This window comes from Dreissena polymorpha, chromosome 8 (genome assembly GCF_020536995.1).
Source record: "Dreissena polymorpha isolate Duluth1 chromosome 8, UMN_Dpol_1.0, whole genome shotgun sequence".
Taxonomy (NCBI): Eukaryota; Metazoa; Mollusca; class Bivalvia; order Myida; family Dreissenidae; genus Dreissena; species Dreissena polymorpha.
In genome coordinates, this window is record NC_068362.1 from 30,797,380 (window position 1) to 31,048,777 (window position 251,398).

At 37.8% G+C, this 251,398-nt stretch overlaps 6 protein-coding genes and 1 long non-coding RNA gene across 8 annotated transcripts in view; 2 read left to right on the forward strand and 5 right to left on the reverse strand.

Annotated features, from left to right (window-relative positions):
- The window catches only part of LOC127842665 (sulfotransferase 1A1-like), a 17,500-nt gene extending 15,637 nt beyond the window's left edge, over positions 1–1,863 (forward strand). Inside the window, exon 6 of the mRNA XM_052372291.1 lies at positions 370–1,863. Within this exon, the coding sequence (XP_052228251.1) occupies positions 370–482 (113 nt within the window). The 3' untranslated portion in view covers positions 483–1,863. The remainder of the gene's footprint in view (positions 1–369) is intronic.
- Positions 1,864–28,626: 26,763 nt separating this feature from the next.
- On the forward strand, positions 28,627–41,319 carry LOC127843139 (uncharacterized). Of its 2 annotated transcripts, none has more exons than XM_052372981.1 (8): positions 28,627–28,736; positions 34,320–34,453; positions 35,661–35,766; positions 36,705–36,866; positions 37,287–37,411; positions 38,085–38,149; positions 38,895–39,020; positions 40,305–41,319. In XM_052372981.1, the coding sequence occupies exons 1-8, from the start codon at positions 28,688–28,690 to the stop codon at positions 40,624–40,626; spliced, it is 1,089 nt and encodes a 362-aa protein (XP_052228941.1). In that variant the 5' UTR covers positions 28,627–28,687; the 3' UTR covers positions 40,627–41,319. The 2 variants fall into 2 exon arrangements, with proteins under 2 accessions (XP_052228941.1, XP_052228942.1); XM_052372982.1 differs by having other exon boundaries at positions 41,166–41,319.
- A 2,217-nt stretch (positions 41,320–43,536) lies between these two features.
- On the reverse strand, positions 43,537–105,001 carry LOC127840423 (uncharacterized). Its single transcript, XM_052368838.1, has 40 exons — positions 104,746–105,001; positions 103,976–104,093; positions 100,504–103,182; positions 98,232–98,518; positions 97,384–97,801; positions 95,885–96,027; positions 94,367–94,501; positions 91,838–91,973; positions 88,108–88,197; positions 87,318–87,544; positions 85,829–85,967; positions 84,621–84,826; positions 83,066–83,182; positions 80,425–80,578; positions 79,380–79,480; positions 78,685–78,757; positions 77,268–77,414; positions 76,556–76,606; positions 74,958–75,125; positions 74,103–74,181; positions 71,355–71,506; positions 69,256–69,364; positions 67,456–67,502; positions 65,951–66,115; positions 64,928–65,092; positions 64,195–64,311; positions 62,245–62,377; positions 59,410–59,453; positions 58,540–58,615; positions 57,680–57,879; positions 56,966–57,133; positions 55,255–55,413; positions 53,674–53,826; positions 53,287–53,347; positions 51,350–51,485; positions 50,855–50,959; positions 50,604–50,664; positions 50,109–50,274; positions 47,079–47,212; positions 43,537–43,752 (listed from the first exon to the last, which is right to left on the reverse strand). Exons 1-40 carry the CDS (start codon positions 104,998–105,000, stop codon positions 43,706–43,708), a joined length of 8,121 nt encoding a protein of 2,706 aa, XP_052224798.1. The 5' UTR covers position 105,001; the 3' UTR covers positions 43,537–43,705.
- A 1,629-nt stretch (positions 105,002–106,630) lies between these two features.
- LOC127840424 (SCO-spondin-like) lies at positions 106,631–194,782 on the reverse strand. Its single transcript, XM_052368839.1, has 48 exons — positions 194,716–194,782; positions 193,340–193,457; positions 192,613–192,674; positions 188,965–189,075; positions 187,801–187,974; positions 182,722–182,921; positions 181,800–181,917; positions 178,642–178,812; positions 177,861–177,931; positions 174,875–174,994; positions 174,232–174,391; positions 171,934–172,168; positions 171,596–171,599; positions 171,337–171,485; positions 168,762–168,903; positions 164,196–164,340; positions 163,456–163,640; positions 162,588–162,755; positions 161,883–162,126; positions 159,540–159,685; positions 157,614–157,735; positions 151,955–152,150; positions 151,279–151,370; positions 150,450–150,499; positions 149,377–149,529; positions 144,828–145,025; positions 142,138–142,325; positions 140,034–140,173; positions 138,496–138,605; positions 137,892–138,044; positions 134,219–134,312; positions 131,944–132,104; positions 131,560–131,676; positions 130,506–130,628; positions 128,625–128,744; positions 126,946–127,062; positions 124,797–124,925; positions 124,200–124,366; positions 122,023–122,148; positions 119,551–119,680; positions 117,709–117,759; positions 115,589–115,851; positions 114,844–115,003; positions 112,639–114,399; positions 111,662–111,806; positions 111,204–111,321; positions 109,559–109,700; positions 106,631–106,719 (listed from the first exon to the last, which is right to left on the reverse strand). Exons 1-48 carry the CDS (start codon positions 194,780–194,782, stop codon positions 106,631–106,633), a joined length of 8,205 nt encoding a protein of 2,734 aa, XP_052224799.1.
- Positions 194,783–229,229: 34,447 nt separating this feature from the next.
- Positions 229,230–238,630, reverse strand: LOC127842086 (uncharacterized). The gene is made up of 3 exons (XM_052371404.1): positions 238,429–238,630; positions 237,004–237,244; positions 229,230–231,337 (listed from the first exon to the last, which is right to left on the reverse strand). The coding sequence occupies exon 3, from the start codon at positions 230,987–230,989 to the stop codon at positions 230,252–230,254; it is 738 nt and encodes a 245-aa protein (XP_052227364.1). The 5' UTR covers positions 230,990–231,337; positions 237,004–237,244; positions 238,429–238,630; the 3' UTR covers positions 229,230–230,251.
- Positions 231,293–235,850, reverse strand: LOC127840425 (uncharacterized). The gene is made up of 2 exons (XM_052368840.1): positions 233,625–235,850; positions 231,293–231,337 (listed from the first exon to the last, which is right to left on the reverse strand). The coding sequence occupies exons 1-2, from the start codon at positions 235,848–235,850 to the stop codon at positions 231,293–231,295; spliced, it is 2,271 nt and encodes a 756-aa protein (XP_052224800.1).
- Positions 238,631–246,117: 7,487 nt separating the features above from the next.
- LOC127842402 (uncharacterized) lies at positions 246,118–247,148 on the reverse strand. The gene is made up of 2 exons (XR_008031610.1): positions 246,849–247,148; positions 246,118–246,287 (listed from the first exon to the last, which is right to left on the reverse strand). It is a non-coding gene; the product is annotated as an uncharacterized LOC127842402 (long non-coding RNA).
- Between the last annotated feature and the right edge of the window lie 4,250 nt (positions 247,149–251,398).

A 251,398-nucleotide genomic window follows, 5' to 3' on the forward strand; every position in this document is an offset into this window, starting at 1 on the left:
TGAAAGAGTGGTGAATTTTGTTAGATTATTTTAACCACATTCTAACGGATTTCTTGAGAAGTTAGCAACTAGAAAAGTAGGGATTACGTTCTTAAAGTACTTCCTACTTGGGCTCTAAACGAACACACTCAAACCTGCTCAATCCAATACGAAAAATACAAAAAATAGGGAAATACTTACAATCTGCTTTCCACCGACATGTATACAGTATCGCAGGTGTCACAGTTGTCGCTGGAGGCGATTAAACGGTGTGGTAATCCTGCTCGTCTAATACAATGTCTCACAATAATCTCATGCGATTCACTTATCAAAACACCTTCGTCAGGCTATGCTCCCTGTTTCTTATTCTCATATGATCGTTTTTTACAGGCGAAGTTGGCGATTGGAAGAACTGGTTCACAGTGAGTGAAAGCGAGCAGATGGACCGATGGCTCAGTGACAATTTAACCGACACCGACTTGAAGTTCAGATATGAATTATAACGACGAAATCGATTTGCAATGGATTAAAGCCACACACCTTGAAATGAAATACATGGCATAGTAAATTAAAGTATAAATAAGAAACATATTTTATCTATGCCAATTAGCATATATCTGGTGGTAACAAGGTAGAAATCCGTCTTTTTTGCGCTTTACAACTTAAAAATAATCGCGTTTGTCGAAATGGACGTATACGTCTAGATATCCTACTTTCGGTTTTAAAAGCGGTACCGTTTGAAAAATAATATATTATATGCTAACTAGGCAACATATTAAATTTTATCTATGCCAATTAGAATATAACTGGTGGTAACAAGGTACAAATCCGTCTTTTTGCGCTTTAAAACTTAAAATTAATCGCGTTTGTTGAAATGGACGAATACGTATAGAAATGATACTTTCGGTTTTAAATTAAATAAATAAATAAATTACTTGCTAACTAAGCTATAGATTTAATCACAATTTTGCACACTTTCAAATTGCATCTATATGTATAGATTAACATGTATTTCATTTCAAGGTGTATGGCTTTAAGCCTCGTGAAATATTATTGTTTTGGCACAGCATTGAAAGTCAATTGACACTAGAGTTCATGTATCTCTTCACTCTTGCTTGGATAAACATTGATTAATTATTGAAGATACGTTGAAAATATTTATTCACAAACCTTTTCATTTCAACGATTGACGAATTTAAATTTGTAAATAGTTATTTTGTCCGGTATTTCAAAAATCATATATTGGATTACCTTAGACATGGAAAAGATAAATATCAATCGTTATCTACGCATAGGTGCTGCACCAGTTTTGAAGTGTAGATAAATCCAGATTTTCGATAAAATTGATTACATTATTCTGTGAAATTAAATGCAGTTAATCTGCATCGATGACTTCGTGTAGGCACATGAGTAGGGATTTACGCATATCTGTATGAACTATTGTGGGTATTTTTGTATTTCGGGTTTTTGCGAAGGTTAAGAAGCAATCTTTCGGCGGATCAAAGACAATAAACGCAATTAAATGATGACGGTGTTCTTGTCAACACCTTATTGAAATAATCCCTGCGCCTTAATTACCGAAAAAAACTACATATGGATGTGTAATTGTTTGGTTATTGTAAACTACATTTACTAGCAAATAGCTTAAGTGTGTATAAGTGGTTGGAATCGGTTCCCCAAAACCGAGGTGATTAATCGGAGACCATACTCCGTGATTAATCGATTATTCAGCATTTTATACAAAAAATGAACTTTTTAATATTTTTACCGCTTTTTTTGTTGATATAAACATTATATTGCTATATTTTATTAAATAAGAACTTTATCATGAATATTCCTTATGTGTTTTGTGATTTAATAATTAATAAATGCTACAAAATCTTGCTTCATGTTCGAATTAGTGAAAAATCTTGTGGCTGCAATGTTGTGCACAATTTAGTGAATTTACCCATATCATTCACTTTAAAAAAGTTCTCTTGAGAGAATGTAACAATAGAACCAGACTATTGCCAATCAATATACGTCCCCACCAGCTCCACCATTGTCAGAAATATTTTTGTTATATGTTGCCATAGCAACCAGAATTCTTGACGTATGAACAACATAAAATGACGTGCATAATGTCCTTATTGCCCATCTATCCATGTTTCAAGTTTCATGAAAAAAAATTAAAAAAAACTTTTAAAGTTATCGCAGGATCCAGAAAAGTGTGACTGACAGACGCACAGAGCGCAAACCATAAGTCCCCTCCGGTGAAGCCGGTAGGTTACACTAACCAAAACATAATGAGTGCAGATTTGTATAGGTAAGAAATGAATTAGGACATATTTGATTCAGGATTTCTTCCAAATGAACTTGGACAGTTTACAAAATAAACAATGTAACATCGTATGTTTGCATGGTTTTATTTTAGAGTAAACATACTGTTCGTGTACTGATTACTGCAGTAATTATAGAACACATATGTCATATCAAGGTTTCCGTCCTTTGCTGGTTTAGTAGGATTGGTTCCAAACAACAGATTTTTTCTTAGATTTTTTTAGAAAGGGAACAAATTCTTCTCTGATAGACATCTTGAATGAATTGCCTATACACGTCCGTATTACGATCGCTGATTGGTATAAAGGGATTGTTTTACCCAATAAAAAATTCGTTTCAGTTGAGCGGTAAACAGAAATGGTCTAGTTAAAAAGTTATCGAATGATCGGTACGGTAAAAAATTTATCAACTTTTCGGCGACTCGAATTTTTCATCGTCACGACGCGTCGACGATCTGATTAATCAACTCACCACTAGTGTGTATACATTTAATGTTGTTAAATTCATCGACATATTAGAGTATATACACATGATTTTCTGTCCAGATTTTTAAACTAGAGATTTTAAAACATATTTAGTGTATACGATGTTAATTGCTTTAACAGGCATTGAACTGGTTGCAATGAAACCTGCTTTCAGGCACCGCACATGTACCCATTGGCAGACTGTAGTTAAAATGAGGTATTATTTACGAAGCAATGCGCTTGAAGCTGAATGAAACACAAAGCAAAAATATTTGCTCGCAGTAATATTTACCCATTATGTTGGAAAATTCTCTAAATGCCCTGATAAATGTAAGATACTAGGCTAAGATTGTAACTGAATAAAGCTAATTGGAAATTGTCTTCATCGCTATAACACTCGTTTACAGCCATTCAGTTGAGTAAATATGCATGCAGAAACAACAACAGCATTTATAAGCTTTTAGCAAAAGTAAATTTTTTTTGTCAAATGCAACATACACATGTGAAATGACATGCACTATGAGATTTATGGTACTTACTTAACATTAGAAGTTTATTTATTTGTCATATAATATGTATGACTCAAAATTTAAAATGACTGTTGTTCATTAAATACGTTAACAATGTTTTGATATAATACTGATATGTTTATTATTTTGAGTTCTCATTAAGATATCAAACTTATTTAACGTTGGAGATACTAAAAAAATGACTTTAAATAGGGTTTTCTAATATTTATAGGTTATTAGACGTTTCACTGTACAATACGGAGATATATTTGGACGAGCACACAGTTTGACGTCATATTGGACGAGCCTTTAGGCGAGTCTAATATGACCTTCAATGAGTGCGAGTCCAAATATATCACGTATTGTACAGTTTAAACGTCTAATAAGCTTTTTATTCTATAACCCTTTCTTCAGCTCTTTGTTTCACTTTAATTTTGATTTGAAAATGCTTTAATTGCATCTATGCTATTTTCAAGACAAGCACCCGTGTGAGTCGATTATAGTACATTCGGATACTTTTTCTCGGTAATGGCTTTTATCGTTATAAAACAATTGCTTAGTGCGCTAGTACTCAACTGACCAATATGGAAAAAAATACAGACTTTTTGGATCCAATACCGGAATATATTGGACGGTCACGTGGTACATATGAAGAATGCCGATTGGATGAATTTTTTGGACATATAATAACTTCGTGTATTGAAAGAGTCCCGAGCAGTATTGTGGTATTGACCTTGTTCTAATTTTAATCTAGGTGATTGGAATGGGCAGAATTGAGTAAGTGCTGTTTTGAATTGTTTCGTTGTAATGATATCCAAATAATTTGTGATACTAAAATATCTTTGATGCGGTTATATGTATTAGGTCGAGATGAATTATTGATCTAAGTGTTTTATGCAATACAAATGGCAAGTTACTGGTCACCTCATAACCCTGGGCTAGTTTATAGGCATGTGATTATTAGTGTCTTGTTCTGAGAAAACTGGACATAATGCGTGCGCTTAAAGTGTCGTCCCTGATCAGCCTGTGCAGTCCGCATAGGCTAATCAGGGACGACACTCTCCGCTCTAATGGTATTGTTCGTTTAAAGAAAGTCACTTTTTTGAAAATCTAGTTTAAGCGGAAAGGGTCGTCCCTGATTAGCCTGTGCGGACTGCACAGGCTGATCAGGGACGACACTTTACGCGCATGCATTATGCCCAGTTTATCAGAACAAGGCTCATTATATAAGGCTCTTCAAGTGACTCCCAAGGGGGACCCTCTCTCTTGAACGCAGACAGGTGGTACAAACATCTCGGAAAATGACCGATGCAAGTTAAAGAAAGTCATTATTTTGAAAAAAGAACATCATTTTATGATGACAAAAATAAACGGTTCACAGTACCCTCGTATTCAGATTAGCGTGTGTGGATGGATATTAAAACGATCGCTTTTTGAACGCTACTGTTGTAATTGTGTTGTACTTACATGTTAAGTTAGTGTTTTGTTTATTTAAGACATGTTCTGACTTGTATAGCCTTATAACTCTTGCCAGTACACACAAGCATGCAATCAAGCATACTCCTTACGAATGTTTGTCACAACCTCCGTAAGGTCCAATCATAATGATGTATTTACATTTGATTCATGTTGACAGAGTTATGCATATTGCATAAAATAATGCTTTAAATTATTAAGCTACATGTACATGTAATGGGCCAATACTGAACTTATATTGGCAAAATGGTTTATGCTTTTAAAGCTTTTATTACAACTTTTGGTATATCGCAGTAAAGAAAATATGTATTTCAGTTAAATTTATTTATTGCAGTTTTTACCTAGACCAGTCCAATTATAGTAAAATGTGTCGAGATTTATAAGAATAAATGATTGTTGTGGCGTTTGTTTTTATAAAATAAAATGAAAATATAACACTTTTCTACACCAAATGGTCAATTATAAAACCGACTACGTCCCTGCAAGTTCTCATTCATATTTCAAAGTTTGAGCCGACCTGACGTACATTTGTACTCAAGAAAGAATTCTACCAAATTGGCAGTGCGGCTAAAGGCTGCGCAATTAAAAAAACAACACAAATCAATATTTCAACTTAAAAACGTCAATAACCAGCTCCAAGATTGTCTATGTTTCAACTTCATATCACAAATGAAAAAAATTGAAACAACGACCTCTATTTATATGCAAATTGTCTGAACGTATTGCATTTATGGTTTGAACGTTGTAACTGCATTGAACGAGAAAAACGTACTTGGAACCGACTGCGACCTCCTTAAAACGAGTACAACGTACTAAGAACTTACTGAGAACTTATAGAACGTGTTGCAAACGTTGTAAGAACTTATCTTTTAGTTTCTATTTATATACACGAAACAAGATCGTACTTAAAACGTAGTGCGGACGGGTCGGTTTTTTTGAGAACGGATTGGACGGACTAGAAACGAACTCGATCGGCGATGCATCGTACATGTAATTTTGGTCCAATCGCACAACGTTCTGGCACGTTCCAAACCCGACCTTAGTACGACCTATCCGTTCTTAGTACGTCCATTCCGTTTCCATTACGTTGTTACTACGTTTAATTGTAGAACGGGATGATCGAAAGATAAATTTGAGAAGGCTCAAAGTACTGAAACACCTCTGCCGTTCAACCCCGTTCCAGACCGTCCACAAAGTTGGAAAACAGTTTGTAACACGTTGCTACTACGATCACTCCGTTCTCAAACAGTTCGAGACCGTTTAGTCAAAAATTTTAGAACGTATTTCGAACGGAGTCGGTGTATCAGGGGTATACACCAATCTCTGGTTTAATGGTCGCCATCTTTTGAACTTTTTTTATCTGGCCGGGCCGTGTGCATCGAAATGCTACTTTTTAAATGTCAGGGAAAAAATATAAAGCATGATGACGCCAGAAAAGTTGGGAATTTTAGCACATGTTGCACGGTTCTGTATATGTATAGTGTTATTATCAACTGTATTCGAGGATATTGAACTGGTAGCTGAATTGTTGGTGGAAATGGAATTTCGAAATATGTTATAATAATATATCGTGTAGAATTATTATCAGCATCATTTATGTGAAACATTGCAATATTAAAAATACTAGTGTTTCATAGTTACTGTGCTCTTAACATAGTTCACTGACCATCAACATTGAAACGATTCCTGTACACAGGTAAATTAAATATTTGAATTTGTACAGAATTTTTATTTTCACAAATAATTATTTATTTTGACCAATGTATCTTAGAAAGATTACACTGAAAGAATAAAGCTTACTAAGACACTCAAGCCTTTTCCTGGGTAGGAACAATACTTGTTCACAATATAGCAGGATCATGCGGCCCCGGGTTTTTTCTGGCCTCGGCTTTTAGCCTGGGTCGATTTTTCTCCAGGTTTATAAGCCCATAAATCAACTCGGCCCTATCTTTACTTATTCATATTATTTAAAGATTAAAGATTAAAGAACCCTCACTCATTGTTAGTGGGGATCAAGCAGGGACCTTCTCATAGCTAAATGGAAACGATATCCAGTATGACTGCAACACTTGTTTTATATAAATAAATATCATCATTGATGATCCTGTCATTCTAACTACATTGCCAATTAACTGAAACAATGTTAAGCTCATTTTTGCTACTGTCCTCTGCACAAAACATGATACATCTGCATGTACATCCAACCAAACCAGTAAAACTAACTGTCACTTAATTAAATTAATTACAGTAACTTTTGTGCATGTGAGCTTTTCAACATTAACAGCTCTTGAAAAATATACTTCACATCATATTTCATATTGTTGTATTTAATAATAGGCTTTTTGTTGTATTATTCCAACACACATGCATGCGGCTATACAACAATACAACGATGTGTCACATTATTTATGAAAAATGCCAAAACATCGCCATATCATCTGTGATTTAAGGCACGTAATCTAGTGATGTTATCTGATAAATAATGAAAATATAATAAATGCAAAGTGAAACAAATCAGTTGAATAATGCGACCAACTAAGATTTTCCAAAAGAGCAATACATATCGTGAATTAATTTAAATAAAAGCAAGTGGAAACTTTGTCTCTGGGATGATGGGATCACAGTTAAGACTTATTTGTAAAATCTGCAAATTTGCCTTTGGCCATATAGAATTTGGGAATAATAACCATAAATTCACATAAAAAGGAACAGGGTGTAGCACGCTGCTGTTTAACTCTTGATCTTGTTGATGAATTGTACGGGTAATTTTCATACAACAAAAAAGAATTGGCAGATACATTTTTTCTAAGCAGAACACATGATTCATACAAATGATATCATATTGTGTAATGAGCTAGCATATGAGCAAACATTATATCTCATATTAGTGGTGCACATGTCATGTATGTTGCACATTAAAAAATCATATGTCAAGATAATTTCTGTATCACTAAAGCATTTCATAACAAGAAGACCTGCATTTAATGCCAATTACATGTAACAGTATTCTGTATTTCATGCGCATTTAATACACTTGAAAATACAGATAAGATACACATTTAACAGAAACAAATGTATTTATTCTGCATATTTCCAGAATTAATACTCTTCAATGTCTTAAAGTGTATTTTTTATCTTCACAAATGATTCATACATATGATATCATATGGTTTATGGAAAATCATTTGAGCACACTTTGTATCTCATATTAGTGGTGTAAATGTAATACTAATGTAAGTGTCACATTTCGAGGGAAACATTTATATAAAAGGGTTTTATTAATCTTTAAAGACGTTATGACAAGATACTGTCTGTATCACTAAAGCATTTAATTACAAATAGTGCATTTTATGCCCATTACATAAAACAGTCTTGGCGTTTCTCGTTTTTATGCATTTAATGTGCGTGTACTACACTTGAAAATGCAGCCAAGAAAGGCATTAAACAGAATAAAATTATCTGTTCTGCATTTTTCCAGCATAAATACTTTAAAACGTATTAAAATATATTTGTTATCTTCACAAATACACTCTTCCAGGAGATCATTATGTTGAAGTACCTTTTAGTGAGTTTTAATGATATTTTCAAATGCATTTGTACACTCTTTTGCAAAGAAAAAACGTCGTACAAGTCAGAAATAATATGCAAGTATAGTTATAATAAAAGTTATTTATGTTCATAAAAAACAGTGGCATATGCATATCAGTGCCTATGTAGTAGCTGTAGGCCTTATTAAGTCTACTTGTGTTGGACATCATGCATTTTGTATACTAATACATATGTTGCTTTAAAAATATAGCTTCCCATACAGCTCAATACAATGTTCAATAGACCAGACTATGTAGAGTTGGAAAAAACATCACTTTTGGAATAATCTTTGCAATAATGTATAATATGCTGATTTGATTTATAAGTGAAATAGACACTTGCTTATAAAACCTGATTTTACGTCAGCATTAAATGTTAAGTTTGAGATTTTTATTACTCAAAAAATAAAACCGTGTCCATGAACACAGTTTATGAATGAAGTCAGAATCATAAAATATGCCATAACTTTTCACAAGAAAGTCATGGAAAACTGCTTCTTGTATTAAAAGAATAGAATGAATATTACAACAAGACATTCTGAACGTGAAATAAACTGTTTTGTCTCGGAAAATAACCAAAATGATGTCCATTCAAAGTTTTATATCTTAGTTCAAATTCAGATATATCATTGTTAAAACACTACTTCAATTCCTTTCACACAATACTGTAATACTTTCACAGTTTATGGTTGTTATTGACTCTTTGTTAACTTAATCAGTTATCATTATAATATTGATGCATCATCAATTTAATTATAAACATGTTACATCACTGTTTTAACACTAATACTTTAAAGAATAAGGCTGGCTTAGTAGCATAATAATTCCTGAATTCTGAAGTACTTTCACACAATAAAGGAATACTGCTGTGATAGTAATTTAGCTCATGTGATATTAATTTGGCTCCAATAGAGATAACCCAAATCAAAGTATAGATCTATTAGTAAAACTAACATTGATTGACATTGATAAAACGATATTGAAAAACATGTATTTGTAAAACTATTGATACAAATATGAATTGTTTTATTACATCATTTAGGATTATTTTGTTAAGCCCCGAAGACTATCACATTGTAACAGTCAATATACGGAAAATCAACATTAGCATTTTTTTCCTCGTTCATCAATGTCATAATTAATAAAAATGTATATTAAACTGGTATTTTTTATATTAAATGGTAAGATCTGCTTTGTCAGCTAGATTGTCACAATCCAGTGGGGTTTTATACTGAAGTTTTCTCAATGAATGTGGATTTGTCCTGAGAATCAATCACACATGGTATCATTGGGGAGATGCACTGTTAAGTTGATGATCATATCAGCCACACATGGTATCATTGGGGAGATGCACTGTTAAGTTGATGATCATATCAGCCACACATGGTATCACTGGGGAGATGCACTGTTAAGTTGATGATCATATCAGCCACACATGGTATCATTGGGGAGATGCACTGTTAAGTTGATGATCATATCAGCCACACATGGTATCATTGGGGAGATGCACTGTTAAGTTGATGATCATATCAGCCACACATGGTATCATTGGGGAGATGCACTGTTAAGTTGATGATCATATCAGCCACACATGGTATCATTGGGGAGATGCACTGTTAAGTTGATGATCATATCAGCCACACATGGTATCATTGGGGAGATGCACTGTTAAGTTGATGATCATATCAGCCACACATGGTTTCATTGGGGAGATGCACTGTTAAGTTGATGATCATATCAGCCACACATGGTATCATTGGGGAGATGCACTGTTAAGTTGATGATCATATCAGCCACACATGGTATCATTGGGGAGATGCACTGTTAAGTTGATGATCATATCAGCCACACATGGTATCATTGGGGAGATGCACTGTTAAGTTGATGATCATATCAGCCACACATGGTATCATTGGGGAGATGCACTGTTAAGTTGATGATCATATCAGCCACACATGGTATCATTGGGGAGATGCACTGTTAAGTTGATGATCATATCAGCCACACATGGTTTCATTGGGGAGATGCACTGTTAAGTTGATGATCATATCAGCCACACATGGTATCATTGGGGAGATGCACTGTTAAGTTGATGATCATATCAGCCACACATGGTTTCATTGGGGAGATGCACTGTTAAGTTGATGATCATATCAGCCACACATGGTATCATTGGGGAGATGCACTGTTAAGTTGATGATCATATCAGCCACACATGGTATCATTGGGGAGATGCACTGTTAAGTTGATGATCATATCAGCCACACATGGTATCATTGGGGAGATGCACTGTTAAGTTGATGATCATATCAGCCACACATGGTATCATTGGGGAGATGCACTGTTAAGTTGATGATCATATCAGCCACACATGGTATCACTGGGGAGATGCACTGTTAAGTTGATGATCATATCAGCCACCCATGGTATCATTGGGGAGATGAATTGTTAAGTTGATGATCATTAGTCCTTTATAATCCAGTATACATGTAAAAAAGCGAACTTACAACTAATAATCAAGGACAGGATGTTATCACTTATGCATGTAGAGGGATACACAGTTTGTCTAAGTCTGTTTACAGCCTTGTAAGAATAGATTGTCTAAGTCTGTTTATAGCCTTGTAAGAATAGATTGTCTAAGTCTGTTTACAGCCTTGTAAGAATAGATTGTCTAAGTCTGTTTATAGCCTTGTAAGAATAGATTGTCTAAGTCTGTTTACAGCCTTGTAAGAATAGATTGTCTAAGTCTGTTTATAGCCTTGTAAGAATAGATTGTCTAAGTCTGTTTACAGCCTTGTAAGAATAGATTGTCTTAGTCTGTTTATAGCCTTGTAAGAATAGATTGTCTAAGTCTGTTTACAGCCTTGTAAGAATAGATTGTCTAAGTCTGTTTATAGCCTTGTAAGAATAGATTGTCTAAGTCTGTTTACAGCCTTGTAAGAATAGATTGTCTTAGTCTGTTTATAGCCTTGTAAGAATAGATTGTCTAAGTCTGTTTACAGCCTTGTAAGAATAGATTGTCTTAGTCTGTTTATAGCCTTGTAAGAATAGATTGTCTAAGTCTGTTTACAGCCTTGTAAGAATAGATTGTCTAAGTCTGTTTATAGCCTTGTAAGAATAGATTGTCTAAGTCTGTTTATAGCCTTGTAAGAATAGATTGTCTAAGTCTGTTTATAGCCTTGTAAGAATAGATTGTCTAAGTCTGTTTATAGCCTTGTAAGAATAGATTGTCTTAGTCTGTTTATAGCCTTGTAAGAATAGATTGTCTAAGTCTGTTTATAGCCTTGTAAGAATAGATTGTCTAAGTCTGTTTATAGCCTTGTAAGAATAGATTGTCTAAGTCTGTTTATAGCCTTGTAAGAATAGATTGTCTAAGTCTGTTTATAGCCTTGTAAGAATAGATTGTCTAAGTCTGTTTATAGCCTTGTAAGAATAGATTGTCTAAGTCTGTTTATAGCCTTGTAAGAATAGATTGTCTAAGTCTGTTTATAGCCTTGTAAGAATAGATTGTCTAAGTCTGTTTATAGCCTTGTAAGAATAGATTGTCTAAGTCTGTTTATAGCCTTGTAAGAATAGATTGTCTAAGTCTGTTTATAGCCTTGTAAGAATAGATTGTCTAAGTCTGTTTATAGCCTTGTAAGAATAGATTGTCTAAGTCTGTTTATAGCCTTGTAAGAATAGATTGTCTAAGTCTGTTTATAGCCTTGTAAGAATAGATTGTCTAAGTCTATTCAGAGCCATTGTCTTTATTTGGCGTCTGTGATGTATGACCAGATCGAAAGTATACATGTTGAAAGTTTCCTGTTCTTATTATATTTTCAATTATTTATCGAATACCCGAGTATAACCTAACATGTTATTCATCTTTATTGCAAGGCAATTTAAATACAATTCTTGCATATTTATACCAGGTTCATATAGACAGTTGTAGGATTGCATTCTCAAGATTAAGAATGTCTGCACATAATTTAAAAATTGAAGCTGGTAGATGGAAAAAAACAATACCTACTCCATGCGAAAATAGAACATGTTGTATATGCCATAAGTTAGAAGACGAATTCCTTTTTTTACTTGAATGCCTACTTTACGCTGAATTAAGAAAAAAATACATTAATAAATATTACTATGTAAGACTAAACGTACCGAAATTAATCGAACTTCTTCAGTGCAATAATAGTAAAATAAATAGAAACCTGGCAATTTTTGTTAAGAAAGCTTTCAAATTAAGAAATACATACCATACATATTATGAATAATTAAAGCAGTTTCATAGTGCATACCTCTCACACGCTCACCTAACACATAACATGATACAATATCTTCCTCAGTACATTTATTATTCTGTATAACGTATTATATTACAAATGATGGATTGTAAAACATTTCATGTGTTTATATGTCTGTGTATGTGTTAAGGTATGGGAGGAATAAAATTCATTAAAACTTTGATTTGCTTTTTCTTCATTCAATGTGGTACAATATGGTCAAACTATATATCATTTTAAAGGTAAAGACGGATAGAATAACATAAACACATTTTTGGAATTCAATTTTTTTGCTTTATTGATATTTTTTTAACCAATACATTTTTACACTAATTTACAAAATCTCAATCTAAAGTAAGGAATAAATAAGTTGAATAAATACAAAGCTATATACATATACAAGGTCAAGTTAGCAACATTTCACAGAAAATTATTGTCAGAAAACAACAAATGAGTTATTATTCAACTGCATTTTTTGGATAATTTTCCTAAACATAGTGCTAAAAATAACTAAAGTGCTAAATAACTACTTTTTAAAAATCCAGGTACTGTGGATAATAAGAGTCAACATTCTATTTCAAGGACTTAACAATTTTGCTATAACCAAATGGAAAATTTTAAACCATCTCAAATTGAAAGAAATTGCAGACGACATATACAATTTTAAATAAATATAAAGAAATAGGTTTGGCTGGGAAGAAATCATTGTGATAAAAGGAGATATTGCTCATCAATAACAAGATTTTATGAGTTTTGTGCAGACGACTCTAGAAATCTTAGTTTTACATAGAAATACACAGCTAGGTATCATGTTTTTTTCTTTCTTCCTTCCTGAACAACTACTGTCCTTGTACCGTTTTGAATAATGTGTTCCTTTTGGCAAACCGAATATTTTTATACATTTGTATATCGATTCCTTCTACCAATTTTGAAAGCGTGGCACTCGCTGTGCTCCGTAGAAAAAAACGTGCATTACAAATCGGTCAAAATCACGTGAAGTAGTAAGAAAACCTGGTATGTGTATACACATACCTGAGAAAACACATCATTATTTTGACAGTTGGGTCGCGACTAGTAAAACAACTGTTAACATTAATCAGGAAGAGATCGCGCTTAAAACAGAAATGATCACACAGATATATAATCACTTACCCCATTTCAAATATTTCTCAGATGAAAATTTTTCCCCAACACGTCTTTTTTTAGTTTATTTGTATTGTTTTTCTGGAGCCGAAGTGCATCTCGCATAATATCCATCCGACTTCCGTTGTTTTCACTTTCGTGATTAAAAACTCCGTTTAAAGAATTATTTTTACATTTAGGTTGTTGAAGCGAATTAGTATTATATATTATCAATAAAATAGTATACCGTGATGAATTGAACGGAATTTCGTATCGATCTTTCTGTCAGTCTGTAAGCGTACTATTTTGTGCGCAATAATACAAGTACATGTTATTCGACAACAATTGTAAACATTGGTGAAATGCTTCTTACAACGTTATTTTTTGGAGTGTTTATGAGGTCTGATCATGCAGTTTGCACACATCAACAGAAAGATTACAATCCAATGCCTTTTTTCATCGTCAACCGTTTGGGATGTCAATAAGCCGATTAGTGAGTTTTTAGCATGTTTCTTTCAATTTTATTAATCTAAAAATGGCTCCCCCCATCGTCATGAAATGACATGTGTTCGAGTTTTGATATTTCTAGATATTTAAAAAAAAATACTATTTAAGCGTAACTTGCCCTCATCAATGTCGATATTATTAACTAGTTATATAATTTTCCGCCGAAATACGTTGAATAAACACCATTCAGATTTTTGAAAATAGTGTCTATTTTTGTGATAAAATCGCTTTGTATTTTGATAGATTTTGTCGATGGTATGAGATTTTGCTGCACAAAATTGGTAGCAGTTTGAAGGAAAACCATCCTTATAAGCAAATATGTAAACATTTTCAATGTGGCACTCTTCGTTTAGTCAAATTTGATTTCAATGCTAGGGGTCCCACATTGTTAAAACTGAAGCCTCTACGTGAACCCTAAAGAGAATATATTGTTCTTCATAAAAGTGTGTAACAATCTGCATGTTTAATTATAACCTTGACATCGATGTGTGTAGAACATATTTTTGTATACTTTTGTGTACTCATGGGCATTTCTGCCCCGATGTATTTGAAAATAAATCCTAAAAATCCATAAAAGCATTAAATCAAAATTTGATTTTGTTGTATCATATTTATTTCTTACTCAAGTATTGTTGAACAAATATATATTGAATGTTCTCTTGAATGTATATACTATTCAAGTAATAAACACATAAACATAGATTTCTCAAAAAGTGCACTTTTTGCCACTGAAATGTCGTTTTTTTTCTTGGTTTCTTGGTAATAAGTAAATCGATAACCATTACTATTACTGGGGGCAAAGGTGGAGTATATGGTCTGCTAGACATCTTCCTCGGCCATACACCTTTTGCCGGGGATGAGCAAGTCCCATCACGTTACAGTCTTCCAGTCTAAAACGCGCAAATCTAATTTATGAGTTGTTGTCAACGACTTTACATGTTCGCTTAATGAAAACCAGATTATGGGACTGCTTTCTATCGTACTATTCCGTCAGCAAAAAAACAATACGCAATGCATCCAGCGCGAAGTTGTTACGTACAGTTTTGCCGTTTGATAAATGTTAACTCGGTTAAATCATTGTTTATGTACAAGCCAGGTATTATATGCAAAGTTTTTAAATGTTCCTCTCTGAATTTCATGCGATTGGTATTGTTCGTAAACAATTGAACATGGATGTCGGTCAGATTTAAAAATGCCAAATTCCAAAACTGACTAAATCGTTTAGCTATTTGCATAAAATAGTAAATTGACGTTAACATAAAACTATTAGCTAATAATGGGCAAGAACATTAAAATAAATTATTCCTCTTCCTTCTTTTTGTTTTAATTGTGAGTGAATCAACACATTATAATAATTGAACAAGTTTAACAAACCCTTCTATTTAAATATCTTAGATTTTCGGATATTAAATTGAATAACTGCATCACTTTTATGTACAACAATATGAAATTAAGTTCGAAGAACATACATATAACATGATTTTCCTATTCAATTAATTGCACGGACGGATTTTGTTGTTGCGAGTGCCAGTGATGTTCAATACAGTCAAAGGTATAACATTAAGATGAAATGCCGTCTTTGTACAAAGAAAGGATCTCGTGTAAAGCAAATATCGTTTAAAGCTATGTAAAAATATTGTATTGTAGAAATATTTGTATGTATGCAAACAAGGTTGCAGTAACAATTTGAATGTAAAGGTTCATGTTCAAAAGTGTGTAATTAAAACAGTATTTCTTTCGTATCTTCCGTTATTAATGTCTAAGGCCGGGTTTCCATGCATCCGTGTCCGCGCTCCGCGTCCGCGTACCGTGTTCGCGTTCCGTATACGGACGCGGAGTATCGTTTCCACGCATCCGCTTATTATCTAAGCCTTTCCGTGTAAAAAGCTCATTCCAAACGTGGTGGTACTTGGATAAGGATGTCGTTATTAGAAGAGCACACATTTTTTAGGATGACTGCTGCGGCAGCACTGTATGTTAGTAGACGGAAAAGCAGACAAAGGTGCTGGACACGTGCCATCATAAGAAATCGTCAAATTTACGGTACATATACTACCATCTTGTAAGAGAATTAGAGCTGAACGATGAAGAGTTCAGGAGCTTGGTAAGTTATTAATACTTATTAACAAAATATTTTAATATTGTTATAACCAAAGGTATAAAAAAAAGTCCTAATTATCTCCTTGTTCCATACCGCTATCAGCTAATTTCTCCAACACCACAGTACAGAAAGCCGAAACTAGCTGATAAGCCACTCTGGACAGGCTGAATTAATGACAATTAGCAAAGTTATATTGATACACATTACTGATTATTCGTTTTACAGACTTTAAAGCTTGTATGTGAACCCTCATAGACAAAAAAAGAACATAAATAGCGACTTCTTATAGCGTTATATCTTGTTTGAAATATATACTGTGTCTTTTGAAAAGCGATTATAGAGTGTACAATATGCAGACGATATATATTCGCAATGTTTGATGTAATGTCTTTGTCTTTGTATTCATTCATACGTTGGTTGTATATTTCAGGTCGATCCCTTACTACATATAATATTTTATCACTAATATTTATGCTTGAATGTCGACCATTCATGTTCACTTCCGTTCGTGCACCGATCGATTTTTCACGGACGCAATACGCGGACGAAAAATGCGGACGCGGAACGCGGATACATGGAAACGCTCCAACAGATTTTAACCAGTTTGTTTATTCGCGGACACGGACACGGAACGCGGACGTGGGGACATGGAAACTCGGCCTTATCAGTGTATGTTTTGCTGTCTTGATTTTATGTCTTGGCACTTGCATTTGAACGAACAATAGAGCACTGAAAAATAGTATATTCATTTCAAGCCGAGCACACCCCCTACCACAGATTTATTGCCGAAAAGTACATGGCGGGAAAAAAATAGCATTCATGTCATAATGAGCATGGCTTTTAACACTTTGTTTCCATTGACTATTTAATAACCAAACAGCATCCATTCCTCTTATTCCATTCCCAATATCTGATTCACTTCTAGCGGAGACATAAACATTATTTTACTACCTCGAATTGTTGATTACTACAGTTTGTCTGAAAAGAACGTCGGTACTTATTTATGTTTGCATATTTACATATTTACATTGTACATATGTATCACCCTAAGTAAAACTTATATATACTAGTGTATATTAAAACAAACATTAATATTCGATGTACATTACGTATATACGTATTGTCACAAAGAGTTGTATTGTATTATTTTCAATACGTTTTCCTAATATCCATGCTATCTGCAATCCATGAACCTTCCAATATGAAAACAATTAAGATTGCTATCATATAAACCTGTTTGTTTAAAGAACATTCGTGGATGAATATTTCAGGTCATAGAAAGACGTCAGCCGTTAAAGCTTGTCTACGCATACGTACACAATTGTAACAATATATGTATTGGGAGAACATGTATTCAGAGCTCCAGATAAGGATTTAGTTTAAAGGGTATTTCACCCCTGATATTATTGTTAAAGCGTATTTTACTCCTTTGTTTCAGCCATAAAGGGTATTTGGGAATATTTAGAGTATTTTCCATTTCCATTGACACTTGACAAAGTAAATGGCTTGTTTACTCTAGAAACATTTTTTTTATATTATAAAATGCAAACAGAATGAATTGAAAATGACGATATGAACAGACTTTCTTTAAAAATATTTCCGCACGAGCCGCTGGTCGCTTAAAAATCCCGTTTGTTGATCCACAAGCAGGCTTATTTTGATTTACTTACTTTTGATTCAAAGGTTAACTTACACTAAAAACTCAACTTTATATTTGGTTAAACACTTTAATTGATTTAAAATACGTACCAAGATTTTTATTGCGTTTTGTTACGTACTGGGCCGATTTTAATGCGTTTTTTTTCTATTTTCAATGCGTAAATACGCAGATACGCCTCTTATCTGGAGCTCTGCATGTAATTTCGTTGTGCGTTACGAGTAAGAATATCAGTTCGTCTAAGACCACAAATAAAATAGCCCATGCATTAACAAACGCAGAGACATTTACTTGTAAGCGTCGCACTGAAGTGCGAGGACTAGTTTGTAATACGTGTTTTTTTCGCTTATGGGAGGAGAAGTTATTTTACGGAGCAATGTATATATTTTGTTGTCAGAATATCTTGCATAGTGGTGATTTTTTGTGTTAATTAGTGTAAATAAGTACTACATTTGTGCCTATTACATTTACTACAACATTTATTGCCAATAATGCAAAGCTAATTGTTTTAATTAATAACTGATCACAGGGGAAAGATCACAGGGACTGGGCAAATACGCGAACCGGTGAAACTCTCTGGTTTTGTATAAAAACAAAACTTCTTTGTTTCACTATCCTAGCAACCACCTAGTTACTAATAAAAGCGCTTTAAAGCGCGAAGCGCGACACGTATTATTATTTGTAATAATGAGTCTTGATAAAGGAAGCAGCCGCTTATCAATGAGGAGCACCATCACAGCACCCCAGTCGCATTACTATTAAGTTCTCCTTCAGATTTTTTTAAGAGCCACATATAGATGGCCGCAGGCCTGACCCGTATCTTGCCAGTGGTATGGACCCTTTGGTATGGACCTTTAACCCCGCTCACTATCCAGCGTTTAAACTTCCGGGTTCACATTTAAACCGACTCTTAATAGCCAATTAATATCTTAGTTAGAAGGTGATTTTTCAAGCGGTTCCGTAGTGTATTGGATACACGCTCGCTTCACATGTGAGAGGCCCAAGGTTCGAGCCCCAGTAGAATCAAATTATTTTATTTGTGTTCTATGTTAGCTTTTTTTTATGAAGACATTTAGTTTAAATAAATATGTTGTTTTACTGTAACCATCTTTTGTTTTTATTATGCCCATGAAATGTATGTGTGAAAGGTTGGGGGGGGGGGGTTCGTAAACACATTAAAACTTTTACAGTGTTTTCATATCAATGAGTGCTCAACCCCTATCGTAAATGAGCAACGTAAGAATAAGTTCAGAATCATCTCCCCTTTAAGTTGAGAAAAATATGAAATTACGCTTACAAGATAGGGCAGATTTTTTTTAAACCCACACAGTTCTGATCCATTAATGAATACTGCACACGGATGCCAGTAAAAAAGCAAACCAATGTAAATAAAATGAACTATGAAATAGTTAGGGGTTACAACACGAAATCATAGATAATGGTTATTTGGGCGTTATAACACAACATCATAGATAATGGTTATTTGGGGATATACCACAAAATCATATTAAATGGTAATACCAGTATCTTTTTCAATTTTGTTTAAAATAATCGGCCAATATATTAATATTTACAGTAGAAACAATCGTTCCATGTTACTTCATTGAGTGCCTTTTACACTGAAATTCCCGACGCACTTTGATGCTTTGCATCAATACTTATCTTGTTAAAACAAGATATCGTTAAAAAAGATATACGGCGTTGATTGTGGTTGCATTTTATGAAAGGTAAAGAGTTCAATGAATGAGTTTAAGGATAGCGAATGTCTTTTTCTGTGCAGTTCTTAGCTGCATCACACGCAGTACGGGATGTAACGCGGAGTTTTTGCGGCTTATTTTACATTATTACATATTGCTGGTCAAAAACCTATAGATACAAAACAGAAAACCAACAGAAGCATGGAAGGGAAATTAAAACATATGAGTCAACCGGCCACACTCGAAGTATCCGTACATATTTTAAATATTTATACGCCCGTTCTTCGAACAAACCTGTTTAGTGGTTTGTCGGGCATTGATATTTGATTCGATTATTAACAGTATCGAAAATCATCGCGCTCAAGCCTAATACATTAGTCAATATGGTGGAATAATTCTTGTTAAAAATAATTAAAAATAATATTTATCATGGTATTGTTGAAAACACATTAAGAATCTATTATTGACATACCATAATTCTATCGCTGGATATCTTCATTTAACATCTTTCTGTTCTAAAGAAAATTCCAGTTCACCTAGCTCACGCTATAGCGTCTTTATTATATAACGATTATTTTACTGGCCGCGAACTCCGGTCAGCACATAAGGTAGTCGTGAAGACGCAGCGATGACCTGTATCTGACCCTGATACCTCGCGGGTTGAAATGAAATTCATTACAGTAAGGCCTCGCTTCCACTGCTCTTTATACTGCTACATGTTAACATGTTGACAGGAATATGGAAAATGGTACTAAATATGAGAACATAGCCTTTAAGTACAAACGTTCTCGCGCTGGCAATCCTCTGAAAATAAAAGGTGCACGCACACACTGTATTGATGTCGAGATTGAGTTTAAAACTGTTCTATCTATTAAGCCTTGTTATAAGAGATAAAATTGTTTGCTGAACACACAGTAGAACAGTGTTACAAAACGCGGGCATGTTTCCAATGTTCTGGTCGTATGCTTAAATCAGCTTATGTGATAAATGAAGTGCATTCATTCTGACCTAGCCGCGGGAAACTTTATTTGAATTTTATTGGACAGTTACAAAGGTCAGGTAAGGTGAAAAGCTGGCGTATACAGCTACGCCGAAAAACCATCATTTTAAATTAAAAGTATCAAACAATAAGGAAAAATCAACTTCTCCGAAAAAAAACTATTCACTATCAAAAATATAATATAAATAAAGAAAGTGAAAAAAAATTCAAACAAGTTGATTTTTCGTTATAATTTGATTATTTTTTATTCAAAATGTTGTTGTTTTTTTCTAATTATTATCATAGACACACGCTAACCACCTTTGGTACACATGTACTATCCAAAACAATTGAAATGAACCTCGTTCTGGAAAAAATAGCTTAATGCATTTGCATCAAGTGTCATCCCATATTAGATTTTTCAGCCCGAACAATCTTACCAGGGAAGACACTGCCCGAACAATCTTACCAGGGAAGACACTGCCCGAACAATCTTACCAGGGAAGACACTGCCCGAACAATCTTACCAGGGAAGACACTGCCCGAACAATCTTACCAGGGAAGACACTGCCCGAACAATCTTACCAGGGAAGACACTGCCCGAACAATCTTACCAGGGAAGACACTGCCCGAACAATCTTACCAGGGAAGACACTGCCCGAACAATCTTACCAGGGAAGACACTGCCCGAACAATCTTACCAGGGAAGACACTGCCCGAACAATCTTACCAGGGAAGACACTTTCAGCTTTTATGGAATTTTATGTTTAAAGAAGTTATCTTTTAGACGAATATTTAGTTTAGGCGGAATTTACGCATATGCATTGAGCCCGATCTCCATGAACGAGCCTCGGATAATGTTGTTTACTGAAAACTGTCAAAAGAAAACAGACAAAAAAACTGTTGGCGTATTCATCAACACCAATCATAACAACACTATCTTTCATGTCAATGTAACATCAACGCCGACATGCATACATAGCACGCAGATGTCATAAGCGCCCGACGTACCTGTCAGCATGTACTGCACACCGGACAGAGCGGTGACTGTTTTCGCAGATACAATATGCGATTACTGCAGGTTGCGTTGACGATCGACCAACGGGCACTATAGAATCGTTTAACATCATAATATGGTTGCGCAATATTTCAGTAACAAAGAGTTGGATATTGCATCTATAAATTTTAATTAATTTCATGAGTCCACACATAATGCAGCTTCTGGCTCGGAAAGGAACTCATAATTTTCGAAATACACACACGCACGAAAGCACACATGCGTTGTTGCGTACAACTTTGAAGAACAACACACCATTAATAAGTCAATCCAATCAGAAGTACTAAATTTGAGGTATGAATTGCACACGACTTTTTCATATAAACAAGTCATTTAAAATGCCAACTTACAACGGGCAAACTTCAAGTTTCGACAGACACATTAATTTGCATTCATATAAATAAAAAAAAAACATAGATACGGTGATTATGTTAATGGAGTTTTGTTGTTGATAAACACAAACGTCGTTAAATTCAAAGTGATATGACTAATGTCGCGGATGTTGTTTTAAAACGCATTTCCTCCACTTATATTTAAATGAGAAAGAACGTGGTTTAAAATCAGAGACCCTACATCGAGAATTTAAAAGCCAAAAGAAAACTAGTAATTCTGAAAATTGAGATAAAACAAAACTGGAGACAAAAAAAGTAGTACCGGTTGGTTTCGTTGTAAAATTGTATAGGGAACAAGCGAATTGTGCGGCGAGACTGATTACATACTTACGTCAGAACAATGGCTTTATTTCACTGACAAACAGTGCTAATTATTCATAATGTTCGCTGTTATTTTTCGCTAATTGAAAAAGTGAATTACCAGTTTAAATCACTGCCGAAGGACATACAATTAAATACCATAAGGTATTTCCTTTAATAAAACGACAGCTTAATCATTCGTTGTTTTAAAACTTCAAACACTTTTTTACTTGAAAAGAGTACCGATAAACAAGAGTACCGGTACACAAGAGTACCGGTATACAAGAGGACCTGTAAACAAGAGTACCGGTATACAAGAGTATCGGCATACAGTATACAAGAGTATCGGCATACAAGAGTACCGGCATACAAGAGTGCCGGTATACAAGAGTACAGGTACACAAGAGGACCTGTTAACAAGAGAACCGGTATACAAAAGTACCGGTATACAAGATTACCGTCAGACATGAGTACCGATATACAAGTGTTCCGGTACACAAGAATGCCGGTTGACAAGAGTGCCGGTACACCAGAGTATCGTTAAACAAGAGTACTGGTATACAAGAATGTCGGTATACAATTGTACCGTTATACAAGGGTATCGGTATACAAAAGTATATATATACAAATGTACCGGTATACAAGAGTACCGGTATACCAGATTATCGTTAAACAAGAGAACCGATATACAATAGTTTCGGTTTACAAAAGAACCGGTATACAAAAGTATCGGTATACAAAAGTACCGGTATACAAAAGTACCGGTATACAAGAGTGCCGGTATACAAAAGTACCGGTATACAATAGTATCGTTAAACAAGAGTAACGGTATACAATAGTTTCGGTACACAAAAGTACCGGTATACAAAAGTACCGGTATACAAAAGTAACGGTATACAAGAGTACCGGTATAAAAAAAAGTACCGGTATATAAGAGTATCGGTATACAGGAGTACCGGTATACAAGAGAACCGGCATACACAAGTACCGGTATACAAGAGAACCGGTATACACAAGTACCGGTATACAAGAGTACATGTATACAAGAGTAACGGCATACAAGAGTACCTGCATACAAAAGTACCGGTAAGCTAGAGTACCGGTATACAAGAACACCGGTATACAAGAGTACCGTTTACAAGAGTATCGGTCAACAAGAGTACCGGTTTACACTATTGGTATACAAAAGTACCGGTAAACAAGAGAATCGGTATACAAGAGTATCGGTATACAAAAGTACCGGTAAACACGAGTACTGGTATACAAGAGAATCGGTATACAAAAGTACCGGTTAACAAGAGTACCGGTATACAAGAGTATCGGTATACAATAGTACCGGTAAACAAGAGTACCGGTATTCAAGAGTACCGGTATGCATGAGTACCGGTAAACAAGAGTAATTGTATACAAGAGTATCGGTATACAATAGAATCGGTATACAAAAGTACCGGTGAACAAGAGTACCGGTTAACAAAAGTATCGGAATACAAAAGTACCGGTTAACAATAGTACCGGTATACAAGAGTACCGGTAAACAACAGTACCGGTATACAATAGTATATTTATACAAAAGTACCGGTAAACAAGAGTACCGGTATACAATAGTATCGGTATACAAAAGTACCGGTATACAAGAGTACCGGTAAACAAGAGTACCGGTATACAAGAGTACCGGTAAATAAGAGTATCGGTCAACAAGAGTACCGGTTTACACAAGTATTGGTACCCACGATATTTCATAAAATGATCCCATTCAAGTTTACTAGTATAGCAAATCTTTTTAAAAAAACTGATCGACGGCGAAAGAGGCGCTTCGCTTTTGACAATAACAAGTTTCAATACAATATCAATTTATTTCACAGTTAATTTTGGATATTCAAAATGAATGCCACTAAGTTTTAGCAAGTAAATATTATTAACATTGACACTATTCGCCAAAAATTTGATGTTATGATATGCGAGAGAAAAACAGCTCGTTAATAATAGCAACTTAAAAATCAACATTAATTTAAAAACAGGCGTAATATTTTGTATAAACCGGCATAACTCTCAATGCCACAATAAAGGTACGAACTCACGCAAATATAAGACTTCACAAATGCGTCAATTTGTCACTAAATTATATGGCTTCTTGACGTCAGTTCTGTACAACAATCTCTTTGCAGAACGTCCGAATAAATAATTGTGTAAACGTTGTCTTGACGTGAACCGATGACATTCAATGAACAAGTGTGATTACAATGTGCGTGAGATTTCGTCCATCGTTATAGACGAGTTAACGCGTGACGTCACACGCACCTGCAAAGTTTAGACTCCGCCCACTGGTTGGCAAAAAGAGGTGGAATTCTTATAAGCGCATATAGAGAAGGTTGACATTATCATCGTTTTTATTGATACTCATGAACTGTATCAAATATAATTTTACTATTTATGTCTGAATAAAACATAAGCATGCGTGGAAATTCATTTTTGGAACGATTATATTGTTGTTATTATTTGTGTTTACTAAAAACGAGCTATGGAGTGGAACGTACACTATCTACGAGCTCGTTATGTGGTTACCACAAAAATCTCTACTAAACGCATCTTCACGTCCATTTTAGATACAAAATTTCAAAAATGGAAATTCTTTTAGAATAAATTAAATTTAATGAAAAAACACAAATAAGGATGAAAACAAACATCAAATAGATCGCTTTTTGTGCGCAACATATGGTAACTGATTTTAATCTTGATATATCTGTACAGACTTACCTTGTTACACAACAAATAAATTAATAAATCTCATTGTTTTATTTAATTGTGCACACCAATTTTGACACTATTATCTCGTTATGATCGGAGACTGCCCAGACAATTACACAGAAAACATGCCGGTGTCATAAACATAGTGACCAATACTTTAATTGGGTCCCTGCATAGACCACATGTGGCAGACTTTATGATACCTCCATGCCATCTCTTGGCATATTCAGCAGTCATATTGAGCAAGCCAAATATTAAAGCCAAAATACGTAACATTTGCTTTAATAAATAATTTAACATATTAAAAAAAGAAGATATTTGTCTGAAACGGATTAACAAGAACATGCGTATTTATATGTAAGCCAGTTTAATCATAATAATACAGTGCTTTATAACTTTAAATTTAAAATATTGTTCAATATTACTGCTACACAATTGATGTATTTACCGCGGGTACCGGCAAATGTAAACTCGTCAATTTAGTGTAAAGATTGTACGTTCTTGCATTGCACGTAACACCATCATGAAACCAAGCAATCACAATGGATAAACAATATTTGTGTAAAATAATTTAAATTAATATATATATTTATCATAAAATGCTAGATTGTTAAATGTATCACTCCTTATTACTTGTTAAGAGATTTCAATATACATGCAAAGACAGTTCAATTTGCACAAGATGCAGGTTTTATTTTCATTTGTATATTAAAATTTATTAATATTGTAATTCAATGGAAACGAAACGAAAATTCATTCTATGGAAAAGAAAATTACCACAACATTTAACGATTGTAATGTATTCCGTTTTTAATGGCTTTGTTTTATAATTGATTAAATGCACCTCTTATAATACACTTTCGATCGCTGATGAGCAATAACAATATCCACACCGTTTATAGTTATAATCAAATTAATATATGTTTTATAAGTTTTTAAATATCATTTTTTAAAGTCTTACTATAAAAAAGAATACGGCTAATTTATTGTTTTGTTGTGTGGTATTGTCAGTATTTAGTCTTCCGACCACGTTTACTCTGATGCTAATAACTATTTTGTATTTTTATAAAGAGGAAATTATACATATGATGATACATTTATTTATTGGTACTAAATATGATATATTTGCACTATTGTATAAGAGTTGTAATGTTTATTTCGGATTTTTTATCGTTTAATTGACTAAATAAAAGCCCTTTATACATGTTTTACGTTACTGTAACCAGTGTTTTTGCCAACCAGTCAGTGCGCATGCGCGAAAAATCCCGAATGTAAACAATAACAATTAACTCGTCTATAGGAAACTATCAAAATGACAAAAAGGTGACATGAACGATGTTATGATGGATGTCATCTGTGGCAAAATTGAGGTAATCGGTGTGCAGGACCACGTGACTTTAGGGGGTCCCACCTTTTAACTTTAAAGATTTAAAAACTTGAAAATAACTTGAGATATTTGCAAAAATTAAGTTCTTAGCGGTGTGATTACATGCTGTCCAGCCTGCGTGTAAACCCCGTTGATTCTGCACCCTGGTAATCTGTGGAGGGAACGCTCGTTTGGTGCACGAAAAGGTAGAGGCGTCACTGGTTCTGTTGGTGTCTTCGAAATTCCGATGTAAGTGAAGTACCGGTGATCACTATGTACACTGCACTCTGTGTAATGTCTATACATAGATAGGAATAAACATAATCAAACCCCAGTAATAATTTTGGAAACAATATATTGTTACCGTCCGCAAGTCTTATATTTAAGTCTCGGGTCGCTATCCGGTTATATTTAAGTCTCGGGTCGCTATCCGGTTATATTTAAGTCTCGGATAGCTATCCGGTTATATTTAAGTCTCGGATCGCTATCCGGTTATATTTAAGTCTCGGGTCGCTATCCGGTTTTATTCAAGTCTCGGGTCGCTATCCGGTTCGTGCAGCGGTTGATACTCAGGCTTCCCACCTAAGTGACCCGAGTTCAATCCCCACTTTCGATGCAGGCATACAGACAGACAGACAGACAGACACTGTCAGACAGATAAAACAGTTTATTAATGTCTCACTTTGTACATAACAACACAATAAAGCGTACACAATTATTTTATATATATAGTAATTTCATCGGAATAGTTTCCATACTTTATGTCCATGCAATAAAACTGCATAGCTTGTTTTAAACATATGCGAAATTCTGAATTTCTTTTTGCATAGATCTAGTTTCCAGCATATTCTTTCAAATAATTAATTTGCTTGTGCAAGAACAATCTGATAAGCGCCAAAAGAAATGACACACAGATATATATTTATGAGTTGTGCTCTATGAAAAAGGGGTTAAATGCATGTGCGTAAAATGTCGTTTTAGATTAGCCGGTGCATTTCTCACAAGCTTATCAGAGACGACACTTTCCGCCTAAACTTGATTTTTGCTAAGAAGTGACTTTGAATTGACTCTTGTGGTTATAGTCCATGGATCGGGTTAGGCAGACAGGGAACATGTAAATTTTTATATGTATGTTTTATATCTTAATTACCTAAACGTATATTTATCCTGGTTACTTATTTACTGAGGTTTGAGTTAGTCGCAATGATTGTAGATACGTTTGTACTATATTTAGTAAGTAATTCTTGAAATGAAACATATCATAAAAAGGGAAAGTGTCTTCCCTGATTAGCCTTTGCGGACTGCACAGGCTGATCGCGACGGCACTTAGCGGACATGCATTAACCCCTTTTTCATAGAGCACAACCCAAATATTTCATATTTGACATAAACTTAAGGAATTCATCTGCCGGTATATCTCCAAACACCGTACGAAACCTCCGGTAATTATCGTTAATTATTGGGCTAGATTGCACTTTACCGGATCGCAGTTGTTTACCACTATCAACAAAGCGGGGGTTTGGGGGCGGTAGCCCCCGATACTAGGATATATATAAGATTAAAATAATTATTAGGTGTTGCGTTCAAGGTGTTAGGTGTTGCGGATTAGGGTAAGGGTTAGGGTTCGCTTTTCCGTTATTTACGTACCGGTAAAGTGCAATTGGCCCAATTATTGCTGTACACAAGGTCTCAACACGCTTCCCTAAACAGCATCGTTCGAGGAAAGCTTGTTTAAATGCATGCGGGTAAAGTGTGATCACAGATGAGGCTTATCTGGGTTGATACTTAACGCACTTTCACCAAGCCCAGCTTTCCAAATGTATCTCGGAAATTCGTCGTATCATGCACACAAATCTTACGGCGTTTTCCGGAGATAGTCGGCGTATTCCGGAGATAGTCGGCGGCTTCCAGAGATAGTCGGCGTATCATGATTAATGATTGCCGCCGCATGAGGCCAACTATTAATATCACCGAATTAATTGTCGGCTTCACGAAAAACGCATTTGTATCAAATATGAACTATCCATTGTGCCGCAGCGCCGCGAGCTGTCACGTTACGCTCAGCGTTTGACAGGTCGTGCTCGACTGACGTTACGGCGACGTATTTATGTCTAACGGTACGTCAGCTAGAGAGAGCTCCTCAGTTGGGATCTTGCGTTCACAGGATGAAGACGACGATTGCCATACTCCTGCTTGGTTTATGCTCGCAGCATGGTAAGTGGCCTCTATTTGGATGCTTCACAAATAATTTAGCCTTGCTCTGCGAAAAGGGGGTTTAATGCAAACGCGTAAAGTGTCGTCCCAGATTAATCAGGCTATTCAGGGGCGTAACTTACCGTCTAAACTCAAGTTTTGCTAAGAAGACACTTTCTTTAAACGTTAAATATCATACAAGAATGAAGTGTCGTCCCTGATTAGCCTGTTCAGACTGAACATGCTAATATGCGACGGCATTTTTACGCACATGCATTGAACAAACTTTTCACAGAGCAAGGCCCAATGAGAATATATTGTTAAATTATAATTATTGTTCAGGGACATTCTTTTTCGCCTATTTCAGGGGTTTAGAAATGCGCGAATATTAATTATTTACAATATTCTCATTCTTTTTTTTGTAATAAGCGCTAAAATTTAAGCCGCCAAATAATATTTTTTCATAACAAATGACACTTGAGAATACTGTTAAATCATTCATATTCGTCGCCTGTAAATTTCGCGTTTTTTATGAAAAAAATATACTTTTTCGTTGACACGTTAATTCGTGGAATTCCGAATTTAGAAACATGAGGTGTTTCGTCGGTCACTTACCGATGTGTTTGTGGAAAATGCTTGATTCGGTCCAATCAGTAAATGAAGGAAGATTATTGGTCGAATAATCATGGCTTCTTTCTTACACATCATTTTTCAAAATTATAAACCATGCGACTTTTATATTCCATGGACTTTTTTTAACTTACGATAATGTTTATCTTACGACTTAAATTTAAGCAATTAAAACACACGATAAATGTTCTCCTGTGATTATTAAAAAAAATAGAATTACTGAAAATAACTAATTGTTCATGTTTTGTACGTATCAATTTTATTTTCTTGCCTCGTAATAACTCGTATTTTTTAAGTTTGCCTCACGGTATTAGATAATTAAAACTCAATGTATGTATTCAAATATGTGTTGTCTTAAACGCACGAATTTAGTTTAACTCTTACACAACACACTGTATAATTATGTATTGACAGTGCGTTGATGAACAAGGCGAGCGGAATACGGAGCTGAATATCGTAAAATAAAGCTCTCATTGCAAGTGCAAAATTATGGACCGCGTTCTGTAAAAACTGGACATAATGCATATGCGTAAAGTGTCGTCCCAGATTAGCATGTGCAGTCCGCACAGGCTAATCAGGGCCGACACTTTCCGCTTTTATGACATTTTTCGTTTAAATGAAGTCTCTTCTTAGCAAAAGTCCAATTTAGGCGTAAAGTGTCGTCCCTGATTAGCCTGTGCGGACTGCACAGGCTAATCTGGGACGACACTTTACGCACATGCATTATGCCCAGTTTTCTCAGAACGCGGCTCATATATGCGCAGATAACGCAAGAATCAATATTTTTCAATCAACTTCGTTTGTTTATCAGCCGTTAAACATCTCTGTGTGACATTCTAATATTTGATTAACGTATTGTTTGTAAGGAGCAACTTTCGAGAAAACATGGCTCGATGCACTGCGAAATTGTCGCTCCAGATTAGCCTATGTTGTCCGCACAGGCTAATACAGGACGACACTTTCTGCTTTCAATTAATTTGTGTCTAAAGGATGTCTCTTCTCAAAGGAAATCCAGTAAACGTGAAAAGTGTTGTCCACGTTCAGCCTGTGCGGACAGCACAGACTGCAGAGGCTAATGTAGAACGACACTTACACACATGCAATAATGTCAGTTTTCCCAGGACCTGACTCATTCAATCTCTTTTATAAACTTTTCATAGTTTTAGGGCCTATTTAAGCCAAGGGTTAGGGTCAAAGCAGTTTGGTACAATGAGCGGATTGTAAGAGCTCAGCCTCTGTAAAAAGGGGGTTTAATACATGTCCGTAAGATGTCGTCCCAGATTAATCAGGGACTACACTTTTCGCCTTTATGATTTTTTTTTCGTTCAAAGAAAGAATCTTCTTAGAAAAAATCCAGTTTAGGCGGAAAGTGTCGTCCCTTATTAGCCCGTGTGGACTGCTGAGGTTAATCTGGGACGACACTTTAAGCATAAGCAGTGAACCCCCTTTTCACAGAGCGAGACTCAGCCCTTTCAATTGGCTCATTGTTCATATTTCTTTTACCCTTTACATTGAACTTACTAGGCCCTTCAACTATTAAAATTGTATAAAAGTGACTCATATACGTGAATGAACAGTGAAAATTATCGATAATTTAACTGTTTACTGTGAAATGACGCCATTTTTGGACTAAAAACGTCATTATCTAAGCGAAATTCTTAAACTCTTGACAATGTATATAAACTGAGAAAAAAGCATAAAATAAAAAGAAAATTTGTTGGATTCTGTGGAATATCAGTTTTAATTCACTCGTGATCGTAGCAAATATATATTTCCACTCGTGACTGCGCCACTCGAGAAAATACTATTTTCTATGATCACTCGTGAAATAAAATCGATAATGCATCGAATCCAACAAATATTCTCTATATATTGTGTGACATTACGAGAATTGTTTATGCATTGTATCAAATAAACCAATCACTGCATTAGCACGGTTGGCCTGTATGAAATAAACCAATCACTGCATTAGCACGGTTGGCCGATTGGTTTTAGTGTTAGACTGACCCCAAGGTATAAAATAAACCAATCACTGCATTAGCACGGTTAATAAACAAATCACTGCATTAGCACGGTTGGCCTGTATAAAATAAACCAATCACTGCATTAGCACGGTTGGCCGATTGGTTTTAGTGTTAGACTGACCCCAAGGTATAAAAAAAACCAATCACTGCATTAGCACGGTTAATAAACCAATCACTGCTTTAGCACGGTTGGCCTGTATTAAATAAACCAATCACTGCGTTAGCACGGTTGGCCTGTATACAATAAACCGATCACTCGATAGCACGGTTGGCCTGTATAAAATAAACCAATCACTGCATTAGCACGGTTGGCCGATTGGTTTTAGTGTTAGACTCACTCCAAGGGAGTATAAAATAAACCAATCACTGCATTAGCACGGTTGGCCGATTGGTTTTAGTGTTACACTGACTCCAAGGGTCAGTTTTTCGAGCCCAGTTGTGTTTTTTTCTCTTTCTTAAACTTTATTCCAGTGTTTTTACTGTAGCTATTAAGTTCCAATATTTGCATTAATAACCTTTAAAGGGTCCCTTTAAATGTTAACAAATATGAAATAGCATTACAAAGATTAATGATGGTACACGCGGGAACTCGTTTAATTTATTTTATTTTTACTGACAGTGACAAAATGACGGCAATTTATTACCAAAATGCGACAAAAACGAACCGGAATATGCATCATAAAATGATAAAATGATAAATGACTCAGCCCTCCAGAGCGACACACAAAGATAGCATTATGCAGATAATCACATGTATCGACGTTAATGAAGACGTTAATATCTGCGTTAACACAATGGAGCGCTTTGTTTTGCAATGACAGGCGTAAAGACAGAAACTGTCGTCATGACATCTGTAATTGACAGCTTGCTACACGCAAATCAACGCTTTTCGTGTACGCGGTGAACATAATATACTAAATAGTTTTCCCCTATAATGTAAAAGCGACAACTTAAAGCGAAAATACATGCAACATTTTGCACATAGAGATTCCCATAACCATACCTTTCCTTCCAGGCCATTTTAAGCTGAATCGATTTAAGCAATAAAAAGATATGTCATGTATAAACCAAGAAAGAACTCGAATGTTTTAGCAACTTCTTTTGCGGCCGTTTTCTCGTGGAGTGTAACCTTTTTTTCAATGTGCACAATGTTTTACTGTTGTCTCTAAGTTAATCATAGTTCAGGGATTTAGTAGTGTACCCCTCTTCATGCCCTACCACTATCTCCAAAAGATAAAACCCGAACAATAGTTTAAAGTGTAAAACATGCTTTCGAGTCAACTATGATATTTTTTAGAGAGTACAGCCCTACATGACACGATTATTTAGCCTTCACGACACGATTATTTAGTATACTGTAATCTCGAGATTGGAAATTGCATAGACATATTTCAAAACAATTTATTTTCCGTTTTTTACTGAGCCATAACTGCTTACTTGTTTTTTTCTCTCCAGATTACATGTGTAACTAGTGGTATGTGTTCTCTCCAAATTATATGTGTAACTAGTGGTATGTGTTCCCTCCAGATTACATGTGTAACTAGTGGTATGTGTTCTCTCCAGATTACATGTGTAACTAGTGGTATGTGTTCTCTCCAGATTACATGTGTAACTAGTGGTATGTGTTCTCTCCAGATTACATGTGTAACTAGTGGTATGTGTTCAGCGCGAAAGCAAACACATTTTCTTGCAAAAAAAGCTGCATTTGTTTTCAGCGACGGAGCACTAATATTTGTTTAATAATGACATCTCACTTTGTTTTTGAGCTTATTGATGGAAGACATTATATTTGTTCCTGAACGAAATCAAACCGTTTTCCTGTGCAGTGTGCGACAATATTTGTTCGTTAACGTAATTTCGTTTGTTTTCAGTGGCGAAAGCGACCATAATTGTTAATAATAAATCAAATCAACCCATTTATGCCTAGTGGACTCTCCAATCCTTCTAAATTGGATCAATTTATTTCCAAAATTAGGGATGTCCAGAATGTTTATTTCTATATTAAGAATATTTCTAATAGAAATTCCTTTAAGCAAACAGCGCTGACCCTGATGAGACGCCGCATAACGCGGCGTCTCATATGAGTCTTCTCTGTATGCCAATGCCTTTTTAAGACGCTAGGCATACATGGGTTAATATATAAATATAATTAAGTTTCAAGCGCTACGAGCAACAACAGTGGTTTATAACCGATAATTCACTTTTTCTTTTGCTTGAAAGGCGATCATGTTTTGTCTATGAACAAATCTCACTTTGTTTTCAGAAGTGGAAGCTAAACTATTGTTTCTCTGTTTACGAAGTTTCACGTAGTTTTCATCGACGAAAGTCACCAGATGGGTGTATAACCGAGACATCGATTTGTTTTTAGGCGCTCACGCGAACGTGTTGTTAATTTAGGAATGATCACTTTGTTTTCTGCCCCGGAATATACCATTCTGTTAATTAAATCATTAAGCCTTGATCTGGGAATACTGTGCTTAATGCACGCGCGTACAGTCTCGTCACATATTAGCCTATGCAGTCAACAAAGTGTTATCAGGGACAACACCATGCGCTTTTACGGAATTGTTCGTTTAAAGCAAGTCTCTTCTTAGCGAAAATTCGGTTTCGGCGGAAAATGTCGTCCTTTATTAGGCTGTTCGGACTTCACATACTAATCTGGGGCAACACTTTGCGCATATGCATTTAACACATATAACACAGAACAAGGCTTATTATATATCAAAGAAATCCCGATCTGTATTTTAGCCCTGAAAAGTACTAATTTGATTTAAAAACACTTCTCACTTTGTTTTCATCGCTTTCATATCATTTAAATTAAAAAATGACTTCTCACATTGTTTTCAGAGCTTTAATATATATCATTTTGATTAAAAAGGACTACTCAAATTGTTTTCAGCGCTTTAATATTATCATTTTGATTACAAAGGACTTCTCACTTTGTTTTCAGCGCTGGGACAGATGAACCCAGCGATGCTATCGCTGCTGGGTAGAGGCGGTGCTGGCAGCATGGGCTTGGGTATGGGAGGCATGGCTGCTCTTGGAATGGGAGGAATGGAAATGCAGGATTTAATGACAATGCAGGTACGTATGTCGTCCGTGTGTCTTCGATAACATGTCGTCCGTGTGTACCCGGTTACATGTCGTCCGTGTGTACCCGGTTACATGTCGTCCGTGTGTACCCGGTAACATGTCGTCCGTGTGTACCCGGTTACATGTCGTCCGTGTGTACCCGGTCACATGCGTCTGTGTGTACCCGGTTGCATGTCGTCCGTGTGTACCCGGAAACATGTCGTCCGTGTGTGCCCGGTAACATGTCGTCCGTGTGTACCCGGTTACATGTCGTCCGTGTGTACCCGGTTACATGTCGTCCGTGTGTACCCGGTAACATGTCGTCCGTGTGTACCCGGTTACATGTCGTCCATGTGTACCCGGTCACATGCGTCTGTGTGTACCCGGTAACATGTCGTCCGTGTGTACCAGATAGACGTTTTTCCGTAAGTTTATTTGAACTATTTTGAACATCATTTCAGTCATTTGACATGTAAAAAGCCCATATGACCTTGACCTTTAACCTCAAAATCGATAGGCGTGTTTATTTCTTTAAAGCAACCATCACATTAATTAGGATGATGGTAGGTTTCAGCGTTCTTAGGACATTATGAGGAAAGACATTGTTTTGGTCCGACCATCCGACCGACCTACCGAATGTCTGCGGACTGCACAGGCTCATCTGGGTCGACTTTAAACACGCATGCAGTAAGCCCCACAGACTCATCTGGGTCGACCTTTAACACGCATGTAGTAAGCCCCACAGGCTCATCTGGGTCGACTTTAAACACGCATGCAGTAAGTCACAGGCTCATCTGGGTCGACCTTTAACACGCATGCAGTAAGCCCCACAGGCTCATCTGGGTCGACTTTAAACACGCATGCAGTAAGCCCCACAGACTCATCTGGGTCGACTTTTAACACGCATGCAGTAAGCCCCACAGACTCATCTGTGTCGACTTTAAACACGCATGCAGTAAGCCCCACAGACTCATCTGGGTCGACTTTAAACACGCATGCAGTAAGCCCCACAGACTCATCTGGGTCGACGTTAAACACGCATGCAGTAAGCCCCACAGACTCAACTGTGTCGACTTTAAATACGCATGCAGTAAGCCCCACAGGCTCATCTGTGTCGACTTTAAACACGCATGCAGTAAGCCCATTGTCCACAGAGTGGAGCTCAGATAATTTTATACCCGTTAAGCTTTACCAAGTGAGTTATTCTTGTCTCCACCAGATGATGAGCCAGATGTCTGGCGGAGGAGCTGCAGGCGGCGGTGCCGGCGGCATGGATCCCACCACGATGTTAATGCTCAGCGGGGCCGGCGGTGGCGGAATGATGGGTATGGATATGACCCCAAATTGTGATGTTGATCTGCCTCCAAAATTGTAATGTTGATATGACTCCAAAATTGTAATGTTGATATGCCCCCAAAATTGTAATGTTGATATGACTGCCAAATTGTAAGGTTGATATGATCCCCAACTTGTAATGTTGATATGACCCCAAAATCGTAATGTTGATATGACACCCATATTGCAATGTTTATTTGACCCCCAAATTGTAATGTTGATATGACACCCAAATTGTAATGTTGATATGATCGCCAAATTATAGTGTTGATATGATCCCCTAATTTCAATTTCAATACGATAACGTTTATATGGCCATCAAATTGCACTGTTGATATGACCCCAAAATTGTACTGTTGATATGACCCCCAAATTGTACTGTTGATATGATCCCCAAATTGTACTGTTGATATGACTCCCAAATTGTAATGTTGATATGACTCCCAAATTGAATTGTTGATATGATCTCCTAAATTTCAATTTTAAAACGATAATGTTTACATGCCAATCAAATTGTAACGTTGATATTACACCAAAATTGTCATGTTGATATGATCCCCTATATTTCAATTTTAATACATACTGTATATATGCCCGTCAAATTGTATTGTTGATATGACCACCAAATTGTAATGTTGATATGACCCCCATAGTGTGATGTTGATATGATCCCCACATTGTACTGTTGATATGACCCCCACATTGTACTGTTGATATGACCCCCATATTGTAATGTTGATATGACCCCCACATTGTAATGTTGATATGACTCCCACATTTTACTGTTGATATGACCCCCACATTTTTATGTTGATATGACCCCCACATTGTACTGTTGATATGACCCCCACATTGTAATGTTGATATGACCCACACATTGTACTGTTGATATGACCCCCACATTGTACTGTTGATATGACCCCAATAGGCAACGATATACTTACCAACATGATGATGATGAACATGCTCAACGACAACCAAGGTCAGGGTCAGGGTCAAGGTCAAGGGCAAGGTCAAGGTCAAACCCAAACGCAAGGGGGAAACACCATGGCGTCTCGAATCGCAGAAATGCTCGGAGACATGGGCACAGGTAGGTTTGTATATAAATCGACCACGCAAATTGTATAATGGTTTGTTTTTAAAGATCAATCTTCCCTTCTCTAATTATAGCAATTCAACGATAACGTCTGTCAACTTCTTAGAAAATAAATTACCATCAAATACAGACAACGGTAGAAAACAGTGTTTTGAAAGCATTATTTCGAAAAAAAGCCCAAAACAACAAAACCCACCACAAAAGTTCTTTTTAGTCAGCCATCAACCGATGGGATATAAATTCCTCCAAATTATAAAATATTAGAAATAACCGCGGAAGACATGTCTGTTATAGATTGTTAAATGGCTTTTGTTCAAGAAGAGAAAAGGAACTCTTTAGAACAGGCCCTTCGTTTAGAATACAGAGGGATACTAGTACTCAATTATTTAGTTGGATGTAACATCTATTCTACAGGCATCACGCCAGCCCAGCAAGAACAGATCTGGATGTACCTCACCATGAATCGTTTACAGCCTAAGATCATGGAAGCAGTGGCCAGTCCTCTCGACCGAGTCCAGCTCGAGAGAGACGGTGTCATGGTAAGTTATGCCCCGCTTATATTGCCCCCGCTGTCACGGTATCATGATAGGTCATTACCCGCTCATATTGCCCGCGTCGCGACGGTTGCATGGAAGGTTATGCCCCGCGTATATTGCCCGCACTGTCACGGTATCATGAAAGGTCATTCCCCGCTCATATTGTCCGCACAGCGACGGTTGCATGGAAGGTTATGCCCCGCTCATATTGCCCGCACTATCACGGTGCCATGGTAGGCCCGTCCCGCTCGTATTGTCCGCACCGCGACGGTTGCATGAAAGGTTATGCCCCGCCTATATTGCCCCCACTGTTACGGTTACATGATAGGTCTTTACCCGCTCATATTGCTCGCACCGCGACGGTTGCATGGAAGGTTATGCCCCGCGTATATTGCCCGCACTATCACGGTGCCATGGTAGGTCCCGTCCCGCTCGTATAGTCCGCACCGGCAGATTACATGTTTTTTACATAAAAACTTTGCGGTTCTTATATAACTACAGGTTGTTCAACTGAGTACCTGGCGGTTCTTTTGACTATAGGCTTTTTTACTAAATGCTTGACTTTTCTTATTATTCTTTGTACATGTTTGTTTAGCGGGAGATGCGGTTCTTATAACCATATATGTTAGTGCAGCGAGTGATGTGCGGTTCTTATACATGTTTTTGTCACTTTCAGGGTATCACTGAGCCCCAAATGATGTTCATGCTCAACTCCATGTGTCCCGCCCCCACCGGCTGCAGGTAAGCTCGAATTTATTTTCCACCATGGTTCTGAACAGCCTCTTCTTGGACATATACTGGGAAACTGGGTTTAATGCACTAATATAAATAGTTGACCCAGATTTTTCTCTGCAGTCAACACAGAATAATCAGGGACGACGCTTTCCGCTTTTATGGAATTTCCGTTTAAAGGAAGTCTTTTTTTTAAAACAAAAATCCGCGTTATGTTATTCATGATTAGCTTGTGCAGACTGCAAATGATAATCTGGGACGACAGTTTTACACTCATGTATTAGGCCCAGTTTTCAAAGAACGAGGCCCTTATAATACTTTGATAAGCATATCATCTTTAAATATGATGTATAAAAGTATATACTTTGTCGTTTCATTCCTTAAAGAACGTAATCTCATCTTGTATACCCCTACGACCGAGGTTAGATAGTGTGAGATATAAATCACTGTGTCGGTCGGTCGGTCGGTTTGTCGGTCAGTCAGGGTGTCCGAATGAAATGTTATGTGGAAAGGAATAAGTTTCTATATCGAAAATTGAAACAAGGCATCACCATATAGCGTTGTATGAGCAAAACCCTTCCTTTATTCTAAGCGTTCCAGAGATTTACAATCGGACATGGTTGACAAAACGGTCCGAGAGTGATAGTCACGTTTGTGGCGTATTTCCGATTCCGGTTATGACAAAGTTTGGCGTTTTTCCGGTTCCGGTTGTGACAAAATTCTAGCTTGATTTTTTTTTCCGGTTCCGTTGCAGGTTCCCGATGTGCGAGGCCACAGAGATCCCGTTCAGCCCCGAGAGCTTCTACGTGTGCCGCGGCTGCCCTCGCTGCAGGCTCGACAGCAGCCAGCAGTCACTGTTCAACCTTTTTCAATCTCGAAGGTAAGGACTTGTATCGAAGTTAGACTCTGGGAAAATGGTGATGAATGCGAGAGCGTAATGTGTCCTCCCAGAATAGCTAGTACAGTCCGCACAGAGCGTAATGTGTCCCCCCAGAATAGCTAGTACAGTCCGCACAGAGTGTTTAGACTATTAGGGGAATCCATTTTTTTTTTCCTAACATTTCCTAAAATATGAGAAATTAAGAACGTTTGCTGACTCCAAGTTAAAAGTATTATGAAACACTCCATTCTGTGGAAAGTTTAGTCCATTCGAGAGTACAACTAATTCAAAATCGCACCGCTGTGGGGAGTTTAGTTTAATTAAGAGACCTACTTGTTTCAATACAACCTTCACTGTTGATAGTTGAGCGCATTCTAGATACCACTAAAGCAACCAACAATTTAAGAAATGTAACCATATTATAAACACCACTCATTTGCATGGTACTTTGGTTTCAGGATTGCATGGTCTCTTAGTGGAATCGGTCTCATACCGCTTTTGCTCTGCCATTTACCGCTGCCATTTTTTCGATCGCGTTTAGCATTTACTGCATTTGCAATCACTAACCTATCATGTAACAATGTACATCATCGCATGCAAGCGCTCCGCTGTATTTCAAAATCCAACGCAAGTACCAACAACAATTTGTTTCAAGAGAACAGGAAATATTAATGTTATGAGATAACTACGCCATAATAATATTATCAAGTTTTAAATAACCACGTTTGTATCTGTGAATAAATACGACGACGACTGGCACACATGTGTGTGTGTGTGTGTGTGTGTTGATTGTTTATAATGTGTAATATACGGGGCTTTGGAACATTGACTCTAGGATTTTCTGCGATATACATTTTGACTCGATTTTACAATGTTAAAGTCAAAATGTACATAGACAAAATCAGATCGACTCTCATAAATGTGGACACGAGTCAGTTATGACTTAAGACTTTTCGAATCTAATACCGTAAAGGCATGATGGTTCTTGGGTTTGTTTTCGTTGATTTCGTGCGTAAAATATGAGATACTAACGGAAACTTGTGTCCAATGTTTACATGTTTTAATACTACATTAACATATGGCATAAAACACATGAATATCAAACGTAATTCATGCACACATCCTGCGTTTGTTTCGCAATCCATATACATCAAACAGAAACGAAGAGCAGTACACTACACTGTGTACTTAGCCGACACTTGACATTTCTTCAATACAGTACCTATATATAACTTGCGTTGGGTTACACAACACTAACTCAGTGCATGCTTTCTTTGTCAACAGGGGCCGCACCGGCGGAAACAGCGCAGCAGGCAACGACATGGCCCAGCAGCTCGCTATGATGAGAATGATGCAAGGAGGTGGCGGAAGTAGCAATCTCCAAACTCTTGCGCTTCTCAACTCCCTCCAACAGCCGCAGACGTCGCCAGCCCAACCCCCTCAGCCCCCTCAGCCTGTGACCTCGGCGCCCCAATCCCCGGCCGCTCAATTGACCTCTGCCCAGCTCCCGGCCGGAGCTCCTCCATCACCCGAGTTCATCGCTTTCATCAAGCAGCGACGAGAGCAGATGCGCACGCAGAACCAAGCGGCTAGACCGCTTATGTAACCAAGGCAACAGAGACATAGCGAACGAATTAATTAGTTTTTCATCATTGAGTTTTTAGTTGTACAGAGCAAACAGAAAAGCGATGAAAACTGCATTCACCACGTTGGACATTATTGCAACCGTGTTTAAATTTGCGCTACGAATGTGTTACAAACGTTTCAGTCAACCAACGTGCATCGTTTTTTAAAAGTCACGCATTTAATGTGAGCGTTACCCTAAAACATTTCCACAGCAATGGTGGTGTGGCGAATTGTCTGCCTTTAAGCATTTTATTGCGCTTTGAGTGCGAGCCTGGGACATTTGCAGCCATTACAGTGGCCGATCGAAACGGACAAGCTAGCTGGCATTCTCCGGCAGTGCTTTTCGTCTCAAACGATCATCACTGATATATTACTTTTTCTTGAAAGCCTGTTCAACTTTGATATATATATATTTGAAAGAATGTTGTTTTTTTGTTTTGTGACAGTTGTGGTTCTTTTAGTAAGATATTGTTCTTGTATAATGTGGACTATGATGGTTCTGATGATGTTTGTTTGCAGACGCGGCCAGAGCAGCCTAGCGGGAATGGCCTTCCAGAAGTGAGTCACGTGATCTCTCGCCCAGCGATTCGCATCATTCACATAACATGTGTACCAACTATTTACTTAGAAAATAATCGCCGAGGCATTGCTTTAAATAAATTTATAATATAAATGTTTTGTGTTTATTCGTCTTTTTTGTAAATTACGCATAGTTCGACGGAATCGTGGTTGTTTCAGGTTTGTTTAGATGTCTTAGTCACGTCATTGGCGTCATTTACAAATTTGTGCCATTTAGACAAGTACTAATATAATTTCACTTTGTAATATTTTAATACATTTTTGTTATCGCACAGTGGACTTGTTAGATACATTGAAACCGCTTATTCACGACAGTGGACTAGTTAGATACATTAAGACTGCTTATACGGGACAGTGGACTAGTTAGATACATTAATACTGCCCATACGGGACAGTGGACTAGTAAGATACATTGAGACTGATTAACTACAGTAGTGGTCTAGTCATATACATGTAGACAGCTCAACAACAATAGTGGACTAGTTATTTACATTTAGACAACTTAACTACAGCAGTGAACTAGTCATATACATATAGACAGCTTAACTGCAGTAGTGGACTAGTCATATACATTTAGAAAGCTTAACTACAGTAGTGGACTAGTTATATACATTTAGACAGCTTAACTACAGACGAAGACTAGTTATTTACATTTAGACAGCTTAACTACAGCAGTGAACTAGAAATATACATTTAGACAGCTTAACTATAGTTGAATACTAGTTATTTACATTGAGACAACTTAACTACAGCAGTGGAATAGTAATATACATTTAGACAGCTTAACTACAGTTGAAGACTAGTTATTTACATTTAGACAACTTAACTACAGCAGTGGAATAGTAATATACATTTAGACAGATTAACTGCAGTAGTCGACTAGTCATATACATATAGACAGCTTCACTACAGTAGTAGACTAGTTATATACATTTAGACAGCTTAACTACAGTTGAAGACTAGTTATTTACATTTAGACAGCTTAACTACAGAAGAAGACTATTTATTTACATTTAGACAGCTTAACTACAGCAGTGGACTAGTAATATACATTTAGACAGCTTAACTACAGTTGAAGACTTGTTATTTACATTTAGACAACTTAACTACAGCAGTTGACTAGTAATATACATTTTGACAGCTTAACTACAGTAGAAGACTAGTTATATACATTTAGACAACTTAACTACAGCAGTGGACTAGTTATATACATTTAGACAGCTTAACTACAGAAGAAGACTATTTATTTACATTTAGACAACTAAGCTACTGCAGTGGACTAGTCATATACATTTAGACAGCTTAACTACAGTAATGGAGTAATCATATACATTAAGACAGCTTAACTACTGCAGTGAAATAGTTAGATGCATTTAGACTTCTTAATCAGGGTAGTGAACTTGTTTTGATACTTCAAGCATTAATAATCTCGGCGATGAACTTGTTTCCATACTTTAAGCCTTCTTCATCACGGTAGTGAACTGATTCGGTTTTTAGACAGCCTAATCACGACAGTGGATTTCCTAGATACATTAAAGATTGACCAATAATATCAGTGGATTGATTGATAAAAGGCATTTAATCAAGTCAACCACGGTAATTTAATACCCGTTCTTCAAACATGGAGCGTCATCTTTTATGACGACTGACATCTTTTTTTATTGAAGCATTGTTTAAGACAATGCATGGGTACTATTGATGAGAAAGAACGTGCACAGTTCGATCATTGTAGTTGTGACTTCATTCTTAATGACGATTCACATATTGTGTCTTGTTAATTCGGCGTAAAATCGACCAATGTCTTTCAGTAGCGATATTACGCATTATTATTTTAACACATACGTGCTTGTTGGTGTATAATGCTGGTCAGTGACGCAGTGATGAAATGTGTCTTGTTCTGAGAAAACTGGGCATAATGCATGTGCGTAAAGTGTCATCCCAGATTAGCCTGTGCAGTCCGCACAGGCTATTCAGGGACGACACTTTCCGCTTAAACTTGATTTTCGGTAAGGAGGGACTTCCTTTAAACGAACAATACCCTAAAAGCGAAAAGTTTCGTCCCTGATTAGCCTGTGCGCACAGGCTAATCTGGGACGAAACTTTACGCACATGCATTAAGCCCAATTTTCTCAGAACAAGACACAAATGTTACGAATCAAAATGAATACGATCAACCAGTTATTTTTCCCAGAGAGTATTTATCACGATACGCTTTGAAATACTATAAAATGCTGTAAGATATATGTTTGCAATTAATCTGATCCAGCGTGACTCAAGACGAGCAAAAGGTAAATTAATCAAAGAAAAACACTGAACATTTAAATACCATCATTCGGACACAAACATGTCATACAAACGATACACAATAACAACATAAATACGTTTAGACTTTACAGTAATAATTGCAAACTACAACATTTATATTCGTGTCCATAGAGCGACTTCGAAGTCCTGTACCGCGCATGTGCGAATTTGTATATTTACTTCCGTTTTCCTGTTGCTGTGAACGCGTCCGCTGGGACAGATTCTGCAACAAAAAGTGATAATAAAAACGCAAAATGAAACGTAAAGCAATCTTTTGTTATTTTACTTCAGCTTTCTGGTAATTATTTTTCGGAAAATCATTTATATCGCAGGTATTAAATATCGTGGATTAAAGGAGACTTTTTCTTGGACACGTTAATTCGCTTATGTCTGACTTTGAGAAAAACAAGAGATGTGTTTGTCAAAACACAATGCCCCTTATTGCGCCGCTTTGAAATAAAATTTCAATATATCATTGGGCAGGTTAAGAAATGATCTCCCTTTTAAATCTTATTACTTCCCTTGGATTGTAATTTTTGACCTTTGACCTTGAATGATGACCTTGACCTTTCACCACTCAAAATGTGCAGCTCCATGAGATACATGCATGCCAATTATCAAGTTGCTATCTTCAATATTGCAAAAGTTATGGCCAATGTTAAAGTTTTCGGACAGACAGACGGACGGACAGTCAGTTCAAATGCTATAATGCAACCTACCGGGGGCATAAAAAGAGAACAAATTGAAATCAAATTTTCCGATGGATCGGTCAACCCAAAAAATAACCGAAAAGAAAGGATTTTACAGTAACCGCCACAAGTAACCGCCACAAAACGTAATCAATAGGAGGCCATAACACTTTGCTTCTTCCGACGTAGCCTTTAAATTATAAACAGGTTTGACACGATTTGTTACTCTCATTGCATAAGTAATCGTGCATATCAAAATACACTTTCCGCCTAAACTGAATGTTCGCAAAGTTGAGCCTTTAAATGAACAATTGAACGGTCGGGGTCATGTGAGTCACATGCCCCCCCCCCCCCCAAACAAGGCTTTAGGGATCATCTATTGTTCAAGGTCAATGCACATGTGAAATATCGTGCCAATCGTTCATTCGTCGTTGACAGGTTATTGATCGGATACAATTTTCACACTTATTGTGACAGTGACCTTGACCTTTGACCTAGTGACTCAATTTTCAATAGGGATCATCTACTGTCCAAGGCCAATGCACATGTGAATTATCAAGCCAATCGGTCAATTTGTCGACGAGTTTTTAATCGGAAACGATTTTCACACTTATTATGACAATGACAATGACCTTGACCTTTGACCAAGTGACCCTCATTTCAATAGGGATAATATGCTGTCAAAGTTCAATGCACATGTGAATCATCAAGCCAATCTGTCAATTCTTTCATGAGTTATTGATCGGAAACGATTTTCACACTTATAATGAAAGTGACATTTGACCTATTGACCCAATTTCAATAGGGGTCATCTACTGCCTAAAGCAAATGCACATGTGAAGTATAAAGCAAATCAGTCAATTCGTTGACGAGTTATTGATCGGAAACGAAGTGGTATACCGAAAGACCGACAGACAGACCGACCTACAGCCAGCAAAACATTATACTCCCTCTTCTTCGAAAGGGGGGGGGGGCATGATACAAGCAGAAAGTGTCGTCCATGATTAGCCTGTGCGGAATACGCGGGATAATCTGGATTAAAACGTTACGCTCAGTCAATAAGCCCGTATTTTCCAGAACGCGGCTTATCAATAGTGTACCATCATTATCGAGTTTGGGATGCATTTACACAATTTCAACATGCACTCTGGATTGTATTTTACAAAATCTCTTTTGCGTACCGATATAATTTTCATTTAAAGACCTGTTGATATGGTATGTGATTTTGAAGATTTTCAAAGGGGTGAGATTGAATTTGAACCTCATAATAGTGGGGGGGGGGGGGAGGCTCCAAAATCTTTGGAGTAAACATGTAAGCCTCACTCTGGGAAAACCGGGCTTAATGCATGTGTGTAAAGTACCGTCCCAGATCAGCGTAAAGTACCGTCCCAGATCAGCGTAAAGTACCGTCCCAGGTCAGCGTAAAGTACCGTCCCAGATCAGCGTAAAGTACCGTCCCAGATCAGCGTAAAGTACCGTCCCAGATCAGCGTAAAGTACCGTCCCAGATCAGCGTAAAGTACCGTCCCAGATCAGCGTAAAGTACCGTCCCAGATCAGCGTAAAGTACCGTCCCAGATCAGCGTAAAGTACCGTCCCAGATCAGCGTAAAGTACCATCCCAGATCAGCGTAAAGTACCGTCCCAGATCAGCGTCAAGTACCGTCCCAGATCAGCATAAAGTACCGTCCCAGATCAGCGTAAAGTACCGTCCCAGATCAGCGTAAAGTACCGTCCCAGATCAGCGTAAAGTACCGTCCCAGATCAGCGTAAAGTACCGTCCCAGATCGTCCCAGATCAGCGTAAAGTACCGTCCCAGATCAGCGTAAAGTACCGTCCCAGATCAGCGTAAAGTACCGTCCCAGATCAGCGTAAAGTACCGTCCCAGATCAGCGTAAAGTACCGTCCCAGATAAGCGTAAAGTACCGTCCCAGATCAGCGTAAAGTACCGTCCCAGATCAGCGTAAAGTACCTTCCAAGATCAGCGTAAAGTACCGTCCCAGATCAGCGTAAAGTACCGTCCCAGATCAGCGTAAAGTACCGTCCAAGATCAGCGTAAAGTTCCGTCCCAGATCAGCGTAAAGTACCGTCCCAGATCATCGTAAAGTACCGTCCCAGATCAGCGTAATGTACCGTCCCAGATCAGCGTAAAGTACCGTTCCAGATCAGTGTAAAGTACCGTCCCAGATCAGCGTAAAGTACCGTCCCAGATGAGCCTGTGCAGTCTGAACATGCTTATCAGAGACGTCACTTTCCGCGTTTACTGATCGTTACGTTTAAAGGGAGTCTCTTCATAATAAAGAATTCAATCAAGATTGAAAGTAGATTGAAAGTGCATATGCATTTAGCACGTTTTTCAAAGTGTTGTTCCTTTTTGATTTGCATCAAGGTTTTTTTTCAATATGTAGAGCAAAGTCATGGCGCTACAATCTTGGGGATAATACATTGAACAAGAGATGTGTTTGTCGGAAACAAAATGCCCCCTAATGCACCGCTTTGAATTTTCGTTTGACCTTTGACCTTGAAGGATGACCTTGAAATTGACCTTTCAACACTCAAAATGTGCATGCCTCCATGAGATACATATGCATGCCAAATATCAAGTTGCTCTCTTCAATATTGCAAAAGTTATGACCAAGGTAAAAGTTTTGAGACAGACACACAGAAACACAGACACACAGACACACTAACAGACAGGCCAAAAACAATATAACCCGGATCATTCGAGGGCATAAAAAACAAATTGGAAAAGATTATCTTGACAAATCCCGGGGAATAAAATCGTTTTCAATTATCTTGGTGAGGGTCTATATAAGACCCCTGCTAAAGATGACCGTCAAATCACATGTAGCGCGTGACATACCACGTGACTCCGCGCATGCGCGACACCTGCACGCGGACATGACGGGAACAAGGGCGGTGGTCGGTCGCTTATTTATCCCCTCACCACAAAGCACGTTCACCACGCTGTAGCGGTCCACGTCTCCCGTGCAACACCTGAAATATACAATACGACCCAAGTGCAACACTTGAGATAGACTATATGACGCAAGTGCTATACTTGATATAGACTATACGACGCAAGTGCTACACTTGAGATAGACTATACGACGCAAGTGCTTCACTTGATATAGACTATACGACGCAAGTGTTACACTTGATATAGACTATACGACGCAAGTGCTTCACTTAAGATAGACTATACGACGCTATCGTTCACGAGAAGCTATACTTACACATAGCTTATGGAAAAAGGTGTAAGGCCTAGACTTGTATCCACCAAACAATTCTTAGATTTAAGTATAAGAGCGATGAATATTCGTTAATTACAGTCTTTTGCTTAGAAGGGACAACTTGTCAACGAAAAATACCATCAAAGCGGAAATTGTCGTTTATGATTAGCCTGTCAGGAATGCACAGGTTAATTTGAACGGACACTACTCACATGCATTAGGCCCGGTTTTCCCAGAACGCGACTCATTTACAGACGGTGCAACTAGTGGTATTTTGTATCAACGTATAAAATACCAACATGTACACCGAAAACAATAATGTTTTTTTAAGTTTATGGTTTTGCAAACTTGACATTTTCAGGAGGTTTTTGTAACATTTCCTGTCATAAAGGCGCACACCATATTAACAGTGACGACCAGGATCTGTCGTGAGAGACAGCACACATTTATGACAAAAACGGGATGTTACAGTTCTCATCGCAATTTGTATCGGTACAGAATTTAAGTGCAGTAGTGTCAAAAGTGTGGGCAAAACTATCTGGAGATAATTTATTATTTCACAAAGAAATATGGTCCAACTTAAGAAGACATCAAACTTTCAAGTTAGCGTTGCATCTTGAGAATATTGCCAAACAAACTTGGTGCAAGAAAGATCGTTTATATCTTTCACTCACATCACACGCAGTATCTGCACTGCTTTAACCCATTTATGCCTAGTGGACTCTCCCATCCTTCTCAACTGGATCAATTTATTTCCAACATAAAGGATGTGCAGTATATTTATTTCTATATTTAGAATATTTCTTACAGAAATTCCTTAAAGCAAACAGCGCAGACCCTGATGAGACGCCGCATAATGCGGCGTCTTATTTGGGTCTACGCTGTTTGCAAAGGCCTTTTTTCTATACGCTAGGCATAAATGGGTTAATGCTCTGTAGACACTATTGAAGACATTCAGTCGTATTTATATAATCGAGCTCAGTGAAAACGGTGTTTAATGCACGTGCGTCAAGTGGCACCCGTGATTTGCTCGTGCAGTACACACAGGCTGATCAGGGACGTAACCTTCCGCGTGGGTAATATTTGATTCTTAAAGGAAGTCGGTTCTTGGGGAATATTCAGTTAAGGCGGAAAGAGTCGTCCTTGATGCAGTCCGCACAGGCTTATCAGAGACTTTACCTCCCGCTTGTGTTATATATTATTTTTCAAAGGAAGTAGGTTCTTGGGGAATATTCAGTTAAGGCGGAAAGAGTCGTCCCTGATGCAGTCCGCACAGGCTAATCAGGGACGTAACCTTCCGCTTGTATAATATTTTATTTTTAAAGGAAGTCAGTTCTTGGGGAATATTCAGTTGAGGCGGAAAGTCTAGTCCCTTGATACAGTTTGCACAGGCTGATCCGACACTTCACGCACATGCATTAAGCCCCGTTGACACAGTGGGAGGCTCATATAATATGCGTTGAACTGATCGACTCGCCACTGTACTGACTGAATGTGCGAAAACGCTACTGTACTGACTGATCGACTCGCTACTTTACTGACTGATCGACTCGCTACTGTACTGACTGATCGACTCGCTACTGTACTGACTGATCGACTCGCTACTGTACTGACTGATGGACTCGCTACTGTACTGACTGATCGACTCGCTACTTTACTGACTGATCGACTCGCTACTGTACTGACTGATCGACTCGCTACTGTACTGACTGATCGACTCGCTACTTTACTGACTGATCGACTCGCTACTGTACTGACTGATCGACTCACTACTGTACTGACTGATCGACTCGCTACTGTACTGACTGATCGACTCGCTACTGTACTAACTGAATGACTCGCTACTGTACTGACTGATCGACTCGCTACTGTACTGACTGATCGACTCGCTACTGTACTGACTGATCGACTCGCTACTGTACTGACTGATCGACTCGCTACTGTACTGACTGATCGACTCGCTACTGTACTGACTGATCGACTCGCTACTGTACTGACTGAATGTGCGTAAACACAAATCAGTTTATGTGCAATATGTCGTAGTAAATCATAGCCGCGAGTAATGCTTGACAAAAACGTGATTGCGTAATAAATGTCATAATTAGTGGTCCATATTTTCATACGTAACGCAACCAACGTCAACAAACAGATCTGCAGAACCAGTCCGCACCGGTTTGATTTAAAGTAGACCTGGTCGTTTCTATTAACACTATAGAGTTTTATTATTACTGTTGAATCATTGATAGTTGTCGGAATGAAATTTCGTGTTGTTGTTTTTTTCAAAAAAAAAGAAGAAATGTTCGCTTATTTTTGGACTTCTGATTTTTGGGAGCGGCCAAAATCTTCACTCAGTCACTGAGGAAGTAATAGTTTAAACCTAAATTTTAGATAGATTGCATCGACAGCCGAAGGCTAATGGAAACGATCTTGAGTCCATTACTTGATGTCGATCGGGGAAGGAGATCTTAATAACGCTCCAAAAATGGAGCCTGTGCCCGTGACTTCTCGGTCATTAAGTGGTATTCAATTCGTCATGGCAACCAGTAAATAGTCAAGCATTATTTCTTGGACCACTGTACCAGAACCGGTTAAAAACTTCCAGCAGTATCTTAGCGATGTAAATGGTATAAGTCAACAGCAAAGAAGGAAATAATACGGACCTGCAACTGACGTCCAGGGTATATCCGGTGTGAAGCAACAGTTGGGGTGAGGCGGTGCTGTTTCCACACGAGCCCGTGCAGAATGTGAACTCAACCTTGTCCACTGAGCGACACGTGCGGCCGGCGTCGTACAGGAAGTCGAGGCGCCTCTGCAGTTGACACGTGTCTACGAGAGAGCAAACAGGTGGGTTGAACTTAACTTTAACAGCTTGATCCGTATTCACCAAACATTTATAAGACTTACGAATAATAAAAAAAAGTATTCTTTACATTGATATGTTCAAGAATTGCTTAAATTTTAAGTCAAACTTGGCATTTACAACCTTTAATGACGTATTTCTTTTAAGGACATTTCATGCCACCAAAGGCACCCCTGGAATCATGTACAATTTCAAAATCAGACGTGCTATTTCTTTGTTCTAAGTCTATTCTTTATTCTGAATGGGTTGGAGATTTTAAATTTTGGACCAATCCGTTTTTGGCATACTAGTTTACCGGATTGTTTGACACACCGCGGGCAGCACGGATCTGTGACGTCATAACTGAGCGTCTCGTCCTGAAATCACAACAGCCAATCATAAACGACTCCAATATTTAATAGAAAAGGAATTTTGCTTCATGCACATATATACACGATGACATTAACACAATCGGAAAAGTAACTTGTTTTTTTAAACAGCAAAAGCGTTCAGTATTTTGTGTATTTTGATGACGTCATTTGACTTTTTAAAGCGTATGTGTTTTACCTCTTTACAGACCGGTATCTCACAGCGAGGGGAACACATGACGTCTCCGTTCACACATTCACAATGGACACATTTGTTGTCAGTTGGTGCCCAAGTTTCACCGGGCTGAAATAGAAGCAAATACATTGATTCATGCTTATCAATATAGTTTAAATCTCTCCAGAGGTTTTGTTAAAAGATTTATATGCGCATAATAATGTTAATAGCATTTGTAAATCATTAACTAAAATACCTTTCCTCCTATTTGTTTACGACATAAATTAACCCAAATTTTTCTCCTCAATTTACGACATTAATTAACTCACATGTTTCTCCACTGCGTTTACGACATTTATTAACCCACACTTTTCTCCACTCCGTTTAAGACATTCATTAACCAACCTTTGTCTTCACTCCGTTTACGACATTAATAAACCCACCTTTGTCACCACTCCGTTTACGACATCAATAAGCCCACATTTGTTTTCACTCCGTTTACGACATTGATAAACCCACCTTTTTCTCCTCTCCGTTTACGACACAGACCTCACACTGATTGCCCGTGACGCACTGACCCTTCTGGTTTCTATAGTAACCGCGCGCGCATAAACAGCCCGTCCGGTTACATACAGCATAGGGCCCTGACGTCAGCCTGGCAAATTGAACATGAGTAAGATGTTAAAAACTATATGAGCCTCGCTATGGAAATTCGGGCTTTAAGAATAAGCGTTATAAGTCGTCCCAGATGAGCCTGTGCAGCCCTCACAGGCTAATCAGGGACGACACATTCCGCTGTTATTTTATTGTTTCATTGTTTCAAGTATCGTCTGAACAAAAATCTAGTTAAGGCGGATAGTGTCGTACATGATTAGCAGGTGTGGACTGCACAGGCTTATATGGGACCACACTTGACTACACAGGCTAATATGGGACGACACTTGACTGCACAGGCTAATATGGGACGACACTTGACTGCACAGGCTAATATGGGACGACACTTGACTGCACAGGCTAATATGGGACGACACTTGACTACACAGGCTAATATGGGACGACACTTGACTGCACAGGCTAATATGGGACGACACTTGACTGCACAGGATAATATGGGACGTCACTTGACGCACAGGCAAATATGGGACGACACTTGACTGCACAGGCTAATATGGGACGACACTTGACTACACAGGCTAATATGGGACGACACTTGACTGCACAGGCTAATATGGGACGACACTTGACGTTCATACTTTAAGCCCCGTTTTCCCAGAGCATGGCTAGAATATACTACATTGGAGTTCAAACAAAAGTGGTTAACACAAACTACACATACCTGAATATTTGTGCCTACACTAAATTGTTTTTTCATTTTTTGAATCAGGTTTTGTCACATTCGAATTACTTTTTACAAAATAAATATGGATAACATTTGGAAAATTTCTGATAATTTATATTCTTATTAAGGTAAAAAAGGATAATATAAAACATGATGCTAAAATCAATAAACACATGCTCCCATCGGAAGCCATGTAAGTATCGATGCTAGGACCCATTTAACCCTTTCAGTGCGGGAGCCGAATTTTGAAGGCCTTTGCAAACAGTTTGGATCCAGATGAGACGCCACAGAACTTGGCGTCTCATCAGGATCCAAACTGTTTGCTATTCTGATCATATTATTTGGAAACAATCGAAGAAAATGCTAATTTAAGAAATTCAGCAGACGACATTTTAGCAGACGACAAATTTCCCAGCATGCAAAGGGTTAAATAAGTGTCAATCCTAAACTAGATGAACGTCAATGTCAAAACGAGGTCAGATGATGTGGGTGTGTTGTTTGTGTACGTAGATACTGTCTGTGCAAGTACCAAAGCTCTTTTGCTAGCGGTATTTTTAATAAGATGAACCCCGTCATTTTGGGTGAACTAACAATTGGGACTTTCAATAAATCAAAGTGCAAAAAACAGGTGAATGTAAACACTGGAAGCATAAACAAGTTTGAGCAAACTACTTTTCAATTTTGGTTATAGATTTTGTTGGAAACTGCGTGTTAGGGTTTGGAGGCCTATGGCTGTTTCAAACACCAATGTATTTTAGCATTTTCCAAGGCAGTGACACAATATTTTTCATATTTAATGTCTGAGTCTGCTTACGATATTCCAAGTATCGAGGATACGTGTGATGTTTGGCGCGTATAAAACTGTAACTAAAGGATAGATATGAGGTTTGGCGATAAATTTAAGCCGGTTTGCATACGATACTTGTGAGGCTTGGTGCTTATAAAACCGGTTTACATATGATACGTGTGAGGTTTTGCTCTTATAAAACCGGTTTACAACCTCACGAGAGTATAGGAGAGGTCTTTTACTTATAAAACCGGGATTAAGCCTTACTAGTATGTTTCTCATTGTGATATGTACATAAAGTTAATAAACACGTAATTTTCTCCATCGTACCTATTGGCGCATGTGTCCTCACAAGTCGTACAGTTGGTGTAATACTCATTGGTTCCGCAATCTGAAAGCACGGTGTAGACAGTAATGTACACATGTAATATCATTCATATACATGTAATGTATGTTAAATTTATTTCTGAGGGTTATATATCCATATTTAACAGCTAATATCAACATTCATTACTAACGTCGACACAGGTGTTGTTTTTTGTTGTTGTTTTTTTGCTTGAGGATTTGTGAACATCTATCATTACTTGCGATGACATAATTCAAGTTTCAATTCAATCACGGGAGAAATATGATCAAACCTCCAGTCAGGGCCAACTCAAATAGCGACTGCCATATAATAATAATCAAACATTGTTTACGGGCCTAACAACTACTTACTGCAAGCGCCTGCATAGCAGACGGCGTCATCGATCAAAGTGGGACAGTCGTAGGTGGTTATTCCTAACACACGTCTGCTGCGCTCCCTACGACCCGTACCACACCGTACCGAACATGCCGACCATTCCGACCAGGCACTCACGTTGCACCGCACTGAAAGATGTAATTGATCCACGTTCTGGATAAAGTGGACTTAATGCATGTGCGTAAACTGTCATGTCAGATTAGCCTGCGCAGTCCGCACAGCACATAATAATCTGGGACGTTAATAGCCTCACATGCATTAAGCCCAGTTTTCCCATAAGGCGGCTTAATTATTTTTTTTGGTTTAAACCAATTTGTTGTTGGAGATCAAAAGACAAACGATCACAAATGATTTAAACAAATTACATTTAATGTTTATACAATTTTCACTTGGCAAGGACTCTCCATAATTATAGAAAATGTAATAGATGTGTACATTTTAAAGTCGTAGGCGTAAAGTTCTGTGGTTTTTCAAAACATTTACTATTTTCGTTGACACGCTTATTCCTGGAGTTTTTTTATTTTGAAAAACAAAACACACACACACACACACACACACAAAGATTTGGGTCGGTAATATGCCAATGTGTTTGTGGAATTTGTGAAACAATCAACCCACGATATCAACAAAAATTAATGCCCCAGGATCAATAATAATATGACTATGTATTCTCTTACCAGGATCAATTATGATATGACTATGTATTCTCTTACTATAATGCCCCAGGATCAATAATGATATGACTATGTATTCTCTTACTATAATGATATGACTATGTATTCTCTTACTATAATGATATGACTATGTATTCTCTTACCAGGATCAATAATAATATGACTATGTATTCTCTTACCAGGATCAATTATGATATGACTATGTATTCTCTTACTATAATGCCCCAGGATCAATAATGATATGACTATGTATTCTCTTACCAGGATCAATAATGATATGACTATGTATTCTCTTACCAGGATCAATAATGATATGACTATGTATTCTCTTACTATGATCAATAATGATATGACTATGTATTCTCTTACTATGGTCAATAATGATATGACTATGTATTCTCTATAATGATATGACTATGTATTCTCTATGATATGACTATGTATTCTCTATAATGATATGACTATGTATTCTCTATAATGATATGACTATGTATTCTCTTACTGATATGACTATGTATTCTCTATGATATGACTATGTATTCTCTATGATATGACTATGTATTCTCTTACTATGATATGACTATGTATTCTCTATGATATGACTATGTATTCTCTATGATATGACTATGTATTCTCTATGATATGACTATGTATTCTCTATGATATGACTATGTATTCTCTATGATATGACTATGTATTCTCTATGATATGACTATGTATTCTCTATGATATGACTATGTATTCTCTATGATATGACTATGTATTCTCTATGATATGACTATGTATTCTCTATGATATGACTATGTATTCTCTATGATATGACTATGTATTCTCTATGATATGACTATGTATTCTCTATGATATGACTATGTATTCTCTTACTATTGCACGGTCTCTCCAGACAGACTCCAGTCTCCAGCAGCGTCACGTGACATCGTGTCCAGTCCAGGGGGTTCGTGTACTGACGGCGCCGCTCGCGCGTCCCCGAGTCGCAGGTGGCGCTACACTCGCTCCACGCCGTCCACCCGCTCACCTCACAACCTGCGACATGATACTGACTCCTATTATGCCCAGAGAAATTTTTGTTGTAAGGCAGGATTTGAAAACTCTTTTCTACCCTTATCCATAGCAGCACTATGAACCCCATATCATCAGTGTGACTCCTATCATACTCAGAGAAATTGTTGTTACAATCCATACTTTGAAACTTTTTCTGAAGCAACGTGAACCACTTAAGCTGACCACGTACGACGCAAGTGACCCCCTTTGACGCAAGATGACCTTATACGATGCAACGTGACGCCATACGACGCAATATGACCCCCTTAGACGCAAGATGACCTAATACGACGCCACGTGACCTCATACGACGCAAGGTGACCCCATACGACGCAGGGTGACGCCATACGGCGCAGGGTGACCCCATACGACGCAGGGTGACCCCATACGACGCAAGGTGACCCCCTTAGACGCAAGATGATCTCATACGACGCAACGTGATCTCATACGACGCAACGTGACCTCATACGACGCAACGTGACCTCATACGACGCAAGTTGACCTCATACGACGCAACGTGATCTCATACGACGCAACGTGACCTCATACGACGCAAGTTGACCTCATACGACGCAACGTGACCTCATACGACGCAAGTTGACCTCATACGACGCAACGTGACCTCATACGACGCAACGTGACCTCATACGACGCAAGTTGACCTCATACGACGCAAGTTGACCTCATACGTCACAACGTGACCATTAAGACGCAAGATTACACCATATAGCAAGATTTTAAAAACTATTTCTATTTCAATAAATTTGGATCATACTGACACGGTACATCTTTGTTGGCTTTGTGACAATTGTGAGTAAAACTGCTGTATCTGTAGAACATCCGACATAGTTGTTTTACACCAAATCATCTGTAGAACATCCGACATAGTTGTTTTACACCAAATCATCTGTAGAACATCCGACATAGTTGTTTTACACCAAATCATCTGTAGAACATCCGACATAGTTGTTTTACACCAAATCATTGATTCAACGATTCCCGATGGAGTGTTGTAAAGTCATGTTGCCGTTAACTTTCTCATTCATACATGTGGCATCATCATAACATTAACACGTGTGAGATTGTTTTGTTCAGGACATGTACTTGTAAAAGTCTATAGAGCAAGAACCCAGAGTACAAGAGATAGGTGACAGAGCACAATTTTGATTATATTTTCAGCTCAAGAAATTTCCGTCTTTCTCATATCTAGCATTGATGACGACGCAAGGCGTTTGTTAATTATTATCGCTGAAAGCATCTGCGAACAACAGCGGTGTTGTTGGGGAGGGAAACATTAGTTTAAGTAACTTTGATCATCATCACAGCTTCACAAATTTATATTTCAAGAACCTTCCCTCAGACTCACGGAATCGCCATTGCGAAGTGGATATGGCAACCGCCTTCAGATCATGAGGCCATGGCTTCAATAATTATTATGCGAGCGTTCTTTAAATCTCCCGAAAAGACACTTAGAACTGTTTCTACGCAATCGTGCTAAAATAAATAGGTTTTAAAATTTGAATTTTAAACTCACATGTGACGTTGTTGTTACATGGCAAAGTCTGCGAGTTTTCCCCGGCGCATGGCGACCCGCCGCAGTTCTGCAAGGGGAGGTTACACATCCGGAACCTGTTGGTCAGTCCGCCTGCGCATGTCCGGCTGCAGCCACTCCAGGATGTCCACTGACCCCATGAGCCGTGAACTGACCACAAAACAACACAGGTCAGAAAATACATAAACACGTCTATATACACTGATAATTTTAGCTTACAAAATGTGTCGCCATCTTGCCGATCACGTGATTACATCCTCTGGAATAGCACAGACAAATGTTCGAGAAGTAACTCAATTATACAATAACTGTTATTATACCTCATTTTTATTCACAATGCTTAACTTCCATAGGCCATCGTGACATAATAATACTGTAAGACCCAGCGGGAAAAAAAATTCTGGCCAAAAAATACTGTCGCCCGCTACCTTAGCAATCACGTGCGGAATGGTAAAAAAATATACTGTCCCATTCGCGCATGCGCAGTACGCAGTTTTGCATTTCCGCTGAAAACAGATGACCAAATATAAAAATTGTTCATGGTATAATCATGTCTGACAGGGTGGCAGTAAATTTGTGAACTTTCGGAAAAATACTGTCAACCTCGGCTTCGCCTCGGTTAACAGTATTTCCTCAAGTTGATAAATTAACTGTCACCCTGTCAGACATGTACTATTTATATACTGTCCGACTCACCTATAGCGTTCTTGTCCCTCTCGCACCACCGTCCGCCGGTCGTACAGCGGCAGATGAGACACGGCGGTGATCCCGGTATGACGTCACCAACGTTATACGAGAGCCCCTCATAGACGCAGTCCGCGGGACATGGGCGGTAAGGGCAGATCTGAGTGTCGAACTTCTGACCGCAGTGCACGGGGCTTCCGTGCAACAGTGATCTAGAACACGGACAGATGCAATCACTGAGTGTGGTGTGTATAAAGGCACGAGATACTTTATTCAGGGATTTGAACGATTTAAGACAAAATGAGTGAAAACCCTATTCACTTGTACTTTCCAAGGGGCATTTATTTTTTAAGTTTTCGAAAATTAATAATTAGAAAGTAATTTTGTTTCTGCGCATTTGTCTTATGATCTGATTGTGCTTTGTTCACATTAATTACTTATACCAGCAAAATATACTTGTCTCTCTCTGGGAGAACGGTACATAATGCATTTGCAAAAGTGTCGTCTTTGATAAGCCTGTGTAATCCGCATAGGCTAATCAGGGGCGACACTTTCCGCATAAATTGGTATTTCGTTTAAAACAAACTTTCTTTTAAAGGAAAGTGTCGTTCAATAAAAGGCTCTGCGGACTGCACATGATTATCTGTGACAGCACTTTACTTACATGCATTAAACCCCGTTTTCCCAAGGCGCGGCTTATATATACTTCAGATTTCAATATGGAACGAAACTTTACGCAAATGCATTAAGCCTCGCTTTGCCAGAGCGTGGCTCATATATACTTTCCACTTTAATCTGGGACGACACTTAGCGCACATGCATTAAGCCTTGTTCTCCAAGACCTAGTCTACCCTTGTACCCTGTCCACTAACCTGTATCGGTTGCGAGTGGCTCGTCCACACGTGTCGCTACACTGTCCCCACGTGCCCCACGCGTCCCACGTGCAACCTTAACACAATGTGGAAAATATTGACAATATGTATTTGTTAATTATATATTAAACATATTCCGAACTAAGAATTGGGGAAATTTCGATATCGAATACAAAAGACCAGATTGAACTACTGTATGTCACAAACTATGCAACAAGTATATCAGATTTTTTTCTGAATTTATAAACTGAATATCATACAGAAATTTAAATTTCTCGACACGAAATTTCGTTTTTTTAAAGAAAAATAAAAATGATTGTCGGTCATTTTCGATCTGTTTGTGAGGATCAGCCAATCCATGTCCCTTGAATAACGATTCAATAAGTAACGATTGTTCAGTATTTTAATATCTTCTTTACTGTATGTGTCACCGATTTGTTCCGTTTCGTTCTACACTGAAACATTTTAATGTTTAGCAAATAATTAATCTTTTTGCGGCGGTTGCCTGCACTTTTTTATCTTAACAAGGTTGTTATCACGATTCATTGTATTTATTTTGCCCAACCAATATACTTATGGGCCTGAGGCTGTCTCACTTTTGTAAGGCCGGGCTTAATGCATATGTTTTAAAATGGTGTCGCAGATTAACCTGTGCATTCCGCACAGGCTAATCAGAGAAAACAATTTTTACTATTATGGAATTTTTCGTTTGGAGGAAGTATGTTCTAAAGGTAAATCAAATATAGGCGGAAAGGTCTGCCATGATAAGCTTGGGCGGATTGCATGAGCTTATCTGAGAAGACACTTTATGCGTAAAGCCCCGTTTTCCCAAAGCGCGTCTTAAATGACTACACACGTATGTAAACTTACACTCTGGGTCCTTGTTGCACTCAAGGGTACCATTTCGGCACACGCTGCAAAATAGATCAACGATTTAAGAGCTTCAAATGTATACAGAGCTTAATACTTTCAAAGATGTAAACAACTTTAAAATATACATTTTTGCAGCTTTTTAAATTTGAAATATTATATAAGATAACGATTTTACGTGTATTTTGTGTGTGATTAATTTCGGCCCATAATGGATCATAGTGAAAATACGGACTGTCTCTCCAAGCATTTCCTGACATATCTAAAGATATAGAGGATATTTGTTCATGTCAGTGTAAGATCGTTTGTTATATCACGAGTGATCATAGAAAATATATTTTTACGAGTGGCGCATAATTATATTAAATATTAAATAAAATATTTATTATTATATTATTATTTATTATATATTATAATATTATGGTATTTATTATACTACTATTTATTATTATTATAATAATATTTTTAATATAATGATAATTATCAATTATAATACTATTTATCTATGATCAGGAGTGAAATAACTAACGATCACTCGTGAAAATATATTTTCTATGATCGCTCGTAAAATAACAAACGATCTTACACTGACAGGAACAAATTTTCTGTTTCTTGTATGCCCCTTTTTCAAGAAAATAATTAACAGCAGTTTCCCTTTTGCTGAAAAGTTACCCATTCTCGGAGTTTCTCCCGTTGCGTGCCTCAATAAATTCCAAAACACAAAACAAGAGGCCCATGAGGGCCTGAATCGCTCTACTGCTATGAACACTGTGAAAGTTTGGAAAGAATAAGATTGAAACTTTGTACTTAATCGCGCAAACAAGGAGATTTTTTTCAAATTCAAGGGGAGATTATTGTGTACTTATTTCTCCGATAATGCTCATATTCAATAGGTTTCAAGTCCTCATACTGTGCAAATTTGGAAATAATTGGATGAACACTGTGGAATTAATTGCGTAAACAAGCGGGATTTAAAAAATTTCTCATATTCAAGGGGAAGTCATTCTGGATTTATTGCTTTGATATTGCTCTTTTTACACAAGGGATGTTTGTAAAACATGCCCCATATGGGATGTCAGTTGTAGTGGCAGCATTGTGTGAATACGTTTATTGTCACTGTGACCTTGACCTTTGACCTAGTGACCTTAAAATCAATAGGGGTCATCTGCCAGTCATGATCAATGTACCTATAAAGTTTCATGATCCTAGGCCTTATTATTCTTGAGTTATCATTCGGAAACCATTTTACTGTTTTGAGTCACTGTTACCTTGACCTTTGACATAAAAATCAATAGGGGTCATATGCCAGTCATGATCAATGTACCTATAAAATTTCATGATCCTAGGCGTAAGCATTCTGGAGTTCTCATCCGGAAACCATTTTACTGTTTCGAGTCAATGTGACCTTAACCTTTGACCTAGTGACCTGAAAATCAATAGGGGTCATCTGCCAGTCATGATCAATGTACCTATTAAGTTTCAAGATCCTAGGCCTAAGCATTCTTGAGTTATCATCCGGAAACCATTTTACTATTTCAAGTCAATGTGACCTTTACCTTTGACCTAGTGACCTGAAAATCAATAGGGGTCATCTGCCAGTCATGATCAATGTACCTATGAAGTTTCATGATCCTAGGCCTAAGCATTCTTGAGTTATCATCTGGAAACCATTTTACTATTTCGAGTCACTGTGACCTTGACCTTTGACGCAGTGACATGAAAATCAAAAGGCTTTGAGTCCTCATTAATATAAAGACACTGAACAAGTTTGACAAGAATCGGATGAAAACTGTGGACTAAATTGGATAAACAAGAAAAAGTAACCATTTTACTATTTCGAGTCATTGTGACCGTGACCTTCGACCTAGTGACCTGAAAATGAAAAGGGGTCATCAGCCAATCATGATCAATGTACCTATTAAGTTTCATGATCCTAGGCCTAAGCATTCTTGAGTTAACATCTAGAAACCATTTTACTATTTCGAGTCACTGTGACCTTGACCTTTGACCGAGTGACCTGAAAATCAATAGGGTTCGAGCCCTCATTAATATAAAGACACTGATCAAGTTTGAAAAGAATCGGATGAAAACTGTGAACTTTATCGGATAAACAAGAAAAAGTAACTATTTTATTATTTCGAGTCACTGTGACCTTGACCTTTGACCTAGTGACCTGAAAATGAAAAGGGGTCATCTGACAGTCATGATCAATGTACCTATGAAGTTTCATGATCCTAGGCCTAAGCATTCTTGAGTTATCATCCGGAAACCATTTTACTATTTCGAGTCACTGTGACCTTGACCTTTGACCCAGTTACATGAAAATCAATAGGCTTTGAGTCCTCATTAATATAAAGACACTGAACAAGTTTGACAAGAATCGGATGAAAACTGTGGACTTTATCGGATAAACAAAAAAAGTCTTACGCATGCACACACAACACACACACACACAGACACACAGACACCATGCCATCCCATAAGCTCTCTGCCTTTGGCAGTAGAGCTAATGACGTCATTAGTGTGACGAAATGACGTAATTATACCAGCGAAATTTTCCAGTTAAACTCTTTTACAATGTAAATAAACGGCGAAAAAGCATAACATAAAAAGAAAATGTGTTGGAATCGGTGGAATGTCGATTTTTATTCACTCGTGATCATAGAATATATAGTATATGTTTTATGATAACCTAAAAATAGAAAAAGGAGTTCCGAAAATGTGTTCTTTTCACCGATGAAAATAATAATTTGTTCTTTTCACTGAGCACTGTTCTTTCACTGCAGAAATGTTGAATATTTTATCATTAGGTATAAAAGAAACGAGGCCACTTGCCATGTCTCGCAGGGCCCTCTATTTATCTCCATAGTATGTAGGACCACGCTGCCGTCGGTGTCGTAGCAGGGGCAGTTGTTGACGGGAACACACATGCTGTTGTATAGCATCATACCGTCAGCACACGTGCAACCTGTAAATCAAATATAAATTAGTCTTCCTCAGCAAAAACGGAGCTAAATCCATGTGCGTAAAGTTTAGTTCCACATTTGCTCTTTTTGGAAATAACTTTCTTTAAACAAAAAACTCCATTAAAGCTGAAAGTGACGTCCCTTATTATTATGTGTGGACTGCACAGGCTTTTAGAACGACACTTTACGCACATGCATTAAGTCCGGATTTCCAAGAGCGAGGCTGATATAAAGATGTCATCTGAAAACACATAATATACGACACTTAGACCGTAACCTATGGCATGCAATGCCATTGGCGTCTTGTTTGCCCTAATAAACCCCCATACCAATTTGCATGGTCTAAGGTCATAGCATAATCTTCACATTGCGCGGAGACTTTTTTTTCCAACCAACCAATCCACCATCAGAAAGACATAGAGGAAATTTGTTCATGTCAGTGTAAGATCGTTTGTTATATCACGAGTGATCATAGAAATTATATTTTCACAGTGGAATTACAAACGATCTTGCACTGACAGGAACAAATATTATGTTTCTTTTATGCCCCTCGTCAAGAAAATAATTAACAGCTGTTTCCCTTTCGCTGATAAGTTAGATCTACTCTTTCTCGAAGTTTCTCCCGTGGCGTGCCTCAATACATTTTAAAGCACAAAATGACGTCATTAGTGTGACGAATCGACGTCATTATACCAGCAAAATTCTCCAGTTAAACTCTTTTACAATGTAGATCTAAATCAACGGTGAAAAAGCATATAATATAAAGAAAATTTGTTGGATTCGGTGGAATGTTGATTGTAATTCACTCGTGATTATGAAAAAATATATATACATTGTATAATTATTTATGATAATCTAAAATTTAAAAAAGGAGTTCCGAAAATTTGTTCTTTTCACCGGTGAAAATAACAATTTGTTCTTTTCACTCCAGAAACGTCATATTTCATCATTAGGTATAAAAGAAAGTTATTTGCTTACCAATATTACCCCATGGCCAAATATCACGAAATTTCTCAATATTTGAGCTCAACTCTGACGCTGAGATTTGAGTTTTCATGTAGATTAGAATTAAATATATATCGGTCATCTTACAAACATGATCAAATATCAGCATATATAAGAATATGCACACATTCCTCCAATAACACAGGGCTGGGTCAGACGCAAAGCTCAAATAACTTCTGTGAACAACAAATTAGGTATGCTGACTTAACTCATATTACAATTTGAAGCAAGATGTGCGTGTGAAACACTATGTCCCCCCTCCCATATATTTGACCTTTTATCTTGAAGGATGGCCTTGACGTTGACCGTTCACCACTCAAAATGTGCAGCTTCATAAGATACGTATGCATGCCAAATATCAAGTTGCTATCTTCAACATTGCAAAAGTTATTGCCAATATTAAAGTTTGACGCAAACAAACAAACCAACAAACAGACAGGGCAAAACAATATGTCCCCCAGTATAGACTGGGGGGGGGGGGGGAGGGACATAAAAAAAACACCAAAGTTGTGTCAGAATATTGACTTTTCAATGAGCATTCCTGAGACCAAGTGAGACCAAGACTGAGTGTTAGGCAAAAAAAGGAAATAGGTCTGTTACTGGAAAAAAACAGGGTCGGTAGGTAGGGATTATATATGTTTTATAGTTTGCTTGATATTACATCTTATATGAACGAAAATGAACGATTTTTTTTTTGGCGACCCTAATAACAAGTTGTGGGTCGGCGCTGATTCGAGAGACATAGTCGGGCGACCGGAAACGGACCTAATTTTGTTTGGCCTTAACTCGCACAGCATCACAAATCCACACCCACCTGGTACACACATGTCATCATCCTCGGTGCAGGTGTTGAGGCGCAGGTCAAAGCAGGTGTGGGGGCACCTGTTGGCGCAGGTGCTCCAAACTAAGCCTGGAGGACACTTGGAAGGGACTGAAATGTTAGAAAGCACAAAACTGTAAAAAAATATTATTTGCGGGACATTTATGTTCGTTCATTTCGCGGTGTGACCGACCCATATATTAAAGATAACAACGCAGAATTGCGCCCATGTTTAATTTGTAAGACCAAAATACGGTGCGCATAAAATACATTACTTGAGCCTTGTTTTGAGAAAATCTTGGCTTAATGCATGTGCGTAAAGTGTCATCCCAGATTAGCCTGTGCAGTTCGCACAGGCTAATCAGGGACGACACTTTCCGCTTTAATTTGATTTTTGGTAAGGAGGGACATCCTTGAAACTCAAAATACCATAAAAGCGGAAAGGTTCGTCCCTGATTAGCCTGTGCGGACTGCACTGGCTCATCTGGGACGACACTTTACGCACATGCATTAGGACCAGTTTTCTCAGAACGCGGCTGAATTTTAAACGTAATCTGCTCACACATCCTGTGTTTGTACTGCAATCCAGATGAAGTATAATGCAGCAAGAGCATAGTCACAAACAGGACTCATACAGCTTCACCGTTTGTTACAAACATGTCAGCTATGAACAATGCTGTGATTCTTTGTAAAATGTTATCCGTTCAGAAACATAACCTATGCTCACTCTCACTGCAGGTATTTTCGCAGTGGCGAGTCTCCATCGCGTCTCCTAGGCAACCAAACGGGTGGTTGCAGGCTCGGGTCCGCAGCTGGGTACCAGCCAGGCAGGGGATACCGGGGGTACAGGCACTCCACGGGGACCAGGGGTTCCAACTGGGCGGTAGAGCAGCTGTTAGGAGGAAAAACATTATATAGACGATATTTGCTGGTAAATACAAGATCAGAGCTTGGTACCAGCCAGGCAGGGGATACCGGGGGTACAGGCGCTCCATTATATAGACGATATTTGCTGATTAACTACAAGACCAGAGCTTGGTAAAAGCAGTAGAGGGATTCCATATATTCCAGCCAGGGTGGGTAGAATTGGGTGTGTGGGTTGGGCATGGGTAATAGGGGTTTTAGACGTAACGGATAGGATGGATGGGTGGAAGGATGTGGTAGTGTTGGTGGGCCATGATGGGTCAGTGGGGTTTGGGGGTTTGTTGATGGAGAACATAGATGGACGCGATGGGTTTAGGGGAATTCTGGTTCGGTGGATTGGATGTAGCAGAGCAGCTCTAAAGAGCAAATGCATTAATATACTATTTGTATTTTAATATAAGATCATAGGTACTAAATTTAGACGATACAAGGGCTTCCAACTTACGGACATAGTAGCTGTAATATGGAATGCCATATACAATTTACGTTTTAATATTTTTGACTTTAGTGTGTAGTACAGGACATTTATATAATGAGACGCGTTCTGAGAAAACTGGGCGTAATGCATGTGCGTAAAGTGTCGTCCCAGATTAGCCTGTGCAGTCCGCACAGGCTAATCAGGGACGACACTTTCCGCTTTTATGACATTTTTCGTTTAAATGATGTCTCTTCTTAGCAAAAATCCAATTTAGGCGAAAAGTGTCGTCCCTGAAAACCTGTGCGGACTGCACAGGCAAATCTGGGACGACACTTTACGCACATGCATTATGCCCGGTTTTCTCAGAACGCGACTAAAATACACATAGAGATACAAGCAGACACTCACTTGGGCAGGGCTCCACACTGCAATCCTCCCTCTCAGTCAGCTCGGGTTTACATTTGGCCGCCTGGGGACCGCCGCTGACGCGCAGGCGCCGCGTTCGCCACTTTTGACCGACGTCACAGGATTTAGAGCACAGGGACCACGGGCCCCAGGGCCAGTAGGAACACTCTGTTAGAAGATGTTAGGGGTGGTATTTAGTTAAATACGTTCACATATGAGCCTCGCTCTGGGAATCCCGGGCTTAGCGCATGCGCGAAAGTGTCATCACAGAGTGGCCATTGCAGTTCTCAAAATGTAATCAGGGACGACATTTCCGCCTTTATTGGATTTTTCTTTAAAAGTGACGAAAATTAATTTAAGGCGGAAAGTTTCTTCCCTGATTAGCCTGTGAGGACTGCGCAGGCTAATCCGTTACGACATTTCACGCCCATGCATGAAGCCCTTTTTTCAAGAACGCGGCTCATATTATTTTCATGATAAAATCAACTCACTGCATTTTTAAATAAGCGCTTTTCCACCATTTCTTTACATGTATAAAGTGCTTAACTGGAGAATCTCTTATGAATACTAATATTGAGACATCCAAATAAAGACGCCGTCGATATCGTGATAGTTACAAATCATTTTATTGTTACGTTAACACTGGATAATGATTGGATAATGCACTCACGTGCCCTGCTTGTCATTATTCGTTGAACCTACTGGGTGCATCCATTAAACGTACATATCCATGAACCTATTAGGTCTTAAAAACAGATGTAAACAGAAGTCATGTGCTTAAAGTGTCGTCCCAGATAAGTCTGTGCAGTCGGCACAAGATAATCAGGGACGTATGTTTCCGCCTAAACTGAATTTTTACTAAGAAGATACATATTCTAAACGAAAAATACAATAAAAGCGACAAGTGTCCTCCCTGACTAGCAAGTGTGGATGTGGACCTCACAGGCTAGTCTGGGACAACACTTGACACACAACCATAAAGACCCGTTTTCCCAGAACTAGGCTTAAGTCATTGTTTCACGCGAACCTTAACAAGGTTGAATATCAATCATCAAAAGCAAAATGACGTCATAATTTAGCGCGAACGTCAACGATATAGCGTTCGAAAAAAATACAAAAACATCTGAGAATCAATATTCATACGCCCAGATAATCAGTTTTAAATCAGTGTGATTTTTCACGCAGAAATAAAACACAGAAAAGCATACAACAAACATTGTCCCGACATTTCGTATTCACATGAGCCCCGTTCTAAGAAACGGGGCTTAATGAATATGCGTAGTCTCCAAAAATAGCCTGTGCAGTTCGCACAGGCTCATCAGGAAAATACTTTCTGCTTAGCTTAAATGGTCGTTAAACAGAAGTTTCCTTTTCACAAAAAATCCATAAAAGCGGAAAGTGTCGTCCCTGATCAATCTGGGACGATACTTTACGAACATGTATTAAGCCCCGTTTTCCCAGAGCAACCTACAATATGTACATGTCCTGATACGATCTGCTGTACATACCTTCACACTGTCCTATTATACACTGGAGCAGTCCGTTCATACACGTGCTGAAAAGAATAATTTGAGTTTGGTTATTTGGATTGTTAACGTTTTCAACAGTATTTGAGCTGGTTATTTATACAGGTTCTGAAAAGAATAGTGCGTGTTTGGTTATATGGATTGTTAACGTTGTCAACATGTTTTCATTCACATAAAGGCTGTAAGTTAGTATATAAACGTTTTCCTGTGTAAGCGATTCTTTATGTAAAATTTGCGCTCGATTGGTCAGTGTCGGTGTATGGTTGGTACTTAAATGTACCCCGGGTACTCTTAAGTATACTTAAATGTACTTTGGGTACGGAAAAGTTACTTAAACGAACCCTGGAATTCTAATGCTGAATTGGTCGTTGTCGGCTAGGTTTTATAAGTTAATTATGTTAATATTTATGTCAATATTTTGTAAAACAACAACTATGTTATTGGAACTCGTACTCAAAAAAAAATGTTCAGGTAGGTTTGTTCAAAGAGAATTTTTTTTCGTATTTCGTAGCGAGTTTTAAGACATCGGATTTTGGGCAGGAATAACACTCGAGTATGTAGTATAAATTTACCGGGTACGTTTTAGTACGTCTTCCGTTCCCGGGGTAAATTTAAGTAAAATTAAGAGTACTCGGGATACATTTAAGTAGTACCGAGCCGACAACGACAAATCGATCACTATTTGCATGAACACCAAGGAAATTGGAGATTCACACAGAAATCAACTCTTTTAGACCTACTGTAAAGTTATTTATATTCGTCTGTTTGTGTCGTTTGTTTTTAAATAAGCTCCATCATGGACACGTACACACATGGATTTCTGTTTTTTTACATATAAAAAGAGGAATTTGCGTCGGTCATTTTCCGATACATTTTGTATACAATTCGTGGACCCGTCTACCCACGATATCAGCGACCATTAATGTCCCGTGAATAATGATTGTACAATTGATGCGAGTTTAATGTAGAGGAGACGGGACTGTATCAGTCTACCTTAGCTTTCGTAAAGAAAATATATACATCAAAATGTAATACGGGTGTTAAACTAAAGAAATAAGCAAATTGAAGTTTTGAAACGAGCACTGTTCTTAGAAATCTGGACTTAATGAATGTGAGTCATGTGTCACATCTGATAAGCCTGTGTAGTTTACGCAGGCTTATAATGGAACATACTTTCCGCCTTAACTGTTTTTTTTGCTCAGAAGAACAAACATACTATATCAGCAGCAAGTGTGGCCCCTGATCAGCCATTGCAGTCCACATCAGGGATAACACTTTTCTCCTTAATTGGATTTCCACGAAAAAAGAAGCGTCCGTTAAAGCGGAAAATGTCGTCACTCATTAGCCAGTGTGGCCTGCACAGGCTCTCAGGGGCGACGCTTTACGCAATGCATTAAACCCATCTTTCACAGAACGCTGTTCAAATTCTCAAGTCCACCATGTTTAGAATTAGGAGCAATGCTTTGAAATGAGTCGCGTTTTGAGAAAACTGGGCATATTGCATGTGCGTAAAGTGTCGTCCCAGATAAGCATGTGCAGTCCGCACAGGCTAATCAGGGACGACACTTTACGCCTTAATTGGATTTTTGCTAAGAAGAGATTTCATTTAAACGAAAAATGTCATAAAAGCGGAAAGTGTCGTCCCTGATTAGCCTGTGCGGACTGCACAGGCTTATCTGAGACGACACTTTACGCACATGTAGTATGCCCAGTTTTCTCAGAACGCGACTAAAATAAAAAATAATTCAAACTGAAATTTTCAAATTGAAAACCGCCTCTCACCAGTTGCTGCAGTCAACATGTACAATGACGCCGACGTCAACTTTGTCTCCTATGTAGACGTCTTCATCGGGCGACGTCGGCCCGTACTTGCCGTCAGATTCAACATAACCTGAGAAATTCGGAATCAAACGAATCAGCATGAAGTAAATAGTATGAACAATTGCTCTCGACTCAGCGAGCAGTAAATAGTATGAACAATGACTATTAAATGACTATTAAATCAGCGAGCAGTCAATGGTATGACCAATTACTACAATTATCATCGAAACAGCGAGCAGTCAATAGTATGAACAGTGAGTATCGAAACAGCGAGCGGTCAACAGTATGAACCGTTACTATCGAAACAGCGAGCAGCCAATAGTATGAACAGTTACTGAGCAGCTAAAAGTGTGAATAGTTACTATCGAAACAGCGAGCAGTCCATAGTATGAACAGTTACTATCGAAACAGCGAGCAGCCAATAGTATGAACAGTTAGTATCGAAACAGCGAGCCGTCAACAGTATGAACAGTTACTATCGAAACAGCGAGCAGTCAACAGTATGAACAGTTACTATCGAAACAGCGAGCAGTCCATAGTATGAACAGTTACTATCGAAACAGCGAGCAGTCCATAGTATGAACAGTTACTATCGAAACAGCGAGCAGTCCATAGTATGAACAGTTACTATCGAAACAGCGAGCAGCCAATAGTATGAACAGTTAGTATCGAAACAGCGAGCAGTCAACAGTATGAACAGTTACTATCGAAACAGCGAGCAGTCAACACTATGAACAGTTAGTATCGAAACAGCGAGCAGTCCATAGTATGAACAGTTACTATCGAAACAGCGAGCAGTCCATAGTATGAACAGTTACTATCGAAACAGCGAGCAGTCCATAGTATGAACAGTTACTATCGAAACAGCGAGCAGCCAATTATAGGAACTGTTACTATCGAAACAGCGAGCAGCCAATAGTATGAACAGTTACTATCGAAACAGCGAGCGGTCAACAGTACGAACAGTTACTATCGAAACAGCGAGCAGCCAATAGTATGAACAGTTACTATCACAACAGCGAGCCGTCAATAGTATGAACAGTTACTATCGAAACAGCGAGCAGTCCATAGTATGAACAGTTACTATCGAAACAGCGAGCAGTCCATAGTATAAACAGTTACTATCAAAACAGCGAGCAGCCAAAAGTATGAACAGTTAGTATCGAAACAGCGAGCAGTCAACAGTATGAACAGTTACTATCGAAACAGCGAGCAGTCAACAGTATGAACAGTTACTATCGAAACAGCGAGCAGTCCATAGTATGAACAGTTACTATCGAAACAGCGAGCAGTCCATAGTATGAACAGTTACTATCGAAACAGCGAGCAGTCAACAGTATGAACAGTTACTATCGAAACAGCGAGCAGTCCATAGTATGAACAGTTACTATCGAAACAGCGAGCAGTCCATAGTATGAACAGTTACTATCGAAACAGCGAGCAGTCCAAAGTATGAGCAGTTACTATCGAAACAGCGAGCAGCCAATAGTATGAAAAGTTAGTATCGAAACATCAAGCAGCCAACAGTATGAACAGTTACTCTCGAAACAGCGAGCAGTTAATAGTATCAACAATAACTATTATACGTATTCTGAATTTCAGATAATTATTATTCAAACTCCATAAATGCAGTCGGATTCAACCCGACCTTGGAAATTTAAAAACGAATCAGCGATCAGTCAATTGTATGAACAATTACTATTCTAAGTTTAAGAGAATAATTATTTAAACTCTACTATTGATGTCATATTCAAAACAACTTAAGAAACTATCAAGGAACCAGCGAGCAGTCCATTTGAGAAAATTGGATTTAATGCATGTGCGTAAAGTGTCGTTCCAGATTAGCCTCATCAATTCTCACAGACTTTATATATCTATTTATATATATATATATATATATATATATATATATATATATATATATATATATATATATATATATATATATATATATATATATATATATATCACTCACTCAGGGATGACACTTTATACATATGCTTTAAGCACAGTTTTACTAACACGCGACTCTGTGTAATACCGGAATAAACATGACATACCAATCTGCTCAGCCGGCTCGTAGCCAAACGCGTTCCGGAAGGTGATCATGTCGAACGTGCACATGCAGGGTCGCTCCATACACAGCAGCGTCTGAGTGGCGTTACCTTGACAACCAGTGTCCCCTGGCCCTGGGGCGGGGCTGTCACATGCTCTAGAGAAATCGGAAACGTAAAATTCTGAGTACAAAAGAGAAATGTTTCCTATTCAGTGTCCCCAAGGTATGTGTGAATGTAAGGTACACACACTAGAAGCGGAAATGGCCAAGAAATATATTCATTTGAGCCTCGTTCTGGCAAAACGGGGCTTAATGCATGTGCCGGCGCATTCCACACAGTCTAATCGGGGACGACACTTTCCGCCTCTATGCAATTGTTTGTGTAAATCCAGTCTCTTCTAAACGAACATCCGGTCAATCCAATTTTCCCAGAAGGCAACTCAAAAAATAAGTGAATTTTAATAAAAGCCGATCTTGTCCATGTATGTGCCGAATATTTCCAAAGTATTGTTTTCATCTCAAAAATAGATTTCACTCCATAAGTGTGATATAGGCCTTCAATGCGGAGAAAAAAATATACAAAATCTCAGTGTTTATTAAAAACCAGAAAACATACTGTAGAACAATATCTTTGTTATAGAGAAAAACGCGTTATATAAGCCTCGCTCTGGGATACTGGGCTTAATGCACGCGCGGTATGTGTCGTCCCAAATTAGCATGTGCAGTCCACACAGTTTAATCAGGGACGACACTTTCCGCTGTTATTGAATTTTGTGTTTTAAGGTTGAAAAAAAAAATCAAGTGTCGGTGGAAAGCGTCTTCCCTGATAAGCCTGCGCACACATTAAGCCCAGTTATTCCGGGACGGGACCCATAATACTGTTACTCTGTACAGCCTCTCAAAGTTCCGTTCAACTATGTCAACTTGTGCAAGATTCACTTCAATAATTTTAAATTAATGCTCGCTCTATAATATTTAGTTTAGCTAAAACCTATTTATTTTTGCTCAATTGCAACGAAAGCCTTGGGCATATTGAAACGCTCTCGATAGTACGTTTCCTGTGCCTAGAACCAGTACTTTGTGTCTTGTGGGAGATCTAAAGAACGCTCCCACAGGGGAATCGAACCCGTGACCACCCGGTTTCTAGGCGGATTACAATTACTATCAATTACACAACGTCAACCTTAATATCTTAATCACTTTTAATAATCTGTTCAATAATTATACATCTATTACCTATACATAAGAATTAAAACGAAGGGCAATAACATTGTAAATACTTAATTAAGAGTAGCGTACTTGGCATGTCTGTTAAGGCTATCTAGTATTACATAAAGATTAATTTGAATATATTTATATTCGTCCGTAGTTGTGATCTATACAAGAAACGAACATATTAAAATATCTTCAAATAGCAAAAACTCCAAAAGTACTGTCAACAGAGATTTATTTATTTTACTCTGCACTTACGTCCGATATTGTATATCAATATACAAAGATTTATTTAAATGCTTTCACTACAAAGTTATTTCTAAGTGTAAGTTATGGTTCATGTCAGGGGCGGATTTTTGGTAACGGGGGGAGGGGGGGATATTGAAAGATTTGCTGGGGGTTCAGGGGCCGCTAGGGCCCCTGGTTGGTGCAGGGAAAAGTCCATGTTGACGAAGCCCACCGGAAGCTCCACGATTTTAGTGATTTTGAAGGCTTTGACAACCACTTCTTGGAGCATACATCATTGTTGACATAAAAATGCTACGAAAAGAGAATCAATGTGCAAAAGAGGGATACATCAAAATCGCAAAGTTTGATTTGAAAAACCAAGCGACAGAGAGTCTAAAGTTAAATAATTAGCGATTGTCTATGATAAGTGGAAAGTGTTGTGTACGAAAACGAAGAAAAATGAGTTTAAATAGATGATTTAGATCGAGTTAAGTGTGAAACTTAAATGCATTGACTTTACTTTAGCGATTTTATGGGGGCGTAGGGTCCGCGACCCCCATTGGATCCGCCTATGCATGTAATATGCACTTCCCCTCGAAATCATCTGTCATGACATGCTTCAAGTGACATTTAAATTCCTTCGATAGAAGATTGATTTTAATTCCTTTAATAATCCCGAGTTATACTCCGCACGAGAGGTGAGGCAGACGGACTGACGGACGGACAGATTTAATGATGAAAGTCGGACGAAACAATTATTATATCCCTCCCTTTGAGCGCTAAAAGTACTTTTCTTTCATGTTTTTATGATACGCTCAATCAATCCAAAATTGGCACATGTACTCTTTACCGGAATATTTTATAACACAAACTACGAGTGCGCATGCGTAACACATCTCTTTTAAAAAGGAAATAAACTTCGAACGAAATAGGCTGTCCAGTTAGCGTAATGCACATGAATTAAGCCCTCTTAAGTCCTGCTCATACTGACCATATAAATGATGACCGGCAAGTATTCACAAACAACATTTTGTACTTCCGCACACCTAATTTTCGTATGAACAAACAACATTTTATACTTCAGTTTACCTGGTTCTCGTTTTCACACAAAAAAAACATTTTGTACTTCCGTTGAACTGGTTCTCGTATTCACATACAAATGTTGCACTTCCGTTCACCTGGTTCTCGTTTTCACAGACATCATTGTGTACCTCCATTCACCTTGTTTTCGTATTCACATACAACATTTTGTACTTCCGCACACCTGGTTCTTGTATTCACAAAAAACGAAATTTTTTTTACTTCCGCTCACCTGGTTCTCGCGCGTTTTCCCGTGCCGCACGTGACGTCACAGTCGCCCCAGGCCGACCACGGGGACCAGTTAGGCAGGCCTGAAAATGTACGGGACAGTGCAATGAAAACATCTTAGCCGGGTACGATATATTTCTTCACACATGGTGAATTATCAACCAATTGCCTCAAGAGAAAGTCGTTTGGTCGACGTTGATATGATACACTATGTGACTTTTAACCAATATATTGGTGCCCGATTGAATCAAATGCCTTTCGAGGTACCCTCAAGTCGATTTCTTGGGTAGAACCAGTAGTTGGTGTCGTTGTGGAAGACTTTTATCCAATATTTTACAGAGTTCTCTCAACTATTTTACAGAGTTCTACACCCTACCTTTTTACCGAGATCTATCTTATATTTTACAGAGTTCTCTGCCCTATTTTATAAACTTTTCTCCCCATGTTTACACTGCAAAATAGGGGAGATTAAGCTGTAAAATTGGAGAATAACTCCGTAAAATAGGGGCGATAAATATTAGGACCCCAAATTCAAACCCCACTGCAACCCATCATAACAGTAACAAAATATGTCTAAGAATAAAGCGAAATAACGGGACGTTATGCATGTGCGTAGGATGCCGTCCCAGGTAAGACTGTGCTTGTATGGTATGTTCGTTATAAGGAAGGCTCTTCTTAGCGAATATCCAGTAAAGATGGAAAGTGACGTCCCTGATAAGCTGTGCGAACTAAATTGCTTATCTGAGGCGGCACTTCACGCACATGCATTAAACTCCGTTTTCCCAGCAAGGCACATTTAATGAAGTCAATGCCATACAAAACCACTGGCACATACATTTAATGGAGCCGCCATCCTTACCATAGGCACAGTCTGTGAGTCTGCAAGGTCGGGAACCAGTGGCGTCACCGGCACACATGGCGCCGCCGGGACCCGGTGGTGGCTGGTTACAAAACCGGTACCGTGTCTCCTCCCCGGGGCCGCACGACCGTGTACAGCGCGACCAGGGCGACCATGTTCCCCATCCGCCTAGAATCAACCCCCAAAAAACATATGAAACAATTATTTTTACTATAAAAACTGATACTGTAAAATCATTTGTATTTGTGTGACGTTAGTTTTGGTTGAATTCGTTGTTTTACCGTTCCACGAACTAAACACAAACACATCGGAATATTAAAACAACGGAAATTCAACATTTTACCAAAATCAGATATCCACTCTTAAATCTGTTCACGAAAAAGCCATTTTTAAAAAAAAAGGAAGATCATGCTGACCAAAATACATGATTTTAGTAAGTTTAAACCTATTTATTTTAGCTCGGTTGCATCGAAAGCGTCAAGCTTATTGTAACGCTCTCGAGTCCGATTCCTGGGCCTAGAACCAGTACTTGGTGTCTTTTATTGAGATCTAAACAACTCATCCACAGTGGAGATGGAACCGGCGACCACCCGGTCGTTAGGCGGACACCATATCCGTAACACCACGGCGACCTTAAATGATTTTAAGGTAAAAAGCAGTGAGTTTTATAATGAAAACCACACAAACCATCATCAAAATCCCTAGATGGGTCATACTAATAATAAGAATATATTTTCACATTGTATTGAATGATTTTGCGGAGTTAGCGTGATCACAACAACCATCTCTTGTTTACAATATTTATAAGACGCGTTCTGAGAAAACGGGGCTAAATGCATGTGCGGAAAGTGTCATCTCAGAATAGCCTGTACAGTCCGCACAGGCTAATCAGGGACGACACTTTCCGCTTTTCTGGTATTTTTTCGTTTAAAGGAAGTTTCTTCTACACGAAAATCCAGTTAAGGCGGAAAGTGTCGTTCCTGCGGAATGCAAAGGCAAATCTGGGATGACACTTAACGCACATGCATTAAGCCCAGTGTTCTCAGAACGAAACTCATATAGGCATCGCTCTGGGAAATTGGGTCTTAATGCAAATGCGTAAAATGTCGTCCCATATACAGATAAGCCTATCCGCAAGGCTAATCAGGGACTATACTATTCGCATTTATGGAATTGTAAAGAAATCTCTTGTAAAATGTCGTCCCACTAGAGAAGCCAGTCCGCAAAGCTAATCAGGGACCATTCTTTTCCCATTTAAAGAATTTAAAAGAAGTCTCGTCTAAACGATACTCAAATAAGACACTTTTCGCACTTGCCTTAAGCTCGTTTGAACGATATTCAAATCAGACACTTTACGCACTTGCCTAAAGCTCGTCTGAACGATACTCAAATCAGACACTTTACGCACTTGCATTAAGCTCAGTATTTTTCAGGACAAGACTCAATTATTGTTCAGGACAAGACTCAATTATTGTTCAGGGCTCGAATAATGCAATTTCGCGTGTTGACATCAAGGGTTTCTGCTTAGAATAGGAATTTATTTATTATAAGCAATGCGACATGAATGTGTAAGTCACTCTCGACACACTGTACCGTACCGTTCTGTGCCGGCGTGGTTGTCTCAAACTTGGTGGTGGTGGTGGTCTCCTCTAAAACAAGACGAAGGTCGTCAGTTTTATATTCTATCAATACGAGGGCTGTTAATTGTATACTCTATTAAAAGCCAGGGCTGTCAATTTTATATTCTTTCAATAACGAGGGCTAGCAATTTTATATTCTATCAATACGAGGGCTGTCAATTGTATATTCTATCAATTTATTTATGTATTAACTTGAAATGTGAATTATATTTGAGTACAGTTATAGTTGGGTAGTTTAATACTGGCTATTTGTGCCGCCCTCTGGAAAACGGGGCTTAGTGCATGTGCGTAAAATATCGTCTCAGATGAGCCTGTGCATGCGCTGAGGCTAATCGAAGGCGACACTTCCCGCTTTTAAGGTATGTTCATTTAAAAGAAGACACATGCAAGCGAAAATCCAGTTAAGACGGAAAGGGTCGTCTTTAATTAGTCTGTGTGGATTGTACAGGCCGCCTGAGACAACACTTAACGCGCATGAATTAAGCCCCTTTTTCCCAGAGCGCGGTGGAATTGTGTCCTTTTGAATGATCATATGTTACCATGTCACATGAGAATCTAGAATAATTACCCGTCAATTCCCCTGGGCTTTTATTGACGGACTGCACATGCTAATCTGGGACGACACTTTGTGCATATGAATAAAGCTCCGTTTTCCCAGTGATGTACTCACCGTTAGCGCGACAACATGGCCCAAAGTCCGCACCCGGGAAGTATGTGCAGCGGTCACTCGGCCTCGGACACGTTGCGCCCGCGGCCCCTCCGCATATGACCTGTTGACCTCCCTGCACTACCGGCTCGTACCCGAAACCGCCGCACACTGCGGGCAGAACAAGGCACATATTACACGACAGGTTAATACAATATTGATGACTACTTTAAATAGGGGATATTTTTTTTGGATTTTGTGGAATATCGATTTTAATTCTCAAATTGTCATAGAAAATATATTTTTTCTATTAACACGAGTGAATTAATATCGATATTCGACCAAATCCAACAAATTTTCTTTTTATTAAATGCTTACAAATTATATATTTTTTATTTTTGCTCAAATAATGATGTCGAAACGCCATGAAAATGACGGCATTTCACAGTATAAAAGTAAATTGTATCGATAATTTTTAATGTTAATTTTCCAAACAAAATATAGTCAATAGTTTTTATATTTCCAATACTCAACTTTACATGTTTTGAACGAAAAACAAAACAACATATTAATAAACATCAACAGTTGAGTAAAACAACACACTAAAATAACCAAACTGTGTTTTAGTCTTTAGTTTAAACCAATTTATTGAAACGCTCTCGAGTCTGTTTCCTGGAACTATAACCAGTACTTGGTGTCTGTGGTATCGATGGAACGCTCCCTCGAACCCGTGACCTCCAGTTTGATAGGCGGACACCATATCCGCTACGCCACGGTTTAAATCTTTGTGCGTGCTTAACAGTGATGTTTTTCGCTTCATAACAAAGTGTTCCTTTTGATTGGGTAAAAAAACGTGACAAACCATAAATTTAAAAAATAAACAGATTAATATTATATAAACATTATACCAATTGTTAATAAGTGCATGATCAGCTGCTTTATAAAATGTATATGATCAACTGCTAGGGAATTTAATTGCTGTATAATTAACTGAACAAACCATATTTAGTTTATTGGAAAAGATTGGCATATATTTGTGGGAAATGTTGGTCAGATGTTTGGGAAAAAAATATTACCTTTTGCCATTTGGAAACAGCCTTTTTTTAAAAACTTTTTTGCAATTGGGAAACAGCATGTAAGAGGCTATAATTTTGGTAAAAAAATGAGTCGCGTTCTGAGAAAACTGGGCATACTGCATGTGCGTAAAGTGTCGTTCCAGATTAGCATGTACAGTCCGCACAGGCTAATCAGGGACGACACCTTCCGCTTTTATGACATTTTTCCTTTATATGAAGTCTCTTCTTAGCGAAAATCCAATTTAGGCGGAAAGTGTCGTCCTTGATTAGCCTGTGCGGACTTCACATTCTAATCTGGGACGACACTTTACGCACATGCATTATGCCAGTTTTCTAAGAACGCGACTCAAATATTCCCTTCTTACCATCAGCAGGTGTGGTGGTGGTGCAGTTTTCTTCGTCCCGGCAGTCATAACAGTTGCATTTCCCATCACACAACTGAAAACAGAAGATATTGAAATCAGATTTATATGATTTTCGTCTCGATTTTGCAAAAACGTGCTAAAAACCTGTGCGTAAGGAGTCGTTCCAAATTAGCCTATGCAGTCTGCGAAGGTTAAGCAAGGACGACGCTTTCCGCTTTTATGGTATTTTTTCATTTTTGGGAATCGTCCTTGGAACAAAAATCGGCGCAATGCGGAAAGTGTTATCTCTGATTTAACTCTGCGGACTGCACAGGCTAATCTGGGACGAAACTTCACGCACATTCATTAAGCTCAGTCATCCAGAACGATGCTCATACAATCTCGTCTGCATTGTAAAAATACGTCTTTTAACATTTATAACAACGCTACATGACCACATTTTCTATCAGGCAAATGTGCGCAGTAAATACTTATTCTTATAGTGACTATCCACGATCTTTTGAATTGCACGGAGCAGCGTTATCCTTTATGCTGGCTTGTATCAATGTCCTTACAACGGAAGCTCATGGGGCCGAATAGACGGCTAGTCACAAATCTTGCTCAAGTTCACTACCATAACATACCACAGACAAAAATATAGCAAATATATAAACATTGCGTTAAAAATTGTAATACAAAGGCATTGATACACCAACCTCTTCAGCGTGCACACAAGTACTTCCAGCATCGCACGAGAAATAGCACGTGATCGGTTCCGGTGTCGTCGTCAATGGTGTGGGGGCGATTGTTGTCGCCACTGGAACATCAGGAAACATGGATTAATGGTGCATTACTAACCATGGCGCAACACATATGGCACTAACAAAACAAAAGCCTCGTCCTGGAAAAACCGGACTTATTGCACGCGCGAAGTGTTGTCCCAGAATAGCCTGTGCAGTTTCGCACAGCTACTCAGTGAGGGCACTCATCGCTTAACTGAATTTTCGTTATGAAGTGACTAATTTCGGACTGTAAAAAATAATATGTCAAGAAATATTACGCACATGCATTAAGCCCAGGTTTTCCAGAACGAGGCTTTAATAACCGTGAGTTTGATGATTAAAAAACACTCCTCCCAATTTGTAAAATACCTACTTCAAAGCGCATGAAAAGTTGTTTATATAAATTGATATGCACTCGACGAAAGACAATCACCATAAAACTTCGCCAGTGATATCCATTTTGACACCACTGGAAATAACGTATGACTCATCAAATACATCCCTTATGACGTCATCGATAAATATCGCCTATGAAATCATCATTGGTCATCACCTTTGGCATCAGCAGTGTGCATCACTCATTACATCATCGATGCATATCGCCTATAGCTCATGATACAACATCAGTGACATCACATATGACATCATCTATGACGTCATCAGTTTACATTACCAATTACATTATCGATGCATATCGCCTATGGCATCATCGTTAACGTCATCACCTTTTGACATCAACAGTGTACATCACCTATAACATCATCGATGCATATCGCGTATGGCATCATAAGACACCATCAGTGACATCACATATGACATCATCTATGACATCATTAGTTTGACATCATCTTTGACATCATCATGTCCTTATTGACTTATATCGTAAGTGACAACATCTATTACCAAATGATTGATATAATCCGTGTGTTCATCTTACAAGCATAATTTATGACATCATCAATGACACGATCATACGTACCCTCTGGCGTGTAGCAGGCGTGTATCTCAAGGTCAGACACCTGTGACTGCGTGTTCTTGGTTGGACTCACGTAAATGTAGACCTTGTCACCGGTCTGCCCGTAAAAGTTGTACGTGATACGCTTATGGTGGACGGGCGTGTTGCACTTGATCTTCTACAAAAACAAGCAATGTGCTTTGCGTAATTAAGCCTAGCACTGGGAAAACTGGGCCTTATGCATGTGCGTAGAGCGTCGTCACAGATCAGCCTGTACAGTCCGCACAGGCTGATCAGGGAATACACTTTATGAAATTTTGTGTTTACAAGTAGTCTTTTCGAAACCAGTTAGGGCGGAAAGTGTCGACCCTGATATGCCTGTGAAACTGAACGTGCTAATCTTGGACGACACTTATTACACTTGCTTGACGCCAAGTTTTGCTAGAAAGAAAGCTCAATTTATTTATTGCATGGTGTATGGGCAGATGGAATAATAACGTGATAGCCCAGATGGCGATCTCCATGCCGAGACAGGCTTTTTTCGTTGATTTCAGTTATTTATTTAAGCGTATAAACGGCAAAAAAAAATCTGCCTCGGCATGGACGTCACAATCGTGTTTGTCCCGTGTTAATCCCCTCTGGTACTGGAGTATTGATCTTAATCTTCTGCAACAAGACAAACGCATTACGTTGCAAAGAAAAGTAACGTCACGTTATGTGAACATTTACGTTTACGTTAATAACATTTTAAATGAAAAAAAAGTCAGGAATGCTCTGCGTAATTTATCGAACACACAAACAATTCTTTATTAGAATCAGATTTTTTTACCAAAACCGTCAATCATCATCGTCACTTTCATCATTAGCCGTATCATCATCATCGTCGTCGTCGTCATACTCCTTTCATCATCATCACCATCATCATCATCATCATCATCATCATCATCATCATCATCATCATCATCATCATCATCATCATCATTATCATCATCATCATCATCATCATCATCATCATCATCATCATCATCATCATCATCATCATCATCATCGTCGTCGTCATACTCCTTTCATCATCATCACCACCATCATCAATGTAATAATGTTTACCTTTTAAATCATCAGTATCTAAAGCATCATTATGAGTATTATCTATTGAAGCGTAAATCACTAAGTTAGCTGTACTGGTCTCAGTAAAGTTTTAAGCCACATACCTTTAAATGAAATACATGGCATAGTAAATTTAAGTATAAATAAGAAACATATTTTATCTATGCCAATTAGAATATATATGGTGGTTACAGGGTAGAAATCCGTCTCTTTTGCGCTTTAAGACTTAAAAATAATCGCGTTTGTCGAAATGGACGTATACGTCTAGAAATTCTACTTTCGGTTTTACCGTTTGAAAAATAATAAATTACTTGCTAATTTGGCTACATATTTAATTTTATCTATCTCAATTAGAATATACCTGGTGGTTACATGGTAGAAATCCGTCCTTTTTGCGCTTAAAACTAAAAAAATAATCGCGTTTGTCGAAATGTACGTACACGTATAGAAATCCTACTTTCGGTTTTAAAATTAAAAAAAATAATAAATTACTTGTTAACTAGGCTAAAGATTTAATGACAATTGTGCACACTTGAAATTGCATCTATATGTATTGATTAACGTGTACTTCATTTTAAGGTGTGTGGCTTTAACACTTGACTAATACTACAATCAATCATGCCTTTTCCCGTGCACGGTAGGTCATGAAGGTCCAATCACGTACGTCGAACGATATACATGTGTCATTCGAGACATTTCATTGAATAAATAAGATCGTTGCTATTTATAATAGTGCACATATAGGACACATAACATAATGTATATGTGCCTTACTTAATATACAACAGTAGATAGGGGCCCAGATATTTTCACTGAGAAGATGCATAATGCACAGCATGTTTCTATTGAGCCTGTTTTCAGCTCAGCTCTGCTTTTGTGTTCGTCTTTTGTCCGACGTCTGTCCTGCGTCGTCCGTCATAAACATTTCGTTTAAACCTTTTCATTTTTGACTAATTGCATATAAAGCCTTAGGCTTATTTGAAAAGCTTTCGAGTCCCTTTCCTGGTACTAGAAGCAGTACTTGTTGTCTCTGGATCTAAAGAACGCTCCCACGGTGGGGATCGAACCCTTGACCTCACGATCGATAGGCGGACACCATATCCACTACGTCATATCCTTTGCCTTGTAAACATTCAAGCAGTCAGTGCCAGGTTAATATTGGTGAGCTAATAGTATGGATGTTTCAATGCATGTAACAAGATGGATCCCACACAGTATGCAACACTTATCTCGCTCGTGCCCACGTTCTGTTCGTTGACATCACCAGTAATATCACCATGACATCATAATTGACGTCATATATTACGTCATAAGTGATTATGTTAGACCATTATTACCTCGCTCGTGTCCACGTTCTGATCGTTGACATCATCAGTTATATCACTATGACATCATAATTGACGTCATATATTAAGTCATAAGTGATTATGTTAGACCATGCTTACCTCGCTAGTGTCCACGTTCTGATCGTTGACATCCTCAGTAGTAACACCATTACATCATAATTGACGTCATAATTTATATTACGTCATTAGTGATTATGCCAGACAATGCTTACCTCGCTCGTGTCCACGTTCTGGTCGTTCCTGTTGAAGAGACTAAGCACGACAAACTTAGAGAACCTCAGGGTGAATGTCACCTTGTATACAACAGCGTGGCCCTCACGTGCATTGATCTGAAAAACATGTGAACCGCACTCTGGGAAAACCGGGCTTAATGCATGTGCGTACACTGTCATACCAGATTAGCCTGAGCATTTTTCCCAGGATAATCAGGGACGAAACAATCAGCAAAGACTTGCTTTTGTTAAGAAAATTTTTCGTGAAATCAAAAGAGTCCTTAGAAGCGGAAAGTGCGTACTCCACAAGCTAATTTGGGACGACCACAGTTACTTGTCATCCCAGATTAGCCTAAGCAGTTCGCACAGGCTTATCAGGGACGAAACTTTCGGCAAAGACTGGATTTTTAGTAAGATACATTTTCTGGCATACATAAAAGTCCTTAGAAGCAAAAAGTGAGGACTGCACAGGCTAGTTTGAAACTACCACAGTTTACCCACATGTATTAAGTCCCGTATTTCCAGATAGAGCAAGTCTAACCTCAAGAGATATTTTAGTACTTATTTTCTAAACAATATTGGCTTATAAACACACGTTTGATTGTTTCTGTGTAGACAATTCTAATTTTGTTAAAAATTCATAAAAATATCATCGAATAAGCCGGGTGTTTGGAAACAATTGGTTTTAAACATGTGCGTAAAGTGTCGCACCAGATTAGAAATTACAGTCCGCACAGGATAATCAGGGAAGACACTTTCCGCTTTAATGGTATTTTCCAACTAAGGAAGTCTCTTCTAAGCAAACTCCAGTTAAGGCGGAAAGTGTCGTTACATATAAGCCTGTGCGAAATGCACAGACCAATCTAGGACGAAACTTTACAAACATGAATTAAGCACAGTTTTCCCGGAACGATGCTTAAAATATTGAGTACAAACCCCCGGTTTGACAAAACAACCAAACATCAACTCATTAAATAACCCAAACATAATTTATCTTAAGAAAGAACGCTAAAAAATATTCCTTTACAGTACATATGAGCAACGTTATGGAATAATGACTTATTGCATGTGCGTGAACACATGTGCACTCCGTACATGCTAATCAGGGACGACACTTTCCGCTTTTATGGAATGTTCCAAAACGAAATTCCAAATAAGCAGAAAACCTCATCCCTGATTAGCATTTGCGGACTTCTCAGGCCATTTGGGGATGATATTTTACGCACATGCATTTAGCCCCGTTTTCCCAAAGCGAGACTTATATACAGTACGTGTCATAATTTGAGTCGAGTTCTGAGAAAACTGGGCATAATGCATGTGCGTAAAGTGTCGTCCCAGATTAGCATGTGCAGTCCGCACAGGCTAATCAGGGACGACACTTTCCGCCTAAACTATATTTTATGCTAAGAAGAAACTTTCTTTAAACAGAAAATAGCATAAAGGCGGAAAGTGTCGTCCCTGTTTAGCCTGTGCGTACTGAACAGGCTAATCTGGGACGACACTTAACGCACACGCATTATGCCCAGTTTTCTCAAAATGCGGCTCATTGTATCACCTGAAAGAACAGGTAGGGGTACGTCTCCACATCGTCCGTCGTCGGCGACCAGAATCCATTGGACCCCTTCAAAGCCTGCACGGCCTTGGCCCCTGACATCTGGGAGGAGGCCCCTGCCAGGCCGTCCACGCGTGAGAAGTTGATGACCTTGACCTCGCACTCGGGGGGCGACGTGTAGGAGTTGGACGAGTAGGCGGGTGTGGTAACTGAAAAAGAGAACAGGATGACGTGAGCCTTGTTACGCTGAAACTGAGCTAAATGCATGTGTGTGAAGTGTCGTCGCAGATAAGCCTGTGAAGTCTGCACTGGTTATTCAGGGTCGACGCTTTTTGCCTTAACTGGACTTTCGTAAGAACAAACTACGTTTACACAAACAATGCCATAACAGCGGACAGTGTCATCCTTGATTAGCCTATGCGGGCTGCACACTTTACATGCATTAAGCCCGGTGTTCTCAAAGAAAGAGGCAGATTGCTTATTGAGTTTAAAGTTCCTACGGGTAGGCGCGCATTGGTTGTCAAAGATCGATGAATCAATAATCGTAACCACAGACCCACAGGGGTGATGTGAAGTAGGCCACGGAGTATAATGGAATGGAAAATCAAATTAAGAAAAGTGCAGCATCATCGTTCAAACTCTCATACATACCAGCATTCAAGCAGGCCCAGATATAAAGGTTGATACATACCAAGATCGAAGCAGGTCCATATAATGAGGGTGATACATACCAACATCGAAGCAGGCCCATATAATGAGGGTGATACATACCAACATCGAAGCAGGCCCTTATAATGAGGGTGATACATTCCAACATCAAAGCAGGCTCAGATATTGAGGGTGATACATACCTACATCGAAGCAGGCTCAGATATTGAGGGTGATACATACCAACATCGAAGCAGGCCAAGATATTTAGGGTGATACATACCTACATCGAAGCAGGTCCGGATATTGAGGATGATACATACCTACATCGAAGCAGGCCCAGATATTGAGGTTGATACATACCAACATCGAAGCAGGCCCAGATATTGAGGGTGATACATACCAACATCGAAGCAGGTCCACATATTGAGGGTGATACATACCTACATCGAAGCAGGCCCATATATTGAGGGTGATACATACCAACATCGAAGCAGGTCAACATATTGAGGGTGATACATACCAACATCAAAGCAGGCCCAGATTTTGAGGGTGATACATACCAACATCGAAGCAGGCCCAAATATTGAGGGTGAGGGTGATGGGAAGGTCGGCCTGTAATTTTTCCAGCACGACTACCACCACCTGGTTGGCCATCATTCCTGTTGGTAGAGGGATCGGGGCGTCCGTGACCGGAATAGGCTGAAATAAGTGGTGAAAAGTTTAAATAAGTGACAAGCTGAAATACGTGCCAGTTTCGGATAAGTGAACAGTCGAAGTAAGGGAAAGGCTTAATAAGTGAAAAATGGAAATAAGTGAAAAGTGTAAGGGAAAAGTTGAAATAAGTGAAAAGTTTAAATAAGTGACAAGCTGAAATAAGTGCAAATTTGAAATAAGTGAAACGTCGAAGTTTGGGAAAGGTGGAAATAAGTGAAAAGTGAAAATAAGTGAACAGTGTAAGTAAGGGAAAAGTTGAAATAAGTGAAGCTTGGAAATAAGTGAAAAGTGTAAGTAAGGGAAAATTATAATAAGTAAAAAGAGGAATTAAGTGAAACGTTTAAGTAACTGAAAAGTTGAAATAAGTAACAAGATAATTAAGGGAAAAGTTGAAATACGTGAATAGTAGAAATATTTGAAAAAAGGGAAAAATGAACAGTTTTAATATGGGACATGTTGGAAAAAAAAGTTGAACGTTTACAAAGATGGAACGTTGACAGAAATGCCAGATGGTGAAAAGCTGAAATAAGTACCAAACGGTAAAAGCGTGAAATAAGTAACAGGTAGTTTAAAGTTGAAATACGTCAGAGTGTGTAATCACGTGATAGTCAAGATGGCGACGTCCATACCGAGACGGTTATTTTTCGCCGTTTTATACCCTTTATTACTTCTGTTTATTTTTTTAAATGACGCTCACTTTCCAGCCATATCAGTAAAAAGGTGATTAGCGTTTATTTCGTATTTAAATTCGCTTTATATAATCCCCGCACATTTTCTTAATGGAGCCCTAATTAGGTCATCCAACTAAGAAATTTCGAACCGAGTAAACTCGATATATACAGCTAATATTACTATGCAATAAAAGCCAGTGACTTTCTTCCTAATATGGCTAGAAAGTGAGCGGAATAACAAAAAATATACAAGTAATACAGGGTATAAAACGACGAAAAATAGCTACCTCGGCATGGACGTCGCCATCATGTTTGTCACGTGATTACCTTCTCTGATACGTGAGAGGTGGAGATAAGTGACAACTGGGGAATGGCTGAATGAAGTGTTAGGGGGTGAAATGTTGAAATAAGTTACATGCGGTGAAATGTTAAAGTAAACGATGGTAGGTGAAAAGTGCAAATAAGTGTAAGGCGGTGAAATATTTGAACAATAGACAAGTGATGAAAACTTAAAATACGTTGCTAGCGGTGAAAAGTTTTAATAAGTGACGAGCGGTGAAAAGTTAAAATAACTGACAGGTTGGTGAATAGTCGTTAGAACCTTATAAGGAAGGTTATTATCGGGTAAATCCAAAAAAGATATTATATGATTTCATTCTCTAACCTGTCCACCCATGTACGGTATATATTTCGTCTCCCCAGGTAACTGTATCAGTATCTTTATAGTCAGTATGTTCCCGTGCGTCGGTAGCACCAACTTGTCAAGCGCCGCGCCCCCATTGAAGTTGACCGCCACCCTCAGGTTGGCTTCGAACGACACCGCCGGGCCTGCGGGGTTTCCGGGCAACAGGCGGCGGAGGTCGAGCGTCTTATCGGAAGTTTCCAGGGACTCTAGAATATGTTAGTTTTGTAAAACCGTGTTACAGATGATAATGTGGCTAATGATGATGATGATAATTCACTGTATCTGCCTTTTTAAAACTAAATTTCAAAGATATCGATAAATTAATTTCAAACAATAAATATTTATGTGAAGGTATCAGCTAGAAACTATGTAGCCATAACCTACTTGCCTTATTAACCCTTAAAGCGCTGGAGCTGAATTTTAAAGGCCTTTGCAAACAGTTTGGATCCAGATGAGACGCCACAGAACGTGGCGTCTCATCAGGATCCAAACTGTTTGCTATTCTGATAGTATTCTTTGAAAAAAATCGAAGAAAATGCTAATTTTAGAAATTCTGCAGACGACATTTTAGCAGACGACAAATTTCCCAGCATGCAAAGGGTTAAACTTGATTTTCGTTTAGAAGAGGCTTTCTTTACACACAAAAATCCATAAAAGCAGATAGTGTCGTCCCTGTTTAGCCTATTCGAACTGCACAGGCTAATCTTGGATGACATTTTCTACAATATGCATCAGGATCTTTTTTCCCCCAAACGAGCCTCGTACATACCTGGTGACAGGATGCTTCGCTCCAACATGCTCTCGGCTTCACAGGGGACTGTACTCTCGGACATTGTAGTTAAGGCAGGAGTTGTCGTTCCTATAATACACATGCACTGTTAAAGAATGCTTCAAAGGGGAATGCACTCTCTGACATGGGAGTGTTAGCTGGAGTTGTCGTCCCAGGCATATACATGTATTGATTAACATAATCCTTCATATGGGACTGTACTCTCTGACATGGGAGTGTAAGCTGGAGTTGTCGTCCCTGGCATAAACATGTGCTGAAGTAAGTCATGCAAGTTTAAGGGACATATCAATACTAATACAGGATTTATACAGGAGGTCTGCGTCGTGGAAGAACAGCTGGCTTGACACTTTAAGAGTGGACATCTCTGCCCGTGGAATGAGCTAATCTTAGCGGCCAACAACATAAATGACCGGCGGAGGATGTCTTTGTCGTCCCTAATTTTTCCAAACGGAAAAAACGGTCAAGGGAATGATGATGATGATGATGATGATGATGATGATGATGATGATGATGATGATGATGATGATGATTATGATGATGATGATGATGATAATGATGACGAAAATGATGATTATGATGAAGATGACGATGATGATTACAGCTTTAAATCTTTAAATATAAACTACCCCTTTTCACCGCTCATATAAACAGCTTCCCATATGTCTTAGGCGCGAACATTAACGGGGCATATCACTTACACCATATTAAATAAAAAAAATAACACATTTTCTGTCCTAAATGTAAACGTATTTAAAGTTTGAAAAATCGCAGACTGATACCTTCATTTGAATGAGATAACAAGGGACAAATTTGTCACAAAATCAGGTTTTTAATTGGAAAAAAGTCTGATAAAGGGAGACAACTAAAACAGAACTGATTGTTTATAATTATCCCCCTTTGTTTAAAAATGAATCTATTTTTAGTCGTGGCGACCTTGACCTTAGAGATATTGACGTAATTCTTTCGTGAGACACACCGTCGACAAAGTTATTGTCCGGACAAGCTTGTTCCGCCCCCCCCGCCAGCCCGCCCGCCAGCCCGCCCGCCCGCCCGCCGACATTCGCAAATCTAATAATCAGTTTTTTCATTCGGAAAACCTGGTCAAAACCAGGAGAAAGGGGAACAATGATGTTATCACATTTTGTAAAAAAATATTCACATTTAAAAACATGTATATACTCTTGGTTAGCAAATCACAAACGAATGTCTCAATTCGCAAATTAGCAATAGAAATAAAAGGGCTTGTCAAATGCAAGTACAGTTTTTCATTTTCTGAAATGACGTAACACTTTATTAAGTATATACATTTTTGTGTAATGCACAGCACAACTCACGTTTACTGTTGTAATACAATGTGCAGAATCACAATTAATTGTGGACTCGACGATATCTACTAAGCTATGTGGGAGTGGGGACCGTTTGAATAAAAAATTGTAGTACACTTTTACGATACGATACAGTTTTCGAAGATGCATTAATTCTCTATCATATGATTATAAAGTATCAGTACTTAATTAACATAATTTATTTTATTGGCATATTTGACGATGTATATATTTGAAGAGAATGGCGATCAAATACTTCTACATGTTAATATAACAATTATCTCCTATGTTAAAAGTGACGTATCTCCTGATTGTAGTCCTTATCGTGTTGCCCTCATATTATTGTTGAAAAGTTATTTATTTTTCTATTGCCCAAAACCTCGGATGCTTTGAGTTTAATTATGAGTCACTATTAACCCATTTATGCCTAGAGTCTTGAAAAAAATGCCTTTGCAAACAGCGTAGACCCAGATGAGACGCCGCATCATGGGGCGTCTCATCAGGGTCTGCGCTGTTTTCTTAAAGGAATTTCTGTAAGAAATATTCTAAATATAGAAATAAATATTCTAGAAATCTCTAATTTTGGAAATAAATTTCTCCAATTTAGAAGGATGGGAGAGTCCACTAGGCATAAATGGGTTAAACAGGTTAAATAGAGAATAGAAGCATGGAGCAGGCTCTGAGAGCTTCAACAATGAAATTAGGGCGAGCTTAAGCTACTCCTTTTTTATCGTACCGTACAGTAAAACGTTACTATCGCCGGAACCTATTGTGTGTTTTATTTATCTATTTTTCAACTTAATCGTTTTTTACAGCTCGCATGTTTATAGAGCATGTGCAGTCCACACAGGTAAATCAGGGACCACGCTTTGCGCTTTTATTGTATTTGTTTGTTTGTTTATAATCAGTCTATTTTTAGGGAAATTCCTTTTTAAGCGGAACGTTTTGTCCATTAATGCCCTGTGCGGACTGCACAGGCTAATCTAGGACGTAACTTGACGCACATGTATTAAGCCCTGTTTTACCAGGGCGCGGGTCATATTTGAAGACCAGTTCCTACCAGTCACCTAACTCAGGCTGCATTTATGCGTGCTGCCAGTAAATATATAGATTTCGGATAATTTCTTGTCATATCAGTGTTATCTTACAGCGGTATACAGTCCACTAGTTTATATTTTAGAATGCGATTGTGTTGGAATGTATATTTGTGGTTACTCGCTATGAGAAAATGGGGTTTAATGTATGTGCGTAAAGAGTCGTCCCAGATTAGCCTGTGCAGTCCGCACGGGCTTATCAGGGGCGACACTTTCTGCATAAAATGGATTTTTGCTCAGAAATGACTATCTTTAAACGAAAACAATCATAAAAGCGTAAAGTGTCGTCGCTGCGGACTGCACAGGCTAATCTTGGACGACTCTTTACGCACATGCATTAAACCCCATTTCCATAGAGCGAGGCTGAAATGAATTCGTCTAGTTTTGCAGCATTTAGATGGATACAAGTAAGTAAGATTTGAAACAGTGTACGGATAATATGTCTCTAATAATCAAACTGGTTAGAAAAATCCTAGATTGTTTTAATTTCTTTAGAATTTAACAAGAAACTACAGTTTAAAGTTTGTCAATGGGTGCTCATAAATCGAATTAAACAACTGTATGGGAAATGTCTTCATACATTTTTTTAATATTTAATATAGGAAGTTTATATAAAGACGTTTACGGTTTATTATTTGTTTAATATACTATATCTTTCATCAATAAAATAATTACTTTGGAAAAAAAGCCCGCATGTTATCATCGCCATGAAATGGAAAGGAAAAAGCATTTCTACAATAAACACAGTTATATACCATGTGCGTATTAACGTTGCATTAACCTAAACAGGAATCTACGATATCTACTTAACATCAACATCAGTAGCATCATTTTTAAACTTTAGAAAGATAGGAAAGTAAAAGTTTTTAGAGATTGTGCTGTGTCAATATGTTATCCGGCGTGTATAATTATATGGCTTACCTAATAAACCTAATAAAACTTCCTGTTGATTGGAGATATAACAATGTATCTATTCACCAACTCGTTAGATCAATGTTGCACGTAGAAACAAAATAAAATAGTTATAATTACTAAAAAAAAATTCATCAATTGTCTCAGAAAATCCGAATACATGTACTATTAAATCATCTATATTCGTAAGCATACAAACTCGTGTTTTCATTTCAATGGTTTTCGTGGACAATTCGTGGATTTCTGGTTTTTGAGCAAAACAACATTGGAATTTAAATCTATCGACGTTTTCGTGTTGAATTCGTTGATCGGTAAACCCACGAAATCAACGAGAATTAATGTCCCTAAAAAAAATTATTTCTGTGTAGATTGATATACCTGGAACAAAGCAACCCCAAATCTGCAGAGTCATCAAGATGGCGTCCTGCACGATGTTCTTCTCCACCACCTCAACAACCACGCGCGCTATCGGAACGTTCCTAGGCATTTGTATGGCTGCGTCAGCCGGAAGTGGCTGTAACAGGATGACAAAGAAAGGAGCCGCGTTTTGGGAAAAACTGAGCGTAAAGTGTCGACGCAGAATAGCCTGTGAAATCCGCACAGGCTTATCGGCGACTATACTTTTCGCCGTAACTGAATTTTCATATAGAAGAGACTTCCTATATACAAAAAGTTAAAAAATAGGGGAAAGTGTCGTCCCTGGTAAAGCCTTCGGAGAGTTCACAGGCTAAAATAGGACGAGAATTACATTACATGCATTTAGTCCTGTTTTTTCTATAACGCGGCTCATATTATCTCATGAGTTTTACAGATTACAATATCGAATTCTGTAAACAATACAATTGGTGTACAAGAGTGCTCACAGGTATTCCTGTCTAAGTTGTCAATTTGGCATTCGAGGAATCATATCATAATGCGATTAAAGATCGTTCTCTGAACTAGCAAAACAATAAAACATTTTCAACGCGATCAAGCTGCACATACAGTGTTTCAACGCGATCATGCTGTTCATACAATGTTTCAACGCGATCATGCTGTGCATACAATGTTTCAATGCGATCATGCTGTACATAAATGTTCCAACGCGATCATGCCGTGCATACAATGTTTCAACGCAACCATGCCGTGCATACAATGTTTCAACGCGATCATGTTGCGCATACAATGTTTCAACGCGATCAAGCTGCACATACATTGTTTTAACGCGATCATGCTGTACATACAATGTTTCAACGCGATCATGTTGTACATACAATGTTTCAACGCGAACATGCTGTACATACAATGTTTCAACGCGATCATGCTGAACATACAATGTTTCAATGCGATCATGCTGTACATAAATGTTCCAACGCGATCATGCCGTGCATACAATGTTTCAACGCAATCATGCCGTGCATACAATGTTTCAACGCGATCATGATGTACATACAATGTTTCAACGCGATCATGCCGTGCATACAATGTTTCAACGCGACCATGCTGTACATACAATGTTTCAAAGCGATCATGCTGTACATACAATGTTCAACGCGATCATGCCGTGCATACAATGTTTCAACGCGATCATGCTGTACATACAATTTTTCAACGCGATCATGCCGTGCATACAGTGTTTCAACGCGATCATGCTGTACATACAGTGTTTCAACGCGATCACGTCGCGCATACAATGTTTCAACGCGATCATGCTGTACATACAATGTTTCAACGCGAGCATGCTGTACATACAATGTTTCAACGCTATCATGCTGCACATAAATGTTTCAACGCGATCATGCCGTGCATACAATGTTTCAACTCGATCATGCCGTGCATACAATGTTTCAACGCGATCATGCCGTGCATACAATGTTTCAACGCGATCAAGCTGCACATACATTGTATCAACGCGATCATGCTGTACATACAATCTTTCAACGCGATCATGCTGTGCATACAATGTTTCAACGCGATCATGCTGTACATACAATGTTTCAACGCGATCATGCTGCACATACAATGTTTCAACGCGATCATGCTGTACATAAATGTTTCAACGCGATCATGCCGTGCATACAATGTTTCAACGCGATCATGCCGTGCATACAATGTTTCAACGCGATCATGTTGTACATACAATGTTTCAACGCGATCATGCCATGCATACAATGTTTCAACGCGACCAAGCTGCACATATATAATGTTTCAACGCGATCATGCTGTACATAAATGTTTCAACGCGATCATGCCGTGCATACACTGTTTCAACGCGATCATGGCGTGCATACAATCTTTAAACGCGATCATGCTGTACATACAATGTTTCAACGCGATCATGCTGCACATACAATTTTTCAACGCGATCATGCCGTTCATACAATGTTTCAACGCGATCATGCTGTACATACAATTTTTCAACGCGATCATGCCGTTCATACAATGTTTCAACTCGATCATGCCGTGCATACAATGTTTCAACGCAATCATGCTGCACATACAATGTTTCAACGCGATCATACCGTGCATACAATGTTTCAACGCGATCATGCCGTGCATACAATGTTTCAACGCGATCATCTTGCACATACAATGTTTGAACGCGAACATGCTGTACATACAATGTTTCAACGCGACCATCCTGCACATACAATGTTTCACCGCGATCATACTGCATATACAAATTTTCAACGCTATCATGCTGGACATATTACGCCATTGATAAGGTTCATTAACGTTTTATTGTGATTTACGATGTACTTGTAAATTTGTAATTTTGTGTCTCTCATGAAGAATATTGATGTGTGTCATACGTTATAAAATGTGTGTTATTTAACAGCAGAATAACAAAATGCAACACATGCATGAACAGGTTTACCCAGAACGAGGCTGATACGAAAACCAGTGTGTTACAACTGTGGCACATACCTTGCCGCTGTTAAGAGTGACCAGAGTGTCGTCGCCAGGCCTGGTGTAGAAGACGAACACCCCCTTGATGTTAGTATGGTCCGGCAATTCCAATCGGTCCACAATCACCCCAGATGGAGGTAGGTCTACCGTGACCTGGAACATAGAGCAGATAAATAAACAACAGTGGCCAGTATAACTCTCACTTTTGGTTCCCAACTCAAGAGATAAGATTTGAGTATCCAATCTGCTGAGTATTAAGAATGTCGGTCGGGAAACAAACAATCTCAAATCTCGTCGATATGAGTATGTATATATTCTTTCGCAAACTCATGTTTGAGTCGGACTTAAAAGCTGCTATGTAAACACTCTGAGCATGATGGCCACACTGTCAGATCTAAAACAATTAGAAAGACACACACTAAAATTGACTCATAATAATATAAGTATGATCGTTATACTAGACCATGGTCGTGATTTTTTGCGTACAACACTTTTGATTGCTAATGCACTTACTTTGCCATTGTTAAAGATATACTTAATAGTCTTATAACAAATAAGACAAAATGAAATGTAATAATTACGATTTCTTGAAAGTAATTTAGTTTTAACAGATCGGTGTGATATACAACCTTATAGTTGAACAGCGATCTAGGAAAACAGGTCTTAAAGCATGTACACAAAGTCTCGTCACACGTTTGCCTATGCATTTCACACTGGCGTATAAGGAACGACACTATCCGCTTGTATGGAATTTCTCTTTAAAGGAAATTGTTTTTTAAACCATAATCTAGTCTAGGCGGAAAGTGTCGCCCCTGATAAGCATATGTCGTCCGCTAAAGCTAAGCCGAGACGACAAAATGAACACGAAGTAAGCCCTATTGTCCCAGAGCGAGGCTAATATGTTTAACTGGTTCCCCGTTGAATATAACTGTTAACTCCGTTGACTTTAATATAGAGAGTAGCGATAGATAAGGGGAGGTAACCAATCTACTAATATTTTGGTCATACTTTAGAAAGTTGACTACTGCTTACATTTATAATATCAAAGGTGATGTTAAGTGAGGAAAATATCGCCCCGTTGGTGCACAAAGGTATCACGTGCCTTCTAATTGCAATGTCGCGTGGTACCTTTTTTACACCAAGGGGGGCGATATGATGCATGCTAACATTTTTAGCTATTTATACATGCAAATTATCTGTACTGCCTTAGCAGCATAAACGTTCACCTGAAATCACTATAACATACCGGTGATTGACTTTCATCGAAGGATCAAATATAGATACGCATGTTCAACTATTCATTTGCATTTTGAAATATAAATGTTCATTTTCAATTATTAATTTGCATGTTGAAATATTTATTTGCATGTTCAAATATGAATGTGTATGTTCAAGCCCCGTTATAAAAATGGGCTACATGCATGTGCGTAAAGTGCAATGCGCATAGACTAATCAGGAACAACACTCGGCTCGTAAACTGGATTTTCCTTTCAGAAACCAGAACGCGGCTCTGATATACCGATAACAAGTGCTTGCCTTCAAGTTAGGTCGGTGGGACTTGAGTGGGTTACCGAGCTGTGGACGCAGTCTATTTGCATCCACTGTGATGTCGTTCGTGCGAATGTTGCCGTTGGGAATATCGTGATAACTCTCCATGCCCTTCAGCAGTAAGCAGGGCTCTAGAAAACAACCAAGGTTACGTTGAGAATAATATAAAATCATTAATTTTTGTTGTCATGAAATGGCGTGTGTTTGTTTATGACGTTTTCGTGGACAGGTAAATTTGTGGATTTCAGATTTTAGTTGTTATATGAATTTGTGTTTTTTCTTTTTCGATGTGTTTGTGTGAAATTCGTGGACCCGTCAACCCATGAAATGAGCGACATTTGTTGTTCCATTAAAATTATGATTTGACAATGCCAGTGTGGTATTCTGATAATTCGTATCATTCGACTTGGTTGAGCTAAGTACGGAATCCAGTTAATTTTGAATGTGACCTGTCGATTTTAGCGCCGCTTTTAGTGAAAACAACTTAGGGTTGACACTCAGTAACGGTTATTGTGCGCAATGTGTGCTCAATTGAATGTCATGGGTCGTTTGAAATGTGGCGCGTCGCTTTAAACGTCGTCTGAAGTGCTACGTTGGGTAGTGTCGACAGTCGACCATTGCACAACATCTATGCGGTATTATGTCGCTTGTCGATTGAAATGTCGCGCGTCGCTCTGGATTACGTATTTAGTGCCCCATGGGTGTGTACCGTATGGTGCGTCGCTTTGAATGTCGCCTGTCACCCGTTGAGGTCGACACACGATAATCAAAAGCGAAAAACGACACGTCATTCGATATCTAACAATAAGTGATATCAGTGGGAATGAAAGTGTCTTGCACATGTTCTGTATGGTGATGGTATATTAGAAGTTTAAATTCACTCGCATATGAATTATCGAAGAAGTTCGTTGCAAACCCTTTTAATATTTTATGTAGACTGAATGACCAATCAAAAAAGCAAAATGTTTGACAAATTGACTCTAATTTACTGTAAACTCATTATTATTCGTGGGTCATTAATTTTCGTTGATTTCGTGTGTTCCCCTATCCACGAATTTGACACAAACACATCTGACAATGACCGACTTTTGTTCTAAAAGAGAACTGCACGAATTTACGTGTCCACAACAGACATTAAAAACCACGAAATTTCTTGCCGAAGAATATCAATGATTTAACAATAGTTTCTATAAGACTAAGTTTAAGTGGGCATTTGCTACTTATAAAGACTATATGCTTGATTTGGGACGATTGAACTTTACCGCTACGTAAAAAAGAATAGAAATAGGGGATATTTGTTGGATTCGGTGGATTATCGATTTTAATTCACGAGTGATTATAGAAAATAATATTTTCACGAGTGGCGCAGTTCAATCTAGCCCTTGGTTTCAACAATAATCTACAAGCACCTCACTTACCGGTGGTGTATACAGTTACATACGAGGTCGTGTATGCAGTGTGACTGGTGACTATAGCACCTCACTTACCGGTGGTGTATACAGTTACATACGAGGTCGTGTATGCAGTGTGACTGGTGACTATTGGCGGCAATGTTGTTTGTACAGTAGTGTAAGAAGGCGGCGTTGTCTTTTCAGAGCTGTACGAAGCAGTTGTTGTCTCTGAACTAACGTAACCCAAGGTGATCCCTTGGCTGGCCGTCAGGCTGGGTTCTGTTGTCAGAGACGATGACGCGAGACTTGACTCCGTAGTTAGGACAGACGAAGACGACACGGTTGTGAAGACTGATACAGTCGGAACAGCGGTGGTGGTCATGTAGCGGAAACAGCCATACACTTCCAGTCTGAACTTCATGGTTTTGTTAGACTGGTCTCGCGAGAACGTAATTAAAATGTCAACTGCGTCTGGTAATCCGAGGAACTGGACTATTGTAGATGGAGAAACGTCCTTGAAATGAAAGGTAAGATACATTTTAAAATCCCATCAACTTTCAAAATCAACGAATAGTTCCTTACTTTAACAACCTCCATTTTAGTTTTAAAGGGAGAAATACGCTTAAACAAAGAGTCACTTCATAGGGAAAATTAACTTGAAAATAGAAAACAATAATGAGTGTGTCAGTATCATTTTTAAAGCAATTTCAGTTTTCGGAGGCAGCGGCTTTATATATATCTTAAATAAGAATAATTTGAATAATGTGTAAATGTACTTAATATCCAAGAAGAGGTAAACGAAAGTATAACATAAAGGCAGTGCAACTTTAGTAATATTTTCGTATGTCCCATTTCATATAGAAGAATATACTACTCTGTATTTAACATGCATTCATGAAATAATATATGGTAAAAATACAATATCCCACAAAAACGCAATGCACCTGAGCAGCCAGAACTGTCGTAGCATTCTTGTCCGGACGAACAAATTCGACCGTAATAGATTTCACGTTCTCAGCCGTCGGCAGTTTCACCGACTCTATGGGAATGGCCGGCATAAACCAGATCTTGACAGTGAACGCGTCCTTGTCGACGCTGAATGGCCGCAGACTGTTTGGCCTTAGCATGTCAACGTCGTCCAGCGACTCGTTCTTGACGTCAACGATGCTGTCTCTTCCAATAAACAAGGGCTTGCTCATTCCCTCGATCACTTCGCATCGTGTTGTTAGTCCTGGAGCACACCATGTTACAGTAATGATTGGAGCACACCATGTTACAGTAATGATTGGAGCACACCATGTTACAGTAATGATTGGAGCACACCATGTTACAGTAATGATTGGAGCACACCATGTTACAGTAATGATTGGAGCACACCATGTTACAGTAATGATTGGAGCACACCATGTTACAGTAATGATTGGAGCACACCATGTTACAGTAATGATTGGAGCACACCATGTTACAGTAATGATTGGAGCACACCATGTTACAGTAATGATTGGAGCACACCATGTTACAGTAATGATTGGAGCACACCATGTTACAGTAATGGAGCACACCATGTTACAGTAATGGAGCACACCATGTTACAGTAATGATTGGAGCACACCATGTTACAGTAATGATTGGAGCACACCATGTTACAGTAATGATTGGAGCACACCATGTTACAGTAATGATTGGAGCACACCATGTTACAGTAATGATTGGAGCACACCATGTTACAGTAATGGAGCACACCATGTTACAGTAATGGAGCACACCATGTTACAGTAATGATTGGAGCACACCATGTTACAGTAATGATTGGAGCACACCATGTTACAGTAATGATTGGAGCACACCATGTTACAGTAATGATTGGAGCACACCATGTTACAGTAATGATTGGAGCACACCATGTTACAGTAATGATTGGAGCACACCATGTTACAGTAATGATTGGAGCACACCATGTTACAGTAATGATTTGGAAATCTAACAGCTGACAACACTAGCGTTTATATCAGCATTGTTCTGGGGAAAACGGGGCTTATTGCATATTCGTTAAGTGTTGCCCCAAGTGTTGCAGTCCGCACAGTCTAATCCGGGACGACACTTTCCGCTTAAACTAGATCGTCGTTAAAGGGATCTGTTCACGCTTTGGTAAATTGACAAAATTGAAAAAAGTTGTTTCAGATTCGCAAATTTTCGTTTGAGTTATGATATTTGTGAGGAAACAGTAAAACTGAACAATTACCATGCTCTAATATAGCCATTATATGCATCTTTTGACGATTTTAAAACCTAAAAATTATAAAGCGTTTCAACGCGTAACGATTGAATAATTTGGAGAGTTCTGTTTTTGTCGTTAAATTTTGTGCAACTACGAAGATTGCTTATATAATGTATAAAATACGTTAAGTATGTGTACTCGGCGGAATAGCTCAGTAGGCTAAAGCGTTTTTACTTCAGGACTCTGGCAGGACTCCAGGGGTCACTGGTTCGAAACCTACTCCGGGCAATGTTCTTTTCCTTATTTTAATTTTATTCTTGATTTTTTACTGGAGCTTTTACGATCCAATGTTTACATTTATCAATACAAAGCATTTAATGAATAAGTTAAAAAAATGCCAAAATCTGTGAAAAGGCCCCTTTAAGAAAAGACTACCTTTAAACGAAAAATTCCATACCAGCGGAAAGTGCATTAAGACCAGTTTTCCAATAAAGAAGACCTTTTGCTTTTTAAAACTCGCAGCTTTGAACAATATTAGTTATTGTATAGTTAAAGTTTATCCTAAACGCTACCCATGAAAATGCTTACAGAAAACACACATTCCGTCCAAAACCGTGAGATGCGAGTATAAGCAAAGCCGAATTTGAATTTAGGGTATGATTTTTTTAATTAGAAGTAGGGTTCGTAATGCAATTTAACATCATAAGAAACATCAATATGGTTATGTGTAACTAATGCAGAATCTTAAGATAATTACCGTACTTAACCACTTATAACGCGCACCAAATTTTTAAATTCCAAAAATAAGGAACACAAGTTTGCAGATAAAAAAAATACAAATCGGATTCTAAAACTTATTGATCAAAACCACACGTTAGTAGTCTGACTAGCGTATGTATCAATTTTAAACGCGCTCACTCACTTTTTAAATGAAAATTTCCTGATTTACAGCTGAGCGAAAAACATTGTAAAGTACGATAAAAAAAAACAATAATTACCTGCTATAACCTCGATGGATGATGAGCTAGGAGCTTCTGATGTACTTGGAGTTGTAATGGAACTTGTCGGTGACATAGATGAATATACACTAGGAGTTGACGATGATGATGAAGATACCGAGGAAGAAACATATATAGTACTTTCACTTTCCGAAGACATTGTCGATATGGTGCTAACTGGACTAGACATTGATTCCGGAGTAGAAACAGAACGTGTTGTTTCTATTGCGGACGAAACGCCAGGGGTTGTATATGATGACTCTGCTATTGAAGGTGTTTCCGAGACGGTGCTTAAATTTACCGACGATGTTGAACTACCTAGACTTGAAACTGTACCCGGAGTAGAAGCAGAACTTGTTTCAGTGAGTGAAGAAACACTGGAAGTTGTAGATGACGATTCAGTTACAGTAGGTGTCGCAGTTCCTATGCTTTGTGATACTGAAGATGAATATCCTGGTGTAGAACTTGTACCAGGGGTAGACGGATAACTTATTGTTTCAGAGGAGGAAGGAACACTGAAAGTTGTAGATGATTCTTCTAACGAAGGTGTCGTTGTGCCAGTGCTAGATACTTCTGAAGTTGTTGTTTCAGTAGCGGAAGAAATACTAGATGTTGTTGATAATGATTCTGCTATTGAAGGGGTCATTGTGCCTGTGGTGGATGCTACTGACGATGTTATTTCAGTATACGAAGAAACACCAGCAGTTGTTGATGATGATTCTGCTACTGAGGTCGCTGTACCTGTGCTAGATGATACGGATGATGAATATCCTGGAGTAGAAATGGTCCCTGTTGTAGAAATATAACTAGTTGTTTCGGAGGATAAAGAAACGCTAGGGGTTGTTGATCGTGATTCTACTGTTCCTGTACTAGATGACACTGAAGATGACGTTCCTGGAATAGAACTTGTGCCAGGAGTAGTGACAGAACTTGTTGTTTCAGTGTATGATGATACACCAGGAGTTGTAGATGATGGCTCTGCTATTGAATGTGTCGTTGTGCCTGTGCTGTATGGTTCTGTTGATGTTGTTTCAGTAGCGGAAGAAGTACTAGAAGTTGTATATGATGATTCTGCAACTGAAGACGTCGTTGTGCCTGTGCTATATGATTCTGCAGATGTTGTTTCAGTAGCAGAAGAAACACTAAACATTGTTGATGATGACTCTGCAATTGAAGGTGTCGCAGTTCCTGTGCTGTATGATTCTGCAGATGTTGTTTCAGTGGAGGAAGAAGTACTAGACGTTGCAGTTGATGACTCTGTTACAGAAGGTGTCGTTGTGCCTGTACTATATGATTCTGCAGATGTTGTTTCAGTTGAGGAAAAAGTACTAGAAGTTGTAGGTGATGACTCTGTTACATAAGGTGTCGTTGTGCCTGTGCTATATGATTCTGCAGATGTTGTTTCAGTGGAGGAAGAAGTACTAGAAGTTGTTGATGATGATTCTGCAATTGAAGGTGTCGCAGTTCCTGTGCTGTATGATTCTGCAGATGTTGTTGCAGTAGCGGAAGAAACACTAGATATTGTTGATGATGATTCTGCAACTGAAGGTGTCACCGTTCCTGTGCTAGATGATACTGAAGAGGAATATCCTGGAGTAGAACGTGTGCCCGGAGTAGATAGAGAACTAGTTGTTTCTGAAAGGGAAGAAACGCTTCGAGTTGTAGACGATGACTCTGTTACAGAAGGTGTCGATGTGCCTGTGCTAGATGATACTGAAGAGGCAGTTCTTGGGGTAGAGCTTGTGCCGGGCGTAGAAATATAACCTGGTTCACTTGACATTGTAACTTCACTTGAGGAAACTGATGATCCTGGAGTGGATGCAGTACTTGGAGTTGTTGAACCTGTTTCTGATGACGACGCACCAGGAGTTGTTGCTGATGTTGATTCACCATGAGTTGTTGTTGATTTTGATGACGTAACAAATGGGGTTGTTGCTGATTCTGATGACGTAACAAGTAGAGTTGTTGCTGATTCTGATGACGTAACAAGTGGAGTTGTTGCTGATACTGATGATGTAACAAGTGGAGTTGTTGTTGAAATTGATGACGATACAAGTGGAGTTGCTGTTGATTCTAATGACGACACACTAGGAGTTGTTGGACCTGTTTCTGATGAAGACACACCAAGAGTTGATTCTGGATACGACGAACCATAAGCTGTTGTTGATTCTGATGATGTTACACCAGGAGTTGTTGCTGATGACGTCACACCAGGAGTTATTGCTGAAGATGATGTTTCAACAGGGGTTGTAGCTGATGACGATTCACCAGGTGTCGTTGCTGATTGTGATGACGACATAACAGTAGTTGATTCTGATGAAGACAAACCAGGAGTTGTTGCTGAAGATAATGTTGCACCAGGAGTTGTTGCTGATGACGTCACACCAGGAGTTGTTGCTGAAGATGATGATTCACCAGGAGTTGTTGCTGATGACGATTCACCAGGTGTTGTTGCTGATTGTGATGACGACATACCAGGAGTTGATTCTGATGACGACACAACAGGAGTTGTTTCTGATGACGTCACACCAGAAGTGGTTGCTGATGACGATTCACCAGGGGTTGTTGCTGATGACGTCACGCCAGGAGTGGTCTCTGATTCTGATGACGACACAAAAGGGGTGGTTGGTAAACTCGACGAAGGTGTAGTTTCCGATACGACTGATAGAGTTGATGATCCTGAAATGGTATCATTTATACAGATTATATATGAATTTTAAATTCAACATATGATTTACTCCATGTATATGTTTGTGAAATAGCAAAAAGCATGTAATCAAATGGTATATTAAATATGAAGGCATATTATCGACAATCTTGGGGTATAAGATTCTGCACCATTCCCACATAAATAGATCCTTTATATATAGATTTGTTTAAACAATGAATATTTAAAACAAAAGTTTAAGTTAATTTCATTAAATCAAGCATTAAAATGCTAAACACGCAATACGCATGCGCATAAAGTGTTGCCCAAGATTAGCCTTAAAACTCCACACTAGATTACACTAGACTTGTAATCATGATCGAAACTTGCCACATTTACTGGAATTTCGCTAAAAAGAGACTTCTTTTAAACGAAACATTCCAAAGAGGAAGGTTTCCTCCTTGATAAGCCGGCACAGATGTATCTGGGGCGACACTTTACGCACATGCATTGAGTTTTCTAAACCCGAGGCTCATATAAATGAGTCGCGTTCTGAGAAAACTGGGCTTAATGCATGTGCGTAAAGTGTCGTCCCAGATAAGCAGTCCGCACAGGCTTATCATAGACGGCACTTTCCGCTTTTATGGTATTTTTAGTTTCAAGGAAGTCCCTCCTTACCGAATATCAAGTTTAAGCGGAAAGTGTCGTCCCTGATTAGCCTGTGCGGACTGCACAGGCTAATCTGGGATGACACTTTACGCACATGCATTAAGCCCCGTTTTCTAAAACCGAGGCTCGTATAAATATGCCTTGAAATGCGTATACCTGTTGGATAGCAGGCAATGACGCTGATGCGCAGCTGGTAGGGCGCCGTGCCGAACAGCTCTATGTCCACCTCTATCACTGCATGGTTGATTGGCACACGTTCTGAAGGCAGAAACTTCTGAAAAAATAAGAAGTTTCGGTAATTCATCGAAAAAAAAGAAGGATAGTTGTACGTTTCGGTCGATTACCGCATACAATGAAGGATAGTTGTTAGTGTCGGTAGATTAACACATACAATGAAGGATAGTTGTACGTGTCGGTAGATTACCACATAAAATGAAGGATAGTTGTAAGTTTTCGTCGTTTACCGCATACAATGAAGGGTAGTTGTCAGTGTCGGTAGGTTACCACATTAAATGAAGGATAGATGTAAGTGTCGGTAGATTATCGCATTTAATGAAGGACAGTTGTAAGTGTCGGTAGATTACTGCAAACAAATGAAGGATAGTTGTAAGTGTCGGAAGATTACCGTATAAAATGACGCATGGTTGTAAGTGTCGGTAGATTACCGCATCCAATGAAGTATTGTTGTAAGTGTCGGTCGATTAACGTATACAATAAAGGATAGTGGTAAGGGTCGGTATATTATCGCAAAAAATGAAGGATAGTTGTAAGTTTCGGTAGATTACATCATAAAATGAAGGATAGTTGTAAGTTTCAGAACATGGAACAAAGTAAAAGTTAGTTGTATTTTCGTTAGATACACAATTATAAAAGGATAGTTGTCAGTTGTGGTAGATGGTTCGGTTTGATTAAGTCAATGGACCTACCTTTCCTCCGCTGACAGGTTTCAATGTCGAGTCGATCGGGCGCTTGACCTTCACCCTGAAGCTGTCAACATTCGTCGACGTCACCAGTGCAACTGACTCCACAAACACAACCGGGAGGACTATGCGGATCACCGGATCATTTTTCCTGATGAGCAGCGGAGAAACGCTACCCGGTCGGATGTTGTCGATGTTTTTCATCGCAGCCTCGTCGTCGGTGAAGATCACGTTTGAAGGGATGGACAGGGGGCTCGACATGCTCTCGGAGACGAAGCAGGGGGTCACCAGGGAAACTGAAAAACAAAACATGTCATGATAATACTCCGAAATTTGATTTCTGATTAGTCGTTATTATTTGAGGGACATTTCTTTTGGTTTATTTCGCGGGATGACCGATCCATGATTTTAACACAAACACATCGGAACACATCGGAACATATCAGAGAATTACCGCGCGAATTCCTTTTTTTTCTTCTGTCGGAAATTCATGAAATTTACCTGACCACATAAAATTCATTTTTTTGCATCGACGAAATGTCTTGCTGACAGTATCCGGCTGTAAATCAAACTGACCGAATTTAAATAATGTCAAACTCACTTGTCATAATTTTTACAAATATTACTTTAATTTCTTAAATGAAACTACCGTCAGTACTAAGGGATAGATCAGCGTTGTTTTTACATAGAGATCTTAATTTGTTGAACATTACGAGATCTAAAAAACAACATTAGTTAACATCCTTATCTAAGCCTTACTGACCGTTTGGTGGTAAAAAGTCACCGATCCATAACTGGCTGTTCTTAAATATTCAACATATTTTAAAATCTTTTAAATTTATTGGCATTAAATTTCTTTAAAAATGATTTATTCGTGGACACGTAAAGTCATGAATTGTTGATTAAAACAAAAAGGTTGATTAAGAAGGTCATTTTGATTTTCATTCGTCAGGGTTGTATTCGTGGATTGGTCAATCAACGAAAATTGCCACCAACGATAATTATATTACAGAATAGTGAATTGTTTGCGTAAGATTTTTTTTGTAGTTTCATTCTTTAAACATGTGATATTTTGCATATAACATTTTATTTTTAAAATACACAAAAAGAGTATATCTGTTTAACATGTTTTGATATTAGTTATGATACATAACATATATAAAGGTCATGGTTGTTGTGGATAAAATATGTGTGAATTTCAAACATGATTTCAAGGTTTTCACTTATATGGGATAGCATTACAAGAGTACATGAAGATATGGGTAAAATAAGGGAAAACGTGAATGTTGCTTTAAGGTAGGTTTACCTTTGTTAAAAAGTATACATGTATTTAAAGTAGTTTTCTATGATAGGTTTACTAATTGGAGATAAAAAGCACCCAGCGATTATACAATATATGTAATTTAGTTTGCGTAGTCGCGATTAATTCCTCGATTGAAATTATATTATTAAAAAAATAAACAAAAGCGTCTATTAGTGTTGTTAATAATTCCATAGAGTTTATCATGTGTGCATTGTTGGAATCAGCTATTGTAAAAATGCAGAATGGTGTAATTGCAAAATTTAGTTCAATGGTTTTTAACCTTTCTAACTTGTTGAAAATAAAGTGTTTGATATCAATTCAAAACTTTTGAATGACATGACAATCCCAAAATATGTGAGTATTTGTTTTTGAGTGCATATAACACAAATCACATAATGCTGACAGAACAAGATTGCATTTATGAAGTTAAGTATTATTTTGCTTGATGTATTTATATTGGGAGGTTCTAAGTTTAGTGTCAATAGTAAATTTTATCACAAGTACTGGTTCCACCTAGGAATGGACGTAAGAGAGTTTCAATGAGCCTTAGGCTTTTAATGCAATCGAACCGACATAAATAGGTTTAAACTAACCTGTGGTGGAGCTCGACTCTTGTAGACTGCTAACTGTTGTGAGAACGGACTCTGACATTGTCGTCACGGAGGGTGTCGTAGTCTCTGTAAGGAGAACAAATTCAAAGCACACTGATGTCCTTAATGTTCAAAATTTAAAAGTGTCACTAGTAAAGAGATAATAACTCCTTGCAGCATTTGTGTAAAGAACATGTTTTTTTTATTTTAGTTAGCCCTTGCATTTTGTGAAAATGAATATGTCATTATATTGACAAGTGGTAACATATGACGCAAAATTATGCATGATTTACAAGTTCTTATCTAGGACTCCGAATAATGCAATATCAACAAGCAGTTACCTATAACTCAAAATAATGCAATATTGACAGTAGTTACCTGTGACTCAAAATAACACAATATTGACAATTGGTTACGTATTACTCCAAATAATGTAATATTGACAGGCGGTTACGTATGACTCCAAGTAATGCAATATTGACAATTGGTTACGTATGACTCCAAATATAGTAAATACTGACAATTGGTTACGTATGACTCCGAATAATGTAATATTGGCAAGAGGTTACGTATGACTCCAAATAATGTAATATTGACAAGAGGTTACGTATGACTCCAAATAATGTAATATTGACAAGAGGTTACGTATGACTCCAAATAATGTTATATTGACAAGAGGTTACGTATGACTCCAAATAATGTAATATTGACAAGAGGTTACGTATGACTCCAAATAATGTAATATTGACAAGAGGTTACGTATGACTCCAAATAATGTAATATTGACAAGAGGTTACGTATGACTCCAAATAATGTAATATTGACAAGAGGTTACGTATGACTCCAAATAATGTAATATTGACAAGAGGTTACGTATGACTCCAAATAATGTAATATTGACAAGAGGTTACGTATGACTCCAAATAATGTAATATTGACAAGAGGTCACGTATGACTCCAAATAATGTAATATTGACAAGAGGTTACGTATGACTCCAAATAATGTTATATTGACAAGAGGTTACGTATGACTCCAAATAATTAAATATTGATATGCGGTTACATGTCTCCAAATAATCAAATATTGATATGCGGTTACATATGTCTCCAATTAATGCAGTATTTGCAAGTGCTTATCTATGACTGAGAGTAATGCAATATTGACAAGTTGTTACCTAGATCTTCAAATAATGCAATTTTATAAACATATGATTACCTATTATTGCAAATAATTTTATACTGACAAGTTGTTACCTATGACTCCAAAAAAATGCAATTTTATTAACAAGTGGTTATCTATGACTACGCATAATGCTGTATTGACAAATTGTTACGAGTGACTCCAAATAATGCTGTATTGACAAATTGTTACCAGAGACTCCAAATAATGCTGTATTGACAAATTGTTACCAGTGACTCCAAATAATGCTGTATTGACAAATTGTTACCAGTGACTCCAAATAATGCTGTATTGACAAATCGTTACCAGTGACTCCAAATAATGCTGTATTGACAATTCGTTATTAGTGACTCCAAATAATGCTGTATTGAAAATTGTTACCAGTGACTCCAAATAATGCTGTATTGACAAATCGTTACCAGTGACTCCAAATAATGCTGTATTGACAAATTGTTACCAGTGACTCCAAATAATGCTGTATTGAGAAATTGTTACCAGTGACTCCAAATAATGCTGTATTGACAAATTGTTACCAGTGACTCCAAATAATGCTGTATTGACAAATTGTTACCAGTGACTCCAAATAATGCTGTATTGACAAATTGTTACCAGTGACTCCAAATAATACTGTATTGACAAATTGTTACCAGTGACTCCAAATAATGCTGTATTGACAAATTGTTACCAGTGACTCCAAATATTGCTGTATTGACAAATTGTTACGAGTGACTCCAAATAATGCTGTATTGACAAATTGTTACCAGTGACTCCAAATAATATTGCATTTACAAATTGTTACCCGTGGCCCCAAATAATGCTGTATTTACAAGAAACAACCTATGACTCCGAATAATTCAATATAGACAAGTACTTAACTATATATGCAAATAAACTAATATTGACAAGTAGAAACAAATGTCAGAAAGTTATGAAATTTTGATTAATTGTTACCTATGTCTGCAAATAATGCTGTATTTACAACATATTTCTTCAGTGTATACTGTATTGCCATGTTATTTATGTCTTCAAGTAATGTAATATTGACAAATAGTTACTGGGTTTGCAAGTAATGCAATAGTGACAAGTGGTTAAAATGTCTCCTTTTTATGCCGTATTTAAAAGTAGTTACATATGACTCCAAATAATGCAATATTGACACGCAGTTACAAAAAAACACATAATTGTAATATTGACAAGTAGTTACATATGACTACATATAGTGTAATATTGACAGTAGTTACTTATTACTACATATACTGTTATCTTGACAAGTAGTTATCAATAATTCCATATAATGCAAGATTGACGAGTGGCTATTTATTACTCCAAGTAATGTAATATTTAGAAGTAGTGACCAATGACATATTGACAAGAAGTTTCCTATGATTTAAAAGCGTGCAATATTGACATGTAATTACCCATGGCTACATATAATGTAATGTTTACAAGTGGTAGCATGTATATGACTACACATAATGTTACATTGACAAGTATTCACCTATGACTCCGAATAATGCAATATTGCCGAGCGGCTATATATGACTCCAAATAAATGCAATACGAGGGTCTCTGTGGCGTAATGGATATGGTGTCCGCGGGTTCGATCCCCACTGAGAGAGTATTCGTTAGATCTGCCCAGAAGACACCAAATACTGGTGTTATTCAATTAAATGGTTCATTAAACCTTTTGATGCAATGGAGGTAAAATGGTTTGAAATAAATACAGCAATACTTATAAGTCGTTACCTATGACTCCAACTTGGCATCCGTACAGTTCCACTTGAAGATAAGCGCCGCCCCCGGATGTGATACGTACACGCAGAGCAGTGACCTTAACCGGCGCGAACCGGAACTTGGTGGTCACATCCGGTTTGTCCAATCGAAAAACCTGACATAACAGAAACAAATGAATTACAACATTGTTAAACAAGTCCATTTTTTGACAAACTCGAAATACATTGCGTGACATAAATTATTAAAAAAAAAACATACTTAAAGCCAGCCCGAAGTGTCGAACAAACATTTTGACTGCAGTTTACTGGTCTCATTGTATGTGTTCCCTCGGAAAACATGACCCAAGATACATACTTAAACATATTGGCTACAAATAAATTTTAGATAGCATGGGGTGGATACTTAATAGCTTCGGACAAAATCCTTGACATGGATATACCTTGTTCGATGGTGTCTTGTGGAGTATCCGAAAATCTGACGCAAGTAAATACTTAATCATATTGGCTACAACAGACCTATGCAAAGAAAACTTTAAACTTGCTGCATGGAATGATATACACACACATGTATATAGCCTTGCTCTGTGAAATGGGGATTTAATGCATGTGCGTTAAGCGTTATCTCAGATGAGACTGTGAAATACGCACAGGCTTATCAGGGACAACAATTTCCGTTTAAACTGGATTTTCGCTAGAAGAGTATCATATTATCTGAAAATGTCGCCCCTGATTAGCCTGTGTATATATATGGGAAAATTGTGGTTATCTGCGCCGTCCGTCCGTCCTGGCCACTATCTCCTCTTACACAATAAGCACTAAAACCTTGAAACTTACACACATGGTAGCTATGAGCATATGTGCGACCCTGCACTGTTTTGAATTTTGATATGACCCCTGGGTCAAAAGTTATGGGGGTTGGGGTGGGGCCAAGGCAGATATTTTCAATCATTTTGTTATGTTATTTAACATTAACTTCTTCTTTTCTACACCGATTCACTTCAAATGTATACTGAACATCTCTTATGACAATACGGTCAACCTCAACTATGCATGACCCCATTACCAACCCTGAGGCGCCCCGCCCATATAGACCACGCCCACCAAAATTGCATTTTACTATAACTTCTTAATTTCTACACCGATTTACTTCAAATTGATACTGAACATCTCGTATGACAATACGGTCAATCTCAACTATTTATGGTCCCATTACCAACCCTGGGGCGACAACGCTCACATAGACCACGCCAACCAAAAATTGCCTTTTACTTTAACTTCTTCATTTCTACACCGATTTACTTCAAATTGATACTGAACATCTCTTATGACAATAAGTCAATCTCAACAATGCATGGTCCCATTACCAACCCTGTGGCGACCTCGCCCTCACCCACATAGACCACGCCCACCCAAAATTGCCTTTTAATATATATTCTTCATTTCTACATCGATTTACTTCAAATTGATACTGAACATCTTTTATGACAATACGGTCAATCTCAACTATGCATGGCCCCATTATCAACCCTTGGGCGCCCCCTGGGTCAAACATGCGGCGTGGGGATACGCGTCGGCCTCTGCCGCGCCATTTCTAGTTGGAGATATAAGAAAAGCCCTCGTTAACAATTGAACTACGAGAGTCAGTAGACATGAGTTACCCTAGGTCTGCCGTCCTTGTCATACTCAGTCTCCCAGGCGCCCGCGGGTGTCTGGTACTCGAGGAGCGCCGTGAGGGTGGAGCCGCGCAGAGTTACCTGCCGCACCTGCATCGCCGCCCTGTAATCAAATGTGTTTTTTCACAATTTTGGGAAGGAGAACGGGGCCATATTAAGAACAAGAATGTCTGCAATAAAATATTTACGGTTAAAAAGCTATTAGAATTGGATAGGAAAATTAAGTAAATGTTGAAAATTATAAACAACAATTACTGTATAACAATTTTCTTTAACTTAAAATTTGGGGTAAAAAATAAACATTTTAAGATCTAGAATTGGGCCCAACAAAAAAGACCATGGCGCAACCTGTGCAGACTTATAAAGCCCAGCCCCCCCCCCCCCCCTCCCATACACACATACAAACAAGATCTATCATGTTTTCAAAACACGCGCGAACAAACCTGAACTTGACGGTCAATGCCGGTGTAGCGTCGGAGAAAAGGGGCCTCCAGGGCTCGCCATCGAAGGTTCCGTTCCCAGACAACGGCCCCTGTGAGCTGTACTCGTACTGGGCCCGGCTTGTTGTCAAGGGCTCCAAACAAACCTCTATAGGGAGAGAAAGGGATAAATTAGGGGCCTTGTTACAGAAATATCTGAGGTTTATGTTTGCTTACTTCATATTCATTTATTTTCGTCGACATAAAATTTCGTGTGTTTATTTTTTCATGTAAACGTACTGTCGTGGTTTTCAGGTCAAAAAGAGGATTTGCATGGTTCATTTTTAGAGTTTTTAATGTTAAATGTTGGGATCAGTCAGCCCTGAAAATCATCGAAAAGTTATGACTCATGGATTATTATGATTTTACTGTATTTACAGGTATTTTCCAGTTTGAGCCCGGAAGGGACACTTCGTCTAGTGTGGATTTTCATTTAAAAGAGTAATCCGTTTAACCTTTACAAAATCACGTGTCGTTAATGATGAGCCTATGTTGACAGCACATCCTTATCTGGGACGAAACTATGCATCAAACCCCGGCGCAGCTCAATTAAATCAGTTGCCGTTAACACGACACATCTTTACAGTTTACCCTAACATATTTTTTCCGTATGTTTTCCAAATCTGAGCCAGGGGAAAATAAACACATCTCTTATGAGAATGAATTTGTAATGCAGGGTCCATTGTAAAAAGCGATCTTCTCTTATCTTCTCAGTAAGTTTTTAAGTTGTTCTTTTTACAAACAATATCCTATCAAATGGGCATACAATTACATTGTAAACATGGTCTCTTGTACAGACATCAACACATGTTAATGTTAATTATTCAAAGTAAACATAGCAATAAACGCTTACAATTAAATGCGCTTGTTTAATTTGTTTATTTTTTCTATTTAATACTTATTAACTTTATAATATCCTTAAAGTTAAAAAATCTCTTAACCTGGTGTTGTCGTGACCGATGAATAGGGAGATGAACTTGACGAAGCTTCAGAAGACAGTGTATAAGTTGACGACTCCGATGCAGTTGAGGAAGGTAATGACGACTCAGAAGCAGTTGTTGAAGGCAACGACGATGCAGAAGAAGTTGTAGAAGGTAACGACAATTCAGAAGAAGTTGTAGAAGATAACGACGATTCAGAAGAAGTTGTAGAAGGTAACGACGATTCAGAAGAAGTTGTAGAAGGTAACAAAGACTTAGAAGTAGTTGTAGAAGGTAGCGACGATTCAGAAGAAGTTGTAGAAGGTAACGACGACTCAGAAGAAGTTGTAGAAGGTAACGAAGATTCAGAGGAAGTTGTAGAATATGACGATTCAGAAGGCGGGGTAGATGATGACTCAGAATATGCTGTGGCAGTTGATGACTCAGAAGAAGCCGTAGAAGATGAATATTCAGAAGGAGGCGTCGAAGATGAATATTCAGAAGACGTTGTAGACGATGATGATTCAGAATACGTTGTAGAAGTTGAATATTTAGAAGACGTTGTAGATGATGGATATTCAGAAGATGTTGGTGTAGATGTTGAATATTCAGAAGACGTTGTTGAAATGGATGATTCAGAAGAATACGGTGTAGAAGTAGATGACTGAGAAGAGGGTGTAGAAGATGAATATTCAGAAGACGTCGTTGAAGTTGATGACTCAGAAGACGGCGTTGAAGATGAATATTCGGAAGACTGCGTTGAAGATGATGACTCAGAAGACGGCGTTGAAGATGAATATTGAGACGATGGCGTTGAAGTTGATGACTCAGAAGACGGTGTTGAAGTTGATGACTCAGAAGACGGCGTTGAAGTTGATGACTCAGAAGACGACGTTGAAGATGAAGATTCAGAAGACGGTGTTGAAGATGATGATTGAGAAGACAGCGTAGAAGATGAATACTCAGAAGACGGCGTAGAAGATGAATATTCAGAAGACTGTGTAGAAGTAGAGGACTCAGAGGGATACGGTGTAGCACTTGATGTCTTTGAGGAATACGGTGTAGAAGTAGATGACTCAGAAGAATACGATGTAGCACTTGATGCCTTTGAGGAATACGGAGTAGCAGTTGATGTCTTTGAGGAATACGGTGTAGCAGTAGAGGACTCGGAGGAATACGGTGTAGCAGTTGAGGACTCAGAGGAATACGGTGAAGCACTTGATGTCTCTGAGGAATACGGTGTAGAAGTAGAGGACTCAGAGGGATACGGTGTAGCACTTGATGTCTTTGAGGAGTACGGTGTAGAAGTAGAGGACTCAGAAGAATACGGTGTAGCACTTGATGTCTTTGAGGAATACGGCGTCGCAGTAGATGACTCAGATGAATACGGTGTAGCACTTGATGTCTTTGAGGAATACGGCGTTGCAGTAGATGATTCAGATGAATACGGTGTAGCACTTGATGTCTTTGAGGAATACGGCGTCGCAGTAGATGACTCAGATGAATACGGTGTAGCACTTGATGTCTTTGAGGAATACGGCGTCGCAGTAGATGACTCAGATGAATACGGTGTAGCACTTGATGTCTTTGAGGAATACGGCGTGGCAGTAGATGACTCAGATGAATACGGTGAAGAAGTAGAGAACTCAGAGGATGCTGTTGAAGACGTCGACTCTTGTGAACTTGTGACTGAAGATAAACTTGAGGATGAGGGGGTCATTGTGTATGTGCTGGTGTATGTTGAAGATTCTATCGAGCTCACTGTGGGAGCTGTCGTCTTCACTGAAATAATTATAAAAATAAATGTAGGTTCTGTTATTTTTTTTTTAAATATCAGAGACATTTCAGCTTTTTGTGATGATGACGCACTAAGATAAACATATGTTTGTGAATATTCTACGCGCATTTTCATTATTCAGGAAAAATAACTGAACCTTATAAATACGCCGATTTATTTGATGGAAAAAAACTAGTATTCTTACATTTTCAATTAAAAAACACTATAATTGTATATGTTGAACTGAAATCGAGTTTTGTGCAACCATCAAAGTCTATAACCCACTGAAAAACATATACTCTATACACAAGCGCGTCTTTTATACGGACAGAATTGAAAAAAAGGTATGAAATAAGGGAATTCGTCTTAAACTTTAAATTTTACACGTTAAACCCAGACAATACGATAATTAAATTAATCAAGTGATATTTTTTACTTTGTTAATTTACCTAGTGGTTCGAAGCAGGCGGTCACAATAAGCCCACACAGTTTTATGGGAGTGCCTGCGGCGGGGACCAATTTGATCTGGATGACCCGCGCGGATTTCCCGGACGGCGACGAAAACTCTATGTCGGAGGGCACGGTAGCGTCACTGAGCACTCGAACAGGCTGAAATATCGAGAAGTACAAGCTTTAATATCGGAGGAACAGGCTGAAATATCGGCAAGTACAGGCTGAAATATCTAGAAATACAGGCTTAAATATCAGGAGTACAGGCAGAACTATCGGGAAGTACATGCTTAAATATCGGAGGTAAAGGCAAAAATATTGGGAATTACATGCGTAGAATACCTCATTTTGTATAAAGTAAGTGTTCATTTGAGAAATAAACAACATATAAAGATGATACGAACACTATGACGATAAATGTCACCACACACTGCTTATCAATATCCGATTTGTTTGTGTTAAATTCGTGTTAAGTAAACCCACGAAATCAACAAAAAATTAACTCATTTATGTCTAGCGTCTAGAAAAAAATGCCTTGGCAAACAGCGTAGACCCTGATGAGACGCCGCATGAAAGGAATTTCTATAAGAAATATTTTAAATATAGAAATAAGTATACTAGACATCCCTAATTTTGGAAATAAATTTATCCTATTTTGAATGATGGGAGAGTTCACTTGGCATTTATGGGTTAATGTCCCGCAAATAATTCTGATTTTACAGAACTATGACAATTTAAACTTACCGGCATAAACGAACTCGGCAGGTACTCCACCATAACGATGGTAACTCCCCGTACAGTCATCTGCAGCTTTGTAACCAGCGCGTCACCAGCACTGAGGATGTTTAAGGTCAGTCGCGGGAGGGGGTCGGAGTCGACCGGCTGCCAGCATGACACGGGACCGGATTCCGGAAGTAGAGCGTCTTCAGGCTCGTTACCCGGTTTTGAGGTGGATCCCTCGACCCGGACGTACCGGGAGTCACCGTCTAGCATCCTCTCTGTGCATTCTGTACATGATCTTTAAACTTTTTAAGCCCCGTTATGGGAAATCTGGGCTTAATGCAGGTGCGAAAAGTGTCGTCCCAGATTAGACTGTGGATTCAGCACAGGCACATGGACGACACGTTCCGCTTGTATTGCATTTTTTTAAAGATCTCTTCTTAGCAAAAATCCACTTTAAGAGTGTCGTCCCTGATTAGCCCGTGTAGACTGCATATGTTTATCTGGGAGGTCATTTAACGCACATGTATTAAGCACAGTTTTCTCAGAACGAGGCTCAAAATATTTATAGCACTGTTATTTCTTAGGGATTTAAGAGGTTAACCGGTTAATCGGCCGAAACGACCAGTGAACAGGTTGCATTAAAGGGAAAAGGTTAACCTAAAACAAGTTGTTTATGCTTTTTTCATGGAACAATATGTACGATTTAACGTTTTGCGTGCGACATACTGCCAATTTGCGCTGGCGACTAGTTAGAACAACATGCCGCACGTTAGCACGATAATAAATATCGTCTCAACAAAAAACAGACAGCAATGGATCAGTATCTTAGGGGATACGTTTTGGTTAAAGGCGCTTACAGGTTAAACACACTTTTTCTTTTCACTAGATTGAGCTAAAGTTATTGTAAATACGCACTAGATTGAGCTAAAGTTATTGTAAATACGCACTAGATTGAGTTCAAGTTATTGTACATACGCACTAGATTGAGCTCAAGTTATTGTAAATACGCACTAGATTGAGCTCAAGTTATTGTAAATACGCACTAGATTGAGCTAAAGTTATTGTAAATACGCACTAGATTGAGCTAAAGTTATTGTAAATACGCACTAGATTGAGCTAAAGTTATTGTAAATACGCACTAGATTGAGCTCAAGTTATTGTACATACGCACTAGATTGAGCTCAAGTTATTGAACATACACACTAGATTGAGCTCAAGTTAATATGACAAAATAAGGTCATTGGCCGAAAAAATGCGATTTACGCCATTTAATGGCATCACACAAAACCCAAATTAGCAGACAATTCTGAACTATTGAAACTGGTGATTGTACTTTAAGGGCCTGGTATCATAAACAAGCTCAAATTTTAAGCTCAACACTGAAGATGAGATTTCAGTTTCCACTCGGATAAGTATTAAGAATACCGGCTAGATCACGAACAATCTCAAATTTCAGAAAGAATTAATATGCATAATTTTCTACTCAAACTCAGGGTGACTAAAAACTCATAAAAATCCGTGAACACCAAATGAAGCAAACGCATCTCAACAATGAAAACAAGAGATGCCCCCTATTGCGCCGCTTTTAAGCCGCACGGCAGCTATTTTAGAAAAAAGACCTTTGACCTTGAAGGATGACCTTGACATTTCACCACTCAAAATGTGCAGCTGCATGAGATACAAATGTATGCCAAATATCAACTTTCTATCTTCAATATTGCAAAAGTTATGACCAAGGTTAAAGTTTTGTGACAGACACACAGACAGACACATACAATGACAGACAGACAGACAGGTCAAAAACAATATACCCCCAGATCATTCGATCCGGGGGCATACAAATCACTCAAAATTGAGTAAGACTATTGTCTTATGTACGTTCGTGATACTAGGCCCTTGTGCTTGCGCTTTATAGTAAACCTATTTATTGTAGCTCGATTGAGCATAGGGCCTCAGGCTTATTTGAAACACTCTCGAGTCCGTTTCCTGGGACTAGAACCAGTACTTGGTGTTTATAGGGGTAATCTAAAGAACGCTCCCAAAGTGGGGATCTAACCCGCTACTTCCCGACCGCTAGGCGGACATCATATCCACTACACCACTGTGACCCTGATGGCGCTCCCCATGTAAGCTATACATACCAGTAGGAGTAGGTTTGGTCACAACAAATGGCGTGGTGGACTCAATCCTCACTGAAAACGATAAAACAAGGAGGCTTGAGCACAGCGCCTTAACTCTTTGCATGCTGGGAAATTTGTCGTCTGCTAAAATGTCGTCTGCTGAATTTCTAAAATTAGCATTTTCTTCGAATTTTTTTCAAAAAATACCATCAGAATAGCAAACAGTTTGGATCCTGATGAGACGCCACGTTCTGTGGCGTCTCATCTGGATCTAACGGTTTGCAAAGGCCTTCAAAATTCGGTTCCCGCACTGATAGGATTGAGTGTGCAACAGTTTTTTTAAGTTTTTTTTATGAGGCAGATATATTATGTTATATCTTTTATACTGGTAGAGGACATTTTATAAAAAAAATTGTCTTATAAATGAGCCAGGTTCGGGGAAAATTGGGCTTAAAGGGGTCTTTTCACGCTTTGGTAAATTGACAAAATTGAAAAAAGTTGTTTCAGATTCGCAAATTTTCGTGTTAGTTATGATATTTGTGAGGAAACAGTAATACTGAACATTAACCATGCTCTAATATAGCCATTATATGCATCTTTAAACGATTATAAAACCTAAAAATTATAAAGCGTTGCAACGCGAAACGATTGAATAATTTGGAGAGTTCTGTTTTTGTCGTTAAATTTTGTATAACTACGAAGATTGCTTATATAAGGTATAAAATACGTGACGTATGTATACTCGGCGGAATAGCTCAGTAGGCTAAAGCGTTTTTACTTCAGGACTCTGGCAGGACTCCAGGGGTTACTGGTTCAAAACCTGCTCCGGGCAATGTTCTTTTCCTTTTTTTAATTTTATTCTTGAATTTTTACTGGAGCTTTTACGATCCAATGTTTACATTTATCAATATAAAGCATTTAATACATAAGTTAAAAAATGCCAAAATCTGTGAAAAGGCCCCTTTAATGCATGAGCTAGAAGTACCATTCCAGGTGAGTCTATGTAGTATGCACAGGCCTATAAGGGACGACACTTCCCGCTTTTTTGGAATGTTTTGTTTAAAGGAGATCTCATGTAAACGATAATTCAGGATATGCGAACATTAAAACTGTTTCTTTGATTATCCTAGGCAAACTGCATAGGCGTATCTGGGACGACACTATAAGGGCCTGCATTTAGCCCCGTCTTTCTAAAACAAGGCTCATGAACAAGGCTCATGAACAAGGCTCATGCTATCTTTCGTGAAAGCAAAGACGCTGACACTCAAGGGAACAACTTCATCGCTTAACCCTTTGCATGCTGGGAAATATGTCGTCTGCTAAAATGTCGTCTGCTGAATTTATAAAATTAGCATTTTCTTCGATTTTTTTCAAAGAATATTATCAGAAACTGAATAGCAAACAGTTTGGATCCTGATGAGACGCCACGTTCTGCGGCGTCTCATCTGGATCCAAACTGTTTGCAAAGGCCTTCAAAATTCGGTTCCCGCACTGAAAGGGTTAAAAGAATAACAAATGACAGAGGCGCAAAAATGGTGGCTATGACAGTTATTTGATCTCTACATTTGAAAAGGAACCGTGTTCTATACATATTGAATAAACATTTAATGAATCAGTAATTATATTTATGGAAGATCATATTTATCCCATAAATGCCTAGCGTCAGGAAAAAAGGCCTTGGCAAACAGCGTTTACCCAGATGAGACCTCATCTGGGTCTGCGCTGCTTGCTTAAAGGAATTTCTGTAAGAAATATTCTAAATATAGAAATAAATATACTAGACATCCCTAATTTTGGAAATAAATTGATACAATTTAGACGGATGGGAGAGTCCACTAGGCATAAATGGGTTAAATATCGTACCATCTATACAGGCGCTGATCTCCAGCTCGACGTAGTAGGGCCGCGCGGGACGCACAGGCGAGGTCATGGTCACCACGACACCGTCCACCGACTGTCCGCGCAGGCTGACTGTATCCGTGGGTCCGAATATCTGAAAGGGAAGAGTTTGTGCAAGATATAATGTGCATTCATGGGTCCTTTATTAACTCTCTGAAAGGTACTTACACAAAGTTTGGTAAAATGACGATTTTATAAATTATTGTCAAATATTTAAGAAAAGAATTACACATTATGTTGAAAGAAGAAAAAAGAACACTCCTGACTTAGAAACGTGCTGCAAATTTTTGAATATTTATGGACCCTCATCATGCAAAATTGGTAAAATAACCAAACTTATGTAACGTTTTCTTTGATGTTTGGACAAATACGTAAGTATTTACAAAGGGTCAATGGCTCTCAATTATTTACTAAAGCCTGCATGACAAAATCGAAACGAATCATTCAAAATCGGTTAAATAATCTAACGAGGGTAACGTTTTCTTTGCTTATTTGGGAAATAGGTATAGTAATAATATAGGGTTAATGTCTCTCAATTATTTACTCAAGCCTTTATGGCACAAGGGAGGTTCAGTAGGTTTGATACCAGAGGTCCAGGCTAGAATCCCGTGGATTATTTAATCAAACTGTTTTTCTTGCTCTTATAATTAGTAAAGATTATTCAACGCATCATAGTTCTGTGAATTACCGTACCTAATTCTATGTTTCAAAAATATTTTTTTTTAAATGTGAACAAGTCCCTTTAAGGGTCTTCTTAAATCCGTCTTCTTGCCCCGTGTGTTACATGCATGTTTATTGGCACACCGCCGTGGTCATGGTGCATCGACCTTCGTCAGCGATGATCAATGCACAAATTAATAGTTTAATAGTAAACAGTGCCGTAAACCACACATAAATCAACTGAGATCACACAACTGCACGCCTAGAATCAGAGGTAGGCGGAAGATTGCCGCTGATACATTGAGCCTCGTTCGCGTAAAGGGTAACCCTAGATTAATTTGTGTTGTTCATACAGGGGTCGTATTCCAGACGCATCTTAAGTTAAATTTTATTCTTATCCTTAAATTGGGAAATTTTCTTAAGTGTTTCATTTCATATTGCAATAGATTGGCATCAAGATATACATTTAAATAACATCATTATGCCAATGTTATTTAAGGAATACCAAAAAACATGTGTTTCCTTATTTAGTAACGAAATACAAAAGATTGTAATTTTGAACTTAAGTGAAATTATTTAAGAAATGACTTAAGATGTTTCTGGAATACCACCCCAGGCTTGTAAGGGACGATACCTTCCGCCTAGACCGTACTTTTGTGTCTTTCCTTATTACCCGGTGTGGAATGCACAGGCTGATATGGGGCAACACGTGACTCACATGGATTAACCCTTTCAGTGCGGGAACCGAATTTTAAAGGCCTTTGCAAACAGTTTGGATCCAGATGAGACGCCACAGAACGTTGCGTCTCATCAGGATCCAAACTGTTTGCTTTGGATCCAGATGAGACGCCGCAGAACGTGGCGTCTCATCAGGATCCAAACTGTTTGCTATTCTGATAGTATTCTTTGAAAAAAATCGAAGAAAATGCTAATTTTAGAAATTCAGCAGACGACATTTTAGCAGACGACAAATTTCCCAGCATGCAAAGGATTAAGCCAGGTTTTACTAGAACGAGGCTCATGTCATACCAAAACTAACACAAGGGCCGGGCGTCAAACCCGCAATCCTCCGATTTTTAGTCTAGAGTTCTACCAAATTACCGACGCCTGTCCCTTACCTCAACCGGGATGCTCATATTCATTCTTTTATCTAACTCACCTAGCGAATCTAGCCTTCTCTCTATCAGAAATACTGTCAAATCATATATATTTGTCAGCATGAAATTAAATGTTTTTTTTTGTAAAATTGCCTTTTTCGTGAAGCGTTTTTTTCCATCGTTTTGGGACTGGGTCCCTTTGGATTGAGAAAATTAGAGGCGTTTTGACAATATTTGGGAAATTAGTGTTGTTGTTGTTTTGCTTAAAAGTGCTTCAAAATTGAGAATATAAGTGTGTTCAGTATTATATTTACTAAGGTGGAACTTAAATTAATGTGAGATAAACACAAAATTGAAATCTAAAATTATTTTTTCGGAAACCTTAAATTGGGAATTTTTAGCACCCATTTGGGAAAAATATATACGTTTTTCAATTAGAATTGGGGCCAATTACCGGACCCGATTATGAATGGAAAAAACACTGTCGTGGATAGGAAAATTCGTGGTTTTATGAATTTGAAAAAAATAGAAATTTGGGTCAATTATTTTCCAGTGCTTGTGCTATATTCGTCTATCAACGAACTCAGCGAATTGCATTGTTTCGTGAGTAAAAATGACTTTACAATACTCAGCTAACATATGTAGCATTCCCTCGAAAATAAATATTATGGCTACCTACCTTGCCATCCTGGACCGGAAACAGTTGTCCTGTCCGCTTCACGTGGACTGTGAAGCCGGCGACGTTTTCCGACAAGGGCAGCCATATTGATTCCACCGGGGTTCCAAAGGGCAGAGTTACAGTGATCTATAAAACACAAAAACAAAACACCGTCACACAATGTGAGCTGCGTTTGGGGTAAAGGACTTCAAACATGTGCGTAAAGTGTCGTCCCAGATAAGCCTGTGTAGTTGGCACGGAGTAAAAAGGGACGCCACTCTCCGCGACAACTCTCTTCGCTGAGAAGAGATTTTCTTTACACGACAAATACCATAAAAGCGGAAAGTGTTGTCCCTAATTGTATTCGTGGACTACGCAGGCTAATCAAGGACGACACATTACGCACATGTAGTAAGGTCCGTTTGCACAGAGCGAGGCTCATATGTAATACAATCTGTTAACACTCCAAGTAGGGCCGTTGAAATGGCCTTGATTTGCCATTGACTTGAAATGGCCTTGATTTGCCATTGAGTTGAAATGGCCTTGATTTGCCATTGAGTTGAAATGGCCTTGATTTGCCATTGACTTGAAATGGCCTTGATTTGCCATTGACGTGAAATGGCCTTGATTTGCCATTGACTTGAATGGCCTTGATTTGCCATTGACTTGAAATGGCCTTGATTTGCCATTGACTTGAAATGGCCTTCATTTGCCATTGACTTGAAACGGCCTTGAGATGCCCTTGAGTTGAAATGGCATTGCTATACCCTTGACTTGAAACGGCATTGACATACTCTTTACTTAAAACGGCCTTTAAAATTCCTTTGACTGAAGCGGCCTTGATATGCTCTTGACTTGAAGCAGCATTGATATGCCCTTGACTTGAAACGGTCTTGATATGCCCTTGACTTAAAACGGCCTTGATATGCCCTTGACTTGAAACGGCTTTGATATACCCTTGACTTGACACGGGCGATTTGTTTCAGCAAATTTCAGCCCCATAAAAATCACCTTTAATTAATGAGCATATCGAATCTGTAAGCCTGTTTGCAGAAAATGGGTGCTCTTAAAAGAGACACTAAATGTTATAGAAGTTTCACTTTGTTAATATGTATTATTTGTCGAAATGTAGATCTGTTCATGTTTTTGAATGCTTCTGGCATTTCAATACGAAGGAAGGGCATATTAAATGGTTAAACATAACTTCATCTCAATACAAATTGTTGTGCTAGAATTATGCTGATTTACTATTGATATTATTTCTGCCAATATTAAATACAAGAGGTCTTAAATTTGCTTGAAAATATAATCTATTTACCGTAATATAGTTTTAATGTTATTTTCACTGACGAAACTATGGCGTGATATATTATCGAATTATTTGGTACATAATATTAATACATTTGTAATTAGCAAGTTGATTTCCAACAACTTCATTCTGGATCATGGAGTCCAAGCGATCTGTTATTTGAGAATTCTAGCCAATAGGCGGATTGGATTTTTGTTGTGTTATTTTATATATTTCATGCAAATATGAAATCAACATCAATTTCAACACCGATTGTAGATAAATTTTATTTGAAGATAACAGCAGAAAACAACAAACATGCTAAAGTACTTCGTATTGTTCAAACATGAAATTAAGATTTTGGGAATATTTGCCTATTTAAAGATTTCTACTTTTCTTGCTTATTAAACTTTACTTTGATTTTTTTTCAAGTCTCTGATGAAGAGTGGAATATATCTACATGTATACTGCATGTTTGGTTATTTATTGTTTTATTGGTATTGAACTGAAGAATACAGTAATAGAAAACACACAAGAAGGGTGCAACAAGTGATTGAATATTGCGACTACTATTTGTAAATTAATGAAACATGTATATTTATTCATTATTTTATTTATATTAAACACCAAAACATATTGAAATAGTATTTATATTCGATCGCATGGAACTGCGTGTTTTTGTTTTAAAATGATTATTTTTTCGTGAACTCGTAAATTACTTGATTTATTATTTTGGACAAAACTAAAAAAAAATGCAACGATCATTTCCGTTATGTTTTGTTAAGATTCGTGGATGTCAACACAATTAACAAAGGTCTTGCAAACAATAATGATCTTACAGTAAAAGGTTTAAGAAAAAATAACACAAAGAAGCGCCGCTAAAACGTGCTACAATGTGATAGTCACTCACTGCGAGTGTGTTTTTGTAGGACTTGAGTGGTTCCCGTCCGGGCCGGATGTTCTCCTTACTGGCTTCTACTTCCGGGTCATCCACAGATATGTCCTGCGACTGAATGGCTCCCGGTGTTGCCATGGCCTCGATATACACACAGGAGGGCGGGGTGATCGGGGTACCAGCTACAAGTAAACATGTTTAAGCAAATATTGTTAGACGTAGCATAACTTTAATTTAACACAGCCCTGTTATTCCCTTGACATAACACGGCCTTGACATACCTTTGACTTGAAATGGCCATGATAGACTGCTGACTTCACAAGGCATTGATATAAATGCATGGTGAGTGGATATTAGGAAACGAGAATAAGTAAAGATGTACACAGTCATAACGAGAATAAGTAAAGATGTACACAGTCATAACTGAAGATAAGTTCGATGTATCATTCTTTATTAACAAATATGTAATGTGCTTTAATGTGTTAGGATTCGACGTGATCTTAAAGTTTCCCCTATTATATTCTTTACGGAATGCACTTATTTAAACCTACAACAAACCACTGATATCTAAATAGGGAACTGTTGGTGTTGATACATCTTTAAAGTACGTACATGGGCGGTGGGTGGTAACCCCGCATCCCTCCTCGTCACTTCCGTCCTGGCAGTCTACATCACCATCGCAGTGTTGTGTGGACTGGACACATTTACCGTCATCGCACGTGAATTCTCCTGCCTTACAACCTGTGAAAAGTAAACCAATCACAGTGGCGTACACAATATAAGGGAATTAAACCAGTCAACACATTTCTTTGAGTCGGGTCGGCAGGTCGAAAAAAAACACGAGGAACAATATAAAGCACATAATGGCTAGAACGATATAAAGCACATAATGGCTAGAACGATACAAAGCACATAATGGCTAGAACAGTACAAGTCACATAAATGGCTAGAACGACGCAAAGCAAATTATCGCTAGAACGATGCAAATTACATACACAATTATATTGTTTAAACTTTGAACAAAAACGTTTCGTACTTAAATGTCAATGCGATTTTAATGTTTGCTTTAAATGCCATTTAAAAATTGAAGTCGATATAGATTTTATAGTTCCGTTTTAGAAATTCACCATGTATTTGTCGAAAATCTGTTTACAATTTTAAGACTACCATACGTCGACATACATGCGTAATGTGCGTATATTCTCTTAACTTGGGTTTAAAACAACGCTTCAAACGCTTCATCAAATAAACTCTGCATCGTCTATTTCGTAAATTAGCGACCCGACTCGGTATCGTTGGCAAAAGCATTACCCCGGATCCGCAGGTATTTTTCCACCTGCAAATCCGATTTTTTTCTGTACCGATTTGAGCCCTATTGAATATGATGTCTATCTATCTGTTTTGATAAGGGAAAATACGTTGCAGTAGTAAAATGTATAAGTCGTCCGCATTGCGACCCAAAAGTTCCATGTTCGATCTTCACTAGATGAGCTTGAATAATAGTGCTCCTAATGACGTCATGTTCTGGTTCTGGTCACATTATACTAAATATTTACCCTTTATAAATCAATGTAAAAGCGACAACTTTAAGCGAAAATTAATGCAACTTTGTGCGCATAGAGATCCAAATAAGAGTACTGTCGATCACATTGAGCTCATCTAAAACACTTTTTCTAGAACCTGTATTGCTTTAATTTACATTTTATACAGTAAGAGCCACTTGCATGTCATCCTCAACCCAAATCCTTGATAAAAAAACTTTTGAAAAACACTGTTTTATATCATTTTTTACGTTGATCAAAGTTTGTTTACAACTCACGTTAAGGATACACTACACAAAGTAAAGAAAGAACTTAACACAAATCAAAATCGACTGTTTTTGCACCTTCTTTTTTCCGGCCGTGGAATTCTAGTGGAATGTACACCTTTTTCAGTTTAATTGTTTACCATAGTCTCTAACTTTATCATATTTCAGGTATTAAGTCGTGAAGAACTTATCATGCCCTATCACTTTCTACATAAAAAGAACCATAACAATAGTCTAAAGTGTAAAACATGCCTTCGAGTAAACTATGTTTTTTTTAGAGTGTACACCCATACAGGACTCAATTATTTAGTATAATGTAACCTTCTATTCAGACTAAATCGGAGATAATTTTTCATCGTAAGGATCTAACGCCAACGCATAATGGGTCATGTTCAGTTAACGTTTTATTTAGTTCGCAGCTGTCCGTTTTTAACCAATCAAATATCTTTTTATGTAAATGTGTTTAGCTTTTATCCTAACCTAAAGGACACAAAAGTATACCGTAGACGTTTAAGCGATGGTTTAATTGGTAATTGAAAGGTCATCTGGACTGACCTCTAATATGATACCATCATACCTTGTCAGCAGATAATACTAAAGCGTCAGACAGAAGATATTTTTATGAGGTTGGAAGAACGGAAGATAACAATTGGCTTTCTATAAATCCGCGTTCAGTGGAAACGATACTTAGCGCATGAGTGTAAAGTGACGTCTCGGATTAGCCTGTGCAATCCGCACAGGCTTATCAGGGAGAAACACTGTATAACCGTTTAGAAGAGACTTCTTTTTAGCGAAAATTTCCATAAAAGCAGAAAGAGTTCCTCTTGATGAGCGAAATGCACAGGCTAATCTGGAACATCTCTTTACGCACTTGCATTAAGCCCAGTTTTCCGAAAACCCGACTATATACAGCTTACATGCCAAGGTTGTTAATACAAGTTCATAAACACTCACTGCAGTTTCGTTCGTCACTGCCGTCAGCACAGTCCCGTACACCATCGCACTGTCGATACTTGTCCAGACATTCACAGCTCATGCACGCGAAGAGACCTTGGCCATCGCACGTGCAGTCTAAAATAGAAAAAAACATGTTAATATACCTTGGCCATCGCACGTGCAGTCTACAATAGAAAAAAACATGTTAATATACCTTGGCCATCGCACGTGCAGTTTAAAATGGAAAACATTTCAATTGACCATGGCCATCGCACATGCAGTCTAAAATGGAAAACATGTCAATAGACAATGGCTATCGCACAAACAGTGTAAAATGGAAAACATGTCAATAGACCATGGCTATCGCACGTGCAGTCTTAAATGTTGAACATTTCAATAGACCATGGCTATCGCACGTGCAGTCTAAAATGGAAAACATTTCAATAGACCATGGCTATCGCACGTGCAGTCTAAAATGGAAAACATGACAACAGACCTTGGCCATCGCACGTGTAGTCTAAAATGGAAAACATGTCAATAGATCTTGGCCATCGCACGTGCAGTCTGCAATTTGAAAGAAGCACAGGTAGTATGTTCATTTTAAAACAAATGAGCTTGGTCAAATGCTTGTGTGTAAAGCGTCGTCCAAGTTGAGCCTGAGCAGTCCGCACAAACTAATATGGGACGAAATGTTCTCCCTAGATTGGATAGTTAGTTAGGGAGACCTCTTTTAAACAAACATTCCGCGAAAGGGAATAATGTCGTCACTGCTTTGCCGATACGGACTGCACAGGCTTATCTGGGACGACAATTTAGGCTGCACAGGCTTATCTGGGACGACAATTTAGGCTGCACAGGCTTATCTGGGACGACAATTTAGGCTGCACAGGCTTATCTGGGACGACAATTTAGGCTGCACAGGCTTATCTGGGACGACAATTTAGGCTGCACATGCTTATCTGGGACGACAATTTAGGCTGCACAGGCTTATCTGGGACGACAATTTAGGCTGCACATGCTTATCTGGGACGACAATTTAGGCTGCACATGCTTATCTGGGACGACAATTTACGCACATGCAAGTATCATAGTTTTCCCAAAGCTCGGCCCAAACTTTATTGCAATATGCACACTTAATGATGACACAATTAATTCAGCAATACTAAGAACTTCTTTTTGACAAAATTGCCCATATAAATACCATTTCACCAAACAGTTTGTGTTCTAAACATTTTTCCAAAATGTACGGTAAATTAAAGTCAACAATCCCGAATTCACAAGTCTGGGGTCAAATGGACGTCAATTTTAATCCCTGTATCATATATAATATTTGAGCCTCGGTCTGGGACAAGAGTTAAGTAAATGCTCAATACGTGTCGAACTAGATTAGCTTGTGCTGTGCGCACAGGCGAAATTAAGGGACGACAGTTTCCGCTTTTATTGTATTTTTTGCTTTAGTTAAAGGAATTATCTTTTCAGCGAAAATATTGTTTATGCGGAAAGTGTAATCGTACATGCATTAAGCCCCGTTTTCCCAGATTGAGGCCCACATGTTTTGCAATATGTACTTGAATATTTTTTTAAACCATTAATGAAGCAATTCTCTGTATTTCTGTTTTACAAACATGTCCTTGTAATAACAAGGTTTTACTTTTACTTTTTAAGAATGCAAAATGATGTAATATTATGTTACATACTGCAGCCAATTTCGTCACTGCCATCCCCGCAGTCGTCGTGGCGGTCACAGCGGAGAGTATAAGGCAAACAGGCGCCATTGCCGCACCGGAAGGTCCGAACCACCGCGCACTCCTTGATCACTGAAATGTAGGACCAGAAATAGAGACATGCATTTATAGACAAGAACAAGTGCGGTGTTTTTATACACAACAACTAGTGCGTTATATTTCAGACAAGAAACAAGAGATGTGTTTGTCAGAAACACAATTCCCACTATTGCGTCGCTTTGTAGCCATATATTTGACCTTTGACCTTGAATGATTACCTTGACCTTTCACCACTCAGAATGTGCTGCTCCATGAGATACACATGCATACCAAATATCAAGTTGCTATATTCAATATAGCAACAGTTATGACCAAGGTTAACGTTTTGGGACAGACACACAGACACATAGACACACACATACAATTACACACAGGCTAAAAACAATATACCTCCTATCTTTCGATCATAAAAATGATGTGTATGTATACACAATAACTAGTGCGGTGACTTTATAGGTCGGAAAAAAGTTGCGGTGTATTTATATACCAGAAATAGTGCGAAGAATGTTCAGAAACAGTGTGGTGTATTTATAAACCAGAAAGAGTGTATTGATAGAATATTGCCTACATGTAGGACCAGAAACCAGTCCGCACAAGCTTATCGAGGACAATAAATTCCGTGTTAACTTGATTTTCGCTAATAAATGACTTCCTTTAAACCAAAAATACTAAAAAAGCGGAGGTTTCAGCCTAACTGCATTTTTTTTATTAAAAGTGTAATTCCTTTTACACGACAATTACAAGTGTCGACTTTTAGCTTACATTGTATTTTTCGTTTCAAGGAAGTTCCTTCTCTGTGAAAATCCAGTTAAGGCGGAAAGTGCCCCCAGTGGAGACTGCACAGGCTTATCTGGGACAACATTCAACGCAGTTCCACTAAGCAACGTTTTTTCCAGAACGAGGCCCATAAAAACGTCTCCACTAAAATAGGTGGACTAAACTCTGAGAACAACAATCTGAGGACTAAACTTTGAGGATTCCAATATGAGGACCAAATTGTGTTGATTCCAGTATGATGACTGCAATATGTGAACTATAACTAAGGACTACAATTTGAGGACTACTATGTGAGGTCAACCATGTAAGGACTATAAGCTGACGACTACAATATGAGGACTACAATATGAGTACTACAATGTGAGGACTACAGTGTGAGGACTACAATGTGAGGACTACTATATGAGGACTATAAGCTGAAGACTACAATATTAGAACTACAATATTAGGACTACAAATGTGAGGACTACAATGTGAGGACTACTATGTGAGAACTACTATATGAGGACTATAATGTGAGAACTACATATGAGGACTACAATGTGAGGACTAAAATGTGAGAACAATATAGGAGGACTACAGGGTGAGAACTTCAATATGAGGACTACAATTTGAGAACTACAATCTGATGACTTCAATCTGAGGACAACAATCTGAGGGCTTCAATGTGATAAGTACAATGTAAGGACTACAATGTGAGGACTACAATGTGATAACTACAATGTGAGGACTACAATGTGAAACCTACAATATGAAGACTACAATCTGAGGAAAATTTGAGGACTACAATCTGAGTAATAGAATCTCAGGATAACAATCTGAGGACAAAAAATGTAAGGACTACATTATGAGGACTACACTTTGATGACTTATTTTTGCTCTTACCTGAAAAATTAAAGCGGAAAGTGTCGTCCCTTATTGGCCTGCCCGAATTGCACAGGCTTATCAGGGACGACAGTTTACCCTCATGAATTAAGCCCAAATTTTCTATAGCGAGGTTCATTTATTTCCTCGTACCTGGACAGTTTCGTTCATCAGAGCCGTCCATGGGCCCACAGTCGGACTCGCCGTCACATTTGAAGCTCAGCGGGATACAGTAGCCGGAGCGGCACGTGAACTCATCGGGACCACAGGGAGGCACTGCCGGTGGAGAAATAGTTAAAACTTATCGGAAGGTTCATTGCATCGAAATCCTTAGAATAATCGATACACGTTCGAGGCCGTCGTTTCCAGGCTAGAACGTGGTGTCTAGCGGGTAGGTTTAATTTAAACCTATTTATTTTAGCTCTATAGCATCGAAAGCCTAAGGCTTATCGCTACACTTTCGATTCCGTTTCCTGGGCCTAGAACCAGTACTTGGTGTCTTTGGGGAAGGTTTAACGGACGCTCTCACAGTTGGGATCGAACACGTGACCTCCCGGTCGCTAGGGAGAGACCATATCCACTACAATACGATGACCTCTTAGAAACAGTTAAAATTTACTTATTTACAAAAAGTGTCAGCTAAGTTCAGAATGTAATGTACTCCCTTTGGGTTGTATCAAGATTGCGAAAAAATCGCAGAATTACGTTTGAGGGATTAGTGTCTCTAATTGCAACGGAAAACCAATTTTGCAAAGTTTTAACACGTGGCATAATTATTTGTTTGGATCTTAAATTCTTAAATGTTCAAACAAGGAAATCAGAGGAAATAAATGTTCCACGAATAATAAAGGTTTCACAGTATACGACACCAGAGTGCAGTATGATTTGCATTTTTATATTCATTTTGTTAAACTTCGTTTCTCATAATACAACATACAAGTTGTGATTGTTTTACCATAAATGTTACGAAAAGAACAATTTACATTACTAACTGTTATATCTTTGTCCGAAAAATCATCAACACGTTATGAGACCAGGGATAAGTTAAATATATGTACGTTATTTGGACATTCATTACATCAATTTTGAAAATGACTAGAACCTGTTGCTGCCCCCTCCCACATTCCTGCCCCCCTACCGCCCTCCCCCATCCGCCCCTCCTTCCGCACCCCTCCCGCCCCCCCCCCCCCCCCCCCTCTGAACTCACCACCGCAGTCGGCCTCGTCGGACATGTCCAGGCAGTCGTAGAAGCCGTCACATTTAAACTTTACGTTGATACAGCGGCCGTTACCGCAGCGAAATTCGTCCTTGTCACATTGCTTCGCTGAAATGACGTCATATGACACGTGAAAATCATTTCAATGCTGGAATAGAATCTTGCTTCACTGAAATGACGCCATATGACGTCAAGTTTTTTTTAAATTTGCGTCTAATTGACAACGAAAACTCCTGGATAAGCAAATTAAAAAAAAGTGATATTGACAACAAAATGAAACAATGTCGCCCTTGTTGAATTACACAGTTATAATTTGAAGCATAAACTATTTCATGGAAATCTATTTAAGTGCTGGGTTATTGTTCCCACTTCTACCTGTGCAGTTGTTTTCGTCGCTCCCGTCGTGGCAGTCCGAGTACCCGTCACACACGTACTGCTGACCGATACAGTCTCCGTTTGTACACAGGAACTCCCCGGGAGCGCAGGCTCCCGTACAGTTGGTACCCGTGCACTCGAACTTGCCTCGCTTGCACGTGCTGTAAATAAAATAAAATGTAGCCTCTTTTTAGGAAAATGGCGTTTAATGCATTTCATAAAGTGTCGGCCAAGATTAGTCTCCGCACTCCGCACAGGCTAATCAGAGAAGACACTTTTCGCCGTAACTGGATTTTCACTAATAAGAGACATCTTTTAATCGAACAATTCGATAAACACGAAAAGTGACACTTTGTGTCCAATTAAAAAGATCTGTTTTCCCAGAGCTAATCTCGTGTATATTGAGCCGTGCACTCGATTATTTATTGCTCTGGAAAAATGGGGCTTAATTCATGTGTGTTAAGTGGCGAACCAAATTAGCCAGTGCAATCAGGAACGACACTTTCCGCTTTCACTGAATTCTTAGAAGACTATTTAACGATAATCTAGGCAAAAAGTGGTTCCCCTGATGCGGACTTCACATTAGTAAATGCATTAAGCCCCGTTTTTCTAAAGCAAGGCTCAAATATAAGCCAATCACATTTAGCATTTTTCTACTTCTCTATGTCGAGGTGTTTTTTATCTATGGTTCTATTCAATTATTCGTTTAAACTGACGATTATTTATAACGCCAAAGTATGGTAAATTGAGAAATCGGATTAATCAGTCAGCACACAACACATAAATGTAGTATATCAAATCTTGTTGTCCAGTCTTTTCTATATAATATTTTAAAAACTAGATCTGGTGTTACCAGTTCATGCACTCGTGGTGTGAGGAAGTCCCTGGTGGTAGGTAAAAAAAAAAGCTTGGACTCAAACCACCAAAATGGCTTACACATTATTTTTTCTAAACTAGCTCGGATTCAATACGACCAAAATGGCCGTCAATTAATCTAAAAAAGCTCTGACTCCAAACCACCAAAATTGTGCTTTCTCAAATAGCTAAGCCTTGAAACAACGAAAAAAGCTTGCAAATTATTTTTTTCTAAAACCAGCAATATGGATTGCAAATTTATTTTTCACGAACGCTGGGAGTCATTACCAATAATCAAATTATTTTTTCTTAAACTTGATCAGTGATTACCAGTTCATACAGTTTTGTTTCACGGCTGTCCCTGGTAGGTAGGTCTGACCGCCCTGGGTACACGGACAGTCGTCTGCGGGCACTCACTTACCAGTTCAAGCAGTTGTGTTTCACGGCTGTCCCATGTGGATAGTTCTGACCATCCTGGGTACACGGGCAGTCGTCTGCGAGCACGCACTTACCAGTCAATACAGTTGTGTTTCAAGGCAGTCCCTGGTGGAAAGGTCTGACCGCCCTGGGTACACGGACAGTCGTCTGCGGGCACGCACTTACCAGTTCATACAGTTGTGTTTGACTGATGTCCCGGGTGGGTTGGTCTGACCGCCCTGGGTACACGGGCAGTCTGGCCCTGGTAGATATGTCTGACCGCCCTGGGTACACGGACAGTCGTCTGCGAGCACGCACTTACCAGTTCATACAGTTGTGTTTGACTGATGTCCCGGGTGGGTTGGTCTGACCGCCCTGGGTACACGGGCAGTCTGGCCCTGGTAGATAGGTCTGACCGCCCTGGGTACACGGACAGTCGTCTTCGGGAACACACTTACCAATTCATACAGTTGTGTTTCACGGCTGTCCCTGGAGGTTAGGTCTGACCGCTCTGGGTACACGGACAGTCGTCTGCGGGCACGCACTTACCAGTTCAAGCAGTTGTGTTTCACGGCTGTCCCTGGTGGATAGGTCTGACCATCCTGGGTACACCGGCAGTCGTCTGCGAGCACGCACTTACCAGTTAATACAGTTGTGTTTCAAGGCAGTCCCTGATGGAAAGGTCTGACCGCCCTGAGTACACTAACAGTCGTCTGCGGGCACGCTCTTACCAGTTCATACAGTTGTGTTTGACTGATATCCCGGGTGGGTTGGTCTGACCGCCCTGGGTACACGGGCAGTCTGGCCCTGGTAGATATGTCTGACCGCCCTGGGTACACGGACAGTCGTCTGCGAGCACGCACTTACCAGTTCATACAGTTGTGTTTGACTGATGTTCCGGGTGGGTTGGTCTGACCGCCCTGGGTACACGGGCAGTCTGGCCCTGGTAGATAGGTCTGACCGCCCTGGGTACACGGACAGTCGTCTTCGGGCACACACTTACCAGTTCATACAGTTGTGTTTCACGGCTGTCCCTGGAGGATAGGTCTGACCGCTCTGGGTACACGGACAGTCGTCTGCGGGCACGCACTTCTCACCTGTAACAGGGCATATTATGGTTCATTTATGCCTAGTGGACTCTTCATATCGTTCTAAATTGGATCAATTTATTTCCAAATTAGGGGTGTCTAGTATATTTATTTCTATATTTAGAATATTTCTTACAGAAATTCCTTTAAGAAAACAGCGCAGACCCTGATGAGACGCCGCATCATGCCAAGGCCTTTTTCTAGACGCTAGGCATAAATTGGTTAGAATTCATTCAAAAGTGTTGGACGATAAACAAATATTTCATCTTTAAATGCCAACAGGAAAAAAATCAACACCACATATAGATGTATTTTGAATTTAAGAAATAATATTTTTCTATCATGGTTTGTTGTCGAATAACCCACAGTAAGGAGTATAGATGCGTAGGAATTAAATCACGGGTGCGAAGCACGAGTGATTTGATAAGACGCATCTATACTCCTTACTGTGGGTTATTCGACAGCAAACCATCATACAAAAATATTATTTCGATTCTAACACGATTCTGATTGATTTGGTTCAAGCATTTGGACGTGAACTATATTTTTTAATACTCCGCCCTTCTTAGTACAAAGTTCACTATTTAGTGACGTCATTGAATTGTACAAACATATGACGTCATTTTCATTCATAATTATTTTGCAAATGACGTCACTTTCATTGAGAACAACAATCGTAGAAACTAAATGACGCCACGTTTATTGATGCTTCTGAAAAGCTGACATGCTATAAATGTTTCTTAATTAAGTTTCTTAACAAATAACATTATTTCCAGGCGTGGTTATGCCACGTATCACCAAATATACAATTTGTTGTTTCATTACATTTATATACATGCTACATGCATTACTTTTATATCGGGATTTAGCACGTGCCTTTTACTGCAATATTTTCTTTATTTATTTGGAACTATTTTCGAAACATTAAGCTCCGCCCATAATTTATTGCAGAATAACCCACACTTGATTTCCTTCTTTGTCTATAGAAAACAAGTCGCGTGCCGTGTTAGAATTTTAAATAAAAGAATTAAACTCGAGGAATTAATCGCGACAACACAATAAATAAATTACATATATTTTATACCAGTTGGGCGCCTTTTATGCCCAATGAATACACCTAACCTAAAACACCTTTAAATATACTGTGTAATATAGGTACACATTCCTTAAAGCAACATACCCTTTTTTTCATTTTTTGTGCGTGAATTTTACCCATATCTTGATGTACTTGTGTATTGCTATTCCACATAAGTGAACACTTAAATCAGGTTTGAAATAGACACTGTTTTAAAACATATGAGTCGTGTTCTGGAAAAACTGGGCATAATACACGTGCATAAAGTGTCGTCCCAGATTAGCCTGTGCAGTCCACACAGGCTAATCAGGGACGACACTTTCCGCTTGTATGGTATTTTTCGTTTAAAGGAAGTCTCTTCTACACAAAAATCCAGTTAAGGCCGAAAGTGTCGTCCCTGATTAGCCTGTGCGGACTGGGACGACACTTTACGCACAAGCATTAAGCCCAGTTTTGTCAGAACGCGGCTCATATCTTACTCACACCAACCATAGTCTTTATAGAAGATACGCACCATTACTAATATCGGAAACATGTTAAACAAATATACGCTTTTTACTTGTATTTTAAAAATAGTACATTATATGCTAAAAATATCATGTTTACAAGGCAAATAAAAAATGTAATTACAAAACATCTTTATGCTGAGTCAGCTGATAGACAACAGTAAAGCATGGATTTCAATAGAAGCACAATCCTGCGTTTTCATGCAAGCATCTCGCAATTTTGTAACTTTTGACAACTCCAAATTATCTGCCTTGATTCATTTTTAATGCAAATTAGCTTTAAACTTATATACATTTATCGTATATAACACATACTACTGTTCTTTAGTTAAGCAATATTTACTGATAGTTATACGAAGCAATATTTCTAGAGCAATCAATAAATTGTCAGCAACAAAATATCTAGACTTCAGTACTTTGATACTTAAAATATAATTTGACGCCCGAAAAGTTCAAGCAAAGGGTCCTAAACTATTGGTTTTCAAAATCTTCTGAAATCTCTGAAATTAAATGGAACATGACAGGTTTCCTAGGAAATTAGGAGGTATTAAAATTTGCATAAAGGACCTAAAACGGTGCATTCTTAATAATGCATACAAACTAAACTAAAACAAAAAAGGGATTACTACACATTCATTGTTGAATATAAAGTAACATAGATCGTAAATAGGAAAGAAAATTAAATGCGAAATAACCAGTACATGATTCTGTAACTCAATCTTTTTCAACGTTAAACATTTGTTGACTCTGTGAAAAAAAAGCTAAGGAGAAGTCATTAACATTTGCTTAATGGATTTTGGGTTTTAATAAAGACCTGCTTTGTTTATGCTTTCTTCAGAACAAAGATCTTGCAGGAATTAAAATTGTATGCGGACAAACCGACCGACAGTTCTACAAATTATAATAACGCATCGATTTATTGGTTAAATTTCCGTGTAGAAGTGGATAAGGGAAAAATGAGAAGACGCAATAATTAATTTCATGATTGAAACAGTTTGCTAACTTTATTCCCGAAGCAGCATAACGTATTTGAGTACATAAGCCTTGTTTTGGGAAATCTGGGATTTATGCATGTGCGTAAAGTGTCATCCAGGATAAGCCCGTGTAGAAGAAGCCTCATCTAAACGAAAAACATGATAATGCAGAAAATTTCGTCCCTGATTAGCCTGAACGGATTGCACAGGCTCATCTGGGGAAAAAAAATTCTCCGCACATGCATTAAGCCCCGTTGTCCCAAAGCGAGCGTTACATACCACGTTCTACCACCATACATACCAAGTTCTACCACCGTACATACCAAGTTCTACCACCGTACATACCAAGTTCTACCACCGTACAAACCAAGTTCTACCACCGTACATACCAAGTTCTACCACCGTACATACCAAGTTCTATCACCGTACATACCAAGTTCTACCATCGTACATACCAAGTTCTACCACCGTACAAACCAAGTTCTACCACCGTACATACCAAGTTCTACCACCGTACATACCATGTTCTACCACCATACATACCAAGTTCTACCATCATACATACCAAGTTCTACCACCGTACAAATCAAGTCCTACCACCTTACATATCAAGTTTTACCACCGTACATACCAAGTTGTACGACGGTACATATCAAGTTTTATCACCGTGCATACCAAGTTCTACCACCGTACATACCAAGTTCTACCAAGGTACATACCAAGTTCTACCACCGTATATAAAAAGTTCTACCACCGTACATACCAAGTTCATCCACGTCCGTACATACCAAGTTCTACCATCATACATACCAAGTTCTACCACCGCACATACAAAGTTCTACTTGCGAACATACTAAGTTCGTCCACCGTACATACCAAGTTCATCCACGTCCGTACATACCAAGTTCTACCACCGCACATACAAAGTTCTACCAGCGAACATACTAAGTTTTACCACAGTACATACCAAGTTCTACCACCGTACATAGCAAGTTTTACCACCGTACATACCAAGTTCTTTTACCGTACATACCAAGTTCCACGAATCCCTGTGGACAGAAGCATCCCTCCACGCAGGGGGAGGAGTCAGTGGGTGTGTCGTCTGGTCCCCAGCCCAATGTGTCGCACGTCTGCAGGTACGGGGAACCACAGGGCGTGTAAACCTTCCCGTAGTCGCACTGCAACGCTGTGGAAAGAATAACGTTTTTTTAATTATTTTTTAACTTTACATAGGGGACAAAGTGCTATTGTTTAATGTATACGATTTTAGCCTCATTCCGTAAAAACCGTGCTTTAATCATGTGCGCTAACTGTGCTTTAATCATGTGCGTTAACTGTGCTTTAATCATGTGCGTTAACTGTGCTTTAATCATGTGCGTAAAGTGTTGTTTCAGATTAGCCTGTAATTCCACACACAGGATAATCAGGGATGAAACTTTCCGCTTTTATATAATTGTTCGTGTTAAGGATGTTTCTTCTAAACGAAAATCCAGTTTAGGCGAAAATCCAGTTTAGGCGAAAAATGTCGTCCCGATTAGCCAGTGCTTAATGCACAGGCTGATCTTTAACGACATCCTTTGTAAGTGCATTAAGCTCAGTTAGACCAGAACGAGGCTCACATTGTGAAATTTACTCACGGCACAGTTTCTGGGTTCGCCAGCGCACAGGGGTACCAAGCTCGTTACATTTCTCGGCGAAGTTTGCGAGGGAAGTACACAGACAGTCGCAGTCTCCACCCATGTCACATCTGAAACAGACGGCGAATATGATACAGACGGCGAATATGTCACAGACGGCGAATATGTCACAGACGGCGAATATGTCACATACGGCGAATCATTTAAACAGGCGGCGAATATGTCACATACGGCGAATATGTCACAGACGGCGAATGATTTGAAACAGGCGGCGCATATGTCACAGACGGCGAATCATTTGAAACAGACGGCGAATTTGGCATTGTGATGACGTCTGTAAAGTAAACTATATAATAATGATGATGGAGTCGCGCTATGGGAAAACGGTGCTTAAGGCATATTCGTAAAGTGTCGTCATAGATTAGCTTGTGCAGTCCGCATAGGCTTATCAGGGACAACACTTTTCAGCATACACTCGATTATCGTTTACCATTAAAGCGGAAAGAGTCCTCCCTTAATCTGAGAAAAGACTTAATGAACATAAATTAAGCCTTTTTTCACAGAGCGTGTCAATTATTAAATTATTTTTTTCACGTAATCAGTTATCGCCTGTTGTCCGTTATTCGTTAATTGTAAATTTTGCAATATTTTAATTTCGGTCCCTTTTATAGCTCTAATTCAAATGGATGATCCATGGATTACTCACTTTCCAAGTTGTTCTACAAGTCATTTCTGAAGTTGAAAAGCTACACGCTTTTGTGAATGTTACTAGGGTCAAAGCTGTTGAGAAGGTAACTAGGGTTGCGCCCAACCATATATAAAGCGCATCCAATTTGTCAATCCCAAAATGAAGACACAAATTGTATAATAAAAACAAGGAACAAAATTGTCACACAACCATGTTTTCAATTTGAAAAAAAAAGTCTGATAAAGGGAGACAACTCAAACTGAACTGATTGTTTATAATTGAACCCTTTGTTTCAAAATAAATCTATTTTTAGTCGTGGCGACTTTGACCTTGGAGATATTGACGTAATTCTTATGTGCGACACACCGTCCCATGATGGTGAACAAATGTGCCAAATGATTTTGAAATCTCACAATGAATGACATAGTTATGGCCTGGACAAGCTTATTTATGGCCATTTTTTACCTTTAAACTCAAAGTGTGCCCTTGACCTTGGAGATATCGATGTAATTTTTTTCGCGCGACACAACGTCTAATGATGACAAACAAATGTTCACAGTGATTTTAAAATCTCACAATGAACGACAAAATTATGGCCCGGAGAAGCTTGTTCCTCCCGCCCGCCAGCACGCCGGCCCGCCGACATTCGCCAATCTAATAACCAGTTTTTCCTTCGGAAAACCTGGTTAAAAATCAAAAAGGCTGCCATCGTATATTTTCCCAGGGGTTGCATCAATAAAAAACGTGCACCATTTTTTTAATTGACATTTTGAGCGTACAAAACTCTTCGTAGTACATGGTAAAGTATGGTATTTTTTTAAGTAGTTGTGGTCCGGGGAATGAACGTTACCTGCAGGCGTCAAACACACAGTCCTGGTAGTAGAACTTCTCCATCCAGTCTTCCATCTTCTCTCGGCAGGCGGAGAACACGTCCCCCGTCACTATGAGTGAACACATCTGGGTCGCCCACGGCTCGCGATGCTCCACTCCCTGCGCATGCGCAGAGAAACAAAAATAATTAAAGGAGTTTTCACTTAATCATATAATCAAGCTCAATTGCGCCTAAACCCTGACAAGTATTACTTGTCATCTCTACCATTGTTCATTCAACTGATATTTAATAAGCCTCACTCTGGGAAAACGGGGTTTAATTCATATGCGTGAAGTGTCGCACCAGATAACGGGGTTTAATTCATATCTGTGAAGTGTCGCACCAGATAACGGGGTTTAATAAATATGTGTGAAGTGTCGCACCAGATAACGGGGTTTAATTCATATGTGTGAATTGTCTCACCAGATAACGGGGTTTAATTCATATGCGTGAAGTGTCGCCTCATATAACGGGGTTTAATTCATATGTGTGAAGTGTCGCCCCAGATAACGGGGTTAAATACATATGTGTGAAGTGTCGCACCAGATAACGGGGTTTAATTCATATGTGTGAAGTGTCGCACCAGATAACGGGGTTTAATTCATATCTGTGAAGTGTCGCACCAGATAACGGGGTTTAATTCATATCTGTGAAGTGTCGCACCAGATAACGGGGTTTAATTAATATGTGTGAAGTGTCGCACCAGATAACGGGGTTTAATTCATATGTGTGAAGTGTCGCACCAGATAACGGGGTTTAATTCATATGCGTGAAGTGTCGCCTCAGATAACGGGGTTTAATTCATATGTGTGAAGTGTCGCCCCAGATAACGGGGTTAAATACATATGTGTGAAGTGTCGCACCAGATAACGGGGTTTAATTCATATGTGTGAAGTGTCGCACCAGATAACGGGGTTTAATTAATATCTGTGAAGTGTCGCACCAGATAACGGGGTTTAATTCATATGTGTGAAGTGTCGCCCCAGATAACGGGGTTTAATTCATATGTGTGAGTGTCGCACCAGATAACGGGGTTTAATGCATATGTGTGAAGTGTCGCCCCAGGCTAATCAAGAGTGACACTTTTCGACTTAACTGGATTTTGCTATGGAGACGCTTTCTTTAAACGAACAATAACACAAAAAAGCAAAATGTCGCCCCTTATTAGCCTGTGCTGACTACACAGGCTAATCTGGGATGACACTTTACGCACATACGTTAAGTCAGTTTTCCCAAAACAAGGAAGTATTAATTGTTAATTCATTCAAATTAACCCATTTATGCCTAGTGAACTCTCACATCCTTCTAAATTTGATTAATTTATTTCCAAAATTAGGGATCTCTAGTATATTTATTTCTATATTTAGAATATTTCTTACAGAAATTTCTTTAGGCAAACAGCGCAGACCCTGATGAGACGCCGCATCATTCGGCGTCGCATCTGGGTCTACGCTGTTTGCCAAGGTCTTTTTTCTAGACGCTAGGCATAAATGGGTTAATGTACTAAGTATTCAAGCTCGTTTGCTCCCAACGTCTTTAGGTTATTACGACGAACTTGAGCATGTTTCCTAGGTAGTACCAGCACTTGGTGTCAATGGGTACATATTGAGCACGCTACCATATTTGGAATTAAAGAGCGCTTGACTTTGCTTGACTCCGCTGCGTCAAAATGGTCAACTTTGAAGTCGCGAAGACAGGTTACAGAAATGGATTTCAAAAGACACGATAATTCATCAGTATTTAAATTTACACAAAAACAGGTCAAATATATACTTGTTACATATAATGACTGTTCTTTCAACAGATATTAAATTAGTCTGGTTCTTGGAAGACTGGTATAAATGCATGTGCGCAAATTTCCGTCCATAAATCAGGGACTACATTCTCCGCTTGCATGGATTTTTGTTTTGTTTTAAAGAAGTCTATTTTAAACGAAAATCCAGTTGAGTGGAAAGTGTCGTTCCTGTTTACCATGGGCTAACTGCACAGGCTGGGATGACAATTAACGCATTTGCATTTAGCCTAGATTTCTCAGAACGCAGCTCGGGCTCATTTTATGATAGCACGTTATTCCTCAACTCACATGGCACGGGTCGAGCTCTTCGGGTCGAGGTGTCGGAGCGTCCGCGCAGGCGGTGCTAGTTTTCCAGTCGTTTGCAAAGTCAACCACGTTAAGGCCTCCGTCATTGTTCTGTCGCCCATCAAAGTTGCCGCAAAGCCCCTCCACGTTGTTACGCCAGGACCCATCCAGATAGACGCCAACGCGGGTACCTGCGTGTGAGATGTATGTGCTTTCTGTTATCAGTGCTTTTTGCGGTCAATTTCGGGGCCGATCTTTGGCCCCATTCCGAATGTCAACAAATATTTATTTTTCCCAAATGACGGCATAAACTTAAAAATTGAAGGTTTATGCCTACACATTTACTATGTTGAACATTTGTAGGGATAGTATTGAAAACAACCTTTTTTCTCAATTGTTAAAGAATTTGTAAGCAAAAAAGTGCATTGCGATTTTCCTCAACCGATAGGGCTCCGTCCCCATTACCAAAATGGTGAAAACAACACTGGTAATGGGCGTTTCTTTGCTTTGCATTGAATTAAGTCATTCGTGTTTTTATGTATGCATAAGCATAGTGTCGTGATCTCAAAACAGTTATTTACTTACATTGTTATAGTTGCTATCCATATGTAACATCTTCTTCTATCAAATAAGTCATTATTCAATGTATGCTCAAATTCGTATGATACAATATGTATTTTGAACGCATTACCGAATAAACTGTTCATATGACGTTAACACATTTTAGGTAAAAATAAACAGTTCTTGGGTATTTCGTTTAAATGTTTTGTCCTGATTAAAAGCGTTCGAAACTTGAACTACATGTACAGTGTCGCGCCATCCTCGTGGAAAGCATGAGCTTTCATGTTTGATTTCTTACTTAAAAAGTAAGTTGATGTGTAGAGCATTTAAGAACTAGCAAACCTTTATCTAAGTTATAAACACATTGTTTATGCTGTATCAACAACGCTATGGTTGTAGAGATAGGTCCGTATGCAAAAACAAATGGCCATACTTCTGCCAAAACTCATAGATGCCAAAATGCTGTTCTTTATGACAATAAAGGTGGGTTTCCACTGCCGATCCGATCAACTCGATCATCCCGATCACCGAAATTTCCCGACCAAAGCCGACCAAGCTCGACTAGAAAGGGTATACACGACTTCTTCTCGACCTCTTGTCGATAACACACGACCCCCACACGACTCATTCACGACGTCCACTCAACCATCTATCCGATTACCGCTCGATCATCTCGACCTATACGCGAGCCCCATACGATCTCAACTCAACCAAGTGGACCTCAGCTCGATCGCCACCAGATCTTCACACGACCAGATCGTGATGGTCGTACTACAGTCGTACAAAGCGATCTAAAATAACTCGGGTAGAGGTCGAGCCGATCGTGTACAGAGCTCGTGTATAGTTGAATAGCAATCGGGAAGTGATCGTGTACGGTCGAGTCGCCGTCGGGTAGCAGTCTAGTAAATCTGTACATCAAATCGAATAGAGGTCGAGTGGATGGTGTTGCGATCTAAAATAACTCGGGTAGAGGTCGAGCGGATCGGGTACAGATCGTGTAAAAGATGTCAACCCGATCGCCACACGATTGCTCCACGATCAACTCGATCTTCTACTCGACTAATACACGACCACTTCCCGAGCGCTTCTCGATCCATTTCCTACTCGACAGCTACTCGATAGTTTTTGGCATGTCAAAAAATATCGGGTAGGAAGCCCGACCAATGCCAACCTACCCGACCGTCCCCGACCACTCATGCTGACCGAACCAGACCGATCGAGTTGATCTGATCGAGTTGATCTGATCGGCAGTGGGAACCCAGCTTAACAGTAATTGTACAGTTATTGTATATACCTCCACGTGGACCGCGTGCTGTCGGCTGCCCGATTGCTGATTGGCTGATTGTTCTGATAAAATTGGGCGCAATGCATGTGCGTAAAGTGTCGTCCCAGATTATCCTGTGCAGTCCACACAGGCTAATCAGGGACGACACTCTCCGCTTAAATATGATTTATTGACAATCCGCGTCGCTGGCGGGACAATAGCTAAGGTATGCACTTATAAAAGCACAAAGCATTCAATAAAAATAAGGCTGACCGTATACTGTTTATGTATTCCATGTCAAGTATTCAATTATATGTTCACCATAAAATCATACTAGAATATGCAAATGTACATAAATAGAAAGATATTTGATAGATTTAGGAGATTTCGATCATTGAATACTGGTATATATTTAAAAAATGAAAAAAAAAATATCGGAAAAGAAAATCTATAAAAAAAATAAGTTGGGCCGACTTACCTTCCCTTTTTTATAAAGATGATAGTGGAAACAAGCATGTTCTGGGCCGGTTTCTTGAAAAACCTTCATGCATGTACGTTACGTATCGTCCCATTTTACCCTGTGCAGTCTGCACTGGTTAATCAGGGACGACACTTTCCGCGTTTATGGAATTTTTCATTTGAAAGAAAAATCTTCTTAATTTAAATATTGCAAGATCTTGTCGGAAAGTGTCGTCAAAGATCAGAATGTGCGGACTGCGCAAGTTACTATGTGACGATACCTTACGTACATTGATTGTGACAATACCTTACGTACATTCATTGTGACGATACCTTACGTACATTCATTGTGACCGGTTTTCCCACATACCGACTCATGCACATTTTGCCTTTTTTACTAGAAACATACCTTCGTCATATTGCACTGTGACCTTCAGTTTAGGCGCCCGAACGAACACCCACAAACCGGACCTGCTGATGGTGAGCCCGTGCGTCTTGTAGGCACTTCCGGTCACCGTGATGTTGTCCACGGTGGGCGGCATCCCCCGAAGGAGTCGAACCGTGACCCCGTACATGCGCACAGTGACAGCCTTTGTGCACGTGACACCTGAAAAAATAACACGCGCGGTTCAGATATTTATTGCCACGCGTGCACTGTATATAGAAGCATGGGATGTCTCTACTCCAGATTTACTTTTTTCCACAACCAAGCCCATTCGGGAATAGCCTAACCAAACCTAGCCATGCCTAACCAAACCTAGCTATGCCCAGCCAAACTTAGCCAAGCCTAGCCAAACATAGCAAAGCCTATCCAAACCTAGCCAAGCCTAGCCAAACCTAGCCAAGCCTAGCCAAACCTAGCCCGTTCTGTTAGTCTATGAGTTGAAGTTTTTGCATGTATAAGGACAAATCTATATCAATAAGTTCTATATTGTTTGATATATTTTATTTACCACATGTTCCGCGTTAAATACCTGTATTCTCATAATTGTTTGTGTGTGCAGATTTGTAGGTGTGCAACAATGTATGAATCTCCACAAAGGCTAATCTGGCGCAACACTTTCCGATTTTATGCTATTGTTTCGCCTACAGAAACTCTCTTGTAAGCGAAAATTCAATTAAAGCGGAAAGTGTCGTCCATGCGGACTGCTAAGGCAAATCTGGGATGAAACTTTACGCATATGAATAGCGTTTCGTTTTGAACTAAATCGCATTGTTATAAAAACGAATCAAACATTTCGCAATAAAAAGTATTAAAATGAACCAAAACGTGTCATTACGAGCAATAAGATGAGTCGTAACCTTCGACACTATATGACTACGCACATCGTTAAACTAAAATACACCGGAAAACACAATCGTTTTGTCTTATATATGAGTCGCGTTCTGAGAAAACTGGGCTTAATTCTTGTGCGTAAAGTGTCGTCCCAGATTAGCCTGTGCAGTCCGCACAGTCTAATCAGGGACGACACTTTCCGCCTAAAACTTGATTTTGATTTTCCTTGAAACTAAAAATACCATACAAGCGGAAAGTGTTGTCGCTGATTAGCCTGTGTAAACAGCGCAGGCTTATCTGGGACGACACTTTACGCACATGCATTAAGCCAAATTTTCTCAGAACAAGACACATATATTCATGAAATACATGAAATACGACGTGCTGTTCTAGGGAGTGTAATTCATACGAGATGTTAATGGCTAACTGAAAATATCATTTATTTCCAACATAACATAAGCCATGATAAGTAAAAGGAAAAAGTTCAAGCATCGTGTTATGCCAGTCGCGTCAATGCTTTTTTACAGATGAATGAGTGGCCATATCTAACACGGTAACACAGCGTGAATGTCAATATTTCTTTGATCACTTGACCTGTCACTAATAGATTGATTCGCATTTTGCCGCGGTAGTATAAATTCCGCCCCGACGTCTGTTACAGGGTTGACGTCAACTTCTCAAACAAATCGATTAACATCGCCCCCTATTACCAAACTTGAATAAACTTTTTTTAAGTTTTTAACAAATGATATGCAGGTAATATGTCGGGTTCAAAAGCTTGTTATATTGAGTATCATTTAATGAAGTGTCATAGCATGTAATATCATGTAAATTTTCGTCTGAAAAAGACTATTTTGTCAGCGCATAAACGCTCAAGCAATGTTCTTAGTTTAGTTAGTAACACCACTCAATCGTTGTTCTGGGACAACATTTCCATTTATGGCAAACTATAATTATTTAAATCCTTTAATCCTGTAATTTTATGTGAACCGTCAACTACAGTGAAAATTTATCCAACAATTTGCATGTACGCACAGATCAGAAAGATATATACATATATTTCGGCAAAGGTAACATCGTATGGTTCACATAAAAATAATCTTTTTTAGCAAATGATGAAACACAATTTATTTTATTTATACAAGAAAAAGCGATAAACTACTAACGGAGTGCAGGATCACGGTAATTTGTGGGGTCCCAATTAAACGTTAACTCTTTCACTGCTGGAACCGAATTTTGAAGGCCTTTGCAAACAGTTTGGATCCAGATGAGACGCCACAGAACGTGGCGTCTCATCAGGATCCAAACTGTTTGCTATTCTGATAGTATTCTTTGAAAAAAAATCGAAAAAATGCTAATTTTAGAAATTCAGCAGACGACATTTTAGCAAATGACAAATTTCTCAGCATGCAAAGGGTTAATGGATGTCAACACACCCGTAAGTGGTGCTTTTTCAGATAACTTTTCAAAATAATTTTTCTCAAGAATTTCAACTAGTGCATAAAAGAAAGATTGTTATGCTGTTTATTTCAATGTGAAATACATTAGAAATACTTTATTTAATAAGTCTGTGTTCATGTTAAAAAAATCAGTGTACACTGCACGTTTATGCTTCGCTCAACGTGAAATTGTTTCACCGATTTCAGATATACTACAGGATTTATTCTTATACTTATAAGATATCGGCACAAACTACAGGAAAAACAATCTTTTATGCACGTTAGATTTATGCAAATGTATTTCAATAACTATAGATATTAAAAAATAAAGTTTTTAACGGCGTGTTAACATTCTGTCTAGTCCGTGTGTAAATCTCTGACAACCCCGTTGATTCTGCACCCAGCTAATGGGATTAAGTGAGGTGTTTCCTATTATCAAAACCCTCCATTTTATTAAAGAGCATTCTAGGCTGAATGCATTTAAGAAAAGAAATTTGTTAATGCGATATATAAGAGAGCGCTCGACACTTATAAATGTTCACAGTTTGTTGTTGTTTTTTTACTTTTATTCCGGCTAATTTTAAAAGAGCGTAACCATATTTGCGCAAGTTTCCCATTCTAGCTTTCAATCTTAAAGCGGGTATATACGATTTAGTCAAATATTTATGAATTTATATAAACTGTGTAAAAAACTTATTATATATATATATTTCAATATAAATTAAAATAAAAGTTAAAAAGAACATGTGTCGAAAAATGCGAGATAAGCCAGATATTTAATTCTGAAATTGAAAACGGCTGTACAGCCGAATTCGCCAGCATGTATACCATACATGTACGATGTGCATCTAAACTTAGTTTAACGGTTTATTTGAAATTCTGCAACGATATCTATTCATACGACACACGAACACTATCTCCGATCCTAATACAAAGACGAATGCTTCGGTTATTGTAGGAAAATATGTACGTCACTATCGGCTCGGGGCGCTAATTTGTCTTTGCTGCATTTTATGAAATTCGGCTTTAATGTATAATTTGTCTTGCCTATTTTGTGTTATTGTAACATATTTTATCAATATATTACAATTAAACACTTATAAAAAATCGTATATACCCGCTTTAAACCATAACAGTGATTTCTATGGGAGCATCAATAATGTGTTTGCATACAGGTCGATACAAGAATAAATTAACGAGTGTATCTAACTAAAACGTTTCGTCCAGTAAATCAATCATTCTTTAAAAGGCTATACTACTGCATATATCAATTATCTAGTATAATGTAACCTCTATATTGAAACTTAGCAGATGTTTCATGATTCTTTCGTCAGCGTTCAGAAACTCGACCGGTGTTCCGAAATTATTTTGATGCGTGTGAACATTCTCCTGTTTTTTTCTGGTTATTTTGTCCGCTTGCTAATACTCACCATTTGTCCTGTACTAGTTCGTCTGCGTATTGACACTCCGAAGTTTCTTCGGACTATTTCTAAGGGTATTTACACTTACCCTCGTCCTTGAACATTCCCATCCGCGGATGTCCACTTACCGGTTTCTTTCGCGCATTTGTAAACCCCTTAATATTCCAGAATATACACCATGGTCAAAGACTTTTTCGTTCGTTTATAAACACTCACTTCCTGAAGTCAATTTTCTGAACTTTTTCAAAATAATTTTTTGATATAACTTTGATCATCATGCTCAATTTGCTATTCATAAAAACGTTTTTTAGTTTAAGTCCGACTCAACCCTGAGTTTATGAAGGAATATCTGCATAACATATTCTTATAGTAGAGATTATAGATTGTTCCTGAGCTGATCGACATTTTCAATACTCCGCTGAGTGGATACTTAAAAGCCCATAAACACTCAAAATCTATCTAACGGATGTTTCGTACAATACTTCGAAAAATAAAGTTAGCACATAAAAAGTCAATGTTCCTTTTAGCATAGCCAAACTTTCGACGCTGGATGTGGTCTGGTAAAACTAACATAGATTTAACGCGATACAAAATGTTCGTTTTTTTTATATTTTCGTGTCACAATATATTCCATGTGAATTTTCTGCTACGATAAACGAGCATTCACGAGCTAACGCGAGATTGGCTTTTGGAAGCTTCGGAAGCACGACGTCAGCTTATGATTTAAAAACAAAACAAAACGAGAATGTTCTTGCTACTTGTCCCTGGCGCAATCAATTACAAGTTTATTTGGACTATAATGTATACGTTATGACAACTCACCCGTCGTACCGCACGGCATGTTCTGAACGGTGACGTCAAACGCTCCACCGGAAGTGGCGTCACGAACAAGCGTGTAGGAGCACACGCCCTGGAAGGAATAGTGGCGTCCGTCAAACGTCTTGTAGTGCGGGTCGCCCGCCGCCCAGCAGCTTCCTGTATTGCAAGTTGCCACGTGTATCAGTGATTTACAAGTCATCAAAAAGTACCACGTGTTATAACCCTAAAGTGTCCTAATAAACCGTAACGCGACTTAGCTAAATAAGTTGAATAACAACGTTTTTTTTATAGTTTTATTTTGCGTTTTTTATCTAAAAGCAGCGGGTCAAGGCGAACCGAAATCGCGTCATAAAACATAAGGTGATTAGCAAATCATGAAAAGTCAAAACAGTTTACAACCTTTCATATCGAAAAGTAATTTATTAAAAGCAACCAAAGCGTGCCATACCGCAATTTGTGATAAGAACGAACCAAAATGTTTTCAATGATACATAACTAGTTTATATGAACCCAAACGATTCATGACGGACAGCATCGTTTCGTCACACGCTTAACGCTTAAAATATGCGAATACAAATATTAAAGGCCTAAAACACTATATAACACCCATGTTTACTGTAAATTATTGTTCTGGGAAATTACATGTTGAAACCAGCAACTGGTACGAAAGAAACTATTTACAGAATCGAAGCATCATACTAAATGTTATAATGTTTCATTTGAGCCTGGTTCTGCGAAAACCGGGCTTAATGCATGTGCGTAAAGTTTCGTCCCAGATTAACCTGTGCAGTCTGCACATGATAATATGGGATGACGCCTTTCACCTTAACTGGATTTTCGCCTACAAGAAAAAAGAAAGATACCATACAAGCGAAAATCGTTTTCCCTTATTAGCCTGTGCAGTCGGCACTAACTTATCTGAGACCACACTTTACGCACGTGCACTAAGCCCTGTTTCTCCCAAAACGCGGTTCATTTCATGGAGCTAAAAATAAGCGGCGAATACATGCTTGTGGTAATCCTATGATAATTTCCTTTTAACTCTTGGTGTAATATACTGGTGGTGTTTAACCTACCTGGGCAGTTGTTGTCCTTTTCGACGACCCACTTCTGACCCTGACACCGTCTGTAACAGTGAGGTCAAAATTTGGGACTTTCAGAGTGGGTAATCACGTGATAGTCAAGATGGCGACGTCAATGCCGTTACAGGTATATTTCGCCGTTTGAAACCTTTATTACTTGTGTTTAATTTTTAAATGGCGCTCACTATCCAGAAATATCAGTGAGAAAGTGCTAAGCGTTTATTTCGTATTAAAATTTGATTTATATATCGAATTAACGCGGTGTGAGTTTTCTTAATGGAGCTGCTAATAGGTCACCCCGCTAAGAAATTTCGCAATGAATAAAGTCGATATTTTAAGCGAATATTAATACGAAATGAACGCTTATTACTGTCTTGCTAATATGGAATCTTTTGTTTTAAATGGACTATTTTTCGAAACGTGATTTTGCAGGATATTGTAGTCTATTGTTTCAAATTTAAACAATGATCTTAATTATGCAAATCTTGCAAATTTTAAATAGATTCAAATGTATCATAGAAAAGCATATGAACTGCCCAAATGCACAATTGAAAAGTCGGAACGTGTGCACATATAATTAATTGCATGCGATCCGGGAATATATATATTATTTAGTTAATGATCAAGTTTCAACTAACGATATTTATAAACTCATTTAATTTTAAAGTACATATATATGAAAAATTATTTATATTTATTCAGCGTAACAACATTGGTCAGACAGGCCGATGTGCTGAATCCGTTTAACGGCAATGTAGGCTTTGGGCTTAAAGAAAGCCCTCTGATCATGTTCAGACGAGAGATGTTATAAAGCGCCACTTACAATTCTTTGCAGCCTGATTTGACGATTTTTCCCACTGGAAACCACTCCGTTCCGTACTGACACGGGCATTCCCCTGGGGACACGCACTGACCCTGTAAAATACAGCCAGCCCGGGGGTAGGGGTAGGGTTTATACAAGTGCAGGGTAAAATTGTACATTATCAAAATTGTCGCGCATGCGTGAAGACTATTATATCATTTTTGACATTTTAGTTGACTGAGTATGATCGTCTTAAATTGTGACAAGCGAAACAGAATATAACTAATAACAATACGTGCGAATATGCTTTATAACCAAGTGGAAAATAATTACATACGCTTTGCGAATCATTAAACAAATAGCTCTTTTTGAGGATTAATTACATTTTTATATATTGATTTTTTTAGTTTTAAACATTGAATTTAATAGAGAAATGTAATACATTATGCAGAAACATAGTTTGCAATGTAAATGTTCATTTCAGCTCGACTTAAATGTTAGCTATTGTCTTATTGCTACACTTTCGACTCATTTCCTTGCGGAAAACCAGTATATTGGGTCCCGGAGTATGGATCGAAAACGGGGCCACCCGATCGCTAGGTCGAAACAATGTCTATGAAGCCACAACGACCTTAAATAACGTTGATTAAGTGCGTCATGGATATGGCCCGCAATGCGTGCGTTTTGTTCAACTTACATCCGGCGCCATGGTGGTATTCTCGGGACACCCACATCCGGTGTACACGTAGCCCGGCCCGCAGTCGTATCCGTGAGTCTCACACGTGCTCTGGCACACGTGACTGTCCTCCAGGTAGCGCTGGTTACGCGGGCACGTGACGCCAGTGAGGCAGTGCTTCACGAGCGCGCATTGCCACGCGCCGTTAACACACGTACTGTTTTGAGAAGAAAAAGATGTTATAATAAGCCCCACTCCGAGAAAAACTGGGCTTAACCCTTTGCATGCTGGGTAATTTGTCGTCTGCTAAAATGTCGTCTGCTGAATTTCTAAAATTAGCATTTTCTTCGATTTTTTTTCAAAGAATACTATCAGAATAACAACCAGTTTGGATCCAGATGAGACGCCACGTTTTGTGGCGTCTCATCTGGATCCAAACTGTTTGCAAAGGCCTTCAAAATTCGGTTCCCGCACTGAAAGAGTTAATGCATGTGTGTAAAGTGTCATCTCAGACTAGCCTGTGCTGTCCGCAACAGGTGAATCAGACGACACTTTCCGCTTTTATTGAATTGTTCGTTTCTATGAGGCCTCTTCTAAATGAAATTCAGTGAAGGCGTAAAGTGTCTTCCCGGATGTGTCTGTGTAGAATGCACAGGCTAATATGGGACAATACTGTACGCATACACATTAAGTCCAGTTTTCCCAAAACTAGGCTCAAATAATGAACGCCAATCTGGTGGGTACTGCGCATGCGTGCCAATGTCGCTCATGCACTTTGTGTTGGAAAATAGGAAATAGATTAGTAAAGTAATATGAAAGGATCTTTATCCCCCGTCAAAGGGGGAAGGATATAGCATTCGCATTGTTCTGCCGTCAATCCGTCCGCCCGTCCGTCGTTCCGTCCGTCCGTCTGACACAAAATGTATTATTTGAGGAGGATATAAATTCAACGATTTTGCTTGTTTTATTTGTATGCGTGCATGACTATGTCTGTAGAGAACTTAATAAAAGTTCAACAATATTTAGAAACAAGTAATTGCGTTGAAATAATATCCCCGCTTTCTACTAATTATTATCTAAACACCTATGCAGTTTTATGCTGACACCTTATAAAGTTTCTGAATAATAGACCTAAACAGTTTGTGACCGACGGACGGACGGATGGATTGGCGGACGGATGGACAACGCCAAACCTATATCCTTTGGTAAGGGAGTGGATAGAAAAAAATCAACCGAAAAGTGTAATATGAAAAGAGAGTTAACTCTTTCAGTGCGGGAACCGAATTTTGAAGGCCTTTGCAAACAGTTTGGATCCAGATGAGACGCCACAGAACGTGGCGTCTCATCTGGATTCAAACTGTTTGCTATTCTGATAGTATTCTTTGAAAAAAAATCGAAGAAAATGCTTATTTTAGAAAATCAGCAGACGACATTTTAGCAGACGACAAATTTCCCAGCATGCAAAGGGTTAAATGCGCCTTCAACGATAAAGTTTTACGTGCGTGTGTGTCTGTGTTAGATTACGCAAATATAAATCAATAATAATTTATCTAAACAAGATATTGTGTAAACATTTGCATTCTGGCCAGAAACAAACATTGATACGTCGTTAGTTTTCAGCAAAAAGCAACATCCTTTTCAATAAATGAACGTAATGACGGACGTTGTGTTTACGACAGAATAAGAAGATTAGTGTTCGCAACATCTGTCGGTAATCGAACAAATGAGCCGTCCCTAAAACCTCAGAATAGAAAACAATATGTTTTTTTTTCTTTCTAGTTGATGTTTGGCTCGATACATGTTTTGTCAAAAGCGTAAACGACACCGTGAATTGAAGAAATCACAGGGCATGATGGCATATGTTTCTACCAATCTAGAACAGCCGCGCTCTGTGTAAACCGGGATTAATTAGGGTGCGTAAAGTGTCGTCCCAGATTAGCCTGTGCAGTCCTCAAAGGCTTATCAGGAAAAACACATTGACACGTTAAGCCTACATTTGATTTTCGTTAAAAAGAGACTTCCTTTCAACGTTAAACTTTTCAAGCGGAAAGGGTCGTTCCTAGTAAGCCTGTGTGGACGATACTCGACGTACGTTCTTTAACCCATTTATGCCTAGTGGACTCTCCCATCTTTCTAAGGTGGATCAATTTATTTCCAAAATTAGAGATGTCTAGCATATTTATTTCTATATTTAGAACAATTCTTACAGAAATTCCTTTAAGCAAACAGCGTAGACCCAGATGAGACGCCGCATCATGTGGCGTCTCATCTGGGTTTACGCTGTTTGCAATGTCCTTTTTTCAGGACGCTAGGCATGAATGGGTTAAACCACATTTTCCCAGAACGAGGCTCATTTTTTTAATGAAGAGTATACACATGTCACACGTGTTTGACAATGTAAAATTTCATTGTATAACAGTAAAGCTTGCATTTCCCTCCGTTCGGAATTCTTAAGTTATGCCCCTTTCTTCACGTGGAGTTTCTATACGACGTTTATTTCAGCTTTCTTTATGCAGGAACATTCGGCCTTCTTCATACAAAAACATTCGGCGTAAACAATGTTCGTCAATACTGTGATAAGCACGAAGCTGTTAAGTCATAATTGTTCTTTCGTGGGACATTAATTTGTACCAAAAATGACCGACGCAAATACATTAATTTACGAGTCCTTTACCTTTTAACCACGAAATAAAAATGATCTAACATAATTGAGGCCTGAATGACATGATAATGACATTCCTCCATTTACAACTTGTTCACATGAGTGATAATACAACTTTATAACATAATAAAAAAATGATTAACAAAAACTCCAATAATCAAATATATCAACGCATGTGTGCAAATACGCAAGCTTGAGCCAAAAAAAAATAGGTCGGTTTCCGGTCGCCCGACCGTGTCTCCCGAATTGGCGCCGACCCTTAACTTTTTATTGGGGTGCCGAAAAAAATAATTTTTTGTACTTGTTTTAAACGTTTTGACCTGTGTCCTTTTACACCGAAAGACACACAAAAAAATCCCTACCTACCGACCCTGTTTTTTTCCGAGGAGACCGGAAACGGACCTATTTTTTTTGGCCTTGGTTTGAATTTGTTATTACCGTCATAGGCCTGAACCAATAGTCAAAAAAAGAAAGGAAGGATACATTTGAGCCTCGTTCTTGGAAATGGGATAAATGCATGTGCAAAAGGTATCGTCCCAGATTAGCCTGTGCAATCCTCACAGGCTAATCTGGGACGAAATCAGCCGATGCAGTCCTCACAGGCTATCTGTGACGACAGTACATGCATTTAGTCTAGTTGTCCCAGAAAGAGGCCATGAAAATGTTGGACACATTTATTTAAAATCTTCATTCTCCGCCTTCAAGCACTATTTAGCACTTATTGCTCTGTGTTCTACACATCATACGCGCCAATTGACCAGCAGTTATAGTCAGTCATAGTTACACTTGATTTGTGGTAAGGCCAAAATTAGAGTTCATTTGTTATAACTAACATCTCATAAACTTGGGTTGATAGGACAGCCAAACTTGTATTTGTTTAGTTTCTTCTGACGTTCGCGTTATATCAACTTGAATACAAATATGTATTGGCATGAAGAGATCTTCCAAATATGTAATACACATGATCTCTTTAGGTAATTGTAGTACATGTATGTTCATAGTTGATTACTTAACAGGATCGGAATGTAACAAAATGATCGAAAAGTTAATTTAGCGAATATACTCAAATGAAGTAAGTTCGCCGTGGCGTAATGGATATGGTGTCCGCCAAGCGATCGGGAGGTCACGGATTCGATTCCCACTCGGGAAGCATTCTCTAGATCTTCCCTAAAGGCACCAAGTACTGGTTCTATGCCCAGGAATCGGACTCGAGAGCGTTTATATAAGCCGGAGGCTTTCGATGCAATCGAGCTAAAATAAATAGGCTTAAACTAAATGAAGTAAAACATGATAGGCAACACAATTCCTCAATCTTTAGACATGCCCAGACCCGTTATTCTCCAACACAATTCCTCAATCTTCAGACATGCCCAGACCCGTTATTCTCCAGCACAATTCCTCAATCTTCAGACATGTCCAGACCCGATATTCTCCATATTTAAGAAATGATTGTAAATATTATGATTACCACCATTTTTATGGATGATTATATGATTATATATGAGACGGAGTCTTGTCTTAGCAAAATTTCAGTTCAGACGGGAAGTGTAATTGCCTCCGTGATTAGCCTCTGCGGACTGCACAGGCTAATCTGGAACGACAATAAGCACACATGCCTTTAACCCTGTTTTCCCAGAACGATGATCATATGATCAATATTCGTCAGTAACACACAATATTCTCTTTTTGAGGGTTAAATCCATGTTCAAGATTTACCAGTCACTCAAGTATGCTCATATTCACGAATCCTTCGTGAGTAACTTTATTAACTGTTTTCAAAAACAGTAAATATTGGATTTCACACTATTTGAAGTAATATGAGTGTTCAAGTGTCTGCAGTCAAATAATGTTCGGTGAAAAATGTTCCAGTCATCAATTTGAAAGTTTGCTCTGTGTTATTGAATATTCTTTCTAATAAATGCTCCGTGTTCTGAAAACCAGTGCCTGGATGTTTTATTTTCTGAATATGGTCTGTGTTCATGAGCATTCTGTCACTTCACGCTTAGAATTCTAAATACTAGTGTCTTAATTTTCATATGTTGTTAGTTCACTGTTCGTAAATCTTCACTCTCTTAACGCTCTGTGTTACGACTGCAACTTTCTTAATGTTTACATTGCTCAGCGTTCTTCAATCTTCAGTCACTTAATGCTCCGTGTTACTTACACTAGTGTTTTAATGTTCCAATGTTGTCCGTTTGATCTTTATCGTCGCATCTTCAGTAACTTGATTTCCGTGTTTAAATACCAGTGCTTAGAGTGTCGCAGTCTGTCAGCGTTCTTGAATCATCAGGTACGTAATGCTCCGTTTTCTGAATACAAGTGCTCGTATTTTCACTTTTTGAAACGTCAGTAAATTGCCGTGTTTCAAATAACAGTGTTTCAATTTTCGAATTTGAAATTTGTGTTCGTTTATTGTTGTTTTGTGGTGGGTGGGTATGCGTTGTGTTCGCAAACTGTTCCTCTTATCTTCATTTATGATTTCAGTATCCTCGATATGACGTCATCGCGTGATGCAATAACTGCCGGACAACAGCGCAAAATGGAAGTATCTTTGCGCCACAATCTGGCAGCTACCCCACCACGTAATGCACTGATGGTGACGTCACTCACTGTGGCACTTAACTCAGCTCGCAAGTTAACTGCGCGACTGTTGTCGTAATCCCGCGTAAAAGGGGACATGGGGGTGGGGTCATCTATATTAACTTTTCAAGTTAAACTCGTGAAATTTATATAAAAAATGATTTTTTAAGGTCTGACATAGAAATGCGAATGCTACCGTAATCTCGCTTGTAGTGTGTATTGAGAAGGTAATCTATTTTAACCTTTTTTTTTAAATTCCACTCGTAAAATACTGGCAAATTCATAATCTTCAAAAGCTATGACATTGGAAATGGAAGTGCATTAAGCCCCGTTTTCTTAGCGCGAGGCCCATTTACTTGGTGTATATATGAAATAATCTTGCACACATCACATACGCATATCCATTATCACATTTATACCCATCGGTACGCAACTCACCATCGTTGGCAATTCCTTTCTATGACGTCACCAGCCTTCCGGATACGGTCACCGTCCGGCGCGTATTTGTCGTAGCACGTGCATTGACCGAGTCGCACGCAATCCCCGTTGTCGTCCATTATCTGTGTGTGCATGAAACAAGATTGCACAGTTCAGCCTCGCTCTGGAAAACTGGGCTTTAAGCATGTGCGTAAAGTGTCGTCCCAGATAAGCCTATCCTATCTGCACAGGCTGATCAGAGACGATACTTTCCGGAATTTTCCGGGTTTAGTAAGTCTCTTTTAAACGAAAATCCAGTTAAGGTTGAATGTTTCGTCCCTGATAAGAATATGCGAACCGCACAGCTTTATCTGGAAAGACACTTGACATAAATGCATTAAGCCCAGTTTTCCCAGAACGAAGTTCAGTTACTTACTGGATCCGAGACTGTGAAATCAATAATTACCTAAACCTACTGTTATTTATATGTATGTTTACGACAATGAGATTCACATGCTTAAGTCAAAACTAAACAATTCTGCTCTGTTCTGTCAAATACTCAACTCAAACCATGTTCCTTACAAACTGTAAAATCATGTTATATTCGTCAACATGAAATGTCCTGCTTTAAAAAGGACTTTTTGTTGACACGTAAATTTGTAAATTTTCATTTTTTGAAAAAAAAATATTGAGTAATTTGCATCGGTTATTTTCCAAAGTGTTTGTGCTAAATGATTGGATCGTTCAACCCACGAATTAAACGAAAGTCAATGTCCACTGATAAACACTTATTCTACAATACATATAAAAACTTCAAAGAAATTGTATTTGACGTAGATCTCAAAGACCTAATTGCTAAAACGCATTGAATGAAAACGGTGAAAAAGAACGATATTTTAATGATTAATTGTACGTATAGTTTTTCTAAACCGAGCAAGTACAACAAGTTCGTTTAAAGCTTATGAACACTTAAATAATTATACATGTATTGTTTAAACATGAAATTTTTAGTGGAATAAACAAGTTTGACGCTATTTTAAAATTATTTTAAATAATTGAATATTTTTCTATAGGCAATGGCTTTAAAAACACATGGACGTCGTTCTTGTTAAACCGGGCTCAATGCATGTGCATAAAGTTTCATCCCAGAGTAGCCTGTGCAGTCTGCACAGGCTAACCAGGGATCAAACTTTCCGCATGAACTGAATTTTCGCTTATAAGAGACTATTTTAAACGAAAAACACAATTTTATGGACTGCACAGGCTAATCTGTGAACGTTTTACGCACATGCAATGATCTCCGTTTTCACAGAACAAAGATGTTTGCCCTTGGATTAAACCGTTTTGATTTGATTATTTATGCTCATAAAAAAAACAATAAGTGGTAATTATGTCGAGTGAGAACTAACAGAACAACACAGTGTTGCTAATTTCAATGCTGTCGACATTAAGTATCTTATCAAGTGACCGGGGGAGGGCGGTACATCCGGAGACGCATTACTCCCTACAGAGAGTGTCTATGTTCAGTTTTCTTACCTGAAGGACAACCTCCGCACAGATATTTGACGGGAACCAGCATAGCTGGATCAAATCCCTTTCGTCATAACCAACCACATAATGATAGCCTAGCCATGTGGTTCATTAATTTTACCGTTGTTATGTTTCCTTTTTTTTAATGCAGGTAATATTTTTTAAATCATAAACCTAAACTTAAAGTTATACACTATTTTCAAAATATAAAATAAAATGATACTTCTTTTCATAATATAATTCTTAAACCACTAAAATTAAATCCTACCAAATCTGGTAGGATTTTCTTGTGATGGCAGAGATTATGTGTGAGAGCAGGAACGACAACTCTGCGTGGAGATCGCCTGAGAGAGTGGACAGATCTACATCCGGCGATATACAACTCTTTACATGAAGTGCCCGTTTTAGTGAACTTACTTGACCGGGCGGACACGTGCATCCGGCGACGCATTCTTCTTTACAGGAAGTGTCTGCCACCTCCTTGTCTCGGCAGTGACCTTGACAGGACGAGCTACACTCGCTGTAGACGGAACCGCCGGAAGAGCCACAGCGGGTCAGATCGTCTGTGAGAGAAAACATGGTCCCGTATTCACAAGTCTGAACTTAATATTTAATTTAAGAGAAAACTTAGGATATTATGAGCCTCATTGTGGGTAAACTTGACGTGTTTGTTTCTTCCTTCAAAATTGGGTCAAGAAATCCAATGTCAAAAACAAACAAATGGGAGCTAAAAATTCCCAATGGAAGCTTTACAAAAAAGATCTCAATATGTTGTTCAATTCCCATCCATATATGTTTAAACTTAGCCAATATAATACTGAAAACACTTGTATTCTCATTTACGAAGCATTTTGTAAGCAAAACAACAATATTAATTTCCCGATTTCTGTCAAAATGCCGACAATTTTTTCAATCCAAGGGGACCCAATCCCATTCCCAAAATGGCGAAAAAACACTGACTTGTCTTGATGCTTGTGCGTTAAGTGTTATCCCAGATATGCCTGTGCATTTTTATTACAGAAAACTATCATTTAAAAGTGAGCTCAGGGAACACTGGGCATAACGCTTGTGTGTAAAGTGTCAACCCCGATGAGCATGTGTAAAGTATCAACCCCGATGAGCCTGTGTAAAGTGTCAACTCGATGAGCCTGTGTAAAGTGTCAACCCCGATGAGCCTGTTTAAAGTGTCAACCCCGATGAGCCTGTTTAAAGTGTCAACACCGATGAGCCGTTTCAGTCCACACAGGCTAATCAGAGTCGATACTTTCCGCTTGTGTGGGATTTTTCGTTTAAGAGTGGTCCATTCTAAAGAAAAATCCTGGGTATGCGCAGCACGTCGTCCCTTATTAGCCTGTGCGGACTGCACATGCTGAATTAATATAGGGCCATTGTTTACGCACAGTTGTTTAAACCATGTATTCTGAGAACGACTCTCATCGTAGTGTTGCATTTATTGCAATTGATCCTTACACCAAACTTTGATCAGTGCTAACTATAAGCTGCTGGTCGTAATTGCTGTATATTTTCGGACATTACGTTTCGGAAACCCCTTTTTCGCAAATTTACGTTCTTACGCTAAATTAAATTTATTTGATAAAACAACGTCTGCATAACTATTTTTTATTGAGAAATAACCATTTCACAAAACGACAATTACGTGATACAGATCGTTTCATTGCCTTTCTGAAATGATGAAATAAATAATAAACGGTACGATGATGTGTTGCTTTCCTTAATATATAATTATCTATTGATAAAAATAAATAAACTGTAACTTCCTTTTACGATGATATGATTTATCATCATTACCCATAGTGGCAGATGGTTACATTTATAATTTATCCTGCCTCTGTTGCAACCATTGACCTTATAAAGCAGGGTCGAATAAACTAGTTGATCTCCGGCAGTACCTCGCGTGACAACAATCTAACCGTAAGTACGTATTCCTACGCGCCGATTAACATGTTCTAATATTTGACCTTTTACAAAATGTACATGCGAAGTTCCTGCGAAATGTTTTGTCAAAACAAAATGATAGTTTAAGTAATAAATGTGTATAAAATTTAAGCAAACATGTGGCAATAAAGTACTACATTTTGCCTTTAAATTAATTTACTCATAACCTTTACTATACACCGTTGTTTATATAAACAGAAAGTTTACACTAATACACACTTATTTTCGGTAATTCTGCAATTGATTTTATTTTTCATCGAAATATCATTAAATCGAACCAAATAATACTATGTAAAAGAAATAATTTAAAATGAAGCAGGATAAATTATACATAATTATTGTCGAAATGGAGAAAGTTTATCCGGTTCGGCCCGAAAAAGCTCGACATATTTTCTTTTTCTAAGCCTCACAGGATAAACTTTCTCCATATCAGCACTAACCATGTATTCTCTATATATCAACCACGATAGAGCCCACACTAACCATATATTCTCTATATATCAACCACGATAGAGCCCACACTAACCATGTATTCTCTATATATCAACCACGATAGAGCCCACACTAACCATGTATTCTCTATATATCAACCACGATAGAGCCCACACTAACCATGTATTCTCTATATATCAACCACGATAGAGCCCACACTAACCATGTATTCTCTATATATCAACCACGATAGAGCCCACACTAACCATGTATTCTCTATATATCAACCACGATAGAGCCCACACTAACCATGTATTCTCTATATATCAACCACGATAGAGCCCACGAAACACCAGTCGGCAGCTTACGTACCACACTTTGCGCGTATACTGGCATGCCCACTCCAGTCGTCGATTTCCGCTCCCAGAAGAGCGCACTCTCGCGCCACCACCGACAGGATGACGCACGCGGGAGCGCTGACGTCCAACGAGTTCACGGAGCAGACGTCACTCAGGCACTGTTGGTAGTAGACGTTGAAGTCGAGCAGGTCGCGGCAGCGTTTCCATAGCGACGTTGCGTCACGCACCGGCTCACAAATCTCCTTGGCGTATTGCAACTGAAATGTTTCTCGTTTTTATCACGCACCTAGTTAAAAGGGAATACGAATGACAGAATCAATACCTACCTCCTAACAGCAATACGTTCTATAGTAGCTCAGACATCCCTTTGGCGTATTGCATCTATGAGGACAGGAAAAAGTGGTATTCGTTTTCTAGTTAATGGGTCATATCGAAGGTGGTGATCAATACATTAAAACACGTAATAAACAACCGTAACTTCATAGTTAATCCTCTTTAAATATTCTTTAGAGTAAAATCAGAGAATATACTACTATTAAATATGTGTTTTGATGATTACATGAAACTTATTTAACAACATTTGCATTTGTTATCATGAAGTTGATTGAATTTGTGGCGGGGATTTGTTGAGAGCGATGCTCGGAACCAGTCTTATCTTTGCGCGGAGGCTTTATCATCTTCCACTATGAGACAGTTTGGGAAGCCGGAAAGCACTCACTTTCAGTATGGGACAGTCGGGGAAGGCGGGTCGCTCCGCCTGGCGGGCACAGTTGGGCGGGGTCATGTAGTGCGACACGAACGCCCCCGCTTTATTCTCCGTGATCCCGTTCGGCGCCATCCAGTCGTCATTCGTAACGTAGTTGAACTTGCCGCACAGGCCTTGAATCTGCGGTTATTAAGGATCATACGTTTGTTGTCATGCTATTTGTCTCATAAATAATAAAATATCATACATTATATAATGATTAACTATTAGTTTAATAAAATATGTTAAAGAAATAACGTTCGTTATATATTTGGAAGATGCATTCTTGTCATTATGAATCTTTCTCTGGGTAAAGGGGTTCTATGCAGTTGTCCCAGCAAGTGCAGTTCTCACATGCGAATCAGGGACGACGCTTTAAATGGATTTTGTTCTATTAAAGGAAGTATCTTTTTAGTGAAAATCAAGTAAAGGTGGAATGTGTCGTCCCCGATAAGCCTCTGTGGATTGCACTGTTATGTTTATAACTGAACTTGTATTTTACGAATTGTATATTAGCATATTGTCGCAAACTAGTTTTTCAATAAGAAATCAAACAAATATTAATAGCAATTATTTCTTAATTTCAAACACCCATGGTAAACCACCAAGAAAATGACATCTTCTTTCTATTAAGGGAACCTTGTTTTGGGAAAACTTGGCTTAATGGATGTGCATTTATGTTCCGCTTTTATGGAAATTTTCGATTATAGGAAGTGTGTTTAATATGAAAATCCATTCAAGTCGGAAAACGTCGTCCCTGATTATCATATGCGGAATTCACAAGTTTATCTGGGACGAATCCTTACGCAAATGCATAAAGCCCAGTTTTCCCGCGTCTCACCTTATTGTCGTAGAATGACTCCACGCTGACGTAGATCCGCCGCTGTCCGTACAGTACCCGGAAGCCGAACCCCCGCACGAGCTTGAAGAGAGAGGTGACCTGCTTGACGTACAGGTGGTGGGAGAGATAGGGCTTGTCCTGAATGTAGGCCGTGTAATCTTGACCGTTCACCTGGACGCTGCCACCTGGCGGAAAGAAGGAAATGATACTTACGATTCGGAAATGATAAAATGGTACTTATTATTCAGAAATGATACTCATGATAATAGATTAGGAAATAATGTTCAACTCTGAAATGAAACTTGTGATTCGGAAATAAACTCGAATCCGGAAATTACCCTTAAGATTCGGAAATATTTATATAATTTGAAAATAAACCTTATAATTCGTAAATGATGCTAAACTTATGAAATGATACTTGTTATTCGAAATTGATACTCATGATTCGAAAATGACACTTATGCTTCGGTAATGAAACGCATAATTCGGAAATGATACTTATGATCCGAAAATGACGCTTATGATTTGGAAAAGATACTTATAATTCGAAAATGAATCTTATAATTTAAAAATTATACTCATGAATCGGAAATGAAACTAATATTCTGAAAACTCCTGTAATTCTGAAAAGATACCTATATTTCGGAACAGATTTTTTTAATTCGGAAATGATAATTAGCATGCGGAAATGATCCGTATAATTCGGAAATGATATTTTGCTAATCGTCACGCCTCTATACCTTGTATGACGACGGATTCCCCCTGGGTCTCTACTCGAACGCCAGCGATGCAGTTGCGACCCGCCATGTATGTTCCACAATCCTCGTGAAGGGCCCGGATGACAAGGTTTGCCCTAGGGTCCGCCTTAATCGCCTCAGAGGCAGGCTGTTTTCGATTTATGAAAAACAATGCAACAGAGTGGGTCGTGTTCTGAGAAAACTGGGCATAATGCATGTGCGTAAAGAGTCGTCCCAGATTAGCCTGTGCAGTCCGCACAGGCTAATCAGGGACGACACTTTCCGCTTTTATGACATTTTTCGTTTAAATGAAGTCTCTTCTTAGCAAAAATCCAATTTATGGCGGAAAGTGTCGTCCCTGATTAGCATGTGCATACCGCACATGCTAATCTAGGGGACGACACTTTACGCACATGCATTATGCCCAGTTTTCTCAGAACGCGACTGAAGTGGTCTTTGTTTTCTCCTACATACCTATTTTCCCCTGCCCACCATAAACACATTTTTTGTTGTTGAGAACACAGACTATATTAACCTCGTCAATAGGTATGTGCAGGTCGGGACCATCCTGCTTCAGTCCGTACAATTATGTGTTTAAAGGGCAACAGACATATGGTAAATTGACAAAATTGAAAAAAAGTTGTTTCAGATTCGCAAATTTTCGTTTTTGTTATGTTATCTTTTGAAGAAATAGTAATACTGACCCTTTACCATGCTCTTAAATATCCATTATATGCATCTTTTGACGATTTCAAAACCTGAAAATTATAAAGCGTCGTGCGACGCGAAACGATTGAATAATTTGGAAAGTTCTGTTGTTGTAGTTATATTTTGGGAAACTACGAAGATTTCGTATATAGGTAAACAAGAGGGCCTGAAAGTCCCAAAGTCGCTCACCTTAGATAACAAGATATTATTGGGACAAATCTTCTTACCAAGTTTCATTAAGATCGGAAAATAAATGTGGCCTCTACAGTGTTAACAAGGTTTCACTATAGCCATATTAGGAAAAATGCCCCGCCCCCTGGCGGCCATGTTTTTCAACCAACTGGCATCATTTTCGAACTCGTCCAAGATATTATTGGGATAAATCTTGTGACCAAGTTTCATGAAGATTGGACAATAAATGTGGCCTCTAGAGTGTTAACAAGATTTTACTATAGCCATATATAGCCATATAAGGAAAAATGCCCCGCCCCATGGAAGACATGTGTTTCAAGCAAAGGTTACCATTTTTTAAATCATCTAAGATATCATTGAGACAAATCTTCTGAGCAAATTTCATTAAGAACGGAATATAATGTGGCCTCTAGAGTGTGTACAAGGTTTTACTATAGCCATATTAGGAAAAATGCCCCGTCCCCTGGCGGCCATGTTTTTCAACCAACCAGCATCATTTTCAAACTCGTCCAAGATATTATTAGGATAAATCTTCTGACCAAGTTTCATGAAGATCGGACAATAAATGTGGCCTCTAGAGAGTTAACAAGATTTTTCTATAGCCATATATAGCCATTTAAGGAAAAATGCCCAGCCCCTTGGCCGCCATGTTTTTCAAGCAAACGTTACCATTTTCAAACTCATCCAAGATATTAATGAAACCAATATTCTGACCAAATTTCATGAAAATTAGACAATAAATGTGGCCTCTAGAGTTTTAACAAGGTTTTACTGTAGCCATATAAGGAAAAATGCCCCGCCCCCTGGCGGCCATGTTTTTCAACCAACCGGCATCATTTTCAAACTCGTCCAAGATATCATTGGGATGAGTCTTTTGAATAAATTTTATGAGGATCGGACAATAAATGTTGCCTCTAGAGAGTTAACAATGCCATATATAGCCATATAAGGAAAAATTCCCCGCCCCTTGGCAGCCATGTTTTTCTAGCAAACGTTACCATTTTCGAACTCATCCAAGATATCATTGAAACCAATCTTCTGACCAAATTTCATGAAGATTGGACAATAAATGTGGCCTCTAGAGAGTGAACAAGGCAAATGTTGACGTCGCACAACGGACAACGGACGACGGACAAAAGGCGATCACAAAAGCTCACCATGAGCACGCTGTGCTCAGGTGAGCTAAAAATACATCAGATGTATGCATGAGCATGGATGGTCGAGTGGTCTAGGCGGGAGGCTTTTTACTCCAGGACTCCAGGGGTCAGTGTTTCGAGCCCTGTTGAGGTTTACTTTTTTTTACCTTTTTTTTAAATTGTATTTTTGTTTGTTTACTGGAGGTTTTTAGGTGAAATGTTTCAATTTATCAATATAAAGCATTTAATGACATGCTTCAATGCATGCCAAAATCTGTTGAACGGCCCCTTTAAAAGCACACAATTTGAGTTTTTCCAGAAAGAAACAATAAACAATGCAGGGATAATCAGTTTTGATATATGGGTTCATTTTTTGACGTGTCTCATAAAAAAATCTTTCCGTAAAAATACCAATGGACTTTTTTAGATCATAGCGAAAATACATTTGACGATTAATTTGTTCATTGAAAACAATTATGTAAAAGATTGGTAGAAAATGTAAAAGAGTGTTTGAAACTGTAAAATATTGTTAACAATTGTAAAACATTCATAGGAAATATGAAAGATTGTAAGGAAATTACTAGAAATACTGAAATTTAGTATTCATAGATGTGTACTAACATGTATCAACACTTTCTCTTCGTCAAATACTGCATCGTCACTTTACTTGATCCAAACGGTTAGCATTACACATATACTGTATTCTTGCACGGTAAAGAGTGTTCAAATGTTCAAGTACAATGTCTAATCTATTTTAGTTTTTCATGAGGCAAAAATCTGATAATTTGTATTACAAAAAATAGCGTTCGACTTAAATTTGTCGCATAATGTTGCATAAGATGAACTAAGAAACGCACCCCCCCCCCCCCCCCCCCCTTGTACATATGCTATACAGTTCTTACTACCGTATATAAACATGGAAAACATTCACATCACAGGCACTCGGCATTAGTTGCTACCCCCCCCCCCCCCCTGCTACTCCTCTCCGCTCAGCTGCTGCCCCCTCCCATAAACCCTCTAAATTGTCCATTTCTTATACAAAATATCAAAACGAAAAAGTTTGTTGATATTTTTACTTATATTTATATATCTAACATTTATATAAGTAAAACAAAAACATATTTTTAAATCTCACAATGACCGACATATTTGTGACCCGAACAAGCTCATTTATGGCCATTTTTCACCTTCGAACTCAAAGTGTGACTTTGACCTTGGAGATATCGATATAATTCTTTTGCCTGACACACCGTCCAATGATGGTGAACACATGTGCCAAATGATATTTAAATCTCACAATGAACAACATAGTTATGGCCCGGACAAGCTCATTTATGGCCATTTCTGACCTTTGAACACAAAGTGTGAAATTGACCTTAGAGATATCGACGTAATTCGTTCGCATGACACACCGTCCAATGATGGTGAACAAATGTACCAAATGATTTTAAAGTTTCACAATAAATGACAAAGCTATGGCCCGGGCAAGCTCGTTTATGGGCAACTCCAAGTGTGACCTTGACCTTGGAAATATCGACGTACTTCTTTCGCATGACACACCATCCCATGGTGGTGAACACATGTACCAAATCATTTTAAAATCTAACGATAAATGACATAGTTATGGTTCGGACAAATTTTCAGTTTAAAACGCAAGTGACCCCGTTACCTAGTTTTTGACAAATTTTCGGTTTAACACGCACTAAGTTACCTAGTTTTTGACCCGGCATGACCCATATTCAAACTTGACCTAGACATCATCTAGATACAACTTCTGAGCAAGTTTGGTGAAGATCGGATAAAATTTTCGGAAAAGACCGACAGACCGACCGACAAAGTGACTCCTATATAGTCCCCATTACCATTGGTAATGGCGGTATAACTAAACAACAAACTTGTGGACGGTTTTCCTTCAATAACCTCTACGAACTTGGAACAAAAAAAACTAGGGAAGCACAAACATCGTAAAGCCGAAAGAGCATATTCATTTGAAAGAAACATAAATATAAAGTCGCTTACCGGGTGAAAATTAAAGCTAATATTTTCAGTATATTAGGTAATAAATTGTACTGGGTACAGATACCAGGTAACTACCAGTTAACTATAAATAATGCAAGTAGATTGATCATCATCGTCACGTGGTAAACCCAGAAATGCAAATTGTGCATGCGTTGTGAATAGTATATATTTTATAATATAAAATGATCAAACTATTTGCGTTATTTAAAGTGTGTATATCGTTATGTCACATATTTTCGCGATGTACTTTCGATTTCACATCGCGAAATTTTATTTTTCCGAATATACAGAAAAGATGAATATTTTTCAAGTTATGTAATATACCAGTCCTGATATTTTAATCAATATAAACTAATACTTGTAAAAAAGTACGGTATTTTAAGTACTTTTCTTTTTTCGTCAATCTCGGTTGACGGTCCCTTTAAACCAATTCATATTAAGTATACGTATGCCCTTCTGTAAATTAGTTTACAGTATATGCGTTACTTGCATGTGATGTTTCGCGCATGCGTACCTGCACTAGATCATAGGTGCAAGGCGCCGCCTCGAATTCGTATTCTAGACCGTCGAATGTTTTCACGTGCGACATTCCGTAGTAGTTGCACGAGGAACTGCACTTGTCATCCGTGCATTGCCATTTGCCCATGTAACACTTGCTGAATGATATAAACATATTATTGTCGCTCTGTGAAAAGGGGATTAATGCATATGCGTACAGTGTCGTACCAGATTAGCCTGTGCAGGCCGAACAGGCTAATCAGGGACGATACTTCCCGCTTATATGATATTTTTCGTTTAGAAAAAGTCTCTTCTTAGAAAAAAATCCAGTGTAGGCGAAAAGTGTCGTCCCTGATTAGCCTGTGCGGACTGCACAGGCTAGTCTGGGACAACACTTTACGCACATGCATTAAACCCCCTTATCACAGAACGCTGTTCATATATATTTTAATAAAACAACGAGCATCGCTGAAGGAACACCGGGCCAAATGGATTTGCGTAAACAATTATATGTTATTTAATAAGTACATGTTATGTAATATGTCTATGTCGTTTGTTGACTATATTTTGAGTCATTAGTATATGTAGTTTAATAAATAGATCTAGTGTAACAATTATATGCAGTTTAATATATGCATGTTATGTAATAAGTCTATGTCGTTTTATAGTATATTTTGTGTCATAAGTATATGTAGTTTAATAAATAGATCTAGTGTAACAATTATATGCAGTTTAATAATTCTATGTTATGTTATATGTCTATGTCGTTTATTTAGTATTTTGTGGATCATAAGTACATGTAGTTTAATCCATTTATGCCTAACGTCTAGAAAAAAGGCCTTGGCAAACAGCGTAGACCCAGATGCGGCGTCTCATCAGGGTCTGCGCTGTTTGCTTAAAGGAATTTTGTAAGAAATATTCTAAATATAGAAATAAATATACTAGACATACCTAATTTTGGAAATAAATTGATCCAATTTTGAAGGATGGGAGAGTCCATTAGGCATAAATGTTAATAAGTATACGTAGTTTAGTATGTTTATGAAGTTGAATAAGTTTATGTTATGTAATAAGCACACGGAATTATTTATAAATATATGTAGGTAAATAAGTACATTTAGTCTGTTAAGAGCATAAATACATTAATGAAGTGTAATGAATCCATGTAGAGTAATACATATATGTAGTTTATTAAGTATATGTTATTAATACATTACATGCTGTTCATTAAGTAAATGTATTTTATTAAGAACGTGTAGTGTCATAAGTACATAAAGTAGCAGGCATAAATATAATTACAACAACTGTAAGAAGAACAAGTATTTAATAATTAATAATTAAAATGCATAAAAATGAACGTATTTTAATAAATAATTTAAATGTAATAAGCATACATAATGGTAATACTAATACATAGTGTCGAATTTTCTTACAGGCTAGTTTAATCGAGCCGTGTTCTGAGGAAACTGGGCTTAATGCATGTGCGTTAAGTGTTGTCCCGGATTTGCCGATGCAATCCACACAGGAGTTTCAAAGTTTATTGTCTAATCCATGACATGTACAATAAAAATACATAAAATAACACAACTTACAAACATGCATGGCCAATCTTATAGATTTGTAATAGACATTTTAAATGTGTGATATTATGATTTAAACTATTGCCTTTATTACAGGTACATGTTTCATTGACATACATCATTAAAACCAGATTGCCCCTGTTAACGTTTTGTTAAACACCTGTAATAAAATATTGAAGTTGATAAAACACTGGTGATAGTAAAGCAGGGCACTAATGCGCAACGTGAAAAATGAAGTAAGAGTGACTACCAGATAGGATCAGGTCATTAGTGGACTTGTTAACAGTAGCCGTCTGTATTTTAATAAAACAATTATTTCAGATGATAAAATACTAAGAGACATTTGTATAATAAACAACTAATTTCATTAAAACCTAAAGAACTATAGTTGAGCGTTACACAAAATGTATCACCTTTAATCCTATATAATAGATTCTATACACATAGACGCTCAATACAATATCAACTTATGACTATAATTTCTTCCTGTACACAAGTACATTATATATCAAAGATAATAAATATACTATCGCTGCTATTCACACAAAACATGCAACACTTCTATTTATTTACATATGTAAAACTGTATTCTTTGTAAAATTAAAAAGCAGGTTTTGGCTACGATATTTGTTAATCCTTCATTGATAAAAATGGACTTCAGTTTATCGCTATTTGACATGTTCATAAAATTTGGAGTAGAATGAACAGCTTTTTCAACAAGATTATATCTGATATCATTATACATGCTACATTCTAATAATACATGACATTCATTTTCAATTGTATTACCTCTACAAAATGGACAGACTCGTTTGTCAGCAGGCAGACCTTCATACCTTCCTATGGACAGAATCGTCTGTCAGCAGGCAGACCTTCATACCTTCCTATGGACAGAATCGTCTGTCAGCAGGCAGACCTTCATACCTTCCTATGGACAGAATCGTCTGTCGGCAGGCAGACCTTCATACCTTCCTGTCTTACAGTCGTCTGTCAGCCGGCAGACCTTCATACCTTCCTGTCTTACAGTCGTCTGTCAGCAGGCAGACCTTCATACCTTCGTATGGACAGAATCGTCTGTCAGCAGGCAGACCTTCATACCTTCCTGTCTTACAGTCGTCTGTCAGCAGGCAGACCTTCATACCTTCCTGTCTTACAGTCGTCTGTCAGCAGGCAGACCTTCATACCTTCCTGTCTTACAGTCGTCTGTCAGCAGGCAGACCTTCATACCTTCCTGTCTTACAGTCGTCTGTCAGCAGGCAGACCTTCATACCTTCCTATGGACAGAATCGTCTGTCAGCAGGCAGACCTTTATACCTTCCTATGGACAGAATCGTCTGTCAGCAGGCAGACCTTCATACCTTCCTGTCTCACAGACTTATCAAGGACGGCACTTTTCGATTTAATGATATTTCTTGTTTTAAGGAAGTGTCAACTTAGCTAACAAGTAGCTTAGGCGGAAAGTGTCGTCCCTGGTTAGCCTGTTCAGTCCACACAATATGGAACGATACTTTACGCACATGCATTTGGCCCAATTTTCACAGAACAAGGCTAAATCACATCGTCATGACAACAGACAAGAGCCAGACCCCCCTCCCCATAAAAACGTACCACTTATTACATCCGATCTGTATGACGGCAGTGTTGTTAAACCGGATATGGTTGTACTCGCACTGGCAGGCGACCGGTTCAACGCAGCGTCCGTCCTGGAGCACGCGCCCGGGCGGGCACTGACATCCGGTCACACAGTCTGCGGGACACGTGACGGGCTGATGGAGACTCTGGCACGTGGCCGGGCAGGGGGAGGCGCAGTCCGAGTACACGAGGCCCGGCGGGCATTCCTTGGCTGGAAAAAGAGAGGGCTCGAACATTGCACGCTGAATTTGTGCGCATAAATCTCTCATTGAATCCGCACAAGCTTTACAGGGGCGACGCTTTTCGCAATAACTGGATTGGCGCTAATATGAGATGTGCGTTAAACGAAAAATACCATAAAAGCGGTGTCATGCCTATTTGACTGTGCGGACTGCACAGGCTAACCTGGGCCAACACTTTACGCACATGTATTTATTTTGGTGTTCCCGGAGCGAGGCACATTATTATTATTATACAGGCGTGTTTTTTCTTAACCTGTCTGACGTAGAAAATAAAGTAAAGTGTCATCCCAAGTTATTTTCGGCTCATCTCTGACGAAGAAAATATTCAACTTTTTCCAAAAACATTCACTTAAAAAAATAGTTAAATGTTATTTTTCACTCAAATACAATGACAACAGATACAATAATCGCTCCATTCAATGCAAATAAGCCTCTTTCTGTGAACATGAAGCTTAACCCTTTGCATGCTGGGTAATTTGTCGTCTGCTAAAATGTCGTCTGCTGAATTTCTAAAATTAGCATTTTCTTCGATTTTTTTTCAAAGAATACTATCAGAATAGCAAACAGTTTGGATCCAGATGAGACGCCACGTTCTGTGGCGTCTCATCTGGATCAAAACTGTTTGCAAAGGCCTTCACAACTCGGTTCCCGCACTGTAAGGGTTAATGAATTTGCGTAAAACGGCTTATCAGGGACGACACTTTTCGCACTAAAAAATATTTCTGTTAAAGAAAGTCGCTTCTTAAAACCAGAGTAGGCGAAAAGTGTCCTTCCTGATTTGACAGACTGAATAACGCCGCTGTCGTTCTCAAACCTCGTAGCTCCAAAAATTTTCAAAATATTTTTTTCGTCTTTTCCGAATATATGAAGTCTGGCGCGTGTTTTGTGCTATATCTCGTAGCTCTACGCCAATCAGAGCCCTTGAAAAAGCCACGTGACGAAATGTTGTAGAATGATTGTTGGCTTTTTCCCCGGCGAAAAGTCGTAGCGACGCCATTTCACCCATAGGTACGTTGTTTCGTTTGGACAAATTTGACAAAAACGTTTTTATATTTTTTTTTATTTGCAACTACGAGGTTTCCTATCAGGACGAATTGTCGTACCATATAAAAAGGACAAAATTGTGGTGACAAAAAATCGTAGCTACCATGTCTGACTGTCAGTATGACTTATCAGTATGACTTACGCGCTACGGCTTATACCGTATTTTGCAGCTGCATTTGTTTGGTATTTTTACAGAATTTCAATTTCTAAAACATCGTTATAAAAAATGAGACGGTTTTTTCTCTCTCCTGAAAAGTTGGCATTTTGTAGCTACGAGGTTTGAGAACGACAGCGACGATAGGCTAATCCGGAACGACACTTTACACACATGCATTTAACCCCCTTTACCCAAATTGATGTGTAAAGGCTTCGAAACAAAAATTGACTGTTAAATGTTGTTTAGTAAATCAACTTTTGAAGAAATGCCACTGTCAAATTAAGACGAGCGATATTTTTTAATATTAAAACAGCTTATAGAAATTTAAGAAAAAAATGGCGCAATTGTTTAATACAGCAGTAAATTATAACTCCAATAAGGAGTTTTTTCTGACTGTACGCCTCTTTACAATGTCTCTTTTTTTAAATATTAAATTATTTTGTACAAAATCATTCATGGAAAGAAACGGTAAATACTTTTGTCTGTTACATGTTGGAAAAGAAAAGTGAACTTTTGCTGTTTAACTACGGTACATTCGATTGGTATTAATTATGTTCAATTTAACCCATTTATGACTAGCGTCTCGAAAAAAGACCATGAAAAACAGCGTAGTCCCAAATGAGACGCCGCATAATGCGGCGTCTCATCAGGGTCTGCGCTGTTTGCTTAAAGGAATTTCTGTAAGAAATATTCTAAATATAGAAATAAATATACTAGACATACCTAATTTTGAAAAAAATAACTGATCCAATTTAGATGGATGAGAGAGTCTACTAGGTATAAATGGGTTAAAGCTGAATGATTAAGAAGATCCGGTGCGCATGTACTCACGACAGGCGGCCACGGTTCTCCAATGGACGACCACTCCCTGACCGGAACACTCCCGGGCGTACGCCTCCGTGTAGAAGCAGCGGACGGCGGTCTTGTCTTCCGGGGTGTCCGCCGCGCAGTGGTAGTTCATGCACATTCGGTACCAGATGTTCACGTCGATCTGCGGAACCGGAAGTGCGGCGATGTTATGATACAGATGACACAAGGTAAGCATAGAAGTCAGACAAGTTTATCAGATGGTGAGCTTTTTCGTTGATTCGGGTTCAAATATGGGATAACATTGCATGTATCATCTCTGTACAATTTAGTTAATTTATAGTAAAACTCGCGATACTTTCTAGTTAAACTCGATATCTTCGTAACAATTAAATGGTTAAACCCGCCATCTTCGTAACAATAAAGTGAATTTATAGTAAAACCCGCAATACCTTCTAGTTTAAATCGACATCTTCGTAACAATAAAGTCAATTAATAGTAAATTCGCGATACCTCCTGGTAAAACCCGACATCTTTGTAATAATTAAGTCAGTTTAAAGTAAAACTCGCGATACTTTCAAGTTAAACCCGCCATCTTCGCAACCATTAAATCAATTTATAGTAAAACTCGCGATACTTTCTATTTAAACACGTGTCGATTACTCACGAGGCTGTGACAGCCGCTGAACACCGATGAGCGGATGTACGAACACGCCTCTTCCGCCTCCCGGCGTTCCCTGCTCGTCGCTTCCGGGCAGTACTTCTGGACCGCCGTACTGTCTGGGCACTGTGAAATAAGGTCAGGTGTAAATGTTTCGTCAAAGAAATTACGTCACAAGACATACGTCATAAATAAAATGTAGTTTTGTATAATAATACTAATACTACTACTACTACTAATAATAATAATGAAAATAATAATAACTTTATTTCATGAAGAATTCATATTAAGAAATAATTTCTTTTTTACAATGTGGTCTTCAGTAACAAAACACATATTTATTTTGAAACATGCATACGAACATTCAAGGAAAAAACGAAAATGAATTATATAGTTAAATGTTATAATAACTTCCTTATCAATTCCGACGACGTCGACAACGACAAAGACGACGACAATGATGATGATGATGATGATGATAATGATAATACAAAAAATGCAAAATATTTGCACAATGTCTGAACATAACAGAATAGAAATTCAGTGGTTTTCTGGAACAGGGCGGCTACAAAGATGTTGATATTTATGGACAATATACAAAAAAGGATAGTAAATTACTTTACGCATTTTCCTTTAATCCTACCAAAAAGCACGCATTGTTTGCATAAATGAAATATGGAAAGAAATAAAACAATCGGACATGTCTGTTTACATCTGTATACATTTTTGTTATTTGTGTAAAATAAATGTGACAAATGCAATGCTTATTATAATAATTAACACACTTGTATTCGTTTGTATTACGTGTGGAAACACATAGACATTTCTATATGATATATCTTTAATCTCCGATACTTGTACAATTAATTTAAGATTTAACCGATTTATTATTTTGCAGTTTAGAATCGCGCTCGATCACACGCATTATCAACTTATCTACATATTGCTATACTTTTTTTGAAAAACAAATGTCGAAAGGATCTATATTTTACGTCAAATGTACTCGTTTGTTCATCAATGGATTTTGTTATGGTGTCGCTATTGTTCAAGAGGTCTATATATACATATCTCGTTAGTGTATAGAAAACAAAATATCACAGACATTTGCTCCGATCTTGTCGCTGGTTTTGGGTTTTAACCTAGTTCTTTGAGCTCGATTGCAGCGTTTTGCGTATGGAGGCTTTCTCAAGTCCGGTTCCTTAATAGACCCAATACTCGTTGTCAAAGGAAAGACTAAAAGAACGCTCGCTAAATGGGGATCAAAAGCGGGGCCTTTAGGTTGTAAGGCGGAAACCATATCCATAACGACGTTATTCGGTATTGTAGGTGTAAAACGGTTTTCGCGGAAGTTAAAACGTTTTCATAATTATATAAGTAATGTTTAACTTATATATACCTGATGTTCACAGCACAGTAAACCATATATTTATTTACAAACGTTGAACATTTGATAATGATATATGGAAAACATTGTATTTGCTTTTTACGTACTACACTATTTTGCTAGTGTAACACAATTTTACTGCTTGATGTCATGTGATAACGTGAAATTATTAGATAATATGTCCACTTTTATAAATTTAACAAATGGTGTACGTAACGCTATGTTAACCTAATTGATTATGCTTGTATTTGTTTGACCTAAACCACTTAACATTTCGCTTTCAGGTCTTCTCCATTCATGTTATTCTTCAATTTATATACATGTACATTTGCGCCTCGTTCTGGAAACTGGGCTTAATACATGTGCTTTCGTCCTAGATTACCCTGTGCATTCCACACAGGCTTATCAGGGACGACACTTTCCGCCTAGACCGGAATTATCATTTACACGAGACTTTTTTAAACGAAAATTTCCATAAAAGCGGAAACTGTTGTCACCGTTATCACAGTGCAGACTTGACAAGTTAATATTGGGCAACACGTAACGCACATGCATTAAGCCCTGTTTTCCAAGAACGCGGCTTAATTTATGTACATTTGTCAAAAACGTCAATACAGTATCAACTTCGCGCAAAACATTTCTTAACGTCAAAAAAACCGTCTTGTCGAACGTTACTGTGCATCAGTCAATGTGTTGAATTGCGGTATTATATGCAGGGGAACACTAGAGAGAAATGTGGGTATAAATGATGGCCAACAGTGAAAATCGTGCGAAAAACGCATACATAAAAACTCAAGTTAATGGATGTTTCTTAAAGGGATTTTTTCACGTTTTCGTAAATTGACATAATAAATAAATAAAAAAAAAAGCATTTTTTTTGTAGTTATGATATTTGTGAGGAAACAATAGTACTGAACATTTACCATGCTCTAAAATATCCATTATATGCATCTTTTGACTATTTAAAAATCTGAAAATTATAAAGCGTTGCAACGCGAAACGATTGAATAATTTGGAGAATTTTGTTGTTGTCGTTAAATTGTGTGACACTACGAGGATTGATTATATAAAGTATAAGATACAACAATTATAGAATGAGAACGGATGGCCGAGTGGTCACAGCGATAGACTTTTACTCCAGATTTCAGTGGTTCGAGCCCAGTTGAGGGGTTACTTGTTGGTTTCTTTAATTCTATTCTTGTTTTTTTACTAGAGCTTTTTGGATCCAAGTTTTACATTTAACAATACAAAGCATTTAATGACAAACTTAAATACATGCCAAAATCTGTGAAAAGGCCCCTTTAAAGTACCTCTAATAAATTACAGTATTTGGATTCCAACGTAATACTTAAGAAACGCTTAAATTCGTCGACATGAAAGGCGGTGTGCGGTTTTTTTTCTTCTTCAAAACATGACTTTTTCGTGAACACGTTCATTCGTTGATTTCTGATTGAGTAAAAAAGAGGAATTCGTGTCGGTATTTTTCCTATGTGTTTGTGTTATATTTGTAGATCGGGCATATGCACACAATCGACGACGATTAATGTTAAATGAATAACAATTATTTCAGAGTATAAAAGAAATATACATGTATTTAAACGGACTTACCACGCCGCCGGTATTGACCACTTTGAAGGCGTTACCGAACGTTGTAGGGTTCGTAGTACCGGCAAACTCGTCTGTAAACAGAAATCATGTGACATCTAATGGCCGGAAGAGACGGGTATATCAATGTACCGCGTTTTGGGAAAACCGGATTTAATGCATGTGCCGTTATGTTTCGCCCCAGATTAGCCTGTACACAGTTCAGGCTAATCAGGGACGACACTTTCCGCCTGGATTTTTGTTTAGACATTAGGAAGATACGTGTACTTTCTTTATTAAACGAACATTTCATAAGAGCGGAAAGTGGCGTAACAACTAATTTGCCTGTGCCAACTGCACAGGCTGATATAATACGACACTTAATGTACACTAATTAAACCCAGCTTTTCCAAAGCGATACTGAAATACACAAGTGTATGATCGCCCGATTGGTGAAAAGAAACAATGACAAATGGTTGGAGCACTATAAAAGGAATTGTCAGTAAAGGCCCCATGATACGAGAAATAATGTTCACAAATGTTTTTTTTTATAACTTTTTATGATTTGAGGTGTTAAACTCATACATTTTACGCCAGACTACACAAATAGAATACAAATACATACAACCTTCTTAACACGTTCCATAAAGGATCATAATAGAGCCGGAAGATTCTTAAAATTAATATGTTAGTAAGTTTCATAATGAATCACGGAGGGCCGGAAGTTCCCTTCATCGGGGATTTTAAGATATAATTTGTTGACAGTTTGAAAACAGGACCACAGAGGGCCGGAAGTTCCTCTCACCGGGGATGCCTGGTACTCCGTTGTTATTTCCGCACAACCCTCGCACCTGATGCTCGGCTGTCTTCGACTTGTCTAACGTGACGTAGACGGTTGAAGCGTGGTCCGCCTTGACGCGAAGACCGGAAGCGCTCTCCAGTAGCACCCAGTCGCCTATCACGCTTACAGTGAACGCTGGAAGAATAGAGGCGGGGCGTGCTGATAATGTACTTTATCACATGCTATACCCTGTTTCCCATGTTATACAACCATTACATATTTTTTTTAATTACACATGTGTAATACAACATTTTTAAGCGTTTTCATTGGCTTAGTTTTCGTTTATGGACCAATCGCATTTTGTTATTTTGCTGAAATGACGTTGTCACGTCAAATGACGTCACGAAATGTAAACAACATTCGGGATTTATCATTATGTTTGGGCAAATATTCATTTAATTTGCTCATTTAAAAGCATGTGATAAAAAAGATCTGACACTCGTTGTCATTTCATACCATATTTTATTCAACTCGTCCAGGAAATTCGTTAGTTGCTCGCTTACTAACAAAATTTCTGAACTCGTTTAATAAAATATGACAAGTCGTGCCAGATCCTATATATACATATACAATAAACGTACCCAGCGTACAAAAGTAACAGATCGCTTATGTTACGATTGTTTATACAATAAATACATATATAACGTTACAATGTTGTGTTGTTTAATTTATATTCTCTTTTTTAAAATTATAATTAATTAACAAAATGTAAATAATAAATTTCCGAATCCATCGGAGTAAAACTTTGCTTGTTTGAATACATCTTATTGTAAACGTTGATAGATAGCTTATTCAATTTAGTCGTAGTGGTACTTATGTTTGCCTAGTGTCTAGAAAAAAGGTCTTGGCAAACAGCGTAGACCTAGATGAGACGCCGCATGATTCAGCGTCTCATCAGGATTTGCGCTGTTTGCTCGATGGAATTTCTGTAAGAAATATTCTAATATAGAAATAAATATACAAGACAGCCCTAATTTTGGAAATAAATTTATCCAATTTAGAAGGATGGGAGAGTCCACTAGGCTTAAAGAGGTTTTAAATAAGTTCAGTAGATCTAATGAAGACAGTTTAACACTTGATAAACACTCAACTCACTCCACGCTTTTCCCGTGCAACGTACTTTATAATTGTTCGATTTTCAATCACGAGCATCGAATAATAAAAATCTGTCATTCGATTGATTTCTTTTAAAGATTCAATATCTTCACATATTTATAATTGTTGGCGTCGCACTGAAGTGCGACGATTAGTATGTAATACGTTTTTTTTTCGCTTATGGGAGGAGAAGTTATTTTCCGGAACAATGTATATATTTTTGTTGTCAGAATATCTTGCATAGTGGTGATGTTTTGTGTAAATTAGTGTAAATAAGTACTGCATTTGTGCCTATTACATTTACTACAACATTTATTGCCAATAATGCAAAGCTAATTCTTTTAATTAATAACTGATCACAGGGACTGGGCAATAATAAAAGGTCACAGGGACTGGGCAAATACGCGAACCGGTGAAACTTTCTGGTTTTGTATAAAAACAAAACATAATCAAAATATTTTTATTTTCTGGTTTTTTTAACAATAGCGCAGACTTTTGCTGTTCGAGTTTTGGTTAACGCGTATTTTCTTTAATTTTACAAGACGACAGCAATTACACGGTTTATTGCTTTATTGATAACCGTTACACTCCAGTAACTTATTAATATCTTAGTTAGTAGGTGATTTTTCAAGCGGTTCCGTAGTGTAGTGGTTACACGCTCGCTTCACATGTGAGAGGCCCAAGGTTCGAGCCCCAGTAGAATCAAACTATTTTATTTGTGTGCTATGTTAACTTTTTGTTTTGATGTAGACATTTTAGTTTAAATAAATATGCTGTTTTATTGTAACCATTTTTTGTTTTTATTATGCCCATTAAATATATGTGTGAAGGGGGGGGGGGGGGGGGGGGGGGGTTCGTAAACACATTAAAACTTTTACAGTGTTTTCATATTAATGAGTACTCAACCACTATCGTAAATGAGCAAAGTAAGAATAATTTCAGAATCATCTCCCCTTGAAGTTGAGAAAAATATGAAATTACGCTTACAAGATGAAGCAGATTTTGTAAAACCTTCACAGTTATGTTCCATTAATGAAAACTGCACACGGATACCAGAAAAAAAGGAAACCAATGTAAATAAAATGAACTATAAAATATTTGGGGGTTACAACACAAAATCATAGATAATGGTTATTTTGGGGTTATAACACAACAACAGAGATAACGGTTATTTGGGGGTTATAACACAAAATCATACATAATGGTTATACCAGTATCTTTTTCTATTTTGTTTAAAATAATAATATATTAATATTTACAGTAGAAAAAAATCGTTCCATGTAACTTCATTAAGTGCCTTTTACACTGAAATTCCCGACGCTTTTTGATGCTTTGCATCAATACTTATCTTGTTATTATTATAAACACTTAAATTTGCCAAAGACAATACGCGGTTCTAGATACCACGATAAAACCCGCATATACCAGTCAACAACTCTGTCCCATAATATCCACCAATGGTAGTTGCATCCACATAATAATGGTCCATATGGTGTGTGATTTTGAAAGGATTTTAAATTTGGTCAACTGTGCTTGTATCCCATGTACACATCTATTTCTCTTATTCAGAAATGCCATCAGGTATAGGTAAATGCCAGAAAAGTAACGATGTATAAAGGCAGTCAAAACTACGCCCTGAGAAAACGGGCTTTAAGAATGTGCGAAAAGCGTCGTTCCTGATAAACCAGTGCAGTCCTCACATTGTTCCCGATAAACCAGTGCAGTCCTCACATTGTTCCTGATAAACCAGTGCAGTCCTCACATTGTTCCTGATAAACCAGTGCAGTCCTCACATTGTTCCTGATAAACCAGTGCAGTCCTCACATTCCAATCAGGGGCCACACTTTCCCCCTCAACTGGAATGTCGCTAACAAGAGACTTACTTTTTACAAAAAATACCATAAACGCATTAAGCGTCGTCCCTGATTAGACTGTGCGGAGGGCACATTCTAATATAGGACGACACTCAACGCAGATGCATCAAGCCCAATGTTCCCAGACCGATTATCAATTAACCTTTTACTTACATTTCTCGGGAGTGAGGAGCGGCTTGTCGGGCAGGATGCTGACCGGATGTCCGTTGACCTTGACCTGACCTCCCTCGGTCTCAACTGTGTCACCGGAGTCAGTATAGGTCTTCACGAGCTGTGGACAGAGTGGGATAGTGGGATAATCATCACCGAGAAAGCTACATGTAGATATTCACTGGGATAGTAGGATATTCACTGGGGAAAAGAGGCATTTACTGGGAAAGTGTGAATGTTACAGGGATAGTGGGTTATTCATCGGGATGGTGGTATATTTACTATGTTCATGGAATATTCACTGGGACTGTAGTATAATTAACAGTGGGGTCATTACTTAGATAGTAAGATGAGTATTTCGATAGTATGGTTACTAGTGGTAGCGTGACGGTAGTTAATGTCTCTTTATTCGTTTAGTTTTCTGTATATATCTGTAAATATATATGTTTCTCACATTCATTTATTATAACTATTTCTATCATATTATATGTATATAATTATTGTTGTATGTAAACTTTTGTAATTTTACACATCTTTTAAACATGTGTCTATGAATATATAAAAAGTTGTGTCTCTTATCTCATTAAAATAGTGTTTGTATGAACTCATGTTATAGTTCAAAGTGACAATCTTTTTATTTTAATCTCTAAAATATCTCTATTAAAACATATGACTTTACGCGCGTTTTGACTTGTTTTCGACATTTTGTTATCATTTAATATTTTTATATAATAAATTTTTAAAACATTTTACTTCACGCACGTTTCGACTCTTTATCGACACTTTGTTTATAATAACAATATTTCTCTATAATATCTTTATAAAACACGTGACTTATCGCACGTTTTCGACTCGTTGTCAACACGTTGTTAATATTTACAATATTTCTCTAAAATATCAGTATAAAACACGTGACGTCACGCACCTTTCGACACGTGGTCCAGTAGTCGCAGTTTTTCAAGGTGACCTCCACGTGCCAGCCCTGCAGCACGCTCTCCGCCAGGGTGTACGTGCACGTGCCCGCGAACTGGAACTCGAGCCCGTCAAACATCCGGTAGAAGGAGCGCCCGAAGTTGAGGCACGTGCGGAAAGGAAGATTCGTCGTCTGCATGATCACAGCAGGCGCTGGAAGAAAGAAATTATCTTCATTTTTCAAGAGACTACGAAATAACTTAAGTAGCTTTTTAGAAAGTTTACATTGTTGTTTAGATAACTCAGTGTATTTTAAATTAATCTAAGCAGCATGTTCAGTAACGGTGTGGCAACGAGTCTCATTGAAATATGTAAAGACTTCGTTTGTCTCACCTTGCTGCCAAATCTCCGGACACACGACACAGTAGAGGTTTGACTTTGATGTGTCAGTTATTACAGGGTGCAGGATCACGTGACTTTGTAGGGTTCACAATTGAATTTTAATGGATGTAAACTCACCGGTATGTGGTGCTTTCGTAAAATAACTTTTTAAAACAATATTTCTTAAGAATTTCAACTAGTGCATAAAAGACAGTTTTTATGCTGTTTATGGCAATGTGAAATACATCAGAATTACTTTATTTAATAAGCTCGTGTTCTTGGCAAAACTTCGATGGGTAACACATTCATTTACGCGGTAATACTGCACGCAACGTGAAAATTTGGCATCGATTTCAGACGTATTCTTAAATCTTTAGATATCGGTACAAACTGCAAGAAAAACTGTCTTTTATGCACCAAAGATTACAAAAAAACAACAAAAAAACTTGAGGTATTTGCAAAAATAAAGATATTAACGTTGTGTTTACATTCTCTCAAGCCCGTGTGTAAATCCCGTTGATCCTGCACCCTGATAATAAGATGTGTCGAAATGATGAAGTAAAATTGAAGAAGAGATATTAAAAGACTTACAGTTGCATCATGCTTGACATAGAGGAACACATTTTGGAAGTTGAAAATAGCAGCCATCTTTGTTTTTTGGTATTTTTGACGATGCTGCTTCAGCAGCTCGTCTAAGTTATCATACCATGGACAAATTCTTTACAATGGCGAGCTATGTAAAAGACCGAGCCAGTCCAATTGAGATAGCGTCGATTTTCTAATAGGCATATCTCGCTGATTAGCATTGATAACATTCTCCAGCAGAGTTGTCGTTCATGCCTCAACATAGGGTACGACTAAAATGCGTATATGACTCATATCGGAGGATGTGACTGAAACGTGCGGATATGAACAGATAATGGCTTTTTAAATGTATTTTCCTTTATTTTTGTTATATGAAAATCGTTCTGTGACAAAAATACACGTCGCTTATGTGTAATTTACGACCGAATGAATTTAAAAGCGTTTTTCATTGGCATTTTAATTTCAGTAACTCCAAATTAATATCCGCGAATATGAACGCCAGTCAGATCACCGCTTTTATTATATTGCTCTATTTTGAGGCAGTCTTAATATGTTTATCACAAATTGTGAATTTTTAATTCAACAGTGATTTGTTCATAACAAAACTGCAAAAAAAACGCATAAATATTGCCTATATTCGTTCATATCCGCACTTTTCGTTTATATCCGCGGATAAGAGTCATATACGCATTTTAAACGGACGCTCACAGGTCATACAACAATGGCCGCGCCCATGAGATCATGTTCACACTCGTGTCAAAACTTTCTTACAGCATACATCGGCTTGTTTGGCTATTTAGAAACTGTCATTTAGGATATCTGAGTTATTTGTTAACTAAATCTCCGCTAATGTCAACAATGGATTTAATTCGAAGGATACATTCGATGTGAATGCAGGACTTTCTGGATCTTGACAGCTTGACACGGCAAAACTGGTATTTTTAGTTATCAATTTAAGTCACATTTTGCTTTGTAAATTGTATTCGAGCATTTTGCGACTTATTGAATGACTATGATACCCGATATCAACATATCACATGGGATTTGCAGATCACCAAGCTGTCCTGAAAACATTGATGACAAAGTCTTTACTCATATTACGGGTTTGTATCATTTCTTCTTTCTATTTTAGTACAGTCGATTGGTGTATACCGGATTTTAGTGAGTAACGGATAGGTTAAAAGTTTTTGCAAAATACTTTTATTTATGTAAAGATTTATAGTGTTCTATGAATTGAATACAAAATGCCTATCATTGTTCAGTCAATTCATGTTTTAGTTGACGTGTGTCAATGTTTAACTTACAATTGTTTCTTTTTTCGAAAGCAAATCAAGGTCACGTTATGTACGCACCGTTATTGTGACGAAAGGAAAAGTGAAGAATTATATTTTCCTGCATTTTGCAGATTTTGTTTGGTAAACATTATGTTCATTGATGTAATATTGTAGTATAATGTATCCTTTCTAAAAGTAAGAATGCTCAGAAACCAAATTGATGCGTACCACATAAAATAAGCATGAGAGCTGCAACTCGTGATTTAGTGAATAACGGATATGTGGCGACACATATTCGGGAATGTGGGATTGTCTCAAACTAAATGAAAACTCAATTGAAGTTGTCCAATACACATGTGGGTAGCGCGTGGCTATGATATTTATTAGTAAAAACATCATTTTGAATGAAAAACAATAAAATTATTACGAAAAATCGATTCCTCTGAAAACATAGTTTTCACTATCAAATATATATAACAAGGTATTCAACTCAAAACGACCCGAATATAGGGTGCATCGCTTTGAACAGCCATTACTTCATCAATTGTGCAGCGATTTCCATGAACTAGGTCTTATTAAACGCAGACATGAATTTCCTTTTCTGGAAATGTACATATCGTGTAATAAGTTTTACAAATGCTGTGTAAAATTTTACGAAATAACACGATACACATGTAATCCGATAAAGACCTAAGCGATCCGGTAATTGCTGAATCAGTTTACCCTGAAATTTGCGCTGTAAACAAAACATTATGTGTCGTAATTTAAAAACCGCTGGCATGTTTCAATAGGAAAGACATTTGTCTTTCGAGGTTTAAAGGTTTAATTGCTGAATGCATGGTGTTTACGTCGAAATGAGACTCGAAGTCCTTAGCTATCCGTTATACACCAATCAACTGTATTAAATATCATTTTAAAGTCAAATGAACTGTGTCACAGTAAAAGAGACATTAAGGCGATTGTGGCCAGTTTGGATCTAGATCAGCCTGCAGTCGCTTGAAAGCTGTTTGCTTAAAAGCGGTTTGCCATTATTTGCATAAGTCAGGGGTTAATTCCGCCATGCCAGGTCAATAAATACGCACACTATCTACGAGTTAGCGGTCGATAGTCGCATAATTTGGTATAAATAATAATAATAATAATAATGTTCAATAAATACACTCAATATCTATTAGTTAGCGGTCGATAGTCGGATAATTTGGTATAACTAATAATAATAGTAATGTTCAATGTCAAATATCTCTTAAAGCAACAGATGTAAGGCGTCTTCTGATTGGCTAACACTCAAGGGTCAGTAAAGACAGAACGTCGAATTACAATTTTGTACACCGAAGTACAAAAAATGTACTTCGACGTATATATTGTACGTCAAAGTACATTTCTCTGTTGACTTTCGACCCAAATGGTACGCCATAAATGTGTATTCATACTATTGCCTTCGAGGTACTTATCCGATGTTTGAAGGAAAGGGCCAAGAATGTGCGATTGTTGGTCAAGTTCCCCAGGAGTACTACGTTTCCGTAACCCCATTTTTTCCGTACTAAACATTTTTCATACCCAATTTTTTTTTCGTACCCAATTTATCTTTCGTTCTGAAAAATTTTTCGTACCCAAATTTGTTTCGTTCCCAATTTTTTTTTCGTACCCATTTTTTTCGTACTCTAATTTTTTTTCGTAACCAAATTTTTTTTGGCATTATTTTTTCGTTCCTCAAATTTTTGTACCCAATTTTTTTTCGTACCCACATACACAATTGTGATGATGTAGATCAACTTAAATTGATGCTTTTATATATCCATCCTCTTCAAAAGCATCGTCACACCAGTACTGTCAGTACTTTGATTCTTTTGTGAGACCAGAATTTGAGTTAGAACAAAACATCCTGTGTTCTACTTGAGTGTGCCACATTTGGAATGCTGATTTAATTTGAATCGAGGCATAATGCGATATTTTGTCTAATAAATTTGCCGTTTACATGGAATTAGTGAGGACTTCTTTTATCGTTGCGTTACCGGGGAAGGTTACACACAATCTTAATGTACTACGCACTACGCAAGGTTAGATTCAGTTAATTGAATCTGTTTTTGCTATTGTCTTAACAATTAAACGCAAATATTTGTTGTTTTTTACAGATATTGTAGGATAAATAGAATATTTTGTAAGTGCCTTCGCCTCGCCGTGTTAACCTTTCTTTAACTCGTCGGATAACCTCAAGTACACAAATACACTTACATAATATTCTCTATCTAACGGAATTGCTCTAATTTTTCGGACACTTAAAAATAATTATATCTTTTTGTATCTGAAAAAATTAAAAAAATATTCAACAACTAAAGGTGTCCGAAAATTTAGACACACAAAACACAGGTGTTCGAAACGTAAGATACAGTCTATATAATAGTGCATTGGGTTTTGAGATGTGTCAATTGTTTCAACGAAAAATGGCACTTGCTTGTAAGAGACCGTATACTTAACATTAATCATTAATATTATATATGTTTTACTTTGATATGTTGGGTGAAACCATAGTCTATAACTGATATACATTGTTAGTTACCAAATAACGCAAATTTAATGGTCCATTTCCTTAAGGCATTTGTCTTCGATGTTGTATTACCTTTATCCGTTCGTAAAAACGCATGCTCGATGTCTCACTAGAAAAGCGCAACATGACAGAAATCTGATAAAATAGCATTGTTAGATTAACTGTCCCAAAATATAGAGTCATTATTTCTTTACGCACACCCGTATGTCTGAAAATAAAGAGCCTCACAAAAAATAATTATTTGTGCTTTAAACGGGGGTGTCTGAAAATGTAGAGTGTCTGAAATTTTAATAACGGTATGTCTCACCAAGCTGCCCGGTCTCCGGACACGTGACGCAGTGGTCAGTACCCCCGACCCCCCACGAGCCGCCGCCGTCCCCGCAGCACTTGTCCTGACTGACAGTGACGTCACCAAAACCTTTGTGCTTCTCGCCGTAGCACGTGCTCGCCTTGTAACAGTACTGCAGGGTGGATTCTTGCTCTGTTGCCGTGTCATAAATTGGTATAGTAAACGAAATTATTGAAACTTTAATAGGAAAATAAGTAATAAAATAATGTGATGATGATGACGACGATGATGACGATGATGATGAAGAAGATTTGATGCTCTTACCCAGTAAGAGATAAATATAAACATGGTAAATGCGTTTTCTTTGAGAGGCTCTAACAATTACAAAACATTATGTTGAAATCCTACGACATTTTTTAATGCGAAACGGACCCTATGCGTTCATTGAAGCCGATACTTTCACTAGTGAAAACTACCAGATCTGGTAGGATATCTAGTTCATTACTTTTCTTATTTTACGCAAATCAGTGTCTTTTTCTACATAACTGTTCGTCTTTGTATCTTTTCCAGGAAAAATTACAGCAATAAACAATCAATACAATATAGCTACAAAATACAATACATATATAATTTGAATCGAACAAACGTATGTGGTTTCCGACATTGACATTTATTTGATGATAAATATTTATATTGTCTAAAAAGACTATGGCCGATAATTTAGAGTGTCTGAAAACTCCGAAACCTTACAGTTATTACGGTATAATAAAACCAGTCAAATCTGCGCGGAATTTCAATAGAAGTTTTGCTGAGAACCAGTCAAATTTCGCGTGATTTTTTAAAAATGGCTATGCTCGTAAGTAAGTCAAATACATGTCTCTGCGCGGAGTTCAGATGTAAGCTATGATCGAAACCAAACACATTTCTCTGTGCTGCGTTTTGATAAGTGCTATTATCAGAGCCACTCAAACCTGCACAGAAATAAGACGTTTGCTCGGAACCAGTTAAATTTCTCTGCGCGGCGAAGTTTTGAAAAAGCTTTGCTGCGACCCAGTAAAACCTGCGTGGAGTTTAGATAGAAGCTATGCTCGGAACCAGTCAAATTTCTTTTCGCGGATTTTAGATTAGAGCTATGCTATGGTTAATCTGAGAAAATACTGCCACTCTCCCGGTGCTACTCACGTTTCGTCAGGTCGTCACAGCGATAGCCTGTGTAGTCTTCCTTACAGTCGCACACGTTGGGCGCCACACACCCGCGGGCGTTGTGAACGTTACACGGGGGGTTGCACACCGCTGAAATAGTCACCAGTTTGATTAACCCATTTATGCCTAGTGGACTCTCCCATCCTACTAAATTGGATCAATATATTTACAAAACTAGGGATGTATAGTATATTTATTTCTATATTTAGAATATTTCTTACGGAAATTCCTGAAAGCAAACAGCGCAGACCCTGATGAGACGCCGCATCATGCGGCGTCTCATCTGGGTCTACGCTGTTTGCCAATGCCTTTTTAAAGACGCTATGCATAAATGGGTTAGAACAACTAAGTAGGGACAGAGCTAATATACCAAATTGTACATAGTGCTGCTACAAAGGGGTATGGTACTGTTAAACAGTTAATTTTCATGGGAATAAATTTTCAGGCTTTTCCAAAAATACAAATATCCCTGGAAAACACAACACATACAATGGGGATGAACGTTATTAACAATTAGCGCTAATCCTTACTTTTCAACTTAAACGAAGTGAATGGTATCGATTCAACATTTATGCATTTGCGTTTTATAGTAATTGTCAAGTTACAGCATATTACACATTGTAATGTTCTCATTTTTGTATAGTATCTGGATTGCGAAACAAACACAGGATCTGTGCGTGGATTTCTTTGGTTAATACTGTCTTGTATTACAACGGTAATTCAGTCTTTAAAGAAAATTCATAGCACTTAATTATTTGTCGGGATCTTAAATTTTCTAATCGGTCAACCCAAGAATTCAAGGAAAAACGCTCCACAAACAAAAACGCCCCACAAATAAAAAACGCCCCACAAATAAAGACGCCCCACAAATAAAAACGCCCCACAAATAAAAACGCCCTACTTATACTACTGGTCTCATAGTATATAACTGGACCAGTCAGCTGACAGTTTGCAGTCAAACCATCAAATCCATAGAATTTGTTTTGACAATGAAGTTATGCAAGCACAGTTGTTTCCTTTTTTCAACGAATATTTTTTTTAACATATTTTGCATGAAATCGTAGTTAATTTAAAAATAACGACTCATCGACGACGCTTATCGTACCGCTGTAATACTGTGGAAGCATTATATTTTCACGGGAATTATTTTCCATTGATTTCCTGGCCTGACATATCAACCAATTGAGTCGCATTCTGAGAAAACTGGGCATAATGTATGTGCGTAAAGTGTCGTCCCAGATTAGCCTGTGCAGTCAGCACAGGCTAATCAGGGACGACACTTTCCGCTTTTATGACAATTTTCGTTTAAATGAAATCTCTTCTTAGCAAAAATCCAATTTAGGCGGAAAGTGACGTCCCTGATTAGCCTATGCGGACTGCACAGGCTTATCTGTGACGACACTTTACGCACATGCATAAAGCACAATTTTCTCAGCACAAGACTCAATTAATCTCAAACACATCGGAAAATCACCGATGCTAATTCCTCATTATATTTTCCCAAAATAAGACATCTGCGTACATTTACGTCAAAGAAAAAAGCGATTAACAAACACGAAATTTATTGCCAACTAATATGAATGGGTTTACAGTAGTCACCGGCTTGACTAAAAGGCTTTGTTCACAGATCGACGAAAATGACAATTGTCTTTTTTCGCCGATTCTAAAACTACAAGCAAACTGTACATCAGAAAGCGAACAAAATCAGGGCGTAATCACACACTTTAAATGCATATTCGTGATAGAGAAATTGTCACGTGAAGTTGATAAAATTTCGAAGCGGTATCAATACAAAACAGTATTTACGATGTCTTTGCCAAATTTAATGATAACATGTGAATATCGTAAATTAGGCATCAAATTCACAAATCAAATTATATGCACAAATGGTGGAGACGACAGCCTTTTAATCCAAAATGACACCTTATCGACTGCCGGTTAGGTTAGCTTTGTGTATTTATTTCATGTTTTCAATTTTATTTTTGTCTTAACTCTATACCAAGTTAATATAAGCGATAAATAATAATTATACTCAACGTTTCGGTCATCATTGTAAACCGGCAAATAAACAACACGTTAGAGTTCTCATAAGAAAGTATGAACCACAAAAGAAAAATCCCGAGTAATCCCGAATGGTGCCGAGTAATCCCGAATGGTGCCGAGTATTCCTAGTGATTTGATATTAAGAAGCACAACGACAAAGACTTGTTAATAAGCCAAACACAACGATGATAAGCCATTTATTTCGATTCTTAAATGATCTGACAAAAAAAAATGCGAATTGAAAACTTACAACGCTCCGCCTCGAATCCGGAATTGTGTTGATCTTTACTGAATTGTGTAGAAACAATAACCGTGTTTTTGTTTATATTAATTAGCGAATATTGAGTACAAATACTAAATCTCAAATACCAGGGCTTTTAGCCTGTTTGATTGCCTTATTGGGCCATATTCCGAATTAAAGAAATTATATTTCCCTACATTCTCTCCTGTTATTCATTACTGTTTGTTTTCCTATTAGATGTTTGGAAAAAAATGTGTTAAGTGCAAAAATAAATAAATTTTCTCCCTATTTTTGTTCAGAATTTTCTATCTTATATATGCTTTATTAAGCCATCTAGCCATGATTTGTTTAAAATGCGAGAAAATGTCTTCTATATGTAGGATAAATTATATATTTTTCACAAAGACAATAAGCTAAGAATAATAGTATACGTGTTTCAAAATAATAATTTACATTTGTACATTATGTGATCACTTTGTAATGAATCAGTCAAATCTTTGTTGACTTCTACCATTACGTAATTATTCATAATTATTATCATCCGTGTCACCACATATGTGTATTTTGCATTTGGCTTAAAAGCAACTGTAATGCTTGAAAGCTTTTAATCGTTGTTGTTGTTGTTGTTGTATTAACCTCATCCATGTGACATCTTCACTAAAACATGTTGTATTTTATTCCTTCTTTTAAATTGATATTTCTTCGAAATGATGTATGTTTTGTATTAAATTAAACGCCTGCTGTTATTGCATATGTATGTTTATGACGATGAGCTGTATATATGCTTAAGTCGAAATAAACTATTATGTTCGTATAAAAAATACAAAATGTGATTAACCAATGTATTATGTATTAATTGCCTCAATTTAAGATACATGAATAAAATTGATTATCGTTAATACTCCCAAAACGATATAAAAGCCATATATATACCGGTAATTGACATCATACTGTCGTTTCTTGAGTGATTCATACCAAACATCGCGAATGCATTACACAGAAGTTGTTTATTCCTACGTCTGATCCCTTCATCAATTATTGAGTGAAGCCATTGTATGTGACCGGTATACATGTTCATGCATATTTTCCGCAAATATCGCACATGTAACGGTCCAATGACTTCGCACATTCGCCTGCCAGGTTTAATGGCCGTTTTATCAGCTTGTGTATTGTGCAAACTGATTAACGCAAATAGGTTGATTTCAAATAAAAAGACCAATTTAGAGCAATTAATTATGGGGAAAATCTGGATAGTCTAAAAATTGGAGTCACACAAATATTAATTTGGCTTATAAAAAAGGGTATCCGAAAACCTAAAATGCCTGAAAAATTACGGTACTCACGTAAGTCACAGGCGGCGCCGGTCCAGCCGTCACAGCAACTCGAAATCGTCTCCTCGCGCTCTCTGTAAACAGAAAGTGAACGAAACGTGCCCAATGGTTGCCTTAACAGTTTGGTATAGCACTCGAAAGGGGGACTTAATGCATCTGTATAAAATGTTGTTCCGTATTAGCCTGTGCAGTCCGCACACGCTTATCAGGGATCGGAAAGAGTCGTCCTTGATTAGCCTGTGCGCACTGTATCGACACTTTACGATCACGTATTTAGTCCCGTTTTTCTAGAGCGCGGCTTTTATATACATTCGCAAATAAATAAGACCAGCTCTTTATAAACACGAAGTGAATGCTGAGGAGACACCTTAGCCATTGAGTTGAGTATATAACACTCGGCAATAAATTAGACCTGCTCTCTATAAACATGGATTGAACGCTAAGGGGACATCTTAGCCGTTGAGTAGAATATAAAACACTCGCAAATAATGCAGCACGCACTCCAAAATAGGCAGTGAATCATAGATTAGTGTGTAGTTAATAGACTCTCGCAAATAGATGCAACATGTTTTCTACAAACAGAAGTTAAGCCAGTTTTGTGTAATGTATATACAATTCCAAATGAATGTAACATGCTGTACACAGAGTTTGAACGTACAATATATACCTTGACTATTTTGTATAGTATGAATTCAGTCAAAAGATGACACCTCGTTAGTTGCGGCCAGTTTACTCTTACCTGCTATAGACGCAGCGAGGGGTGGAGCTGTTTTTGGCCATGGCCGCCTGCATAAACTGTGACACCTCTGTATCGGACATATCCGCCAGGCCCGAACCTTTCTTGTCTAACGTGTAACCTGTACGTGGATTCAGAAGTAGATAAGTGTGGTCTTAGGATGATATTCAAAAAGTATCATAACCCATTTATGCCTAGTGGACTCTCCTATCCTTTAAAATTGGATCAATTTATTTCCAAAATTATGGATGTCTAGTACATTTATTTCTATATTTAGAATATTACTTACAGAAATTCCTTTAAGCAAACAGCGAAGACCCTGAGGAAACGCCGCATCATGCGGCGTATCATCTCGGTCTACACTGATTGCCAAGGCCTTTTTTTCTAGACGCTAGGCATACATGGGTTAACCCTTTACCACTTTTATACGTATTTTGACGCATGTCCTTTTTTCTCTTGGAAAGTTTAATTTAATTAAAGACATTTCCTTCTAGATTCAAGTTTTAAAGACTTTATTTTATAACTCTTAGATACTGATGAGCAGCAAACAGCATACAACTTGAACAGACTGCGAGTTACTTTGTATTTAGCCATTCTGATAGGGAAATGGATAAATAATGTGTTACAGTGTCAGTTAAGTGCATTTTTTTACATGCATTTGATGTCTAAATTTGAGTGTCATTCTGTGAAACTTTGCGTTATACAATTGCGTAGAACGTCGTTATAGATTCAAGTCTGTGCATTCCGTACAGGCTAACCAGAGAAGAAACTTTTATGAATTTTCCGTTCGAAGGAAGACTTTTCTTTACGAAAATGCTGTTAAGACTAAACATTTGGTTCCTGATTAGCCTGTGTGGACTGCACAGACTTATATGGAGCGACATTTTACGCATGCGCATTTGCCCCGTTTTTCAAGATCAAGGCTTTTATTTATGTTACTATATGTGTCAGTAAAGTGCATTATTGGATCATACATGTATAACATGTCTTTATTTAATAAACATCAGGAGTCAAGTTTATTTAACATCACACGACAAATCTCAAGTTACGATACACTTTTTGATAAAGCATACTCGCGATTTTTCTCAATTTTATAGAACCATATTTATCACGAACGTATTTTTGCTGTTTGACGTAAATCAAGTCTTTAGTTGGTCGTAGTTACTTTCTAACGGCAGGGTCATTGATTTAACATTGATATAACTCTGAAAAAAGACTAAAATAATATAAAAGCATAATATTTAGCAAAGATAACAAATTGACGCATGTGTGCACATTATTTTAGAATATAGACAAATTATAAAATCAATAATACATATATTTTATTCGGAAAGTGGACTTTGCTTAGCAACCAAAACGTGCGCATGCGTACCGGTAACCATCATCTGCGTGAATTCCGCGCAGGCCGCTTTCCATGTCGTCTGCACCGTCCGGGTCGTCTGGCATTTCCTGGTGGGGAAAAAACAGAGGACATGTGACAGTCACATCTCGCAGTTAAAAACATAGGTCACGTGACAGTCACATCTCGCAGTTAAATGGATACATGTCAGAAACATCTTATTGTAACCGTCTTGTTCGGGGAAAACTGTGCTGAATGCATGAGCGTAAAGTGTCGCTCCAGATTAGTCTGTGCAGTCCACACAGGCTAATCAGGAACGACACTTTCCGCTTTTAAGGAATTTTTCGTTTAAAAGAAGTCTCTTCTTAGCGAAAGTCCAGTTTAGGCAGCAAGTGTCGGCCCTGATTGCAGTCCGCACAGGCTAATCAGGGACGACACTTTCCGCGTATGTATTAAGCCCAGTTGTCCCAGAACGAGGCTTATAACGTGAACCATATCCCGGAATTATAGCGCAATTACATGGTTTATTAGCCAGAAACATCTCTCAGTAACAGGGTCATGCGCTAGATAGTGGTGATGTAAAAAATCATAATAACAAAGTCAATGCATCAAAAACATCTAAATAATCCATAGTAAAATCTATAGCGCCAGCATTATTTTGTCATCTGCATAGTAAGTTCACACTAACAGGTTTCGTGATGTACTCTAGATAATCACATCGGCCACGTCCGGCTAGCGGACGGTTTCAGATCCTCGGCTTTTCGAGCAGTTACGATTGGGTCGTGTGCAGAAATAATTAAAAAAATTGGCTGGTTTATATGTGATATAAATTTCTAACAGAGAGAATAAAAGACTTACAGCAATACGAGAGTCATTTTCAATAAACATCGCAAGGTCATCGAAACCAGAATTCGAATTATTTTATTATGCACGAGTCCTTAACCTTTAGCTTTAACACAAATAATATTGTCCATATTGCAGATACATGTACGTTTCTATTAAAGTATCTTAGCCGCGCTCTTTGATTATTTGGTTCAAATCATGTGGGTAAAGTGTTGTCCCAGAATAGCCTCACCAGTCCGCACAGGATAATTACACTTTTATATTTTTATTTAAAGGAAGTCTCTTTTTAGCGAAAGTGAAGGCGGGAAGTGTCGTCCTTGATTAACCTGTGCAGACTGCACAGGCTATTAGAAGACAACACTCTACGCATATGCAGTAAGCCCGCTATTAGAAGACAACACTCTACGCATATGCAGTAAGCCCGCTATTAAAAGACAACACTCTACGCATATGCAGTAAGCCCGCTATTAGAAGACAACACTCTACGCATATGCAGTAAGCCCGCTATTAGAAGACAACACTCTACGCATATGCAGTAAGCCCGCTATTAGAAGACAACACTCTACGCATATGCAGTAAGCCCGCTATAAGAAGACAACACTCTATGCGTATGCAGTAAGCCCGCTATTAGAGGACAACACTCTACGCATATGCAGTAAGCCCGCTATTAGAAGACAACACTCTACGCATATGCAGTAAGCCCGCTATTAAAAGACAACACTCTACGCATATGCAGTAAGCCCGCTATTAGAAGACAACACTCTACGCATATGCAGTAAGCCCGCTATTAGAAGACAACACTCTACGCATATGCAGTAAGCCCGCTATTACAAGACAACACTCTACGCATATGCAGCAAGCCCGCTATTAGAAGACAACACTCTACGCATATGCAGTAAGCCCGCTATTAGAAGACAACACTCTACGCGTATGCAGTAAGCCCCGAAAGTAGTTAACTACCTGTCATTGTGTGTGTACATTATGTATGTGAATAAAGAATACAGTGACTCAAGATTATATAACGAAGATAGGTAAACAACAATACTGTGTACAAAATATACAAAGCGCTACAGTGGATTGGTCAATAACGGAATAAGAGTGTAACGGATAGGTTTTTAATTTTCGGGATAATAATAATAATATTTGTATAATAATTGTTATTGTTTATTTTTCTACAAACTGCAGTTGATAATGCAATACGTGTATAGTTAATTCATGTTTTTATTGATAGGTGATTAGATTTTACAACTGTTATATTTTCAGAAGAGTAACAATGCCACGAGAGGCAGGCAATGATTCGGTGACGAAACAAAAGGAGCCAACATACGTTTGAATGCATTTGACGTCCTTTTAAAGATAAATGTACTGATATTGGTGTTATACCGGTATTTTAGAAGGAACTGTCCTTTAATAGTGTCGATGCATAGAAACCCAATCAAGGCGTATTGTATAAAAGGGCACGGGAAGTGTAAGTTGTGCTTTACTGAATAACGGAAACGTTATTACCCACATTCTCAAGAATTTATTGTTTCACAAAGTACACCAATCTCCACAACGAGTTGTCGGTCCTTGTTCTCACATACAATCTCTGTCATCACATGAAAATCCTACCAGATTTGGTGGGATTTTATTGTATTGGATAAAGTATTATATTATGAAAAGTATTATAATTTTCTTTTATATTTTGAAAATAGTGTGTAAGTTTAGGTTCGTAATAAAACAATAATTTAAAAAGTAAAAAAGGTAACATTATTGTACTACGTTGCTAGGCTATCATCACGTGCTTGGTTATGGAGGCAGGGATTTGATCCAGCTATGCTGGTTCCCGTCAAATCTCTGCAAATGGCATATTGACTCAACCGCGCTTGACTTAGGTTCAATAGCAATTGAAAACTGACTAAAAACTACCAGTTGGGTAGTAGAAATTTCAATTTGTTAGATTCATTTTTTATCACTTGGCTACAATCCAAAATATCTGAATTAGTCATTTATGGTTCGTTTGGCTTAATTATAGCGATCACCTCGATATTTGTATTTATTTGTGTTATTAATTAATCACCAATAGATGACAATTTTATTCAGATAAGTGTTTTTATTCCCATCAAAAGACGGAGTGATACAGTTTTGGCCTTGTCCGTCCGTCAGTCTGTCCGTCCGTACGTGCGCTGTCGTTCACACACTAAAAAGGCCTGTATATAAGAAACTATAAAGGATTTCAACATGAAACTTCATAGATGTATAGATATTAACAAGGAAAAGGCGGGGATATATCGAATTTGCTTGTTTTAAAAATGAAATGTTTGCCTATATGCGTAAAGTAAACACACTCGATTTTACAATTTTTCGTCTTTAACTTAAACTTATTCGATACGTTCTTCTTGTCAAATTGTTTTGTGATTATATCCACAAGTGTTAAAACAATTTGTAGAAAAGAAACACATTCAAAGCATTTTTATATTTAACTTGGAAGCTTTAAATGATTTTAAATATAAAAAAATGTAACGAAAGGTTTCTAGATGGCTGAAAAAATGTTTTATATTATTAACGGAAAAGGTAAAGTAAAATACTCTCAAAGTAAAATATGCAATTAAAAAGACTCGGGTGCCGAATCAGGGTTAATGTATCTAGTCTTTATAGTTTTATCTATTATTTATAGTCTTTACATTGTATTCATTTCTTTAAGTAATTCATTGCACACTATTAAACCAATTTTTGAGCAAGATGGGGAGGCAGCGTTGAAACGTAAAAGGTAGGGATAGCCCAGCGAGAGCAAAGCTGCAGCCAATGCCAAACTAATCAAGACAAAAGTATGGTCACGGATACATAACATAGAGGGCATAATTGTTCGACTTAATGTTTAGATGACTTTCAAAGGTTTGTTTTCATAACATATTATTCAGGAATATAAAACAAACAGTTGTATTGTTCATTTTTTAAATATTATTTTCGTCCGATTATGAGGTTGTAAGTGTTGTTCCATGTGTTGCTGTCAGTTTGTTTACGTTGCTACTTGTTTACTGCATGGCGTATTTAATAAAAGAATACAGTGATGCTACAAATTGTGAATCAGTAAACGATGACTTTGTTTATCTACCCAAGTGACATTCTTCAACTTTCATTGTGTTTGTTTGATATGCAACGTTGTTTTTTTTGTGATTTGACATATCAACATAGCTGTTACTGGTATATGATTTTTTGTAAAGTTTAATTATGTTTATGCAACATTTTCTCTGTGATTAATATTACTTTTATGCCAATATTTTCTCTCTATAGACCTAAATGATTTCACAAATCGTGTCTTTTTATCAAATTTATTTATTACATAAATTTCCATGGCACGTCTAAGTCACTTCAGGGTAAAATAAATGTTGATGACGACGAGATATAATATAGTTCAATGCCAAAATGTTATCATACGGTCAGCTTTACTGCGCAATGACTATTTGGAGATGGCGTGAGACAGCCCCTGGCACTCGGAGATTGCTTGAGACAATCCCTGGCACGCGATACCGTTGTTAGTTAAAGACCAAGGATATCCGGTATGGCGAATTAGTAGTACATGTACCATAAAACTTTACCTGTAAACGATTATTGTTATTATGGAAACTAAAAAAGCGAGTAGACAATACATTTGTCTTTTAATGTATAGTAGTTGATATGTGGAATTCGAGATTCATACGTTGAAATGAGACACCGTAGCGCGGCGGTCCGTGGTCCACGGTTCAGATATAAGCCTCGCGTTCTGCGAAAAGTGGACTCAATGCATTTGTGAAGTCCGCACAGGCTTATAAGGTAATAAACTTTCCGCTTTTATGTTACTCTTTTGTTTGAAGGAAGTCTCTTTTTAGCAAAAATCCAGTCTAGGCGGAAATGTTCGTTCCTGTGAGGACTGCACAGGATAATCTGGGACGAATTTCACGCACATGCCTTAAGCCCTGTTTACCAGAACGAGGCTGTTTTCCAGAACGAGGCTGTTTTCCAGAACGGGGCTGTTAACTAGAACGAGGCTGTTTACCAGAACGAGGCTGTTTACCAGAACGAGGCTGTTTTCCCAGAACATGGCTCATATTGTCATGACAACGCGGCCACAAATTTAAGCACGAAGTCACCTACCAAGCAGTCGACCAGTGTGATCTGCCGCGAGTGTCGTGGCAACAGACAAACGACCGCAACGTTATCTAGATTACCGTTAACGAAAAACTTAAATTTCAATATACATGTACATTACAACGCACATGTTTTTATTAAACAGAACGATTGCATGTATGAACAGCTTCATCGGTTTCAAATAATACGCCTAGATATGGGAAAACTGGGCTTCATTAATGTGCGACACTTTCCGCCTAAACTGGATTGTAGCAACGAAGAGACTATACCTTTAAATAAAAAATACCCCACAAACGGAAAGTGGTGTTTGTCACTGATAAGCCTGTGCCACCGTTAGCCGGGTATATTTACATTGGCCTATTTACATGTTCTCACTACGATGTATTTCGACATTTACATCACGTTTTCCTAAAGTTGCATAAAGATATTCTTGAACTCATGTTTTGTTGCTTTCGAATTGTTTTTTTGTTGTTTGTTTTGGAACTCGTTATAAGATAAACTAGTTTTACATGTGTTTATAATTCACATTGTTTTATTTGCTATTAGCGCTGACGCGTTAAATGTGTGTTCAAAGTATACATTTATTTATTTATTTATTTATTTTTGTATTTATTTATTTATGTATACTTTAAAGGGTGACATTTGTGTACTTATGTACATGGATCTTTAAGTGGAATTGGGTTAATCAATCGCGGCGGACCACCTCGACATCCACGGCGACCCCCGGCGATGCCTTACCGCGGCGTGTTTGAAGCGTCGTGATAACGCCGCTGGATTTAACTAATGAACCCCGTTCTAGTAAAACTGGGCTTAATGCATGGGTGCAAAATAACTTCCTAGATTAGCCTGTGCAGTTCGCATAGGCTAATCAAGGCGACTTATTTTCGTTGGTACTTTTCGTTGAAAGGATGTCTCTTCTTATTTAAGGCGAAGAGTATCGCCACTGATTAACCTGTGAGGACTGCACAGGCTAATCTGGGACGTCACTTTACTTTACGCTTTACTTTACGTCCTGGCATTAAAGGGGCCTTTTCACAGACTTTGGCACGTATTGAAGTTTGTCATTAAATGCTCTATATTAATAAATGTAAACATTTGATCTACAAAGCTCCAGTTAAACAAACTCCAGTAAAACAAGAATAAGATTAAAGAATTAAATAAAAAGTAACCCTCAACTGGGTTCGAACCACTGACCCCTGGAGCCCTGGAGCAAAAGTCTATCGCATAGACCACTCGTCCATCCTTGCTCATACAATGAGTGATGTATTTTATACTTTATATAAGGAATCCTCGTAGTATCACGAAATATAACGACAACAGAACTCTCCAAATTATTCAATCGTTTCGCGTTGCAACGCTTTATAATTTTCAGGGCTTTAAATTGTCAAATGATGCATATAATTATACATTTTAAATCATGGTTAATGATCAGCATTACTGTTTCCTCACAAATAACGTAACTACACCGAAAATTTGCGAATTGTAAAACTTTTTTTTTATTTTGTCAATTTACCAAACCGTGATTAGCACCGAACAAGGGCAGAAACTTCGAACCAGTATCCTTTAGATTACAAAGTTACAATGCAACTTTGGGACGTTTTATCATTATTTACGATTTTTATACAATCGTCAATTATGTATCGAAATTAATGCAGTCGTTTACGATTTTACATAAATTCCGTTTCATCAACGAAATCGTAAAGGCACCATACATAAAATACGACCGCCATTACGTATATTTACGGGTGCTCTTACCCAGTCGTATATTTATGTATGACATTTTTATAATTTAATTTACGTTTGCTTGATGAAACGCGATTTCACTGAACCATTGTAATCTGTCTAAATCGTAATTTACGACTTGTCGTAAATCGTTGATGAAATGGCTCCCAGTACACTCATTATGATTCGTGAAACATGAGTTATCATCGCTTAAGTACGGTGGCATAGAGGTGACATTCACTCCTTCCTTTTTTAATTGCACTGCTCTTTTATTTAGTTTTGCACTCCTCTTTTTTTCTACCTCGTGGCCTCGACTTCGTTACTCGAGACCACGACATAGCTAACTCGTGTGCCACTTAATAGAAAGTCGTGGCCACGAGATTGTAAAAAGAGGAATGCAATTTAAAAAAGGAGGAATGAATGTTACCTCTATGCCACCGTACTTAAGTGGGTTGACAGATCGCTGAATTTAAGACAGATACATCAGAAAATAACAGACGCAATATTCTGATTTTTTTTCGAAAAGTTAGAATTTATAGAATGTGTGTGTCCACAAAAAGTCAGTTTTTGAAAAACACAAACGAGCTTTAAGGCCAACGAATAGATATTATTTTACGGTAATAAGCACTTGGTTATCCGGTTTGTAATAAGTATTTGCAAGCGCGTGTGATACTTTAAATAACCGATCCACGCGTTATATACAATTTAACAAAATCGTTACGCGTTAGTAAGGCGTTATAATTTTGTCACTTTCAAATGATAGTTATTTAGTTTAGTTTACGGCATAAGTGTTATTTCGCTGCCTGATGTTCTCATTTTCTTTTATCTTCTTAATGTGTGACAAAAAGTTGGAAACCCGTCATTTGAATAAGCGGCTAACAAGTCTATGGGAGGGCAGTTTATGCACATGCATTTAGCCCCTTTATCCAAGAACGATACTCAAATGTTTCGACAAAATTTAAAAGGGGGTTAGACACAGTACATTATAACATTCTATATCAAATTCTCACATGTTTCTCTAGTGTCACTGTTCTATAGTTTGGATATTGATATTCCAACTTTAAACCGTCCACTTACCTGTAACGTGTACGGAATTGGAGCTTATAAATTGCACATACCGTTCAAATGTGTTCACAAACGTTACAAAAGTGAACACAAAGATATTCAAGAATGCACATAACAATGTATAACCGTGAACACCGACCTTTTAAGTGTGCATAGAACCGTCAAAGTATAAACTATAAAAACAAAAGAAAATTCAAACCGTTCAAACATTTCACACATAGACATAAAACTTTTTCAATGATAGACCTGAACAACCCGACATTTAAACAAACTATTATTTTTTACATACATATACCTGTCAAACGAGACTTTAGTTTTTAAAATACACAGGCTATCGAAATCCATAATTTTGTCTTTTTGAATTGTAAGTTATTGGTTTAAGAAAGGTTTAGCAAATTATTGCCAATTGGGTGAATTTTGATGAAGAAAACCACATTCTTTATTAAATTGTAACGATATAATTGAATTCATCTTGTGTTTGACGATGTTTACTATATTAAGCGTGCTCTGTGAAAAGGGGATTTGATGCATGTGCGTAACGTGTCTTCACAGATTAGCACTGGCTTATCAGGGACGACACTTTCCGCTTTATGGTATTTTTACAGAAATTCTCTTCTTAGCGAAATCCAGTTTAGGCGGATAGTGCCGTCCCTGGTTAGCCTGTGCGGATTGCACAGGAAAATCTGGGACGACACTTTACGCACAGGCATTAAAACCCCGTTTCACAGCGTTGGTCATTTTTCGATGTGTTTGTGTTCAATTCGCGGAACGTTCAACCAACGAAATCAACTAAAATTAATGTTTTACGATTAATTATAATTTAATATTAATTTTACACAAGTGTATAACTTTATCAGAGCCATAATCGTATAATGAACATGCTGGCAATATAACACACATGATAGATTACGGTATAACTTGCAGGAAATTGACAACACAAGTTAGACTACGGTATAACTTGCAGATAATTGACAACACAATATATATTACGGTATAACAGGCAGTCAATAGACAACACAAGACAGACTACGGTATAACTTGCAGAACATTGACAACACAAGATAGACTACGGTATAACCATTTGATGATGAGATTGTAATTCATATTGCTATTTCTGGAAGACTACGGTATAACTTGCAGGAAATTGACAACACAAGATAGATAACGGTATAACAGGCAGTCAATAGACAATACAAGACAGACTACGGTATAACTTGCAGGAAATCGACAACACCAGGGATATACTACGTTATAACAGGCAGAAACTACAAAGGATGGACTACGGTATATACAGGCAGGAAATAGACAACAAATGATGGACTTCGGTATAACATGCTGGAAACAGATCACACACGAAAGATTACGGTATTACTTGCAGGAAAGATACCACACAAAGGATATACAACGTTATAACAGGCAGGCATTATACCGAAAATGATTACGGTACATGCAATAGGCCACACACGATCGACCAATGTTCAAACATAAATTCATAGATACGTGCATAATGCACATTTAAAATAGCAAACTCATTAGGAAAATCATACAAGCATGTGCAAACGTCTGCTTCATTACGCAAACTTCACATAAAGGGTTCGACAACAATGACATTGGCGGACAATAAATGTATAGCAGCTGCCAATAAAAGTGTAACAATCCAAATACGCGCGAAGAATCTATAAACTGAACTAAATCATACTTGCGCTATATTTTTAATCTGCATTTTAAGTGAATTATACAAAATGCAATCAGTTCATAAGCTATGTTATATATATATATATATATGTGCAACTTATATACTGAAAGTCTATATACATGCGTACATCTAAGTACGTACAAGTTAGCTTCTTTGAAATGTTGTGTTTATGTAATATGTATGTTGTATATGAATGTTTTGATTGGAATATATTCAAAATAACATTTTGAACACACACACAAAAACACAAGAAAAATGTTAATCGAATCAACATTTTAGCATTCGTATATCTTAATGTCGAAAACTACGGCGTCGTGTTTCGATCGATTTTTTTCGCATGATATTCCAGCATTATCTCAATTGTAACGTAGAGATTGAGATCGCAAAACAAGCCACCTCAACGAAGCATCGTAATACACGTCATTAAGACTGCATTGATGACGTCATTAATGCAACGTATGGGAAGAATTAGAGCGTAATAGCAGGTAAATGGCAGCTAGGGTGGTATTCCAGAAACATCTTTTAAATAATTTCACTGAAGTTCAAAATTACAATCTTTTGAATCTATTTACTAAATAAGGAAACGCATGTTGTTTTTTTGGTATTCCTTAAATAACATTCGCATAATGATGTTATTTAAATGTATATCTTGATGCCAATCTATTGCAATATGAAATGAAAATTTCACAATTTAAAGATAATAATACAATTTAACTTAAGATTCTTCTGGAATACGACCCCTGGGATCGTATTCACCAACTAATTATAAGACTTCAAAATATTAAAAATGGACTTAAATCCAAAAAATATTTTTGACTTTGAATATGTTCATGCTATAAATGGTTCTTATGGCGGAAAAGAGTCCTCTATACAAAAACGTAATTAAAAGTGTTTTTATTATTATCAATGGTTCTTATGGCGGTAAAAAGTCCTAAATTCAGACAACACAATTTGAAGATGGTTAATGCCAAGTTTGACTCAAATTTGAAGCAATTATTAAATATATCAATTGAAAGAGTATAATTTATTCTTAGTTAAATCTAAGCATTGCTTGGTGAACACGAGCCCTGGTCCATTACACCTCTCTCCATGCCATCCCACGGCTCCCCCCCCCCCCCCCGCTTTAACAGGAAGTATGATAATGGTTTGAAATCTAAAGCACATTTGCACATATCAGATGGCAAATGGAGACACTCTGCTGAAAAACACGCTTATGATTATAAGATTTTGAAATTAATTGAATTTAGCAAATTATCAGATTACTGTTATCATACTAACAGTTTAGCAGCACTTTGTATCGGTTTGATGACATTAATGTCTTGAAATAGGATACTTTTTTATGGATATGAACAAGGGACCATGTGTGCCCTAAATGTTGATGCGTATTAACCTCCGCGCAGAGATTTGACTAGAGCTAGCAGCGCTGGATCAATCCCTGCCTTCATAACAAACCACGTGATGATAGCCAAGCGGCGGTACAATTATTTTCCCTGTGTTATATTTACTTTTTTACTTTTTTATATATATAATGAACATAAACTTATACACTATTTTCAAAATATAACACAAAATGATACTACTTTTCATAAAGAATACTTAGAAATAAAAAACCTACCAAATCTGGTAGGATTTTCTTGCGATGGTAGAGATTGTATGTGAGAGCAAGGAACGACAACTCCGCGTTGAGATTGGATATAAATATCACCCATTTTTAATCGTATTATACTTTAAAATACGCACTGGACTATTAATGTCCGGCTTTAAAAAAAACTCAGTCGCATATATCAATACAAACTGAAACATACTTTTTGATTGTTGACTAAAATAAGCCGTGGAAAATCAAACCCCAATGTCTGAATCAAACAAATTTAATTTAGACTTTATGTACACATCGGTTATAACAATATATCTGAGCCGAACTCTGTGAACAAAGGGGTTTAATGCATGTGCGTAGACTGTGCACTGAGCACAGGGTAATCAGGGACGACACTTTCCGCCTAAACTTCTTTTTTTCTAAAAAGAGTTTTTCTTAAAACGAAAAATATCATAAAAGCGGAAAGTGTCGTCCCTGATAAGCCTGTGCGGACTGCACACGCTAATCTAGGACGACACTTTACACACATGTATTAAACCCCTAGGCTTATTTATATCTAAGAACTAAGAATTACGAATTAAGAAGATGAGCCTCGGACATTGATAACGGGGTTATTGCATGCGCGTTAAGTTTCATCCTCTATTAGCCTGTGCTATTCACAGGCTTATCACGGAGGACATTTTCCGCATAAACTGAATTTTTAATAAGAAGAAACTTCCTTTGAATGAAAAATACGCCAAAAAGCGGAAAGTATCGCCCTGGATTAGCCTGTGCGAACGTGTCTTAACGTACATGCATTTAGCCCCGTTTTCACAGAACGCTGTTCAATAGAAAATAAATCATCCGGAACTTACGTTGCATCTGCGCTGTCAATATTTTTAAAGACGAATATCCAAAATAAAATCAAGGCACACGGCGACTTGTGTGTTGTCATGATTATCCCGTTAGGGGCCGATGAACGAGGGCCGGGTCCTTAAAATGTCCCTATAAACACGCGTCGTTTTATAGTTCACTAAGGGTAAAACAAAAGTGGTCCAAAATGTCCCTTTTACTTAATCCCCCGTTTTGTATTTCCGTTTAGTTTGAGCACTAAGGGACAATAATTGCACGTAAGCGCATGCCCAACTTTTATACGAGCATTATTCTTCATGTGGGCCGTCTAGAAAGTAGTTCCATTTGGGCACGCGCACACACTTGACATGTATCAATTCGCTTCTTGGAAAATGTGTGCATATGTGTCACCAAATATTAGTTATATGTTAGATACATCGTAAAATTATTGGTGTTATATTAACGTTAAATATCATATCCGGTCTCTCCTGTGACAACGAAAGACACGCGTAAGATATTGTCGTTTGCAAACCGTTGAATTGCATAAATTATATTAATGAAATCGAAATGTTCGGTACTGACGGATGCGTCCGGCGCGCCGGAAGGACAAGCAATGGATAATTTCGAAGACGTTTTGAGCGACCCTCGCAATATAATAAGGGTCATACAGGGTCGCGTATTACGGCATATTCATATATTCACATTGAATCGCACAGATATCCGCGAAAGGCGCCACGTGCTAAAAGAATCTACAACGCAATACATCCTGCACTCACTTACGCGTTTGTTGCATACACGTTGCTCCCATGTACGTTACCGTCTGAATCCATGCTACACTACGCTACGTCGCCGAACAACGAGCTCTCACTTAAGCGTGTGTTGCCTCCATGGCGCTCTCATGTACGCTGCCGGCTGCCGCCGTCCAGCATCATTGGCTGCCCGCAGCTGGTGGGGATCAGGGAGGCTTAGACCAGATAATCGCCTATACCAGTAAATAATTTCTTCGCAAATGGGAAGGGATTCCAGTGAAGTGTACGGGTTAAGCCGCGATAAAGCGCCCGTGGATGACGCTATGTGCGTGTAAGCGGATTACAAAACTGAATAGTAGGAAATAAGGAATCTCGATGTTGTTCCGTTTGATCGAGATGGGGTTTAACAACGACTTAAACAATAGAAAATAATGACGATGTTTGTAATATTATTTAATTTACTGGTTAAATCCCTCGCACGAATATGCGAATATGGCCCGTGAATACGTGATCGGTTTAACGATAAAGCGGTCGTGTTTTCTGAAAAACAAGAGGTTTCTCACGTTTTGGAGAACGTTCACGCGAAATGTTTTCACTTATTAGACGAAAGAACAATGACTATCTCCACAATCTAAATATTTCATTGCACAGTACGACTGACTCACAGACTGCAATCACGATTCAGTCGATGTCCAGTTAGCGCATAGGTTGGTGCACTCGCTTAAAACCCAAGGTGATCTTAGTTCTACCAATGCCCTGCCCACGAGAGCCCGAATTCGCTCCCTACTACCAATGCATATGAGCTGAATTAGCTAAATAATCAAGGCGGATATGTAACAAAATTCGCTGATTTACAACGTATTATCAAATAGATAAGAACTACAGAATCTCATTTTGGAGAAACGATTATCTTTAATATGACTATTAAAATCATGGAGATGCTGGAACATTCGTCAAAACATGCGAAGAGTCTGTTTAGTTAAATAGGCACCCTAAGACAAGTTCCGATTTCTTTTCAGAGAGTTATGACTGATATTTGGACGTGACATGGCTTGAGGTACAATACTACAAAGACAAAAACTCTATACTGTACAGCTTAAATGCAACTATATATATCTGACAAATTCACACAACATAGCTGATAACTATTCACAACATTGCTGATTACTCTATACAATATAGCTGATAACTCTACCCAACATAGCTGCTAACTCTATACAACATAGCTGATAACTATAAACAACATAGTTGATAATTCTATATAACAAAGCTGCTAAATCTATACAACATAGCTTATAAATCAATATAACATAGCATTTATCTATGTACAACATAGCTTATTACTATACACAACATAGCTGATTTATCTATCTAACATAGCTAAAAACTATATACAGCATAGCTGATAACTCTACACAATATAGCTTATAACTCTATGCAACGTAGCATGTATCTCTGTACAAGAAATCTAATAACTATACTCAACATAGCTGATTTATCTATCTTACATAGCTTAAAACTATATACAGCATAGCTGATAACTCTATACAACATAGGTGATAACCCTATTCAACATAGCTTATAATTTTAAACTATATAGATGACAATTATGCACTTCATAGTTGATTTTGTTATATAACAAAGCCAATAACTCTAAACAACATATCTTATAACAATAACGAACATAGCTCATAAATCTATACACCATAGCTGATAACGCTATTTAACATAGCTAATGACTCTATACAATATAGCTGATAACTATGCACAACATTGCTGATTACTCTATACAATATAGCTGATAACTATACACAACATTGCTGATTACTCTATACAATATAGCTGATAACTATACACAACATTGCTGATTACTCTATACTATATAGCTGATAACTATACACAACATTGCTGATTACTCTATACAATATAGCTGATAACTATACACAACATTGCTGATTACTCTATACAATATAGCTGATAACTATACACAACATTGCTGATTACTCTATACAATATAGCTGATAACTATACACAACATTGCTGATTACTCTATACAATATAGCTGATAACTATACACAACATTGCTGATAACTATACACAACATTGCTGATTACTCTATACAATATAGCTGATAACTAAACACAACATTGCTGATTACTCTATACAATATAGCTGATAACTAAACACAACATTGCTGATTACTCTATACAATATAGCTGATAACTCTACACAACATTGCTGATAACTATACACAACATTGCTGATTACTCTATACAATATAGCTGATAACTAAACACAACATTGCTGATTACTCTATACAATATAGCTGATAACTCTACACAACATAGCTGATAACTATACACAACATTGCTGATTACTCTACACAACATTGCTGATTACTCTATACAATATAGCCGATAACTCTGCACAACATTGCTGATAACTATACACAACATTGCTGATTACTCTACACAACATTGCTGATTACTCTATACAATATAGCTGATAACTCTACACAACATAGCTGATAACTCTATACAATATAGCTGATAACTCTACACAACATTGCTGATTACTCTATACAATATAGCTGATTACTCTATACAATATAGCTGATAACTCTATACAACATAGCTGATAACTATACACAACATTGCTGATTACTCTATACAATATAGCTGATAACTCTACACGACATAGCTGATAACTCTATAAAACATAGCTGATAACTATACACAAAATAGATTATAACTCTATATAGCATAGCTGATAACGCTATACAACATAGCTGATAACTCTACACAATATAACTGATAATTCTAAACTAGGTAGATGGCAACTCTTCACTACCGTTTTCTTCTGCATCACTACATAACTTATAATTCCAGTCACAATAGCAGACATCAGTACACTGCGATGCTAATAATTCCAGACAAAATAGTAGACATCTGCGCACTACATAGCTAATAATTCCAGTCAAAATATCAGACATCTGCACATTACGTAGCTAATAACTACAGACAAAATAGATGACATCTGTACACTACATAGCTAATAATTCCAGTAAAAATGGTAGACATCGGTACACTACATATCTAGTTATTCTAGAAAAAATAGTAGAAATCTGTACACTACATCATAGCTTATAATTCCAGACAAAAGAGTAGATATATGTACACTACATAGCTAGCAATTCCAGACAAATAATAGAAATCTGTACACTACATAGCTAATAATTCCAGTTAAAAAAGTAGACATTTGTACACTATATTGTAATAATTCCAGAAAAATAGTAGAAATCTGTACACTACAAATCTAATAATTCAGGTCAAGATAGTAGACATTTGTACACTATATTGCTAATAATTCAAGACAAGATAGTAGAAATATGTACACTACATAGCTAATTATTTAGGTCAAAATAGTAGACTTCTGTACACTACATTGCTACTAACTTAACGTTTCATGTATGACACTTATGCTTCACCTATTTCCACATGATATTACATACCTGACAACTACATAACATATATACACTACATATCTGACAACTACATAGCGCATATACAGTACATATCTGACAACTACATAACTACAATTTGCTATACATAGATCACAATACGTATTCATGATACATGTGTATGAAACAATTACTCATAGCTTATTCTCTCGTATAACCATTTGTGTTCATGTAGCAACTATTGATTTAAACATTAGAATCAGATGTAAACTGTGTAGAACAAACAGATCTAAGGGAGAGAACTCAAAAGAAAGTCTGAAACAACGATATACTGTCGTTGTATTACATACCGTTATACTATTATGACTTTTTACCATCAATTTGACCTCTTCTGTCCGGGAAAAGTCTCATTTTAATTAGCTTTAAGCAATATATATATATGTGTCTTGTTCTGAGAAAATTGGGCTGAATGCATGTGCGTAATGTTTCGTCCCAGATTAGCCTGTGCAGTCCGCACGGGCTAATCAGGGACGACACTTTCCGCCTTTAAGGTATTTTTCGTTTAAAGGAAGTCCCTTCTTACCGAAAATCTTGTTTAGGCGGAAAATGTCGTCCCTGATTAGCCTATGCGAACTGCCCAGTTTTCTCAGAACGCGAGTCATATGAACATCGCTCTTGGGAATCGGGTATTAATGCATGCAAAGTCCGCACAGGCTTATCAGGGGCGACACTTTCCGTTTTTGTGGATTTTTATTCTTTGAAGGAAAGTGTCTTGTAAACGAAAATCCATTCTAGGCGGTAAGAGCGGAACGAGTTGTCCCTGATCAGCCTGTGAGGACTGCACAGGCTAATAAGGGACGACATTTTACGCACATGCATTTAAGCCCCTTTTTACCAGAGCGCGGCTCATATGCCATTTTGTAGCGGTTACGGAAGCACAGTTTCACGCATTTGAGGTCTTTCCAATTAGTTCCATCTGGGAAAGCAATTACAAGGTATCATCCAACTGTTCACCGCTACGTATCGAATACATGCATGGATTAACTATTTGTTGTTTTATAATGTGCGCTCAATCGATATATGAGTTCGTTTCGGTCAGAACAAAGTGACTGCTTTATGTAACATCATTGCTGAGTACAGCAATACTTATTGTATTTCCGCCCTTAATATAACATCTGCTCATATATATGATTTCACTAAATTTCGTTGAATTTTCATTCATTATGTTAAGATAACAAAATATTACTAGCGTTCTGTGAAAACCGGGCTTTATGAATGTGCCTTAAGCGTCACCCAATGCTAGCATGTGCAGTTCGCACAGGCTTATCAGGGACGACACTTTAAGCCTAGAATTTTTTTCAAAAGACACTTCATTTAAACAAAAAATTCCGTTAACGCGAAAAAAGTTGTCCCTTATTAGGATTTGCGGACTGCACAGGCTTATCAGGGACGACAAGGCTTATCAGGGACGACACTTGACGGCTAGACAGGCTTATTAGGGACGACACTTGACGGCTAGACAGGCTTATCAGGGACGACACTTGACTGCTAGACATGCTTATCAGGGACGACACTTGACGGCTAGACAGGCTTATTAGGGACGACACTTGACGGCTGGACTTGATTTTGTTAATAAGACTTCATGTAAACGAAAAATCCTTTTAAGCGGAAAGAGTTGTCGCTGATTAGTATTTGCGGACTGCACAGGCTAATCAAAGAGGACACTGTACGCTGATTTAAGCTCGGTTTTCTCATAGAACGGGTTGTATAGTGTGTGTTTTTTACAAAGGAATAAAAATTCAACGAAATTTAGTGAAATCAATATAAATATTTTATGTTGAGAGCGGATTTACATGTAAGTATAAAGATATTTTGTCTGTAAATTTGAACATAATATCAATAGGTTTGGAAGGAATGTCTTATTTCCAAATAAATCGTAAAACTATAAAATATATCTATATTGCATGAAAAATTAATTACATATTAAAGAGGGGTAAATTCGACGGACATAAAACGACGATTATTTGAATTTGAAACCAGAGCTCTAACAATTTATAACATAAAGTAATGAATGTTCGAAAGCGCTCTTTGCTCACATGCCATCACATATATGCGCAAATGCAGTCATACACATTAACACATACAATCAAACGCATGCTCTCATTTTGGTTCAACGATTTTGTAACACAATTCATAACAATGGTCTAAAAATTCAAACATGTAAGGTTCAATTAAGCAGTGCTAAGTATAAATCTTGACTCAACTAGACATAAATGTAGTATGTTTTTTTAATACATGTAAATTTTATGTATTTTGTATATAACTCTTTCAGTGCTGGAACCGCATTTTGAAGGCCTTTGCAAACAGTTTGGATCCAGATGAGACGCCACAGAACATGGCGTCTCATCAGGATCCAACCTGTTTGCTATTCTGATAGTATTCTTTGAAACAAAATCGAAGAAAATGCTAATTTTACAAATTCAGCAGTCGACATTTTAGCAGACGACAAATTTCCCAGCATGCAAAGGGATAAATAAACCGTTGCTGTTTTGCAAAATACATGATATTGAGTTTGTGTGATAACATACATGTAAGCTTCAAAACAATCTTCTACAACATGAACGATACAGTGGATTGTTTTTTCGGAGTATGATCGAATTTTATTTCACGGTTGGTTATAGAAAAAAACAACATTACTTTAGGCGTAGCGTACGTTTTCTATGGTCATGACATATGTTACACTGAAAATATAACATTGATACCTGAATGGGTCTTACAAATTACTAAATAACAAACACAACTTTTCTACCAAATTATGGTGTATAATCAAAATGTTGATTTACAATTCTGTTAAGGAAGCTTCTAAAGTAAAAAAAGAGTCTCGCTTTATATGCAAATGGTCCTCAGGTCACGTTTCACTTTTCTTTATTTGTATTGTATATTGTATAGTAAGTGTTCATGTTTTTGCAATACCAATAAAACGTAAACTGAATTTACCTATGGAACGTAAATAACACTGTCAATGAAACGTATATTAGCATACTAATGGCACGTATATCGCAATACCAAGGACATGTACATTACAATACCAATGACACGTATATCGCAATACCAAGGACATGTACATTACAATACAAAGAACTCGTATATCGCAATACCAAGGACATGTACATTGCAATACCAATGGCACGTATATTGCAATACCAAGAACATGTACATTACAATACAAAGAACTCGTATATCGCAATACCAAGGACATGTACATTGCAATACCAATGGCACGTATATCGCAATACCAAGGACATGTACATTACAATACCAATGGCACGTATATCGCAATACCAAGGACATGTACATTACAATACAAAGAACTCGTATATCGCAATACCAAGGACATGTACATTGCAATACCAATGGCACGTATATTGCAATACCAAGGACATGTACATTACAATACAAAGAACTCGTATATCGCAATACCAAGGACATGTACATTGCAATACCAATGGCACGTATATCGCAATACCAAGGACATGTACATTACAATACAAAGAACTCGTATATCGCAATACCAAGGACATGTACATTACAATACCAATGGCACGTATATCGCAATACCAAGGACATGTACATTGCAATACCAATGGCACGTATATTGCAATACCAAGGACATGTACATTGCAATACCAATGGCACGTATATCGCAATACCAAGGACATGTACATTACAATACCAATGGCACGTATATCGCAATGCCAAGGACATGTACATTGCAATACCAATGGCACGTATATCGCAATACCAAAGACATGTACATTACAATACCAATGGCACGTATATCGCAATACCAAGGACATGTACATTACAATACCAATGACACGTATATCGCAATACCAAGGACATGTACATTACAATACAAAGAACTCGTATATCGCAATACCAAGGACATGTACATTGCAATACCAATGGCACGTATATTGCAATACCAAGGACATGTACATTACAATACAAATGACACGTATATCGCAATACCAAGGACATGTACATTACAACACCAATGGCACTTATATCGCAATACCAAGGACATGTACATTACAATACCAATGGCACGTATATCGCAATACCAAGGACATGTACATTACAATACCAATGACACGTATATCGCAATACCAAGGGCAAGTACATTACAATACCAATGACACGTATATCGCAATACCAAGGACATGTACATTACAACACCAATGGCACTTATATCGCAATACCAAGGACATGTACATTACAATACCAATGGCACGTATATCGCAATACCAAGGGTATGTACATTACAGTACCAATGGCACGTATATCGCAATACCAAGGACATGTACATTACAATACCAATGGCACGTATATTGCAATACCAAGGACATGTACATTACAATACCAATGGCACGTATATCGCAATACCAAGGACATGTACATTACAATACCAATGGCACTTATATCGCAATACCAAGGACATGTACATTACAATACCAATGGCACGTATATTGCAATACCAAGGACATGTTCATTACAATACCAATGGCACGTATATCGCAATACCAAAGACATGTTCATTACAATACCAATGGCACGTATATCGCAATACCACGTTACATCCCGATATTAAAGAGCCTTGCTAACAAATTGTGGCATAACTCTAAAATTAAATTAAAGTATCCCCACCTGGACCTGGGCACGAAATACTGATCCTTGGAGTATAAGTCAAGCGCCGAATCCACTCGACCATCCGTGCTATATCAATTGACAAGTATTTTAAACTTAATATAAGCAAACTATGCATGTTCACCAAATATAACGCTAACAGCAGAGGTCTCCAAATTATTCAATCGGCTTGCGTTTGTTACGCTTTACAATTTTATCAATTTCGAACCGTGAATTTTTGTATTCAAACATGTTTTTACAATATGAGTCTTTGTCATCACAGGCACTCGGCATAAGCAACTAGCCCCATGACCAAAAAATTCGTCGAAAAAAATAATATTTTTTACTTATATATATAAAACAAGGTATGTCCCTTGAATTGCTGATTTCGGCATACCAGCCAATTTCCGAAGCTTACTACTACTCCATCACTTTTCAACCGATTGGCACAATTCTGGTATCAAACAACGCAGAGGACTTCATACTAAATAAATAAATCGATGCATGTTCGCATAAGTCTACCAAAATTGTGTCAATCGGTTGAAAACTGATGGAGTAGTGAGCTTCGGAAATTGGCTGGTATGCCGAAATCAGCAATTCAAGGGTCTTAGTCACATACCTTGTTATATATATCAGTAAACAAATAATAATTTTTCGACGAACTTTTTTGGTCATGGGGGTAGTAGCTAATGCCGAGTGCCTGTGTTTGTCATTAGTGGTAGTTAGCTCACGGATGTGAATTGTTCATTTACTTTTTGAATCCGTGACAAAAAGTTTGCAAATTCTCATTTTGACCAACTGTGAACAATTTACTTTAACCGAATTGAGGAATTTTGTGTTAACGAGCACTTGTCGAGTTTACTTACACATTTCTTGGACGAGTTTAAATCATCATGAAACGAAATGACAACGAGTGTCCGCTCTATGTATCATATGATTTCAAATTAGCAAAAAAAACAATTACTTACAAAACGTCATATGATAAAACCGGAACATTCTTTACATTGTTTGACATCATCTAAAGTTGCATTATTTATATCAGCAAACTAACGCTACGCGAATGATCACTCAAACAAGAAGTAGACGGTGAAAACGATCGAAAAGCTTTATTTCAGACAAAAATGACCGTAATGCTAATAATACAATTTAAACAAGGCGTAGCATGTGATAAAAGGCTTCCCCTCAAATATCCTTTGAACATACCATGTGACGTGTTTGACGTGTTAACTGAGTTTACCATAAAGTGTTAATATACCCATTGTTACACGACAGCACTGCAAAAAAAAACATGACCAATGCCAGAGTTGTCCACGTGCCAATTACCTTTATATTACCCTTTATCTACACGTGAAACATTATTATAAACAAATCCGTTTGTCAAAACAGCGTCAAGATTTTTAACTTTTAACAATCTTTAAATAGGAATACCAAGTTTCGTGATCCTATTTTATGAACTTGTGTATTTATTCGATCACTTTATATTCAGACGAACGAACAGGCGAAAAGAAAAACAAACACACAATGTTGCGAATCATGCTCATGTTGGCCTGAAAAAAGAACATGTGTTAAACATTCTTTTCAGTTATTAACGTACTTGTGAAGAAGAATGCACTTTTGCGGACAGACGGACAAACGTAGCAGACTTGTAGTCCATCTCTTTTAAACTGGTTTGGAACTGCAACAAATCTCAAGATGCTATTATATGACCATAGTAAACTTACTACAGATCGTCCATCGACAAACAATCGCAGTCGGTCAAACAACATGGTGCCCATATTTATGGGTTATATAATACTTGACACTATGATACTGTATTCACGTGTACATTGTAGTTTAAGTCAATAATTTACTATTTCATATTTTTGAATGTGTCTAATAACTTATGCACCTGTGCATACACTTTGCATTACGCCTTGTGTTCATATGATATTCGAAGGCGTTTCTTTAAACTATATTCAATAATTCTTTAAACGATAAAAATTTGTTTTTTACTTTATTGATGTACAAGACAATTAAAACGATGTAGTAAATTCATATGTGTAAACTTTGATAAAGCCCATTCGGGCGAAATATTGGAATAAAAAGAGTGTTTTTTACTATGAAAATGTATATCTTTATCCCTACTGGATATAAAACTGAAAATACTTGATTTAAACCTTACGGTTTTCCAACCAAATGTGTGTTTATTTATGAGCTTCATATTATTTGAATATTATGAATTTGCCAGTGTTGAGATTTCATTTCATTATTTTTGCATGAACTATTTGATGACATTGGTGATAATAAGTTTTTATTTTATGCGTTCCGGTGGTTTATAGAAAAATATCAGTGAATTAAAACTGATAATTTCACTGTTTAAAACAGTGAAAATTAACAGTGAAAATTATCGATAATTTTCACTGTTTGCTGTAAATGACGAATTTGAAAGTGTTGAAATTTCATTTCATTATTTTTGCATGAACTATTTGATGACATTGGTGATAATAAGTTTGTATTACCTGTTTGTGCTCCTTTAAAGATGTATTTGTATTAAATTGTATTGCAGCATTTTCGACAAGTGTAATTATCAACAATGTTCACACTTACGTAATAAAGTACTTCTTACGCCATTTTATTTTTGAAATACTTTCAAATGCAAATACGTTTCGGATCACAATGATAAATAAAGAATAAGAAGTTTTACAAACATAGCAGAAATCGGTCTATGCGAATTGTTTTCTTTGCAATGCAATTTACCAGTCCGTATATCGATATATCAACGCTGCACTCGCACGTGGCTTATAACATAAGATGACCTTGAGATCGTGATTGATGCGAGCAAGGTCAGAGAATTACTCATATTATACACTCTATTGATATGCCAATCCTTGAATTACTCAACTCATTACGTGCTCATCTACTATAAAAAGAGTTATTTGTCCCGCGTGTTAGACACAATCCGAGTAAACAACCTTAATACAAATTGTGCTGTAAGAAATGGGCGTGGTTAAGATACGGATCGTACCAATGAAAATGCTCGTTGAAGCAATTGAGAAATTGAATTCAGCATCTCATGTTGACAAATGTTACACGTCGCCAACGATTATATTCCTTACCGAATCATCGTACGGCTCAATAGATTCTTAGCTCACTAAATGTGTGATAAAAGTTTTCAACTGAAAATATATATACCATAAAAGTTCAGCTAAAACATTATCCCTCAAAATCAAGTGCAGAGCGCATTAAGCGTGTTTATCTACACCGTGACACAGTAATTACAGAAATGCAACTTAAATCTCGTAAACAATTATCAATCCTCACCCAGTATATCTAGCACTTTTTTTTTTCTTCCATTGTTGAATACGTTTTTAAATGCTGCGTTGTATTTAAATGAAACTTGTATGATAATATTTATCTTAATAATATATAGGTCGAGTTTAAATCCGGGTCATATGCGGCACAAAACTAGGCCGCAAGGTGAACTATTACAAAACGTTGTTACCACTATAGGATCAACTATTATGACTGCATTTATGTTTCTCTTGATAACTTTCCGAAACAAGGTCATCGAGTCAAATTTTAGAAAAACCTTGTTGAAATCCTATAAGCCACATGTATGGCTCAACGATGATGAAACTTAATTAAGCAGTTTTATCTTTACAATCGCGTGTATGGATTAATCTACATGAAACACAGATAATCAGGTCAAGTCTTCGACAATGTATGTACCTTAAACTCATTTAAGCGCTGCATTGACCTCTTGTAATTGTTTCCGTTATAGATAGATAAGACTTTAAATCTACTCCGGTACACATCAACTGGTGAAAATAATACTTTGTTTCAAACATCAGTTTTACCATCAGCTATGCACTGGTACTATATCGGTGGCAATAACAAAAATAACGACACGCAACATTTAAGAAAACAGTACAGTAAATTTTATATAGAATTATAGCTTGATGTTAACACGTCGATTATGTTTGTTCTGATTAATTAAGGGCAGAAAATGAACTACTTTATGTTGAAAAGCGTGTGAACCGAGACTTCTGGAGCGGCCCATGAAACAATGGCCGCCGTTTTGAATCACATTATAACACTATTTTTTCAAATGCCCATGTGTAAGCAAGACGTTCAAGGTTTAATTCTTTAAGTACGTCGTTTGCCTCTGGAATCAACTTCATTTACTTGACAGTAAAGTGTTAACTTCGTACATGTATTTAGGCTCGTATCTGTGCGTAGGCAATGTAGGCACGTGCCTTCACATCTTTATGAAAAATCAAAAAAATAAAAACGCTCGAAAATGCAAAAAAATCTGAGGCTATGAGGGAGGGGGCCGGGGGTTACCCCTAGAGTATTCGAACATCAAATAGTTTGGACATTGAACGTGTTCAACGAGTTTATATTTAAAACTAAGAAAGCAAGCGTAGTCTTTTTACTCTAATGAAATGCACCCACATTAAGAATAGATAGCGCATTTTTAATGGTATGACGTCACCTCACAAGTGTTTATGGTTTAAACCCATTCTATTCTAAAGACCGTCCAAATCAAGTGACTGAGAGTTTCCTGTGTATGTACATAGTATATTATTATTGATGGCATATTATTTTCACGTCAAAGATTTTTGTAATATATTTCAAATGTAATTTTGTAACTTTCCGATAATAATTACGTGGGTCATTTTACAGAGTTTTTCTACCTGTAAATATAAATCACGACATGGTGATTTAACACGGAGGCACGTCTTTTAAATGGCGGATTAAGCACCGTGGAGGCCCATAGGCAGTGAAACTTTTGGAGCCCTAGGCCATTAGTCGGCATATTGCCTACTAAAATGATTGTCACTTGGTATGGCAATGTCAAGCCTTAATTACTTAGGAACATAACATTGATGTACAAAATATTTGGTTTTGTTATGTCATTCGATTAGGCTAAGAAAGTAAGTAAAATTTTGTGTTCGTCGTGTTCTCATGAAGCCCCTTAACGTCGCGGACCCAGTGGCAGTTACCTATACTCTGTCTTATTGGTAATCCGGGACTGTTGTTGACTTCTGTAATTTAAGTTTAAACCGTTATGTGTACAATTCATTCACGTCCTGGTGATTTGAAATATTTTAAACCATGTTAAGTTATTACGTCGAAATAATTAATTACGCTCGGTTGCTGATTGTCGCCCCATGTATCACTCCAAAATATCCGGGGTATTCTTAAGTATACTACAAAGTACCCGGGTTGCAGAAAATGAATAAAACAAAGTACCCCGGAGTATAGTCGGGTGTCTCTAAGCGTTTTTTTCCGTACCTTGGGTACAGTGTAGTATACTTGAGGGTACCCGGTGTAACTTTTAAATAGTACATGAGACCACAAAGACCAAATCAGCGTTAATTATGTGTGGTATCCCTTGATTGAGCGTATGCTTTCGCTTTTACTAAACAAGATCAGTAAAATGGAAATATATATTAATTTGTTAGCTGTCCGTGTTTATGTTTTATTATAATCATACTCATACTTGTGCTACTTCGTGTTTGTTTGTTTATTCGATTATGTTTAATTTACTTAAAAATTGCGTGTGTGTATGCGAGAACTATTTTCTATGTATATATTAAATAATCTAGACTTATATCCTGCTCATATATAACCGTAACCATATCCTCGAATATATATGGCAGATTTTGATGCCGAACGTATTTTTTTCTCAATTTACATAAAAACTAATTGATCAAAGCATTTCACACTTAAACGTCTCTTTCACTTAGAAAAATACTAGTATAAAACGTTACATGAACCCCACATTGTACATTTATTAACAATTTGTTTCAAATGCAAACCTGAGCCCGATATTATTCAACTTGATAATGGAACATGCAACTTATCCTAATGAAACGATAACACAGTCATAAGAAAGTGACCGTCTTCCAACAACTCTGTTATACGCTATACGATTTCAACTGCTAGCATTAGACATGTAGTGAAATAAGGTCACTTCCAAGAGCCTTGCTGTTGGGCTAGCTCTTTAGCGACATGGTTAAAGTGTCCGACTACCTCTCTGGAGGTCGTGGGTTCAATCCCCGGCCTGAGCTCAGTATTTTCACATTAGACCGATCGCCAGACACTTGGGTAAAAAACAAAACAGTTAGTGCAGTGTAACCATTTCTTTAGCTTTGCTTAATTTAGGTCAGATTACACTAAATAGTTTCCATATATAATTCAATGTGAAAGCGACAACTTTAGGCCAAAATAAATGCAACATTTTTCAAATAGAGACCCCCATAACCATACCTTTTCTTAAAGGCCATTCTAAGCGGAATCGATTTATGCAATAAAAAAGATATGCCATGTTCAATGCAAGAAAGAACTTGACACAAATCAAAATCGGCCGTTTTTTTTGTTTTTTTTTCGTTTCTTAGTGGAATGTAACCTTTTTCAGCGCGATGGTTTATTATAGTATTCAAGTTTATCATATTTCAGGTATTCAGTAGTGAACACCCGTTCATGCCCTACCATTATCTCCGAAAGATAACACTCGAATAATAAATAAAAGTGTAAAACATGCATTCCTGTCAACTATGGTATTTCATGAAACGGTTATCCTTCATGAAACGGTTTGTTGTGCCGGTGCCCGGTCTACAAAATGCGCACATACCTCGTGATTGGGAACCAGCGACAAATCGATATAGTGCATGCTGGGCAGCACGAGATAGTACGGTCTCTTATGCACGGGTGACTGATGCGAGTAGACGTATTTTCCCAAGCTGAGTATTGCTTGGAGTAATTGTGAGCCTGAGTGAGTAATTGTGAGCCTGAGTATAGGTTATATTGTATTATATTGTATTATATTGTATTTTATGTGTGTTCAACACGTATTTACCTGGAAGGCCATTCCCAGAAGATATAAGTGAGTCTGTGACTGTGTATGTGAGTCTGTGAGTTGCCTGTGATTGTGTAAATGACAGGCATTTCCCTGGAAGTGTATTCCCAGAAGTATATGTGTATGTAAGCCGGTGACTGTGTGTTTAAGTACGTATTTGCCTGGAGGTGTATTCCCAGAAGTACATGTATAGTGCCATTTTGTGACGTGCAACCGACGAGTATAGCCGACGAGTATAGCCGACGAGTTCCCTCGAAGACAACGAGGACGATTGGTGCCATCCTGACGAGCATTCCAGTTGATGCCCATGTGAGTAGTTTAGTATCTTGTTGTTGCTAGTAATTGCTGTAGTTGTTGACGAACACCACAAAGAGCTAACCGTAAAAACACTACAATGGCGCCCAACGTGGGGCCTGATGAAAATTGTGTTTAACGGTTAGGCTAGTTGCAAAATCAATCGTCATCGCATACTTTATTTTCAATCGACGGATCAAATTTAATTTGAAGTGTATAGAAACTGTTCGTTTCATAAAACGTGATTTCTGTTGTTAACTTGTTGAACTCAGTGTTCGTCTATTTTAAGAAGTGTGTAACAAACAGACCGCATCGTAGTTTTTAGCATAGGTGCGTTTACCTATGCTTATGGTATATACCACATGTCGAAAATCCACATCGATCGGTTGCCCTTTATGAAGCCTTACCTGATCAAAAATCAGACGAAATAGCTATTTAATTTAGTATATGGTCATTCTTACAATATTTTTTTGGAAACGTTTTTCTAACGTTTTCTTCCAAGAATATTGCTGACACCGTTTTTAGTGAATTTTTCTAAGACCGTTTTATGTCAAAAAATCTTCTTATAACCTAAAACAAATTTCGTTCGTAAAACAATTATATCTGCACTATAAATCTCAATCTCCTACGCAGTGGCCTCCCTTATACTAGAAGTTACTGACCGGGCGAAGCAAGGGAAGTAACTGCTGTGAGGAGTTTCTATAAAAATCTGCATTCAGAAATCTGTATTCAGGTTACATTACACTAAATCATTGTGTATCCCTCCGTGGTCCATTCGAAAGTAGTGCCTATTACTAAAGAGTTCCTTTTCTCTTCTTGAATAAAAGCCATTTAACAATGTAAGACATGTCTTTTGTGGATATTTGTAATATCCTGTATGTGTCTGGAGTACTTTGATGCCTTGGATTGGTAGCTAACTGAAAAGATGAACTTTTGGGGGTGTCTTTTCTATTGTGTGGGGCATTTGTCGAAATTAGGCTTGCAAAACAGGTTTTTCTACGGTGGGTGCATTCAACAGCGATTTACTTTCTTAGAAGTTGCGAGACGGTATGTTTTTGAATGCAATTATTGGAAGAGGACACATCCATCTTTAAAATGATACCAGGTTCGGAAAAATTGATACGTCGGAAAGACAAGAAAAATGCGTTGAAAGTTGTCAGTTTTATAATGGGACCCTATGGGAATCCGAATTAGTGTAATATAACCTTCAGAACTCAATCTGTTGTGCATCTAACGCTTACCACAAGTTTTACGACAAATTCTTGACGCAGACGAATAGGGTAGCGTCTATTTTCATTTGTGAAAAGAATAGTTCGATACAGATCTGTCCGTGCTTAAATTTTGAAAGGCTTGGGTAATTATTTTTCATAAGCGTTTTAAACACTGATGTAAATGGAAAGATTATCTATTTAAATAGTCGGTAATTGTTTGAAATTATTGATTTGAGAAATTCGCGGATGGCGATGTCGAACTACATTATACCACGTGACGCCATTCTTCCCTGTATCTTGCACCTATGCTTTCAACGCCATCGGCGCTCTCGTTTCCATTGTTGGCATTCGCTGGCCATGTTATCAGTTGGTGAAATATTTCTTAAAAAACGTGATTTTCCAATGCTGTTTGTTACAGTTTAATTGCTTGTGTAATCAACGGATGGCCACGTTTTTTTTTATTGGCAATTTTCCCGTGATTAGTTGGCGCGTATTCTGTGCGCAGCAGTTCATGAAAAACGTGTTTGGTTGACTAATGTATATAGCAGTGTAAATTGCTGATGTATCGGTAGCTAAAGTCCGAGGAAATAGAAGTTTACACGCACGAGTTTTGTCCTTGGCAATTCTTTTTATAGCAGTGCTTTTGCGAATGTAAACTGGGTCCCGGGAAATTGGTGCTTAACTACAAGTTAAAGCGGCGTGTTTTTTATTTGCAGTTTTTATTGATTATTTATAGAAAAAACAGCGATAGCGATTTTATTACATGTTATTGGTAATTATTGGGCAATTTAGTTTTAATTGTGTAAGCTAATTGCCATTTTTATTTAGGTATTAATTTTAATTAAGTTAATAGTAATTTAAATGAGTAGACTCCGCGAGGCCCAGAAAACGGTAAAGGCCGAGCTGGCCGCCCAGATATCCAACTTGGAGGTGGAGATTACGGCTTGCTGGGTGGAGCTCCAGGTTAGGTGGCTGGAAGAAGCCGTCAGTGCGCTGCCGACAGTGCAAGATGTCGTCCGTGACATTGGGGTGTGCATGGACGAGAGCACTGTAGGAGGCAATGATGAGACTGGCCGCGTCGGTGATGTAGTTCCGTTGGGGCTGCCGACAGTACAAAGAGTCGTCCGTGACATTGGGGTGTTCACCGACGATAGTACTCAAGGAGGCAACGATGAGACTGGGCGCGTCGGTGATGTAGTTCCGTTGGTGCTGCCGACAGTATAAAGAGTCGTCCGTGACACTGGGGTGTTCACCGACGGTAGTACTCAAGGAGACAACGATGAGATTGGCTGCGTCGATGATGCGGTTCCGTTGGCGCTACCAACAGTTTGCGAAGTTGTCCGTCACATTGGGGTGTGTACCGACATAAGCACTGAAGGAGGCATCGGTGAGACTGTCGGCATCGGCGGCAGAGAAGACAAGTTCACCGAAGGCGTCGATGACGCGGTTCCGTTGGCGCTACCAACAGTTCGCGAAGTTGTCCGTCACATTGGTGTGTGTACCGACATAAGCACTGAAGGATACCATGGAGATCCTGTGTGCGATGGTGAATTTCGCGTGCAGCGCGTTGCGGTTCAGTCTGCAGAGGCGGCTTAAAACATGGCGACCGACAGGGCCGACCAGGTGGGGGCCAAAATAGCCCAACGAAAAGCTGCTGAAACTACTCCGGCCACCGGAAGGTCAGTACCTGTCAGACGGGCGACAGAAGTTGCCGCGTGTGACCGCCGTGAGGGCGGCGCATGCGGATGCCGAGTTACCCCAGATGACAGCTGGGAAGATGGTGTTCAAAGGCTTGTTAGGCGTGGTTCCAAAGGGTGGCTACCCTCTAGTTCTCGCCGCTGGGAGCGGTCCCAGCGGTGGAAATTAGGTTGGCGACCACCAGAGCGTCTAACTTCCAAAATCTGTACCGCCTAAAATTGTAAATGGCGAGGTTAATTGTTAGTAAAACTAGGAAAACAATGCAAAATACAAAAGACCCCAAATTTAAAAAAATTACAGTAAAGTTGCAGTGACATTCTATTCGCGGTGTTGATAACGTATTACGGTGTACGCGGAGTATCTCTAGTAGTAACACTAAAAGCAGCAGCAGCAGTAGTAGTAGTAGTAGTAGTAGTAGTAGTAGTAGTAGTAGTAGTAGTAGTAGTAGTAGTAGTAGTAGTAGTAGTAGTGGTAGTAGTAGTAGTAGTGGTAGTAGTAGTAGTAGTAGTAGTAGTAGTAGTAGTAGCAGAAGTAGTAGTAGTAGTAGTAGTAGTAGTAGTAGTAGTAGTAGTAGTAGTAAAAGCTGTTGTTATGAATATTACATAAAGTACGCGGTGTATAAAAGTAATAGTTCTCTTAAACATTTTGATTAGTTTGATTAGATTGTTTTGAATATATATATGTCCTATTGTCTCAGTTTAAGCCCAGTCTTTTATTGCAATATTATTGGAACTATAAAATTGAAATTAATCTGAGCAGTGCTCTGCGAAATGGGGGTTTAATGAATAGGCATAAAGTGTCGTCCCAAATTATCTTGTGCCGTCCGCGCTTAACTTCCTGTAATTTTTGTATTACCGCGCTAAGAAGTGCTTTGCACAGTCACGGATGTGTTTGATTATTTCCCGGATTATTTCCCGTCTGTTGGGTTTTTTTTTCCTTATGGTCGGGTGTGACATTGTCGGACGACCGCTGTCACACCGCACCATCGGATGTGGTAACTACGCAGATGGTGAATAGGAACCCGGTTTCCCCTGCAATATCCCAGTCTTGGCACCTCCGTCACCTTTTATCCTTCCATGTTAAGATTTGTGAGTCGATCTAACTTCAATCACTTCGTCATTGCTGTATCATGTCATTTATTTCCGTAATTTCCTATAAATTCTTTTCTACCAACCATATGCCGAGCAATGTCGTAGAATTTTGTCGCATGAGTTTGTTTTTTTATAGGTGACAGTGCTTGACGACCACATTCATGTCACACTCAATACCGTTGTCCGGAAGTGGTATTCCCCGGAGTTGTTCTTTTAAACAATATTTGCAGGTCTTTTTTAATTTGTGTGTGACCGTGTATGACGGCAACTGTCTCTAGCGTCACTTTGATTTTTTGAATGGCCGGATATGTTTCCCGGTGCATGTACACTTTTATTTTTATTTTATTTTTGTAAAGTACATTATTTTTCAGTGTGATCACCACATTCTAATACATAAGTGACTGTACTTGTTGGACGAAAGCCAACAAGAATGTTTTTTTCTGATTAAGCAATTGTCGGACGATAGCCGACAATAATGTTTTTTTTTAATTAACTAATGTGATGAAAATTTTCTTATGCAAGAAACATATTGGTCACTAACCGCTAGAATGCAGCGGTCTGTATGTACCCCGCTATGCGCTGGCACTCCTGTGCCTGCGGGAGGGGGATCATGGTCCCATTTGAGTCTCTGTCTCTTCTGCCTTGGGTGCGACCGTAGGGCGGCGGCCCAAGAGGAGAAAAGTGGGAGGAATGTAGTGGGTACAATAGTTTTATTTTAGTTGTCTTTTCCTCCATATAATGTAAATGATTATGTTGCAAAATGTACGTTCTCTATATAAAATTAAAAGCAATTATATATATTATTTGGACAAAAATAAGATTATTTTTATTCTTATATTTTTAACCTTTTTGTCACTTAGATATTATTTTAACGCATTTGTAGTACCTTAGAAAGTTACATTTCTTGTGATTTTTAATTTTTATGTTAATATAACCAAGAGGATTTTTATTACCTTAAAAAGTTACATTTCTTGTGATTTTTATTTTAATATTACCAAGAGGATTTTTATTGTATATTATGCAGTCACACGCAGAGGGCGTAGGCCTTCTCATTTGGGCTGCGAGGGGATGTATTTGTATGATATTTTATGATTTTATTTGATAAGTTATTTTATTTGTTAAAATTTGTTAAAATGGATTGTAAGGTGGGTGCTCCTGTCCATTCATTGTGTAGACAAGGGGGGGGGGACAGGAGTAGCCTGACCTTGTTTTTTTAGAATATTGGGTCGAAAAGCTTTGGTAAGGCACCTGGGTCAATTTTTGTATTGATACACTCGGGTTTGGGGGCGTGTTGGGGCACTTGAGTTGATGGTGTCTATTTTTGTTGGTACGGGCCGGTTTGTTTAAATTATAAATATATACAGGGTGACCTGTCGCTGGATATTAAACATTTGTTTTTGTGTAGTGTTTTAATAATTATATTACAGGCCAATGGGTACTGACGTTTAATGGAGATGCATTGGCTTTAGTTGTAGTCAATGGCAGGCGTTGCGCCAAAAGAGAGGTCGGACGAAAGCCATACCTGACTTAGGGGAGTCAGGTCAAGGTGCTTACGCAAGGGGCACTATTACTTCATCGGTAGCGCCGGTACGATTCCTTCGCTGTGTGGCGTCGTCCCAAAAGGACAAAAGTGGGAGGAGTGTTGTGCCGGTGCCCGGTCTACAAAATGCGCACATACCTCGTGATTGGGAACCAGCGACAAATCGGTATAGTGCATGCTGGGCAGCACGAGATAGTACGGTCTCTTATGCACGGGTGACTGATGCGAGTAGACGTATTTTCCCAAGCTGAGTATTGCTTGGAGTAATTGTGAGCCTGAGTGAGTAATTGTGAGCCTGAGTATAGGTTATATTGTATTATATTGTATTTTATGTGTGTTCAACACGTATTTACCTGGAAGGCCATTCCCAGAAGATATAAATGAGTCTGTGACTGTGTCTGTGAGACTGTTAGTTGCCTGTGATTGTGTAAATGACAGGCATTTCCCTGGAAGTGTACTCCCAGAAGTATATGTGTATGTAAGCCGGTGACTGTGTGTTTAAGTACGTATTTGCCTGGAGGTGTATTCCCAGAAGTACATGTAAAGTGCCATTTTGTGACGTGCAACCGACGAGTGTAGCCGACGAGTTCCCTCAAAGACGACGAGGACGATTGGTGCCATCCTGACGAGCATTCCAGTTGATGCCCATTTGAGTAGTTTAGTATCTTGTCGTTGCTAGTAATTGCTGTAGTGGTTGTGAAAGAACCCCAAATAGCTAACCGTAAAAACACTACAGGTTATTTAGTGTACTGTAACCTTAAAATGTCATTTCACAACTTCCGTCCAAGACAGTATGGGGAAGACAGGAAGGAAGCAGATTTTGTTTTGATGATTTCTCCACAAAAGACACGCGGTTTGATGTCGGCTGTGAAAGGTAATGTTTTAACCATGTATAAGATTGATTCGAGTTTACAGAAATACGTGTTATATAATTTTTAAAGTTGTTTTTATTACTTTACCACTACCAGGAAGCAGTCAGCAACTTTTTGTTTTCATTATTCATAGCCAATGTGGCTATAAAACTTTTAAAATGTCATAGCCAGAGCAGATGTTTCATCGCCAGATATTGTGTAAAGTTAAATTCTCGGCAGCAAGTATTGAAGTAAATACTGGTAGTACTTACCTGAAATAAAGCTGTATCTGTTCCCGGATCCCTCAGGCCAGGAACGTAGACACAAAACACATAGGATGAACACCGATACAAAAGTAGACGTCCGTCCAGATGTAAAGCTACAGTATGACTGCTGATTATCTGCATTCGTTTCCGGTCAATCGATTAGTCTCTGCCGTACTGTTCCGGTTACACACCAGTAAATTTACCACACTCCTCCCCATTTTATCCAACGGGAAAGAGCCATAGAGTCCTTTTTCAGTCTTGGTAACTTGTTACTTCATCAAAAATTTGACCTACACTAAAGTTCCGGGCCCTGGTGATACTTTATTTTGTATTCAACTCTGCAATGCTCCATTAATTGTCCACTAACACAGACTAGAGGAGTAAATTGTGCCCAGCATATAGTTTTTCTTTAAACTTATAATTAACAACGGAGTTTTTCCAAACTTTAACTTCCATTCATTGTCTATACACTTCAGTTACGATCCTTTGTTAAAATTAGTGTCCTAAACATTAAAATATTAAAACTCCATATTCAAAATCCAATAATTGGCCACACGAATGTCATATTACATTATGCTATTTATAGCCCAAACAGTTGAGTGGAATTCCTCAAGGTCAGCTGGCACACGTCCCTGACCTCGCTATCCCGATATGACGTAATAACGTTGGCCACGTCCCCTAAAAAGGATGGAGTGCACATCTGAGCCCCAGCTGGTCGAAAGTATGGCGAGTCAGTTTCGATCAACAGCCTGTTCGCCGGTACCCTCCGGACTGCCTGTTTCTGCGCCTCCGTGAAAAGCCGGGCTTGTCCTGAGTACTGAAGAAACAATTAGGGAATGCCTTACACCAGCTGACCACTACCTCTTGCGCGCCGGTGAAACAATGCAGCACCACTTTCTGCGTCCGAGCAACATTGGGCTTTAATAATTCAAGACATTCCAGATAGAGCACTCCGGACTGCCGATCCTCCCCATCCCGGATATGAGGGATGATTGGTTGACAAGGGGATGACAACTCTAGTATCCTTGTCAGAACTTCCTCCTGTAGCCCCCAAGTATCTGCTGGTTCGGTTCGGGGTCACAATAGATCAGGACACCTCCTACCACATCCACTTCAACTTGGGGTCTGATCCCTACATCTGCATCCAGAATGGTCCGGATATCTGAGTAATACGGCATAACCAATTTCACTAGAGACCGGTCCAGGTGAAAATGAGAATCGAAGGCCGAAATCCTGGTTGTTACTGGTCGCCCTGACGCCTGGGATGTGTTCCCCCTAGCCAACGAAAGGTTTGCCTGTCCGGATACTGCCAGATACTCCCTAACAGACATGTACCGTACATTAGAAACAGCATGAGCCGTTCCACTTCCTGCAGGTTCCGTCACTGCCACAACCGGGGGTGTCGGGGTACTTGGATGCTCCACGTCAGGTATTTGAACATGTAACCCAGCCACAGCCGGGACGGTACTAGAGGTACGCTGATTGTCCAGGTTGAAGAAGTAAACTTGTCGATCCCTTGGAATGTGTTTCAGTAGACCGACAAGGACACGCCAATGGACAAGAAGAGCCTGCGAGTTCAGACGTTGAATGTCGAAGTCCACTTCCGGCCATCCTGATTGACGGGCGAACTCGGACAACCACTGTCTATCTACTTCAGATAGAGACACCTCCGCGTTGATTCCTAAGTCATGCTTATGGGCAAAGTCCAGCAGGGTACCAAGCCGAACATTAGACCCGAGAAAGTACTCAGTCGTCCAGCTGGCCATGGTACATGACTACCTATAGGAGGCTTTTCAACTTCCAGCTTTCGCCGGACGCCATTCTTCCTAATGACCCCATGCTATTTCTCCTCCTCTTCCCTTCATCTTTGGTTTTGAACCCATATTGTGAGTACAAATAGGGATAACAACGTATGAAGGAATTTTTGTCCTCCAATTGCTTCGGATGTAACTGGAGAACATGAACACAATTATGTCGGATAAACCCTGTTGAAAAGTCATGTCGTAACCAGCGGTCTCCGGTCACTTTCAGCTTGCATTAAACCTCAAGCTTGGAGGAAGATGACATTCTCAGCAGCCGCACAGGGTAGTTTTAAGAATCTTGATTTCTAACACCTGAAGCAAGACAAATGCATGCTTATACAGACAAATGGTGGGATTGATACCTCCAGCCTTTCACCGGAGTAATTATCCTGAACATATATAAATGTACGTTAAGTCGTTATATAAAAATTATGTAGCCTCCAAATAAATCCGGAGTGTTAAACGTACGAACATCACTAGTGTCTTTTCTGTGATAATGCTTATTTAAGATCTTATTGCCAGATTCATATTGTTTTTAATCAAACAATATTTAAACAACACTCAGCCCGTTTGCCGAATGAAGTTGTACATCAATAATCTCGTGTTTATACAATTTACAGACAGACATTTATCTGTGTACATTTCCAACAGAATTAGTGTCTTTTCTCAGCCTTTCAGAATAGTACTGGTACTAGTTAAACATGGAACCAAAGTGCCTTAAGAACCATATGTGGTTTTGAAGTATGTTTGACAAAATTACCCTGAAACATGATCAAAACTGCAAAATTCAATACATCCAACTATTTTATTGTGTCGAGTTGGACATTTTTATTCTTGAATTGGGAAAATTTGCATCCTAATTGTATTGCCCAAGATGAATTTCTGGAGTACCCAGTACCCATTAAAATGAGAAAACACACCACAGCATAATAAGAAACTAATCAGAATATCTTAGCAAACATCAGCAATTAAAACACACGTGCATGTAACTTGCATGTGGCTTATTAGAAATCAATCAAGCAATGAAGAAAGCATGTTTTAACTGACATTAATTAGTGCATATTCAGTAGTCAGATCAGTTTCTAATGTAACAATGGCTTTGTTATAATATTCCATAATAGATCAAGGAGCATTAAAGGCTATAAAACTCTGAATTCTTAACATACTCCTTCAGCTACAGATTTTACATTACATGTATATTATAATTAAAACCACTTTTCGTGTTACATTGTGCAATAATGGAGAGCATATATAATCCACTAAACATCAACATTAATATATTATCAAGTCAAATGGTACCAGTACTTCCTTGAAAATATGTGAAATAATTTCAAGACTGGGTAATCTATAAGAAATCCATTATTACTGAAATGGTTAAAAGGTGTACACAAAGTATGAACAATTGCTATATAATTCAGCATGTGCCAAAGTTGTACAAAGTATAATGAAGATTCATAATAAACAATTTGTTGTAAAAAGCCAATTATAATTTCTGTAACTTATAATAATTCTTAAGAGTTCTCCTAATCACATTTAATATTAACAAGTTATTTCGAAATAATATAAAAGCATTTACTCCAAATATTCCTTTTATCAACAGATTAAACATTATGATCTGGATACCGTAGTCATAGTTAAGACAATACTTCACACAAATCAACTAAAGGAAGAATACATGGTATTTTAAAACATGTTATTTTACAAGTGCATATCATAAACTTAAATGTACTGTCAAACAGAATTATCTACTAGCTAATTGACACACTTTTTATACTCTCCAGCAACAGAGCCGGATTCAGACATGCTAAAACCTATAACCACTATAAAACTAAATTTTCAAGCACACGAGCGAATTACGTCTTACAACAATTCGGACACTTATACTTCTTTATTCTCACACCTTCTTCCTCACTCACATTCACACATCTCCCGGGAAACTCTTATCACACCAACATCACTCAATCATAAAACCGTCATCTGGCTGTCTACACAGCAGTCAACAGTGTCCAGTCGGTCGGTCAATTTCCTGACTTGGGAGATAAGTTACCTGACAGATTTTCAAACGATCACGCTTCCTTGTTTTGACCACATTCTTATGCAAGAAAATAACTAGATATAATAATATTAAGATACAACACAGTTTATTTTCCGTTTCTTGTTCTATGTGTGTGACATTTAAGTGACATGTATTTAATGTTTTTGATATCCGTCACATTGTTGACTGATTGCGATCATTTAACAATGCAGAGCGTGAAAGACTGCAAAAGTGTGAATTCTGTAAGTATGCATGTATAGATAAGAAGATAATTATTAGCCGTGTCACCATCCCCGGTCCGTTCCATTTAACCGATAGTTGGTATTATTTCACTTTCTAGTGTGCGATATCCAGCATATTGACCGGATCACCCATAAATAGTTTGTATTATTTCGCTTTCTAGTGTGAAGTATCCAGCATATTGACCGGATCACCCATGGATAGTTTGTATTATTTCGTTTTCTAGTGTGAAGTATCCAGCATATTGACCGGATCAACCATAGATTGTTTGTATTATTTTGCTTTCTAGTGTGAAGTATCCAGCATATAGACCGGATCACCCACCTTGTTTATAACCTCCTTTGTATTGACTATACCCGGATCCCATACTTCCCGTGTCTTCTCATGTCTTTCTTTCCATGATTTTGACAGGGGGACCACATCATCTACGTCATCCAACTCATAACCAAGTTGATACTCTAGACGATCATCCACGATGGTTTTCCTGCACAAAGCATCAGGATTGCCGTTCCTTGCTCCTGCCCTATGATTAAACATCTTGGTCCTGAACTTCATGCCACTTTGCTCCAGCTTTTTCTCTTTAACAAAAAGGTCTGCTCTGGGAGTGTTCAGTGTGATGATGAGTTTGTCCAGCTGCACTTGCCCCCCTACCGGAGCCTTCTGTAACTCAGTGGCCGGACTGGCTGACTCACTGACCCTCGCTTGGTCTCCACTAGCAGCCTTTATCTGAGCCTTGTATCCACTGACTACCTCCTGATGGTCTGCTACATGTTCTTCAGCCTTCTCCTGCGCACTGGTCTGATGCTGAGTCTGCATCTCAGCTTCATCTTTCTCATGGTACGCAGCCAACTGGGCAAGACTAGCATCTGACATGTGACCAGCTTCATCTACCGGTCTCTCGTATTCCTCCTTCTGGCTATCGGCCTCAACCTGCATCTGATGGACCAACATATCCAACTCACTTCTATCCAGAATTGTGTGGTTGTGTTGTTCATTCATCTTTCTGAAATTTTCCTCACTTTTTGCCAGTCTCGTTTGCAGTTGGTATTTTTCTCGTTCCCTATTCTGGAAGTCATTGCCCTGCTTCTGCAGGTTCTCCTTCTCCACTTTCATTTTGTTCTCCGTCAGTCTCGACTTCCTCTTAGCAATGGCCTCCGACTTCTCTGCTTTCAAACGCTTGAAGATTGCACGAGCTTTCGCCAACTGATTTGTTGAAGCTTTCTCCAACCGTTCAATGCATTTCTTCAGCTGCATGTTTTCGTGACCAAGTGATTGTGCCTTTGACCTTGACCTTAAGATTTCTCCATCTTTTCTCTCCATCTCCTCATGCACTTGCTGCTTCATCTCTGCAATAGCTATCTGTCTGTCTTTCTTTAACTGTTCTCTCATCTCCCGTGCCTGTTGTACCTGTTGTTGTAACTTCTTCTCGAGGGAACTCTGCAGTTTTTGAAACTGGACTTGCAGCTCCCTTAATTCTTGGTCAACGCGTGCTTTATCAGTGAGCATAGCCGCCTGCTGTTCTTTGCTCTCTTTCAAGAGTTCTATTATCCCTACTTTGTCTTCTATTTCCTGGTTGACTTTCACCACCAGGTCTCTCTTTGCCTGCTGTTCCATGGCTATCTGATTTTTCAGCTCCGAGATATGTCGGGAAGCGCGGTCTTGACACTGAATCATCGTCGACTTTAACTTATCTCGTTCTTGTTTCACGTCTTTGTATACGCCCATCAGGTCCCTCTTGGAGACGTTCAGGTCCCTCTCAACTTCATCCATCTCTGAGTGTAGATCAGATGAAAGGCTGTCCTGCATGTGACTGAAACTCATGTTGGTGCGGAATGAGCCCTTGTTTGTCGCAGAGCAGATGGATGAAGTGCTGGAACCAGAGGCCCGAGACGTGACATTACCTGCCCTTGTCTGATTGTTGGGTGAATGAACAGGTATATCAATCTGCTGCTTCACAGGTACTCTGGCCGGGCTGACTTCCAAAGACTGGTTAGCCGTAACATAGCCAGACGAATAAAAACTACTGAACTTGTTACTGTCTTCAGGGACTGCCTTTGTTCTCGGCGTGCTCTCTGCGAGTGGGAGGTCACCCTCTTTAATCTCAGCTGTTTCCGGGAGTTCCTGGCAACCAAAAAGCCTCTCCAATTTCTCCATGATTGCGTTGTAGGTAATATTTGGTGTCTTATCGATAATAAGTGTATGGTAATCCCTCGCCGTGTCAGTGAGACACAAGCACAAATATTCCTTCTTCTCCCTTTCACTCCAATCATTCACCACCACATAGCGGTTAAACTTGCTTTTAAACGACTTCCAACTACCCTTTCCACTATACACAAGTGTCTTTGGTTGTTGGGTCAACCTTTGTCGTCTGTCATCATGTCGGTGGGCTCGACCAGCAGTTTTCTCTCGTTTGGGAACGATGACGCCCTTAATTGCCGGTTGAACATTGGGTTGTACATTTGTACCTGCCGGTTGAACATCTGTACCTGCCGGTGCGAATCCATGGTTTGTTACACCAGCTTGTATTCCGATCCCTTGGTGCCCCTCCATATTAGTGAAAGGCTGTAACTGTCCTTGGGCCGGGTACCACTGCGGATAAGGGTACCACCTGTATGGGGACCCATTTTGTGGCGGTCCTTCCTGCCATGGTGGGAATTGCATTGGTTGTCCAGGGTATGGCTGTTGGATTTGTGGGTACGGACCAGTTGGTTGCACAGATGGGTACTGGTAAGGAACTGGTTGTTGTGATTGTGAAATTGGTCGTGTCTGTACTTGAGTTGGTTGTGGGTACAGACCAGTTTGTTGCAGAGATGGGTATTGGTAAGGAAATGGTTGTTGTGATAGTGAAATTGGTCGTGTCTGTACTTGAGTTGGTTGCGCTGACGGGTACTGATGAGGAAATGGTGTTTGTTTTTGTACATTTTGTTGCAATGGTTTCATTTCCTCAAAATAAGCTGAACCTAAATCCATAGTTCTCTCAGCCATGGTCCGTCAATGTCAATTTACTGTCCAAGTTTAGTAAAGTATTTCAAATGAAGTACACCACACACACACATTTGCAATTTAAATGCAATGATATGTAAAACTAATACAAACAAGTATTTATCTAACTATTCCTGGCTCACAAAAACTTTAATTTCAATATTTATCACACTCACACCCCACCATACAATCAATAAATACTCTTTCTCCACCCAATCAAAAATGGGAGCAAATGAGCATAATAAAACAATTAAAGGCCATCACAAATCAAATAATATACACTAGAAAATGTAGCACCCAGTATTTGGTACCGGGTAATTGTTCTTTAGTGATTGTGATTAATGATAGTGTCAAGTATAAATATTGTTCAATAGTGTGTGGTTATCTAAATGACTCAAGTGTAATAATATTAAATTGTTGAAGGGACTAGGTTTCAATCACGCAACAATACTAAATAGTAAATCTTTTTCTCAACCTGATTGAAATGGACACACCAAAATGGTATCAAACAGAAATAAATGTTTTAAAGCAAATGGCCATAAACACCAAAAATTTATGTATCCAAAATATGACACCCAGTATTTAATGCCGGGTACTATAGCCGTAGATAACTCTCAGTATTGATAGAGACCTAGTATGAATATCCATTTAATGGTATGCAATTATGTTAATGACTCCAGGATAATAGGCAACTATTAAAGGAAATAGATTGGGTTTATACCTATAACCTCCACTCAACCAGACACTGCCGGTAAAGTATGATGCAGGTTATGCACGATCCCCAGCGATGCCGGAGAACCGATGATCCCTCTGCTCACTAAGACTGCACGATCCCCAGCGATGCCGGAGAACCGAAAGTCCTTCTGATAACTGATACTGCCCGACCGCACGTCTCCTCTTTACCCTCAAGGCCAGATACCTCCGGGTGCAGGAACTCGTGCACTGGCTAGGCTAGAACACAACTAATGTAAAAACAAAGACATTAAATTATTATTCTCCAAAAACAATTCATGACAAAATCTTAAATCGCAATGATAGCACTAGCTTGAAAATAAACTGAAATATTTTCAGTGTATTTGGTTTACTATACTTAATTAGTTATTAATTGCTTTAGAGTAAATACGGTAGTGCTACAGGTGCGCTCTTTAGGAAGTGGAAAAGCTTTACGGTAAACCAAAATATTCTTGTAATATATCCTGTCGCTCAGAAAATTAACAGTTTCAACTATGCATACACCAGTAATGATACTATTATGTGATGAAGCAATAAAGCAAGTTGAAAATAATTGTAATATTCTTACAATGAAATGAACATGACACTATTTCCTAAGTATTTTTTTTTTTTTTTTTTTTTTTAAAATAATAAAATAAACAATACAGGTTGAAATAAACTGCAATTGCTATTGCACTCAAATATCAAATAGCGCAACTAATTACAATTATTAGTTACACTAAATATCAGTGAACACTAGATTCAATTGCTAGAATTCCAATCACCGGAAAGTAAACAATGGAACGATTTCCGTTTCCGGTTAGCTCATGGCAACAACCAATGAAAAATGGGGTATCCCGAGCTATTTATAGATGGTTGTTAAATCCGGGAAATTTAAAAACTCCCAGTGAAATACTAATTATTCTAATGAAATAACTTCTCAAAAGAATAAATCTACAAACTTTCAGATTAACCAAAGATGACTTTCACTATTGCATGAAAGTACACGTACGTTTACTGTTTAATCCTGAGTTTAGTCCAGAAACTATTCTGAAACCATGCAACTATTCCAGAATAATGAACTAAAAGTTTAATTCACAAAATTAATAGAATAACTGAACAAATGTTCCATGCAATCGTCAATAATGACTGACGACATGTGCAAAAACAAGATGGCGGACATTTTTTCGCGAAAGCCTCAATCGCAAAACATATCACAAATATCAAAATATTGTTGCACTTTCATTAAATGCAAAATTAAATGTCACTATTGTGCAGTTTCTGCACAATTTTGACAACAAAATGAGTCATACTACAGCAGAAAATCAAACCACAATGGCGGGTATGTTCCCGCAAAGGTTCAATTTTTGGAACTGCGAAAGTTGCAAAAATTATTGCTCGCAGCGCCAGTGAAGTAAATACTGGTAGTACTTACCTGAAATAAAGCTGTATCTGTTCCCGGATCCCTCAGGCCAGGAACGTAGACACAAAACACATAGGATGAACACCGATACAAAAGTAGACGTCCGTCCAGATGTAAAGCTACAGTATGACTGCTGATTATCTGCATTCGTTTCCGGTCAATCGATTAGTCTCTGCCGTACTGTTCCGGTTACACACCAGTAAATTTACCACACTATTTACCAGTGATAAGAGGCCCTGGGTTTCTCACCTTAGTTACTTAGAAACTAACATTTAATGTAGATTTTGTGATGTCTACTAGACCATAAATGACATAGCAAATAAACACAATTGTGTCGTGTAACTGTTTAATCAGGTTTTATCAGAAAATAATTAGTGAACACAAGAAAGTTATTTTGATGCACAGAGAAGAAAATAAAATAAAACTATTTAACAACATAAATTGTTATAATTTCACAGTTAAATAAATGATGTCTGTACAGCATGTGACATTTATTCAACGTCATCAAATTCTGGCCTCCTTGACCGCTGTGCCCCATGCTACCACAGCTCCAAGGCCCTTTTTCCATCATAATCTGTGTCAGTTTTCAGTCATCACGCTAAATATTTTAGCCAAATAGCCCTTTGGGCTAATAAGATGGAATTTTGAAAAGCCCGAAGACATGTTCTATAGCCCGAGGTCAATTTAAATTTTATGACTTTTTTGCCAGGAACACCAAAATAGTTATTAACAATCAGAAAATCTACTTCCATTAGTAAAAACAGATGAATGTGATTACAGTAATAAGGGTATTATGTTTCCTTTTGAAATGCATTTTATTCAATGATTCCATTTATCAGTTTGACCAGTGTTTTGTTTTATTTTAAAGCAATTCGAATTATTATCATGTTTAAAAAAAGAACTTCAAAAATACATCAGCCTATTAAAATAACAGATTATTATCGTATTATTACTAGGACAATCGCCGGTGAATTTCTGAATTGTCAGCATGTGGCTTCATAACAAAAGGCCACTGGGTGTGTTAATTGCCCAATCTACAAAGTGACAATGTCTGCTTCTTTAATTTAATCCCGATGTTTTGATAAGCATGTGTCAACCGTGAAAAGTATTGTATATTCGTAAACAGATTTTAAGTAGCAAAATAGGTCACGTAGCAGATCGAGATTACAGAATAAACGAAAGTACTACAATTATTAATAATATGCTGAAAAATTGTCTTCTAATACGCAAGAATAATTGATTAAAACACATGGAAACCTAACTGTAATAAGGATCAATTTGTTTTAACCCAATGCGTACAATATCCCTTACAGACTCTTTTATTCTTATTGAAAAATTACTTCGTCCATTTTTCATGAATTATAAATACATTTTCGGAAAACGCTTCTAAAATTAAATACGCTTCTAGATTGGTCATTATTTTAAAGGGATCTTTTCACGCTTTGGTAAATTGACAAAATTGAAAAAAGTTGTTTCAGATTCGTAAGTTTTCGTTTTAGTTATGATATTTGTGAGGAAACAGTATTACTGAACATTAACCATGCTCTAATATAGCCATTATATGCATCTTTTGACGATTTTAAAACCTAAAAATTATAAAGCGTTGCAACGCGAAACGATTGAATAATTTGGAGAGTGCTGTTTTTGTCGTTAAATTTTGTGAAACTACGAAGATTGCTTATACAGTACAGCCAAGGCGGAACAAACATTATCCGCGGCTTCGCCACGGCAAGATTATAAGTACGCGGCGGTCAAATCGTGTGTTCACGCGGCAAATCGCTGCGGCACTCGGCATCGTTGAAATTGTGTATAACGCGCATTTATTTATAACGCGCATCTACTTTTTAAAGCTAAAAAATCGGGAAAAAAAGTTTTTGAAGCAAAAAAATCGGGGGAAAAATTCCGTACCGCAGGCTAACTGAAAATCGTTATATTTACATTGCCGATCTTACTTATTCTTTTATTGCTTCAATTAAAAATGATTTTTAAAGACGATAACGATACAACTAGTTGGTGTTTTTTTTAAATCATATTATGATTATAAGTAACTTACGCAAAGATTTTAAATCTAAATCATTATTTAAGAAATTTAATTCGTTTTTACGCCTTTACGCATGTTATCTGGAGCACTGAGTTACGTGTAATAGGTGTCTATCGCAACCGTTATTTATTGTTTTTGTTTTCACTTAAGATACACTTATATTTGTGAATGCAGCATCAACATACTAAAACAATATCCAAGAAAGAGAAAGTAATGCATTTGTATATCAACCGTACTTTCGTTTTTCCCAACTTACGACAGAAAGTATTCCATTTACGATGTGAATTTAGTTTTAGTGCAGATTCGTTCAAACGACACAAAGACACTTTTGTTTTACGAATCATTTCGGCTTAGAAGAATGTCCAGTCATAAAAACTATCTAATTTTATAAACAGCCGGGAGCAAGATGAGTTGCAGCTAATTGTCAGTAACCACATTTTCACTAACTCTTTTGACCTGTTTATTCTTTTCAGTTCAATTCAACAGTGAAAAATGCCCATAATATCACTTCAATATTAAATAATAATGAAACGGTGCAGTTAATAGACGCACACAAAGTAACTAAAACTACTTAAACCGATTCTAAAAATGACAAAGATAAATTATTATTGAAATTGAATTCATACATGCCCTTGATTATCGTGTTTTGTTTCGATGACTTTGATTTTTGTTCAATTTTCAAGATAACAACAAGTTGTTTATAAACGTGAATGCACTCACTAAAAACACAACAGCACGCTTTTTTTATTAACGATGTTATCTTTTTTATTTTGAATCCGCGCACATTAAATAATAGGATTTGACATATGATTATAAATGTTCTTTTATTTTTTTTTAACGACTAATCATTTTAAAAAGATTGTTTTATGATACATGTACGCATCGACTTGGCGTCATGTCGCGGATCGAGGCTTGCCTCGGCGGACAGATGCGAAGCTTCGCGGCGAAATTCGACTTGCCGCCGCATACTTACTCGGCTTCAACAGCTGACGTGGCATCGACTCGTTTCGCCTTGCCGCCGCATATCGCGAAATATGTTTGTTCCGCCTTGGCTGTACTGTATAAGGTATAAAATACGTCAAGAATGTGTACTCGGCGGAATAGCTCAGTAGGCTAAAGCGTTTTTACTTCAGGACTCTGGCAGGACTCCAGGGGTCACTGGTTCGAAACCTGCTCCGGGCAATGTTCTTTTCCTGTTTTAAATTTTTTTCTTGATTTTTTACTGGAGCTTTTATGATTTAATGATTACATTTATCAATATAAAGCATTTAATGAATAAGTTAAAAAAATGCCAAAATCTGTGAAAAGGCCCCTTTAAAACATTACGAAGTGCCCGATGCGCAAACATCCCGAAACGGGATCAACGCATGTTCAGTTTGAATAACCTCATCTTGATTGGGCGTCAATTGCATCATTACTTTAAATAGCAACATACCCGGATGTTTACACGACAGTTTAGAAAAATGGCGGCCGCATGCTTTTAAACGTATAACGTCATTTTAGGCATTTAAATAGCAAATTTAATCGTGCCTCTTAAAAACGTGTATAAATCAGGTCATTGATATGACGCTCAAATATTTAATCGAACGATCGGGCTATTTTATAAGCATTTAGGATCGACGGACCGGCCCAAGAATCGACTCGGACTTCGGGCTTATAGGCTAATTCGAAGACTGAGTTTTACCGTCGGATTCTTCTGTATTAACTTATTTGTAGGATGAAAATCCAATCTTGAACAAAGCCATGCTTTAAATTACATTCTCTTGTCTGCTACGCCAAAATGTTTACATTGACGATACCGATTTTCAATAGAAGTCGTAAAAACATGATGTAAAGTTATACGACACTGCAGAAAATCAATAATATTCATGACAACTTGACCAATGGAAACAAGCAATTTCTGCGGGAAGCTCTCCTTCGCGCCTAAAAATAGCGATGAATCATGTGAATGCTCCACGTTGATTTATATACGCTAGTTTTGTTCTGATGTAAATAACGGATACGAGTTATTTTACACATTATGAGAAAAAGGTTTTCGGTTAGTTGTAGTTATATGAATCAGTATAGATTTTTTATGTACGACCAGTCGGACAAGCTAGTCCCCAGTTTTACTAGCCGGACCACTGATCTTACTAGACAATGTCTGTCGGACGTGCCTTAGTGTCAACCCTGAATATTATAACAAAATACCGTGTTTACTAGAAAAAGTATTAACAAAACAAAACAAGTAAAAATGAGGCAAATTTTGACCCAGCTGCATGATCTTATCAAACTTAGTATAGTACCAGCATTCAATGTCGCAAACTAAACATTAAACCCCCAACCTTTAGAGATTTTTATTTACAATATAAGCCTATATATATCATTTGACTTCTGGAGCGTGGCAAGTTTTGACACATGTGGTATGATTCAATCTAAGCAGAAGAGCACTTAAAGATGATATATACTAAATGACAAAACACTGAGCACTTAAAGATGATATATGCTGAATGACAAAACTCTGAGCACTTTAAGATGATATATGCTGAAAAAAACACTCTGAGCCTTGCAGTTTCAGAGATTTTCACTAAACAAATTGGGTAGAAAACATCAATAAGATGTTCATATTAATATTAAAATCCTGACCCTTGTGATTTCAGATAAAAAGATGTTCTAAGTTATTTACTACATAAGTCAATATAAATCTTCTGACCCCAGGGCATTGCCATTTGTGTCCAAATTAGAGGCATACTTTGAACAAACTTCTTTTGCATCCGAAAGATTTGAAACACATTTTAAGAAGGTCAACCAAGGTTTCTTACAATATGTCAACGGTTTAAGAAAGAGATTTCAAAATTTAATGCACACATCTCACGCACTGACGGACAACAGACATCACGGTATTCTTAAACTCCTCCGGGTAAACCCCCCTTAAGCATTATTTGCTCAGGAGAAATAAACTTAACTTCTGAACTAAGGTACATGGTAGTGAATGTCAGAAAATAGTTAAGCAGCAAGTAGCAAGCATCCAACTGATTCTTACATTTTCCAATATAAACTGTATGAAAATGGCGTGAAGAAATATGTTCTTACCATTATATTGTCTGATTTCCTAATAATATGCCCAATGATAATAGACCCTTTTCATAATAAGCCAAAAGCGCGAAGTCACGTGACTCGCAAAATTCAAGAACGAGTAAAAAGTATTCCATTTCATAAACAGTTATTCTGGTAGTATATGCAAATGTGAAGTCCATGGTTCAAATCAAATTTAAAATAGTATAAATTACTTTTTAATAAACAACTTGACTTTCAGACATTTTAAAATTCATTTTGTACAGCAAGACACAAGTTACCAGTAGAAAACAACTAATATTATGATACATTATGGTCAAGATGTTAACCATCAGTGTTCTAGTTTCTCATGTTAATTTTGTCGCACAATTAGAACTTCAAAGCTTAGTCTTGCACAAACATCCTGACTAGAATTTATAATTCAGTCAAGTTTATACGCTGCCACCAGCCCATAAATTGGACAAATTCTCTTGTAACTCATTTAACTAGCAAAGCTAGTAGAAATTAAATAAAGTCATTTGTTTCTACTACTAAAGTTTATTTACATTGCATACACACTTTATTTCAGCATTTCCAACAAAAGTCAAACATTAAACATTTAAAATATATACATCACGTCAGAAATATGTTAAGTTAAGATTCATTCCAAAACACCCCTCTTCAATATAACGTAAGGTTATACTAAACCCCCTACCTGAACCCTCAGGTTAAACTGATGAACAGTTATGTCACGATTCTTAAACTTAAAGAGTACCTAAAAGTCTACTTAATCATGGACCTGATTATTCAATACACCAACATGTCAGATCCCCATTGATAAGCAATTATCCCCCATTGATAAGCAATTATCCAGAACTGACCTGATAATGAGAGTTGTAAAATATGGTGTACCCAAGCGAAATTTACATAATACATTTTAATCTACCTGAAGGAATACATAAGATATTGTAATCTACCTGAAGAACTATCACCTTAGATACCTGCACATGTTTTATGTGGTAAAATATTGATACCAGTATGGCCCCAAATTAATTATTAATTCCTCAAAAAGTGAAGATAATCATTATTGCTATAAAAAAATTTAAGATGCAAAATAGTTAAAGAATCACTAATAAAGAAGCAAATGTATGATTTTAAAAAACTGTAACAATTTTATCCCCCCACCCAAGGCGGAGGGATATAGTTTTGTCGTTGTCCGTCCATCCGTCTGCCATTCCCTCTTTCCATGTGTCACAAACCTTTAAGGTATGGCGATGGGTATCAATTCATCGCATTTACTTGTTATTCCCCGCTAATGTTCGTCCATCCATCAGTCCGTCCGTCAGCCTGTCAAACACTTTTTAAGTTATGCTCTTGGTGATATCAATTAAAAAAATTTGCTTGTTTCAAACTGTTCTTAGTGTATTAAATACCTATCTCAATACGGGTTAACAGTATTCAAATATATTACATTATGGATGTGCTGTATTTTTTCGCCGTTCACATTATAAATCAGTAAATAAAAAAAAAATACAAGAGCTACGTTTGTTGAACACAATGCCTTCTACTGCACTGTGAAACTTCACAGCAGCTTAATTTTGTATTTTAGAGAAAATTTTCGAGTCCAAGGCCCGTAACTTTGTCAAAAATCGATATGCCGGAACAAAACTCAAAGTTGATCTGTTAGTCATGCAGGTAAGACTCACACACCAACAATAAGGTCAGTGTCGAAAGCGTTATTCTAGATAGACGGACTGAGACAGACAGACTGACGGTCGGACAGTGAGACTGCCATATGCCACTCTACCAGGGGTATACAAACAAAATTATTTGTAATTTGAAAGTTATTTTCATTTTAGTAACCTTTCAATAGGTATAACATATCTTCTATTGAGCTTGCAAGACCATTTAGCTGAACTGAATTCACTCGGGAGCGATATCATGTTTAGTCTATTTGAGGTGTAACAAACCTCACCAAGTTCTTTTCTTTGTTTATCAATGACAAGAGCAAAGAAAAACTGAATGCTTTTTATGATAAATCTATTGAAGAACATTGTGCTTATCCGCTAATGGCTGCCTTTTGTATGCTGACAATTTTAATTGGAATTTCAACCTACAAAGTCATTAAAAGTGAAAAACCGGTACCCTTAATTAATATGTAAAGCTATACTTGTTAAACAATCGATAAAATTTTGAACCAATAATGCAGTAACAATTCAGATAGACAATATGATTTCATGTTTTAAGCTATTGAGCGGAAATCATATTTTACTGCAGTAATTTTGAATTGCAAAACAAATACCATGCACAATGCCAGGAGAGTGCCATTATAATAGCATAAATCAATCTCAATTTAATGGACAAAAACCATTTGCGTATTATTAATTATACTTATCACATAGACCTTGAATCCAGCCATCAAACCAATATTAATTCATTATATAAACCATGATATAAGGTTTCAGAATTACAATGAATTTTCAATAAATTACAGGGTTCCCTCTGGGCTTTCAAAAGTTGTCGCCACTTACTTTCGCCAAATTTAAAAAGTTGTCGCCACACTGGGGCTACATTTGGGCAATGAAGATCATGTTATTATAATACAAACAAAAACTGAGCATTTACAGTATGTTAAAGGAATTGATTTAATAACAGTAGTATTAATAATAACAACACATTTAACATTGTTAATTAAATAAAGGCACATTCAATCAGTTGTAACTCTTGTTGATTGACACCTTTTTAGCAGCCTGAATATGTTGCCACAGTTTTGGTGCTTCAGAAGCTTTATGGTATTCTGAAAATACAAAAAGGGAAATATAATATTAATATAATACTAATAATAATCAATGAATGTGAAGTATATAAATAATATAAATGTGTGCTAGCATATGATCTACTACATAGAGCCCTTAACACAACAGTCAAATAAAATAAGCATTTGTGTATATCAAATGTCAAATTGATTTCCATGTGCTAAACTATGTTAACCTTTTTTTTTAAGGTACATCCGGTAGTGAATGAATTGATAAGTGTTGAGGATATAAAGAGTTCACACAGCATAGATTGTGTGTTGGAAATCATATTGAAGGAAATGAAATTCTGATAAACAACTGTCTTTGTTTGGTTTTTGTTTGTTAGCTGGTGAATAATAGCGGTGGGAACGTTTGCATTTTGAATGAGTCTCAAAATAAGCAGCATCTAATGTTCACTTTCTAAAAGTCGTTTTACACTCTGAACTTGCCATTTTGACGAGTGAAACAGCAATATGTCACCGTTTAAATAGAACCAATAGATGTAAAATGTTTTACTATTTTCTATAATTACACCGATTTTTCTAAAAACAATCGATACTTACCTTTTTGATTGTCATTGTTGTCAATTTAACGGTCTTAAATCTGCTTCGAACACTGTGACAAACACTTCACATTTAAGCGCAAAGTCGGTATATTTCAATAGTGCCTTATCTCTGAAGCAATAAAACTGCCGACCAATTAAGATAACTTGCAACAACACCCCAGATAATCGCAATTATCACCATAACATGCCACTTTGCGGTAGTCGGCAGTCAGCACCACGCTCCATTGATTACAGCTGTATCGCTTACACCATGGAAATCTATAGTATTACGACTGCCGTAAAGCGGCTGGTAAACACAGCGTCTATTGTCATTTTAAGAAAATATGAACGCAGAAAAATGCCGATTTTTTTAAAATCGCCATTTACGAAATTTTGTCGCCAGATTTTTTATTTTGTCGCAATTGGCGCCAATGGCGATCGACAGCGGGAACCCTGAATTAGCTTATTTTGTTTGAATGGAGTAATTAAGCCGATACTGTTTTACTAGAAAGGATATTAACAGATGCCAGAATTCATATCCATATACATGTATCTGTATGTGATATCGGGATACTATCATGATGACTGTATAGATCAGCAATATCTTCCTACATGTCTTATTTGTATATTCTTTATTCATTTTTTGAATTAAAAAATAATAAGGTATATGCAATAATATTGCTTTTGATGCATTTATACCAATCAAATTACTGAAATCCACTAGGAAACAACAGATAAAGAACATATGTTTTCCATAATATTACAAATTGCAACAGTTGTTGACAGCTTCTAAAAGCATATGCCAGGGCTCGAAGTTAACTCTCGCACACTCGCTAAATGCGAGTGAAAAATACCAATTGCGAGTTAAGTTTTAAGCCACTTGTATTTTTTTGTGCGTAAAGAAATAGTGAAAAAACAAGTAATATTGCTAAATAAGCTCGACGTCGTGAACCCTAAACCGTAGGTCAATTTAAAGAACATCCGAATACAAGTATGCGGAAGCGCGCACCTTGTATGTAGACTGGTATACTTATAGTACAGATATGCGGATTGTATTGGTACAAAGAAAGTGAAACAGTAAACTATTCACACATGTTCATGAACAGACATGGCGTCTCAGCGAAAAATAACTAGTTTCTCTTTGCCCACAGACGGAAATAACAATACAAAAGATAAAGCAAAGTTAACCATTGGGTTAGAAAAAAACGGAAATTAAATCCTTCTACAAAAACAGTGAAAGAGGGAAATAGAACTTAAGAATATAAAGCTTAAATTTGCGATAATGTTTTTGATTTTGCTAGTTGGTACTAAAGCTGCTCGCAATGTTTTGCAAGTAGAAAAAAAAGTTAAATTCAAGCCCTGCATATGCGTATTTTCAACATATTTAGGACCAAGCGTTTTCAAATGTGTTGTAATACATACACTTTTTGTAAATAACAAGAGCTGTGTTTTGTGAAAGACAATGCCCTCCTACTGCACATTGAAGCCCCACGGCAGCCATTTTAGAAAAAATGACCTTTGACCTGGAAGGATGACATTGACCTTGACCTTTTACCACTCAAAATGTGCAGCTCCATGAGTTACACATGCTTGCCAAATATCAAGTTGCTATCTTCAATATTGCAAAAGTTATGACCAAGGATAAAGTTTTGGGACAGACACACACACACACACATTCAATGACAGACAGACTGGCCAAAAACAATATACCCCCGATCAATCGATCCGGGGGCAGAACAAATGTAATTTCATTAAGTTCTTCATGTTAATTGCAATTCATAATTATTTTCCTCAATAATTTCGGTAATTCTACACAAGAAATTAAACACGCACCAGTACTGAAATCCCCTTTGTACAAACCTTGAAGTGTCTAAAAAATCATAATAGTGATTTTTATAGTAGAAATCAGTGATACATATATAAAACCTAACAACAATCCAGTGTTTTTCCTCACCACTTTGGGAATGGTACTGGTCAAATTGGGAAAAATAGCGTCTTTTCATCCAAATTGGGAAATTTATAATTTATGCTGAAAACTTCTTAAAGCATTTACAAATAAAAATAAGTTGCATTTAACAAACTCAAACAAAAGAATAGTACCACCAGGGAATAATCTAGAATTTACTATCTATGGGTCCCTGAACTCGCAGATTTTAGACCAGTAAGTCCCAGGCCAAAATTAATGAGACCACCTTGAAAAAGAGAATGGGTCCCAAATTTTGAAAGATACCAAGGAGTGAAGAAAATGAGTCTAAATCACATAAGCTCAAATACTATATTTTGCAATAAACTTTTAATAATCTCAAAAACATGTTGAAACCAAAAAAGCAATTTCAGGGTCATCACTATCTTTTTTGCCTTCAAATAGGCTTTAAAATTATCTGTTTCATGAATGTAACCTGTTACAACATTTCAACTTGATTCAAATCGATGATAATATTATTGTTAACTTCCGAATTGCGAGCTTGATAATATTATTGTTAACGTCCGAATTGCGAGCCGTTGGCCTACCATTATTAAAGTTTAGAGTTGTTTGTTTTGGATTTAGCTTCAACACCATATTTCGGAGGCATTTTTCTGTATTATTTATGACTAAGTTACAAAAAGTTAAAGCAGGTTTTCATCCAGGGACTCTAGAAAATATCATAACACATTCTATTTAAATGGTTGATTCTAATTGGTTTGTATTATAGACCGTTCCATAATTTAGTAATTACCCAATTATCTCCCCTGAATACTCTCCGCGTCCGCCATTACACTACTGCCAAACAACCGGTAACATATATAAGAGAGCACCGATTATTCAACGGGTGAATTTCTTTCTTTTTGTAAAACTTTTTTGTTTGTCATGCAAATTGTATGAAATAAAGTTTTCTGCTAGAGGAGATATTAAGCTAGTGTTATAACAGAAAAATGTTTGAAAAACGTGCATTTTTTAGTTATTTGTCTAGGAAAGTAAACACGTTGACACATTAAAAAAAAACATTTAATTAAAGTAAATGCAATATGTATCATTTGATTATATGCATCAATCTTAAAATCGCGTAATCCTTTGCATTCCAATGTTGAATTGCCCGTTTGTTCTGCATAATCCGATTATCTCGTTTTGATCAGATATTATCCAGACTTAACTAACAACATGGCGTCATCCCGGGGTGTCATAAACCACACTGGGTGGCAGATGACAGTCTGGTCATTAAACACAATTGATGATGCCACCATGTCTTCTCTTTCTGGTAGTATTAAGCAGTCATTTGGTTTAATATTTTACCCCCGACATACTTAACAGTTGCGTTCATTAGATATGTTACATATTGTACAAATTTAAAGTTATGTCCAATATAGAATATCAGAAATTGTACACCGTAAAGATACTAGCTCGTTTAATCCCTGTTTTAATTTATAAAAAAAAGTATTTGATAATTTTAAAATTTACCTGAAAACATAACATTTGACGTATTTAGCGGGTATCGGTTAATTAAAACTACGTCATTTCGTATGAAGATTTAATGTTACGGCAATGCACAAACGACATCATAAAAACAAGAAATTACATTTGACACGAACGGGGGTAAATAATGTTTAAAAAAATATTAATATAGATATATGTGTGTTAAAATGTTAGATATTTGCCACTCATACTCACTAGTAACGATTTTTCAATATACATGAATACACAGTTCAAATTGCATCATGTAAAGTTGTGTTTTTCAGTTGTATGTTAATATTCCTCAATAGCGTCATTCTCTGTACAAAACCCATCAAATTAAAATTACATGTAAATACTGTCATGCACTTCGCTTTTAATAGGGCTTTGTAGTACGTTTATTTTCAATGCACCCCTTACACTTTCTATTACTCACGTGTTTATCACACTAACGTACTCATGCCATTCATAGTTATATTTTTATAATTAGATGTATTACTATTGTAATTTATTGAAGCTTTTCTGCAAAAAATATTATGGCTTATGCATAGAGCTCTTTGTTGTGTCAAATTGTTGGCCTTACAGTCTTCAGATAATCTTTAATTAGATGCTTATGCCGCGTTTTTCAAGTTGCAAATAAATGTATTAATAAATTCGTTTGGCGCTTAATAATATGTTTTTGAAATATTATTTAGGTGTTTTTTCGGAGTTTTTTTGTGTGGATTAATTGACTAAACATTTGGTGTCGTTATCCATATGTTTTGCGTTACTTCAAAGACCTATAAAATACATTTTTTAGTATTTTTTAGCTTTATAGCTGTTAAATGATTCACAGATGCAAATATAGATATATCACATAGATCACATTCTCTTCATCTTCCGAATAATCACATAAAATATCGTCAAGATCAATATCACTCTCTCATGATAAAAAGCTCGTTTTTTAACGTGACAAAATTCCATCTAAAAAAAAATAAATATAAATCCAAACCACAATTTTTTATCTTTGATATCAGTTAGAACAAGAATGGAATGGAAGGCGTATCAAAAATATCATACCGTACTTAATATAATATGTTATGATTTTGGAATGTAGATTTTTACCAAATGAGACCAATTACAAACAATTAGCGGTAATTAAT

Bases quoted from the DNA above. Each gene is read 5' to 3' on its own strand.
- LOC127842086 (XM_052371404.1), bottom strand. From the start codon at position 230,989: ATGGCCAGCTGGACGACTGAGTACTTTCTCGGGTCTAATGTTCGGCTT.
- LOC127840423 (XM_052368838.1), bottom strand. From the start codon at position 105,000: ATGTCGAGCCCCCTGTCCATCCCTTCAAACGTGATCTTCACCGACGAC. The intron at 66,116-67,455 runs GTATGTACAGCA...ATCTTCTAACAG, and splicing joins TATAATAGGACAGTGTGAAG to AGTGTTCCTACTGGCCCTGG. The intron at 50,960-51,349 runs GTGGGTTTATCA...CTTCTATTTCAG, and splicing joins TAAACGGAGAGGAGAAAAAG to CCCGGTGAAACTTGGGCACC.
- LOC127840425 (XM_052368840.1), bottom strand. From the start codon at position 235,850: ATGGAGGGGCACCAAGGGATCGGAATACAAGCTGGTGTAACAAACCAT. The intron at 231,338-233,624 runs GTGGGTGATCCG...GTCTTGCTTCAG, and splicing joins CAAAGGAGGTTATAAACAAG to GTGTTAGAAATCAAGATTCT.
- LOC127843139 (XM_052372981.1), top strand. From the start codon at position 28,688: ATGAAGACGACGATTGCCATACTCCTGCTTGGTTTATGCTCGCAGCAT. The intron at 34,454-35,660 runs GTACGTATGTCG...TGTCTCCACCAG, and splicing joins AGGATTTAATGACAATGCAG to ATGATGAGCCAGATGTCTGG. The intron at 39,021-40,304 runs GTAAGGACTTGT...CTTTGTCAACAG, and splicing joins AACCTTTTTCAATCTCGAAG to GGGCCGCACCGGCGGAAACA.
- LOC127840424 (XM_052368839.1), bottom strand. From the start codon at position 194,782: ATGCCAGACGACCCGGACGGTGCAGACGACATGGAAAGCGGCCTGCGC. The intron at 124,367-124,796 runs GTACGTACTTTA...GTTTACTTGTAG, and splicing joins GGTTACCACCCACCGCCCAT to CTGGTACCCCGATCACCCCG. The intron at 115,004-115,588 runs GTAAGTTTAAAT...TCGATATTTCAG, and splicing joins TGCCGAGTTCGTTTATGCCG to CCTGTTCGAGTGCTCAGTGA.